Here is a 288,358-nt window from a genome sequence, read left to right as displayed (position 1 = left end):
GGAGCACTGGAAGTGGGAAACGATGGAGAACATTAAAGGCTAAACAGCATTGCCTTGAGCAACTAGCACCACACACTTCGGATCACAGAATCTCCCCCCTCACCCCCGAAATGACCAGCTGGAAAACTACTGAAGCAAAGTGTGCTTGCTGAAATATCGTTTAGGGTTCACAGATAAGCCAAATCAAAAGGCCGCAAATAGGACTCTCTCTTGCTTGTACGTCAGGCTACCCATATATGCAATTACTTCACTGTCTTTTTGCATGAAGGAAAAACAGCAATGCCACAAAGAGGGTAGAGAGTAAAGGCTGCAGAGCAGAAAGAATAATGTATTTTTTGCTCTATAAGACTCACTTTTCCCTCCTAAAAAGTAAGGGGAAATGTGTGTGCGTCTTATGGAGCGAATGCAGGCTGCACAGCTATCCCAGAAGCCAGAACAGAAAGAGGTATTGCTGCTTTCACTGCGTAGCAATCCCTCTTGCTGTTCTGGCTTCTGAGATTCAGAATATTTTTTTTCTTGTTTTCCTCCTCCAAAAATTAGGTGCGTCTTGTGGTCTGGTGCGTCTTATAGAGCGAAAAATACGGTACTTAATGCCAGTATTCAGAGTAGGGATGTGGAAGCCATTGAAGAAGTGGGAAGTTGCTGATGGAGGTGTCTCCTGCCTCCAGTACCACTTTGATTGGTCCACAGAAGTGGCAAACCAGATTTTGTCACATACTGATGTCACACCTCTTTCCCTTGGTTTTTGACTACTGCGTAGGGATGGGGAAGCGATTCAATTCAGTTCGCATTTAAAGGCCGATCTTCCGAATTTGTACTTTCCCAAACAATATGAGAACCAAAACACAGCCAAAATCCACAATTTTCTGAATTTTGCAATGCAGTTCCGCAGCCAAGCAATGTTCACAAAAATGCATAGACTGGGAGGGGAGTGTACATAAAAAATGAACACCTTATGAAAATAACATACAGAAATGCATTTCATTACGGGAAATGGCTTGCAAAAATGCGCACATTGGGCAAAAGTGCGCATGTAAAAATGTGATTATTCAGAGAAATTCACACTAATATGCTGATTAATTTTCATGCAGATTTTTTTTAAAAAAATCACAAATTGTTGCAGAAATATGGGAAACTGAATTTAAGACTGGGAAAATAAGGAGCCTAGAGAAACAAAATTGACATTTCTTTCTATCCCTCATTCAGAGGTATACTTATTTACTTTGGAAAATCAGTTTTGGGAGGAACCCTCCAAACTTGTGTCCCCCCCCCCCCAGGTGTGCTCTACAACATGCCACTGATTCAATAATAGTGGATTAGAGGTGGATTCATATTGGACCATCCAGATACCATTCCACTTTATTTGTTGCTCTGTGATGCTTCCGCCAACGTCACCACATTATTGCCATCCACTTTATTTGGTAGGTGTACCTGGAGAGGAATCGGCAATGATGCCCTTAGTGCACAACAGCGTTTACCAAAGTGGTGCCCTCCAAAAGGTATTGGAGGACAATATCCACCAGCATGGCTTTGCTGGCTGGGGCTGGTGGGGTTTCAGGGGTGTAAGAAGGCATCCTTTTCTGTTCCACCCTCTATCCATCTCACACAGCACTGTTTCCATTCCACTGCTAAAACAAAAAAAAATTTTTTCCTTCCAGTAGCACGTTAAAGACCAACTAATTTAGTTCTTGGTATGAGCTTTCGTGTGCATGCACACTTCTTCAGATACACTGAAACAGAAGTTGCCAGATCCTTCTATATAGTGAGAAGGTGGGGAGGGGTATTCCTCAGAAGGGTGGTGGGAATGGGTGATTGGCAGATAGCTGTGATGAGCCTGTTGACGACTCTTAACAACTGCAATAGGTCTTACAGGAAAAAGCAAGGGGTGAGAAGGTGAAAAATGGCTTTGTCATGTATAATGAGATAAGAATCCAATGTCTTTGTTCAGACCAGGTCTCTCCATGGTTTTAAGTTTGGTTTTAAGTAATTCCACTGCTGTTATACTTCCTCCAAAAACAACATTATCTGTCTCTACGGTAAAGTTATGTAAGTAATTATTTAGGCAAATTTCATACATTGTATAATTATGTTGCCATTACATTACTCTACCTGCTTCACTTCAACAAAAGGCAAATGCAACGTAATCAATTGAGCATCTTTGTGGACCAAAAGCAGCAGCGACAGTACAAATGGCAAAAATGTACAAAACCAGGTCAAGTATATGTTGGAAATGTAAAGAAAAAGAAGGTACTTTGTATCATATGTGGTGGGAATGCAGAGAAGTTAAAAAAAAATTAGGAAATGATATATAATGAATTGGAAAAAAAATGTTTAAAATGACATTTGTAAAGAAACCAGAAGCACTTTTGTTAGGGATTTTAGGATGAGACCTGCCAAGAAAAACAAAGAACTTATTTATGTATGCCACAACAGCGGCAAGAGTCTTGTTAGCACAAGGATGGAAGAAGGAGGAAATCCCAATGAAAGAACAATGGGAAGAAAAACTGATGAGTTATGCAGAGCTGGCAAAGTTGACACACAAATTACGTGAGAAGGACAATCGTGACTTCAAGGAAGATTGGGAACTTTTTACAAACTATTTTAAAAAACCCCAAAATGATTTGGACTCCTTGGCAGGTTTTGAATAAACATCCACAAATTTATTAATAGGATATATGACGGATAAGGTAATGATATGTACAACTTTTAACATGCAGAGAATAATATGTGCAAACAAATCAGAGAGGGGAGCTGAGGGAAGTCTTTGCTGGGGGGGAGGGAATAAAAAGGGGCAAAAAATGTAATTGATTATTTGGATTGATAATTAGTTTTGTTGAAATTGTTTAATAAATTAAAAAAAAAGCAGCAGTGACAGTGAATGCCAATCTTTTATGCTGGATTGATTTCCATTCTGGATTTGGGACGAACGAGCAAACACTGGCAGTTTCCTGTTCCTGTTTCGTCTGGATTTGCCAACATCCAAAATATCTGGAGGGCACCAGGTTGACCAAGGCTGTTGAACAGACAAGGCTGATGCAGAATTTGGCGGATCTTTCCCTTTGCACAGAACCCTGACTTGCATCGTGCCAGATCCAGAAGTAGCCCAAGCAGGGCGCTTGATCTCCAAACAAATTCTGCTTCTGCTGGATAGCAGAAGAGCATCTGAGTAATGGTTTTATGTTTTTTCAAAGAACATTTAAATCAAGTGTCGAAGAGGACTTCCTACAGGTTGAAGATGTCTGCGTTGCAGCTGTGCTCCAGGGATGCCCTCGGCGTGAACCTTCCTGACAGCTTCCCTGTTTTCCACAGAACACATGGAGAAATGGAAAAAGTCCAGGTGTGCTGTGCATCGGTTCTGAAAGAGTCCGAAGAAAAACCTGAGACTTACAGGCATGTTTGCTTAAACTCTTTTTTTTAAAAAAAAAAATTATTATTATTTCCAAACCAAACTATTTGAACAGCTTGCTTATTGATGTACCAAGCCAGGCTTTCCGGAAAAAGGAGCTTATGGAGTACTAATCCACTGGAGTCCTCAGAGGAGGCTTCAGCCAGTATGTACATAAACAGGCTAATACTGGCAACCGTTTCAAGGGCCTTTTGGAAATTGCCCGAGTTGTTTCAGCATGATTTGTTGGAGCTGGGATTCAGCAAGCTCTGCCTGGCCCCCCACTTGTCCAGAGGAGACTTGTAGAAGCAGAAATGGACGGGTTAGTCCTGTGCCCTGCTCTACAGGAGTATGAGGTGCAAAGATATCGAAGGACCCGGTGAAACTGTTTATGTATACGACCAAAGCTGCCCGGATTTTGTTAGCCCAGAGACGGAAGGATGATACCGTTCTGACCAAGGGAGAATGGCAGACCAAGTTAATGGACTAGGCCAAAGTGGCAAAATGTATGGGAAGAATTAGAAACCAGAAGGAATTTTTAATAAAGAATGGGGAAAGTATATAACATATATGAAAAACTAGTGCATACAATTAAATGCATTAGTGGGATTGATATAAAACTTGCAGTTAAAAATCTGAATGAAGAAATATTTAAGGATTTATTAAAAATTGGAATTATAAAGGGGATGCAGGAGGGAAATCATAGCATAAGGATCCACAGAAGGGGGGAGGGAAGTCAAAGGAGAGATACGTGTTGTTTTCTGTTTTTATTTGATGTTTGTAAAAATTGAAAAAATCATATATCTCAAAGTACGGTCCTTTATCTAAAGCTGTCTTCTGTTTGAAGGGCTGTCCAGTCCAGGTTCCAAGGGAATCAGAGAACTGCAGAACTGGAAGGGACCACGAGGGTCATCTAGTCCAACCCCCAGCAATGCAGGGATATTTTGCCCAACGTGGTGCTCGAACCCATGGCCCTGAGATTAACAGTCTTGTGCTCTACCTACTGAGCTACCCCTTAGAGAAGAGGGATGGATTGTTAAATCACTCCAGGATTATAGCTCTGTGAGTGGGATAGGGCTCTCCTAACTCTCCACAACCTTACCAAACTACACTTCCCAGGATTCTCTGGGGGAAGCCATGACTATTAAAAGTGGTATGATGGTGCCGCTTTGAATGCAAATGGCGCCCTAGTTGGTTCTATGAACTTCCATTGGACTGCTCTGATTAGGTCTGCCACTGGAGGCATCCCATTATTTCTGAGACATCACCTTGCCAACAAAGGCCCGTATAGTTAAAGCTATGGTGCTGGAGGAAGCTCTTGAGAGTCCCATGGACTGCAAGAAGATCAAACCTCTCCATTCTGAAGGAAATCAGCCCTGAGTGCTCACTGGAAGGACAGATCCTGAAGCTGAGGCTCCAAGACTTTGGCCACCTCATGAGAAGAGAAGACTCCCTGGAAAAGACCCTGATGTTGGGAAAGATGGAGGGCACAAGAAGAAGGGGATGACAGAGGACAAGATGGTGGGACAGTGTTCTCGAAGCTACCAGCATGAGTTTGACGAAACTGCGGGAGGCAGTGGAAGACAGAAGTGCCTGGCGTGCTCTGGTCCATGGGGTCACGAAGAGTCGGACACGACTAAACGACTAAACAACAACTAGACCCCTAGAACCCATTCGCACTGAATGTCAAGAGGGCGGTTCAAGAACAGCCCTGGCACATTAAAAATGTGATGTCTGCACTCACCCCTGAAATCCAGGGCTCCAAGCAAAACCCCATAACTTTTACCTCCTCCTCCCCACCACCCAATCCTGTGTATAGCTAGTTCCATACCCCAAGGATGTGTATTTTATCCGGTGGTTCTCCATTTGTAAGTTTCACAGCATCCTCGAAGACGGTTTGGTTGCACCGAGACAAGCGAGTTACTTTCCCCGTCACACCAGCCCCGGTGATATCACCTGCCAAAAAGCAAAGCAAAGTATCTGTCGCAGACTCAGCTGAGAGAATCAGTGCTTCCCAGGGTGGATAAAAATCAATGAATCGGACACGACTAAACAACAACAACATGCAGCACTATGGAGAAAACAAAAGGTATACCTCTCTCAAAAAGCAAGGCGCCACATCCCGCAGAAAGCAAACAGGACCTATGGAAATGTTACATCATCCCATTTTCACACCAACACATGTGAGTGCCAGCTTCTCCTCCTCCATGAACAGAAAAGACTTTTTTTTTAATGGAACAGGTGTTTGCCAGGCTATACAGTAACGCGGCTAACTTTTTTTGACAATATGATGTGTGAGGCTTTTGTCAGCAATGACAGTAAGAATGCTGTTTTTTGTTTCTTTAAAGCCTTGAGGTGTGAAACATGGTGCCAAAATTCAAGAAACCAGCCGTAGGGGGGAGAGAAGCCAACTCTGTGAAAACATACAATGAGAGCTGATTTTTCCGTATTGACACCATCTGCAAACATTGTGGCTCTTAGTCCTGCAGATATAAAGGAAGAGATTTGTTTGCTTGCAGCTTGCTCAAATATGTTCAGATTTTCTCGTGCACTCAAACACTTTGGCTGGCAAAGAGGCAGAAAAATAAATAGCCTCCCCATCAACACCATCAAACTCCTATTGCTAATATTACTCCATCCATCTGCATCCTTCTTTCTCTGGCCTTACAGCTGCTAAGCTCTCTGCATCAGCCACATTTCATAGTGTTATTAAATAACAATGAATATATTCTTACTTCCTGGGGTGAGGGGATTAAAACAGGATTGGGTATTCAAAGAAAAAGCAGAAGGTTGTTTCAGAGAATCACAAAATCTGTACAGATCCTACACTTCTTTGGTGCACGTGACTGATGTACAGTCAACCAGCTGTACAATGAAGATCATAGGTAAAGGTAAAGGGACCCCTGACCATTAGGTCCAGTCATGAAGGACTTTGGGGTTGCGGCGCTCATCTCGCTTTATTGGCCGAGGGAGCTGCCATACAGCTTCCGGGTCATGTGGCCAGCATGACTAAGCCGCTTCTGGCGAACCAGAGCAGCGCACGGAAACGCCGTTTACCTTCCCGCCGGAGCAGTACCTATTTATCTACTTGCACTTTGATGTGCTTTCAAACTGCTAGGTTGGCAGGAGCAGGGACCGAGCAACAGGAGCTCACCCTGTCGCGGGGGATTCAAACCGCCGACCTTCTGATCGGCAAGTCCTAGGCTCTGTGGTTTGACCCACAGCGCCACCCGCGTCCCTAATGAAGATCATAGAAGCACAGAATTGTTGAGAAAGACCATGAGGATCGTCTAGTCCAGGCATGTCCAACTCCCAAGAGACTGCGATCTACTCCCACTATTAAAAAAACTGGCAGTGATCTACCCGTTGGATTGACCAAAGTTGTGGGACTTTTGGGGGAAGAAAAGACCCCCAAGGTTGTGGAGCTTTTGGGGGGAGGAAGACCTCCCAAGGTTGTGGAGCTTTTTCTGGGGAGGCTTCAGCAAAGTTGTTGAGTTATATAAGGCTGCGTTATATGCCAAAGCTCAGCAGAAAACCACATACTCTGCAGGCCCAAGTTCTGGGATTCAGGCTTCCAGTAGAGATGAAGAAGACTTCAACTCAAAACCCTGGTGAGCTGCTGCCAGCCAGTGTAGACAATCTAAGCTAGGAAGACCATTGGTCTGACATGCTATAAGGCAACTTCCTATGTTCCTGTATGAACTTTAAAAGGCTTATGTGAAACAGATGAATGGATACATTTTTTTGTTATTAATTATACTTCTGAGACCTTCATTACAAGGTAATGTGGTAAAACCATGTTCCTCAGGACCTCTCCGGGGCCTAATTACCACAGAATAACAGCATGTTTTTTATATGCCTTTCTGTGGATCTCAGCAGAAAGAGAGAGAGAACTCTCTGAGGGTGAATAGAGATGGTAGCAATACATTTGAACAGACATTTAAGCAGAGAGCATTAAAATAGCATCACAGATTCAGACAGAAGTTTGAGAGTAGCTGCCGCGTTTTCAGGGGATGTGGAAGGAATTCTAGATAGAGGACCTGTGGCAAAACAATTTCTATATGCAATCCAGAATACTTTGGGGGAAGTGTCATTTTTTTTATTAAAAAAGAAGGGCAGCGTTCTCATAAAGGTCTATAATAGCAGGACACAGGTTGCAATCCTTTTCACACTTACCTGGAAGTAATCAGGTAGGTCTGAACTCAGTGAGGGTGAGCAGATATCCGATCAGACATATTTTTAACATATTTGGCAGTGTAGAAATGGAATAATCGAATGATTTCTAGGCACAAGTCCAAGAGCAGACCCTCCAAGTATCCCTATTTTCCAGGGAGATCCCTGATTTAGAGAAGCCGTCTTGGTTTCTGATTTGATCCCGGAACGTCCCACTTTTCCTTAGGATGTCCTTAATTTCATTGGAGAAATTTTGGAGGGTATGGAGCTATCCAACTCCCAAGTCATCTGAAGGCAATCCTGTATAGGGCAGTTTTTTAATGTTTAATGTTTTGTTATGTTTCTATCTATGTTGGGAGCTGCCCAGAGTGGCTGGGGCCACCCACTAAGATGTGGGGGGGTATAAATAGTAAAATTTATCATTATGGAATGGGACGTCCCCATTTCCAACAGAGAAATGTTGGAGGGTATGCTAGAGGGTCCTCTTTTGAACCACCACTTTCCCCGGGAAAACCCACTGCTTACAAGCTCCAATCTGCGTAAAACCCAATTGACGCTTGTTCCAATTCAGCAACGAGACAAAAGAAAAACCTCCTTGACCTGTACCTGGAAATCATGGACAAATGGAAGTTTGGATAACAGATGGTCTAAGGACCCCTTTATATGTCTTTCATTGTGTCTTAATGATTATTTGTGCTCACAATTCTATTGAGGTGATTATATAAAATCCCAGTAGTGATGTATTGAAGTGAGAGCTGGACCATAAAGAAGGCTGATCGCTGAAGAATTGATGCTTTTGAATTATGGTGCTGGAGGAGACTCTTGATAGTCCCATGGACTGCAAGAAGATCAAACCTCTTCATTCTGAAGGAAATCAGCCCTGAGTGCTCACGGGAAGGACAGATCCTGAAGCTGAGGCTCCAATACTTTGGCCACCTCATGAGAAGAGAAGACTCCCTGGAAAAGACCCTGATGTTGGGAAAGATTGAGGGCACAAGGAGGAGAAGGGAACGATAGAGGACGAGATGGCTGGACAGTGTTCTTGAAGCTACCAGCATGAGTTTGACCAAACTGCGGGAGGCAGTGGAAGACAGAAGTGCCTGGCGTGCTCTGGTCCATGGGGTCACGAAGAGTTGGACACGACTAAACGACAACAATATAAAATCCTGTTTCCACCTGTGAAAGTTTTGGAGTGGACATACGGTTTCGATTTCCAATTGGTGTATGCCTCACAGCATCCTGCTGAAATCATGTGCTACCTTCACTGTCAAGAGACAGTAAGCCTCCAAAGCAGGTGCTGGGAACTGCAGGTGAGCAGAGCGCTTTTGCCCTCATGTCCTGTTTGCAGGTTTCCCGTGGGTTGGCCACTGTGAGAACTGGATGCTGGACAAGGGACTTAGCTACATTACTTTAAATTTAAAACCAAATTTTAAAATTCCTTCCAGTAGCACCTCAGAGACCGAGTAAGTTTGTTATTGGTATGAGCATACACACAAAAGCTCATACCAAACACAAACTTAGTTGGTCCCTAAGGTGCCACTGGAAGGAATTTTTAAATTTTGTTTCTACTACGGCAGACCAACACGGCTACCTACCTGTGACTTTAAATTTTAAAGAAATGTTATAAATGCGTTCCAACATTGTGACACCAGATGGCGCTGTTGAGCTGAACTAGTTCCCTATGAAATTTTCCATTGTGAGCTTCAAAATGGTTTTTTTCAGAGCATTTTCAAAGTGTTTTTTAAAGCTGTGTAAGGTAAAGGTAAAAGATAAAAGACCCCTGGACGGTTATGGGATGACTATGGGGTGTGGCACTCATTGGGCTTTCAGGCCAAAGGAGCTGGGTGTTTGTCCACAGACAGCTTTCCAGGTCATGTGGCCAGCATGACTAAACCGCTTCTGGTGCAATGGAACACTGTGACGGAAACCAGAGTGCATGGAAATGCCATTTAGCTTCCCACCAGAGTGGTACCTATTTATCTACATGCACTTGTGTGCTTTCGAACTGCTAGGTTGGCAGGAGCTGGGACAGAGCAATGGGAGCTCACCCCGTCACGGGGACTCGAACCACCAACCTTCTGATTGGCAAGCCCATGAGGCTCCGTGGTTTAGACCACACTCCCTTTTATAGCAGCCTAGATGGGCAGGACTCTTCTTAAAGAACCTTTTATACCACAAATGTCCCAGTGCTTTTTGTCTCACTTTTGTTGCACCTTCAGTGTTACACTTCCAGTAACACTTCCTACTACACCCTCCACTTTAGTAACATTGGGGATGCATCATGGGATAAACAATAAAGCAGATGGTGGGCAGATGGTTCAGTATACAGTGGTACCTCGGGTTACAGGCGCTTCAGGTTACAGACGCTTCAGGTTACAGACTCCGCTAACCCAGAAATAGTACCTCAGGTTAAGAATTTTGCTTCAGGATGAGAACAGAAATCTCGGGGCGGCGACACAGTGGCAGCAGGAGGCCCCATTAGCTAAAGTGGTACCTCAGGTTAAGAACAGTTTCAGGTTAAGAACGGACCTCCAGAACGAATTAAGTTCTTAACCCGAGGTACCACTGTAAATCCACCACGAATGCACTACAGTGGTACCTCTGTTCTTAACCTGAAACTGTTCTTAACCTGAGGTACCACTTTAGCTAATGGGGCCTCCTGCTGCCACCGTGTCGCCGCCGCGCGATTTCTGTTCTCATCCTGAAGCAAAGTTCTTAACCCGAGGTACTATTTCTGGGTTAGCGGAGTCTGTAACCTGAAGCGCCTGTAACCCGAAGCGTTTGTAACCCGAGGTACCACTGTATGTCAATGGCATGTTGCTGGAGACAGCTAAGGGGAAGGAGAGAGCTGTCTGGAGAGCCCCTAAACAGCTCATAAGTTTTGTGCGAGCAAATCCCGCTGAAAGCTCAAGAAATGGGTCACCCGGAGAAGCCCAAACTCATTTGCACCTCAGCCTCTGGTTTCTGCAACTGAAATAACAAGGCTGTTGGCACCCTTATGCCAGCCCTGCCTGTGAAACCTATATAAAACCCTGCACAAAGAACGTGGGTCGTTAAAGCACCCCATTAAGGCCGCTTCTGCAGTCCGTCAGCTTTTTCCACTATAACAACTGCCGAAAGACCTGATGTGCATTCCAGGTAACCTGGGCACACATTTAATTTCCAGGAGTTCCTAAGCTGCTGTTTCCTAGGAGGAGAAAGCAAAGGGCAAGTCTGTTTCGACGCAGTGCTGACTGCTCCACAGACATCACGTGACTCACATGCCGGCTGGATCCACATGGCATTCATTTGCTTTAATGAGTCTGCCATATGGCCCGGACTGTAAAGGTAAGTGTAGCCTGGACTGAGCCACACCAGTTCATAATAGTATGGCCCTTTCAAACTGGTTGCACCTCGGAGCATGGAAAGCCTTTTGTGGTCTGTTACCTTAGAAGCCACTGAAATATCAGGAGCAACAAAATAACATTGTGATCCCACCTCCCCAGTTTAAAAACACACACACACACACAAATCCACTTACACAAACCAGTGGCTCTTAAGTTGGTAGTTCTCTTCCAAGATGCATTGGCGGAAATGTTTTCCAGTCAGTTCTTGGAACATGCCTGGATATTTTATCCAGCATCCTTACAAAAGGCGACTCTGAAAACCTTCCTAGAACAGAACACGTTCAGCTCCAAAGCAATGGCTTTTTCCATCCATTTGGTTACATCTTGGCAGCATCAAGTTGTTAGCATTCCCTTCACTGGCGAATCTGCAACCAATTCAGAACCAGTCTAGCTTACACAGGGAAGCCAAGTGAGATTATTGGCCCATTGACCTCAGTATTGTCTATACTTTCTGGACACAGGGGCCACATTCATGGTTGGGCAGCTTACCGAGGGCCAGAAGCAGGAGACCTCTGAATACTGGTCTCTGGAAATCACAGGAGAGAATGTGCTCTTTGTCAGGCCCTGTTTTCCAAGGATTTACAGTCCCGGATTTACAGAAGCCGTCCTAGTTTCTGATTTGATCCTGCAATGTCCTGCTTTTCTGTGGGATGTCCCTATTTTTATCAGAGAAATGTTGAAGGGTATGGAGTTATGTGACCCTGGAGCCAAGGAGATAAGTACAGTGGTACCTCCGATTGTGGACGGGATCCATACCGGAGCTCTGGTCGGATCCTGAGGTTTCTGCAACTGGAGGGACTGCTTCTGCGCATGCACGCACGGCAAAACATTTCTGGGTTTGCTGCTTTCACAACCTGAAGTTTACATTACCCAAGTTAATACAAGGTGCTGCTAACTCTACAACCTTTAGAAGACACCTGACGGCAGCCTTGTACTGGGAAGCTTTTAAATGTTTAATGTTTTATTATGTTCTTATATATGTTGGAAGAAGAAGAAGAAGAAGAAGAAGAAGAAGAAGAAGAAGAAGAAGAAGAAGAAGAAGAAGAAGAAGAAGGGGAGTTTGGATTTCATATCCCGCTTTATCACTACCCTAAGGAGTCTCAAGGCAGCTAACAATCTCCTTTCCCTTCCTCCCCCACAACAAACACTCTGTGAGGTGAGTGAGGCTGAGAGACTTCAGAGAAGTGTGAGTAGCCCAAGGTCACCCAGCAGCTGCATGTGGAGGAGCGGGGAATTGAACCTGGTTCACCATATTACAACTCTACCGCTCTTAACCACTACACCACACTGGAAGCCACCCAGAGTGGCTGGGGCAACCTAGTTAGATGGATGGGGTATGATGATGATGATGATGACAAATACATCCTTTCTTTCATCAGAGAAAAAGTTGGAGGATATGAGCTTATGTAGCTGGAGTCAGCCAGGGCCCCACACATTGTGTGCACACTGAAGCACATCACAACTCATCACATGTCCAGACGTACTCTTTCACATACACATACACATACACATATGCTTAGCCACACACCCCATTCTCTCTTTCCTAAATGCAGGCACACCCCACTCTTCCCCATGACAGTGCTGGGCTTTCCAGAGAGTTCACTGGGAAGAGGGATGAACTGTTAAACCGCTCTGGGAATTGTAGCTCCGCGAGGGCATTAGATGCCTCCTAACAGCTCTCAGCACCCTTAACAAACTACAGTTCCCAGGAGTCTTTGGTGCAAGCCATGGCTGTTTAAAGCGGTGCGATATTGCTTCACATGCTTATATCATGCCAATGGGGCCTATATCTGGTGTTTAGTGAGCCTTCATTCTGGTTTCTCTGCAAGGAAGTGACAATGAGCATTCAACTGATCTGCTCACGTTGTGTTTCTGCATCTTCCCAGTCATTGATTCATCATTCGTTCATCGTGTCACTTGCCAAACTGCAAAAAACCAGTTTCTGTCTCTCTCTCTCTCTCTTTAAGATTAGTTGTGCTAAAGCGACAAGAGTGCTTTAATCCACTTTAATTTGCAGCAAGTGCTTTGAAACTCTCTTGCAAAATAGTTGCAGTCTGGGAGCACATAGCATTTCAGATCTGCTTAATGCTGTTGATCATTTTAGGTTGCTTGGCTTACTCACCCTTTTGTAATATTTCTTAGATGTGTTTATTGTTCATGTGTAAGTCCCATTGGAAGTTTGCTGGGGTTTTGTTTTTTTAAAAGCAACAACAACCGAAGGGCAGGATATTAAGTGTTTTAAATAAATAAAGCTTAACCGATAAAGTTCAGTAGAAACTTTGAAACAGGGAATAAACAAAGAACGAATAAATAAACCAAACAATTTGCTACCAGCTAACCCCAACTCAAATAACATGAAATACATCCACAGCCAACACAATTTGTTTAGTCCAATTTGTTTCCCCTCTGTTATTCTCTCAGCTGCAGATCACAAAGCCAGACTCTGGAAAGAGAATATGTTACTGGTGCCCATCAAGTTACTGTGGTGATTTTTCTGCCTTCTGCATATTTTAAGTGTCCAGACACATAGAGCTCTGTTATACAACCAGCACAAGTGAGTGGTAAAACTCAGCCTGGCTAAAGAAGCATGCTTGAACGCAGAGGGGAGAGGCTCCCGCTTGCACATAGAAAGCTAGCTTGTCAGGGGCAAGGCTAGTCTGAACCCTTGTGCCTGTGGTGCTAGCTTTCTAGGTGCACAGTATTTTTTATCATTAGGGAACGTTCACACATGCAACTTCTCACCTGCAGCCTTTGGTCATACAACTTAAGACTGATTCTGTAAATTGGCCTTCAGTTGTTCTGCACTACATGTCTACTCACATTCGAAGTGGATATGGCATACTGTTATATACATCTTTCCCATATTTTTTTTCTTAAAAAGGAATCAGTCACGGGGAGAGGTTGCTTAACCCTTCCATTTCCCACCATTCCAGCCCCTCCCCAAGCCACTTTTCTTCCTGCTGCCGTGGGCTCCTTTGAGAGGAAAAGAAGGATAGCCATTTAATTAAAAAAGAAATGTACATCTAGTTGGGGCCATTGAGTTTTCTGCTTCTCTACCCCATCATTAACAGAACTCTCTGCCCTCTTCTTCTCCATGACCATGGCCCTCCTTTCAAGCTCAATATTGCAAGGACTTTGCAAGTGGTTGAAACAACATCAGGTTCATGCATTGCAGAGGCACTCAAAGACACAAAGATAGGTCACTGCAGGTCAGCGTAGAGCCATCATCCACAAAAACTCTGCAGAAGATGCTGTGCATTGAGACAGGGGAAGGAACTGGGTCAACTGCTACTTAAAAATAGATTCAAAGGACGTCTCCTTCCCAAACGTCAATTTGTCACTGCAACGAAGAGTTAATGGGGAAAATAAATCCCCTCTCCCAAAGCTCAAAGGCAAAGGGTGTTTTTTTTGGGGGGGTTGTAATAAGAGGTGACTTGAGGTCATCTTACTTCCTCTTCAAAGATGGCCCAAGGGGAAATTTGTCAGAGTGATTTCCACCCACTACTGCCAGCCACACAGCTATTAGTTCACTTACTAATCAATGCCATTCTACCTGCCAAACAAATGCTCTCATCTGGGCAGCTGTATGCAGTATGGATCTGATTTTTATCAAAGCTGATGAGCTTCGTGGAGTCTCCCATCAACGTGATGGACGAATTGGGGTCAGATTAATAGATGGAAGAAGCAGAAGCAGAAGCAGAAGCAGAAGCAGAAGCAGAAGCAGAAGCAGAAGAAGAAGAAGAAGAAGAAGAAGAAGAAGAAGAAGAAATCGCTCTTGCAGAATGCAGTGGTGGTCACCAACTTGGATGGCTTTAAAAGAGGGTGAGATAAAATCACGGAGAAGGCTGTCAATGCTATGATGGCTATTCACTGCCTCCATGATTAGAGGCAAGAATGCTTCTGAATGCCAGCAGCTAGAAACTGTAAGAGGGGAAAGTGCTCTTGTGCTTGGGGCTTGTTTGTGAGCTTACCATAGACACGTGAGAACAGGACACTGGACTGGGTGGGTCATTGCCTTGAACCAGCAGACTCATCTCATGTTCTTCTGTATCAAGCAAAATCGGATGAACGAAAGATGAACACTTGTTGTTGTATAACTGCCCTGTATATAAACCAGAATAAATGCTCAACAGTGTTGGGATACTGCCAGGGAGACGGGGGCATCAGGCAGGCCCCCAGCTGCCTCCAGCCACCAGCCAGCAGCCGGGCGAACTCCCGTCTCCCTTGGAACAGCATTAAACAGCGACACAAGCCTCAGATACCTTTAGAGACTTGGCACGCTCTATCAGCAGAGTGAATAAATCTTCTCACAATGGAAGTGGCGGACAGAGACATGTGTAAGCATTATTTACAGGCATTTATTCAGCATAGTTCAGGAATAAAGGAAAAACATGTCTGCTTCCCTTCGTGTCCAAACAAACAGCAATATAGCAAAAGCAACATACAAACGGATGTTCCTAGCAAGCCTGTGCTGGAAGTAAACAGGCATGTGACACACAACAGTCATGCCTGATCCCTTTTAAGGTGGAACGGAACTATATCCTAACAAACAGAGGCTGGATATAATCTCACCATCACATAAGAGTTGTACAAGCAAATTGGGCTGAATGCTTAATAAAAAGGTCAACTGGAGGAGCCCAGTAATTCTTAAAGAAAATCCAGGTGGGGAATGCTCCTGATTCTAGTATGCTAAAACTACCAAGAAAACATGAAGAAGCCAACTAAAATTACACTCCCACAGGCCATTTGTTTGTCTCTTTGGTGCTTGAATGATGGTCAGGAGTGCTGCTGGCAACACTGGCCTCTATCCCTCTTTCTTTCCCTCCCTCTTCTGATGCCCTCTCTTGTCTCTGCCCCCCCAAGGCTTCCTTGGCTGTTTGTTGCAGCAGCTCTGGCTACAAGTTCCCCAAGTGAATGGTGCCTCTGGGGCTGGCCAGGGGGTGCTTCCCAGGCCCCTGTGGGACAGTGTGAGGGCAGTGTGAGGAGGCACCTCTCTTTGGGGCCTGGGGAGGCAGCAGCAGCTGCCCAGAGGACTCCCAAAGAGAGGGGAGAGGAGGCTGAGGGAACACTCCAGGGTGTTTGAAAAAGGGTGAGGGGCTGCCGGCTCTGCAGGCAAGGGGTGCCATAACTGGGCTCCTGAGCCCCACAGGGGTGCTGCAGAAAGAATGTAGTTGGTCAAGGGAGCCGTGGACCCAAAAAGGTTGAAAACCTCTGCTATAAGCCATCACTCTGTAAACTGTGTGGCCTTAAAAGACAAACAAATTTATTATGGCCCAAGTTTTTGTGAACTGTGTTCCACTCCATCAGATGAACAATGAGTGTACTTGGTGCACACTTAGAATACCTAGTTGGTCTATGGTCACCACTACAACATTTGCAGCAATGTGTCAGAAGACAAAATTCAGCAGCTTCTTCCAATAGTTGTGCAAAGCAGCCTTTGTTCAGGACACTTAAATGGGCTGCGTGCACTGAAAGGGTTTGGAAACACGAGAATGCCCTTGTAGCTTTTATGTATGTTGATAAAGGACTTCTCTGCCTTTCCTCTTCTGCTTTCCAATACAGAATAGGCTGTGCCTATAATAGTTTTTGCCAATGGACCATTGGCTCCGATTCTGTTTTCACTCTTTCACACTTGGAAGCATTTGCTTCTATAACACATCTGTGTTTAGCCTACCAGCAGCTGTGGAACATACCCTGGAAGAGGAGATTTCGTTAACAATGAAGAAATCAAAACACAATTGCTAAGGGGGAGCAGGGAAATGACTCAGGGTTGCAGTAGGAATTGGATGAATAAAAGAAAGCATAGGAAGTTCCCTTTCAGTGTGTCAGACCATTGTTCCATCTAGGCCAATACTGTCCACACCAAATGGCAGAGGATCTCCATGAGTCTTTCATTGCCCTGCCTGGGGATGCCAGGGAACGACCCAAAGACCTTCATCATGACAAGCACATCCTCCCATAAGGGAAGTCAACATGATCAAGAACATAGTCTCAGTAGACCTATAAGAGCAGGGGTGCAAAGTGACCTCCCTGGGGCCCAAGCCTAGGCATTGTTTATGGAGGTCCTGGGCTGCCCAGACGACAAGACCAACTCACCAATGTGGTCCAAAAGAAAGCAGAGCAAGATATTTGGCACCAGCTTGGCTGCAGGAGCTGCTGTAAGGAGGCATACAAAGAGCCAATCCAGACTTGCGTAGGGTTTACTCCTTAGCCTTTACTTCTCCCACAGATGTCCTGCAAGGCAGTGGAGGAGAAGAAGAAGAGTTTGGATTTGATACCCCGCTTTATCACTACCCGAAGGAGTCTCAAAGCGGCTAGCATTCTCCTTTCCCTTCCTCCCCCACAACAAACACTCTGTGAGGTGAGTGGGGCTGAGAGACTTCAAAGAAGTGTGACTAGCCCAAGGTCACCCAGCAGCTGCATGTGGAGGAGCAGAGACATGAACCCGGTTCACCAGATTACGAGTCTACCGCTCTTAACAACTACACCACACTGGCTCTCAGTGGAGGTTTAGGATAAGAGTTTTCCTTCTCCTAGATGGGCTACCTTCCCAGGTTGATGAGCCCCATCTGCCTCCCACTTCCTTCTACAACACATGCAGAAACCACCTTGGAACCACTATTGGTCTCATCCACTCAATCCGACAGAGCCTGTCTTCCCAAGCAGAGAAGCCCTTGATGTGACTCACTGAGGGTTTGAGAACCAACGGCTACCCTTACCTGGTTTAGCCAGGCAGTCAAAGTCATTTCCCAGGCTACAGCTACTGCTGCATGCTGACAACTTCTAGGAGCCAGAGCTGAGAGCCTAGTGAGGGGTAGGGTCCAAAGGTGGACGAACTGCCGCAGGAGGAGCACACTGTGTCTCTCACCTGAGGTACTACCCCTCCTCTAACCCTGTCTACCCAATGATCTACATCTCCAATAATCCCTCACCCTTGGGCCATGCTGACTGGGGCAGTTGGGAGCCCAGCAACATCTCAAAGAGGAGGGAGTTCCACACTTTGAGGCCTGACACAAAGAGTGCTGGCTTCCAGGCTCCTGCCATCACCCCAAATTTCTGAGGGAAGTGGAACTACCCAGAATGCCCCCTCTGCTGATCTTAATACCTGAGATGGTCTGTAGGGAAGGAGGCAGTCTCTCAGATATTTGGGGCCTAAGTCATTTTGGGTTTTAAACACTAGCATGAGCACCTTGCATTGGGCCTGGAAATAAACTGGCAGCCAAGTTTTATTCCACACTTTCTGGTGAATTTCATCTAGTCCAACTCCTTACAATGCAGGCATGTGAAGCTGTCCCAAATGGGGCTCGAACCTGCGACTTTGCTATTACCAGCACCATGCTCAGTCTAACCAGCTGAGCTATCTGGAAGAGAGTTTGCAAGACCTCCCAATCAGCTCCGATGGTGTGACCTGAATTTGCCAGTATGCGACTGGATCCCTCCCGAAAACAGTCTGGAAATGTCCTTTGCTATTGTCTGCACGCAGTTGGAGAGCTTTGCTAAAATAACAAAATGTGGCCATCGGGATTTGGAACAGTCGGTCGAAGTCAGTCAAAAGCATTAGGGTGGATAAGGGAAGAGGGAATTCTGAATCAGGGACCGCAAGAGAAAAGGAGGGGGAAAGACTTCAAAAGGGCTTCAGAATCCACACCTCTCTCTGAAGTCGGCACTGGTTCAAAGTCTCATTAGACCCGTTTACAGGCTGAATGGAATTATTACCAGAAAGTGAAAAAACACATCAAAAAATGGTTACAACAAGAGGCAAAATGCGCTTCCAGCTGTATGCGCCAATTATGCTTCATTCACTGTTTTTTTGAGGACTTCTTGGACTATATTTAGTGGCAAATCTTGTTCTCTGGCATCAGAGAGTGAGGGGAGGGGGCACAAGCAGCCCCAACTCTTTTCTAATGATTAACCACTTAATTTTGCTTAAAACACATCTAACCTGAAATAAATGGCTGTGGTTTGCACTGTCATGGGGGTGAGTAGCCGGGCAATGTGTGATTTGCACTTCCATCACCTTTCATCTGGAGATCTCAACCCATTTTGGAAAGATTACTTAATGATGCCTCATTACCTCCTGGGTGATACGTGCTGAAGCGGAGAGGTGCACAGATCTGCTTGTGAGCATGTGATTCTGACTCAAGCCCACTTAATTTATTATTATACTTCTACCCCAACTTTTCCTTCAAGGAGCTAAAGGTGGGGTACATACAGTTGTCTTCAACTAACGTTTACTCAGGGTAGACCCATTAAAATGGATGGCCATGACTAACTTAGGTCCATTAATTGATTGCCACAGGTCTACTCTGAGCAAATTTGTTTTGTCTTTTTGCCAAATCATTTTGTTGGGGGTTTTTGCCAAATTTTACCAAACCAGCCACAAATTTGAACAAATTTAATACAATTTTTCCAAAAATTGATTTTCCACACTCAATTCTTGATGTGTCCAAAATTTCCTCTTTTTGCTGCATTATTTTCTTAGTTATTTCTAATTCACATTCCATTCCTTACAATTGACCTTATATTAGAATAGTTTTTGTTGTTTTTTAACTTATTATCCTTTTTTTAGAAAATAATTTTTATTGGATTTTACAGAACAAAAGATTATAGCAATACCAAATACATAACCATATATTGAGATTTCTTTGAACTCTTGACTTCCCACCATCCTCTCTGTGGGTCCAATTGTCAACATCTTCAACTGCGTATTATTTCATAATCCATGTAATATAACTCTCCATATTATCCACAGTATTTGTTACATTCCAACCGTTATTAAAATCCTGGTAATGTTTTTATCTGCTTACAATGGTCTCCTAAATAAATCATAAATTTCCCCCATTCTTTCTTGAAGTTTTTGTCTTTTTGGTTCCTGAGCTTTTCAGTCAGTTTTGCCATTTCGGCGTAGTCCATCAGCTTAGTTTGCCATTTCTCTCTGGTAGGGACTCTTTCTTCTTTCTATCTCTGTTAACTTATTATCCTGAACCACCAACTATCTACTCTGAGAAAGTGTTAAATGGAGACAAAGCAGGACCTTCCCTCTTCCATGTTACCCTCACAAGAACCCTGTGACAGTGAACATTGTGGCCCGAGGGAATAAGATTGCTCAGTTTTGTGGCTTCCATCACTGTCTGCAAGTTGGAGGATGAACTTTTGAAGTAGAGAGACTCCTCTACTTGTGGACGCTCCCTGAAGGATTTCGAACCATGAACTCCCAGGGTCCTAAATTACCCAGGGCTAGTAGAGGCAAGGGGTGGACAGGGTGGAAGTGATGGAGGGGGGCAGCGATGGGCAGTGACCTTCCATGCAAATGTCAGCTCCAGCTGAGCTGTGCTTTCTACACTGGTGTGACATGGCGGTTCACGTGCTGGGCTGAAAACAGAGAGAACATGAATCCTGCTCCTATAATCCCTGCCACAGCCCTATGACGTAGGTTAGGCAGAGAGGCAGAGACTAGTCCGAGGTCACCCAGCACAACACCACACAAGCTGTGCAAGAGGGTAGAAGAGAGAAGTGGTCCTCCTAAAAATATTATAAGAGCCTACCCATCAGGGGATCCCATGCCCCAAACAGCTGGGGGTAAAGGTAAAGGGACCCCTGACCGTTAGGTCCAGTCACGGACGACTCTGGGGTTGCGGCGCTCATCTCACTTTACTGGCCGAGGGAGCTGGCGTACAGCTTCCAGGTCATCTGGCAAACCAGAGCAGCGCACGGAAACACCGTTTACCTTCCCGCCAGAGCGGTACCTATTTATCTACTTGAACTTTGACGTGCTTTCGAACTGCTAGGTGAACAGGAGCTGGGACCGAACAATGGGAGCTCACCCCATCGTGGGGATTCGAACCACCGACCTTCTGATCGGCAAGCCCTAGGCTCAGTGGTTTAGGCCACAGCGCCACCCGCAAGAGTGTCATCAAGTTGGCAAAACGTATTTGTTCCACAGGACTAAGTTTCATGTTCGTGCCAGAAGCAAATGGCTGCCTGGGTGGGGGTGGGGAGAGAAGCAGGCAGGGGGGAGAGTTGTGCACCTCTCTCTTCTCCCACTTAGACACTTTCCCCAGCACAATGCTCTTCATGGCAAAGCTTTGCTGGAAGTGAAGAAGCAGCCTGGGATTTAAAATATGAGGTAGAGGCAGACTGCATAGCCCTACCATCACCACCCTTTCTTTTCTTTAGATCACCACCACCCCACACATTGCAATCCTTTATTCCGATTTGGAATTATTCAGGTTTCCAGCCACAGTGCCTGCCACTGTAGAGGAGGGCAGTTTAATAGATATTGGAATGCCTCTCGGACTAACATTTTGTATCCCAGGGAATTTATAATACATCACGGTTTAAATAAACAGTCCTTTAGCTTCGTGTAATTATATGCAGCTGCACAAACCTGTTTGCTCAAAATTCAGGAAGTGACAAGCGCTGCTTTTTCAGACATTCCCGGATTCCTAAGTTGTTTATCCCAGAGTGTTGGCTGCTCCTAACTTCGCTCAATTTATTTATTTATTCTCTCCAGCTCCCCCTGTCCACCACCACCCCAGCAATCACTGGGAAAGAGCAGTTTATTTAACCTAGCATGGTGCGTTTACCACACCTGGATCTTGTATATGGTCTTTTCTTATAAAACTAAAACCGGTTAGTGGAATAAACTTGGAAGACAGGAATCCATATGTATCTAACAAGCATTCTGTGCTACGGTGAACCTCTCGCCCTCCAGGTGGACCCAACTTCATCAAAATGAACTAAAGCAGTGGTTCCCAATCAGTGGTACGCAGACCCCCGGGGGGGGGTATGTAATGCACCCAGGTGGTCCGTGGCACCATTCACATATCAAAAAACTGCCATGTTGTTGTTGCTGTTGTTTAGTCATTTAGTCGTGTCCGACTCTTCGTGACCCCATGGACCAGAGCACGCCAGGCACTCCTGTCTTCCACTGCCTCCCGCAGTTTCGTCAAACTCATGCTGGTAGCTTTGAGAACTCTATTCAACCATCTCGTCCTCTGTCGTCCCCTTCTCCTTGTGCCCTCCATCTTTCCCAACATCAGGGTCTTTTCCAGGGAGTCTTCTCTTCTCATGAGGTGGCCAAAGTATTGGAGCCTCAGCTTCACGATCTGTCCTTCCAGTGAGCACTCAGGGCTGATTTATTTAAGAATGGAGAGGTTTGATCTTCTTGCAGTCCATGGGACTCTCAAGAGTCTCCTCCAGCACCATAATTCAAAAGCATCCATTCTTCGGCGATCAGCCTTCTTTATGGTCCAGCTCTCACTTCCATACATCACTACTGGGAAAACCATAGCTTTAACTATACAGACCTTTGTTGGCAAGGTGATGTCTCTGCGTTTTAAGATGCTATCTAGGTTTGTCATTGCCATAGAGATATCAAAACTGCCATAGAGATATCAAAATCTTCAAAAGTAGGAGGTCCATGGATTGGCTTTTTAAGAAAACAACAAGGGATCTGCAATCCTTAGCTAATTGGGAACCACTGGAATAAAGTGTTCTTGTTGCTCTAGCACAAAAAAATCCAACATAGTAAAAATTAAAGTGGATTTTTTGTTAGGAAGGTAATGGGGAAATAAATGTATGTAAAAGTGTGAGGTGAAGCCTCTCTGCATATGAAACAGCTTCAAATGAAAATACCTTATGATTTATTACTTAAACTATATCATATTTATTTCTGCACAGATTTATTTTTAAAAACTCACACACAACCATATCATAGAACTGTAGAGTTAGAAGGGACCACGAGGTCATCTCAAACCCACAACCCTGACATTGAGTCTCATGTTGACCAACAATTATGTAATCATTTGTTTTAGAGCCAATTTCCCCTCTATCCTTTATTTTTTTTTAAAAAAAAAAGTATGTCACCTCATGAGAAGAGTCCCTGGAAAAGACCCTGATGTTGGGAAAGATGGAGGGCACAAGGAGAAGGGAACGACAGAGGGCGAGATGGTTGGATAGTGTTCTCGAAGCTACCAGCATGAGTTTGACCAAACTGCGGGAGGCAGTGGAAGACAGAAGTGCCTGGCGTGCTCTGGTCCATGGGGTCACGAAGAGTCGGACACGACTAAACGACTAAACAACAACAACATGTAATACTTGAAATTCACAAATAATCTGATGCCCTAAACTGCAGCTTAGGTGGAATCTACCCACATATTAAAAAATGCTGTGAAAATGCTTTTTAAAAAAATGTTGTGAAAAAATACATGGAATTTGACATAGCTCACTGTCACCATCTAGTGTCACATTTGTATATTGCACTTTACAACACATTTAAAACGTTTTATTTGCAGCTGTGCAGCTGAGTCCTGAGTTTGTGCATAGATTGGTCACTTGTGTACAATGATGCAATGTAGCCACCTGTGTATCTGGAAAACCTATGAAGTCCCAGACTTCCTACAGCATACATGCACCATACATAATGCACCATACATTACTGCACAGTTAAAGTGCATGGCTTCCTCCAAGGAATCCTGGGAAATCTAGTTTCTTAAGGGTGCAGGAACTGTAGCTCCCTGAGGGGGTATACTACAATTCCCAGGATTATTATTTTTTGTAGGTGGGGGCCATGTTATTTATTTAAATGTGCTTTAAATGCGTGTTGCAGATGTGGCCTAAGGCTGTATATTGTCCTGAATTTCTTTATAGTGCTTTTAAAAATGGGGGGGGGCGTGGAGCAGCTGGCTGGAATCATGGACCAAAGACTATATTTTGAATGTTAAAAAGGCAGAGCCTAAAGGTTAGAAATTTAAATAAATAAATTGTGTGTGGAATCTGGAGGTCATTCACAATATATTACTCTTTAAAGGCCTGCTTTACTTCAGAACAAACACTCCACTCTGTCCTGGAAAAAGCACCTCATGACCTCTTCTTCATTAGCAAGTTAAACAGAAAAACCAACACAGGTGTGATATTAAACTCCCAATCCAAATACACAGAACTTGGAGACAGTTATATCTAGGGCTAATTAACCAGAGATTATATTTTGATTCATGGAAGTAAGTAAATAAATACAGTTCCTTCACCAACCTCTGGACCTATAAACATGCAAAACCTAAATCCACACAAACTCACAAACCCCTAAACTCTGCAGATAAATCCATATCTTAATAACTTCCAACAGGAAAATGCTGCCACGTTGCTCTTCTTCAGCAAAATGACATACAGTGTTTTATTTACTCTGTAGCTTCTTAAGAATAACCTGGACACCTTTAATTGCTTCGAATGTCGACATGTGTTTATTGAACAAGCTGCAAATTCATCAGTCCCCACAGACATGTAACAATTAGACTCACAAACTGCACTCAGCTACTGGGTTCATTTTGAAAGCTGTTTTTTTGGTCCAGAATGAAAGCTGTTCATAGACGACATCAGAGAAATCCAGGAGATAGTCATTTTTCCTGGGGACATTCTGGCTGCATCTACACAGCTATAATAAACACTCTGAAAAAAAACCATTTTAAAACTCACTATGGAAAATTTCCTAAAGTTCCAATTTCAGCTCTGCAGTACCATCTGGTGTCACAATGTTATAACACATTTATAACATTGTAGTAGTAGTAGTAGTAGTAGTAGTAGTAGTTGAGTCCTCTGTCTGAGGACTATGGCCAAGCAGTTGAAAGTATGACTCAGTAGCAAGGCTTAGGGTGGATTTTTTAAGAAGAAAAACAGACCCTTCACTAATCTTCAGGGAGGGAGGTGTTTTGAGCTGAATAATTTGGGATCACTGTTCAAAAGTGTGTTAATGTGCTAATGTGTGTTAATTTGGTGTTTCGAGAAAGGGCTTGGGCGCCAGTCGCAAAATGGCTGCTTTAGTATGGGTGGGACGCAAAATGTGGAACACAAAATGGCTGCTACATTAGCTCCCACAAACAAGAGAGAGGTATCAGTAGGCTTGAGGGAAACCAAGCTTTGGAGAAACACACACCCAAAAGGTGGAGGGGAAACTAAGAAGACGACACCCTGAAACAACACAACAAAGGCTGAGCATGCTCTGACACCACTGAAGGCTGAGTGACTGTTTTGTGAGGAGATTGAATGGAGCGGCTGGGACTCCACACGGCAATGTTTAGTTGCCGATCCCAGCAGTTATGATTTCGCATTCAGGATCAGAGTCGTGAGTGCAACCAAGGTTCAATGCAATCTCAAGAACACCTCTTTATAGGCCCCTTGATAATTACTAATGAGAAATGAACGGGGGCTTTGTTCCTGTCGCAGGCAGGAAGACAAAGCAAACAAAAGCTTTCTGAATTCCTAGAAATGTCTCTTGGGTTTATAATTCTCTCTCTTCAGGCACAAAGCAAATTGCGCACGGAAGGTTTTTAGTTTATTACCATGACCTTCCCTTTGCTTTCCAATAGGCTACTTTTGTGTCCTATTTTAACGGGGGGGGGGGGAGGGACAGAAAGCAAAGCAATCCAAGGACGGCTGCAAGATCGGTTTGCTACCCCATGGAGGTACAGTGGTACCTCGGGTTAAGAACTTAATTCGTTCTGGAGGTCTGTTCTTAACCTGAAACTGTTCTTAACCTGAAGCACCACTTTAGCTAATGGGGCCTCCTCCTGCCGCTGCACGATTTCTGTTCTCATCCTGAATCAAAGTTCTTAACCCGAGGTAATATTTCTGGGTTAGCGCAGTCTGTAACCTGAAGCCTATGTAACCTGAAGCATATGTAACCCAAGGTACCACTGTACAGGAATTTGTATGGCTACGTATGTTGCATACAAATCCCTGTTTACATGGGAGGAAGAGGAGTGACCACAAGTTCCTTTCAATGAGTGTACAATCTGTGTCACTGTGTACACAACTGTACACTCATTCCTGGAAGGAATGGTAGGATACAAATTTTATTACTAATAATAAATAATAATGCTTTGCATGCAGCAGGTCCCAGGTTCCGTTCCAGTTAAAAGGAGGTGGTGTCAAACATGCAGGTGCTGTCGATGTGAAATATCTCTGCCTGACAGCCAGCAGAACCAATGCAAGTCAGAGCAGCCAATATGGGACTAGCTCAGGGATTCGAAACCAGCTGGTTGGCCAGACCTCCATTTTCCAGTTTTGACAAGTGGACAGGAGCACCACCTGTAAATCACCTGATAATGACATACAGTGGTTGACAGCTATCAAAGTTGTGTTCACTTTTTTGGAAAAATGGAGGCAGCAGAACTACTAGGAAGAAGAAGAAGAGAAGAAGAGTTTGGATTTGATATCCCGCTTTATCACTACCCTAAGGAGTCTCAAAGCGGCTAACAATCTCCTTTCCCTTCCTCCCCTACAACAAACACTCTGTGAGGTGAGCGAGGTTGAGAGACTTCAGAGAAGTGTGACTAGCCCAAGGTCACCCAGCAGCTGCATGTGGAGGAGCGGGGAAGCGAACCTGGTTCACCAGATTATGAGTCCACCTCTCTTAACCACTACACCACACTGACTCCCTGAAGCACCTCAACACACCTTGATAACTGCACAATCCTGTTCAAGAATATCAAGAACATGTCTCAGATCACTCCAATATGCTTCATCATTCTGGGTACACAGAGATCCACTTCTATCTAGGTTGGCATCCTGTCCGCACAGCAGTGGCCAAGCAGATGCCTCAGAGATGTCTACAAGCAGGGCATGAGTTCAGTGACACACTTGAACTTGTGACCCCCAGCAACCAAGGCACAGTGTCCTGGTGCAGATGATTCCATAAGAAGCAGCATTGGAGATACAAGTCAAGTGGTCCAGGTGATCACATCCAAACCTGAGCATTGAATCGACATCAGAGTGATCTCCCACCCCTCACCCATGGGGGGGTGGAATTACAGATGAGGTGCTTCAAGGGCAATGGCTGAAAGCCCTTTTGGAAGTATCCTGCTAATGTATATAATCTCTCAGGCTGGAAGCAGTTACTGATTTCGATGAATAAGCCATGCTTCTTAATCGGCTTGAATACAAGCCTTGCCTCTAACTCCTAATGAATGAAAACACTAGGAGATCTTCAATGAAAAATGCATGGGAGTGTGCCATTCATAAAAACATTCAATTACACATATGAAGCATATCCTGCCGTGACCCATATGGAACTTGGCTTGAGGAAGTAGAGTGACCCTGTTTTCTGAAAGTCTATCAATGGCTCAAACTGGTTGCCCTCTCATGCAAAACTGTTCTGTGCTTCTCTGGGAGGAAATCAATAAGCAGAAAGTAATCTCTGAGTACGGCTACAGCAAACAGAACGTCCTTTGCCCTAGGCACAAAACAGTTTCTTTTCTATTTTCGAATAAAAGTGGGAGGGCAGGGAGATGAAGAAATGTTTTGTCTCTTGCCTATATTGCTTTATGGTGGTCTTGAAAGTATGCAGGGGCCAAGCTGCGTATTTACTCATTCATTTATTTGCAGCATTTGCCAGCCACACGTTAAGTGTATGTTCTCAAAGTGTTTGATTCACAAATAAAAAACTCACAAGAAAACCACAATGAAACAGAGCAGAACAGAGAACAGATCAAATAAAAAGTCAGCAGCGACAACAAAATAATCCCAGAACTGCGCCAAACACCTTAAAAGGCTCAGGCAAATTTGAAGATTTTCACTCAGCACCAGAAAGAAAACAAAGACAGCACCAGGGGAGGGAAAGACAATGGGAATTCCAGAAACAGGGTGCCACAGCAAAAAAGGCCCTGCCTTCTGTCACCACCAACCTTATTTCAGACGGTGGAGAGATCCAGAGCAGGATATCAGAGGGTGATCTTAACACTCTGACAGGATCACGTGGGGAAAGCAGTGTTAGAAACTGAGATATGAAAGCTAGGTGCTAAATGGCACCTTAAACCTATGGGTGCCATGACAGCATGTCTAGGCACACTTAAAAAAAGAAGAAGAATAGAAAGCTGAAAATGAATGAACTGCAGCTAAAATCTTATATTTATTTTTCACATGGTCTAGTCCTCATCAGAAGATTGCAAAAACAAAGCCATACTTCCCCGTCCTGCCCCCCCCCCCAATATTTTTATGTGGGGAGGCAGAAAAAAGGTCCTCCTTATTTTCATTCCAGCAGTGGCAGTTTTAATCTGAAATCTTAGGGGCAGTAGAAGAAGAAGAGTTTGGATTTGATATCCCGCTTTATCACTACCCTAAGAAGTCTCAAAGTGGCTAACAATCTCCTTTCCCTTCCTCCCCCACAACAAACACTCTGTGAGGTGAGTGGGGCTGAGAGACTTCAGAGAAGTGTGACTAGCCCAAGGTCACCCAGCAGCTGCATGTGGAGGAGCGGAGACGCGAACCCGGTTCACCAGATTATGAGTCCACCGCTCTTAACCACTACACCACGCGGGCTCTCTACTGCACTCAGAGCTCAGGAACTGCTCACATTAATGAAATTCTCTGTCGCAAAGTGCATCTAGAACAATGGGAGTTTAAACACTGGGGGAAAGTAAATCCTGCAAATGGGCACAGGGTAGTGTCCAACTTCTTTTTTGCAATCCCTGACGCCTCCTGAAACTGCCCTGTCTTCCTTTAAGTTAGTTTCCTCCATATTTTCCTTGGCTTTCAAAAGTGCATATCCCTCTTTCTGTTTAATTTCAGAACAACTGGAAGGAGCAGCATTTATTTATTCATTTTTACCCGTCTCTTATTTATTTATTTCACAACAAATGAAGACTCTCTGGACAGTATCCATGTGGCAACAAACATGCTACAATGAGAAATGCAAACTGTATTCATTTAAAAAGCGGCAGTTTGCCTTTCTCTGGTCAGTTTTTTGTGTGATTAAAAAATAAATGGTTGAGTTCCCCCAGTTCTGCTGTCAGCTGTCTGAGAACAAATTGTTAGGTTCCTGTCGTGTGTGAGTGTGGAGCACACTAAAGTAAGAAAGGAATTTCTTTCCAGAACAATAACCATCAAACCAGTCTGTCTAGAATTCTAATCTGAGGTTGCCACTGTGAATACTGAAACAAGGTGGTCTTTATTCTGGAATAGTTAATCCAGAACATATTGTCTCTGGCTCCACTCATTGGTAGCTCTGCCCTCTGCTGGTATACAGATTATCCCTGAAAAAAGTAGCCCTTGACAGAGAAAAAGAAAACCATCATGGAAGTAAAGCTTCGTAGATCTGAATTTAAAACTTTGTCCAGAATTTACCACAGATGGTGGAGCAGTGGGAGAAGGGATTTCAATCACTGCCTTCCTTTCACTGTTGCTTGTTTTACTGAAAAATAGGGCTATTTTGAATGAATGAAAGAAGAGGGAGCGGGGATAATGAAAGGGAGCCAGTAATTAGCCCGCTTCCTTACAGGGAACAGAAACTGACGATCTAAGTGGCAATTAAGGCACCATTCATCCACCTGCCATTTTAAACAGGAAGCTGTAAAAGACACAGCAGGTGCAAGAAGGAAGCTACTAATTGAGGTTGCAGGAGACCTTTCCTGAAAAGAACATGTTTGTGAGAGAACATTATAGGATGATCTTGGCTGTAAGGACTGGGTGCTGTTGGATAATCTAGCACTGTTTTAAGCGCAGTGTGGACCACTGTTTTAATTCCTCTTTTTGCTGATTGTGGAAGAGCAATGCCTTAGGAGCATTATGCAAGGCCCCTAGCATGGAAGCAAGCTTAGCCTGAAACAAGCGTGCCATTTCGTATCTCAAAGGGCCACCTTGTTATTAAGCAGTCTGAGGACAACTAAAATATTATAAGCCCTCCTTTATGTTTTATTAAACCACCTCTTTTCACCTCCAAAACAATGTAATCTCCATCTACTAAAACCACTTTATCTCCCGCTCTAAGTCCCTTTACTGTAGCTTCGTCTGTCATTCATCGCGAAAGCACCCGAGTACAGTAGCTGTAGCAGAAATCGAGGGGATTGAGAAGTTTGTTGCCAACTATAGAAAAGTATAAGGTTACTGAATAGCTAAGCCTATGCATAGGAAGCACATTCATCCGTGCAAAAATGAACATGGAAGATTACTCGCTTTCAGTCATCAATAGGCATTTGCCCTTAGTCGTTACCTTAACGAGGACACTGGAAATTTATCAACAGAGTGGTATAGAGCAGCCAGGTACACAGGGTGAAGCTGAAAAGATAAATTCCAAATTATACTCTGACTCCCAAAATAGCTTGTGCCATCCATGTTATATAAAAGTAAATTCCAAGTGAATTCATTACTCTTAGACTTCCCCTGTATATAAGCAGACGATTGCTCCATCTTCCATACTATCACCCATATACCTGTAATCCCCTTGAGAACGTTAACAAAGTATAGAATGCCCATAACAAATTAATACACTGAATGTCAGTGGGTCTTCCCCAGTCCCAACTGGGCTTTCTTTGTGGTGGCACCTTGGTTGTGAAATCCATTCTCTAGAGAGGCTTGTCTTCATTTTCAGGATGCAGAAATATTTTTATTTTTAATTTTAATTTCAGTGGCTCTTAATGGGTTTGTATTCCCCCCACCTACCACAGAAGTGTCTTTTAATGTTTCAGTTTTTCTTTAAGTGAACCTGTGTTTGTTTGCTGTAATTCAGTCCTTATGAACCTGGTCTCCCACAGATGTTATGGACTACAACTCCCATTAACCCCAGCCAGTTTCATGAAGCTTGCTTGAAGTTGCACGACTCTTTGTGGAATCAGTGGGGGTTTAAGGAGTGGGGTGCAAACTTCTTGAATGTAATGGATGTAGAAATATATAAGCGCGGGCAATGTGAACTGCTCTCCTGACAGAGCTGAGGAAGGATCCTGATTCTTCTATAACCAGGAGTTGCTCTTCGAAAGAATGGTGAAGACCCTGTAGATGCCTAAATCTCCCCCTCTGCTCCAGCATACACTTTCAACCCTACCACGTTCGTGGTTTCCATGGCAACTTTCCATCTGTTTTTGACTGTTTTCACAGGCTTTTTAAATTAAAGCTTAACTATGTCAGTGTTCCCAGATTAGCTTTGTCTTTGAATAAACCATATGCCTCTTCGACAAAGCCCGCTATGCCAATAACATGGAGAGGAAATGTTTAAAGTTGGTTTTTCACACATCTCCTCTGATTAAAAACAAAGCGTCTGGGCGAGGGGAAAGATGGGAATGTTTGTACAAAGATCCATTTGTCATCATCCAATAAAGCTCTCATGCCCTGCACATAATTGATCATTGTATCGGCTAAACACGACAAGGGAAGGAGAGAATAACGGAACAAGAAGACCTCCAGTTGTCCGAAACTTTGCATTTCCTGAAAATCAAAGTGAAGTACCGTAACAGTTGATAGGAGAGTCCTAGAGGTCTCTTGGAATAGTGATTGACTTACACTGCTTTGGGAACGGTAGTTCTGCAAGGGGGATTGGGGCCTCTCAGCACCCTTAACAAACTACAGTTCCCAGGGTTCTTTTTTGGGGGGGATCAAGGCTGTTTAAAGTGGTGTGATATTTCATTAAATGTCTAGTTCAGATGGGGGCCAACATTTCTCAGTTTTTTATTGGTATAAAGTTCATTTCAGCATGCATTTCCCCCCATGTTTCTTGATTTGCATACATTTGCATGCCTTTTTGCAACAAACTGATAAGAACTCCACCCTCCCCCCCAAAAAAGAAACCCTTCGGAATCTTTCCAGTATCCCCTGGAATCTACTTTATCCATCAGTTCACCTTTCAGATCCCAATTCAGATCTCCTGGTACCAGCCAAGAACTCGCAAAGAAGAGATCCTATCTAAACGTTGTGGATGGTAAAGGATGAATCACAAAATGAAAATAACAGATGTTATAATTAGTGTCTTTGGCCTGATGCTCACAGAGCAAAAAATGACAACCAGAGTTGATGGTTCTGCCCACTTCCTTTATGATATACTGGGGATATTCTTGGATTGAAATTCCTTGGAAATATTGTATTATTCCATGCCTTGGCCTAATAATACATTAGTTTATATCTCAAGGATTCTTTCCATCTTGACATTAGTCAAGATGATCTCTTAGCTTTGTGTGGTGACGAAGGTAAAAGTAATCAAAACCTACAATGAATAAATAAGCCATTAATAAAGGATGGCATAAACTTACAAAAGAGCAGGTATGTTAATGGCAAGAGAGAAATCATGTCACCAAGTGAGCTTCATTGCTGAACAGGAATTTGAACTCTGGTTCTCCTTAGTTCAGGACCGATGCCCTATCCACAATACTACCCTTACTTAACACACATTAATGATTCTATATTAATAATAATTATTATTTATTTATTTATTTATATCCCGCTCTCCCTGGCCAGAACTGGGCTCAGGGTAGCTAACATCAAAATATATAATATATTAAGACTTAAAATTCAACAATCGACTGAAATACACAGCTTAAAATCGGATTAAAATCAAAATAAATTACCCTTTAACCATTTCTGCTATATGGTGTAATCACACTGCACGTGCATTTTACTTGCGCGAATTCAGTTACGGTGGTGGCCCTCCCAGCTATGGTTGCAAAAGAGGAAGGAGAGAGACGGAGGCATTGAGTAGAGTGAGGCACCGACCCCAGATAGCTGGGTAGGTATGGAGTGGTGGCAGAATTTTGGAGGACGCAGGAAATCCTTAGTGCCAGGACCCACGTTTGGGGAAAGCAGTCTTTGGTGAGAGAACCCCAGCAGAGATTTAGCATGGCAAAACATGCAGCAAAGAGAAGAGCGTGGAAATATAGGCTGTAAAATGTGCCCTCGCCAGTGAACCCCAGCATATCCCACACCTCCCTAGCACACACATAGACTACACATTTAGTAAGTTATGAAATGGTTTACTTACAAATCTCTTCAAAGATTAAATTCATGTGCTTCTCCATGCAGCAGTGAGGGGGAAAATTGCACAGGCAGTAAAACGTTGCTTGGTTACAACATGGTAAAAGTTCCTAAACGATTGATATAGGAAAATGTTGGTTTCAGACTCAGTTGTTCTCTCAGACAAAAGAGGCTGGTTAAGGAGCATGGCTGGAAGGAGCAGCTCAGAGCTCCTCACGTACCAAGTTAACATGTAGACTGAGCAGAACAAAAGGCTTGGTTGCCCATTTCCCCCTAGGGTGAGGGGAAACGATAGAGGCTAAGCAAAAACAGAATCCCTAATCATGTAGGGAAAGGCGACAAACCAGCACCTGGTGCACAGGCAAGCTCTGTACAGATATTTGATGGAACTGATAGAAATTGAGGTGTGAGTGCGTCAGGGCCAGCCCACCCATTAGCCTTAATGAAGCAGTCACCTCAGGCACTGACGGAGGAAGAGGAGTGGAGGGGGAGCGCACTGCCCCCAGCAGTGCGATCCCAGTGGGGTGCCATCGCAGCTACCCCCCCCCCCCCGCACGTGCTGGGTGTCACGCCTACGCAGGCAGCATGCCACGCCCCCTGGACACGCGCCAGCCATGCCACTGCCTGCTCTCCGCCCCCCCCCCCCGTGCCGGAGCATGAAGCTACGCCCCTGACCTCAGGCAGCAGACTGGGGACAGCTGGAAGGGACAGCAGATTTGGGCCCCTGAGGAGCACACTGTGCACCGACCTCCTGCTCTTGTCACCTGCCCCTGCTGCCTGGGAAGAGAAGGGCCTCTGTTGCCACCACCTGCTCCCCTCTGTCCTCCTTTTTTCTCTTCCACCACCTTCAGCACACCAGACTTGTGGACACCCCAGGCAGTAGAGGAAGAGAAGAAGGAGATGGTGGCAGCAGGCATATTCAAGCTGGAAGCTGTCTTGGGCCAGCCTGTGTTTGTGTGTCTCCTCTTCCTTCCATCTCACACATTCCTGGTATCCTGTTTTTCACCTGAACAGGGCTCTCAAGCGTACAGCAATCAAGTACAGTGGGACCTCAGGTTGCAGACGCTTCAGGTTACAGACTCTGCTAACCCAGAAATAGTACCTCGGGTTAAGACCTTTGCTTCAGGATGAGCACAGTGGCAGCGGGAGGCCCCATTAGCTAAAGTGGTACCTCAGGTTAAGAACAGTTTCAGGTTAAGAACGGACCTCCAGAACAAATTAAGTTCTTAACCCGAGGTAAAACTGTATACAGAAAGCCAGTAGCACAGATGCTCATGTGATTCAGATTCTCTGAGTAAAGGGCTTCAGGCTCCCAAGTGCAGGATCTCTCCAAATTTGGTCAGACAGAGACGGCTAGTCAGGTCAGTAGTTAAGACATGAAGCTCAAGTTGCCACCAATCAGCTCAAAGCTACGTTTCAGTTTCTCATTTTCCTCCTAGACATTATTTATAATAATCAGGCCAAAGACAACAACTGCTATATTTTTCCAAGAGGTCTGCCCAAGGCCAATATCTACAACGCTGTGTGGAAGGCAAATCTCTAAAGACCTAAGGAAGGAAGCAGAAAAAGGCCAAAGGAGAGAGAGAGAGAGAGAGATGGAACAAGACTTTAAGATACAAGGTAAACCTGCACAATTTTGAAGTGCTAGACGAGGAACCAGTGGCCCTTCAGATACTGCTGGACTACAATTCCCATCATCACTGACCATTGGCCATGCTGGCTGGAGCTGATGGGAATTGGAGTCCTCCATTATCTGGAGAGCACCATGTTGTCAATACTATCCCAGCCTGACAAGATAGACTATCAGGAACTTCTTCCCACAGTGCATAGTTAAATTTTGGCACTGGTGAGAGACTTGTGACCCTCCAAGAATTGTTGAACTACATCTCCCATCATCCCTGACATTGCTAGTTTGGGGGAATGGGATTTGGAGTCCAGCAGCATCTGGGGGTGGGAATCACAGATTCTTCATCCCTGTTTGAAACCCACTAAGCTGGACATACCCCACTCCAGCTATAGAAAGCAGCCTTCTACCAGTCCATATAACCCAGTATTGTCTGCTCTGACTGGTATCACTTTGTCAGGGTCTCAGCCAGAGCCTTTCCCATTTCCAGCTACCCAAGATCCATTTAAACTGGGCATCACATGGCAGGGCAGGAGAAGGCTGGCAGGTGGTGTCTGGCTGTGTGCAGAGTGAGGCAATGCCCCCTCTGTCCTAATGAACCAGCCTCCGCTTGCTCTGCTATGTCCACATTTGCAACTTGTGTTTTGCAGTCGCGCCCCCATCCCAAGGATACAAAAGATTTCAGGTTCTTTGTTTGGATTCTTTTAATTGGGAGCTTTGCTGTTCTGAAAAGCTGCTCCAGAAATAACTTGGCAGCCAAGGCAGCAGGTTGAATAAGCCCCTCGGAGGCACTTAAGAACGGCTGCTGATGCAAGAGGCCTCTTAATTGATCCGAATCCATCCAACGTTTGAAATGCACAGGGCAGCTGCGGCCTTGCAGTTTGTGTTAGGAAGAGAAGGAGCAAAGCGAAATTACCGTTTCAGAGGGGAGGCCTCAACCTTGGCTTCTCTAATTGCCCTGACCTGGGGTGCAGGACAGGAGGTGGAAATGACACAAAAACCTTCCGAGAAGGTTCTAGATTCAGGTAGGTAGCCCTGTTGGTCTGACACAGTCAAAATATATTTTTAAAAAATTAAAAAATTGTCCAGTAGCACCTTAGAGACCAGACGTTACTCAGTCGTCAACAGGTTTACCATACCCATTGAGTCAATCACCTATCTCCTACTACCTTCCTGAGAAAAACCCCACCCCACTCTCCCTCTATATATAAGGGTCTGGTGACTTCTGTTTCAGTGTATCTGAAGAAGTATGCATGCACATGAAAGCTTATACCCAGAACAAACTTAGTTGGTCTCTAAGGTGCTACTGGACAACTATATATATATATTCCTCCAAAAAGGTTTTGCAAAGGTGGGGGTGGCTAAAGCACATGCCTCAGTATTAACCTTCAGATTGACTGAATAACATTAAAAACAGCCAAAACACCAACTTCTAAGCAGGCAGAACAAAGTTACGCTGCATGATGGGCTGATCTGTAAAATGCACACTTCCCTTAACTGTGTAAATGTTCACAATCTTGGTTCACAGTAGATAAATGAATGGAACAGGTGTGAGGAATCTGGTGCTTTCCAGATGTTGCTGGATTCATAATGTTTTGGGTTGGGTGGGGGTAAAACTGAAAGTTGCCCTGAAATCCTTCCAATTCTTGGGGTCATGTACCCACGGGAGGTTTACTGAACTGGTCAGACAAGTTTCTTTGAAAGACAGCGACTTTAGCCGGCCACTTAAGTGTCCTCTTTTGAGCATCTCAAAGGAATGAGCTAGGTTGCAAGAGCTACAATGAGAGATCTGGAGGGTGGCAACACGAGAACGGGGACTTTTCTGCAGTGGCTCCCCTGCATTTGTGGAATGCTCTCCCCAGGGAGGCTCGCCTGGCACCTTCATTACACATCTTTAGGCACCAGGGAAGAACATTCCTCTTCTTCCAGGCCTTTGGCCGATTAAACTATCTATGGCCTTTTAAACTGTGAGGGGGGTATTGTTTTGTTTTTAATTATGTAGTGCATTTTCATGTTTTTATACTGTAAACTGCCCTGTGATCCTCAGATGAAGGATGATATATGAATGTAACAACACGACCATCTCCACTTTGCCTTCAATAAGTTCAGGTGCAAGATAATAAATTCTGTACTGCTCCATCCGGTGGGATTTTGGCAGGGGGCACTGAGGGACCCCCCCAAATCCTGAAGCCGTCATTGCCAGGAATAAACCTCTCAGACTTAAAAAGGAAAGAATGAATTTATATGGAATGGCACTTTCGTTTCCCTTTTTTAAAAGCACACACATTATGGGGATCCCTTCAAGATGTTTGCATTGAGTGTCGGCAGCCAGAAGGGAAAGGAACCTACGATGAGATACATCCTTTTGAAATCCAAGTAGTTGCAGGCCATTGGACCTGGAACGCGGCAAGGAAAATGCCAAACTGAAACTGAACGACTGTGATGATTATAAGTAGAGTAATAGACCTGAAGGCAAGTGAAGTAATCATATTAGTCAGTGTTCGTAAGAAACAATATATGTATATATTTCCTCCAAGGCTAGTGGGAGGGGAAGAGAATGTCAAGAGCGCTAAGCAGTTTTATGCCACTTTTGATATTTGATCGGACACTGATCTTCCAAAGCTCATGGGTGGAAAAGGCCCAGATCTGCCGTCATTGACATATTTCTGGCCCTATCTTCCTCCAATGACTTTCAGGGTGGTGCACACATAGTATTTGTCAGCATTTTGGCCTCCGGACACTAGTTGCAAAGAGAGGGTGGAAACCACCATCCTGCCCAGTTTCTGCCCACCATAAACAGAGTTCCAATGTCATACTGAAGATCAGGAGGCAGGCAAGGAGCCGGCTTCCAGATGTTACTCCTTCCATCAGCTCCAGCCAACACAACCAATCTTCAGGGATGATGGGATCTGTAGTCCAGCAATGTGTGGAGGGTCACAGGTTCCCAGCCCCTGATTTGTCAGTTGAGGGGATTGGTCTGAACGTCTTTGGGTCCCCTATTCTATATCTGTAGGGTGGGATTCTGTAGGAAACAGTGGTGGTGGTTGGTGTTCATTGGGACTTGAAGGGGAGAAGGCAGGCTAGTGGCACGCAAGCCAATGGCAGGTTGATTAGTTTTGTCCCCTCCTTAGGCAACAGGGCAGGGATGCGGGTGGCATTGTGGGTAAAAGCTTCAGCGCCTAGGGCTTGCTGATCGAAAGGTCGGCGGTTCGAATCCCCGCTGCTGGGTGCGCTCCCGCTGCTCGGTCCCAGCAGCGAGTCCCAGCGCCTGCCAACCTAGCAGTTCGAAAGCACCCCCAGGTGCAAGTAGATAAATAGGGACCGCTTACTGGCGGGAAGGTAAACGGCGTTTCCGTGTGCTGCGCTGGCTTGCCAGATGCAGCTTTGTCACGCTGGCCACGTGACCCGGAAGTGTCTCTGGACAGCGCTGGCCCCTGGCCTCTTAAGTGAGATGGGCGCACAACCCCAGAGTCTGTCAAGACTGGCCCGTACGGGCAGGGGTACCTTTACCTTTACCTTTTTAGGCAACAGGGCATTAGCTGTAGGCTGCTTGCTTCTTTGTGCTAAATTCCTTGCGTGAACCGCTTCTGCTTTAACACTAACACCGAGGAGGTAAACACAAAGGCCACCATCCTATGTTCAGTTTATGCACACTTAAATCCCATCAAAATCAATGGGGCTTAATGCATGCGTCTGATTGCTGAAGTCAGGCCCTATTGATTTCAGCGGCACTTGCTTCCATTGAATGCCTGCAGGTCAACTCATTCATGGAGTTCTGCACAAGTCCTGTTACTCTCTGAAGAGCAAGGGAGCGCTCCGTGTGTGCTGTGGAGAACTGGCAAACACACTGCAACATTGCTCTGTGCAGAAGACAAAGGAAGCTCCTGCACACATGAAGCATTTCGACAGTAAGGTAAAGGTAAAGGGACCCCTGACCATTAGGTCCAGTTGTGGCCGACTCTGGGGTTGTGGCGCTCATCTCGCTTTATTGGCCAAGGGAGCCAGCATACAGCTTCTGGGTCATGTGGCCAGCATGACTAAGCCACTTCTGGCGAACCAGAGCAGCGCACGGAAAAACTGTTTACCTTCCCACTGGAGCTGTACCTATTTATCTACTTGCACTCTGACGTGCTTTCGAACTGCTAGGTTGGCAGGAGCAGGGACCGAGCAACGGGAGCTCACCCCGTCGTGGGGATTTGAACCACCGACCTTCTGATTGGCAAGTCCTAGGCTCTGTGGTTTAACCCACGTCCCTCATTTCGACAGTAACTTCAATGAAATAGGGTACCTGAAGACTCTTGAAAGCTACAGAGAGTTTATATTATGTGTGTGTCACAGATCCTCAGCTAATGCCATGGTAGCTAAAATTATGGTGAGTGCATTATGTTCAGTTAATCTGCTTAGCTTGGTTTCGTTCAGTTGACCTTTGTCCTATTGGGCCAGTTAATTTATTGCTACAAATGCCAAGAGTGGTTGATTTCTCTCGGTTTAACTTTCACGTGTGTTTGCTCTCTTCTGCTAATGGATAAAAATATGTGCTCTTCTGTTTACGTTCAAGTCTGGATTTTAAATAATGTAATCCTTACTCCAGTTTTAATTTTTAAAAGCTTCTATTACAAGCTACCTAACGCGTCTGGAGAAGAAGTGTTTTTCTTGAAAAGACCTTCCGTGGCTCTGAAGACAGCCAATTGCTAGCACATTTCGGTTCGAAATGAAACAGAGACGCCATTGTCATGCCGCCGTTTCCTTGTTTCCAAAAGAAAAGAAGTGGAGCTCCGTTTGGGTCAAAAGCATTTGCAGCTTAACATCCTCCCTTAACTGCCATCTATTACCTGAAAGGGGGTCTGCCAGCGATCCCAGCTCCAAAGTGCCTTGGCTTGCTCCAGGGACAGAGAGCACAAAAACTCAAATAAATAACTCTGTTGAGCCAGCATAGACCTCCCACGTCATTCTTGCCGGCATCAGTTGCCCCCAGGGTGGGTGGTCCTCACCTCACACACGCTCGCTGCTTGTACGGCGATTCCAAAAAGGACAGACTTGGATCCTTTCAAAGAAAAAAATAAGGGGAAGAGATGCATGATGGAATCGAGAAGGAGACAATATGCCAAGAGCAAACAGGTCTTGCCCTCCAGTAGAGATGAGGGAGAAATTCTACTCCGTTTGCGTGGAAAGGCAAATCCACACTTTCCAAATTAATACGCACAGCAACATGCAGCCATCCTTCCGATTCGTACTTCCACCAATTTCGCAAGGCAGCTGCCCCGCTCAACTAACATGTACAGAAATGCAATATACTAAGGCAAAGCGTGCAAGAAACTGCATATGTTTGTGAAGATAGCAATGGACGTGGGGAAATGTGCATATAGGGCAAAATTGCATACAATAATGTCTGCTAAATAAATGATCTGCACCTATCATTTGCCAAATTCTTCTCTGAGCACTTCTGATTCAACGCTGCCCTCCTGCAATAGGTAAAGGTAAAGGGACCCCTGACCATTAGGTCCAGTCGTGGCCGACTCTGGGGTTGTGGCGCTCATCTCGCTTTATTGGCCGAGGGAGCCGGCATACAGCTTCCGGGTCATGTGGCCAGCATGACTAAGCTGCTTCTGGCGAACCAGAGCAGCGCACGGAAACGCCGTTTACCTTCCCGCTGGAGCGGTACCTATTTATCTACTTGCACTTTGACGTGCTTTCGAACTGCTAGGTTGGCAGGAGCAGGGACAGAGCAACAGGAGCTCACCCCATTGGGGGGATTCGAACCGCTGACCTTCTGATGGGCAAGTCCTAGGCTCTGTGGTTTAATCTACAGCGCCACCCGCGTCCCTTCCCTCCTGCAATACTACTGACTAAACTTATATTTTCTAGCTCAATCAGTCTTCTCCGACCTGGTGCCTTGCAGAGGATAAAGCTATCAATGGCTACCAACCCTGATGGCTATGCTCTACATCCACCATTGCAGACAGTGGCTGGAAATTTGGGAGGTGGGGAGTGCTGTTGTGTTCAAGTCCTGCTTGCATGCTTCCCACAGGCACCTGATTGGTTAGTGAGAAGAGGATGCTGGACTAGATGGGCCATTGGCCTGATCCAACAGGCTCTTCTTATGTGCTTAGATGTTTTGGAATACAAATCCCATCAGCTGCAGCTGCTTAAAAAAAGGAGAGTCCACAACCTCCTTGAGAGTCCGTTCCACTGTCAAACAGCTCTGACTCTCAGAAAGTGCTTCCTGCTGTTTAGTCGTAATCTCCTTTCTTGTAACTTGAAGTTGTTGGTTCGAGTCCTTCCCTCTGGAGCAGGAGAAAACAAGCTTGCTTCCTCTTCCATGTGAGATATTTGAAGATGGCTATCATATCTCCTCCCAGTCTCCTCTTTTGCAGGCTAAACATACCCAGCTCCTTCAACCATTCCTCATAAGGCTTGCTTTCCAGACCCTTGATCATCTTGGTCGCCCTCCTCTGCACACATTCCAGCTTGTCAACATCCTTCTTAAATTGTGGTGCCCAGAAATGGACACAGTATACCAGGTGTGGTCTGACCAAGACAAAATAGAGTGGGACTATTCACTTTCCTTCATTCCACCTGCACCAGTAATACTGGTATAGTAGCCTTAACCCTAATGATTACAGCCTCATCCTCTTCTTTCAGTTCCTGCAGTCCTGTCTTTTTTTTTTGGGGGGGGTGCAATTCTGTCAAAGAACGGAGCCTGCCCAGGCAGCTGTCAGATTAAGTTGTATTAAGTCAGCGAAGGTCCCGTGTTCATTTGGAGGACAGTGGCAAAGTTACGAAGCACATCAGTTGTGGTTCTTCCTTCCCTCAGGTGCAAGAGCTCTCCGAGAAAGGTCATTCCCTAGAAGGAAGTATTTCTCAGAAAAAGACTGAGCACAGATTTCCCAGGAAAGCATTCTCTAGGAATGGATCAGAGGTACACACAGCCCAGCCAAAGGCACTGTGGGGCATTGCTCTGAGTCTTTTAAAGGCTGACTGACACAGACTGAACAAAAAAGCCCATGTAAAGGGAGCTCAGACTCCACCAACACCTCAGCCTCCGGATATTAATAAGAGAGATGGTCTGTGTGGCAGGAGCGAAGCTTTTGCAGTAGATATGTTACTGGTCATATTTCCTTGCTTCTTTTCAGAAACTCCCCAGTGCTGCAAACAGTGAATGTTCTGTTTATTTGTGCTGTTTAAAGGTAAAGGGACCCCTGACCATTAGGTCCAGTCGTGGCTGACTCTGGGGTTGCGGCGCTCATCTCGCTTTATTGGCCGAGGGAGCCGGTGTACAGCTTCCAGGTCATGTGGCCAGCATGACTAAGCCCCTCCTGCGAACCAGAGCAGCGCATGGAAACACCGTTTACCTTCCCGCCGGAGCGGTACCTATTTATCTACTTGCACTTTGACGTGCTTTCGAACTGCTAGGTTGGCAGGAGCAGGGACCGAGCAACGGGAGCTCACCCCGTCGCGGGGATTCAAACCACTGACCTTCTAATTGACAAGTCCTAGGCTCTGTGGTTTAACCCACAGCGCCACCCGCGACCCTTTATTTACCATATAAAAGTTTCTAAAAAGAGTCTCTCTCTGTGTGTGTGTGTTTGTGTGTGTGTATTTTAAAAGCATACAATAGATAAGATCAATCAAAAATAATTCTAAGAACAGGGAAACCTTATTAAAATGTCTGCTAAAATAGAGAGGACTTTGCCCTTGTCTTGCACCTGACGTTTAACTGGAAGGGAGGCTTGTCTAACAAGGATTCTCTGCTGTAGATATGCTGAGCACCTCTCTCTTGTACTTCCTCGCACATATTCCAAAACCAGAAGTCCACTGGACTGAACACGATTACTATCACTACTACTATTGTTATTGTTATTGTTGCTGTTTCAGTATTATTTTGATATTTTGAGCGGGGAGGAAAATGTTTCATCATTGCTGGTTCATTTGGGGGTTGTGTTTTGCAGAAACTGCTTCCTATTTTATATATCTGAATTGCTATTGTTTTGTTTTTAATTTCTCCCAACCCCTAACGTAAGCTGCCCTTGAGAGAGATCTGCTCAGAAAGGCAGCCTGAAAAGACTTTGTTGTTGTTGTTGTTGTTGTTGTTTAGTCGTTTAGTCGTGTCCGACTCTTCGTGACCCCATGGACCAGAGCATGCCAGGCACTCCTGTCTTCCGCTGCCTCCCGCAGTTTGGTCAAACTCATGCTGGTAGCTTCGAGAACACTGTCCAACCATCTCATCCTCTGTCGTCCCCTTCTCCTTGTGCCCTCCATCTTTCCCAACATCAGGGTCTTTTAGCATTATTTATTAAATTTATTCATTTCTGCCTCCAAAGGAAAAGTCACTGAGTGACTTAAAACACTAATGTACCACAAAAAAACCCCCACAGTGAAACCATTGAAATGCCACCAATTTAACAAGTTTACTTCAGCACTGGTGAAGGGATGACATCCTTCTCTGATGCTGGTGGTCACTGATGGTTAGGTGGTTCCCGCCTCTGGAATACAGGCCAGCTGCCTGTTGTGGATGGGGCTGCACTCCCTCGAAAGCAGTGGTTCTCAACCTGTGGGTCCCCAGATGTTGTTGGACTACAACTCCCATCATCCCTGACCTCTGGCCTTGCTAGCTAGGGGTGATGGGAGTTGTAGTTCAACATCTGGGGACCCACAGGTTGAGAAAGGCTGCTCTAAAGGAACACATGCATAGCTTGGGAGACTCCTAGATACTTCTTTGTCATTGGAGACACAAGTGATCTCTGTGGCTGTTATGTTTGATACGTGAACTATAACTGGGATAACTTGCCACCATAAGCCACTTCACCACTTTACTCCATGCACTGGTAAACTCGAGATATGGGGCTGCCCTGGAGCCTGGTCCAGAAACTCCAGCTATTGCAAAATGCAGCAGCTAGACTGCATGCGGTGCCTCTGTTAAAAAATCTACACTGGCTTCCCAGATGCTGCCAAGTTCAAGGCTCTTGTGTTGATAGACCACTTGGGGTCCAGGATACCTTAAGTCCCACCCGAGCCTTTCTATCCTTGCTTCATCACAGAGATCACCCAGAGATGCACTCCGCTGCAAGTTGGGCACTGAGTGTTGCTGGTCCCAACACTCTTCCAGTAGAGATTTGACAGGCTTCCTCACTTTTGACTTCCAGGCATCTCCTAAAGACCTTCTTATGCCAACAGGCCTAGGCTGTTTTTTAAAAATGTTATTGACTAGCCAGTCATTTTAATGATTATTTTGTACTCTTAAAATGGTGTTCCATGTTTTATTGGATACATAGTTTTGCATGTTGTTGTTGTTGTTTATATGTTTAGTCGTGTCCGACTCTTCGTGACCCCATTGACCAGAGCACGCCAGGCACTCCTGTCTTCCACTGCCTCCCGCAGTTTGGTCAAACTCATGCTGGTAGCTTTGAGAACACTGCCCAACCACCTCGTCCTCTGTCGTCCCCTTCTCCTTGTGCCCTCCATCTTTCCCAACATCAGGGTCTTTTCCAGGGAGTCTTCTCTTCTCATGAGGTGGCCAAAGTACTGGAGCCTCAGCTTCAGGATCTGTCCTTCCAGTGAGCACTCAGGGCTGATTTCCTTCAGAATGGATAGGTTTTATCTTCTTGCAGTCCATGGGACTCTCAAGAGTCTCCTCCAGCACCATAATTCAAAAGCATCAGTTCTTTGGCGATCAGCCTTCTTTACGTACCACCCTGATATAAAATATTGGCAGTATACAAATACTTTTAAAAAATAAATGGGTCCTCTCGTGACTGCTAGATAGGGCTTTATGCTCTAAGCAATGGCTGGGGAAAGGGTGGGGGGAAGAGTCAGGAAGCCCCCCCCCCAAGGCACCTCTGGCGAATGGAAGGATCCTAGCAAAGGTGAAGTGCGCCCTCTTGTGGCACTGCTTATGTGAACATGTTGCTCTGTTGCACATAAGCTTTCTGAGTGACTTGCCCATCATTTGGGAACTTTCCCGCAGAGACAACCTTTATTAATGCATACAAGTCGAGTGACACTTGCTTCCTTCCGATCTACTCCTTCCACTTAAGGGATGAAAAAAAGCTATGGTGAAGCTTGCCTGCATGTTCGAACTTCAAATTAACCCTCTCCATTCCCATTAAAAAAATAGGTTGAGAGCAATCAGCCATTCTTTTGAGGGTTGGTTATTATTAAAGATTAAATACTCAGCAGAATCATCAGACAAAAGACTGATAAAAAAAATGTGTACCTGATCATTCATTCGAGAGTAAGATCATTTAGTCTGGCTGTGTACTTGCAGTGCAACACCGTATTTTATTTTGTCAGTCAACGTGGAGATCTATTCCACCAATGATCTAGCCCCATTCAAATGTCCCCTAGATTTTTAAGGGTTTAAACTGGAGAGGGAAATAGGGGCACTCATACAAGCCCTGCCTCCAATGCCCTCACCATCTGACCATCAAGCTGAGGAACAATACTGAGACAATATAGATAATTCAGAACTCAATGGACCAATCGTCTGAATTGGAATAAGGCAGTTTCGTAGGTTCCTTTACACACTCCTGGAATCTTCCTTCACCCTGAGTGCAAAAGGAAGCAGCTTTCTACAGGGCTGGGTCAATTATAGTCCCCAATCTCTCCCCCCCCACACACACACGCAGGGGTCTGTGCTGTTATTGTTCCTACCCAGCCTACCCTACTGCAAGCCTACCCAGACACAGACACCTTATTTTATCACGTAGAGCAGTGTTCCCCAAACTTGGGTGTGCAGCTGTTTTTGGACTACGACTCCCATCATCCCTAGCTAGCAGGACCAGTGGTCAGGGATGATGGGAATTGTAGTCCAGAAACAGCTGCACACTCAAGTTTGGAAAACCCGGATGTAATGCCTAGTTTTATTCTATGCCTTTGCCTTAACTTTTGAACAACTGGGCTCTCTCGTCTTTGCATAAAGTGGAAAGTCAGGAACTCTTTTGATAATATGGCAATAGACTGGAGTTAGCAAATATGATCCCTTCAGGCATTCAATTTTTTACTTAGCTGTAAAGGTAAAAGTAAAGGGACCCTTGACCATTAGGTCCAGTCGTGGCCGACTCTGGGGTTGCGGCGCTCATCTTGCTTTATTGACCGAGGGAGCTGGCGTACAGCTTCCAGGTCATGTGGCCAGCATGACTAAGCCGCTTCTGGCGAACCAGAGCAGTGCACGGAAACGCTGTTTACCTTCCCACCGGAGTGGTACCTATTTATCTACTTGCACTTTGAAGTGCTTTCGAACTGCTAGGTTGGCAGGAGCAGGGACAGAGCAACAGGAGCTCACCCCGTCGCAGGGATTCAAAGCGCTGACCTTCAGATCGGCAAGTCCTAGGCTCTGTGGTTTAACCCACAGCCCCACCCGCATCCGTTCTTAACTGTAAACTGGCTCAACTGGCCCAGACGGAGGGTCCCTGTGGGGTGACCTCCACTAGAGGAGCTGCCTGGCCTTGAAGCAAGTTTTTCTAGTACATGTGCTGCCAAAGCAAGCACAGAAGCAAGTTTTCCTGACTTGGCAATAAATACCAAAGGGGCGGCAGAGAGATGTGTGTCCTGTCTGGAGGGGTTACGACACGTAGAGCCAAGGCCCTGAAACAAATAGGAAAAGCAACAGAAAACTACTAAGGACCCTCAAGCATCCTACCTTTTAGGAGAGGAGAATTCTAAAGAAGAGGGGAGAGGCACCCTTTACCCCACCCCTAAGAGAGGTGTCAACCCTTCCCTACAACCTGGCTATGCTAGCTGGGGCTGACTTGAGGTTGGGAATCCAACATCTGGAACACCACAGGTTCCTATCCCCTGCCTTGATGGGAAATTCACTTTTTCCTCTTTTCTGCTGTTTTTACACAAACTCTGCACCTTTCCTTCTGCTACCCAGGAAGTACACATTTCTGAGTGTAGTAGGATTGCTCTGCCGAAATAGGTGTTGAGCTGAACAAGCCATTAGGAAACTTAGCCTTGCTTATTCTCAATTCCTTGGCTGCACATCTCTATGCATGGATAAAAAAGGTAAAGGGACCCCTGACAGTTAAGTCCAGTCGCGGACAACTCTGGAGTTGTGGTGCTCATCTCGCTTTACTGGGCGAGGGAGCTGACGTTTGTCCGCAGACAGTTTTTCCGGGTCATGTGGCCAGCATGACTAAGCCGCTTCAGCGAACCAGAGCAGTGCGTGGAAACGCCGTTTACCTTCTCGACGGAGCGGTAACTATTAATCTACTTGTACTTTGACGTACTTCTGAACTGCTAGGTTGGCAGGAGCTGGGACCGAGCAACGGGAGCTCACCCCATCGCGCGGATTCGAACCGCCGGCCTTCCAACCACAGAGCCACCCACGTCCCTCTCTATGCATAGGTAGCTGCCATCAAAACCTTCCTCTTTTTATAATTAATAATAATAATAATAATAATAATAATAATAATAATAATACACAAATGGTGCTATCCTAGTGCACAGAACACTTAATCAGAAGAAAGCTAGTATTTAATTTGTATCTTTGACTCCAGTTATAAAAAGCCTGTTATAGCAGCTAACATTTAGACACTTGAGACATACTTATATTTGCGTTGTTTTATTAGAAAAAATACTCAGGCAGGGTCTACAATCATCTGTCAATTAAGAATGGTATACAATGAATGCAAAAAGAAATAAAATTAAAAAATACAAATACAAACTATATCTGAAAACACCTATTTGGCAATTTTATAACTTTTTTTTTAAAAAAAGAATCAAAGTAATTGCAGATGACCATATAAGTTTAAGCGGTAACTGAAGTGCTCAAGCAAAATTAAAAAATAAGAAATAAAAATAACGAACTGCATTTTTTTTTAAAATAGTAACATTGCTACAGATCTTTATGAAATACCATTACTAAACGACTATTCCAGAACCATTCCATGTTAGTGGTGCTTATAATCCACACATTGATAAGGAATTCAAATGTATATAGACCATTCTAGACTCAATGGGACCCAAGCAAGCATCTCATCTTCATTACGGTAGACCCCAATTTATGGTATTGGAAAAGCTAAGTTCTCCAAGCAGAGTGTCTATAGTTTTGTTTTTTTGCTATTTAATAATTAAAAAATTAGTGTAAAAACAGCTGGTATTTATATTCACTGTAGTAATGCAAAAAAAAAAAATCCTCCTAAACATGGAGGGTTAATCATGCAGTTTGACTGCATATAGCCACCATATAATATTTTTTTTTACATTTGTTCCTTCCAACAAGCAAGGAAAAGAATGATTTCATCTCCCTTACCAGCAATGAGCGCTGTAAAAATCCGAAGGATTTCTGGAAGGATGTTCAATGTGTTTTTTGTTTTTACAACAGTAGTATATAGGCTCTTAGAAATCCAAGAGACTTTTTTTTTTATTGTTAGGAAAGGTGCTTGCTTTTAAACAAATTCTTCTGGCAGCACTAATGAATTACAATATCCTTCCATATTATTTCTACCATAATATATACATCTCAACTTCCATGCCTCTAGAAAAAACATCTACATTTCATAATATAAAAATATATTACAAATCTGCAAAATTATTTTACAAGCAATGTCCCATTATCTATCTATTTCTCTCTCTCTTTTTGTCTCCATATAAGACGAACATGGTAACACATATTTTTCTATTCCTGTAGGTTAAAAGAAGTCCATAATTTCTTGCTTAGTAAAGCCAGGAAGCAATTTAATTTTCTTTTCATAGCCAACTTTGGTGCATAAACGATTGTATTTTTAAATGCTTCTTTTTTAAAAAATACAATTTTTTTACAACTAGAAAAATTTAGGCCAAAAGGAGGGGGAAGGAGGAGGGAGATTTCTTTAGTAGCAAAGAGGAGTTTTAAAGGCCAAGTAGTAAACAAAACAACATTGCTACCTTCTTCTGTAGAGGTTATTAAAGTTAAGTCTTACTAACATACAGTAATAGTCCTTATGGAGAGGATCAGATATACAGCAACACTTAACACCGACCTGTTCCTCTTGAACGTATATTCCACCAGAAATGAAAATATGCCACCACCATTTTGCTTAAACATGATACCACCACTTGTTATGCGACGACAAGTTCACAAAAGTGACAATGGATTACTCCGCACCATACTCTTGAGAGAAGAGATCCTTCTCTAGTGTGTATTTATTTCATTTACCAAATGACAAGATCCCAAGAAGCTTGCTTACAAAAAAACCCAACAACAACCACCACAGAGAGGGTTGTACAGGGCAATGTATTAATTGCCAGTTCATCCGATACAGGCTACGCCAGGGGGGTGGGGTGGGGTGGGGTGGGAGAGGTTGCTAAAATAAAAGCCGCAAGCATGCAAAGCCTTTGAGAACACCCACTATACTGCCGGTATATTTTGCTTTCCTCATCTCCCATCGTACAGATATATAGGATCTGTTCCATGTATATAATATATTCCATAGATGCACCAAATTCATTCACAGAATGGTTTGCCAAGCGTAAATAGTTGGTGGCAGCCGGGCGCAGGGGAAGAGCGGAAGGTGGAGGGGCTGGGCTAATGTGCATTTTCAATTCTAATTCCACCGTCAGTGAAGAAGATGATAGATGAGGTGCCCGCGCTGAGCTCGTTTTTACCTCTTCAACCTCTTCTGTGGCATTGTTCTAGGGAGGAAAAGGAAACATTGCATTGGTGGCTTCCCCAAAAAATGTCAAGGAAACTTAACATGCGCTGGTTAACGGGTTCACAAATGACACTCTTCAATGGCTGTGTCTGCGTGCCACGTTAAATCGCATTCAGCCTGATGTGTGCAAGCTGGAATCATCCATGTGAGCCTTGGGCATGAAAGGCCCACTTCCTTTTCTCCTGGTCCCATGCAACCAGGAGAAAAGCTTCAGAAATCTTCATTTTGCTTCCCCTTCAACTCAGTTTGCCCTTACGTATGAATTGGGGCTTGTGGTTTTATCACTAATTATTGTGGGTCGTTTTGCAGCCAACCACAGTTCGTGATAAACCACATTCCCAAGTTTGGACAAGCAGCCAAGTTTAAGGGAAACCCAGAACAGCAAAAAGCCACCGGAGTCCTTTCTCCAGCTGTGCAGAAATGTCGCACTCTGGTACTAGACAGCTCTTCAGACATGGATGTGTCTTGTGAAAATGTTCTAGTGTGGTTCAGAAATTATGAGCAGTGGCCCCTTAGAAAATGTGCACACTACCCAAATAAATATCAGGAGTCACAACCTCAATTTTGCAACAGGATTCTGTTTTTCATTTTTCACGTGGCAGCAATTTCGTGGCCAGCACAGAATCTCCAGTACATTTCTTCGGTCATGTGTGTTCCCGTTTTATTTCTGATGCTCACCATTTATTTATTTTTTACCAAAAGCAAACTTTACCTTGGTTGCAGGAGCCAAAATGTCACTTTACATTCTCAAAGCATGTAAATTATATCTAGCTAAGAAGACAGTGTAAACATTTCAAAAAAATATTAGCAAATGTATTTTATGAAGACTGAAAAAGCTGGCAACAACAACAAAAAGTTTCATTCTCCAAGAGTACATTAACTTGGAAATCTTAATGGCAAGAATCCAGAGTCTAGTGCAGGCATAGGCAAACTCGGCCCTCCAGATGTTTTGAGACTACAACTCCCATCATCCCTGACTACTGGTCCTGTTAGCTAGGAATCATGGGAGTTGTAGTCCCAAAACATCTGGAGAGCCGAGTTTGCCTATGCCTGGTCTAGTGCACACAGTGTTTCAGTGCTACATTGGGTTTGGGTGATTTTTCCAATTCAGTGGCAGCCCTACACCACATGGGGTGCTGATGCAGAAACTCTTCAGGAGTTTTAAGAAACTGATACCGGGAGGGTGAGGGGTTGGAACCTAACCATTTAGTGTAATGCCATTTATTTCAAAGCAAGTGTGGTTTGGATTGCAGTTTAAATCTCCTCAAAACAGCTGGAACACATTTCACTACTGCATCATGCACATCTGAAAACCCACAGGGCCAGTGTAACAGGGTAAAACACTCGTGACTGACTGCTTTGTGTTTATACCAGTCACGATTACTTGTGTTGCATAGCGTATTTGATAGCAACGTGTACTTTCCCAAGGCAAACCTGAAGCTGATTAATAGAAAATATGAGAAATAAAAGGTAAGTGGAAAGGCTTACTGGACATCAACACCCCAACGCACATGTTCCCCACCTGGCTTGGGATCCCATACAAATGTTCATAAAAGTATATAGCCACATATATCGAATTGCGTCAGGGGGAAAGGTGTGGTATAATGATACGTAAACACATGAAGCTTCCTGATATAGCATCAAGCTACCCTTAAGCTAGTGCTGGGCTTGATGGAGTTCTTTAAGGATGGCGTTCTTCCCATGCCTACTAACTGACTTACTGGGGGTTGAACCAAGGGCTTCCAGTATTCAAAAGAAGAAAATGAAGAAGAAAGGGAAGAAGGTATGCTGTTAAGCAGTTCCTGCTCTTAATCTCTGATTGACAACAGCAGTTTAAAAAGTGCAGGAACACAGAGGTTTCCTATGACAGGAGAAAGTTTAGTTTTGAATATGCACCATATATTCAATACAACAGTTTTCTTTTAAAACATTTCAGAATATCTTGGGGGGGGGGGATGTACAGAAGATTTAGTGGTGGGCACCTTTAGGCATTAATATAAAGGAAACAAATCTGCTTTTAAGAAGCTGATTTAGATAGAGAATCAAATCTCAAGCGGCACCTGATGCTCAAAAACGGGTTACAAGAGCTGACCACCCCCTCTCCCCAAAGTGGAAAGAAAGTTATTTTCAAATTTTAAAATTGCACTGAGCACAGATTTCAGAGTAATACCACGTGTATTACAGGCCAAGAATAATTAGCATATATTTATTAAAATATATATCAGAAGATAAATTTGGACTTTTAAAAGTTGGTATACAAAAATTGGTATACAAACCAGCATGATCTTAACAGAAGTGATCTTTCAGGATTCCACTGTGTGTACCTCCTTTACTAGACTTTCTGTACACCAAGCACAAAAAAGTAAAATACACTTGGTAAATATACACATTCCCTTTTCCTCTCACTATAGTTTAAGAACTGTTAAAATGATCTCAAACCTCAAACCTTAACTTTTTGATGCTGTTTTTGTTGGAAGTTGATGTATTGGTGTATCAAATGCTATTTACTTTCTCTAACTTCTGGCAATAAAACTAAGGTGAAATTAAGCATACTTGGAGGTCTACTTGACTGACTAAAAAGAAACGGAAGACATATCTAGGCATTAACTGTTAGAATATTTTTCAACTCTTTTTAGTTGTGTTGTTTTTTTTTTAAGTGAGGATATAAATCAAATTAATCAAATGATAAATAAAACTTAAGCTACCAGCATTACTATTTTTGGCATCAGCTTCAAAAAGTCAAGCGAGGCTTAAGGTCATAATGAGAAGAGAACAATCAAAAATTTATAAGTTACCTGTATATGTTTGGGTCCAGAAGCAAGGCAGCATCTTTTGGTAGTTTTGATAAATGAACTACTTTAGTTTTTAATTGATGTCGCTCACTTTCATTTACCCACACATCAGGAAGACTATGAATTACAAAAAAATTAAAAAATTGTCAACCTTTTCCCCCAACCATAGATGTTCTAAACAACATTTAAAAACAAAATCCTCACCAATGAATGTGCACTACCATCAGATTAGACAATGAACATGGTCTATGAGTGGAATGGTTTTCAGCAGTAATAGCCTTGCTTAGCTTACACATGAACTAAGGGAACCAATGTTGGATAACCATTCAATGACAATGACAACATGCGTATTCTCAGGATTCTACTTAATGCAAAGTGATGGCAGCATTGCACACGAGGAAACACTGTATATACCTGATGAAACAGCCATGGACCATTAGAAATTAGCTTTCCTGTTCTCCTTGTCATCCAAAAGATGAGAATACTGCTAGATCCTGCACAGGACTCTCATAGGTTTTTGAGATGCTAAGCCATAAGCCAGTAGAAATGTTTTAACTTCTTTTGGCAATGAAAATCCTAGCCTGTGCAAGAGCATGGATTCAACCATCAGCATCCATTATAATTCAACTTACCGGTATATCATGATGAGACAACCAATGCAACTACTCTTGGTTTAAGAAGTGCCTCTTCCTCATAGTGGCCATACTTCCATTTGCAAACCACAAAAAACTAGCTTTAAACAGAAATAAAAGCTGTCCTGCATCCAATAAGCACAAATAGCTTAGAATATGGCATATAAAATGAATTGCAGTTTCAAGAAGTCAGAGAATTATAAGGAAATTGCAATCTTCCCAGGCCAGTGTTTTTCATAACGATAGCAAAACACGTGAAACAGCAAAGGACGAAGATGCACTAACATACAGTTGACTCTTCAGTGCATGCATGCATGAGCAATCCCACAGCAAAATCTGCTGGGATGATAGACTTAGGATGCAGCAGATCTCTGGCTCAAGTTGGCATCCCCAACCTCAGCTCAGCTGAAGAGACATTGGCATAGCTTGCTAATTTCTAAACTGCTTCCAGTTTTGAGTCCCCAAAAAGGGGTGTTTCAGGGACCAGACTGGATCCTAACTAAGCCTGTTCACGTGAACTGGCAATATGGCACAGAACTCTTTTTTCCCTCTGCCAAGCTTAAGTAGTGCAGCAGCAGCAGCCAGCCCACTGCTAAATGGAGTTTGAATCTGGCGTAGCTTACACCAGCTTGCTTTGCGGCATTTCTTGCGCGTAGGCTTCCTCCCATACTCACATATCCTCTGGTGTCCAGTGAAGTAGCAGCTTTATCTTTCCAGACTCCTCTTTTCTCTTAGCTATTACCTAAAAAGAACAGTCAAAATTATTGGGCTAAAATTTGTTGGCTGGCGCTCATAACCATGCTTGAAAGTGTCTTATCACTCTGCAAACAACACTGTACAACTGGAATAAATTAGGCAAATTGAATCAATAAGCACAGAAGTATAGACTTCGCACACACTTTTAATATCTGGAGGCCTGGTATTGTTTTCAAGTCTCTTCATCGTGTGAGATACTTGCAGGGGGGAATACATAGGTAAAGGGAAGGGAGGACAGAGCTGTGTCGGGAAATCAAACCTCATGAGGAACAGTTGAGGGAACTGAGTATGTTTAGCATGGGAAAGTTGAAAAGACATGTAACATGTCAGTATTGCATTTGCTTTCCTACTGCTGCACCAAGGTAATGGTAGCACAAGACCATGTGCTTTTATCCCCAATGTTTTTATGCAGTTTGCCTATTAAATTTCTGTCCAAAAGCTTGCTGGTTGTAAGGGATGTACGAGTGCAGAATTGAGAGAGAAGGCATGGGAGACAGCCACAAAACTCTTGTGGAAGAAGAATCACCTCCTTTAATGAAGCTCTAGAACGTTCCTGGAACTGACTCTGAACTGGCTCAAGGGGGAGGTGGGACTGCAAACATCATGAAGAAGAACTGGAGTTCTCCTATGCGAAAGAAACTGTTCAATTTTAAAGCACAGATCTATAAAAGGTCAGCTCCAGCTGGGAATTAAGGTTAGACCTAAGTAAATGGAATTCTGCTGACCTCTTCTGGAGAAGAGCAGAAATGCAAATGCAGAAACAATAAGAGAGCTGGCATTTTTATTTTTATTTTGAAGTCTGTCGTTCTGTATGTTATATGGCTTAGACCCAGTTATCCTTGCTGCCCCTGCTGAACAGCAGTGGGGTTGACATAATTCCTTCCCCCAAGTTTGTCATGGTGCACCTCCAAGTTTCCTTTGCAACTGCTACTGCTCTGATCAGGGGACGGGAACCTCAGACCCAGGAGTCAAATGCAGCCATTCTAAAAGCCTTTCAATGTGTCCCTCCAGACACTCCCCAGGACATGTGTCTCTCCATGCCACACATCCCACCAGCCATGCTCTGCACCATCCTCAAGTACTTTTGCCTGTCTGGAATGTGTCCTTAAACCATTGGTTAATGGGACCTGGCTAGTGGGCCCCATCGTTATCTTCCCCACCCTCACTTGGGCCAAGTTTGACAGGTAGGTAGACTTGTCAATCACTTGCCATCATAAAGACACCAAGTGATCCCCTTTTCCCCTGAACAGCCTGAAATGTAGAGCCCACAAAGCGTGTTTCAAAGTGCTCTGCAAGTCCCAAACTGATCATAGTCTTACAAAGTCTTTTGCACAGGGCTTCTCAAAAACCACAAATCATGTGACTTGCAGGGTCGGCAAATCCCTTTCAGAAAAGCCAGGTTTTTAATGAAAACATATGATGTCCAGTGCAGGGCAGGTGCGTTTGGTACCTTCACTGCCTAAACCAGGCATCCCCAACCTGCGGCCCTCCAGATGTTTTGGCCTACAACTCCCATGATCCCTAGGTAACAGGACTAGAGGTCAGGGATGATGGGAATTGTAGTCCAAAACATTTGGAGGGCCGAAGGTTGGGAATGCCTGGCTTAAACTGTGATAACATCTGTCGTTTGCCAGGATGGAGATCAGTGCTCCCTACACCAATGAGGAATGAGGTCCTCACTGAAAACGATACCCCACCCCTGCTCTATTCCATGTTCTGAAGGCTTGGAACGTGCTGAGGGCTCACACATTCAACTCTTCCATTCCCAGATGTCCTCTAACCTCAAGCACGCTTCAGTAATAACTCACATGAAGAGGGAAAGGAGGTATAAAGGGCTGCACTGCTGTAACTGAAGCCACAACCCCACTGTTGAAATGCTCCGGCAGGTTCATGCAGGCTGCTCGCTCACAACTCAGCTGCAACTTCTGTGATGGGAGCCTTTTCTAGTCATGAAGACTCCTGAGTGATTTAGAGCAATGGAAGATCAGGATTCTGTGTGGTGCAGAGGAGCCTCGGCAAATAGAAAAAGGCTTCCCCCTGCAGAAGTTACAGCTGAACTCATAAACATCCAGCAGGAGCAGTATAACACAGGGAACAGAGCTAAAGCTTTGTCCCACTGAGACATCACAGGCAACTGGGTTTGAAGGAAACCTAGAGACCTGAGAAAGCAAAGTTCAGAATCTCGTTTAGCCATGACTCCCATTTAGTGACTTTAGGTCCAAGTCAGTTCCTCTCAGCCTAACCTATTTCACAGGATTGCTGTCAAAAAGTGCAAAATATAACCTCCTGCAAAGTGTCTTACTACCATTCCTGTATAAGGAACATTTTGAGCAATCAAAATGCTGTGAAAATGAAATCTGCCATGAACATGTGGACATGCATATATCTAAGCAGTGTTTAAAAGCTGAAACATCTTATTAAGGTAAGTACGGAAGAATACTTACAGTACTGTGAAATACGACACTGTGGCCTTTTCCTAAACTTTCTATGTGAGCAGAAAGGTTGAAGCAGATAGCTCGATGTCGTATGGCGTCCAGAGTCTGCGCATCAAAGAAGTCATGTGGTCTTGCTAAAAAAAGGAAAAAAAGCCTTCAAAACTAATGGAAGAGCATGTTAAGTATTCAAATATTCAAGCTACAAGGATCATATTCTATCACGAAGCAAAGTTTACCAGTTAAAAATAAATTCTGATCAGCTTAGGAACAACTAACTGAAATGTTCAATACATTTGCTTTTAGGATGGGCAAGCATCTTATAGATGTCATCCTATTTGAACTGTGCTTCTCTCTAAATCTACTCTGTCCAAACTTAACACAACCAATACTAAGAAAAATGGTGCTTATAAACTGAAGACAAGCAGTCCCTTTAACTGCACTTAAGTAGCAGTGAGATAGCCTTTGGAAATGAGCAATTTCTTCAGGATAGTACATTCAACTGAAGGTTCTGTCTTATATACAGACTCTTTCAGAAGGTTACAGAAGAACAAAATCATACTAGAATTGCTTCTATTATATTAACTCAAAAGAGCGATAATAACCAAATACTCAGTACAAAAGGTTTTTATTCACATGCAAGCCTTGCCTGCAGGGCATTATATAAATTTAAATTTCTCTATTAAAATTAATATGGTGGCTGCCCTTTTGAATTATAAACTTAAAAAGCAGGAAAGCAAAGTAGGCAAAATCAATGTATTTTATGAGCATTATGATGGGGAAAATTTCTTAATCATTTACACCTGGTGGAATCTTGTTAACAATATCTAATCAGCATCAGTTCTTAAAGAAAAGAAAAAGTTATTGACCAATCTCAGAACAGTTGTAATTTGCAGAATAAAGACATCAGCAAAGATATACAAGTCATTCATATCCCAAATTCCACTTAAAGCAAAACACAAACAAAAGTAACAAGAAACAGGTTTATCACATATACAACCAGCAACATTCTGATTTGCGTAACATTCCAGTATTCTCTCTGCTTCGGGGGCAAACTTAGCAATGAATCTTATAATATATTTCAGATGATATTGTAATAAAAAGGTGACCAACAAACCGTCAGCTTCATCCAAGAAAATTATAGTTGCTTAAACAGAACACCCCCCTAAAGCATCTTACAATTTACAAAACAGAATACTGTGAACTAAGTCTTCTACATCACATGATACACATAAACAAAAGCAAAATAAGTACCATATTTTTCCGTGTATAAGATGCCCCCATGTATAAGACGCCCCCTATTTTTGTGTACTCCAAATTAAGGAAAACACCCCTCAGCACTACCAGTGTATCAGACGAGCCCCAATTTTAAACCTGAGTTTTTGGTTAAAAAACCTAGGCTTATACATGGAAAAATACGGGATGTGCCAGTTCTTTTCATAAAAACAAGCCTTAAACTTACAGTTTTAGCTGAGGAAGAATCAACATCCTTCTAGGCCTACGAAATCATTAGTTGGCAGTCTATACGAATCAGTGTAATTTGCTTTCATTCATTTTGTACTAAAAGTTATTATTATGGACCATATAATTGTGTTCCACTGACTAAGAGAAAACTTTTGAGCAACCTTGGGAAATGAAATCTTAAAAGATCTAGACAAATCTTTAAATATACATACCTCAAGAACAAGCAATTTAGAACAGTTTAAGATTAAACTTAGATGAGTTCTTACCTATATATAATGTTAACTGCCAAATCTTCGGAACATTTCATTTTAGATGTATAAAAATTATACATCACTAGGAGTGTTTTTAATTATGCAAGTTCTGCCTAAAATACCTTCCACTCACATTATGCTAGTTTGCTTAAAATGCTAGAAATTGAAAATATTCTGAATAGATGGAATAAAAACTGCAGATGACTACTTCAGCACTGTTCAACTGCTACTGATATTCTACTTCAACAGACTGTACCAATGTCTTAGCTCAATTAAAACAGTTCTCCAAACCATGGTCTGGGAAATCAGAAACTGGAATCACACACTTCCCTCCACTTTTAAGTTTAGCTCCAACCATAGTTTGCTGTGACATCAAAACCGGCAAAGCATAATTAGTGCTTACCACCCGGACAATTAGAAACCACAATTCAAACTGAAGTTTCATCTTCTGGTTTGGAGGTAGGACAAGCAATTTTAGGCACTACAATTATGCTCAGTGCTAAACTGCAAAAAGAAAGTGAAGAAGATTGTGTGAAGGGGGTAGAGCAGGCCTCTGAATTGAATCTTAGTACTGAGAACAAGAGAATTCGAGGACAGAAATAAGACTGAGCAAATATGCTTAAAAACTTTCAGGGAAGCAAACATCCATGTGACTGCTTATGTAATTGGGTTATGAAGGTATCTACAGCAAGAAAAAGGAAAAAATACATTTGATTCAACTTTATACATTCACTATACAAGCGAACACATAAATATATTTACTGACTCATTTACTGCAACAGTAAGGGAAACAAAGACGTAAAACTGGGGAATCAAGTTTCAATTCTCTGGATACTACTAATGTATTTGTTTGAGATAGCCTTGATTTTTTGAAAGAGGTAGCTTTAAACGCTTATTCATCACCTTGTAGTTTTTTTTAAAGCAAGCTACAGCTTGTTGTTTAGCAAGCTTCCCTCTTATTTTCAACAACCGCAAGAGTGGCAAGCTTGCTTTCTCAACTGTGTTGCACATCAAGTACTGCTGGTTTATATAACATAACTATGCAATAGTTCAATGCCAGTAAGTCAAAACTGGTATAATGAAATTAATCGAAACTATAGGAACAAACTTTACTCTGCAGTTTTGTTTGCAACAGAAGCAACACTTGAAATTATAATTAACAAGAAATTAATAGGTTCTGGAGTAAAAGGAAGTGCTGCAATTGTATTTCCCATTTTTTTTTTAAAAAAAAAAAGTACCTTCCATTTCGGCAAATAAGCTATAGTAGTTTAAATATTACTAAAATTCTAGCAGAAAAAAATGGTAAAATTCTTCTGCAAAGGAGGATAGAACTGCACTTTACTATGTTTGTAAACCTAAATTTTTAAGTCTTAGTCAGGGTGTTTGATTCATCACTATCAAGTTTCATCTAAAGTCAAATGCAAAAAAAAAAAAAAAAAGGAAAGAAGGCTGGGTACTTTCGGTGGCCTCCAAACTTGGGCTAGAGATTGGCCCAGAAGCAAAATGCAGTGGCTCAGCTGTCCACTGGAGCAGGATATCGCTGACAAGTTACCCCACAGTTGAAGAATTGCACTGGCTGCCGATTAGCCACTGGTGCTGCTTTTGGCGTATAAAACCCTATATGGCTTGGAACCAGGATACCTGAAAGATCATCTCACCCTTATATACCCAACTGATCACTGCACACTGCAAGCGACGGCCTCCTGCCAATACCATCTCATCAGGAGGTCTGTTCCACACAATGTAGGAATCCGGCCTTCAGCGTTGTGGCACAACCCCACCCCCGGAATTCTCTCCCCTTAAATAGTAGACAGGCTTTTCAGTGCCTACTGAAGACAACAAGACTTTTAAGTTGAGCTCTTTCCCAGTCTGCATCTTATATTGGAATTGTTTTTTAAGGTAGTGTTTCTCAAATTTCTGTCCCCAGCTGTTGCTGGACTGCAATTCCCATCTAGCTAGGGATGATGGGATGTTTAGTCTAACAACAGCTTGGGACCCTAGATTGAGAAACACTGTTTCAAGGGGTATTTATTGTTGCTTGCCACCCTGGGCTGCTATGGGAGGAAGAGCAGGATATGCCTTCAATAAATAAAATATACTGTAAAGGAGAAAATGGAACACGATGTAGTGGTGCAGTTGATTGTGTATCACATTCAGCTGGTAAAAGTGGATGACATACACTTTTTCTTTTTAAAAATGCTTGATTTAATGAGTTTGATCGCATATACTGCTTTCAGTCAAGTGTGCAAACTCAGTTCCAATGCTGACATATATTAATTACGTTGACATTAGGGGGTAGGAAAACCCTACTTGTGGCACTGATTTGCAATGGTCAACTAATGCATGCAAATCATCACTTGAAGCTGCAGGTGAAGAATGCCGAACATGCCCGTATGAACCGGCCCCACAGCCTGGCAGTTTGTCCAGAGACCGTGTTACAATTATTTAGGTCTAGCTTTCCCCAACTGGGTGCCCTTCAGGTGTCACTGAGCATGACCCCCATCAACTCTAGCCAGTGCAGCCATGTTTGTGGCTTGCGCTAATGGGAGTTGTCGTTCAAAAATGCCTGGAGGCCAGCAGAATGGGAAAAGTTGAAATGAGCACAAATAGGAAGAAGGGCCATTTTAGTTTTTAATTTCTGAAGCAGTAGTTTTAAATTAGTTCCCAAAATAGATTAACCATGTTGGGGTTCTGAATAAAGGAGGAGCCCATAAGAACATTTAATCAAGCTTAGTTCTGTTTTTGTTTTTTAAAGGAAGATGAACCAAACAAGAATGGATGGAGCTGATTGGAAGGTGTTTGGCTGCAATGGTACTCCTGATTGAGGCTGCTTCATCTCCCTCCCTTCCCGGGTTATGTATGGCTTGCACCTTGGCACAAGAGCACAAGGGTTCTTGTTTTGCCACTCTCAGCTAAGGATGAACAGTTACTGGGAGACAGGAATAACAGTGGGAGCGTGAGAAGACAGAAGGCTGGGTTATTGTGAGTCAGAAGGGTTTCCACCAGTTAATGTATTTAAACTGGGCTTCAGGTGCATGAGTCTGGGAGTGCTCTCCCCACCTCCCGTTGAGTTTTACATGCCTTGAAGATCACTGACAATATGGATTAGTACAGGCACAATGGTGAACTTGTTTTGTCTAAGACTAAGACAACAAGAGCATGGAGGCACAGTATGGTGCTCCCTACCATCAGCTCCCTGTCCAGAATGAATTCTCCATGCCCCTTTCTTGCTAGTTTTAACCATGCTTAAACTTTACATCAGCACTGGCCTTATCTATTTGCAGCTCAGTCTTTTAACAGTGGTTAAATGTTCCCCAACATAGTGTGGCATCAGCCCTATAAGAGAGCAGGGTCCAAAACCTTCACACATCCAACCTCCTTAAATCTAACAAATTACTGTGAAGTCAGTAGCACATAAAGTATGGTACAGCTCCCATCTATGAAACTGTGGTGCACCCAATTTATGGACTTAGGCAATATTATGATTATAGACACACATTAGTCTAGATAACTGCTCTGAGTCTACAAAAGAACAGATCCCCTCTGTTTTTCAGGAGGCCCACAGAATGTTCCCCTCTACTGTGAAGTACTTGCATCTATTCTGGCTGGCCGAGTTGTGGAAATGGACCAGCTGATATAAGCATCTCTATCACCCTGTACCTTACATAAAAGATCTTAAATCAAAAGTTGAAAACAATGGAATTTATAGGCTAGCAAAAAATCAATAACTAAAAAGTGGGCAAGTAGTCAAGAAAGGCAGTTTTTAAAGTTTATGCTGCTTATTACAGAACTGTAGAAGTTTCATGTGCTTACGTAAAGAGCGCCTCCGCTTGTTCTTTAACTTCCTTCTTTTGTTCATTCCAGCTTTAGAAGGAGATTCTTCTTTAGCCTTTGGCTGGTTGGTAACTTTTGAAGAATTCTGCTGGCTGAAGTGTGTTGGCACGTGACGAGCCAACCCACTCTGAGACGCAAAGCTCGCATTGCACCCTCCAACGACACACTAATAAATACAAAATCAGAAATGCTCAATTAAGACATCATAAGGAAGCTACCGATTCATTCTCACTTTGCACTGCTGCTCCTTTAACAAGGAACAACAAATTCAGGCAACATATTAAAAACTGCTTATTTCAAAAAGAATTTCCTCTTCCCTGGATGTCCCTAATGCAGATCTCTGTGTGTTAACAAGGAATGATATAGTTGAATCAAAGCTGACCTCCAAATACTCGAGCACTCAATCCATTCCAATTATACCATGCAAACATACGCCTTGTTCGAATTTTAAAAATCCTGAAATCACATCACATGCAAGGGACAATTTTCTTGCATGCTACACAACCACCACCCATTCCTATGAGTATTTCACATGGGTAAAATACTTGTTCTCCTGACCAAGAAAGAAACCTTAAAGAAAACTATTATAGAAAATTTTATTACAATCAATTTAAGGCTCCTTTCTACACATTTCCTTGAGTTCTGTGGTTAAAGTGGATTAGGTGGTAATGTTCCAAACAAGCAACATGAGCCAACTCTAACCATATGCATCAAAAATTGCAGACATTACAAAGACCAGTATGAACGAACAGACTACGTCAAGCAGTCTGCTGTTCAAGGACATTGAGGGCATGTTGCCCTTGAATAGCATCAAGCTGCTGAGAAAAAATGTCAATACAGTAGATAAGTAAAAGCGGCTACGCATATCCTTACTACTCCCTGAAGGTTTCTCAGTAAGGAATATTTTGAATTCTCATCAGTGCTGAAATGTTTTCTTTGGATAGAAGCATGTACTTTGTAACCCAGTTTATCAAAATATAATTTTGTCTGCTTGGGTTCCAAAAGTGACATTGTTAGGAGAACTTCAAATCTAGTATTATACTTAGTATTATACCAGCCCCACCCTAACCTGCTCCTAACTTTATACGTGTTTAATATACCATCTCACACACAAGCTAAGTTTATTTAACCTGATCAGAGGACCCCCAACAATAGAAGATGAAAGCCACAATAGCATGTGCTATCTACCTACTAACTGAAAATCATTTTATACTGAAAACTAAATCAAGGCTGAAGGTTTTGCTAAGCCGAATTTTCCTGTAGCTTAGTTAAAGTTTTGGGGTATCGTCCAACCTTACAGATTTCCTAGCACAAGCATTTTCAGCTGCGCAAAGGAACTTCCCCTCCCCCAAAATCTGTTATGGGTTTCCCAACAACCCTTCAGAACAGATTCAGGGGGCATGTGGGGAGGAGGAGGGGAAGTACCATTGTACATCCCAAAGTGCTTGAAATAGCAAAACTGTTTAGCTGGATACTGCCCTTAGCCTACAGCAGCATATTTTTGCTCCTCCCAAACTTGATATTGATGTTTTTAGACCTGAAGGTTAACAAAACACCACCCCAAATTGGTTTGGACAATAATCTTTTGGCTTAAAACGCAAATATGAATGAATCTTGTGGGCATGCACATAGCTCCTTCACTGCTCCCTTTGTGGAGGAAGCCAACAACTCCATCAACCACATTTTCGAACCACTTCACTATTAAAAAAACCTTGAAAAGGTTCAATATTTGAAAAAATATACATTAAAAACATTCCAAAAAAAGTAGAAATATCAGGAAGTTCAAGAATACTTTCTCATTTCATTTGAATTAGAAAACTGTATTTAACAGCTCTACATCAAGCCAATCTATTAAGACAACTTCAAACCATGACTTCATATCCAAAACCCTTAACCACAGTTGCCCAGTTCAAATTAAACAGGAAGCAGTATTTAACAGAAGACTTCTTGGTTTGCTCACCTGCTCATGTGAACAGAAGAGGAAATGGGCTGTGGCCAAAAGACTTGTTCGTATCTTTGCTTATCAAGCCAATACGTGATCATCCAAACATGGTCACTTGTGAAGATGAGTGTTTGCATTTAAGACTTATCTTTTACAAAGCTCTTGCTTTAAGTTAGACAGCTTAAACGCAAACATCTTTACATTCTTAGAATATTTTTTTGTAAAAAAACACCATTGTATGCTTATCCTAAATTGCACACTTAATCTAAATGAGAACGAGAGTAAGTCTGAAAGCGGGTTCAATTCATGTTCTAGAAATGGCGTCTGAGTAATCTAGTCTGACTGAATAATCCCCAAACTGCAAAATCACATGAGTTAAGAGGCCTGATTAGATAGGCTGCAAATGAGTGGCTGCATGTGGTGCGCGTGGTAGTGATACACACAGCTACTGGGAAATGTAGTCATGAAATAAAAAAGGATAAAGATCTTCAGAAACATCTCTTTTCCACCCTCAGGGCTATCTGCACAGGCAGAACTGCATGCATAGGACTACGTAGGGAGAACTGGGCAATTAAATTTAAGAGAAATTAAGACTGTAGAAGAGATATTGGTTCTACTTGAACCAAACCAAACCAAAATAGAACCAAAATAGAAACTTTTCATGGAATCAAATGGATGGAAGGATCTGGTTCAGAATATCATGGGCTGGGGTGAGGATTTGGATGCTGATTGCCCTCAAACTGACCTCAAACTGAGGTCAGAAGTCGATGAGGACACAGGCAATGGACAGCCATCAAATTTAAACTAGTTAGGATGTTTAGGAGTTATCCACAATATTCCAAAAGATACCTTACCTTAAATGGTTTGTCACCACTGTGTGTCAACATATGCCGCTGCAACCAGCTCTGACTTGTTGACGGGGTGTTATAGACTTTGCAGCCTTTCCATAAGCAGACAAATACCTAGTAAAAGAAAACACAGCCATTAAGGTAGGGTGAATGTTCACCTATTACATGATTTTAATATCCAAACTCAAGTACACTCTCAGTTCAACTGTTAAAACTCTCAACTGAAGTGTGAAATTGTTTCCTCTAATGATTTCTACAGCTGTAATTCAATTTGGTGTTAGAAAACATGACAGATTTCTGTTGGGAAAGAATGTGCATTTTAAAAAAAACACCACTTTTGAGCTAAGAGAACAGAAAACGAGCAAACAGAAGAGAACCACCAGCAGGTTATAAAGACTAAGGATGCTGGTAAATTTCTAGTTTGAGGACTGGACAATCACAATCCAAGGAACTGACACAGTACACTATCAACAGCTTTATTAAAAAGACACGAAAGACCCTCTAGAGCTGATTTTGAGGGTGCACAAAGGGCTGCATGGGGGACAAAAGGAAGACTGAGACCCACTGCACAAGCTAAGTCTGTTCCAACAATGTATGGACAGCATTCGACTCAGTTCCTTATGAAAGGCTTTTGAGGAAGTTTGGTAACTTGAGTTCATGAAAACTGATGCCGTAATAAATCATTAGTATTTAAGGTGTCACAGGATTGATGGTTTTTGTTGCAAGAGACTAATACTTGTGTCAGCCACATGGCTAAATCATGATAAATGGAATGAACTCCTTAAAAATGGGAAGAATATAAAAATCAAAATCAAGAAATTAACATCGGGACCCTAAATATTCATCATTAGAGGAAGCAAATATTTGTGATGGCCATTACCTCTAAAATTCAATTAGCAATTATGTGAAAAATCATGGGATTAAGGACAACTTTAAAAAGATATAAAACATGGGTGGCTAGCCCTAGAGTGAAGGGTAGGTAATAATCATCACCCTTTTTTTTTTGAGCCAAGAGCATCAAGACTCTCATGGCCACATCAAAGTGAACGTGCCTCCCCTTTTAAAAAAGGAAACTGGGGGAGGGGAGTCCTTAGAGAGCACAAAAACCTTTTAGCACCACAGAATCAACAGCAGGGGACTTGTAGGAGAGGTCTGTCAAAAATTCATACACAAGTGTGTGTGTGTGTGTGTGTGTGTGTGTGTGTACATGTATATGTATGACAAATTTTGGGAGGCCATATACAGCCTGCTGATTAGCCACCTCTGAACTAAATTAAGCAAACACAGGTCTGTTGATGGTTACCATGAAGGATACTGAACAAACCTGTATGCCCATATTTAGGCAGTACCTTGTTAGCTATAAGATGATCCTGGGGTGGGGGCAGAACTCCACCAAGAACACACAATTCCTAGACCCAGAAACCATCAAGCTACAACTTCTCAGACTTACCAGGATTCAGCTTCAGTTAGGTAAGACTGCTGATCTGGCTAAGAATGGCATCACTTACATTCTTAACAGCAGTCCTGAGAAAGGGCTACACTATATTTCATAGAACTGTGGAATACTTGGTGAGTATTTAGGGAGAAACGTTCTTTTCTATTTGATAACAATCTTCTTGTTCTATCACAGAAACTGCAGATAGCTACCATTTTGTTTGTGTGGAGACCCCTGCCATTGGTGCAGCTGAAGTCCCAGAGCCTTACACTAGAAAAGGATTCTATGCTTTAATTATTCAGGTTATGAAGACAGCTGTTTTTCCTCTTTTAAAGTGAGTATTTTGCTTTTCATGTATTCTTCCACTTCTATATATGCTATGTTAAAAACAGGTTGCCTCGTCTCCAAACTCCAAGTTACAAAACCAAAATCTAAACTGCTGGTGCAAAAGAAGAAAAGCTACATTAAGGAACACAAACTAACTTGAAAGAGAACCAGTCCTAGACACTGCTCCCTGTCTTCTCTTTATCAAGCTGCAAAATTCCAAATTAGATAACTCATCTCTTAACTTCAGACATCTACAAATCTTACTTGCTAGTGACAAGTGTCAGTTTACATCCCTTCCCCCTATTCTCTCGTTCAGTGGTCTGGAGGCAGCAAGAAACAGCAGGCATTTCTCCAAGTGTTTCTTACTGTCCAGACACCAAAGTGAGAGAAAAGTCCCCACCTCTCTCAAAAGACAGGAAGCTGAATAAAGGCAAGATGGAGGCAATGCTGATGGATGGCTGGCATTTCCAGGAATTGGGAATTCAGCCTGCTCTAGACAAAATGGCACTCCCTCTGAAGGAAGAGGTCTGTCATCTGGGGGAGATCCTGGAGGAGGACCACTAGAGGACCAGGTGGCTTCCAAAAATGATTGGCACTTTATTTAGCAGCAGCAAACAGTACAAATATTCTCAATGCAAACAGTACAAATATCATGGAAGAGCAATGAAAAAGTAAACCAACCCCTCCTCGCTGGCCATCTACATGTATAGAGCGAATGTGGTCTGCCAGATCTGGGCTTGAGTTGAAGCAAGAATGGCACTGGTCCCAACAGCAGTTATAAGCAATACTTTTTGCTGATGAAGCTGTAACTCCTTGTCCATTCATCATAACTGGAGTTGAGCGTCCACTGGAAATTGTGCTGTCTACATCCATTATGGTACTGCTGATGCTACAGGAAGGGAAGAGAGAGAAATGAGTTAATTATGAACCTTCTTGTGTTTTCAAGCAGACTTATATTTCAATATAAATGGCAACACTCAAAATCCCAGCACGCAAATTAACAAATCTCAATACACAAATAAATGAGGCAAATGTTGGTTCTGACTCAATATGGGCCAAAACTAGTTGTGATTCATTAAAACTGCTCAAAAGTCCCCATTTCATTACTCCCTGGCTCCATGTCAGGAGTTAGCAAACCTTGGCTTGTCATTACATGCAAACCCACAATCATGGCTTGTTTTGATTCACACAGACCAGGAGTGTAACAAAGGAACTCCATGCAGGTGGGTGGGTTGGCATAGAAGGGATGGAGTAGTTCTATGCCCAGCATAGAAACAAAATGGGCTGCCAGAGGAAGGGAAACCTCCTCTGAACACAGAAAATGACATTTTTTGCCCTTTCTCTGCTGGTCTCCAATAGGCTATTAAAAACTGTTGGGATTCTTTACAAAACTGATGTACACATAATATACATCACAGCCATTTCTGGAAATATGTAAACAACTGCACATTGGCTGTCTTTGAGCACATAGAAAAGAACGACTGTGATTGCAGGCAATGGCCAGTTCCCCGTTCTTCCCTCTTCTGGGTCCAAAAGGACCCACATGTCAGTTATCACACAACATTAGAAAATGCCTAAAATGTTCACCACCTGTACTAAGACCCAGCATGGGTTTCTGAAAAAGAAGTCAAGCCAGGCGGATCTCTTAATTTATTTATTTATTTTTTTAGTTACAAGATTAGAATAGAATAGACTTAATTTGCATAGCCAACAGGCCATTGCATCGAAGGACCGACAGAAACAAAAATACATTACGGAAATAGTTATCATAAAATAATCTCAGTACTTAAAACTTGGCAGAGGTAATGATAATAATAGTAAGATCCTAGGCGACGACACTGATGTCATTCAGACAGCAGCTCTCAGTCTCATTGCTCTCTCGACAAACCTGGCAACCTTCTCTGTTGTCGAGCTGCTCTGGTCAGCTAGGAGTGAGAACAACTTGGCTTCACAAGAGCGGCCCGGGATGGCAGATAGTCACGGCGTGATGGTCTCATCCCTGAGATCTTTATACAGGGAGCAGGACAAGAGAACGTGTGACACAGTCTCCACGTAACCAGCTCCACAGGGGCAGAGCCGGTTCTCGAATGAAATTTTTTTGATATCTACCTTCAAGAACAGCTGATGGTAACATATTTAGTCTGGCCAGTGTAAAGGCCCGCCTAAGTTTTGGAGTGGTTAGGGTAGACAAATAAGGTGCCCGAAAATCAAAGTGGAAGGGGGGCAGATAAGCATACCAAGCACTAAATTTCTTAATATAGGCCAGATTATTCTGTTGCTCAATATCCTTCATGCGCTGGTCAATAACGGTTTTTGCCTTGGGTAGACCCATTTTCAGGAGATGCTGTGCTTGGAGGCCACATGTAAGTAGTTTTTGATGCACTACTTTGGACCACCGACTTCTATGAGCATCTCGTGCTACTAGAGGTAGTAGTCCAGATGGGTTTAAGTTTAAGCGAAGCCAATAGTTGAATGTTCTTAACCAGGTCCGGGTTTCGACGGAGAGGAGGCCAGTCTCCAGCCGTAGGGCCGCATTTGGTACGCATGGTGGAACGGCTAGAATCTGTCTTAAAAATTTAGACTGGACCGTTTCAAGTGTGCGGCAATGGTTTCCCGTCCAGATTTGGGCCCCGTAGAGTAATTGCGCCAAGGGTTTTGCTTGAAAGACCTCCAGAGCTGCTGGGATATGTCTGCCCCCCTTCGTAAAGTAAAAGCGAGACAGTATTTTGGCGCTTTGAGATGCTTTTTCCCTAGCATATTTATGATGGGCCTCCCAGGCCCCTGTTGACTGAAAGACTACTCCGAGGTATTTGAAAATTTTGACCTGTTCTATTGGCTGATTGTCCATCTCCCATCTGTGATATCTGTGTCTCCTAGCGAAGACCATGACTTTGGTTTTTTGGTGATTAACCACCAGTTGATCTCTCCTGCAGTAGGCTGAGAATTCTCTTAGTAGCCTTTTGAGGCCTACTTTAGTTCGTGATAAGAGAACCGCGTCGTCCGCATAGAGGAGCGCTGAAATTGATTTTTCGGCCAATTTGGGGGCATGAAACTCCGGGGATGTTAGGTATTTGACCATGTCATTTATATATAAGTTGAATAGGGCCGGGGCTAAAATACAGCCCTGCTTTAGTTACAAGCTTGGTGAATCATGGGAATGCTGTGGACTTAGCGTATCAAAGTAAGTCTTTGACAAATTCCCCAATGATATTCTTGTAAGCAGCTAGTAAAATGTGTACTGGACGATATAACTGTTAGGTGGATTTGTAGCTGGTTGACTGACTGAACACAAAGAGTGCTCGCTAACAGTTCATTGTCATCTGGGAAATAAATAAAAAGTGGAGTGCTGCAGGGTTCTATCCCATGCCCATTTTTGTTCAACATCTTTATAAATTACTTGGATGGAGGTATTGAGGGGAACCTTGTCAATTTTGCAGGTGACACTAAACTGGGAGAGATAGCTAATGCCGCTGAAGACAGAATCGGGATTCAAAATGACCTTAGCAGATTGGAGAACTGCTCCCCAACTAACGAAGTGAATTTCACTAGAGACAAATGTAAAGTTCTACACTCAGGAAGGAAGAACTAGCTGCACAAATATAAGATGGGGGGACACCTAGATGGCTAGTACTACATGTGAAATGGATGTAGGAGTTCTCAGCAGCTTAGCATGAGTCAACAGTTGATGCAGCAGGAGGGGAAAGCTAATGCTATTCTAGGCTGCATCAACAGGTATCTCTAAGCAACCAAATACCATTCCAGGCACTTCAGAAATAGTATTAATTTAACTTAGGCTGGGCTAAAATTGCAGAAACACTTAACAGAGAGTAAACACTACTATCACCATGGAGCTTACTTCCAAGTACAAAGAAACAGGACTGCACTGCAGGTGCCTCCTTGTGCACCTTCTCCCCACCCCCCACCCTCTTATGCAAGACTGTAAAAGCTTTGGGGCATGTTTTGGTGATTGTTGCTTTTATGCTTTATGTCACATAACACCTTGCTTTATTTTGGACACATAAGAAATAAGAAACAGTATTGCTACATCTACTGTATTTTATTCTGTTAAAGGAAAGAAACACACTGCACTCAAGATCTGCAGTTCATTCGCTCAAGGGATGAGATTTCATCATTATTACTAGCAATCCCTTTTGGCAAATGTAATGAAAAGGCCTGCCATCTTAAAATCTGCCTGTGTTGCATTTGTTAAAATTGTAGTGGCTAGGTCAGTCAAAAGCAAATACAAAAATATTTATTGTACAGTGGTAACTCTGGATGCAGACGGGATCCGTTCTGGAGCCCCGTTCGCATCCTGAAGCGAACGCAACCCGTGTCTGCGTGGGTCGCGATTCGCTGCTTCTGCACATGCGCGTGACGTCATTTTGAGCGTCTGTGCATGCGGCAAAACCCGGAAGTAACGTGCTCCGTTACTTCCGGGTCGCCGCAGAGCGCAACCCAAAAATGCTCAACCTGAAACTACTTCAACCCGAGGTATGACTGTAGTGTTCATCAAATAAATGCTGTGACGGCTGATTAGACAAAACATTGCAAAACAATGCCAGATAAATGCAAAAAACCTAAACAACCTTTAAGTAATTTTGTGCTCTGCCTTTAAACCTTCCTTCCTAAAGTGTTTGACCAGGACAGCTTTCCCTAAGGCACACTTCAGATCTAACAGATGGATCATTACACCAGCGGCCCTGGAGGTCAACATGCAGGCTGGATTTGTTCATAGAACTGTTATTTCTGAGATGCAAACCTTCCATTGGGCACACACACAACTACCGGACAATAGGACGCACCTTGCTAGGAGTCAGGTGGATTTGTAGCTGGTTCTGCATCCTTCCTGGAAAAAAGTAACAAGTGGGGTGCCGCAGGATTCTGTCCTAAGCTCGTAGCTAGTTTGTCTTTATAAATTACTTAGGCAGGCATGGCCAAACCTGGTCCTCCAGCTGTTTTGGGACTACAATACCCATCATCCCTGACCGCTGGTCCTGTTAGCTAGGGATGATGGGAGTTGTAGTCCCAAAACAGCTGGAGGGCCAAGTTTGGCCATGCTTGAACTAAGGCAATGCTCATCAAATCTGCAGATGACACCAAACTGGGAGGGATAGCTAATGCCGTAGAAGACAGAACCGGGATTCAAGGAGACCTTAACAGATTGGAGAACTGAGCCCAAACAAACAAATGAATTTCAATAGGGACAAATGTCAGGTTCTACACTTAGGCAGGAAGAACCAGCTGCACTGTTATAAGACGGGGACACTTGGCTTGCCAGTTCTACACATGAAAAGGATCTAGAGAGTCTGAGAGATCTGCACTGGCTGCCAATTTGCTACAAGGCCAAGTTCAAAGTTTTGATACTAACATATACAGCCCTATACAGCTTGGGAACAGCTTATTTGAATAATTGCCGTATCTTTTGCAGACCCAGCAGGTCAGTACGCTCCTTCAAGTTCCAAAGATATTAGTAGCCCTTCTATGGAAACCTGAAGTATGGTTTTCAGCGTAGATGCCCCATTCTGTAGAACAGCATGCCTACTGGGGCAATTATCTGCATTTTCAAAAAACAACTGAAGACATGTTTGTTCTGACAAGCTTGCCCAGCTGGATGAATTCGTCTCTGGCACATGTGTCCATTTTGTATTGTTTGAAATTCATTTTGGTTTTATTTGTGCTGATTAGTTGCTGTTGTATCAGATTCCATACAACGCCTTGGAACATATGTGGAAGGCAATGAACAACAACACATAGGGCACTATTGTACTCCCCCCCACACATCAAGTCCTAGACATTAGTCACTGCTCAGACAGAGCCCCTCAAAGACAGGGCACAGCTCAGGTTAAGTTCCCCACTAATCTGAGCTAAGACTGGTACTATCATAGGACATGTGCGGAGGGTGTAGCTTACAAGCAGCATATCTAAAAGTTTTAATTCAGTCTAGTAGTGGAATAGCTTTCCCAAACACAGCTGGTAATTCACACTTAGAAACTGCCCTGTACCCACCTACCCCCTGGTAAGGGTCAGCTCAGCAGTTTATAGCAGAACAGCAGCTAAACTATAATATTCCACACACTAGTTTTGTAGAGCCCAAGGCTCAGGAGCTTCTCTTCAAAGCCACCCTTTAAGAGTTCTGCTCACTTTCTTCTGGTGTCCAGGGCTTAAATGACAACCAGATGAAATGTCAAGGGAGTGGTCAAATGCACACCAAAAATAAGTTAATAGGGAGGAAAGAAAAAAGACCGTTTTGGAGCTGCATTAGATCTAACTCCAGGATTCCATTCCCATTTGGTCCCACTTTAAGATTTAACTGCATTTTAAGTAAAGCTCTCCAAACAGCAATTGACAAACTCGTCTGCAACCCTTCAGCTCTAAGACTTCCAAGGCAGTAAACAAATAAAACTCATAAAATGCATACAATTAAACTCAACCTGATATAAGAAAACAAATGGAGGAAATCAACAGTACAACCAGGATCACCACAACTCCAGTCAACCTAACAAACTTCATAAGATATGTGGGTCTCGGATTAATGCCTTTGAAGATGACCTGTGCAGGTTCATGTGGAAGGAGGCAGCACAACAGATATGTAGGGCACAAGCCATTTAAGACTTCAGAGGTGAGCACCAAATTTCTGGTTTCAGCTGTTCCCAGAAACAGACAAATAGTTCAGGATCTGTTCAAGGACAGGGTAGAGATTAGAGATCCTATCAGCCAGTCCCAGCTGGGTTTTGAACTGAGTGAAGTTTCCAACCACTTGTCTTTTCTGGTATAATGTGCACAATCAGATAGTGAGTTAAGAAAATGTTGGAGCTTGACTTGTACACTAATGAAGAAAGTTATCTCCTCCCTTGGTAACAGCCAATCCTCTCTGCGTTCTTTTGAATGTTCCCTTTGAAGGGAAGCGAAGAATTTGTCCTCCCACCATCTCCACACTGTGGGCAGCATTTGCAGGCCTCTATGAATTTGGATTTTGCTTATTCATGGCCAGTGACAACCACTGCTCTCCCTTCACTTCTGCCTTTGCTCTTAGGAATTGGATAAAACAGCAAGAAGAATTCTAACCACTTTCCCCCTTCTCCAAAGCAGAGTGCAAAATTACAGAAAACATTCTGTCCTCTCCTATACATGTCACATAATTCATAGGAGTGGCACATGTTTAATTCACTTCACACTGGTCTTTTCCAGAAACTGTGTGTCTATATTGATGCTTTTACAGTGTGAAGCTAAATGTTATTGAGAAAGGAACAAGGTTTGAGGAGATAGCAGCCTCTGCTGAAGACATCAGATTGCTGCAAGCTGATGGCACCAGAACTTCTTTGCACTCCATGGTCTCTAAACCAGTTAGCCAAAAGGATTAAGGTTGGTAAGACAGCAGCTTACATTCATGTCACTCTGCTCAAGCACTCAAATGTAGATTCAAAAAGGATTAACATTACTTCTTAGCTGGTAGAGCATGAAACTCTTAGGTTCGTGGGTTTGAGCCCTGTGGTAGGTGAAAGATTCCTGCTTTGCAGAGGGTTTGTCTCACTAGACAGTTCTGATTCTTACATATAAGTACATTTCACATATGTGTCATCAAAAAAGCCCCAAAACTTTTCCCCACCTGGTCATATGCATAGACATATTCATCACAAATGTGTACACCTCAGAACACTCAAATTTCCCTCATATTGTTGTTACATATCCTCAGATAGCTCAGTTTTGCAGATCATAAGACTCAATCTCAGGGTCAAGGGTTCGAACCCCACATTGGGCAAAAGATTCCTGCATTGCAGAGAGTTGAACTAGATGGGCCTCGTGGTCCCTTCCGACTCTAAAATTCCATGATTCTAACCATTCATTATCATTATCATAATCATTATCATTATTAATTTTATAATGAATGATTTTAGAGTGTTGTTTGTGTTGTACTTTTGTACTGTTTTATTGTTGTTAGCCGCCCTGAGCCCGGCTTCGGCTGGGGAGGGCGGGATATAAATAAAATTTATTATTATTATGTGGTAATGCACACCACTGTGAAAATCACAGGTTTACAAACTGAAGAGACAAGATTCTTCTGGTCTTAAATCTATTTTATGCTCCTGTATATACTTAGCTCCTCTTAGCTAACTGGTCTTCGGGTTTTTTGGATTAGTACATATGGCAGAATCATTTGCTTTATATGAGTACTGTTGAACATACAAGAAAAAGCATTCAAAAACTACATAAAACATGAGTTATCTTCCCTTGCTAAATCTTCATCGTCAAATGAATTAAGGTTCCAATTCTTCAAATGGACAATTTGAAGCACAAGAAAGATACTTTGGTGTAGGAAATGTCAGGCCAATCTGTATACATTTTCATTGAAAACTAAAGCCGGTACTAATAATGGAAGTTAAAATAAAAAAAAATTACTTTCTACTTCAGTATACCGTACTTTTCCATCTATAAGATGCCCCTTATTTAGGGAGGCCTCAAATTTAAGAAAATGAGCAAGGGTGGGGGGGAGAATGCCGAACCAACTATCACTCACCCAACTGGCAAACGCTAACAATCTCAAGCAATGCAAGACAAATTGCCGAAGCAGCAGTCAATCCAAAGCAGCCCTTGCCACATCCACAAATAATCCACCCAACTGACAAAGCAGCAGCCAATACAAAGCAGCCCTTGCAGCAGACACCATTCACCCATCCAATCGCTAGATCCTGCTGGCGGATACAACCAATCACCCATTCCCCCTCTGTACTACCCATGTATAAGACGAACCCTACCCATTTTAAACTTTATTTTGGAGTAAAAAAAAACCTTGTCTAATACACAGAAAAGTACATTATTTAAGTATCTTGCTTCATTATCTATATTCCTGACATTTTAAAGGCAATTTATTCATTGTTCACTGTTAAGAATAAGTAAGTTTTTGCTGCATGACTGACACTGGTCCCCAAATGGTAGATTCCCCGACTCCCTCACTCCACAGAGAAAGTAACAGTAGCATCAGGAGAAAAGTTAATTAAAATAAATGTGACACCACTCATGTAGTCGATGTCTTTTCTAAGGGAGAACATGAACCTTTGACCACTCTTGCTAAATACAAGGTCTGACATATTTCACTTACAGGAAAACATTCAGCTCAAACCAAAAAGTTTCAGGGAGGCCCAGAGGTAAAGTGGGCCTACAGGGAAGATTAGTTCAGAGAATACAAAACCAATGATTCTCATTCTTATTCAAGCAGTCTGAACTGCTTCAGGGAACTCCATGCTATACTGCAGCATAACCTAAGTTTCCCCAAAACTTAGTAAGCTGTTTTTGATGGGGTTGTGGCACATTTAAAGGCTAAAAGATTCAGAGCCACGTATACCACTTTTATCTGAAATACTGAGACACCAAGCTGCCACACATCAGAGCTTTCAATGTCTATAATAAAGTTAACTTTCCTAAAGATCTAGAAGTGGAAATTAGATTATTAATGAAGAGCAAGTGAAGCTCAGAAGGCATGTGTGTAAGCTACTTACATTAATAACGTACACTCTGCATCTAGGTTTGTTGTTTTTCATTTGTAGTTTCAAAAAAGTTTAATGGTTTTTTAAAGGCACATGCATGTACATGCACTTGAAGTATACATAAAACACACGAAGAAGCCTTCATTTTTACAGCCATCTCCCTCTGCTAGTCTGTAACCATTGTACAGTCTTGGATCTCGAATGCCTTGGGACTTGAACATTTTGGCTCCTGAATGCCGCAAACCTGCAAGTGAACGCTCTGGTTTGCAAACGTTCTTTGGAACCCAAACATCCGACGCGGCTTCCGATTGACTCCTGCAGTCAATCGGAAGCTGCGCCTTGGTTGTTGAACGTTTTTGGAAGTCGAACAAACTATACGACTGTCCTACTGTAGAACATAATGAAAACTTTAAGAAGTTAAAGACAACTGAGGAAAAACGGATGGAGCAGCACATGGAGTCTTTTAACTTTATCACAACAAATGTTCAATGAAGATTGAAATATGTGCAGGATAAAGATGAGCTGCTGAATGCCAGTAAAGCTGACACAAATATAAATAGCAAGTGTTTGCACCTTTAAATGCATCATACTTGAAGAAGACCATTAAAGAATTCAATCTTGGTTGTCTGTTTTGATGTTGGGTTCCTCACAGTTGTAAAGCAAAACCCACCTAGCTGTTAGCTGCATCAAAAATGGCTCATGTATAAAGGCACAGGAATATGAGGAACGTCAAATGACAGGGATGAGTACACCAAGCATATTTAATCTGCTGAACATTCATTATGTGATTTGTTGCCCTATGGGGCTTTTATGAAGTCATAAATGTGTGTTTAAAGCACATTAAACAAGCAAGCTGTTTTAGCAGATTTTAGTGCCCACTTAGTAACTGCTTCTTATAAACAAAAATTTATACCGCAAAGCTGATTGCTGACTTTAGATAAATGCAGCATTAAAAACTTCCAAAGGCAATTGCTGACTCCATATCACCCTGGGAAGAATGCAACATTTATAATCAGAACATTAACCGAAATGAAAATAGAAAAAATAATGATGGCATTTAACTTGGCTCAATTCTTTTAGTATTTGGGATCAATATTAAAGTTCTGTATTTAAGATGAGGTATTATTAATTTTAACAGAATAGGACATGCTCTTCTGCTTTCAGCAACTCCATTCCTGGGAAATACTGGAAATTGCCTCCACTACTGGCACTGGCCAGGTGTAGTGCCTCAGCCGTCCTGAGCTATCACACAAACGTGGCAAGAAGAGACAAGTGTTCCCAAATGCAGTATTGAGCAGTAAGTCATCAATGCCCCCAAAGATCTGCTAGCCTCCACTCTTATTTAGACCAAGGGGCACATCATGCATTATATTTCCATCAGAGAGAGCTGAAGTAGAGAAGAGTAAATTTTGAAAGATTTCCGACTTACAGAAATGTGAAGGTGGGAAAAATTCAAGGGAGGGGGAATTTATTAAAAATTTAATAAATCACCATCACTACTATCACCCCTGCCCCCTCCCCAAGGGCTTTTTCTTTCATTCAGTTTTTTCAAATGGTAAAACTGGAAATTTGGGGGGAAATATTAAATATTTTTTCCTTTTGAATAGCAAAATGCTTTTGAGACACAGTTTTACTTATTCAAAATGTGCTCTGTGTATTACTACTATATTTTATTACCCACCTTTCATCCAAGGGTTCCAGGGTGGGATACAACAATTGAAACTTAGTGTGGGAAATGGTTTAAAACAACCTACATGCATGTCAAGTGACAAATGTGTAAAGAAATGTGCAAAACAGCAAGAACTAAGATGTGTGTTCTCTGCAGTTTGTAGTGCTCTTTCTCTCTACTATTGGGTATATTCACAATTTGGAATTTTCAAACCAATGTCATTGAAGCAGTTGTGCTTTGAAGCAGCAGTCCTATGCAAGCTAACCAGGGGGTATATTCACCATTAAATAGAGTGGGCTCTACTTCTGAGTAAATATGAATAGGATTCCTCCGCAAAATTCATAAATACTGAAAACAGTAAGTACATAGTTATGCACTAAGTAAGTTTGCATTTTATATTGTAAAAGTATTAAAAGGAAAATTTGCTTACACTTCAACTTCCCCCAAGGATTTCCATGTCCCCACCTCCATGTAGCCCAACAAAAAGGGGGGGTTCCTGTTGCAGGCACCCCAGTGATGAGCAAAGCACCTATCCCTGTACTCACAGAAGACACTGTTAACTTAATTCCCAAGTACTAATTGATTGGGGTAACAGGGGAAACTTTAAAAAATGATGATGGCATTATACTTTTTCAGCATTATCTAAGATAAGCTTTAATATCTCATAATAAATTCCTCCTTTACTCAACAATTCAATGTGATTTTATATGTGATAGATGGAGTCTAGAGGCTAGCAAATTCTGGCTTGCAGGGACTTGGGCCAGGTAATTTTTTTAAGGAACTTTAATATTTCAGGACTGTATTATTTTTTAAATGCAAACTATTTTGCATCTAATAAGCTTCAAGTTTTCTTCTAGTCAGCAACTGTCTCCTAGGAACTGAACTAGCCTTAAGAATTCAAATACTGGCTCAACACTGCAACTTGCATGTTTGCATGAAATTGATCTGCCTTCAGTTACTATTCATTTAATAGAGTGACTAAATAAAAAACAGGTGCAAGTTAAAATAGTATAGTCACTAGAACTAGTTTAACAGCTTATTTTTAATCATGTCAAACTATATACTAATAGACAAGTATCATAAAAAACAACGTACCTACTAAGAAATGCCCAGAATCCCAACAGATTGTAACTATCTGCTGCATACGCTTGTGAGAACACAACCAAGAACCATTGGTCATGCAGAAGCTTGTTGTGCCAATATAAGCATTTCTTACACACATACCCTTTTGTTCAGAAGCACAACTGGGTTTTCATAAGCTGCATAAACCCACTTGTGTTAGTAAATTTTACAAGATATGCTTGTTAGTTACACGGCTGATACACACAATTAGGTGTTTGCTGCTCCCTTAAAGGGCGAGTAAAGGAGAAGAGGAACCAGTGCAAACCATTCCCCACTTCCCAAGCTAAGCTGCCTTTTGAGGACTTTAGAGAGGAGTGTAAAAAAACGTAAAAAGCTCCAGAGCTAAGACAGCCATGTTTGCTAGAACAGGGTGTGGTAAAAAAGGTAGGACCTAAAAAAAAAATGAGGGGAAAGAATACAACAAGATGAGCGTCTAAGGCTCTCTAAACCAACTCCTCCCAAACCAGCAATGGATTATATGGGACCTGGCTTCTAGCCAGATGGGGAAAAGGAGGATTTGTGTAGTAACAAGCCACAACCATCCCAACAAACAGAAAAACCAAAGAAAGTTCCTCTCACTGACAGATGAGGATATGCAATACATAAAGGCCCAGTTGCCCTGGAAGAACAGGAAGAGGCATTTTAGGGTGGATGGAGTCTTGTTGGTGCTACCTTACTATGGGCACACATGAAACCTTTTAATACTTTTGACACACCTGGGGCAGCAAGTAGCAATTCTTTTGCAGGAATTACTCTACATCAGTGTTTCCCAAACTTGGGTCTCCAGCTGTTTTTGGATTACAACTCATGCCTAGCGGGCAGGGGTAGCGGTCAGGGATGATGGGAACTGTAGTCCTAAAACAGCTGGTGGAGACCCAAGTTTGGGAAACACTGCTGTACATGCCTAGGAAGAAAAAGAGGGGGGGTGAAAAGCCCCATCCCTGTCCAAGATGGAGGAGCCATGCTCAGGCCAAGGGCAAGTCCTGCCAAGTGAAGCAGCAGCAGCTTAACTTCTGGAACTTTTGAACCTGGAACAAAGATGGGAGACGATGCAGATTGGAAGGGGGCATTGCAAAAAATGGAGCGGAGTGGGATGGAAGCGAAAAGATGCTGAGGGTTAGCGTTGGGCCGGGGGCGTAATCCGCTTTTAAGGGTCTGCGTGCTGATTTTTAAAGGCTAAATTAACATTTCAAGGGGCTGGGGCACCAACACCCTGCCCCAGCAGTCCCCACTGTGATAACTTGCACCCCAGGGCCCCCTAAACTTGAGAGAGAGAAGAACGGGGGCACCCTCTCCCCCCCCCCCGCCAACAGACCTGTCTTCGGAGTCCATGCGGCTGAGCGGCTCCCCGTCGGAGGAGATCTCGAGGCTGCCCCTCCGGCCGGCCGACGAGGCGCTGCAGGTGCTGCTGCCGCCGCTCCCTCCTCCACCACCACCACCTCCTCCGCTCCCGGTGCTGTAACCTTCGTCTCCTCCGCCCGCGCTGGAGCTGCTGTTGCACCCGCTGCCGCCGCCGCCGCTCGGGCCTCCGCCTCCAGCCGCCGCTCCGGCCGCTGCCGGGCCTCCGCCTCCTCCGCTGCCCCCGGGCCCGTCGCCGCCGCCGCTGCCCGCGCTCCCTCCGCCTCCTGCTCCTCCTCCCGGGCCGGCCTTGGCGTCGGCCTCGCTGCCTCCGGGGCTGAGCGAGCGGGTCTCGTCGCTGCAGCAGCCGCTGGAGGAGGAGGAGGACCCGGCGCTGCTGCCGGCCTCGGCCTCGTCGTCGTCGTCCTCCTCCTCGTCGTCGCCCTCGTCCTCGTCGTCGCCGTCGCCCGCCTGGCTGGCGCTCTGAGGGCTGGGCTCCGACATGCTCTCCGCGCCTTCGCCGCCGCTCAGGAGGGGCTGAGGCGGCGGCAGCAGCAGCGGCGGAGACGGCGACGGCTCGGCCTCCATCTCGGCCGAAGGGAAGGCTTCGCTCTCGGCCTCCTCAGCGCCCGATGAAGAGGGGGGAGGCGGCGGCACCCCCAGCGGGGGAGGCTCCGCCATGTCGCTCAGCTCGGCCGCCATGGCGCGTCGGGAGTCTCGGCGTCGCTCGGCCCTCCGCTCTCCTCTCGCGCCTACGCAGCCCGACGCTCGCTCGCTCGCTCGCTCACTGACGGGACTGACGGACCGACTCACCGGCCAGATGCCGCCGCGGGCGAGGAGGAGGAGGAGGAGGAGGAGGAAGGGAAGTGGGAGGAGCTTCCGCTGCGGTGGTTGTGGCGGCGGCGCCAGGCACGCGCGCGCCCCGCTCGCTACGGCAGCTGCCTGCGGACAAAAGTGCGAAGCGGGCTCCGAGGACGCAACCGCAGGAGGACGGGGTGGGCGGGAGGAGGAGGGGTTGCCGGGCGAAGGGATTGGCTGAGATGGAACTGGGGGTACGGGGGGGGGACCCTTGCTAGTGCCTCTCTTCAGAGTGAGGCTGCGCAGGGAACCGGGTTCAAATCAAAGCTGGATATGGGTATCTGTGTGAGCCCCAGCCTACCTTGCAAGGCAGTTTTTTCCCCCGTTTCATATAATATTTATTTATTTCATGCAATTTAATAACTGGCTCGGTTGTGTTTTTTAAAAAATAAAAAAACTACACACACACACAGACAGACACCTGAAAGGTAACGCTGTAAAATGAGAAATAAATTCATATCTCTTTCCTCTTGGTTGTAATGTATTCGGTCAGGGAGGTTATTGTATGTTTCTTTGGTTGCCAGTCGCTTTGGGTTGCCCTAGGCAAGGTAAAGCAACTAAGAAATTTAATAAATAATAATGGTAATGCTAAAATGGGGGGGGGGGATTCATGCCCCTACTTCAAACCATACAAAAGTTAAAATACTAAGCTTAAGATCGCCTCAATTTTATTTTATTTTAATGCACTTTATTCTTGCAAATGTAACAGGGGTGGTGAAGGAAGAATCATCATAATCTGATATTTGCTATAAAAATAATGCTATTCCAACCGTCTTCACTTGAGTTCCCTGGGAAGAGGGATTGATTGGTTCTAGTGCTCTGAGAGTTTCAGCTTCGGGATGGGGTGTCTCCTAACGGGATGAATGCTCTAGACTCTGAATTTCTTGCAGCAAGTTGGATTAGACAACCCATCCCACTACTCCACAGGGCCAGCCCAAACCATTTCCAACAGGGGGTTCTCCACGCACAACTTGAAGACTTCCAGCAAGGGAAACCCACACGCTCCGGTTAATTGTTGAGCTGCCCTTACTGTAAAGAGGTTCTTCCTACTGTTCAGCTAAAATCTGCTCTGCTTTCACTCAAACCCATTAGATCTCACGCCCATTGGGACAGCAGAGGAAAAGTCTCACCCATTTGGGAGGGCAGCATCTATACATTTGAAGCAGCACCATAACACTTTAAACAAAGAATCATAGGGACTGTAGTTGCTGGGACTTAGGAACGGGGTCAGTGCTGTTGCGCTGAGGGTCCTTCTTGTGGGCTTCCTCTAGGCATCTGCTTGGCCGTTGTGGCTGCAGGATCCTGAAGTACAGTGGTACCTCAGGTTACATACGCTTCAGGTTTCATACGCTTCAGGTTACAGACTCCGCTAACCCAGAAATTGTGCTTCAGGTTAAGAACTTTGCTTCAGGGTGAGAACAGAAATCGTGCTCCAGCGGCGCGGCAGCAGCAGGAGGCCCCATTAGCTAAAAGTGGTGCTTCAGGTTAAGTACAGTTTCAGGTTAAGTACGGACCTCCGGAACGAATTAAGTACTTGACCCGAGGTACCACTATAGAGGGCTTCCATGTGCCTTTGGCCTGACCCAGCCAACAGCACTTTTCCTAGGAAAGGGAGCAGCAGCTGGTGGAGGAGGAGGAGGTTAAGGAAGAAAGTGGAACCACAGGCAATTAATCATTAACATCCTGACAAGAAGAGATTTGGAATGGGAAGGTAATCTCCCTGGAAATACACTTCCATGGGGTTAACTGGAGGCAAGGGAGAAATCATACTTTATTGCTCCCTCTCTCCCACATCCACCAGCAAAAGAGAACAACTTGGGCATCTTAAAACTGTTCTCAGCGAAAGTAAACCTAGCGTAAAGCTTCAAGCTGGGCAATCCGAGTAAGTGCTCAGCTTTCCAAAGCACTTTTCCAGTTTTGAAAGGAAAGGAGCAAATATATGCAGCCCACGATGAAGTCATTCCCGAAAATGAGTTGATGTCGCAAACACATCCATTCTCCAGGACAGCAGAGACATCAGTGGCCCTAAAACCAACCGGCTACCCTCATCTGAGGGGCTGATAGAAAGTGTGCAGCTGCTGTTCTAAAAGCTGGTTTGTGTGTTTCAATACAAACAAGCTAGAAACCGATACTTTGCTTGTACAAACTTCAAGCAGCAGCAGCAGCAGCAGCTGTGGAGCAGAACTAAGCCAGCACAATCTGATTTGAAATAGCTGAGAAGTATGCCATTAGAACTATGAAATTTGAGCACAGGAACATTATCGTGAGCCAGGCCATTGGTCCATCCATCTAGCTCAGTATTGTCTACAACAGAGATGGGGGCGCCAGCTGCCCTCCAGAAGTTGCTGGACTCCAACTCCCATCATCCCTCATGATTGACCATGCTGGCTGAGGCTGATGGGAGTTGGAGTCCATCAACATCTGGAGGGCCATGGGTTTCCCACTAACCTGTAGTAATACACACATATAAATCTGTCACCTTGAGCTAATTACAACCTCTCGCCCTAACCTACCTCACAATATTGTTGTAAATAAAAAATGTGTGAGGGAAGGGATCATGTACAACACCCTCAACAGATAAATGGAATTAATTTTTTAGCTGTAAACTGCCTTGAGTCCCTATCAGGGAAAAAGGTGGGTAACGAACAACAACAGTGAGAATTATCAGGAATTTACGAGAGAGTAAATCCTATTCAATTGATCCTTTTGAATGATGGTGCTGGAGGAGACTCTTGAGCATCCCATGGACTGCAAGAAGATCAAACCTATCCATTCTGAAGGAAATCAGCCCTGAGTGCTCACTGGAAGGACAGATCCTGAAGCTGAGGCTCCAATACTTTGGCCACCTCATGAGAAGAGAAGACTCCCTGGAAAAGACCCTGATGTTGGGAAAGATGGAGGGCACAAGGAGAAGGGGATGATGGAGGATGAGATGGTTGGATAGTGTTCTCGAAGCTACCAGCATGAGTTTGACCAAACTGCGGGAGGCAGTGGAAGACAGAAGTGCCTGGCGTGCTTTGGTTCATGGGGTCACGAAGAGTCAGACACGACTAAACGACTAAACAACAACAAATCCTATTCAACTCAGTAGGAGTGAGTAAAAATGCTTAGGATGGCAGTGTAAGGCTGCACAGTCTTTACCCAATTGCCTGGGAGTAAGCTCCATTGAATACAATGGGACTTACTTGAGAGTGCACAATGTAAGGCTCCATCTACACTAAAGGAATAAGCACTCCACGCATTTCCTAAGAAATGGCCGGCTGCTGAAGCATTGCAATTAAAGAATCTAAGGTGGATTGGTGTCCTTTTCCTTCAGAATTAGGAAGGGCTTCATATGCCAGCTTCACCATTTCCTCCATGGGGTGCAGGCATTTTATTTCCAGTATAAACAGGACTCTGCTTTTGCATCTACACACCCACCACTTGTAACTGTTCTCTGAGATGGGGAGGGGAGGGGGTGAAGGAGAACCGGGACATTCTGGGATCAAATCAGAAACTGGGACTAATTCTGTAATTCCGGGATTGTCCCTGGAAAATCGGGACCCTTGGAGGGATATGTGTCAATAGGCAGGGAGTTCCAAAGTGCAAGTGCTGCAAGACGAGATCAATTTCTAACAAATGTGGAGCAAGTATTACATGGCGCATTAGATAATGTCAGTTCCATAGATCAGAGTGGCTGCGTTGGCACATGCGGGCCAGTGTGGTGTAGTAGTTAAGAGCAGTAGTCTCGTAATCTGGGGAACCGGGTTCGTGTCTCTGCTTCTCCACATGCAGCTGCTGGGTGACCTTGGACTAGTCACACTTCTTTGAAGTCTCTCAGCCTCACTCACCTCACAGAGTGTTTGTTGTGGGGGAGGAAGGGAAAGGAGAATGTTAGCCACTTTGAGACTCCTTAAAGGGAGTGAAAGGCGGGATATCAAATCCAAACTCCTCCTCCTCCTCCTCTTCTTCTTCTTCTTCTTCTTCTTCTTCTTCTTCTTCTTCTAGCGATCCTGCAAGTAAACTGGTCCCAAGTTGTTAAGGGCTTTATATACTGAGAGTCAGACCTTGAAGCAGCACAGGTCTCTGAGCAGAGGCGTTCTATGCTGAAAGGGTCTCAGGTAAATGGAACATATCCTGTCTAGACTGATACTAACGTCTACAGACAACTCTCTTTCCTGTCTCTTGCTGGTGCAACAAATAGGTCATTCTACACCATATCCGTGGAGCCTTCTAGAATATTCTGTGCTGCATGTGGTTCTGCAGCCATTACCCTCTACACGTTAATTGGATCCCGTACAGAGTCTCAGTGGTGTCAGGTTCCCCCCCCCCCCAGCCTGTTGAAATTGGCCCTTGTCAGCAGCCTTGAACTCCCAATGACCTCCATCACAGAAGCTTCGCTCTGTCTACACAGATTACTGTGCAAAACTCATGACGAGTTTGGATTTTATTCAACACGTCGGCCAATGCAGCGGGAGTGCCCCAAGAGCTTAAACCTTGAATATCTGGGAGCTGTTAAGAACAGAACGAAATATTCTGGTAAAGGAGGGAAATGTGGAGTCTGCCTCAGTTACACTGCAACCTTAGCAGATGCACATGCAATCTAGGGAAAGTTCGCAACCGCACAGCACAATAGCGTTTCTGTACAACCATGTTCAATAACACTAAAAAATAGTGAATGCTAATAGCTGCTCTGCGTGAGGGAAGGAGGACAATTGTTAAGGATCTTCTTTCTGAGAAGAGAAAAGGGGGAAAGCGTCAGAGCACATTTTTGTATAACAATGCCAAGATATTTTACAGCACAGTCACTAGACATGCCTGCTCAGGAATAAGCGCCGCTTATTTCAATAGGACTCACTCCCAGCTAAGCGTGTATAAGATTTCATTCTTATTATGCTTTGCTTTCAAAAATAGCAGCTATTCTTCTTTCCATAATTTTGCTCTGACATTGTAAAAGCAATCTTTTTAAAAGTCTTTTACCGCAAATACTCTCTTCAGAATCAAGGGAATTGTTAGCAGGAGCTAAGCCAGGAAGAGCTGCAAAGTAATGAACTCTGAATTTTTCCAGCTGCTCTGCCCCATGCTCTGTCTTTGAGTCTTATTAAACTGCTGATGCTTTCAGGCAGCTGCTCAAGAATCTGCAACTATTTTTTTGGATGGGGATGCCAAGGTACATGCCTAGATGTTCTGCAGCAAGTCTCCACCACCCTGGCAGATTTTGTCCAGGAGGCAGATATTCATGCATGTTCATTCATACATGTATGTTCATATATACATCACACTGAATTGCCCCAACATCCCTGCTGCCTTTCTACCTGAACAATGGCTATTCTCCTCCAGAAAGGTGCTGGTCTCCTTGGTCTGCTGCCTAACTCGTTACCTTGACGCTCCATCAGTAGACCAGTGAGACTTCCTGATGTTCACAGGATATTTTTATTCATTTACTATGTTTGCTGTGAAAGTTCCTGGCATTTTGTGTAGCTGATACTTGTACAAAACGTTTGTATATAGCAATACGAATGAGGATGCTCTGCTTGGTTGTTAATTCTGCTTTAAAGAATGTAGAAATAATAATGATGATGATGATGATGATGATGATGATGAATTATATATTATTTATACGCTGCCCATCTGGGCAGCTTCCCACAAAAGATTAAAAATACATTAAAACATCAGTCTTTAAAAACTTCCCTAAACAGGGCTGCTTTCAAATGTCTTCTAAATGTCAAATAGTTGTTTATTTCCTTGACATTTGATGGGAGGGCGTTCCACAGGGTGGGCACCACCACCGAGAAGGCCCTCTGCTTGGTTCCCTGTAACCTTGCTTCTCGCAGAGAGGGAACCGCCAGCAGACCCTTGGAGCTGGACCTCAGTGTCCGGGTTGAATGATGGGGGTGGAGACACTTCTTCAGTATTCTGTTGGTTATTTGTTGATTTCTCCCATGCCTTTGCCTAGCTGCAAATGTTTCCCTTAGCTTATTTAATTTGCCTATGATTGTATTTTGTGCTTTGACGTGAAAATTGCAGTTTAATTTTCCTTTGCCGATTCTGGGGTCTGTCCAACTTAGGAGACATGTCTTGTCTTCTATTGATACTGCCTTAAGGTCTGTGTGGCCGCCATTACTTTTGAGCTTGAACCTTCATCTGGTTTTATGAGGCCTCAGCGTTCCTTGGGAAACAGAGTTCCTTAATTTAGCCTGCAAAGGTCTGATCTGTGGTATGATTTGGTTATTTGCTGTTTATTTCCGTATTTGGTATTTTGCGTATTTGCTGTTTATTTCAGATGCTTTAAAGCTATGCTGTAAACCGCTGGGAGTTTTGCTTAAATATAAGCAGCATATAAATTGTCCCAGTAAACAGAAATTCAAGTTGCATGATGTCAGAATCTAGTTGGACACTGAGAAGTGGTGGGAGGAACAAGCTGGGGAACCCCCAAGGAAGAAGGCTCAGGGCCTGGGGAGGGACAGCAATGAGTGGTCAGAGGGAGAAGAGGGGGCAGACTCGGGGGAAGGTGTCAGAAGCTGAAGAGGTAACAGGGTTTAGTGAGCTGGGAGCGTCTGTGGCAGAGAGAGGTCCAGAATCAAAGACAGAAGTTGAAGCAGGAGAGGAGGGAGGCCAAAAGGCAGAGATGAGTCAGATGAGGCACGGGTGTCTTCCCCTCCTGCTGCAACAACCTCTCCTCCTCCCTGGTTTCCAAGGACCAGGAGAGGTATGAAGTGGGAGGAAGAAAAGCAGTTGCGTGGCGAGTTCCCGCCCCCCCCGTTGGAAAAGTGACACAATTATTAAGGTTAATGGGCTAAACAAGGCAACAAATTTATTGGTTACAGGTGATGAGCTGTATTGGCTTAGGCATTGGTCCTAACCGACTATATCCGACTTCAGCCTGTCCGCTTGAAGTCCGGGAAGGGTTAACCACCAGTAGGGGGAGTCCTGCTGATGCACATCAACTAGGAACTCCCCCGGGGTCGCCGATAGGGCCCTCACCTCCCCAGGCTTCAGACAGGGCCACGCCCCCAGAATCCTTTATCGGACTACCCTTCAATATGCGGGGTAGGTGATGGCGCTACCTCCCCTCTTCCATCTACAGAACTGTACCAATGCCTAACCACCAACACCAAGAAAGTTGTGACGATTTGCTACAAGGTAGGTGAAAACCAAGTGGCTGGTGCCAGTTTGCCAAGTGGAAAAATTCCTACCAGGCCCCTCAACGGAGACCAACTGCGGTCCATAGCAAGGTCAAGGAACAAAAACCTTATAGGGCGGGAGGGTGGGGAAAGCAGGAACAGCTGGTAGTCGGCAAAGAGGGAGATCCCCAGCCTCGTCCTGCTTTAAATAAGGCAGGCCACACCTCCAGAAGCAGCCGATTGGCTGGCCAGGAGGTGACGCAGCCGGGAATCCCCCCAATCCGCTGCGGTGTGGTGGGGCCATGAAGCCCGCAACTCCACCTCCTCCGAAGGGTGGAAGTGGCTATGTAGTCTCAGATTGCTTGGGAAAGACCTGAGCTGTGAGCTGCTGCCCCCACCATTCCTATGTGTCCAGCCAGTCCATGACACTGGTCTTATTTCTCTGACGCTGTGTTTTGATGTGGTGAGGTTCAGACTCTTCTATCCCAGAACGACAAAGAGCATAGGGTAGAAAGACAGAGAGAGAGAGAAAAGGAAGGAGTGAGGTTTCTTAATAGATTATGATGATTCCTAGTTGCTAAAGTGAAATGAATAACCCTTTAGACTCAAGATGGGCTTAAGAATGAAAGACAAAATACTCCTCCTCCTGTATGGCTGTCAGGATCTGGGCAGTGTGATAAATGGCTTAAGGTGTCTGAGGCAGGGTAAATTGCCCTAAAAATACCCTGTTAGTATGCTTCTTTCTGATAGCTGTTGGATGTTAAAAAAATAATAAATGGTGGCTGGAAAGTGGAGTTTGTCCTAAATCTCCTAGAAATGGCTTCTAAAAATTCATCTTCATTCTGCTGTCCAGAAAGAGGGAAGGGAAAGAGATTAACAGATATTTTCTAGTGGGAGCCTCAGGTCATCAAAACTTCTTGATTAGTCACTGTGGGGAAGGGAGGAGTGAGGTTTTGTTGTCCATATAATGGGTTAACATTTCTGGAAGGAATTTTATGTTATTTTAACTTTAAATTTACAAGGGACAAAAGATGGCAAAGATTTACAGTCAATGAGGCAGCAGTCAATGGAAGTATTGTAGCTTGCTTGAACATGCCCAACTCTACCCTTCCCCAGAACAGACTGCAATCCTTATTGCAAAAGCCGGATTGTGGGGCTATTCCATAACACCTTTCTAGAAGTGTTTTCTCCCCCTGAAGAACTGCTCACCACATAAACACCACACATTTAAAACCACATGCCCTGTCCCAAGAATCCTGGGAACTATAATTTACCCACCACAGAGCTACAATTCCCAGCACCTTTAGCAAACTACACATCTTGTTTGTTGCCTCGGCTAGGAACAGAGGAAGCTGCCTTAGACTGAGACAGACCATTGGTCCAACTAGCTCAGTACTGTCCACACTGATTGGCAGCAACTCTCGGGGTTTCAGACTAGAGAGTTTTTCCTGGACTTACCTGGAGATGGGAGCTTCTGCATGCAAGGCCCTGCCCCAATAGCAAAATGTCATGGGCCAGCCCTATCTCAACAAAGTAAAGGTAAAGGGACCCCTGACCATTAGGTCCAGTCGCGGCCGACTCTGGGATACAGCTTCCGGGTCATGTGGCCAGCATGACTAAGCCGCTTCTGGTGAACCAGAGCAGTGCACGGAAACGCCGTTTACCTTCCCGCCGGAGTGGTACCTATTTATCTACTTGCACTTTGCCGTGGTTTCGAACTGCTAGGTTGGCAGGAGCTGGGACCGAGCAACGGGAGCTCACCCCGTCGCGGGGATTCGAACCGCCGACCTTCTGATCGGCAAGTCCTAGGCTCTGTGGTTTAACCCACAGCACCACCCGTGTCCCTATCTCAACAAACCTTGCCATAAAAAAACCTGGGCAGATACATGTCCTCTTAAAAAAAAACACCCCAAAATGTTCAAAAATGGGTCAAAGGAGCTCAGGAAGAAATCCCTTTTCCCGCTTTCCCAGCCCTCCTTCCAAAACGGTTATTTCTGAGCAGTGACAAAACACAACCTCTTTTGTCAGCTGCTTGCGTTCCTGGCTGACAGTCCTCTGGGGTTCCATTGTGCCGCCTCCTCAGGCTGTTGTTGGAGCAGCTCCTGGGAGCCAATCTCCATTCCTATGCAAGGTGCCATCCTGTCAATCACCAGCTTTCATTTCTCAAACTCCTGGACAATAGCAAACAGCGGGAGGACAAAAAGCTGTTGGGGAGGGAGGAGGAGAAGGGGGGCGGAAGCAGAGCGCTGGAAGGAAGCAGCTGCAATTGCTGTTGAAAACCAACCTCCGTCCTTACGGCCCTTTCAGCTTCGATTTCTTCAACGGAGCAACTCCTCTCCCCCTCACTTCCAAAACTCCAGCCGCCCCATCACTTCGCCACCTTTGGTTCTGGTGTTGCTAATCTCCCCGGTGTCCCAAACTGGAAATGAGCTGGAAACGGACCTCTCCTGTGCAACGGGTCACCAGCAGACCGTAACTTGCAAATAAAACTTTCTGGAAAGCAGCTTTCCAAGGACTGCTAAGACAAGCCAGAGATTAATACGTGTAAAAAGTCATGGGGTAGCAAATTTAGAGCAACGGAGGCTCTAAATCCAGCTCAATTTCCTCCTAGCCTAAGGAGTGTGCACGCAGGAAATTAAACAAGCCTGGTTAGGTCCAGGAGTGGGGAATAAGGGGCCTTCAACTTGTACATATGAAAGGCTGGGTTTTTGCATCTTTCAGAGAAGGCAGCTGAGCTCTGCAGTTCCTGCCAGAGGTGACAAGGTTTAATATGGCACTGTGGGGCAGCCTTCTCTTGCCCACTCGTCTGTGGCTCAAATAGGGGATTCCTTTCCAACCTAAAGTATCTTATCCCCCACCCCCAGTGCAATCCAATACATGGCTACAGGAGGGTGAGATCCACTGAATTCAAGGGGGAGGGGGCTTACTCCCAGGTAAGTGGATAGAAGAGTGCAGGCCCCTTATTTTCCTTTTTCTGTACATGAAGCAGCATTCCCCCCCCCCGCATAGCTGTCAACTTTTCCCTTTTCTTGCGAGGAATCCTATTCGGAATAAGGGAATTTCGCTTAAAAAACAGGAAACGTTGACAGCTATGCCCCGCCCCCCGTGGCTTCTGTAAAGACACACCTTTTTGCTCAGGATTTGCTTGCCCCCTAAGATGACACCTTTTCTTTATTTAAGTCCCCATTAAGATGTTTTATGGTATGCCTTTATACATCTGTTTTACTGGCTTTATCCATTTTAAAAAGGACACCATTTATAGTTCTCATGTTGTACACAGGGCTTTTTTTTCTTCTCCAGCTGGAGCTATCAGGTGGGCTCCATTGCCATTCGAAAAGAACAAGGGAGAAGTTCATGGTGAGCTCCAGCACCTCTTTTTCTATAAAAATGGCACTGGTTGCACACCAGTTTTAAAAAATTAAAATTTTAAGAGGCATAAGATAAAGGGACCCCTGACCATTGGGTCCAGTTGTGACTGACTCTGGGGTTGCGGTGCTCATCTCGCTTTATTGGCTGAGGGAGCCGGCGTACAGCTTCCAGGTCATGTGGCCAGCATGACTAAGCCGCTTCTGGCGAACCAGAGCAGCGCATGGAAATGCCGTTTCCCTTCCCGCCGGAGTGGTACCTATTTATCTACTTGCAGTTTGATGTGCTTTCGAACTGCTAGGTTGGCAGGAGCAGGGACCGAGCAACGGGAGCTCACCCTGTCGCGGGGATTTGAACCACCGACTGTGGTTTAACCCACAGCCTTAAATAAGAAACACTGTGTTTGGTTTGTCTTCTTTTCCGAATACTTTTAAAACAAGGTGGTCTCAATATCTTGTGAAACAGGCTTTGCAGGAGAAATGCTTCCTACATCTACTGTTTATATAGTGCCACCAAGCAGTGCTAGCTTTTGATAGACAGAAAACATCCAGATCTTGCTGGAGAACTGAGTAGGGAAGTTGTGGCCTTCCAGACATTGCGGAATTTCATCTCCCATCAGCCCCAGCCAGCAAGGCCAGTGGTCAGGGATGATGGGAGCTGTAGTCTATCATCACCATCCAGAGGGCCACAGGTTCTGTTATGGATTGGTTGGACCACATGGAATGGTGGGAGGAACCTGCTGGGGAGCCTTAGAGAGATGATTACAGACTGGTTTCAGTATTGAGAAATTTAAATTAGATGAAAAAAGGGCTTTTCCAGCAAAAACTCCAGATTGGGACCCGAGGTATTAAATTCAAAATGCAAAACTCTCTCCAAGGCATACAGACTTCTCCTTGACTGGGAGTGGTAACAAGATTTTGGATCTGTCATAACATTGTCCCAATGGGAAAATCTCTGGAAGAACAATTGGAAATTTACTACCTCTTTTGCCATCAGGGAGAATTTCCTTAAAATGCAACACTGATGTTACCTAACTCCTCAGAAACTAGCCAAAAAAAGATGTTATGAATCTCCATTAACTTCAAACCAGAGGCATACTTATTGGGTATTATTGATACAGACTTTTCTAATAAATTTAAGGATATTTTTCTTTATGCAATGGTGGCAGCGGGGGTTCTTATAGCCAAAATGTGGAAAAGTGAAAAAGTTCCCTCAAGACAAGATTGACTATGCTGAATTAGCCTATCTGAAAAATTAAAGAACCAACCAAGGAAAGAATATATTTCAAAATGGGAAGCATTTAAAATATACTTGAAAATTAATAATACCGACTTAAAATCCGTAGCGGCATTTGAATAACACCAGCAATATCGTTCACTAGTTATATGATATAACATATTCTGAAGTGATTTGAGATAATAGCAATAACAAGTATTGACAGCAAAGAATGGTAATTCGATTTATGGAGTAGATGGGAAGTCAGACTTAAAAGGAAGAGACCATTACAGCTTATGGATTATGAAATTTATATTAATTCTTTATGTAAGGTGTGACTGATGATATTCTTATTATGATGTAATTTGTCTTTTTTTGTTATGGGTTGAGCAAATAAAATAAAGAATTATTAAAAAAAGAAAAAAGGAATGAGGTTTCTTCCTTTCTTTTTATTAAGGGGCCTTGCTTGTGTGAGGGATATGAAAAGAGCACGTTCACCAGCCTTCTCAGAACAATGGCTCCAGATGGAAGATGTAATTGATTTTGAAGAGCATGAACATCTGTAGAGCATGTGTCCCACTATCCCAATGGGTCGCTCATTTGGAAAAGAAAACCCCCTTCTCCTTGTGTGGATGGTGTGCAGAAACCAAGGAAACAGTCAGTCACTTCCTTACAGTAAGGACAATCCTGCACTTGCATGCACAGAGGGGCACAGAGTAAGTGCTTTCTTACTCTCAAAAGCCTGGCTCAACAGTCGATAGGTATGTTCAAGAACACTCAAAAGGAAAGGGATTTCAAGCGGGTGAAATAAGCGGAGAGGACAGCTTCTGTGCAGAAGCAACAAGCCAGCAATTTTTCAGTGTAAATTGTTTTTGAGAGCATCAGCATGGGACTTTTAAGAATGCTTACAGAGAGACGGTCGCAAACCATGCTGAACCCAAGGCAGCAGTTTTGCAAGAAAAGGCCACAGTTCATTCCAGTGAAGTGGCTTTTCTCGGGATTAACTGATGACCGATATCAAGGTGAACTACCAAGGGATCAGCAGAACCTCATTTAAATTGGCTAAGTGAAATCAATCGCACCCTGCTCTTGGAATTCATTAACTACAAATGCAACCTGCAACAAAATGTTGCAGTGTGGAGTGCTCCCTGTTTGGGATGCCAGATACACCTCCGCCTCACTGATTGCATCTATTTTGCTTCTACGCAGTCTTCCCTGCCACTCAATTTATTAGTTTGCATGATACCTCTCCATGCCCGGTGCCTTTATGGGCACAGAAGCAATGGCACTCAGAACCTGGAAATAGAGGGGACGGTCATCATTCTTCACTTCTTCATTTGGACGATTCAGTGATGCATTGTCTATTACTTATCATTTTTCCATTGGAGGAACTAGCCAGAGGACTGCAGCCAAGAGTGGAAGTCATGAACTACAGAGCCTCCCATTCAATCATTTCCAGCTATGATTGCATGATCTCGGACAAGCTGTGATTTCTCATCCACAGCCCTCCAAGCCTCTGAAATACAGTGGTGCCTCGGGTTAAGAACTTAATTCATTCTGGAGGACCATTCTTAAGCTGAAACTGTTCTTAACCTGAGGTACTTTAGCTAATGGGGCCTCCCACTGCCGCAGTGCTACCACCGCACGATTTCTGTTCTCATCCTGAAGTTCTTAACCAGAGGTACTATTTCTGGGTTAGCGGAGTCTGTAACCTATGGTTACCAGATTTTTTTCAATGAATCTGGAGACACATTTTTTTTTTTGGAAGCCGAGTAGCAACAGGGAGTCAGTAGTGGGGATGGTGAGCCAAAAGACCCTGGGCCCAAGCACATATGCATATTGTATAAAGGTGCAAAGCTCTTCTTTTGCACCCTGTGAAACATAAATGCCCAGAGTTTTAAAAAACTGAGCAACGCCCACCCCGGGACTCCCAAGCCCCCCCAAAACAGTCAAAACAAAGGGGGAAGGGGGCAGGAGATGGGGGGGCCTCGGGAGCCACTGTTGCCCAGTTTTTTAAAAAACTCTGCGCATTTTTGTTTCACAGGGTGTGAAAGAAGGGCTTTGCACCTTGCCTGGCAGAGAAGCCACGTGTCTTACACCCCTCCTGGGCAATGGTGTGCCGCCTGCCCATGACTCCGAAGCCTTCTCTGATCTCCTGCCCCCTTCCCCCTTCGTTTTGACAGATTGGGGGAGGCTCAGGAGCCGCAGGCGGGCAGCCGTTGCCCAGGAGGTTATGCAATATAATAGTTATGCAACACCTGAGCTGTAAGATCTCCACAGCACTGTTCTCTATCTCTCTACTTTTGTATCAAGATCTATCTCTGCTCATGGCCTTCTCTCTTCAAGCCTAACCACCCTCAGTGTTGTGCACAAGACACATCGTTTGGGGAGTTCCGGCGAGGAAAAATGGTGGGTGCCAGGGCAGTGAGCAGCTCCTGAAGCCAGCCAGAGCCAACTGCGCTACCAGGCTGGCTCCGGGCTGCTGAGGCTGCCACTGCCACGTTTCCCGGGGACAGATTTGTAAATCTGGGGACATTCCAGGGAGTGTCCCTGAGAACCAGGAACACCTGGTAACCCTGCTATAACCTGAAGAGTCTGTAACCCAAGGTACCACTGTACGGGAATAGGATTGACCTACCTTACAAGGGTGGCTGTTAAAATGTTGCTTCAGATAATAAGTGAAGCACTTTGGATGACGTAGTATACAGTATTACTAGCCACCAGAGACTACATTATTTGTTTATAAGCACATACCTAAAATTACTATACAAAAATAGAAATAGAGGGGTCCTGCCTGCAGACGTCTAATTTAATAGACATGATTTTAAAAAAAGAAAGAATGGGGAGGGAACAGGAAGATAAGTAAATTCAGATACTAATTCTTGCTAGGTGGAAAGGTCCCAGAGGGAGCTGATACTGGAAGTTCCCGATGGCAGTTTGTGGCAGCTGAGCCAGTGGAAGGAGCCTTGCTGTTTCACTTCGCCCTCTAGTGCTGCCAGGTAAAAATGCTCCAATGAAGACAGTTCTGGGAGAGAAGCCAACAGCTATTTAATAGGAGGCTTCAGATCAGAATCTCTTAATTATAATTCCCCTTGCCAAATTATTCCTGTTTTTGTATTTATTGCAACAATATACTTATCAGGGGCACAATCTAGTAAAAATTCCATTGATTTCAATTCAGTGCATACTTACTGTAGATGTGCTTAAACCACGGGCTGAAATGGGCCTTGAGTTTTAAAGTTTGTGTGTGTGTGTGTATATCTATCTATCTATCTATCTATCTATCTATCTATCTATCTATCTATCTACAGCATCTGGATAAAGTCCAACACCTGCGATTCCAGTTCTCTTTATCAAGCATTTATATTTGATGAATCAGCTTATTTATTGCCTTTCACTACAGCCTTGATATCTATTGCGTCAATTTGACATATGCTTTTGTTTTCAATGTCCAAAAAAAATATTCATGGAAAACTATACTTTCAAAGCTAGACTGATTTTACCCTTTTGACTGTGTGTTCTTGCTCTGCCCACAAACTGCTGAAAATGTTTTGGTTTTGCGATTTTTTAAAGAAAATTAGTTTGATTCAGTACTGGTCATTTGCTCTGTATTTAATGATTTTATAATGCTTTAATTATCTTATTACACACCACCAATATATATATTTTTAAAATTCAGTTGGTGTCTTATAAAGACATCCTCCTATCCTTGATAAAGGTAGAATGTCACATATTGAAGGAGACAGTAAAATATCCACCGGAACTAACACTGAGGGCCAATCCAAAGCTGTTACTTTTATTGTGCATTTGGCAAACTTTTAAAAATGTAGTCCTCAACTGGTGGAGGAAGTGGTCTGATTTTCACTGGGACCCCAGCACAGAGGGGAAAGAAACCCTTTGTCCCCCAAACAAGATTCAGGCGAAAAGTGCCTCGGCACAACAAGTCATGTTAGGAAAGAAACTGCCATTGTTGCCACATTCAACAGAAAGATTGGCACTTATGGTGCTCTATTAGTGGAAACTAAAGGGAAGTGTGAAGCATATAAAACTCCCCATTACAATGTACAGAGGGCTAACTATTCTGAAATTAGTAGTTCTGGGAATATCTGTGGCAGATACAGTACTGATTTATAAAACACTTCCACTGTTTAATATAATTAAAAAATATAAAAGTTTGATTTAGTCCACTTGAGAATGTGAGAACAAAATAATTAATGTAATGTTTACTGTGGAGGGAGAGGGACCTTGATAATACAATCTGTAAATGAAGGCCTTATCAAGATTAACTGAGCCATTTAAGTGTCATGCATAAAATCTCTAAATCTATAGAGCTTAACCATATCATAAATGCTACTCTTCTGCTTTTAGACATGGAAACCGTGTTACGAAGGAGGGAGCCTTGTGACAGTTCTTAATGATTCCAAAGTAATCTTGATCCTCTGATTCTATTCTCAGTCTAATGTGGACTGGAACTGCCCCATATCATGTGTTCTTCATTTGGACTTCATGAAACTGATCGCCCACATCTCTAAGAGGCAGAAGCCCTTTCTTCTAGTTAAAAGTTTCCTTGCAGATGAAGATAACATCCACACAATTACTTAAGAACATTTATTTATAACATGATATAAAAGAAATGAGATATGAACATTTTTATTTGAACAATAGTAAGTGGCATCTTATACTTACATTGGTTGTGCTCATTGTATAATATATACACAATGAACATAATTACATTTGTACACAAACTTAACTGGGAACTGAATACCTGCTTATTGCTGTACATACCCTATTCCAAAAGAGGAAGAGCCCAGTACCTCAAGATTCCTAACCCTTCATTTTTGTTTAAAGTAAGAGAGAGAGAGAAAAGTAAACACTAACATTCATGTCTATGTTGAGGACAGTATGGGAGAAACTGACATTGCAACTTGACCGAGAAATAATTACAGATCAGAAATAGAGCACATCTTAACTCGGCAATAATAATAATAATAATAATAAATGGCACATTTTAAATAGGGCATAAAACATTTACAAATCAAAAGGTGAAAACAATACATGATTCATTTTTAGAAGCATAACTGAGGTTGAAGTGGTGATCTGTAAAAGCAACCCATGAAAAAGGCTAAAAAGGAAGCAAACTTAATTAAATTCAAAAAAATTTTTTAATAAAAAAAACCTTACACCAGGGAAAAACCACTTGCGAAGGTTCCGATTGTAGGCCGCACATTTGAAAAAGAAGCCTTAATGATGTGGATGGAAGTCATAGTAGCAGCAGGCTGGTGTCAGAAGAACTATCTCCAAACTGTTGAGGGTACCGTGGGAGGCATTTAAAGCTCTCTTGGAATAAACATTTTCCATGAAGTGATAAAAAATGATGCTCTGTGGCCAAAAGCATCAGAACTATGAATTTCATAGATTTAATAAAATTGACTGTACAGTATCTTCTTTCCGTAGGTCCGTTTTGTTAGCCGTGAATCGTTTCAGCAGAAGCTGGAAGAGCTGGGGAAAAAAGCTGAGTGAGGTTTATTGCAAACAAGCCACCGAAAGAGAAGTATGTGGGGTTTTCTTTTTGAACCTGGACAGAGATAATGGGGACCTCCTTCTCTAAGATGTGATTATCCATAATCTGAAGTAATCCTAATGGAAGAGTAACCCTGTTGCTGGATCAGATCAAATCCCCATCTAGCTCAGCCATCTTCTTTCCTGATGGTCTCCTATTGACAGAATTATCCTCCATGAATCTCTAATTTTCTTTAAAAATAAGGCTCTGTCCCAAATCAACTGCCTATCAGTTTTCACTGGGTTTTAGCACCCGGAAAATATTATCTGGGGTGTGTGTCACTCAACACACAGGCACTGATTTTGACAGCACATGGGGGGCTTGAGGGCACAGGAGAGAAAGAGTTTGATGCTAACCACACAGACATGATTCCTGGACATTATTTTCTAAGAGGTGGTAGGAAGTCTTGTGTTTGGGTCAGAAAGGTGCCATTTCTTGTATCCTAAGAACAAAGGCATAAAACTCAAGACTGGTGGCTCTGTGGCAGAGAACATGCTTTTCAGACAGAGATCCCAAGTTCTATCCCCATCATCTCCACTTCGAGAGACGAGGTGGCAGATGATGGGAGAGACCCTGGAGAGAAAGCCACTGCCAGGCACAACAGACCGTACTGAGCCTGACACACAAATACTTTGTATTGGCAAATGGCAGCTTCCAGCGTTATCCCCAAGGTTAGTATTTGGACATTCCAAATTATTTATCAAGACCAACCCTTAACTGGTGTTTTAGATGTCTGCCGTAACACTGCAGCAGTGCTTACGTAACTCTGCCAGTGCATGCTTATGATATCTCTGGCCTGGCCAAAGAAACATCTAAGAAGTTTGCTTTATTTCAAAAATTTCTTTTGATTTTTTTTTAAGAAGCATAACTATAGTGCATGTTGTTATAATGCATTTTGGCAGTCAACATATCCTAAATCAAACCTGCTGCTGTTGAGTTTCCTCTTGAAGTCTGTGCTGGCATCTCAAACGAAGAAATAGTATCCTCCTGCTCATGAATGCTGGTTTCTTCACTCTCTTCTGTGCTGCTTTCAGGTTTGTGGTTTGAAACTGGGGCCTCGTTCTTCGGGCTGGGGGGGGGGGGAACGATCTAAGTTTAGAGTTTCCTCTAACTTCTAATTGGGTTAACTGATATTGTACACCACTTCAATAAAAGCCTAAAATACAAAAATACTAGTTGTGGTGTATATAGGATTATGAGATCACGTAACCCAATCTCGGAATCTATGCTTTTCTAGAAGAGTGGGGGGAAACATCAGAACTGCTTTCTACTTCACACACACATAGCATTTTTAAAATAAGACCTAAGAAATCAGATTACATATTTTTTCATTTTATCTATCCTGAGTGCTATCAAAGCAGAGTATTTAGGACTGCAATACCTCAAACTGCAACATCTCAAGGACCACCTCTCCTCATAGGAAGCAACCCGGGCCCTACAATCTTCACCTGAGGCCCTTCTTCATGCGACTTCTCCATGAGAGATCTGGAGGGGGGCAGCATGAGAACCGGCCTTTTCCGTGGTGGCTCCCCATTTGTAGAATGCTCTCCCCAGGGAGGCTTGCCTGGTGCTTTCATTTACATATCTTTAGGCACCAGGTGAAAACGCTTCTCTTTAACCAGGCCTTTGGTTAAAAGGACATTCGAAGTTCGATTAAATGTGTTTGTGGGAGGGAGGGGTTATTGGCTTGCTTTTGTTTTTATCATGTATTGTGTTCTGATTTTATATTTTGAACTGCCCTGTGATCTTTGGATGAAGGGCAGTATACAGATTTAATAAATAGTAGTAATAATAATAAATATAAATTATATTTTGAACTGCCCTGTGATCTTCGGATGAAGGGCAGTATACAGATTTAATAAATAGTAGTAATAATAATAAGGGACGCGGGTGACGCTGTGGGTAAAAGCCTCAGCACCTAGGGCTTGCCGATCGAAAGGTCGGCGGTTCGAATCCCCGTGGCGGGGTGCGCTCCCGTTGTTCGGTCCCAGCGCCTGCCAACCTAGCAGTTCGAAAGCACCCCCGGGTGCAAGTAGATAAATAGGGACCGCTTACTAGCGGGAAGGTAAACGGCGTTTCCGTGTGCGGCTCTGGCTCGCCAGAGCAGCGATGTCACGCTGGCCACGTGACCCGGAAGTGTCTGCGGACAGCGCTGGCCCCCGGCCTATAGAGTGAGATGGGCGCACAACCCTAGAGTCTGTCAAGACTGACCCGTAGGGGCAGGGGTACCTTTACCTTTACTAGTAATAATAAGCACCATAAAGTTAATGATGAAGGTAACTAGATGGGTGTCCTTCAGAAGAGCATTTCACAATTTGGGTATGGTCACTACAAGGGCTATGTCTTCCTGAACACAGCAAACTTATTTCTGCAGTGAAGACGCCTAGAGGAGCTTCTGTAGATGATCTTAAAGCATGGTCAGATTCATGGGTGTAGGCAACCCCTAAACCAAATCAACTTGCTAGTCACACCTTCTGAATGGTGAGTGACTATATTGTTTCTGGTTTGGGGTCATTAAAGACTTTGGGCAGGGATCCAAAAGACTGCAGGCTCACCAAGGTTCTCAGGCTTTCCTTTCCTAACTCAGCCCTTTGCGTCCCCTCCTCCTACCCTAAAATAATTTCTGAAGGTCAGGGCTCTCGTGGAAAGGCTTGCAATGTGCCAAGAGTGGCTGCCTCCTCGGTATACACCAAAGTGCTTTGCAAGTAGGCACGGGCTTCTTTCGATCCCAGCCTTGTAGTTTTCCAACTGGAAGTGGAATGAGTTTGGAATGAATTTTGACACCTTTATCATGCTAATGTTTTCAAAATGGGAAAATCTATTTCGGAGCCTTTGGAAGACAGGAGCTTTTACGTTAGCTTTCACATGCTAGGTAGAAGGCCAACACAGCTGGTTTTTAATGGCTGTGAGACTACTTTAATTCCTTTATTTAAAAGTTCAGTAGTGATCCAGAAACAAACTGGACAATTTTACATTTTTTAAAAAATGCTCTTGAAACCTATATTATGTAATAGCTTCAACCAATTAGAATTCAGTACTTTATTTTCAGGTCCCAGAAATAAAGCAAGGGCTGATGTGGAGGGGGTAACTGTTAGTTTGTCAATCCCCTCCTATGAAGCGAAAAGAAATGGAATGCAGGGGGGGTAAAGTCACCCCCTAAATTTGCAGATATGGAATCAATGCAATGACTTCTTGTTTTACTGCAAAGCCCCACACAGCTGCTGTTACTAGTAAGTTAGATTTGCTTTACCTGAAGTTAGCATCTTGTGTCTCTTCTACTTTTTTTAGCTTCTCAGAAGCCTCATAGGGAGTCCCCTCCTTTGGCTCTAAGACATCTGGTGACAGCTGACCTTCATTTTTTGGTAACTGAGGGTAAAAAATAAAAGTGAATAATAAATGTTAGCTATTTGAAGTACCTAAGTTGAAGAGGTGTGTAGATAGAAGAGTTTTATTTTCTGTTTTTAATTTCAGTTACTCAATCTCCTGCATTTAGGTTGGTGCACTTTTTAAAGCTGTCTCTAATGAACAAGCAGAATTAAGTTTGGGACAACCAGGTGGCACCAAGGAAAGAAAAATGGGGAGGTAAAGTTTCAAAGGTACACACGCTAAAAACACTTTTGTTTAGGAGCATTTAAGAAGCACATCATTGTGCTCTCTGTGTCATGAGCAGAGAACACAGAGATGTGCTCTCTAAGTGCCTCTAAGGAAGAAATATATTTTGAAATATGTTTGGCCAACAATATCTTTATTTTTGTGTACCCTTGAGATTTCACATCCCTCTTTCTCCCAGTTAATTGTAGACTATCTGAACTCTGCATTGTTTACCCAACATTTGCTCAGTGATCTGTAGTAACCCAAACTATAATTTCAGTTTGAAAGCATGCTCTGCAAAAGAGAAAGAAGACTAGAAAAGTGGTAAAAATGTAGATAAGAGCTCAGGCTAACTAATTAAGCAAGTTATAGAGGTGCCTTTGTGGGGAAGGTTTTGGTTCTATATTTTCTGACTCCAGTTCCTTATTTTCTGATTGTATGCCAATAAATTTCTGTGATCAGGAAAAAGCAGTACCTGTGTAATAAAACCAGCATGATGTTCATTTGGATGATCATTATTCTTATCCTCCGGACGATCATTATCTTTAATCCAAGGTGAGTCTTCTGCACAATTTTTATGGCTCTGGCCTGCATCACTTCCTCTAATGGCATACTCTAATTCCTTGGTAATGCATACAAAATCATCCTTCCTTTGGTTCTGCAGAGAATATTTGATTTATTGTGAACAAACAAGGCAACTAACTGGCAGTACAATGATAAAGACAGACACTGGTTAGTTAGGAAACAAGATACAACAGGGCCCCTCTGGACATCATTTTTAAAGCACATTCCTAAGATTTGTGCTCATGATGCTGTCTGGGTGCCTTCAATACTGTTTGTGCCTTCAAAGATTTTGGAGTGGTCACTCTCCTTCGCTTGCATTCAGTGCATATTCTGTAACTTCTTGCTGAAATACTGTAACTTTTTATACCAAAAATGTTCTGGTTATTTTTGTCCCACTTCTGTTGTGCTCTAACCCCTCCAGACAGCAGTAATGTGGTAGCATCGCCAAACAAATCTACTATTAAAGCACCATTATTGTGTCAAAAACATATTGCAGAATATGCCAGCAATATAACGTCATGTCTGGAGGGGCCCACAGATTGTTAACTTCCTTGTAGAAAACATCTTACATGAGACTCCTTCTGTACACGACACATAGGTACAGATATAATGGGTGGTCACTAAACACCTGCAGCATAGGACCTTGCAATTGCCTGTACCTTTCCTGTGCGCCAAACGTGTCCAAATGGACTAAAATTGCTCAAAACACTTTTTTAAAACCAAAGAGTAGACCCTTCTATCTTTTAGTGATGCTACTGTCCATTCCAAAAAGCAGGGAGGAAGCTGCTAATCTTCTTGGGGAGAAAGATTGCTCTAAGGCCATGAGGAGTCTCCAATATTCTTCACTCCTCCGAGATTAGTGGGGCTTAATATAAACACAAATAGTTTGGCATTACACTATCTGTTTCCATTCCAGGCCAACATTTTCCTTACCCTCACAACAGGAACAAAAGCTCTACCTGACTGGACAAAGGAACTTCCTTCACAATATCTGTTTCCACATCCTTATTCAGATTCCAGCACCGAAGTTAGTCCTCAGCCATAAACTGAGGCTCTAAGAGCTTCTGTCTGTCAAGGAGAGGGTTGTGGGGGGATGAACGTGTGGCATACCTGAGACAACTTAAAAGGATTCTCTCTGACAAGGGATGGGCTTTGTGATGGGGACAGATCTGAGACGCCAATAATATTCAGTCCTTTCTTCTTCTCTCTTAGACAAGCCTGCTGATGTCTCTTTATTCTTTCCATCTGCTCTTCCACTGTCATCCGGGGACGAGCACTTTCTGCCAAGCATAGCTGCTCTACTGCACTTCTTGGCCTTTCCTTGAAAGGAAAGAAATGTATGGTAAAAAAAAGCACCTTTACTCTGCTGTTGCAATGGGATATACCATGCTATTCCCAATACACAGAAACTGGCATGATTTGAAGCAACAAGGTTAACTACACAGAATGTGAATCTATAATTTTTAATCCATGTCAAAGATTTCCATCCACAGAATACATTGCACTGTGATAAATTCCATAAAATACCACTGCCTCTATTCAAAGAACATCATGTAAAAAACTCGCCAATAGCCTTACGGAACTAGAACTGACTACAATAATGCTGAACAAACTCTCATCTCTGATTCACAGAATGAGGTTGCACTGATGGAGTGAAAGCACTCTATTTTGTTAGGCAAGTTGGTTTTTGTCTACTGCCTATCAATGATGCTGCTGATAAATGTGACTGGGGAGAGGAGGCGGGGAAGAGATAGGTGCTGTGCTATTTAAAGACTAGCTCTTCATATTTCATCATGAATCAGCTGCACTTTTTCAGTAAGGCGTTCATATCCCTGTGTATTTGGCCAAGGATCCAGGGGGTGAGAGGGTGGTGTTGATGTTCTCATATATACAATATGCAGAAGCCCACTGGGCATTATGGAAAACATGCACTTGATGGATGGTGGCACTATATGAAATTGTTCTCTGTCTTCCCATCACAGTCCTTCTGAATATTGTGCCAAGCAGGAGCATTGCCGTGATGATCTTATACTACATGTTGGGCAGTGGTGCCGTCTGCTGGTGTAAGAGTAGCCACACAGTTGCACTGGTGCAATACCCTGAGTTGGCGTGCAATGCAGATGGAGAACTGGAGGCAGCAAAGGATACAATTCAAAAGTAGTGAATACCGTTCTTAGATCTATCTTCTTAGTTTTCCTTAAAGTCACATAGGAAGCTATTGTTGAAGACTCAGGTGTTGGTGACTTTGTTCTGGGAGGCACAACTCCAATGGGAAAATGAGAGCCTATAAAAGAAGAGGGGTGTTGAAAGCATATTTTAAAGCCCTTAACACAAACTCTAGATGCAGTTAATGTGAAACATGTTTTATCATGCAGTTATCATATTTCAGCACCTGCCTAACAATAAGTCTGTTCATAATAAGTATTTTAAAATACAATACATTGAAATCTAATGATTATAGATAAAAGCCAGGTCTGAAGAAGGATTAATTCTAGAATGATGGACCCCAAGTGCTGATACTTCTCTTTTAAGATCCATGTACAAGTACACAATCTTTGATGCCAAGGAGCCTTAGACCCTGATCATTCCACTCCTGTGTTGCCCACAATTTCTGCACTCCCATTCTGCCAATAGTGCTTTATGAGGTGTAAGAAGGGAGACAGATGGTGGTGGATTCACTACAGCAGTTGCTGAAAGTGGGGCACTCACTGGATTAAGCAAGAGAAACCCCAGGACTATGCAACCAGAATAGGCTTTGGGGTGTGTGTGTGTTAGATGGATTAACAATAAGAGCTTAACTTTTTTGCCATGCTTTTGGACAATAAGTTGCTGAGAGTTCAGTTATATTTACTGCTTACGTTGAGAATATCTGTGTTGTATGGGTTGATTTGTTTTTTAAAAAAACATTTGTTATTAATGTTTGAATTACCATTGTTACAAGCTGTTTTGGGAATTCCTATTAAAAAGACACACACACACACACACCAGTGACTAACGAAACAGAAAATTTATAATGCTATAACAAAACATTTTGACTTCCATCTTCAACGGCTGCTGACACAAATGATGTGTTCAATCATCAAAGCTCTATAATTGCAATCTTAGAAACAGTATCATTTTTTACTGGTGCTTCCTTTGAGCCCAGGACTTCCTGTCTGCTGATTATCTTGCCCTTTAAGAGTTTTTTTGGTGGCTATCACTTCAGCACAGCGAGTTTCTGAGCTGGGGGCCTTGTATTCTGATCCCCGGCTTATGTGTTTCACTTGGACAAAGTGGTGTTAAGACCCAATCTGCGGTTCATGCCTATGGTATGTTCTACTTCTAATAGGTCTCAAGAGGTGGTGTTGCTCTCTTTTTGTCCCAATCCTTCCTGCTCCCAAGAACATCACTGCCATTTGTAGTGGGGAAATTCAACCATCTCAGCAAGCACACAGTAGGAGAGCTTTGAATGTCTGGCGTGCTTTGAGATTTTATTTGCAACACACAACTGAGTCTAGAAAGTTGGTAAGGCAATACTAAAATCTCAATTTTAGTGGAGATCTTACAACCAATAAATCATCATTTTTTTGCTATCTATTAGCAACTCATACATAAATTAATCTTACAGCAACCCTAAAAAGGAAACCTGTGTGAACAAGAAAAGCAGACACCGCGCTCATAAAAAAACCCCCACTACATAGGAAAAACTTTTTATGTGCCACAAAACTGGGAAACACAAAAGAACAAATTCAGTTTGTACTATGTACATGATTTGGGTTTTGCAACGTTATATTTAGAGGTACGGAAACCCAATCCTAAAACAGAAACAAGAAAAGAGCACTTTACGCCTATATTTTGTGAAGCAGGAGAAGGGTATGTGCAAAGGGGGGGGGGAACCTATCATTTTTTCTTCAGTTTCTCTGTACTACTTTTAACTGGCTCAAGACTCCACTACAGAACAGTAGAACACAAATAAATCCTCACAGTGCAAATATCAACAGGCCATAATATTCTATGTATAAAACAATATTTATATTGTGTATTCCTTGTCACAGCATGTAGGCAGGATTTTGGAGCGTGGCCACTTTCTGCCAGCTTTCGTCTAAGGAACTTAAAATACAATCCTAATCCTTTTATGCAGGTACAGCCACATAAATGACAATTAAAATCAATGCAGCATGCCCAGATCTCCCTCCTTGTTCTCAAAGCAGTGCAGGTGGTTGACAATTCAACACTGGATCCTTAAAAATGGGTTTCATCCTGCTTTAACTGTTTGCTTTGAATACTTTGGTCTGATGGAATGTATTACTCCAGCAGGAAATGGTACATTGCCAGTAGGATTCTTTATTTTAAACTAGCAGCATCAAACCCAGAGCTGCTCAGGAATTCCAAGAAACCATATATTTTTTTGGTAAGGTTCAGATTGTTATCTTAATTCCAAATGGCATCCATTTGTATCCAAACAGATGAAAACCTGCTCCTTGATCACAGGGACCATCATGCAAGATTTATGAAGGTATCTTAAGAGGTGTCCAAATGCAGAGGGAAGAGACAAACAACTTTCCAAAATACATAGTAGATACTTTAATTAGATAAGAGGATTTTATTATTGGCTATCCTGCAAGATGTTTTTCCCCTCCACTTTTGGAAAGACAGATGTGGTAAAACTTTCTATGCATACCGATGGAAAGAAGTATCGCACCACAGCTTTAAAAAGCTGCATTGCTTTGTGCCTTGCATCTCCCAGGCCTGATGCATGATAGTTTTGACAGCTCCAATGAAATGTATGTGACTAAATTGCTGATCACTAGTTGTGCGATGAATGCGATTAGCAGAATAAACACACAGGTTAACATTCCCTACCTAAGCCCCTAAAGCTCTCAGACTAAGTTAATAGGATTTACTCTGAGACTTTAGCTCACCACTTCCTCCGCTGTAAGCAGATGCAAAGACAATCGTCTTACTAAAGCATCAATTTTGGTTTATTAGATTGCTGAAAGAAGCTGCACACATTTGCCTTATCTGACCATATCTCTCTAGTGCAGGAGCAGACGGAGGTCTGACACTAGCAAGATGAACAAAATGGGTCCGGTATTTCCAAAGGGACTGTTAGAAAATGTGACTGCTTCAGAATATAAACCATTGTAGGTAAAGCGATGCTTCGTACTAGACTCCCTTCCTGTCTCAAGTTGAAATAACAGTCCAGTTCCTTGTTCTGAGAATGGTCTATCTAGGCCTACAGCATCCCCAGATAAATGCCCAGTTGCTTATTTAAATAATCTCCAAGGAGGTGATATGACAGCATCCAAGGCTGTTTCTTCTATTACTGCACATTTATAGACAAAACTTTCTTCCAGTCCAGCCTACACTTCTTTTGCTTGAAGTTTACCACCTCACTGCTTCTTCTACAGACTTCAAAGTAGCCAGCTTATAGGCATTTCATCTGCTTAAATTGAATTTAGTGTAAGATGGAAAAGAGGGGAAACTGGAATCAAAGAACTGTAAGAGTACCCTCACCAAACTGAAAGGCAGTGATAAAGCCACCTGGATATATTAATAAATTGGACTCAGGTCTGATGCAAACAAGAAGATATTGAAAAAGTAAGGCAGCTCAACATGTGAAACTGTTCAGGCTCTTCACCCCCCCCCCCCGATTTTTTTGCATTTTTCACCTCACCATCAAATGCTAACCACCAAGCAATCCAATGGTGTGAAAAATCACTGAGGGGAACTGCTCCACACAAGCACATGTATGATTAGACTGCATATTGTACAAGGATTTGTGATGGCTATTTATATCCTTTCTGATAACTCTTTACAGACCATTCTATACATACATATATATATGTGTGGGTGGGAGTGTAATATGCACATACATATCTTTGTCGCTGACCAATATGAATAATCTTTTTGTAATTAAAAACTAAGTTCCTGAATTTGCTCCCCATCCCCTTCTCCCTTCCAATCGGTTTTCCTTTCATGTCATGCCTTTTGAATGGAAACCACGGGGGCAAGTACTGTCTCATTACTGTTCACTTTGAACTGGTCTGGGAGCCTCCCTTGCCTTGTGAGCTAAAAATCCTTCAAATAAGTAATAAATAGGCAGCATAGCCTTGTGCAGCAATCTCAACATGCCATTCATGCTATTTACGTGAGTGAACTGAGCTTAAGGGAGTTTCATTCAAAACGGATTGAACAGAACAGATGCTGCAGTGGCGAGAATGCTGCCAAAAAGCATACATTTCTGCTCAGCCATAAAGCCCATGAGGTATTTCATCATATATAAATAAATAATATCCTTATTTGGATTTAATACCCAAAACTAAGTGCTTTGTAAAATCAAGGTGAACAAGCCTTCCACTTGCAGACTTAAGAATCACTAGACCAAAAGTGAAGCAATGTGGCTTAAAAAAACCCCAAATCCACACCAACCACTACAGGGTAAAGCTTATCATTTGTCTGGGAGACAGAGAAAACTTGAGAATTGCAATATTACGCTTTTCTCTTTTCTTTTTAAGGAGACACTTTTTCCCCTGTCTTTTGACAAATCTTGAAGTTCTGTAGTGCTGCCTTCAAGGATGTTCCAGCAAAATAATGTAGGAAATGGATGAACAAAAGATGGAAAGATTGTTCAAGGGCAATGTCTGAAAATGAACAATTGTTTGGAGGAGTGGTATGTGCAGAACATGAGAGATGTGATTAGGCACAGCGTCAATATGGATTTCAAGGTTGATTCTCGGTATTATCTTTTATTTTTCTTCTTCCTGTGACTGGCTGAAAGCCTTCTCTGGTCGTATAATTAAACCTAATTTCACTATGCTAGCTTTTTCCTTATAATAAGAACAGGTTACTCTATTTGTAAAACTATAACCAATTGTGCTGTTTCTTCTGTGTGATGACAGGAGTTCCTTATTCCCCTATCAGGGGAAATAACCAACTGTTTAGCCTATATATTATTTTACCAACCTTTAGCTGCAGACATTTCCGACTCAGAAACTGGATCTGCCTTTTCTTCCCCATTTGATTCATCAACTTCTGCCACAGTTGTTAGCTCAGGCTCACTTTTATAAAGACGGTAATCTGGACCCTAGAGTCAACCACAGTAAAACATACGTTAGCATCTTCCCATAAGACATGTCAGAACGTAACAGCAACATGGCCACCTGTAGAGTATGGCAATGATGATACTATATTCTGAAATGCCCTCTTCTTTTAAAGGCCCAAGACAACAAAAGATTGCTTACATTTTGTGTAGATTTATTTTTAACTGAACTGAATGGCAAATATATGCCAAGAGGCTGGATAGGAACAACTCATGAGTACAGAACTTGTTTTTGTAGCTATGTGTAACAACACTCAGCTTTTACTGGAAAAGCTATTGCTTTTTCTTTCCTTAGAGCATCACATGGAAAATTTGGAGAAAAGTGTTCGCTGCTTATCGCATCATTTCCCCCTGCAGAATGTAAGCATGTTGCGGCAGCTACCTATCGATAATTAAATAATCCTGGACAGTGCCAGGTACTGTCAATAATTTATTTAAAAAAACCTGTTGCACTTGTTTCAAAATATGATTTTTCAAAATAAAAAAAATAAACACCCACCTACCAAAATGGAACATAGCAAAAGCTCAAATCTGGTTTCAGAGCCACAAATATAGTACAAAATGCAACCAGTTTGAGTCAATGGGTACACTGACATTCACACAATATTGATGAAAACAGAAGTGGCAAACATTAACAATGCAGCTGGGAGTAACACAGTTAAGCTGAAAAGAAGCAACGCCACAACATAAAAGTAGCTGGATGTCAAAATAAAATGGCAGCTGTGCAGGGTAGTGGGATGACTGATGAAGAACGTGGCAGTTTTGGCCACTTACACAGTGAGCTCCATTTCTTTGGTATCCTTGAACTTGGTGAATCTTCCTCTCTTCTGGCAGATGTACAGGGCCCCTGCTATAACAGAGCAAGGAGCTGCTATCACTGGGCAGAGGGGGGATTATGGGAGGATGCTCTGCAAAGTCATAGGACCGAGGGAGTGGAGGACGAGGTGGGACTACTTCCTCTTCCTAAAGATTGCAGAACAGTCACCTGATTTAGATGTGCTCATCTATCACAACAATTATAACTTCTTTCACATATTTTACAGCAGTTATATTACAGGTTGGAATTAAAGGGACACTGCTGTAATGAGAGGGAGAGATTAAAAAAATTACTCTAGTACATCACCAGTGGACACAACATTTTAGCAATTTGTTCTTGGTCCACCTCTGTTTACTCTGGCCCCCTGGGGGGCACAGACGAAAGCATGCAATCTTCACCCACCCCTGAGCAAACAAAGGAACTTTCCTGAAGTCAATTTTTCTTGATAGTATCTCCCCCCTCCCCAATTTCCCTATATTTCATGTGTTGATGCACTCTCACACATTTCAATTTAAAAAGTGTACATTCCCTCATAAAAAATAAAACGTATATTCTAGTTCCTTTAGACATTGCCTCCCACATGTCACTCACAGTGTCCCTTTAAAGCTACCCAATTCCTGAAGTTATGACAGGCTCAGAGACACTGAGCACTATCAACTCCCCAACATTTTGAGCAGGAATTGTGGGTGCTCAGCTCTTGCAGAACTGAGCTTATAGGTGCGAACACACATGTAAAGCATTTCTTGCTATATGAAATGTGTGTGGGGCAGGGTAAAGAATCAAGGTTCACAATTTGCTGGGGGAGGAATCAGGATAAAGGGAAAATAAGAAATGGGAAGAGATATATGAGTAAGAAGTCACAAAATGTACAAAGAAATTGTCATTTGGGAGTTCAGCCTTTAGAAATAACCCAGTTTTGAAATCTGCTTATTTAAATATACTAAAGATACATAAAACAACTTTAATAAAAAGGACAAGTAGGAGATTTGAATCAGAAAGTGATTACAAAAGTCCCCCCCCCCCAAAATCCTTAGGACATACCTCATTTTTATATTTAGATGAAAAAGCCTTTAATGCAACGATATCTATTTAAAAAGAAAAAAGAATATTTAGTTTTATAATGAGTAATGAATTAAATCCTTAGTAGTGATCAACAGCTTAAATATTTCCTTTTCAATCACTGAAATGAAACTGTATTCAATCAAGAGTGTATATAACAGCTTCTAAGAGGTTGACATGCCAATTTACCTGCCTCTGCAGTGCTGTTTCTTTGCTGTTTATGTTTACTCAAACCTTCCATGACATCCTGAATTCGCCAAAGCTCCTTCTGAATTTGAGCACGTTGTATACCGGCTGACTCAGTCTGCCAGAGAGAAATGTTAAAATTGAGATTGTCTGCCTCCACTTTTTATAAAAAACATTGAAGGATTCATTGTATTTTATCACGCACACTTTTTCCCCGTTCTGGATACAATGCCCTTTTCTTAGATTGAAACAAAAGCCACTTGCAGGCCTCTCCCAAGGCAACAAGCTATCCAAGGCTGTCAACTGCTACCCACATGGGGCATTTGGGGATGTCAGCTTTCATCTACCCCGTGACCTGTTCCTGGAGCTTGGGGGCAGTGCGGGATGTGGAGAACAAAGGCAGTAGAATCCATTCACATTACACATTTAATATTATTTATTTTAGCTGCAGTACTGAGGACTCTCTAAGATGTTCTAGAGGCAAAATGAGGGAACATTAGGCACATGCTTGCACATTATGTTTCAGCTGTATTTTCCAAAATGTTTCTTTTTATTTTGTAACCAAATTCAGGCAGATGTGCTTGGGTGGAAATGAAGGAAAAACTAGGAGAGACTGAACCTCTGACCCAAATTTTGACTGCACCACATATTTCCATAGCTGTCAACCTTCCCTTTTTTTGCGGGAAATTCCCTTATTCCAGCGCTGTTTCCTGCTGCTTCCCGCTGCTATCCCAGATTGTTAAGATATCCCGTAGACTGTCCCCGGGACAGGTGAGGCTGCTGATCCCTTATTTTCAAACCTGAAAGTTGTCAGCTATGCATATTTCATTGAGATTTTGTCCTTTCATCCCCACTCACTGCATTCCAACCATATGGGGCAAAAATCTTATTGGATTGGATTGGATTGTCAACTGGCAGAATGACATTACAATGCTTTGGGAACTTCCCCCACTGCATCAATATACTAGTATCTGGCTTGGGACACAAGGACATACATCTCCAGTAGAAACTCATGTGCATAAGGCCGATGACCATAACAAAGCCGACTGTTCTGAAGATTGAAGAAGCAGGTAGGCGTGTCATTTGTTCTACGCCATTATGCATTTCAGATCCTTTAACAAATGTGGGTGAACTTATTCATCTTTGCACATCACATCCACAAGTACATTCTAATACTATTGCATACATTTTGGTATTATTTCTGGCATATATGGATATGATACAAAGTTTAGGCATTGGTCGCACCTGAACTTCTCCCAGCCGCTCCAGCTGCTCCTGCATGTGGTTCTTTGTGACCGTTACATCGTACTCTAGTTTGTCATATTCCCGCCAAGCTCTCTCAAGCTCCTAAATACAGACACATTAAAAATGTACGCATATTAGTTTTGCTTCATGGGTAAATCCAAAAAATATAAATTTGGGAGAATGCATGATGAAGAAAAATAAATGGTTTTACTACATTCAGACGGGTTGGGTTGCCAGAAACTGTGGGTGGGTGGTGCCCTAAAAGTTGAACAGCTGATACACATCTCTGCAACTCTGGATCACTTTCCAAAATAAATGCATTCTGTTGTTCCATTGTAGCAAAAGGAGCCCCCTGCCCCCTATTTCCATGCCCACACAAGGAGTGGTGAATTCAAGACAAATTAATGTTTGCTAGAGTGTAATAAAGAACAAACCTATATCTAGTCATTTTCTTTATTTAAAAAAATGCCTACATGAAGGCCACCTGTTAACACACCACTAAGCTTTACTAGCTGAAGAAAAATTGCATTACTTACTGCGGTAGCTCGAGACACTTCTCGACAAGTGCTAAGGAGTCCATTCTGTAAATCATCCCTCTGCAAGATGACATTTTGTATGGCGGCTGGATTTTCCGCATTCATTTCTATCTCCTGACTGGCTGATAGCAGAGCTTGCTCAAGCGTATACTATGGTAATAAAAAGAATAATTTTAATGTTCCACATCATTGAACTAATTTTCTTTTTACTTCACTTATCAGTGTTCTGATAATAAAGCATGCAAAATAACATCCATTTTGGGTAATAAATATAATTGTCCTACTTTTTCCTTGTGCAGCTGCTGAAGCTTTTCTTCCAGGGCTTGAACCACTTTGTCTTGCTCGCATAATCGGCTAAGCTTAGTCTAGTGTGGAAGTGAAGATGGTAATAATTAGTGCCACTGGTTGTTTTGCGCTTTTTATTTTAAAAATCGCATACACATTGGGGGAGCCTGGAATATCTAAATGCAGATTACCACAGGCATGACCCTAAATTACACACCAAGCTAGGTTTGAACCACAGTGGAGTGTTCTGTTTTATTTACTATTTATGTATTATAACCCTGAGTCAGTAGGAGTCATTATGCACCTGGTGATCTACCTGTCCCATTCACTAAGTCAGGGAATGCTCCATACACAGCATGGGGAATCTCTGATACATTATCTAATTAGGGGCAGCTCCTGCAGATAGGGAACTGAGTACCCACTACACATGTTCAACTTAGGACAAATAGTAAACCTGCTGTGGTGTTTGCAAAAACCTGGAACAGTATCTGATTTATGAAGGGAGGGATGTCTTTTTGGTAAAGCCAAGTGAGGGGGGCTTTGTTTAATACAGACTTTGTGTATTAAAGGTTCAGCTTACTGTACACATTATATGATACTGCTCTTGAATATCTGGGATAGGATGACCTATTTATTGGGGGGAAATGCTGCTGAATTTACAAGGGGCCCTGGGAATAACTGAAAGATAACTTATACACTGATTCCCTGTTTGTGGATCAACAAGCCGAAGTCCTACAGTGACTACTTTGTATGCATTTGCAACACAAGCTACTCTGTACAAACAAGAGAGAGTTCATTTTAAGGCTTTGGCCACACAGTGACATCGCATTTTGTCTCAGAAAAGCTATTCCTCTTGTACCCTGTTTTTGAAAAAAGGTAAGGCTCAAAAGTTTCTGTTCTCTCAAAGGTGGCTGTGGGTAAAATTACATATATTTTTTTGCAGGCTTTTAACTACAGATTAGTCAAAGCGCATCTCAACTCTTGTTTCAGAAAGTCGGGGAGATGTGACAGACTAATGTCATATTGAGTTTGAACTGTTTTTACATGAGTCAAGCATACCAGTTTGTTTAAAACGTACCAATGCAACATACATAAAGCCAACAGTACTTACATCAATATCTAGGTCTTCTGATCTGTATTTGTACAGAGTACCCCTACATTCATCTTGTGTCAGCTATAATAAGGAAGAACACTCCCATCAAACAAATTCACTAAAATCATGCAAAACAGTGTGTAGTCTAGTTAACATTTAATTAAGCATACATTACTTCATATTGAATGTTAAGCACATAATATGCCTGAATGCATTTAATCAACACACACACCCACACACACCATGTAAATTTCAGTTCATAATGGAATGCCAAATATGGATTGTCAGAAGGGGAAAGCACATCAGAGCTATTTATTCTTGCTATGAAGGTAACCTATGAAGGTAAAGCTAAGTCTGGAATTCCATTCATTAGCGATCTTCAAAAGTCTTTAAGAAAAAATGACAGAAAACAAAAAAGTTTAGATACTAGCCAAAACAAGCGAGAACCAACAAACAAATTTGGGGGGGGGGGAAAGAAATAAATCAGTTTCAATTATACCAAAGGTTTGGTATGCAGTTAAGAGGACAGTGAATAAATTCTCAGTTGAGAATTCTGAACGTTTTCTTTTACTTCTTAGTCTCCAAAAAACTCAAGAAGAGTTACATGAGATTTACAAAAAAAGGACATTATCTGTGAAGACAACACAATGAAAACTGTAAATGCACTGTCTTTGACATGCAGGTTTTATTACTTCACTCTCAGCTTTACTGTTAAATAAGACTTTTAACACAACACAAGCAGCTATACACTACATACTCCTTTACACAAACAACTGGGCGGGGGCAACGCACTATTTTGACAAATTTTAAAAGAAATGTGTCAAGGCAAGCAAGATTTACACCAAAGTTACACTGATGAGGGACTACATGGAGGAGAAACAATCAATTCAGATAGCAGAGGATGACAGTTGGGGTTCTACATGGACTGGAAAATCATTCAGATGTCTAAGTGCCAGTAAGGACTTTAGATACCTGAGTTTTCCAGTGTGGCTCTACTCTATATGGCTCCAATGTTATTGTTTGCACCTCCTTGCCCCCAATATTATAAGGGGCTAAACGGGACCGCAGCTAACCCAATAATAACACTGCAGTCATGAAGACAGATTGTTGACATATTTTCTAGTTCTAGATTTCAGACTGCCTAGTATAAAGACACAGGTCAAAATATATAGACATACATTTCAGCATATGCGTTTTAAAGTGTATTAATGAATGGGGCATTGAGGATATTCTGCACTGGGCCAATCTTAAGAGTGTGGTTAGGATGTTAGGAGCAAGCTGCAGGCTCCTGGGTTCCTACTGCTTCCCTCCTGGCTCCCGTTGTATAACCATGAGGTAGTGGCAGGTCTGCATTAGCAGTAACTGTGGCTGATGTGTAAAGGGATCGCCTTGCCAACCAGAGCATATTTGAAGTACATTTTCAAACCCTAGCTTGCTGATTAGGTATGCTGATTAGTGCCAATGTGAACATAATGTTACAGCATTTTTAAAACTGACAAGGAAGGTGGGAGAGGGAAAAGGAAGAAAATGGCAAATCTACATTAACACATATTTGTTAACAGTTCACATGTCGACTATCTTCTCTACCTTCACATACATGCACAGGGTTTTTGTGTACAGAGTAAGCTCTCTCTCTGCTTTTAAGGAAGGGCTACATCTGCAAGTGTGAGGCAAGGGTTTAGCCATACAAGCATTCCAACCACAGAAGAGATCCTCAGAGGACTTTTTAAGTGTTTCATTTCAAGGCATATCCTCATGCAAATGCACTGTGTGACGATCTGAGATTATGCACGGTGTGATAAAGCCATATAAGTAACCTTGCTTTGAAATGAACATTTAATGGAATGAATACTGGAAGATGAAAAAGCCACAGCACCTTTGAGTGTCATGAAAATTACAGATTTTAATTTGTTAGTACCTAACAGGGCTTTCTCGTTTTTAAACCCACTTGAAAATGGACTACAGATTCCATGTTGACTGGAGAAAGAATTGAAGAATGGAAATATCTTTTTTCATAATAATAATTAAAAACATGCTCAAACATGGCCAATGTGTATCTGGCCAAGCTTACAACAGGAAAAAGATAAGATCTATGCATTTGTTTTTAAGAATTACAGCGTGGATGTGTACATTTCTGAAGATGCATCCAATTCTCACTTTGTAGGCAATTCTGAAAACTTTACTATTTGAACAGCTTTAAGTCTAAAACTCCCCCCCCCCATTCTAGATCATTATCCAGATTTCTTGGAAGATAAGTTGCTTATTTAAAAAGATCCGTACTCTAAAAATCACAAAGGTGTATACACATCTTTTTTCTTATCCTTCCAATTATATAAACTCAAATAGAGTTAATTCTTCATAGGGATAATTCACTATATGTTACCTTAGGGTTTGCATACTCCCTTCTCTTCTCATGAGCTCCAATTCACTTTTCTTCAGGGTTCACAGAAACCAAAGGTATGAAGAATTCAGGTTGACTAGCCACCATAGTTTGAGGCTACATGTGAACCATAGCTAGGACTACTGAAGCCATTCTTTAAATTCAGCTGCATGTCTAGAGTCACAGGAGGTTGTCATTGGCTTCAGAACTGTAGCTGAAAAATCATTGAGTTGATGGAAGACCACAAAATGCAGCACCAGCTTTCAGTAATTTGCCAACTCTTTTCTGGGAACCCTGTTGTTCCCGTGAAGGTTACAAAGCTTCTTAGAAGCTTGGTAATGAAAGACTCGTTTTTCTGAATGACAGCTTGCTCATCATATACAGATCTTGTTAATGGGCATATGGCAGAATATAGTCTAATGTGCTCTAGGGCAGACATTGCATAGTTTACATAGATCATAGATCAGAGGACATAAGATAATCCTAGATTAGGCCAGCGGGCCCATATAGACCAGTATCCTGTTCTCACAGTGGTCAAACAGATGCTTACAGGAAACATGTAAGAAATCCTGATAACAACAGGACTCACTTCCTTCCTGCTCTCGAAGTTTCGAGCAATGGGTAGTCATAAGCATATGACCTTTGACAGTAGAGAAAGAACATAATCTTTTCCTGCCTAAATATTTAATCCACTTTTAAAGCCATATTCCAGGTGCACCCTTGACACAGGGGCCCAAACATCTGGCCAATCAGGTGACTCTGTGTGACCTACAATGCATTCCAGTATCCTCTGCGATGACTGTGGATTCCTTGGCTGATGGCTCAACAATTCTATGATCTCTCTCAGTGGAAAACAGCAATGCCACTTTATAATAGGCCCTTTTAGATGCTAGTCATAGCAGACCATCACCAACTATAGCAGTGGCTTTGGGTGACTGAAGGTTTCTCAAAAAGTTTCTCAAAACACACACCAGAGGCCACGATTATGACTGAGGCATGACATTTAGCGAAGTTGACAAGGGCCATTTTCCCACTCTTTAATCCAAAATAGGTTTCACATCACATGACAATAAAAGCTCATCAGAAAACAGTTTCTGCTTAACTGCTCTTGCTCAACACCAGAGCACTGACTCAGGGCTCAGCGCCATCTAGTGCCCCAGCACCTGCACTGCCTATCCGACCTCACAATTTAATTCAAGTTTCTCTTCATTTATCATAGACAGATTTCTCTCTCTCTCCCTCTCCCTCTCTCTCCCTCTCTCTCATACTCAAGAAGAAGTGAAATTTATTACAGATAGCTATGTATAATACATACTGAATTCTGCTGCTGAAATCTTATTTTTAAAAAGTTACCCTATGTGGGCAGGAGCTTTGGCTCGTTATGACTTAAAAACTCACAAAGCACAAAGCCTGAGGGCGTTAAAATGGTTTTAGCAGCTTGGGGAAGGACGAATAATAGTACAAAGCCTCTGTGTGCTTGTGGACTCAGCACACGTAAGACTTGCAGCTACTACACAACTCACAGCTCTAATGAGGATGGAAGCTGACAGGCATTTTTCAAGGTAGCTGCTTAAAGTATCATCCATATGGAGCTGGTCCTCTGTAGGCTCCAACCCTGAAAAGAGCACTACCAAGCCCCATTTCCGCAGGCTTTCCAAGCAGTTGTGAAAGTATAACTCTGGGAACATCAGGCTAGGACTGGCTAAACACAGTTTGCTGCCTGGGACAAAGCCAAGATGACAACCACCATTCCAACTCCATGTGCAAAGGTAAACTGAACTGGCAACTTCACGAACAGACGTTTGAAAATCCATTGAATTGTTTCTATCAGACACCACAGAAAACTCTGGCATGTGAATAGTGAGTTGTATGTGGATTGAAAACGTTGATAAAGATGCAAAGGATTTGCTCAGAAAAAGGATTTTAAGCAGTACCTGCTCTGACACAGACCCACCCACCCAACATGCCCGTTTCTATCGCGCATCTTTTATTAAATAGTTCAGCTATTTTAAATCCCATGGAAACATTTCGGAATTTAAGGCCAGTGATTCAGTACAGGATGAGCTTCTCCAAGTCGCCATCTGCATATCCCTAATTATATATTTGATATTAATGAACATGACATGTTGGAAGACTATTTCTTCAAGCTGCTTTTTTAAATAAACGCAAGATTAAAAGCTGTGAAAACAACACTTCCCACCTGTGCTCTCAATTCCATTAGGCCTCAAAGGCTTTCTCTAGGTACCATGCATCCTTGTATGATCAGGCAGTTCAGCCTTCAAGACCTTCCAGAGTCAAACTATCAAGTATGGTGCTAACTCAGTGTAAAATGATGAACCAATTCTAGTCCTTCCAACCTAATGAAAAGCAAAACCAAATAATTAGGTAGCTAAAAAATTGATAATAACTCTCTGCACTTCAAGGGCACCTCATTTCTTTTTTCATTCCAAGCTGCAGAACTTTCCTTAGAGACGCTAGTTTCAATTTGGCAGATAAATCTGAATACCAATTTGGCTAGTGAGTCTCAGCCAAGTAGCAGATAACGAAGCCAGCGTTCACCCTTCATTTTCAGTAATACTGCACGCTGGGTTTTTTTCTAACTTATGTAATAATTCACAGATGGAAGCAGGGGAGAAAGCATGTTAACTTAAAAGTTAACAAAGCACATGTTTGAGCAAGATTGTAGTGGCACAAAAAGCACTTCATTACACAATTTCTACTCGCAGCAGATGCCACACTGTTCTCTAAAGTGGCACAATTTTTTTGCCTACGTTGGCAAGGTTACCAAGTCTTGCCCCAAGAGGGAGACTGTGTCTTTTGTCAGCTGCTTATTCGGCAGACATTTGACAGATGCAGGTTCTCCCATCATAGCTGCAGTGACAGAAGCTGCATCTTCCCAAGTTCTCAGATCAAGCTGTGATTAAAGGAAAAGGAATACCCTCCCCGGGAAAGGCAGCAGCAACCTTATGTACTGGTCAAAGCTCAAACTAGGGCTAACTTTGGACTAGAAGCTAGAGAGCCTCTGAGTTCATAGGCTGAAAAAAATAATGCCATTACTTGGAAAAACAACATAATGCCAAACATTTTATTTGGTACATGGTGAAAAACCTGTTGACATCCATATGATGTTTAGGATAAAATTCTTTCACAAATTGATTTCTAACAGACAAGTTGATGTTATATTTCCATTCAGCACATTTCCCCTCCAAATATTTTATCATGACTTGATACTGACTTTGTTTGCTGTGACTTTCTGAACACACTGCCCTTAAGAGCTATAGCCCCCAGATCAAAATTATTTTGATCCTTTTTAACTCCCAAGGGCAAAACAAAGCAGCTGTCCGGGAACCTACAACAATTAGTAAATTCATTCCTAAAATGAGAAGCTGCCAGAAATGACAAGGTAAACATTGCTGTCATGCTTTAGTGTTAAACCAAAATGAAGTCGTTCCTTCAACGGAAAAAGAAATAAAAGAAAATGAATCGCATAGATCCATGCTATGACAAATGTTGGAAGCTTGTTGGCGATTTTATGAATTTACTGAATTAACCTACAAAAAAACAGCAATTTGCCAAATATTCTGAAACAGAGATAGTTATCCAAAGGGATACACTCAATACTCATTGACAAGTACGTTCAGCAAAGCCATGCTAACAATATTGCAGCATTTTATAAAACACAGATGACTTGTGGTTTTCCAAAACAAATAGGAGGAACACCAATGTTATGGGTAAACTGGAGGGGACAACCAAAAACTGTCACTGAGGAAAAATTTGCAATGATAAAAAGCAATTTCATTCACTATCCAAGACCTTACTTGATGGTACAGTTGTGGTCTTAGCGCCGAGTTCTCAATCATAGTGTGAACCATGATGATTAAAGGTTCATTCTCTTTCATCTATTTCAAATCAGGAGGAGCATACAGCAAACATCAGTTTACAGCACGGCTAGATTTGAAAGACGACACTGTAAATATAGCCTCTACTTTAATTATTTTCTGTTAGTGCAGCAGTTCATATTTCCTCTCATGCTTAAGCAAAGCTGTACATTTGAAAAGCCTGTCATGGCCCAACTAGAGTACCTACAACCCATATTAAGTTTAAAGTAATTATTACCAATAAACATTTCAGACGTTTCTCTAAATAACTCAAGCTGAAAATGTTCAATCATCTTTAACAAATGGATATGATGGACAAAGGGCTAGCCTCATTAAATAAACCACCCACACAATCAGATTTACAGCATAAATAACACATTAACTATCTTAGGGATAGTTGCACACCATTAACTCTGGGCAAAAGGGAGGTTTCTGGGGCAAATCCTCGCTGTCAACATGGTGACTGGATACTGGGAAGAAGGTTGACTTTAGTCCAGATTTTTCTCAACTTGATAATCATTTTATGGAGAGTAGTAACCTTGACCCATGTATATTATTATTTTCCTGAACACCTGTGTTGGGTCAGTCCAAAGCTATGGCACAACATGTAAACAGATGAATAGCGAGCAAGCCAAATCTTAGTCCAAGTTGTAGACCGAGGCAGTCACGAACAATTGTGCTTATTACAACTTTTCACAGTGTGAGCTGCAATAATGTAAGCCTTCCTAGACAGTGAGTGCTCATTTGTCAATGTTTTATTTTGAAATACTTTATGATCTTCAATATAACACCATAACATTGATAACATACAGCAACTATATTTACCAACCTCTAATACCTATCTTTTACAGTATAATAATTTTCAAGGCTGCATTATTTATATAAACTATTTACCAGCTATGTTCACAAATACTCTGTGTTGATGAAGTCAGTAACAGATTTGGGAAGCGGCCAGATTTGAGAAGCAGAGTTTCTGAACATCTACTTTTCATTTTAGTAGAACTTGTTAAGTCCCATTTAAATGAAAGGAGGATGAATGCTTGGAGAACTAAGCCTTTAAAGGCTTCAGTTCAACTAAAAGGGTGTATATACATTTTATCAAGGAAATACACAGGTTATATCATACATACAGTACTATCTTGTGGGTGGCCCTTAACAAAGAACCTGCTCATCTGCCTATTTAGGGAGCAACCAGCTAACGCCCGTTTCTCATGCAGGCCACATGAAAAACATAAAACCTAACACTCAATATGTGGCACAAGATGATAGGGACCAGAGTGGAAATTGTGTGAGAACTACAGTGGAGGTCCAAATTTTATGATGTGATTAGACTTCGCTGTGGACTCATCTACAGCACAGTGTGTGTTTCCCCAACCTAACTGCACTCCAGATGTTTTGGATCACAACTCCCAATATCCCTCCCCGTTGGCCAAGTTGTAGTCCAAAATATCTCAAAGGGTTGGGGAAGGATAGAATGGCAGATTAGCAGTTATTTCCATTTTCCATCTGCGTGTAAGGAATGCGACTCAAAAACTGTGAGTAGAGGGTTGCTTTTTTAATCATTATAGACAGACCACATCCTACAGAAATGATGGGATACTGCTTAAAAGCACGGTGTTAAGCATCTTACAGACAACACTAGATTATAAACTTCTGAACAGGACTGTATTGAATAGGAGAGCTTTTGATTCTTGAGAATTCCATATGCTGAGAATTCTCATGCATACAAGTCGCCTCTGGAGGTTAAATTGTAGTTAAACAGTTTGCCTGGTTCACTACAATTTAACTATTCCAAGCCTAGGCTACATTAGCATTTTCTAATAAATTTAGTCTATAAGTACTGCTGATGGTCATAAGCTGCTACAATAGCAGAATGAAAAACAATGCCCTTTGTAAGAATATCCATAGGCGGTACTAAAATCTTCCATGATCAAATATTATTCAAGGGCCCAGAAATATCACCTTTTTCTGGCTCAGAACTGCACTTAGAGTCAGAGACAGAACTGAAAATAAATCTATGCACTGTCATGCTTGAATATTTCAGTCTGCCCAAAGATGAATACAAATCCAGCATCTCAGATTTTGCTTTTATATTAAATTACACATCAATTGTACATTTAACTCTGATTCAGCAGTATCAGCTAGATAACAAGTCCAAGTGGCAGGCAGATAGAATCAGTTTGTGATTTATCATTAAACATGACTATTGTAACCTGGTTAAAATGAACTCACGGATACTTCTGAACTTCCTATCAGAATGTTTGATTAAACCCAGGGTCCACTCTCTCCTAATCCCTAGTTATGTAGTAAAAGAAAATAGGATTCCTTATCAAATACAATTTTATCCTTCTGCATATGAGAGTAGTATAAAACAGAGAATCAGCCAAAGACCAACCAATTATGTCTAGATCAAAAAATAAAATTAAAAAGGAAGAGATTGGGTGTTGGCAGCAGCTCATAAAAACAGGGAACGGTGCCATGTGCCAGCACAAGTGCATGATGCACCCCACTTTGTGCTACTGCTTGATGGGAAGCACTTCATCCTCAGCACAGCTGCCATGGACTGAGTTGTAAATGCTCTGCATTATTGGTGGTGTGTCAAGTGAATACATGCTCTCATTTCAGGATGCAGATAAAGGGAACTGAGAAAATCTAAAGAACTCCGAATTCCTGTGCCAACAACTCAGCAGGCGCACAAAATAATGGGCAGATATGCAGTTTTCAAGTTCTGTGCAAAGGTTTCTTGAAGTATTCCTCCTCCTCCTGACACCCAAAAAAGATGGCTATGACGGAAGTATATCCTTGTTCATTACATTAAATGTTTGTATATATTTAGACTTTGACTGCAGAGATGAGGCAGACAAAAGCCAGGTATAGCTACTGTGATAAACACTATATTTTTAGGATTATTTTTAAAATATTCATTTTGCATTTCACATTAACAATGTCATGTAAATAACTGAACGCAGTCAAATATTGGACCCCATTTTATTTTAGCAGACAAGCTGCAGCTTTAGGACAAAGAGTATGAATGGCACAGAACAATGACCTTAGCATATAAATTGTGCTATCTGCACTTGGAGAAACATTTTCACCATCTGCCCTGTAAAATTTTAAATGAGACAGTACCATTTAAAAGTTTAAATGATAACAAATAGTGTCAACATGTTATCAGATATAAATATACAAGAATAAGCTATGAATCCCACCTGATGATCCAAATATATGGCATTCCTTTGAAGGTGATGAGAAAGAATCTCATTCTAGCAAGCAGCATTCAAAGAGGAAGGAGAGAAGAAAAGGACAGATATGAAGATGTGGAAAAGGTCAGTCAGAAAAGAAAGAGAACTACAAATTCTAATTTCAACCTTTAGATTATATTGTCATATTAATCCAAGCGAGAATTACATTGAATTCTGGGTCTTCCTAGAATTTGCATTAGCATATTTTGAAAAGCCAATCAATACTCCAATGACAGAAGGAAGCAAAATTATAACCAAACATCTGCTTTTGAAAAGTAATAAAGCATTAGTTTGCAATTGCAGATTTAGTAATATTAGCCGCACAAACAACTTCTTAACATTAAAACAAAATTAAGAAAAACCACCATGGTCATGTTGAATTTACACAGACAACTATAAACCCTTTGATACGTTTGTGTGTATTATTATAAATAATACATGTATATATTATAAATCATTTCAAAGATGAGAAAACAAAACGAAATGGTTATGGTAGATTTATCACCACCCTTACCTACTTGGGCTTCATATTTGTGTGTAATCTGCGTAACTTGCAAAATTTAAAGTGAAATGTATTTGAACGCATTCCTATTTTTTTTGTTGCAATGTATTCAACATCCACACTAGAACTCAAAGGGTTAATAGCAGACCACCACAGATGCCAGGAAAACAATGACGCTCTAAAAAGCTACATTAGAGGAGGTTGGCACCAATGGTACAATGCAAGCTTGGATTAATGAATGGCTAAGAATAAGTGAAGATGGCACATGACAAACATCACTTCATAGCTGACCTTTGGGCTGCTGGCCTCAAGTTTTAGTTGCATGAGTTGTGCTAATGTGTGTTCCCGGATACTACTCAGTTCGGCTTGCTGCCTTCTCAGCTTTATAAGCAGCAGCGTGAGCTCCTCTGGCTGAAGGAGTATCGTATGAGAAGCCAAAGAGTGGAAAATAGGTTAATCATTATCTTGCACAAGACTTCAGATATATACTTGTGTTTGATAATGCTGGATATCATGCTACATCTAAACTGTGTGAACCTCTTCAAAGTAAAAGGGAACCAACAATGTCTGCCAACAGAATACAACTAAACTAAGAGGAGGTGAGAAGAGCTTTAAAACCGCGAAGCTTCTGAAACTCATGGTAATAACTTCTACACACAAAGGCTAGCAATATTGTGCGAAGGGAGGAGGAAAAACGCACCACGGTCACGAAATATAGAGGATGGGTATACTCAAGTTTTGCTTGGTATGTTTTAAAAGAATTGGATAGCAACAGAAACTACGGTATCTGAAACAAGGAAGAGTTTTGTAGCACCTGAGTAATTTATTCAAATGCTGGCCAAAGAAAAAAAACAAAGAATGAAATATTAAAAACACACATACAACTTTTACTAAAAGTATAAATTGTAAAATTACACTGTCAAAGTTTGTAGATCCAAAACACAACACACTTCCTGTTTTTTCTCCTTTAATGCAATCACAGCAGTTTTTTTGAGAGACTATTTCCCAAACACATCTAAGATTTTTCAACACAATTATACATGCTAGAACTTGAAGGTTGAATAGGAAGATCCAAATGCTTGAGAATCAAGGAAGAATTAAAGTACAGTAATACCATTAGCCCAAGCCAAATATATTCTTAGGGAACTCCATGCTAGTGACCCAAAAGCCTGCACTCACGCAAAGGAAGGAGACTACGGCACTTAAACCCAAACAACTGTTGTATAAATATATTTAAATTCTTAACTAATATAGGGTTTTATCCAATTGTGTCTATCTTCTGATGGAAGGATTTTATTTGATCCACCAACACTTCCGTAGACTAAAAATGGGTGTGCTTGATGTTCACAAAGCTCCCTTTCCTCCTGCAGCCCCCTCCCATGCCACCTACCACACTAAGATCCCCCTAACCCTCTGGGGCAGTTTTTAAGGAAGCTCAGGGCTGAAGAGTGAATGGGAAATCAGCAAATAATGAAATAAAATGTTGCCTCTGCTCACTTCCATTGATGGAAGCATCTGCTAGCTGAACTAAGGAGGCCTCCATCAGTGGAGGGACACAATTGGATGCAACCCAGAGTCAGTCCTCCATGTTGTTCTGATTTGTCTTGCCACCGGTATCTGTAGAAGACAGCCCTCCTAGTTCTTGAAAGCAATAGCACAGGGATGGGGAACCTGTGGCCCTCCTGATGTTTAGCAGCTCCCATAAGTTCCAACCAGCATGGCCACTAGTCAAGGATGACGGGAAGTGGAGTCAACATCTGGAAGACCATGGGTTCCCCACTCCTGTCTTAGGAGTACACTTTTCATCTCATCCAAATTAAACACTTGACTAACTTATAACTTATACGCGATCTTCCCAACCCCCAAAGTACTCTCTCTTTGTTGTACAGGCTTTCCTTGGCTCCCACTCAACCTGCACTCTGACCTCAGCCTTCCATAGACAGCTCCTTCTACAATGTCCACATCTATTTAATTTTCTGAACAAAGCACCTTTGCAGTGCAACCCTTCATTGTAATTTATTCTTATGTATGCCTAATGCAGGGGTGGGCAACTGGTGGCATGTGGACCAGTCACAGTGGCTTTTCATTCAGCTCACCACCATTTTGCAGCAGTGGTGAACAAAGAAGTGCATCCTGTAATTGCAGCATTCCTTACTTGCTTTGGGCATCCTACAAGCAGGGCCTGAGCACAACAGCACTCTCTCCACCTGTGGTTTTCAGGAATTAGTATTCAGAAGCATGCTGCCTCCAACTATGGAGGTAGAACAGGTCTATCACAGTGAGTAGCTGCTGCTACCATTATCCTCCATGAATTTGTCTAATCGTCTTTAAAGCTATCCAAGTTGGTGGCCATCACTGCTCTTTTGTGGAAGTGGATTCCCTAGGTTTAACTATGGTGATGCTCTGCCCACTTCTCTCTTCTGAAGCAAGTGCACAGTGAAGATCCTCACGAGAAGCAACACGAAGCAACTAAAACCATTGACATTTGTATGTTGTTTGTATGTAAATGATGTAAACAAAGCAATTTCTACTGAACAAAAGTATGAGTTGTGCGTCACTCAGCCCACTTTGGGCTCCGACCCTACCCACCTCTGAATGCAACTTCCAATGTGATTCTCAGGCAGAAATTTGTTTCCTCACTCTATCCTAATATATTACTTGCTAGTAAATCCCAAAGATTCATGCCCTCAGTTCTTAACAGTTCCTGAAATCTGAACTTAACTTACGATTCAGATACTGACACATATTTCAGAAGCTCTCTCATAATTATAAAGCAACCAATTATGTAAAGCATCTTTTTTGTCATGAGATGTAAAATGGAGCGATTTGCTTTGCACATTCAGCTGCTCATGTGAAAGACCTAAGAGAGTTCTATCACATGCACAAAAATTTTCTGAGCCATGGACTGTTCCATTTAGGTCATGGAAATGTTACACTACTCACGTGGAACATTCTTTAACATATAAAACGAGAGGTCAGGTCTATTATTCAGGCATCCACATCACTGGGGCCCCACAGAGTTCTGGAAGAGGGCTTCAACTGTGATGCTTTAGGTGAGCCACATAATCAGAAATCCTGAATTATATATTACAAGTAATGAACTGAAAGTATTCCTTGGCTACAGCGTATGGTTTTAGCAACTGGCAGTGTTAAATGAATTCCAGCAGAGGGAGCAAGAAATTTTCCTATATTCAAGAGCTAACAGGTTTCATAATGATTAACCTACACTCCCCTAATACAGTATATACTCATTAGTGTTTCACTTGGAAAAACATTATTTACTAAGAAATGAGAGGGAAGAGAAATCGCCTGGAAGAAATTAAGGTTTCAGCTAGTAAAAGTGGTCATATTTGAGTTAAAGGTCTCTCAAAAATGTTTGCTCAAATCTATAATCCCTCATCTAAACCTTAGGTATTGAATGGTAAAATACTTTTAATGATGTGAATAAAAATGTGCAATTAGTGGATGGATAGTTTCTTTTCATAAGACAGCACAATGTATAATAAACTGCCTGCAGCACCAAATTTCCTAGTTAACTGCGACTTCCATTCTGCAGCAATGAAAAGCTCTGGTAATTGGTATTTCCCCTCCACAACTGAATTAACAACTTAATGGTAGGTCAATTTGTGAAATGAAGAACAATAAAATCGTAAAGGTGCCTTGCTGTTGCTCTAGAGATATTTAAAATGAAATACTTACATGGCTCAAAAAGACAAATTATTCACAGATAGGAATTGCATAGTACAAATAGCATTTGAATTAAAAGGTTATCTGATTACTCTTGCAAAATTTAATGCAGCATCAAAATAGATTTAAACTGTTTAGAAGGAAAACCTCGATTTAATGAAAAAGCAAAGATGGAAACTGCATTTAATACAGATTCTATAACTAGAGTAGTCACTGTGCTACGTGTTGTATTTTATAAGTTGTTCTTAAATAAAAAATGATGGGCTAAATATAAAAATGCCACTCACCGTTTTGCCTTGCAAGCTCTGGGGAGTAATAGGCTGTACACTCAGACCTGCTGGCATCGACCTTCTGTCAGGCACAAAGACATGCTGCTTTGGGGAAAAAACAAAACCGTGCACATATAATTCGGGGTGCCTGTCAAAGCTTTTCAAACCAAAGGTTAAATGTTGTGTTTTAAGTATGATTTTCCAAGTCAACTTAGGGTTTATGAAAGGTGTCTAAAGTGAAGGTTCTGGTTAATAACGTGCCAGCAGAAATACACTAAATCGCCGCACTTTCAGCTTGAACCTTGCAAATGTCAAAATGCCCTCGAAGGTCCAAAAAGCACCAACTACAACTAATAAGGTATTCCATTCACTAAAGTTTGTACCATTAAGTGCTCCTAATTAACTGCTTTTTAAAAAGTCATTGAGTGCTCTCCTATAAGCCACTGCTATGTCCAGAAACTAGGACACGTTTATAGACATTCATGCACTGAATAAATGACATGTTTTGTCCTAATTCTTGGCACAGCTGCTTTTTTAGAAACAGACACATACACAGCTCCTTTCCATCATATGTTCTTAAGACTTCCCTGTGATTTTAGAACAATATACAACAAAATGCAGCCAATAAGTGTGAAGCTGGGGGTTGAAAAATGTTGCACAAGGAAACAGTCTTAAGGGAAACTTCTCAAATAGCAGTACTTTCAAAAAGGATAAAGATGTTCAAGCACAAAATAAATACACTCTATATATGCAAAGAATGGCAAGTGCACATAATATCTGTTCCTTGTCCTATATGTACACATGGAAGAAGTGAATGGGAGAAGATAATGAAATGTTAAAACATTTGGGGCTTTTTAGTTTAGAAAAAAAAGATGATAGACAAAATTATGCATGGTATGGAAAGTTTTTCTCCCTTTCTCATAATACGAGTGTCTAAGGCCATCCAATGAAGCTGAATGTTGAAAGGCCCAGGCCAAATAAAAGAAAATACTTCTTCACACTGTGCATAGTTAAACTATAGAATCTGCCACCACAAGAGGCAGCAATGGCCATAACCTTGGATAGCTTTAGAAGAGAATTAGACAAATTCATGTAGGAAAAGGCTATGAGCGAATAGTAGCCACAATGCCCATGTTCTCCCCCCTTCACTGTTCAAAGCAGTATGATCCTGAATACCAGTTTCTGGGAATCACAAGTGGGAGAGCAGTGTTGCACTTAGGTCCTACTCGCGGGTTTAGCATAGGCTTTTGGTTGGCCCCTGTGACAATAGGAAGCTGGATTAGAAGGGCCTTTGGCCTGACCCAGCAAGGCTCTTCTTATGCTAATGGTGAACTGGTTGAATGGGTGGGACCTACACAACAGATGTGGAGTTCGTTATTTTATTTGTTTGTTGCATCTATATAGTGCACATAAAACTTCGTTCTCTGGGCAGTTTACAAGCCCATTAAAAAAAAACTTAAGATGGTCCTATCACTGAAAAGGCCTCCCCAGTGACTGCCTGCCCTGCTTCATTGGATGGGGCAATGTGAGAAAGGGCATCAAATGAAGATCTCAAGCAAGGACTTCTCAAGGGTCAGAGTTCTGTCACAGACATGCTAACTGCTCAGGTGAGGTGGGAGGCTTAGCTGGGTCCGTTCGACAAGCAGCTGTTTATTTGGGAACATCCCATGCCATTTTTCTAGAAAAAGAGGTGCTGAAACTCACAATGAACACCTCCCTTGTTCTTTTATAATGGCAATGGCGCCCACCTGAGAGGTGCTAGAACTGAGTTCTGCCAAAAAAAGCCCTGGGAACATCTCATGTCAGAGGAAGCACTGGCACATGAAACGGAAAGACTTTATCTTTCAACCCACACTTATGATGTTCTACTCCCGTTAACTCCTAGTGCAATTTTCTCAATTATATGCTAGTTCTCTCTATCACAGAGGGAACTAGCATATAAATCAGAGCTAACTGGATGTTTTTAACCCGAAGCTTTATATTTGGTATTTCTTTTGTGAGCCACACAATATCAATACATGATGGGAAGACTAGTTCCAAGTTATACATTTTATAGCATATAGTAACTATATACAATACAATATACAGCTATACAATAAAAACATCTCACCTTTGTATGATGTGGCCTATGCCTGCGGTCAATTGTTACATCACCTCTTTGCACTGGTGAGGACACTTCTGATCTGTAGTTCCTCTGAGGTGAGTATCCTTGGAAACCTGCTATCGAACCATGGGAAGGTGATGTGGGAATCAAATGCATTGTTTGATCAGATATATTAATCATGGTTTTGGGACTACTTAAAGTACCGTGTCTAGTAAGCGTTGTTTGCTTATTGTAAAACTGCCGCTGCTGCCACTCGTAGAGTTGCCACATGGTGTCATCTCGCATAGATCTTCTTTTGTCTTCAGTTGGTAACGATCCAAGGGACTTGTCATAAATAGAGGGTGTCACACTGCAGAGGCTTTCTGGCCTGGTTTTGGTATTTCTTGGTAGAGTTCGATAACCTTCTGGATATCGAGGTACAATTTGGGGTCGATGGCTTGGCATGTTTCTTGGCAATGTCTGATATGAAATTATGCTGAAACAAGAATCCTCCTTCAGTAACTCAAAATGTAAGTAGGCACAGGAATAAACAACATTTAGTTTTCTTCTTCTCTAGTCTATCTTGAGGGTAACAAATAATTATTGTAAACCCCGCCCCCTTTTTTTGCTAAGGCCACATCTGTTGTGGCTGAGCAGTCAAACTCTCAACATGTCACTTGTTTTAAATAATAGACTCTGTTTTTTAGTTGTATCATGGATTTATCTGTATCCAAGGAGAACCATCTATGCACTCATCCCTGAAAGAGATTCCCCTGGTGCCACAGAGGGGATCACCCACACAACAGTGGGAATAAGATGGGGGAACCCTATGAGCTCCTTGGAGGAAAGCTGGGTTACAGGCAGCCAAAATACACAATTTCCCATATGTACGGTAAAAAGGAGTATTCACATTGTTGGGGACTCTGCAAATCCCATAGCTACTGGTCTAGGGGAAAATGATCAGTTCCATTGCTCTACTGCTTAGATGGAAACTAACGCTGCAGAAGCCATGCTTCCTCATGGTGCTTCACACATAGGTATGCATATATGTTTAAGGGAAAACAATTGTTCTGGCAACCACAACAACAAGAAGAGGGAAGAAAAACATGCAGAAATGCAGAGGCCTTATCTACCTGTAGTCAATCTATGGAGGATGCACAGCCATAAAAATGAGTCTTCTCCAGTTAAACATATGCAATGTCTGGCTTTGCTAATCTCTCCTAAGGTTTACCAGCTTCCTTCTATCTCCTTCCCCTTTTATACTATGGGCTACATTGCACATATCTTAGTTTCAAGGACTATTTTTTTTCCTTTCCCGGTATACAACTTAATAACCATGAAATCCTCCTTCAGAATTATGGTGTGGTGAACTAGTTTTATGGAACAGTTGGCCATCTGTGGCGAATACATGACCTTTTCAATTAATTATATATTTTCAAATTGGCCAAAAGCTCCAGTCCATTTGATTCATTTCCACCTTATTATAGCTTCATGCGAAGGCAGTGCACTGGGCATGCTTGCAGGTAAGTGTGTGTGTGTGGAAAAAAACTGAGGGTGACTAAGAATAATTTTTGTGTAAGAGGAGTAAAACAAATTTCTGTGCTCATTAGCAGCTTAGAGGGTGTCATGCTCTTTCATTCTAAGCCTTACACCTTGCTCCCATTGGTGGATCTTGGGATTCTAGTAAAACACAAAGTAGATTCCACAAGGCTGAACACTGCCTTCCCCTGCTGCACAGCCCCAGGCATTTAAAGTGCTTTTAAGGGAACTGTTTTGAACACTGAAAACTGAATTGAGGCTATGCAGAGGCAGGATAAAGACAGTTGCAATATTGTTATTATTTCTTTAAAAGGGTTGCATTATCTGCTACTTGCCTTGAGGCAACTGCTAATCAGCATAGGCAACCAAGTGAGAGTGACAATTTGCAGGTTTAGATAGGAGAGGGAGTAAAAAAGAGGTCCCCCTACCTAATTTCTACTATTTATATTATATTTGTGCTCCTGAACTTGACTTCCTTTCATTACATTGCCCTAAGTACTGTGCTTTAAAGGTTTAATATCCTAGCGTATGTTCAAAGAGAATGGAATTTATTTATTCCAAAGCAGTAAATAATGACATAAACCCCACCGTCTCTCTTTTACAAATTAACTTCAAACAAAGCCATCATTTCTAAGTATATGACCTGTGTTAACAATTTCATCCATATTTAACTAACAATATGTTCTCCATGATCAAGAGGATTTGGCTCCTGCCAGTTAATAATGTTTTGTAAATAGCTTCTGCTCTTATAAAACTCCTACAATGGAATGAGTTTGTTTGGGAATTTAGCCAATATAATGATACCATGACAAAACCTTTAAAAAGAATTCAAATTGGGATAGATTCATAGTTCCTATGCCTGTTTACATTGAAAACAAAACCATTTAATGCAAAAATGTGATGAAATGTAAAATATTCCACTCCTACCCCTTCTTTCTGGGAATACTTGATTCATTCTATTATATACCTTGAGCGGTACACATTTAGCACTGTGTCCCAGAATGAACATAATGTTTCTGATCACATAATCATGGTTTGGAGAATGGGACTGCGCTGTGCACTTGTGCTTTTCCTCCTTCCCCCTCACACATTAATTTATGTTTTCAAAGTCAACCATAGTGCAGAGTTATGCCTTTTATTAATAGAGCCCAATTTTCCATGTATGGGTTGTCCCCCCGTCCCCAAAATGTCATTATCGAATTTTGTTTATATGCATGCATACCCTTCCTTAAGATACATATACTTTGCCATGTGTAACACATAAATTTAAACCCCACTAAAACTGGGGGGGAAACTTAACATGGTGACGGCTGGAGGAGGAAGCTGGGAGGTATGATAAAAATGTACAATGGGTTGAGAAATACATTCTAAAAATCGGTGGTACATAACCCCAGTCAAGCTTGCAAAAATTTACCATTTGCCTGATAATAAATGTTGGAAATGTAAAGAAAAGGAAGGTACTTTTTTTCACCTCTGGTGGACGTGCCCGAAGATTAAGGCATTCTGGGAAATGATTTACAATGAACTGAAAAAGGTATTTAAATATACTTTCACCAAGAAACCAGAGGCCTTTCTCTTGGGTATTGTCGGCCAGGGGGTGTTAAAGACAGATACAACCTTTTTTATGTATGCTACAACAGCAGCTAGAATACTCATTGCAAAGTACTGGAAGACACAGGATCTACCCACACTGGAAGAATGGCAGATGAAGGTGATGGACTATATGAATTTGGCGGAGATGACGAGCAGAATCCGAGACCAGGGAAGAGAAGCGGCGGAAGAAGAATGGAAAAAGTTTAAGGAGTATTTAAAGAAACATTATAAAATTGGTGACAGTTAGAATGATGTTGGATTAAAATAAATGGTTACTATCAGTAAGGGTTATGATAAAGAGAATAAGGGTGAATATTATAAATTTATAATAAAATAAGGCAAGATTTCGCTGAATAACTGTAAGAATTTGGAATACAGAAACGGGAAGTAAGGGGAGGTCGAGGAAGTAAGGTTTACAAATTGGGTTATGAAATGGTACTTGTTTTTATGTTTTATTATTGTCTGATGTTTGTTTATGTATGTTTTGTTTTTGTTATATTAAAAATTGTTCAATAAAAATATTATTAAAAAAAAGAGAAATACATTCTAAAAATCACAGAGCACCTCTGCGCAGACTTAGTTTAATAAAAAAATTAAATATCCATAGCTCTATTTGAGTGACTATTGGACCCAGGATAAAGGATACCCATCACCATGTTAAAGAACATTAAGCCAACTAAGTTCCGACGTGCGGAAGTCAAAATAAAGCCAAATCAAGTAATATCCCAAGAAAATGACCAATATAACTTAAACTGTTGTCTTTTCCTCAGGTGCAATCGTAACTGAAGTTTGAAATCTCAAACACTTCTTAGCGCCTTTCATTACCTCATCAAAAGTGATATTTCATGTACAAGTCACATTTAAAGAAGTGGGGACAGGCAATGTTTTGCTTGACCTATCATGTGATTGCTCTTCCCAAAGTAAACTATGGAACCAGAGTCTTCGCTCAAGTTGGGAGCTGGGAGTTAGAGAAGAAGGTGGGATACTGTGGTGCCACTTCTAGATACTCAAGTGGAATGCTGGAGTGAAATATTTTATAATAAAAAAACTGAGCAACGAGGACTAGGCACTGCTGTTCAGATTCCTGCCAAGGGTTTGCTGTCATGCAGAACCACAATTTCACATCTTAATACTACTTAGTGGTGTCAATCATTTAGTCACAGCATTAAAACTCTCTAAACAAGTATTGGAAATGCACTGTTGGTATTGTAAAACTTCAACTTTTAACACATCTACAGTATAAAAAGACACATGCCTGTTTTGAACATTTTGATCAGCCAAGCCATGACTTCACACATATGTGCATATTCTGGGGGAGGAGTCTGCAGCTGTTTTGCTCATCCATGGTTGTTTTGCTGATGCATCAAACTGAGACTAATTGAGTTTGTGGTTTAGGCTTCCCATACAAACAGTGGTTACAGTTCATACTTAATCCAGACAGAAGTAAACCACAAGCCTCGGTCTTGATGGCACCCTAAGACAAACTATGGCCTAGATCAGTGTAGCTGAGGAACGAAGAAGCTGCAATCTTCCTTTCGGGAGTCTGCACATTTGTGCTTAGACTTCACTTAGTTTAGCATGATGTGTGAGCCAAGCCATTGCTTGTAATTTGAAAGAGACCTAATGACTGCATTTTGATGATCATATCTTGGCTTAATTAACAGAGTTATGGAAAAAACCTTGTGCACCAACATACCGTCACATTACTCCTCCCTTCACAGAAGCTGGGAAATGAGCCAAGAATGATGGTTTTTGGCTTCTGAACAAGGGAGAGTATGAAACCATATTTTAAAGATGGCTTCTGAATTCTGGCTTATTTGGAACCCACTAACCATATTTCAGCTATAGCATGAAATTACAGATAACCGATTGCTCCCTGACTTGCTTTCTCACTCACACAAAGGGAGGGAAAAAAGCTTCTTTGTGTGAGGGAATTAGATTTATTCATACATTGGTTTATTAAACTTAGTTGATCAACAGTATTTTCTGTTACAAAAATATAAGGAAAAAGGCTATTCAACATTTTAATCATTGCCTTGCTGAACTGAGAGAGGAGTGTAAATAAGTTTGCAACAGAGCTATGCAACTTAAAACAGTTTTTTAAAAAAACACACAAATGTTGTAACCCATCCTGGGACCTGCTGGTGAACAGCAGGTAATAAATTTAATGTTGATGATAGTGATGATGATAATAATAAGCTCAGCATGGAAATGCATGATTTTCATGGAAGAAGTCCAACTCCCAGCATCATCAGCAAGTTTGTGAAAGACTTCTGAGACCACGAAGAGCTCCTAACCGAGCTACTGATATTAAGATGAGATACAAGAAGAAGAGTTTGGACTTGATATCCCGCCTTTCACTTCCCTTAAGGAATCTCAAAGTGGCTAACAATCTCCTTTCCCACAACAAACACTCTGTGAGGTGAGTGAGGCTGAGAGACTTCAGAGAAGTGTGACTAGCCCAAGGTGACCCAGCAGCTGCACGTGGAGGAGCGGGGAAGTAAACCCGGTTCACCAGATTACGAGTCCACCACTCTTAACCACTACACCACGCTGGCTTAATAGTTTAATAGTTGCAACAGGGAAAGTCTTCTGATGACTGGTTCCACTTTTGCTTCTTAATGAAAGAAAGAAATCTAGAATGAAGAGCAGGACAGAGCAGTAGATAAACAGGGAATAGACCAGGGATTTCCAAAGTGGTGCTCTCCAGATAGACTATAACTCCTATCAGCCCCAATCAGAATGGGCCAATAATCAAGGATGATGGAAGCTTTAGTCCAGTAACATCTGGAGGGCACCTTGTTGTTTGAAGGCAGCCGTGTTTAGGGAAGCTTTTAATGTTTAACAGACCACTATATTTTAATATTTTGTTGGAAGCCACCCAGAGTGGCTGGGGAAACCTAGCCAGATGGGTAGGGTATAAATAAATATATTATTATTATTATTATTATTATTATTATTATTATTATTATTATTATTATTATTGTCTGCCCTTGGAACAGCTGTTCTGGGAAAGATGCCCAACCTTTTACATATGATTGTTACCAGAAGTCTATAGGACTTTAGGACAGAGTGCAATATAAATCAAAATAAATTTAAGTTCTAGATAGGCCTTGAGATGCTGTTTGAAATCCTATATTTTAGCAACAGAGGTAATATAGGATTATTTCAGGAATCCTTTGGCGCTTCAACTAAGATTTTACTGTAGCATTAAACAGGGTCACAGTATACACTGAGACCAAGAAGTCAGGATTGGCAAATAATTCTGAAATTACTTACCCTCTTGTTTCTTCATCTTGCCCCTTTCCTCTCTGTATTTTAATCCATTGTTCCAGCTGAAGCATTGAATTAGTTCTCTGTATAACACGTTCAGATTCTATGTGTGAGTGAATGGTGTTGTGATGGATTCCATCTCCAGAGTCTCCTAGAATAAGGTTGACAGCTTTCTCTGACCCATTTAAATGAATTGGCCTGTAGTGTCCTGATGGAACTGTGTTTGCTGGCAAAGTCCCATACTCTGACCCCAAAGGATTCAGTTTTATGCTGTTGATTTTTGTTAAAGGTCTATCACGCCCAACTTTTTGAAATCCGTATTTTTCTGCTTCTAAGGCCTTTTTGTCTTCCATTTTGCTCACTTCTTTGTTCCGCTGATTATTCTGTGCCTCTGGTTTAATTAGCACTCTGTGGTTTGCAATATTATTCACTTCACGAGGTGGTGTGTTTTCAGCAGTCATCTTGTCTGCTCTAAAAAAGGAAGAAATACACACTGGAGAACAACATCACTAGAAATATGCCGAAACAGGTACACTTGAGTGTGTTTACTAAGTAGCGTGCAATTTCTTCAGTCTTAGAATCAAAGAATCATAGAGTTGGAAGGGATCCTGAGGGTCATCTAATCCAAACTCTTGCAACTCATGCAGCACTTACAAGCTAGGCAAACATATAGGGTACAAGATTACAGACCTCAACAAAAGTACTGAACTTTGAACCCACACTGATATATTTGCATCCAGACAGAAAAGCTACTAAGGCATGTGTCAGGGAACTGCCATCTGAGACTAAGGAGGTGAAAGGGCTCATGGAGGGTGAGAGAGACCATTCAGCGGAGGAGGGGACCAGCAGGGGGAGAAGTGGAGTTCCAAGGGAAAGTGAGTCGGAGGGAGGGCTCAGAGACACTTCAAGCGGGAGCAGTGGGGAGATTTCAGGACCTCCTGTAGGGACACCCACTCCTCGGCGGAAACTGTCACGCCGAGAGTCCAGAAGACGCGTTTCCGTTAAGGAGCTTTTATGCTGGAAGAAGTTCCGTAAACGCCCACTGTCCGATTCAACGAGCGATTGATGGAGTCATGTTTAAGGAGCTCCATCACAGACAGAGGTTTGGGGACTTAGCCAAACTCTGAGGGATTAGGATTTTACGCACAAGCAGCTCATCATCCCATCACAGCAATCGGACAGTCCCTGAAAGCAGCTTGTGCAGAGAGGCATCATGAGTAACCCAGCCGGAGCCGGAGGAGCAGCAGGAGCTGGAGAGGGTCCAAGCCTGGAAGAAAGGTACAGAGTGTTGGAACTCCAGCTAGCAATGCAAACGGCGAGGCTAGAAGAAAGGAGGGCGCAGGATGCAGAAAAGGCAAAAGGCGCTACACTAGCAAGAAAGATGCCAGGAATGGTGCAGAAGTTTGGGGGGGACCCCAGGAACTACCAAGCCTTTAGGACAGAGATGCAGTATGCTCTTGAACTGCAGTTTAATGACTTTCCCGACGAGGCATCGAGAGTGGCGTTTGTGATTGGCCATCTCGAAGGAGGGGCGAGAGATTGGGTCAGACCCCTGATGGCAGGGAATAGTGACATGCTGAAGGACGCGAGGAAGTTTTTTCGCACCATGGATTTGATGTTTTCCAGCGAGATTGAACAGGGGCTGGTGCGCAGACAATTGATGGCGTGCAAACAGGGGAGCCGATCGGTTCGTGAGTACTGGACTGAGTTTACAATGTTGATACATAGATTGGGGTGGGACCTTTCGGCGGAACCCATTCAAATGCTCTTTGAAGAGGGGCTTTCTTCGGCGGTGAAAGATGAACTTTCCCGGGCGCCCAGGGCGGAGTCTATGGACCAGCTGACCAAATCAGCGCTGACCATTGGAGCACGCCAGGAGGCAAGAGCCTTGGAGAAGCGGGAGGGGAAAGGAGAGCGTTGGAGGGATTTCCGCATTCCAGAGATTCCAGAACCAAGTTTCCCGCCAGGAGAGCCGATGGAAGTTGGAACAGCGCGCGCGCGCGCAGTTTCAAATCCCAGTGAAGGGAGGAAGAAGGAGGGAAAGAGCGCCAAGAAATGTTATCTCTGCCAGCAGCCAGGTCACTTTGCCAGAGTCTGCCCGCAAAGAAAGGAATGGCAAGGGATGGCTGGAGCTGTTGGGGGGAAGGAGGAGGAAGTCCAGGAGCCAGTAAAAGCCAACGCCTGTCTGCCTCTGTCAGGGCACTGCAGACAGGCCAAGGAGCAGTAAAAGTGCCCACTCCGGAACCTCCAAGACCAGCCCTAGTAATAGAGGTGTTGCTAGAGCTGGCAAACGGATACCCACTAAAGACTAAGGCGCTGCTGGACTCAGGCAGCTCCTGTAATTTTATGAGCAAGGAGTTTGCAGCTGAACACCAGATACAGACACTCCCTTTAAGCAACCCCCTGCAGGTGACCACGATCGATGGGAGGGAGCTGCTGGGAGGAGAAGTCAGCCTACAAACCGTCCCAATGGTTATGAGGGTGGCCAGGCACACTGAGAGGATAGCGTTCAATGTAGCCACCCTGGGAGGGGCTCCAGTCATTTTGGGAATGAGCTGGCTAGCGTTGCATGACCCGCTAGTGGGCTGGCATCAGAGAGTGGTCTCCTTTGGGTCAGCACATTGTCTGGAACACTGCAGAGAGGGAAAGGTGCCAGAAGGGGCAAAAGCCTCTCTAGCAGGGACGGAAGTGGCGGACAAAGGGAAGGTGCCCAAACAATACGCTGACCTGAGCAAGGTCTTCAGTGAAAGGGAAGCAGATAAATTACCACCGCACAGAGACTTTGACTGCCAAATTAATCTGGTCCCTGGGGCCCAGCTCCCCGTGGGCAAGCTGTACGCCATGTCAGACAGGGAAATGCAGGAGTTAAGGGAGTTTATTGATAAAAACCTGAAGAGGGGCTTCATCAGAGAGTCCAGAGCGGTGGGGGGGAGCCCAGTGTTTTTTGTGGACAAAAAAAACACGGATAAACCGAGATTGGTCGTGGACTACCGGGCCCTAAATGCCGTGTCAGAACCAGTGACTTTCCCCATGCCCAGGATTGATGACATTTTGACCAGGGTGAGGAAGGGAAAGATATTCACGAAACTGGACCTGAGAGGAGCATACAACCTGATACGAATAAAGAAGGGGGATGAATGGAAAACCACCATGTTCACCCCTTTGGGGGCGTTTGAATATCTCGTTATGCCATTCGGATTACAATCAGGCTGCGCCTGTTTTCAATCGCTCATGAACCACGTACTGGGACCTTTGCTCTACAAGAATTGCGTGGCCTTCCTCGATGATGTGCTGATATATTCAGAGAATGAGGAGCAGCATGTAAAGGATGTCAGGGAAGTGCTGAGCCAGCTGCAAGCAAACCAGTTGTGGGTGAAATTGGAGAAGTGTCAGTTCCACACCAAGGAGGTGGAATTCCTGGGGTACCGCTTATCAGACAAGGGATTAGCCATGGATCCAGGGAAGGTCCAGGCGGTGCTGGAATGGAAGACACCGAAAACAAAAAAAGATGTGCAAAGGTTCTTAGGGTTTGGGAACTTTTACCGTAAATTCATCAAGAACTTTGCCCACTTAACGGCTCCCATCACGGACTGTCTAAGCAGCAAGAAGAAATTCGTTTGGACGGCGGAGGCGGAGCATGCTTTTGAGGAATTGAAAAGGGCATTCGCTTCGGAAGAACAGCTCCTGCATGTGGATTTACAAAAACCCATGAGAGTGGAAACTGATGCCTCAGACCGGGCGGTGGGGGCGGTGCTGCTTCAGCCAGGGAGCAATAAGTCGGAATGGAGACCGTGTGCCTTCTTTTCGCGTAAGCTGAACAAATCCGAGAGGAACTACACGGTATATGACCGAGAACTACTCGCCATTCACGAAGCGTTCCGGAGATGGAGACACTTACTAATTGGCGCACAACATAAGGTGCAAGTGTGTACGGACCACAAGAATTTGGAGTATTGGAGAACGGCACGGGTGCTCAACCAACGACAAGTGAGATGGGCCCAGGAGTTCTCCAGATTCCATTTTGAAATTTGCTATGTGCCAGGTCCAGAAAACATCAGAGCGGACGCTCTCTCTCGCAAACCTGAATATTTGGAGGGGGAGGGAGCGCCGGAAGAGAGACATATTATCCCAGAGGACCACTGGGTGTGTGGTGCGGCCTGGGTGGGGCAAAGAGAACTGGTAGAGGGAACGGTAAATGATGAGTACGCCCAGGACAAGCTCAGAGGTCTAAGGAGAGAGGGAGAAGACCCCGGGGGTTTTGAAGAAAGAAACGGGGCATTGTATTACAGAGGGGCGCTATATATACCCGAAGGGGAATTGAGGGGGAGAGTACTCAAACAGCTGCACGACAATCCCACAGCGGGGCATTTTGGGCAACACAAGACCATGTGGTTGGTGACCAGGGAGTTTTGGTGGCCCAAGGTGAGGGAGGATGTACGGGAGTATGTGAGAAGGTGTGACCAATGCCAGAGAGCCAAAGGAGAAAGGCGGGCACCAGCGGGGTTATTAGAACCGTTACCCACACCAGAACGACCGTGGGAGGCGGTGTCGATAGATTTTATGACTGATCTGCCCAAATCCCAGGGGAAAACCGCCATACTAGTCGTAGTAGACCTGTTAACTAAGATGGGTCACTTTGTAGCTTGCTCACATGCAGTCACGGCGGAAGAAACAGCGAAATTGTTTGTAGAACATATTTTCAGACTGCATGGCGCCCCCTTGAGGGTGGTTTCCGACAGAGGGAAACAGTTCACGTCCAGATTCTGGAGGAAACTTATGAGCTTATTGCACGTAGAGGTCAACTTTTCGACTGCCAGGCACCCTGAGACCAATGGGCAGGCGGAGAGAGCAAACGGTATTCTCCAACAATACCTGAGGTGTTATGTCAATGACAGAGAGAACGATTGGGTCGAAAAGTTGGCACTAGCGGAATTTGCTTACAATAATGCTGAGAATGTGTCCACCGGGATGAGCCCCTTTTTGGCTAATTATGGGTGCCACCCCAGGGCGTTTCCAGGGGAAGGAGGGGAAAGATGGAGTGTTCCGGCCGCGGAACTTTTTGTAGAAGAAATGGAAGCGATCCATCGTCAACTCCAACTCAACTTAGAAAGGGCCAAGGAAGAATATAAGAGGCAGGCAGACAAGAGCAGAAGGGAAGGTGAAACAATTAGGGTGGGGAGTCGGGTCTGGCTATCAACCCAAGGGTTGCCGTTCAAGGGGGGTTGCAAGAAATTGAGACCCAAAAGATTGGGACCATTTGAGGTCATCCAACAGGTCAACCCAGTGGCGTTCAGACTCCGGTTACCGAACCACATGAAACTGCACCCAGTATTCCACAGGTCATTACTGTCACCATACAGGGGGGAAGGTGAAGGGGTATCCACACGGGGGCCAGCCATAGAAGAAAGGGAAAGCCGCAACCATGTGGCGGAAATCATCGACTCCAGGTGGAAGGGTAATCAGGTGGAGTATTTGGTCGCGTGGGAAGGGGAACCGGAGTCGGAAAACACCTGGGTGAAGGCAGAGGAGGTCCGTGACGAGATCTTGATCGAAACGTTTCACCAAAGGTTCCCCAGGAAACCTCAGCCAGTAGCGAGGTTTCGGAGGGAGTACTTTGGCACCACCGACGATGAGGAGGAACTGGAGGGATTCAGGGAATCGGAGTTGGAAGGAGGAACAGACTCCGATGAGGAGGAGTACTTGGAAACCGGAGACAGCAAAAGGTGGAGGGAAGTGTTCGAAACTTCGGAAGATGAGGGAGGTTCCTTCAGGGGTTTTGCTCCCTCGCCTCCCGCAGAGGAGGGGAGGGAAGGGGGTGAAGGGGGCCCTGGAGGGGAGGTGGATGTCAGGGAACTGCCATCTGAGACTAAGGAGGTGAAAGGGCTCATGGAGGGTGAGAGAGACCATTCAGCGGAGGAGGGGACCAGCAGGGGGAGAAGTGGAGTTCCAAGGGAAAGTGAGTCGGAGGGAGGGCTCAGAGACACTTCAAGCGGGAGCAGCGGGGAGATTTCAGGACCTCCTGTAGGGACACCCACTCCTCGGCGGAAACTGTCACGCCGAGAGTCCAGAAGACGCGTTTCCGTTAAGGAGCTTTTATGCTGGAAGAAGTTCCGTAAACGCCCACTGTCCGATTCAACGAGCGATTGATGGAGTCATGTTTAAGGAGCTCCATCACAGACAGAGGTTTGGGGACTTAGCCAAACTCTGAGGGATTAGGATTTTACGCACAAGCAGCTCATCATCCCATCACAGCATGGTATAATCTCCCTGCTTGAGTACTCTCTGAACAAAGGAAAGAAGTGAAGAGAACAAGGGATGATCCTGAACAATCTTTTGCCTAAGCATGATGAGAGATCAGGACTGTGTCTACCTCTGCTACCCATCACTGAGCTCCTGCCCAGCTCTATACTTGCTGGATGTCCAGACATGAGCATCAACTCCCCATGTCTACAGCCTCCTTCACAGGTTACTTGCATGAAGGGGCAATGTTCATAGAGAGGGGCATGAGGATCCACCATTGGCCCTCTCCCAATAATGAGCAGCCTGCCCCAACCTTGCCCTTGATGTCCATGAATTAGGCACAAACATTTTCAAGAGAAAAGCCTACATGAATAAATCTCTATTGTGTATGACCAGGACTCCAACTCCCATGCATATAGACATCTATGTCAGGGGTGGGGCCAACAGCACACTCCCGTTGCCCTGAGCATTTCTAAATATTGTGTGAGAGGAACTTATATGCAATATACATGCAACACACAATCTCACACTGCGCAATCAACATCACATAACATATTATATGCCTTGGATTTTGACAAAATGAATCCAGAAAGGCTCCTATATGTAACATATGGGATAGGGCATATCTGTGTTTAATATTTATTTATTACATTTGCATGCTGCACAATAGATCAAGGATTGTATCCAATGCTGGATATCACCAGAATTGACAGAACTGACATGACTTCCCATTCCCCTTCTTTCTCCATGCATCCCCAATATCTGATCTGGTGAGTCCCACAACACCCTGGAGAATATTTTCAGGGTGTGTAGGGGTGGAATGCTAAGTTATGTTGCAGATGTGGCAGTCTCTTGTATGAACAGAATTGTAGCATTGGATGAAACCCTAGAAAGCAACACCAAAAATCAATAACAGAAATCTCAGCAACAGACTGAACACAGCAGAGATAAAGCAATTGGTGATGTCCCATGCTAGTCTTAATTCAATCCAAATAACTTTATTGTACTAGCCATTGGCCATGACAAATCTGAATCAAAAATAAATACAAGCAAAAGGGGTGTTGCGCCACACATAATGGTCCCTATTTAGATCTCTGTGTCTCCCTTACAGTTCACTGCTATATTGTCCAGGGTCTTCTTTCTGATCTTTTTGGCCACCAAAGCAAAAAAGGCAACTTTATGAGTCACTGAAGCATTTATATAGCTAAGAAACCATAGAATCTTCTCTGCTGGGGAGAGACATCTTTCCTGTGTGGACGGTAGGGTGAGAAACCGCCTCCTGAGTCAAATGTATAGTGGGCAATATAGTAAATAGTGCAACCTGTGGTTGCCCACATAAACAGAGTCTGTCTTTGTATGGTACCCTGTTATATTGTCCATCAAGGACAGCAGAGGGCATAGCTTGAAAATGCAGCTCAGTAAAAGCAAGTCTAAATGAGGCTGGCTGGAGATTGGCCTCTAAAACGGGCAGTTTTTAGAAGGGGGATAGTCATAATTCAGAACAGACTCATTGACATCAGTGGTCTTAAGCTTACTAATTTCTATGGGTCTACTCAATCACTTATGTTGCGTATCACTCACTGTCTTAGAGATGCAGCACTAGAAGAAACTACTACTACTTAAATTCTGTGTTTGATATAACCATTAACACAGGGAACAGTCCCAACTGCAGTATTCAATCTGACAGCTATGCAAGGGGATAAAAATTTGAAGGCAAAATCTTCAGACTTCATAGTGTTGAAAAAGCACACTTTGACTTCTTTTTAGCAGTTAAAGCCTCTGAAATCCTCATTAATTTCAAGCCATCTTTTGTGATGGAGCAAAATACAGAGCTGTCTAGCTCCTGGACCTCCTGTGCCAGAAATTCAGTAGATAAAGGGAAATATCCTATTTTAAACTTTACATGGTCACTGACATCATCAATTTGCTTCATTTGGCAAGTTTCATGTCAGTTATTATTCATCTTTGGGAAAACACTTGTGGCTTCTATAATTACAGTGGGGAAAATATCTGCTGACTTGAACTGTGGTGTAAAATAATTGTATTTATCAGAAACAGTAACAGCTGCACTGTTAGCATATTTACCCTGAATTTACCCATTCAGATGTTGGCAGATCCACCGCTCTTATTAAATTTTAGAGGCTTGCTTTTGCCACCATCCCACTTTTTCTTTCATTCTCGTCTTCCAACTAGTATACTGCATTTAAGTAGGCCAATCCTCTCTCCAGTCCCAGAACCTGCTGAGTTCTCCCTCTCTCCCACCAATCTATTTTACTCACATACATTGTGTCAGCTGGCTCCTCCTTTCTGCTTAAAATTTCAATCTTGTTGTTCCTACTTTTGAAATACCTTCCTCCTCATAAGAAATCCTGCATTCAGCTCCTGATTTCACCTCCTTTACATTTTGGTCATGTTCTTACCTTCCAAGTCTGTACTGTCTGTTCTTTATATCTTATTTCACTTTCACTCCTTCCCCTTGAGATCTAGGACACTGCCCTTTTTCTGGTTCTCCTGTTATAACTGCTAATTGTTGTCCTGTCCCTTTTCATCTCTCCCAATCTCCGTAAGAATCCATCAGAGCTCTCAACAATTTTCATATTTGCTAAAGTTTCAGCTACCTTCTTCAGGTGGATTACTTTTTTCCTAAACTAATCTCTCACCTTGCCCAATCCCACTGAACTGTCAAATCAACTGTTCTTCCTAGATGCCTCACTGACATTTCAAAAATAATATGGGTATGAAGACAAGTATCTTTATGCTCCAACTCTCTCCTCTCCTGTTACCACTGTTATTTCCACTTCTCAGTCACTGCCGGGGCGGGGGGGGGCATCTTTACCTGTCACCAGATACATTCTCCCACTTCATTACTGGCCAAAGTTAATCTCTAACGAATTGTTTTCAAATGTCCTGCCTTCAATTAACCCTTTTTACACAGACTCTTTCATCTATTGAGAAATCCTGGTGGCAAGGATTTGGTGGTGATTTTAACCTAATTAGCACCATGCTCTCTCTAACCCCCCCAATATTGCCTATTCTAGCAAGCCTGTCTGCTGGTATGTCTGCTTAATGTCTTTAGCAACTCCTGCCTTCCTCAAATATTGGGGGAACATTATCATTCATCTAGCCTTACCAAGAAGCACCATGGATTCTGACCACATGGAATCTCTCTCCCACCTTACTTCCAATTTGAAATGCTAACCTTACTGCAGTGCAACACTTTACTCACCATCAACACAACTTCATTTATGCTTTTCTAACTGGCTTTTTTCAAGCTTTTTCTTTTACAGCCTGAGGAGTCTTATTGGTCCACATTACTGGGGAGGGTGGGATGAATGCCCACTGCCAATACTATGGCTATTGTAGAGTAGGTAGAGAGGACTTGACTTGAGTTTCCAAACAAATTAAATTTTCTTCCCCTAAACTTTCCAATGCCTAGGTGATGATTTATTTGTTTATACAGTGCTATATCATATAAATATCAAAACAATGTATAACAATATCTATATATAATAAGAACACACAGATATTAAAAATCAAAGATCACTGTTTGCTTAAAGCTGTCAGGTAACCAATGGTAACCAGTGTTCTATTCCATTTTGAAGCATTTTGAAATAATTCCCACCCCAAAAGGATTCATGGAACAAGCCCCTATTTGGGGACCCTGATTTTATCTCATCTTAAAGTCAACTATCTAAGCAGTCCTAGACATTTACAGTCTTATACAGAATTCAAATTACCATTTCTTTTATACATCATATGGGCTTGATTCCCTTTAAAGCAACTCTTTTAAAATCACAATACTGTCCTTTGTTTTTCATCTATCTGCCTACTCATGCCTAAAATATTGATAACATTCTTTCTCTATGAATGAGACTTGGGTCACAACCACAACTTTCCTGCAACTACAAATTACAGGAGGGGATCAGTAATGGAAAACAAGCTCTGAGTCATGGAAGGCTGTCTGCTCGTAGCCTTTTCATTGAGAAACCCCAGTTTCACCAGAGAAGGATTTCAAAACTATAGGTCTAAATTCTAGATTGTTGCAGCCTATTCCTTGTGGGACTTGCCCCCCTGTCATCATCTTTTCCTTAAACTGAATTTCAAAAGACATCTGCTAAAATCATGTATTTTCTGCTGTTATGCTCATGTCATTCTGATGCTTCCTTCAAAGCCTGAAGTCCTAGCATGCATTACACTCCACCTTTCCTCCACTGACTTTATTCTTTATCCTCCTTTATTCTTTATTCCATTCTTAATGGAATAAAGTTTTAGGATACAGTCAATCTGGGATAGCAGTGAGATTTCAATAATAACACAACTTCATTGCCGGTGGAAGATAGTGTTTGATAGTTTACTTGCATATGATGCCAAAATTGCCAAAAATTATAGGCAATGAATACGGGATATTATTTATTGATATTTCAGCACAACATTGAAAGTTGTTGTAGGAAAGCATAATTTAACTGATAAAGGAAAAGCAACAGTGATTTGGAAAATGCCAGTGCATTCTTACGAGTGACCTAAATTAGGGAAATAATCAAAGTTGTAACCACATGGGAGCTTGTTTCATCGTTTGAGTGACAATTTTAAATGGGCTTTTGCTTATTTAAAACAGTTAGGATTAATTATTCTCAATAGACCCCTCAGGACATTATTAAACCTGAGTCTACTTATAACAGAAAAAACTCCACCAGACCTCGATCTGTGAGACTACTTACAATTAAGTCTCTAAGGCCAAATAGCTTCAATAACATGTGTGTTATACATATTCATTGCTACTGAGCAGAGATCTAGAAACTATATTATATTGCTAAAGATACACAGAAAGATAAGAATAAGAGGAGAACCTTGCTAGTTCAGGCTAAAGGCCTTCTTCTAGAGCCCATCCCACAACCAGATGTCCATGGGAAGCCCACAAGCAGGATCTGAGTGCAACAATACCTTCTGTACACAGTGACTGGTATTCAGAAGAATACTGCCAATGGCAGAACATACTAGCCATTATGGCTAGTAGTCACCGGTAGCTTTGTCCTCCAAGAATCTGTCTAACCCCCCTTAAAACTGTCCAAGTTGGTGGCCATCACTACATCTTGGAGGGGCAAATTCCATGTGCTGTGTGAAGTACTTTCTTTTACATGAATCTTCTAATATGCAGCTTCAGTGGATGTCCCCAAGTTTTACTACTATGAGCGAGAGAGAAAACTTTCCACTTTCTCCAGACAGAATCAGAAAAGGCAAGAGGTCATACATGACTCATTTCGTATGAAATGTTGTTTCACCAGCAAATGTTCAGGCTGCTATTTTTTGGCATGAAAAAAGGGAATAAAAAAAGACGCAAGTTGCAGCTTCTCTCCTCCCCAAGCACCATCTTCAGCTATGGCTCATTCAAGATGGCTCCAATTAGTGTAGTCAGCAGAATGTAACCCAATTTTCAGTATGCTCTAATTCTAACATGGGAAGAACTACCTATTTCAACTATAAAAAATGCAGTACAGTAAGCCTACAACTTACGTGAAGATTATGCTTCAGGGATTGCACCGAAATCCAAAGTCATGAAAAGTCAAAACACATTGGGTTCAATGGTAGGTGAGATTGCTTAAGGCATTTTCTCCAGAACTATTAACTATTTTTAATTTATTGTTTGAATTTTTTGAATGGGGTAGGTTAAAGGTTTCAACTATCTGGTCCAGCACATTTCTAATTCCACAGGCTCTTGTCCTCAAGCCATAGAGGACTTCAGCCCACAGAAACCTTTATATTTATAATTAAAAGTCTTGTTTTTACAAGCTAAAATCATGTGAGCAATGCAATGGATGAGGTATAATGTACTACAATAGTCATGGGAAGTTACCCCATCATTAACTCTTTATCAGCTTATTGTAAAGCGTTAATGCTACATAAAATCATTCTATAATACAGTACTATGGGTCATTCAAATCAGCTTATCACCTCTTACAATTCATCATCTCATTATTGACACAATGGAGTCAAACTCTATGTAAGCCACAAATTGTGCTGCTCAGTTGGATGTACACTTGTCTGCTTCCCCAGCTCCAGTAAATACTTTTGAACAAGTGCTGCCTGCTCATACAAGTCTCTTGAAAAGCACTGGACCTTGATCGAGATGGAGGGAAAAGCCCATTGTTCCAAGTATGGCTTGCTAGGAAGTTTTCAAAAGCTGGAGATGTAGTAACACACCCCTAAACATGACCTTGAAGGTTCACATAGGGGAGTCATCTATTAACTGAAAAATGTAATTCTAAAATGTTGATGCCTGACAAAGCAATTAAGTATCTATCAGAATTAGCATGACTCATTTATCGAGACATAGCTACACAAGACAGAAAGATAAAAGTCTGGTAGTATAAACTAACACAGATGCTACAGCACTGTCAACCTGTGTTACCTTTTCACAGGCTCTGTCTGTACAAGAGCTGCATCTATCATGGCTTTCATCCATAACTCCATTTCCTTCCCTGTATCTGTGCAGAAATAATAGGTCCTCATGTTTGGATGAGCTGCCTGATTGGAAATGACATGGTCATTGTGGTGGGGGAAGTTACGATAGTCTGTAAGGGAGTGAGAAGAAAACAAATAGAAGAATATTACTGGTTTCCTTAATAAGTAATTCATTGGTTTTAAGATTTATTCAGGCTGCCTCTAGAAACTCATCACACGGTAACTAATGCAATGTTATTCAACATCATGCTCATCTTTTGCGGCAATTATACTAAGGGAAAAACATATCAGAATTAAATTTGTAAGCCTTGTTGTTTCACTGTGCACCTGCTGCGCTTCCAAGTGATTTCTACGAATTACAGAATAAAAATTCACTGTTGGCATCTGAGAAGCACAGATTATAGAAATATATTAGCTCAGATGCTTGGGAGTCAGGACAAAATAGCAGGTTCTAAATTATGTACTCACCCATTAAAACATGCAGTGCAGTTTAGTGTACTCATCATCAACAGGAGCCCAAAGAAGTTCAAATCCAAGAAACAAAATGTAAAGTTAGGCAAGATTGTTTAACAGAAGAGCAGCTACAATTCATCCAGCATACATTAAATAAAATAAACCTTGTAAAAATGAAATTAGTGTTCAAGGGCACAACTTAAAGGTGCTATTAATTACTTTGGTCTTGTCCAAGTTGGCAAGTAACTAGCAAATGCTCACAGAACTATAGATTACAAGCAAAATCTTTTAAGCAGCCCTTCTACAAAAATAGAGGCACAGTGGGCAAGTAGTAAACTATGCCTAGGAAGGTAGATTAGATTTCATATAGGGAGAAGATGGTCCATGAGTTCCATTTGCACCTGATGTCACTTGCATGCCCAATTGTTCCATGGAGAATCAAAAAGCTCCCAGAGAGCAGAGAAAGGAAGATATCAATGAATGGGATGCTAAGGCAGTGAGATAACTGAATTCCATTGAGACACACCAACATGGCAGAGGATATAAGGTTGCCTGCAGACACATACATTTCTCCAGGGAATGAGGGGACTTCTAGTACTGTTAAGGCTACAACCATCCAGTTTCAGGTGGGTTACAAAGAAATCCAAAAGAAGGTAGAAACAGAGGGTGAACAAACCTTCTCTAAAAGGGTAACACAAGGATGGGAAGAAGTGTGTGCACATATTTAGGGCTTCAAGTGATAGATTTCAATACTGACAAAAATGACGCAGTACAACCTCTAGATCGTGGAGGTTGCTGATGGAAGAAGCTGCAAAAATGTGATTATGTGTAGGCATCATCTTGAGACACAAAAATGACTGAACTGTTCATTTCCCACACCATCAAAGAAAAGTACACCTAAACTAAAGAAGCAGGATCTTTGAAACAAAAAGCTGTAAAATATGCAGTCACATTGGAGGAGCCACGAATGTTGATAACACTAAATAGTGAAATTTACTGCCTTTACAAATGATGGTTTGTTTTTGTAGCTCTCTAGAGAATAAAATATGATATTGGGGTAGTCTTCAATCTGTGTCAGCTTTTGCCTAACCTGAAATCAACAGTGAATGTGTTCACAATCATGGTTTCTTGATCACCTGCACACCACAGACCAAAGGATAAATAATATTCTTACTTACCTTAAAAGCATATTTGCGATTGATGTGATCTTCAGAAGAAAGCATAGATATCTGAAAGCTGGGAAGAAGTATGCTCCCCAATATTCCCTCTTCTTTTTCATCTAGGAATAACATAAAAATGGTTGACTAAGCTAGCAAACTGCTGCTGCACTGTATTCTAGAACACTGAAACAGACATTTGCACTTAAAACTTTTTCCAGATGCTTAAAATTATTGTGGAGGAAATTCAGGGCAAATTCAGCGACTCCACCATTTTAGAACAACAAGCTTCCACATTTCATAACAGGTCTTTAGGGAGCCAAAGACAATGCCTTTGGACCCCAAGGAGCAAAACTAGCCCATGAGAAAACAATGGCTGAGAACCTGCTGGAAGTCCACTTTATGAAGGATGAGGGAGGGAGGCCCAGCCCATCATTGTCTATTCCCTCCTCAAGGCAGACCTCTTATAAAATTTGTTGCCTGCTAGGATTATTGACTGAATGCTGAACACACAGACAGCATTTGTGCAAACAGAAATAGCCTTCAGGAGTTGGAAGAGCTCATCTAAACTGTATCATGTAGTTCAGTCGGTAAAATCCGAATCCTTGGCAATCAGCAAGGAATACCAATGCACGCATCTAACCCTCTGCCAACTCTGCAGTGCCCATTGCATTCATCCACCCCTCACCCAATGTCAGCAGGGAGCATCTCAGATCAACAGTCTTTGTGAGCTTAGACCGCCCATGGTTCTCTTCTTCCAAACGCTGGGTGAAGTATCTCAGCAGACTGGAACAGTGTTGTGAATCCCCCCACCACTCATCAACAGAAATACTTCACTAAACAAATATTATGAAGGATTCAATTGTCTCCTGAATAGCTGCATTAAATCTGGATATTACAGTTAATCACTGGAATGGAGAAAAGGGTTTTAATCTTGCTTTTAACTCTACCTCAAAGCACTATGAAGTGTGGAGTAGCTAATGATGCCTCTTCAATAGAGGAGCTGTTTAATACATGAAGGTGAACACACAAATTTGCAGTTCATGCGCCTGCCAATGCCCCCTGTGTGAGTGCGGCAATCACAATGAATGCCTGGCCCAAAAGAAAAGCTTTCACGTACAACAGCAGAATGCTAAGTATTCAAGCCATGTTTCTTACGGCTGTCTTTAATGGCAACATCAAAGGAAAATGACACTATTTTTCCAAAGTGAGCATGCAGCCTGCAAGGCAGGCTAGACTAAAAGGACCATGCTATTAATGCCTAAACATAAATCTTCTGCAATACAGAAAGTACAAACCATTCTTGACCAAATACACTTTTGGGTGCAAAGTTTGTAATATATGAGGTATGCTAGTACCCTTGACAGAAAATGTAACTGTACAAGTATTGTATGAAATTCAGCAGCATGAAATTCACAATATCATACAGTTTGGCCATCTTAACTTTCATGCTCAAAGGCCACAGCAAGTTTTAATATATTTGGATCTAAATAATATATCTAAATATCTAAAAGTACTATATTAATTGCCATGCTCTTAAAGGCATCTATGCAAATAGATGCTCTGTTGTTGTTGTTTAGTCGTTTAGTCGTGTCCGGCTCTTTGTGACCCCATGAACCAGAGCACGCCAGGCACTCCTGTCTTCCACTGCCTCCCGCAGTTTAGTCAAACTCATGCTGGTAGCTTCGAGAACACTATCCAACCATCTTGTCCTCTGTCGTCCCCTTCTCCTTGTGCCCTCCATCTTTCCCAACTTCAGGGTCTTTTCCAGGGAGTCTTCTCTTCTCATGAGGTGGCCAAAGTATTGGAGTCTCAGCTTCAGGATCTGTCCTTCCAGTGAGCACTCAGGGCTGATTTCCTTAGGAATGGATAGGTTTGAACTTCTTGCAGTCCATGGGACTCTCAAGAGTCTCCTCCAGCACCATAATTCAAAAGCATTGGGTGCCCTGCTCAGCATAGTTCATAGCTTCTCTGAGTTATTCAAGCCCCTTCGCCACGGCAAGGCAGTGATCCATGAAGGGGAATAGATGCTCTAGAGTGTGCTATATTTACTCATGTATAGTCTTATCTTAATTATAGTATTATGGTCATCATTTGAGACTACAGACAACTCCCAATTTACGTGGGGGGTTACATTCCAAGGGATCATGTGTTTAAGTGAAATCACATGTATTTGAAACACCTCTGAAAAAGCCTGCAAACACCCAGTTCTGCCTCCACCCCTGCCCACTCCCTACTCTGCCCCTTAGTGTGATGCTTTTGGGTCACTTCCAGGTTCGGCATGGTCACACACATATCTGACACGTCTAAAATGGTCGCTGCCTGCATGTACAGTCCATCAGATCTGTGCAAGACCTGTGGAAACCAATCAAATCCATGTAGACACAATGATTAGTAGAAATACTAGTTTCGCTGGAGAAAAGAAAGGTAAACCAACCACTACTGACTGGTTCACAGCATCAACCTTGGAACACAACTGGCAGTGGCAGAACCAAGGCTGGGAATGGTGAAACGAGAGAGAAGAAACTGACGGGAGTATATCCAAAATTAAGGTATATCTGTGACAAGAAGCCCAGTGCAGGTGCAATTGCAGCTCCCTGAAAACAATGGTTCCCAAATCAAGATCCAGCTTTGTGGCTTAGTGCTTTCTTCCCAAAGTATATGTTCTATGTTTCATATACAGCCCCCTCCTGTTGTTGGTCTATGACATGGCCTGGCTCTACCCACAGCCAGACAATAAATAGATGGTGACTCCATTCAAAGTGTACTGTAGCAAGAGGCCAGTGATTGCTATCTATTACCCACACTGAGGCAAGCTTTGAGACTTTTCTCTACTAAGGGGGAAACTCTTTAAAAGAACTGGATCCCCCTGTTCTGGCAGAAAACCTCTTATCAATCTATACCACAAATAAAACTACCTAATTTTGAGTGAATTATGGCCAGGTATTATTTCTAGTAGATATGTACACAACCACTTTTATACTGAATTTATTTACTGTACCAACATCATATTATAAATTCCCTTTAGATGAGCTTTTGTCCACAGATTTCTTTGCCTCCTGCATCTATTTTTATTTTCACATAGAAAATAAAAAGGAAACAATAAATAAAAGAAGACTCTTTTATCCTAGGCCTTCAATTAGAATGCTTATTCAATTAGAATGCTCTGTTGCTTGCAACAAAGGTGAAATTGGTCTTTTATCCTCCAGCAAAAGCAATAAAAAGGATGCTGAAAAACAGAGTTTTTACAATACCAGAATAGCAAGCCTCTGCCAGGAATAGAAAAACAGTTTGTAACTTACGAAACATAAATAAATGAAGGCTCTGTGTGTTTGGAGTGGGTTTGCTTAAAGTGCTGATGCAGAATAGAGTGGAGATCTGCACAGCTCACTGGCACAGTATGTATGGGATATGCGATCCAGTCCAACCTAGCATAGTATGTTGTAATTGAAAGCATGAACTACAGGCTAGGAAACCTGTGGTTCAAATCTTAGCTCAACTACAAACTTCCAAAGTGGCCTCAGACAAGTCACGATCCCTCAAAATCCAGTCCTCCATCTATAACACTTACTCAGTAATCCTTATAATGATCCAATAAACTAGTCCAGTTTTCTTAACTCCATAAGAACACTGGACTAGTTTATTGGATCATTATAAGGATTACTGAGTAAGTGTGATTTGAGCAACTGGGGGAAATGCTATGCAAGTATAAATTTATTTTAAGTTTTATAGATTGCCTCTCTGTCATTACAACTATAACAAGTCCAATTACGGTTAAACTGCAACACTACTAAAGTGATGGTAGTAGCTCTAAACATATTACCGGTATGTTATTCTACTGTAGCTAAATCTAAGTAAATGAAACTGAAATAATTGCCCAAAAAAACATTGTATTGAAGGTGTCAGAGGACTCATAAATTTATTATGGCATATACATCTGTGGACCATAGTCCAACATCTGGTGAAGATTGCCTATTCTTCTCCTGTTTAATTGCCTAAATTTCCTCTTTTTTCTCCCTTGTTCCTCTCTCCTTAGATCGCAAACTCTCTGGGGTAGGGACTTGTATTCTCATGATATTATATTAATGCCAAACAATAACAAGTGTTGTTTTAAAAGTACAAATGAACCCAAGCTTGCACTTCTGATGCTTTAGAACTGCTGCAGAAGAAAATGCACTAGGCAAAACAGAAGAAGGACAAAGCGGTTTCAGGTGACAGGAAGAAAAAAACAAGGACAGCAACCTAGACCTGTCATGTGTTTTAAAGTTTCCCAAGGACCAAGCTGAATGAAAGCAAGATCAATCAGAGAAAATCCCAGTCCAAAATGACAGGAAAGAGCAGAGTTGCTCTCCGCGCACGTTCTGCTTCAGGGATCCACACCCTCCAAATCAGAAAAAAATGGGAGGAAACAAAATTAGAGAACCACACTCTCCCTCCAAAGTAGTCTTCTTAGCAACCAAGAGAAGTCCAAATCAGAAATACAGTGGTACCTCTGGATGCAAACAGGATCCGTTCCGGAGCCCCATTAGCATCCTGAAGTGAACGTAAGACGTGACTGCGCGTCTGCGGGTCATGTTTCGCTGCTTCCGCGCATGCGTGTGACGTCATTTTGAGTGTCTGCGCCAAAACCTGGAAGTAACTCGCTCCGTTACTTCCGGGTCGCTGTGGAGCGCAACCCAAAAACATTTAAGCTGAAGCATATTCATCCCGAGGTATGACTGTAGAGAACTCTGTGTGAACCTACACAACCTTTATCAAATGGTATTATAAGCAAACATATTAAGTATAAGCTAAGTTTTTTAAAAAAAACAAAACAAAACAAAACAAAACTTAGCATTCAAACATGAATAGGTGAGGGTTAATATGTCTGATGTGTTCTCATAACCATTACTAATGCTTGCAAATGATTACTAGAACATCTGGTTATCTAACTCCATCTGCTTCAATTGCTTCCCAGAGGATGGGTATATAAATAGCTTTGGTTTATTTATTCATGCAATCTAAGCAGATCAGTTTTTATATTTCTTATCTAGCCTAAAACCAATAATTTAATCAAGCGGAAAATACTGAAGAGAATTAGCAACACAGATAAGTAAAACTTTTGTACTAGGCTATGATTAATATTCTCGATGTGCACAATGGGATATTTCTCAAAAAAGCTAAAATGGTTGCCCTGAATGAAGAAGTTGCATACTTGTGTGAAGAAAGCTAAGCTGATTTTTCTTCTAAGCAGGAAAACCCACCAACAATCTGGCCACCTACCTAATTATAGTACAATTTTAGCTCAACCAAAGTCTCCATGTCTAAAATTACAGTATTACAGTTACACTAATTTTGACTCAGCAGTGGCTTGGTTTTTTCAACAACCTATAATCTTTCTTTTTAAAAGGAAAAATCCACACAATGACTCTGAATTCATTAAGTTGTTACTGCATGAGAACTTTGGTGCTTAAAATCACCCTAAATGTATAATGGTCATTTTGCAGAGGGATTAACTCAATTTCAAATGATTTCTTTTAAGTTTTACAGATTGCTGTTATGATATTGCAAAATCTTGATTCCAACCTCATTTCAATATCATGAATTGTGTATTAATTTTCTTGATTTCATCAGTGGATGCTCTGAATTTCATCACCCAAACTCAAAAGCTTAACCCTTCCTGATATTTTCCCCTTACTACCCTCTCATACAATGAACAGCCAATACTCAATTACTGCTGATTTGGCCTTACTTAAACAACCCCTTCCATCTCAGATTGACAGGCTGCCATTTTGACTTGAGGCTGGGCTTGATAGTTGTTTCAAGACACGTAATACATATAGACCACAGATATGCAGAACATAGTAACGTGAACATGGCGTTTTGCACATCTTAAGCATAAACAATGTAAAATATATTTTTAGAAGTTTGTAGATCTTGTACTGGGGCAAGTTGGAGAATTTTAGAGTATTATGCTGAAAAAAGTTAGATAATAAAGGACAGAATTACTAAGAGCTTAACTTATATTAAATGTTTCAAATGTTGTATTTACTTTTGAAGCCCACCATGATCTTTGCCAAACTGTCCAGTCTAGTCACAGTTTACTGGATCTACAAGCCATAAACATCAAATGCAGTGCAGAGTTATCAAGACAACAAAAAGATTGCTATTCTGAATGTTTTTAGTTTATAATTATTATGAGAATCAGCTGGAAGGAGAATGGTTATCCCTCAGTAATGCATATTTAATGTATAACGGACTGAAACAGCAAACATTAATCCTATAAATACTTTCAGCTCATGAAAGACTTTCATGTAGCCATTGATGGTGAACAAGGTACAGGCACACTTTTCATTCCAAAGGCCATAGAACAGGGGAAGAATAGTTCTATTCAGAACAAGGGTCAGGGATCTGTGACTCTAGAAAAGTTTTTGGAATGGCTAATGGCCAGGATGGTAGAAGTTGTAGCTAACACCTGGAGGACTAGAGGTTCCCCATCCCTGGTTTACAATGTCAACAAGTTACATGGAGGGAATGCTTTAAAAAGAGTTGCCCTGGGTCGCTTGTAGTTAAGCTTCTTGTAAACCTGCTTCTTCACATCACCCCACCCCTCACCAGCTACACAAAAAGCACTTAGAACTGCCTTAATGCATGGAACTAGTGAATTAAGAGGAATAGGAGGGTTCTCTGGGCACAACAGTCAAGTGTGTGAACTTTACAAAATCCTAATTTTCTAAATTCTTGCAGATGCAAGAATTATTTTGTTTGCAAATGGGTGGAATAATAGGAAACAACATCAGACATAGCCTCTGGCAGTGCATCAGGTCAACAGAAAGAAAAGAAGTTACATTATTTACACTGCAATTCAGAGAGTTCCTTTACATAGTCTTGTCTTATGATGCAGTTCTCATCAAATAACCACACATGTTCTGTGGAGCACATTAAGTTTAGGGTTAAATTAGCCCTTTTAAGTTTATATCAGCAGGACAGTTTCAAAACCTTTATTTTAAAAGTTCAACATATGGGTTAGTTAGAGGTTAGCCTCTAACAATTAGAAACTTACCCCGATAATAGAAGAGGCACAGATCGGACAGAACAAACCATCGCTTCTTCCATAGCTTCATGCCAGTGCTATCCTGTATGAAATCAAACACACAATCCATAAGAATCAACAATTTAAAGGCTTTGATGACATTTAACAGACAATAACACATTAAGGAAACTGGCAAAATAAGAGCCAGCATCTCCCTCTTGTGACTCTTGAGGTGGCACCTGGACTTGCTGTGAGCAAAATGCAGGCCCCTTCCTGACACCCTTTTGCTTTGGAGGGGGTCATGTAATGGGAAGTATGTGCTACCAATAAAAGGTCTTCTTCAGAAGTTATATGGAATATATATACAGGTGTAAAAAGAAAAGTGCCACTGCTGCCTTGCCCTCCTCACCACAGGAGAATGCGGTACCTGTCCTAGGTCAAAGGTTTAACGTGAGCTCAAGCTCACCAAGCCTCAGCTCTAAAAGCCAGAGTTCAGCACTGCAACTGTGAAGTCATTATACAGCGTTTGTGAGTGATTTCACTGGTTGACTGTAGCACTGTTATATCTGTGAGGAAGCCACTAGAGGTTCATCACCACAAATAGAACTCCTCATCAGATAGTGTCTAAATGCTATTGCCATGATCAAAGGCAGCATACCTCTGAAGAACAAGTTGCATATGCTTGATAGAGTGATTTATCTCATAAATTAATTTCTCAAAATGTTAATTTTCTTATCTTTAGGATCTTATTTGGAAACATGCACTTCGCAGAGGATGCCTCTGAAAAACAGTTGCTGGAAACAATTGCAGAAAATGACTTATTGCCCACATGGGCTTTCCAGATGCATCGGTCGGCCACTGTGTTTGGGATGCTTGGCTAGAGAGACCTTTGTCCTGATCCAGCAGGGCTCTTCTTTGTAATTTTCAGTACAGGCACATTTATCTGAGAACAGCTGAGCAATGAGATCAAGTAATATACATGTTCGTGTAAACCAGCCCTGAGTAAGCAGAGAACAACTGTCCATTTCACCCAAGCAATTATAGCCAGTCCTCAGGTGCCTGAAGAAGACTTCACAGACGGTGAGAGAGGTGGGCATCTCATCACTTACAAATCCTTCCTGGTTGCAAGGAGATGCCACTGAGCAGCAAACTGAGTATCTAGAAACCTGACAGATTTAGAATGCTAAAAGCCCCAGCTCTTTCAAAAATGTGCACACTCTTAGTAGTACGGTGAAGAAGCAACCAGTGCCAAACTCACAAGCTCCTAATTTAACTTATGTGGAAGGTAGCTATAAAAGCTCTGTAGAAGGATACTTCTGGAACTTCAGGGTGAGAGACTTTTGCTCAGTGAAGAGCACATCCTTTGCATGCGGAGGTTCACACATTCTCATTCTAACATCACTACTTAGGGATCTAACATCACTACGTGAGATCTTGGGAGAGCTGCTGACAGAACAGGCAGCACTGGGGTAGGTTCCGGCTTCAATTCCTACAATCTCAAAAAGGTTCATGTAGGTGGTGATGGGAGATTAACTCCGCCAGAGACCCCGGAGAACTGCTGCCACTGAGAGTAGCCAAAATTGGGATAGATGGGCTAACAGTCTGGCCAAATATAAGGCAGCTTCCTATGTCAATACTGGGCTAGATAAACCAATGGTTTGCTCCGTATAAGGCAGCTTCTTATGGACACAATGTCAGCCTAGTCTACTTCAAAGGGTTGTTGTGGGGGGAAAATAGGAGGGGAGAGAAGAGAATAATGTATGCCAGCTTAAGCTCCTTGGGGGAAAGGAAGGATATAAAGAACAATAAAATGTGGGAAAAGAAAACCCATAAAGTGTTTTTACTCTTCTTATCGGCCATACTGTTACTGTCAAGTAAATGCCTCCAGATACAAAAAACTTTTTTCCTGAAGTAATTTTATTTGCTTTTATGTCTATAATCAATTTGCAATGTGTTTCACAGAATGAATGGCTACCGCCACCACAGCTGTGTGTGTGCATCCTCTGATAATAAAATTTAATAAATATGTTAATATCGGCCTAAAGAAGAAAAGGTTTTAGTGAATTTTAAGTACTCTCCTGATGAATGGGCTTGAGATGATATTTAGGGGTGGCAGAAAAATGAATGCCAAATCTTTGAATATTCTTAAAACAGAAAAGGGCAGTTGGTATACTATTTTGCTAAGATCTCTCATCAGATGTGTTTGTTTTCTTGATCTCAAGTTATGCACCCCTAAGTAGAAAAGCAAGTATTTAGATGTTCCACTTTTACTTAGGAATTTTATGGACTTCTAACCCCAAATTCTACTCAAGGTGCCAGCTTCTCCTCTGACAATCTTCTTTCAAACAAATATGCTACTTTCCCAAGCATTTAATGACTACTAAACAAAAATAAAATGCCCCCACCAACGATTTTTTCTCTGTTCTGTCTTGTTTGTTTTGTTTTTAACTCACGTATTCCAAATGCATCTCTCAACGTATTTTAAGTACTGATGAAATTTTGTACCTAAAAGTATTTGAAGCTGACAACAGTTTTAAAAATGCAGGTAGTCTATTTATTCAAAATAGATAGTCTTACACACACACACACACACACACACACACACACAGAGCAAGAGAGAGAGCGCCAGATCACTAACATTGACTGGGTAAAGAGATAATATCTCATTTGTATTGCAACAAATCCACTGGGTCCCTGTAAGCTTCCAAACTCAATTCAAAGTTCTCATCTTAACTTTTAAAACTCTGCATAGCTTAGAACTCAAATACCTGTTGGCCTGTCACTCTCATATCAATTTGCTTGTACTTCAAGAATGTTATCTGAATCTCTCTCTAGGCACCGCTGTCATGTGGAGTGTGACAGCTGGTGACCAGAGAGAGAGAACCCTTTTAGGGTGGCTCCTGGGTTTTGGAATGCCCTCCTTGAGGAACCCCACCTGGCACCCTTGTTGCTGTCATTTAAATGCCAGGCAAACACCTGTCTGTTTTCTCAAGCTTTTAAGAACTCTTCATGTTAAGCTGCTTTCATAAATAAAATAAAAAGAATTAGGGCAGTTTTGATTTTATTATCTATTTGAACTGATGCTTTCGTTTGTTGTGCTAGCATGTAAGTTCCCTCCCTCTTTTTTACAGAATACATTTGTTTCTTATTACTTTGGTAGTATGAATAATGTTGAACAGGCAGAGTATAAATGCCGTTAATAAAACAACTAACTGTAGCATATGACTATGATATAGCATAGATGGGGAATGTGTGGCATGGCTAGTTTGGCTCTACAGTATTTTGGCAGATTATCCTTTCTTTAGTTAAAAGAAAGTGGCTTTCCCCCTGAATATTGAGAGGAAAGGTACTTCTAAGAGTTTACTTGACCCCAGCTCTCATTAGAAGGGAGAATGATGGGAGTTGTAGTCCAACAGCACCTGGAAGGTCATACTTCCCCATCATAGCACTACAGCTTAGTACTAGCTTTGCATATTAAAAAAGGCAAGCATGTTATCTTGCATATGCCGAAGTAATAGTTATATACCTGGGTTTGTAACTTTCATTGCGCGGAACATGGTAACATTCTCTCAAGGGCACTATAAATGGAAAACTAGTTTATATATCAGCATTTCCCATCCTGGGGTCTCCAGATGTTAGACTCATAGAATGTAGAGTTGGAAGTGACCCTGAGGGTCATCTAGTCCAACCCCCTGCAAGGCAGGAATACTAAGTTAACCCATACGGAGATCAAACCTGCAACCTTGGCATTATCTGCACTATTCTCCAACCAACTGACCTATCCAGTCTGACTTAGTTTTGCATGTGCAGGAGACTTCTGGCATAGGGATTCAAAACATCTCACCCCCTGTAAATGTCTGACGCTTTATATTTTTTTTAAAAAAAATGTTTGACAGTGGGACTACCTTTAGTGTGTTATATATACAGTGCTTCAAACTAGTTACAAGCAAAATATTCGGCTGTATCAAAAAGCTAAAGTACGGAAGCAATTATCTTATTCCAGATGTTATAAGCTTTCTTCAGAGAAAAATAGGGTGCACATGCCATGTAGATCTCAAAGAGTTGCCTAATTTCTATTCCGTGACTAGCCGCCAATAAACTCCATACTCAATTACTTAGTTCATTAATACAAAAATAAAAGCAGAAGTTCTGCCCTGTGACAGCTGCTTAAAGGCTGTAGCTGGCATTATTGATTGTCATTTAATGAAACTCTTTCAGCAACATCTAGTAACTTAAAAATGCAATCAAAGTAACAATGTTCCTGACTCCATGAACAGGTTTCATCAATAGACGTCGCAAAATATAGAATGCCAATTGAGTTATACTGCAAAGATGAAAGCTTGGGTAAAGCAAAAGTGTTAGGTGATTTTTAGCAACATTTAAAAAATGGGTGAAATTGAAGTCCGTCCCTTGATGACACCGCTGGAGTGTGAGCTAAACCTGTCACTACTGATCCCAGAACACCGGACAGAGGTAGGTTCCTATCACCCTGAAATCTGAGCCAGGGGCTTGAATAAGATGATAATTTAAGGAAGTTCGTGGGAGGTAATATCTACCTGTACTACTGAAAAGCCTCTCCACAATGGCCCCTTCAACAAAGCGGAATGAGGCACAGGTGGAGCATGTGGGGGGGTTATTTCCACCAACGTCCTTACGTTGCCTTCACTTAGATTCTGAGCCCAGTTTGGGGCAACCCCCTCAACCCCCCGGCAACCCCTCATGTCCCATCCCACATTGTTCAATAAAACAACTAAGCCCTTAGAAGTTTTTTCAGGGACTACATGTGCCTGGAGGGCTCTGGGGAGACAAGGAACTTTCTTTCCAGCCCCTCACATGCTCTAACAATTAGTTCCAGAGGGTTGAAGTATCCTTTGTCAGAGGAAGGAATAGAAACAAAGTTTCTAAGAAAAGAAACACTGTGCAAACAGAACTCCACTTGCACAGCACTGGATACAACACTGAAATTACTGCTGTGTCTCAAATGGAATATTCACTAATAGGGCCAGCAAACCCTTACACCATTTTCGCCAAGAAACTCAAAAAGGGAAATCACTAATTTGCAATTACAGGATTCTCTCGGGCATGCCATTAGCAAATTTCCATCATCATATATTGAGGAATATTAAAAGTGTGTATTGGAAGAGGTTACCACCCATAATTACAAACACATCACTTCAGATAAAGTTGTTATTATCTATATCATATTCAGGAAGGAATAATACCTGCTTATAAAGCCAGCCTCGTCGAACAACAGGTGCATTGGGGTTCCTTTTTATTGAATTTGACCTCTTCCCAAAATTATGAACTTTCTTTGAAGAGCGTGATGTCTAAAAAAATAAAATTAAAAGGATTAGAAAATGCAACGCCAATATCTTTTACATTGAATAAATACACATGCATGGCTATCCTCAGACACAGTTGCTCCTCATCATGTGATCCCCTCAGGACTTGTTAAGAAACAGCTTTATTCTGTTAGTTGGGTAAATAAGTAACTGCCTTGTAGGTTTTGCTGGTTTAGGCATTTCTTGAAGTTTTCTACAGAGGGAAAGAAACAAATCCCAGGACAGATCAGGATCAAAACATTTAAATTGGGACTTAATAGGATATTACATAAACATAGCACTACTTTTTAAAAGGGCCAAAACATTAAATGCAGTACAGATTCTAGGAAGAGAACTAAAAATAGAGAAGACAGACCTCAGCAGAAAATCAAAACAGGTTGGGGTGGGTTAAAATCACAAGGAGATTTGAGTTTCCACTTGACTGATTCAATTCTTTCTGTGTTGCAATTCACACAAATACAACAGACCAGCTCCATGGCTTCTATAATCTTCTATAAACTTGACATCTTTCCGCAGGGCCTGCAAGATGGAGCTGTTCCACCAGGCCTTTGGCCAGGGCACAGCCTGACTCCCTCCTTTGGCATTCCTCACAGAACTCTAGGCCAATGGTCGCCATTAATCTGATTTGAACTGATTTTATAATGAAATGATTTTAGAATGTTGTATCATTTTACTGTTGTTAGCCGCTCTGAGCCCGGCTTTGTCTGGGGAGGGCAGGATATAAATAAATTATTATTATTATTATTATTATTATTATTATTATTATTATTATTATTATTGGAGTAGGCAGGTTGGGTGCATATGTTACAAATTCAAGATGACAATGGTCATGTCACTCTTTTGCTCAGCTCTTGACAAATTGGGAATCTAACACGGAGAAGATTATCTGCTAAATCAACTTCCACAAGTTGCACACCACAGAAACCAGAATTAATAAGTGATTAAGTCTGTTTCACTCTGGTATTTTCCTGATAGCTGTTTTTGCAGGTCTTTGAGACTGATTGAAGGAGCAAAGGTGAACTGGGATGCAGTAGCATGAACCAGCAGGCCCACACTTAGAAAAGATGAATAAGGTCATATTCAATCTCTCTCAAGTTGCCCTTGAGTAGCAAAGAACGGTGTACATCGTGTACTGTCAGCTACACCACTGATACAATGAATGCAAGTTATTAGATGTTTGCTAGTGAAAGTACTATCCAGGGAATGTCTGGAAAGCATGGTCCATTGGCAAGGAGACAACAATTTATAAAGAGGTTTCAAAAAAAACACTAGTGAAGGCAATTCAAAGCAGGGAAGGAAATGAATCCCTCTCCCAGCACCTTTTAACTGACAATGTATATCAGAGGAAATCTAATATAAAACTAGAGGGTTAAAAACATACTTTAATCATGATACCTTACTTTCAAAAGTGTGAAATAAGCATTTTTGTGAGAGATTGGTTAAGACCTATATTAGATTAATGTGAAACCAAAGCAACTGAACAAAGCTCACTTTGTTCAGATCCTTCCCCCTTCTCTAGGATCATTCCTGGAGAGACAGTGGGAATGAGTTTTGGGATCACTCCTTTTAGGTTTCTTCTCTCACTGCAAAAAGTGAAACCTTAATGGGCTGAAATAACTGCAGCATCTCCTATTTGGCTGTTCACATGTTTTTACAGTGAGAGGAGTGGGTTGGAGGGAGCATATCTGAGGTCTGCTACTGCTCTCTGCGTGAATACTATTCTAGGTGCAATAGAACTGAAATATGTGAATAGCGCCAAAGAAGCAAAAACAACTTTTAAAAAAACATTCTTAGATAAATACTACAACTTGCAAAACTTCAGGAAAAGTTAGAGACACCGGTTAAAAATTCAGCAAAACCACTGAAGAAAATGCTTAACAGTTATGTTTCACATTCCAGAACCTATTAATACCCTGACATGAATTAAATGCCAACGTTTGACCCACTCCGTAACCTCAGCTCTTTGTATCGTGTATTCTCATAACTCTACTAGAAGACTATGCTCACTTCTGTACAATCAAGCTCCATTAATTTTTATAACTATTGCATATATTTCTGTGACATACAGTCCATTAGAGAGCTGATTAGTGATCAATGTCTCTCAGAATGTCTCAAAGTAAAAGTGATGTGACCGAACAAGCCTGCTCATTAAGCAGGAAAGGGTACAAGAGCAGTGGTGACACCCCACTGTTTTTCTAATCTACCGGAGGATGCTAAGCCTTAAGGAATAAATAATAAATGGAATATGACAATCAAACATCTGTTGGGGACTTGGGATATAAACTTGCTCACTTTTGTGCAAGGAACAACATGGACCTCAAAGTGAATCTTTACAGTCACACACATCTTACCCACAACTGTGAATATGTATTACGGTAACTGAATCAGTGCACTGATGATTTTCTTCCGATTCTAGCTAACAGAACCATTCTAGGAACTCAAATACTCAGTGGTATCAAGTAAATCCTAGCACCCATATACAACAAGAGGTGTGCACTTTTATAGTGCGAAGCAGTACAGACCTTGTTTTCCAACTAGTGCCTTACTTACTTAAAGATAATGGGCATGCACAATACTAGATCATAGAATTGTGGAGCTGGAAGGGACCACAAGGGTCATCTAGTCTGACCCCGTGCAATGCAGGAATCCTTTGCCCAGCATGGGGCTCGAACCCACAATCCTGAGATTAAGAGTCTCATGCTCTATCAACTGAGTTACATAAAACTGCAAATGTACTGCTTAGTGTTTAAAGTAGACTTGACTGTCAGCAGTCTTTCCCTTCATGTGCTGTTTTAAGCACTTTCTCAGAAGATGGTTTTCTGAAATGTGAACTAACATAGTGAAGGGTTTCTGAATCTGCAAACAATTATGTGGTTGCAGAGGAAGGATTTTCCATGGCTTTGAACCTCCTCATTGGAGGTTATATGAAACCAGTAGCAATACGTAAAAAATGCCCCCAATCTGCCAACGATTTCTGAAGGCATGCTTACATTTTTTTCACCATATTCCCCCAATGCCTCTTTTGTTTTAGACCTTGGTACATAAGGAATGGATGGACATTCACCCAGGAAGTAGTTAAAGCAAAGCTTGCAAAAAAAAAATATGGGGCAAACAAACCTCTTTGTTACATTGTTGGAAACTTGGCATTAGTTTCATCAAGTTATGTCTGGGGCTTCCCTGGACAAGATTATATCTTGTCCATTATATCAGGCATAGGCAGACTCGGCCCTCCAGATGTTTTGAGACTACAATTCCCATCATCCCTGACCCTGGGCCCTGTTAGCTAGGGATGATGGGAGTTGTAGTCCCAAAACATCTGGAGGGCTGAGTTTGCCTATGCCTGCATTATATCCTGGTACTCTTTACAGTATAGGCAAGTGTTCAGTACTATCACACTGGAATGAATTCATATGCATTCCAGGAACAAGAGCTTCACCAATTTGTGACCAAAAAATATTTCTAAAAAAAAGTTTAGAGAGATGGAAGGTGAATAAAGAAAGCTGCATCTTTTTCAAAAATTATATATATATATATATATATATATATATATATATATATATGAGAGAAAATACATTTGGGCATTTTCTCGTTGATTTTCTTCTGTTGAAGTGAAAAAGAACTGTTCCCTAGGCTGGGGTCTCTACACTGGGAAAGCCAATCAAAGAAGGCTAAGTTTTTGGATCCTTGCTCCCACCCCTACCCAGTCATACACAGCCTCTTCTTAGGTGGGCTGGGGAGTGTGATGATCAGGCTCTGTTTCGTTGTACAAACTTTATAAGGCACTGTATACCTGCTGCTGCGGACCAGGAGGGTTTTCCTACCATAGGTGCTTGCCTTTAGTCTAGGGTTGCCATATTTCAAAAAGTGAAAATCCAGACACAAAAGTTATCGAGCTTTTCAGGGTGGGTGTGGGTGTGTGCACACGTGCAAAGTAGCTGGGCGCTTTTCTTTCTTTCTTTCTTTCTTTTTTGGAACGGTACAAGCCCCTCTCTCCAGCACTGACACTTTTTGCTGAAGACAAGAGTACAATGAACAAACAGATAGATAAAGAGACTTCAACGTGGAGGAAGATCTTGTAAAGAGGACCCAGATCATATTCAGGGGCAGAGACTTGCTCCACATATCCGCCTTCCATTGCTGCAAATGTATGAACTGGGGCACTGCAGATATAATCTAGAAAACACAACTTTAATCTCCAAAGATCTAGATCGAAGTTTTTCCTACTCCTCCCAGAAACTACAAATCACCTCTTCTAGTCTTGTTGTGTTTCATATGAACACACTCTTCCACAGTGGTCATAATAATTTCACTGGGTATCATCCTTGTAAGTCATGCTGATTAATACAACAGGGAGGCTAATACAGCCAATACAGTACAAGTATATATTACAGCATGCCCCCTTTGTACTTTGTTTATTTAGTGCTGTTGCCTTCGCTCATCAAGAGGATGAGACGCTGACAAACTAATGAAAAAATATTCCCACTTGGTTGCACATTAGATGTCAGTTGCATTTTACGCCTGACCTACTTGACAGTGTGTTGCTGCTGTCATGAGTGCCAACATTCATGAAAGTAGGTAAGGTGAACACTAGTCTAACTTTCAACGGTGAGCAACTGTATGGGGGGGGGCAAGGTTTCAATGATAATCCATGCAGCTCTTTTTCAAACAGAAACAAGAAGCTCAGAGTTCAACCAGAACTTATCGTCAAGAATCAGAAGCCCAAAGCTTTAAGCATAGGACCTGTGGTCACCAGGGTTTGCCCAGTCCCAAGGGACAAGGTCCTATGCTGCACCCTTGAAACACAGTATAATGTCCATGACAAACCAAAGGGCTTAGAGGTGAGCAGAGTCTTGCTGGCTTTCTCTATGTTGCCTGTTGCATTTCCAAAATTCCAATTGCCCACTGGATGCAAAAACTAGCTTCCACCCACATTTGGGGGCGTGGAAGGAGCAGAAAACACCAAGCCGTCAGCGGACAGCCGTCCCTCTCTGCAGCTCCTGTATTGCAGCCCTGTCTGACAACTTGCCATGACAGGGTGGCAGTGTGTGAGCACAATTGTTGAATCTGTTTGGATGGCAGCTCTGCAGAACTGAAATGTATTTTAAACCTCATCCACTAAAGAACAGCTTTGCTTTACTACTTTGTTAAACTCAGAATTCAAGAAAAAGCAGCACAATAACTTATTTTGATGGGCAGTCATAGGAAGAATACAGCTTTATGGAGTTTCATGAGACACACACTGGAGATAAAAATACTATTATTTTTTTCCCTCAGCTGTGAATGGAACACACACTTTTCTTTACAAGAGTTAGGAAGTGGGTCTCAGGTTTGTTCTTAACAAGAGCATTGAACCTTCTAAACTCCATCTCCCCACCGCCCAGCTGATACAGTTTCAAATGAACTAAGCCCATCTAATCAATCAGTTGTGGCAGAACATTTCAAAGCAAAAGATGGCTACAAGATAGCAGTTAACTTGAGGCACATTAATGATCTCCAAGGAGAAATCACAATCCTTCGTTTCTCTTCATTCTGTATTACCACCAGCAGCAACTGGAAATATGATATAAAAGCAGGCAGCCACACAGGCTCTGGCTATTTACAGAAGCAGAAGAGGAAACAGAGCTTGACCTCATGCTGCAGTTTAAAGTATAGGGACACTTCTGTGAGGCACTCATTTGTGTCAAACTATCATATGGGAACAATTAACACACTAGAGAAAGATGCATGTGCTGAGTGGCCCAGCAGCACAAGTGCTTTTTCTGTGAGCTAAATGAAAGTATCAGTCATTCTCATGTGGACACTTTCAGCCATGAAAGTGACTCTCCCATCTCATTAGATTGTAATATGAGGGAATAAGCTGCCAAAGATGGAGAATGCCCAGATGTCAACATTAAAATCTGGACACAAAAAAGCTCTAATCCTGCACTGTAGGTGGTATAAAATCCAAATGAGCTAGAGAACAAAATTTCTCACCCAGTGCATCACCTGGAGATGCATATACAATTATTTTGTTTTTATAACGCCAGGCTGTGAATGCCACTCACACAAATGAAGTGCCAGAGGTCCCTGCCATGAAGGCATTACAGTCAAAAATTCAACAAAGAGGAAACATAGGAAGTAGATATGTTTATCTTAGTCATACATATTTAAATGTGTATGGAGTGTTAGGGGAGGGGTAGTACCTCTGATGGGGGACATGTCATGCTCCTTCCGAGGTAGCCTATACATCTTTGATCCCCACCCTGCACTCAGCTATCACCTGTGACTCCTAGAAGCTGTCGGCACGCAACAGCAGCCACATGTTGGGAATGGCTTCAACTGGCTGGCTAAACCAGGTGAGGGTAGCCAATGGGTCCCAAGCCCTCTGTGAATTACGGACTGCACCTGCGTGTAAAAACAGGCTTTGGCAGACTGAGTGGACAAAACCAAGAATTCGTTCAACGGGCAAGAAGGTTGTTTCTGCACTTGCTGTAGAGGGAAGTGAGGGGCAGATGGAGCTAGTCAACCTGGGAAGGTATCTCATCTAAGAGATGGAAAACTGATGTTTTCAGACATTTTTTATTTCAAATTAAAATCACAGGCCCAAGTGCCTTAAAAGCATACAAACAAGCTTTGGTTATTTCTAGAAATGAGTTGATTGTCTCGAAATGTATATGTAATTGTTTCTCTGTGCCATGTTTTACCAACTAGCTGAATAATTGTAGACTAATAAATAATATATGTTGGATGTAGTAACTTACTCTGCCCAGAGGACTCATTGGATGTGCAGCATAATCCGATGTCAAATTATAGTGTGCAGCTTCACCTATCATGTTTACTTGCCGGTCTTTCTTTTCTTCAGATGACATAGTTGCTGCAGTCCTGAAAATAGAATATGCAACAAGACTAGAACCTATTGTGTATGTAGACTGCTATTAAAAAAGCATCTGTAGCTGTCCTTTTGTAAAGGGTATATATGCTATTCATACAATTTCCCAGATGCTGCAGCAGAATTGTGCAAATCTTTAAAGCATAATTGTTAAATTATGCTTTGTGGATTTTCAATAGATCAGTCTCTAAAAATAGAACAACTGCAATCTAGACAATTTATTTACATACATGCATGACATTATCCCTAAGGTATAGTGAAGATTTGGTTTCTTTTCCAGAGGATCTCCTGCCTTTCTTTCTCCTACTTCCAGCACTACCTTCTCATGCCTGCATGAGTACTGGAAAAGAACGAAAAGGCTTGGATGAATTTGGTATGCACATTCTCCTGGATACACAAACCTGTATTAACAGAACGGCTGACCACTTTAGTAACTCAGCTGCATACAAATGCTTAGAAAATCTATGCAAAATGAAGTTACAGGTTGATTCGCTGTAGCTGTAAGCCTTTGCAATGGATGAGTTCAGGTATGCCTAGAGCAATCAAGAGCTTGGCAAGACTTCCATTTCTCCTGCATTCTTTGAGAGGCCAATCTCTATCCCTCAAGTATTGATCCAGGCATACAAGTATATTATTGATACTGTTAGAACTACAACTAGAAGGTAAACTTAATTACTCTGCTCTTTTTAAAGATCTGAATTTCTTGAATGACAGCAAAATCACCAGAGACAAATAAGGAAATGCTGGTAGTCAAAAGGAGAGAGAAGTCAAGAGGATAGCAGGGAAATATTAGTAAGCCAAATGCATCTAGGAGGAGCAGGGTTGAGAAGCTATGCAAGGAAAAGCAGAAGTCAGGCCAAGAGAGCAAAGCTGAAGTCTGATCTGTGAATATGCTGGACAGTAGACAGTAGAGCTTCAAAACAAGCTTGAGACAGTTTGGACTGGGGAAAACAGCAAACTGATTGTGTACTAAGCCATCCACAAAATGAACAGAGTGGATGAACTGGTGAAAAGTATGTGGTCTTGTGATATGGGGGGGGGGAATTAAATAATGAGGATGCTCTTTTTAATCACCTTCCACAACCCAGGAGAATAACAGTATCTTGATTGTGTTGGGAGGGTCAGTAGCTTAGTACTGGATCTTAAGTTTTCCAGCCATTATGGCCTGTTTGGTTTTCAATAAATGCACCATTTATGGCACTGATTGCTATAACATGGCAACAGTGGTGATGACACTCATTCAGGCTTCATTTTAGTGAACAATGAATGACGACCAAATGGAGTGGGGTGGGAGAATCAAATAGAACAGGAGCAATGTCTCATTGACCAATAGTTAAGTAAGGAGTGGGGAATCTCAAGATGTTGCTGAAATACAACTCCTGTCAGCCCCAGCAAACAGGTCCAATGACCAGAGCTTATGAGAGTTGTAGTTCAGCAACATCTGGAGGGTCAAAGGCTCCCTACTCAGTGCAGTATAGTACAGCATAGTGATCTCACCAAAACTGATTTACCCTCTTGGTAAGCAAACAGAATGGTTCTAAACATGCCTGTACCCACAAAGGAAAGGCACCATGGAGTAGTTTCAAACTTAAAAAGCTTAAATTCTAAACTTTTTGCCCAGGCCTTGCTTCTTTTTTAAAAATTCTCTACTGAACATGTAATTAACAACAAAAACCTGCTAATCCTACAACTTGATCTAAAATGCAAGAAGCAGAAATATACAGAAAACATTCAACAATTAAAATAAGTCAACTTAAAACATTAATTTAGTAGAAATGTATCTTGTGCCTAGTATAAAATTTTTACCCAACTGTTACGATGTGCACATATGCATGTCTGTGGACCACTTCCTAAAAGCAGGGAAAGCAAGGAAGTATTCAGTCTTTCTTTTGCTATGAGGTCATGACATTATGGACATTATGTAATATAAAAGACAGACTGACCTACATAAGGGCATTCTTGGCTACTTGGAATGTTTGAAAAATAACATGCAGTCATCTGGCCAGTCAATTGACAATATTTGACTGGTCAACTGACTGGCAGTTCCACACTAATGTGAATAACTGTTAAATTCTGTATTCATTGAGCAAAACAATCACTTACTGTTCATTCACAACAAAAATGCAGTTGTCCTGCGATGGCTGCCCTGTGACTGGATGCTTGCAAGTCACTTTTCGTTCATTGTGACTGTGGGGAGACAAAGTAGAGGAAATATATAAGCACATTACTCTTTTCTAAGCACAACTGCAAAATTCCGAGACAGCAGGCAGGCAGATTCATTATGGCATTAATTAGTGCATACGTGCAGCTTCTCACAGTGATACAGTAACAACAACTGATGATACTTGAGGCAGGATATTTTTATTTTTAAACTCAAGCATTTGGCAATCCTTTAGAGCTTAGCATAGAACATTTGTGGTAAGCATTCCCTCTCTATCCACATTAAGCCTGGATATAGTTAGAAGTTTATTTTTTTAAGGTTGCAGACTAATGTTTTAACCCATGAATGAATATAAGCAGTGTGAGCAGTGGCTATCAACACAAGTTTTGATGGACTACACTCTGGGCTACATGAAAAGTAAAGGCACATCTTGGGGGGAGGGCAGATATTATTACAGAATTAAAGGGGGGATCTTGAAAGAAGAATGAGAAGTCAGTTAGTTTGCCATCATATTCCTCATGAATACATCCCCTATTCAGATTTGTATGGCAGAAGCCAGTTCCTGTTTATATACACACATACTTAGAGGGGAAAAATATATATGCATGCATTAAATGTGTGTGTGCCAGCAAGCACAAAACAAAAATATCTGTAATAAAGAAGCGCAGAAACCTGGATAACACTGGTAGAGCTGGCAGAGCACAGTGGTTAAGAAAGTGTATTAACTTTAAGGCCCTGATTCAATTCTCATCCTGGCCATGGATTCGTTGTGTGTCACACCTTTTCAGCCTCCTTACTGGAAACAGGTAGATAACAATCAGCTTGCCAGGATTGCTTACAATGCCCTTGTTCATGTGAAATGCTAGCTCAAATTATGGCAAGCATGCCAGTGCACAGGGAGAAAGAGGTGCCTATTTTGCTGCTCCCCCACTCCTGCTGTACTCACCCCAGGCTCATTATTGTTTGCTTCACTCCGAACAAACCACAAACAGCAGCTGCAGCCCCTGTCCCCGCCCCATGGTACCAGCCTAATGGCTGGGCTTACAGTTACATGCCAACAAGGCCAATATACAAGTAATGCTTTGACACTTTAGGAAAACTAGAAGGCTGGTTTGCATTTTTGTTTTACTGATTGAAAGTACTCCCAACTCTGCAACACACTTGTATTGAAATCAAATTTTTAAGTCTTTTTCGGGCTGACATCCTACTTGGAAAAATTCAGTCTAGCATTTTCCAGTGTTTTGCAAAGTTGTACATGGCACTTATCAATGGCATTTCCGTGCACTCTGGCTTCCATCATGGTGTCCTGTTGTGCCAGATGCAGTTTAGTTATGTTGGTCACATGACCCGGAAAGCTGTCTGCGGACAAACGCTGGCTCGCTTGGCCTGAAAAGCGAGATGAGCACTGTACCCCATAGTTGCCTTTGACTGGACTTAACTGTCCAGGGGTCCTTTACCTTTTTACATTTACCTGCATGGCACTATGATTGTGTATCACCAACTTTTCTGCCACACTATTCAGGCTTAGTCATTTATATAAAAATCTGCATTTGATATGCTGCTCACCTTCAAAAACCCCTGGAGACTTACCTTCAGCAAGATAATCCTAGCAATTCCCTGGTTGGTACTTTTGTTAAAACTCTTTAGATCTTAATCACTTTGCAATTTCACACAGTCATGCTCTAATCATAAGTCCCGTTCCACACAAAAACCTACAGTACAAAATTAAAAGCTTTGTTCCTTGGCAAGAAGCAAGATAAATACCACTTATAATAAATGCAAAGGGGTGAACAATCAGTCTCTTTTAGAACTTACATCCCTTATGCAGAAAGGCAATGTTCAGTGATTTAAAGGTTCCCACAATGCCTATGATACATAAAAAATGGGGCGACATCAGCCCTGGCACTGAACTTGGCTAACAATCACAATTGTCATGTGTTTACATTTAATGCCTGATAAAGTTTATTTTGGGAAACTGCTTCTGCATCCTGAGTATATCTGAGTATCTTGTCTGTGAGTCTTGAAAGACCTGCACCCTGGCCTGGGAGGGCAGAGCCCTGACTGACTCCAGCTACAAAAGCTGAGGCTGCTGGACAGAATATTGGATTAGGATATTGTGTCTTTTTTGGGATGCTGCTTTTATTGATATATATTTTTGTATATTTTTAGATCTTATTATGATTTATGTGGAAATTCTTCAATTTGGTTGTTTGTGTGTGTATGTTTTTTCTTAATAGAGGGGAACAAAAATTCAGTCAATTCCTAGGATTAAAATCTGTAAAATCCTTAACTTGTAAAAACACATAGTCTTCTAGTCTAGAACAATATGGATGTGGTTCATATATTGGTCCAATTTTCACTTATTTGAAATTTATCAAATCTTATCTCTTGTAAAGAGTTACCTTCAGTATGCATCAGGAATAAAGAGCAGCATATTCTTTCCATACAGAATGGTTCCTTTCACTATGGTTCTTCTAGGATGGAATAATTCAGAAATTTCAACACCACAAATAGGATCGTGGGAAATCAGGGTCTCTTTCACATGCAGGTGACCCAACCATGACACAAGGCAAGGTAGCCACAGATTTTGCATGACATAAATGGCAAGAGAATAGAAGACAGGCAGATCTGTCCCATAGAGTAAAATCATGTAAGACATTATCCAGTGTAACTTCCACTGAAATGAATGAAAGCTGTCCTAAATATATTACCATGTGGCGTGCTAATTAGGAGGGGGTGCTATTTGAATTTTCCATTTCTGGTACAGCACTAGTTTGTCCCCACTTTCCTCATTCATGCCTGGGTGCTGGAAGGTAACCCTAGGTGTTTGCTGTTATGCTCATTTAACCTCACTGTTCCAGAATTCAACAGCAGTCCTGCCTTCTGAAGTCTGCACACAGTTGAAAGCAGAAACATGACAAGTCAAAGCATTACTTGCATGACAGCCATGAATACACCCACTGCCAGAAGACTGGGATGACAGCCTGTGCTTACTGTTGGGAACAGTAGCTCCTGTGCTACATCTTGACAACACCATTTTAAAAGAGGTGCAGAGAGGTGTGTGTGTGTGTGTGTGTGTGTGTGTGTGTGTGTGTAAGAGCAAGTAGATTTTTAAGGAAAGGGGAGATTATATTGCAAACACAAACCAAAGGTAAGAGAAATTGTTCTTAGAAAACCCGCTTTCTTTATGATCAACTGTTATGTACTGCCACATTTTCCTCAACATTGAAGGATAAATGTGGAATGCACAGATTTTTCTCAGTTGCAAAGAGGGTGATTTCCCTGTTTTATTGTAATTTTGTCTGCTTTATTGTCTACTGTAAGCTGCCTTAAAAACCATGGAAGGAGGCTTTTCAAAAACAAAGTTCCAATTTAAAACAATGGAAGAAAAAGGCCCTTAATGCGGAGAAACTTGCTGATGTGTTCACTTCAGGCCACTGTGAAGCCAGAAAAGCTTCACCCATTTTGCATGGTGGAATACTGTCACATCACAAGACATGAAGTGGGTACAATTACAACACAGTGCCTACAGGATGAATGAATGCTGTCATGTTATCCACCTATGAGGCAGATGCTGAACACACAGACAAACATGCATCTCTCTCTGAGAAAACAGCCAACACATGTTACAGTTCAGAGTAGAAGATTGCAATCATATGCATAGGTACTTGTAAAGAAGCCCTGCTGAACTGGGTAGGATTCCTAAGTAAACATGTGAAAGACTAGGTTATATGTCAGATTTGGGCCCAAAGACGTACTCAGATGCAAAGTCTGACACATTCAGTTCAAGGGCATTTCAAGGGCATATGTTAATGCATGCTGATTGATTCAAATATTGATCCAAATCACTCAGTAAAACTGCTTTTTAAAAATACATGTGTGGGTGTGTATACAGGGTTATTTTGGTTCCCTGAAAGCTGAATTTCTTTCACTCTTTTAGTGTATGTATTCAAACAGTTTTTCAGCAGTGCAGAAATGTCAGCACACAATTCTCATTTTCACAGCATAAAAGGCATTTGTTTATATCCAGAATCTATACTGGTGAAATCAATATTGAAAACAACACCCTCTATCTGAGTACCTATAGTTAACTATATAACTCAGTGACCCACAAAGAACTTCACTGTAAGGCTACAGAGGCAATCACTTCACTAATTAACAGTAACCAATTAGCTTTTGATTTGAATATTCGTGTTCCACTTGCACAACTCAAAACTGCAATTCCACTTTCCACTGTGCTCTTATTCTAGACAGACATTCCTAAAGCTTCCTAAGAAAAATAATTCAAAAGCCTTCCGACACACCTTGCTTGCTCTGTTAGGTGAACTGCAGCCCAATTCTGTGCTTCATTGCACAGCACATAATTCTAGAAGGTTCTCTTGCAGGCTAATTAATTCTACCTGCCTAGAATTCAAAGCAAGTTTAGAATTCCCTCTTCTAAAAAGTAAGCATTTATTCTCTCATTTCTATATACCCTTTTAAAATATATGAAACCCACTTAGACTACCATTCCCTGGGCTAAACAGCTTTCTTTTAGTAAACTCATATATCATCAACATGAAGAATTAAAGAACCCAAGAGATAAATGAATGTAGAGATGCATTTTTATATTTTTCGTTATCGAAGGTCATTACGTAAAATATTTGGTAGCATGAACAAGTTAAGAACAGAAGGCAAGCTCTCAAAAATACGATCATAGATCCAAAACTCCAGAATCCTCCAAGGTATTTAATTGGTATGCAAGACTATTCTGCCACAAATCAATATGTAAGTGGTGCACTTCACTCACACACACAGGCACATGAAGCCTTCAAAAATGCAAAGCTGACTAAGACATGTCTTCACCAGAAACTAAGTGACAGCTCACATCATAAATCCTTTCACCGGCAGGCTCTTAGTTATGAGGCTACTGACTCAATATTGCATTTTAGCACAAGACACTGAAGTCCAAATTCCTTGCAGCTGCACCTATATAACACACGAATATGGGAAACCGCCTTGCACTAAGAGAGACCACCATCTATCTCAGTGGTACCTCGGGTTACATACGTTTCAGGTTACATACGCTTCAGGTTACAGACTCCGCTAACCCAGAAATAGTGCTTCAGGTTAAGAACTTTGCTTCAGGATGAGAACAGAAATTGTGCTCCAGCGGCACGGCAGCAGCAGGAGGCCCCATTAGCTAAGTGGTGCTTCAGGTTAAGAACAGTTTCAGGTTAAGTACGGACCTCCAGAACGAATTAAGTACTTAACCCGAGGTACCACTGTAACCTGAGGGACCACTGTCTATACTGGCTGGCAGCAGTTCTCCCTTGTGTCAGTCAGTCCTCCCTGGCCATGCCAGTAATTGAGCCTGGGAACTTCTGTATGCAAAGCAGATGCTCTACTGTTCTTTGTGATCCTTAGTCCTTAGGGAAATACACATTGCACTCCTCAGGTGTGAACCCTGAACGCAAGGCCTGGGCAACTCGCTCTCACTTTAACAATATCCCCAAGTTCAATGCTTTACTTATTCCATATAAGTAACTGCACGGCAACCATTCACCTAAACAAGATACAGTAAAGCAAAAGGGTGCCTGGGGATATTCGGCAGCTTGGAGGGTTAATCCTTAAAGCTCAAGTGCAGCTCTGCTAGATCAGACCAAAGACTTCTGCATTCCAGGGGACAACTGGATACCTCCATATGCTTAATGAGTTTAAGTATAATTTTCATTAAGAAAACAAGGATAATTTTTTCAAAAGTATTTTCTATTAATCTTGCAATACTCGCTACATTTTATATTCCCCTCCACATTTGCTCCAGAACTAAATTGTATGTTAGTTTAAATACCACAAAGACATTTCACTGTTTTTACAGAAATTTCATATAATAATAAATACACAACTGCAGCCCTCCTCCATTTACAAATTCATTAGGAATGTGAGGCCTAAAATTAAGAAGGGAGAGTCAAGAGGAGCCAACACAACCAAACCCCAGCACACCAAACTTTCCATTCCTTAAGGAGTAAAAAGTCAGCAAAATTTCTTGTTATTTTTGTTCTTTGTCCCAATGTTTCTTTTTCAATAAGACAAATACAATAGATGAAAGCTAATAAAATATTGCTTGAAGACAGGAAAAAAATGTAATATAATATATTCATATCTACTACCAGTAAGGATGTGGTCTGTGGATGCACAAGCTCCTTCCATTTTCCATAAAATGTCACTCCACATTGCATATGTAAGCATTTGCATTCAGCTGAACATATGAACTTTTCCCCCAATTAATCTATTTAAGAAAACAGTTTGAAAGCTTTGTGCAGGAAAGGTTTTCCTGGAACATGGATTACTATCAGGCTCCCCAATTAGAATGCTTAACTAGAAAGGTAACAAAAGAACATTATAAGGAATACCAAAGTAATTCAATTCTCACACAAAGGTACTCATTTTAGCTGTTGAACATCAAGTTTTGAAATCCACATTAATCATCTCTCTGGCTCCCACACAATTTCACATGCACACCCATGATAATAGATTCCCAATTTGCTGGAGAGAATTGAGGAATATAATCTAAGGAAGTGGCAGCTTGCCATTTGATCTTGTTAGGCTTACTTCTTCATTCAAGGGACCAGTTTGCCAAATGCTTAACAACAAATGTAAGACTTGGAATACAAAGTTTGGGCAATCCTTAACAAAACACCTGTGTAGACACATAAGGAAGAGTACAGTGTGCTGAAATGTCACCCCAGACACATATCTCTGAACTTCTAGCACAAGGGTCCCTCAAAACAGAAAGATTGCTACAAAACTATCCAATATATCAAACACCTATTCCCCCCCCCTCTCTCTCTGTGTGTGTGTAAACTTGCATTAGGGCAAGGACAAGGTCTGGTGGGAAGGGGGAAAGGAGGGAAATAATGAACCGACGCAAATCATTTCTACTCATGTATTTTATACTAAAATATTTCAACAACATGGTAGGGAATTTCTGGTTTATACAAGAACAACCCATTCAACCATCCCAGGAAATGAGAGGAAAGCAAAATTCCACATATAAAAACAATACCACATATATAATTTTCTCAGATACCCAACATTGTTTCTCAACAGCACACTGCACACCTGCAACATCTTGTTCAGGGTTAACCATTTTATCTAAATGAACCACTATTTATTCTCCCATTCTGCCTGTTATTCCCAGCAGCCTCTTATATGCCTCTTTGCTAATAACTCCCAAGCAGTAAACCTGATATAGGAATAAAAGGTGAACCATAAACAGCCTCTTAGTAAATATTTCCAACATTCACTAAAATATAATTATGAATTGCTTATAGATAACATACACTTATCTATAACATTTATCACTGGAAATACTAGAAGATGATAGATTTTCAAACACTAAGATAAGCTTGACAAGCACCTAGTTCAATACAAATAACAACTAATTCAACGCTGTTAAGAGACATAAAAAAGAACACAATCAACTTGGAAGTGTGTCCCAATATATTTTTATTTATATGTTAAGTGTTTCCTTGAAGCTGATGGGCGGGTTACCTTCCAAACTAAATTATTTCAAATTTACAACCTTTTACCAGGAATAAAAAGTAAATGCATCACAGCCTACAATGTAATAATTGACCTAATGCTATACTCAGAACATCACACTGTATAACTACAGGAAGAGCAATCTATCTACTACTGAATAATTCTAAATGTTTCTTTTCTAAGATATCCAAGAGCATATTTAGGCATATATGCTTTACAGCACTATTCTATACATCTCTACTTCAGAAGTAAGTCCCATTGAATTTAATAGGGCTTATTCCCAGGAAAATGGATAGGAGACTGCAATCTTATCAATAAGTTCTCTCTCAATGTAGGGCTGATCACTTGCTTATTTTACTGCAGTATATTTGCCAGACCTTGAAACAAATCTAGTATTTATTTGTTTAGGTAGATAGGATACTTCATACATGTCTTTACAGCAACATCACATATAAGCCCTCAAGAGCAGTTTACATGTGCAAATTCACCACCAGACAATAATTTATTCACACATCAGTGTGTGATGTCTGGCAAAATCTTCCTTTCCCATTGGGAGGAATATGAATGACCAAGCTCCCCTGGAGAAATACAAATTCACACCAGGGTTGCATGCATCTTTACAGTCTTTCTACAAATGCAAGAACCAGACAGATTTTGTATCATCACACATTATCCCAGACACAGCTTGATAAACCTGATGGCACCTCTCCACTGTATGCTTCCTTCAAATTGCTCAATTCCTTAAAATTGCTAAATTGCTTTCCCTTTCATCCCCGTTCTCCAGGAAGGTGCTATGTTAGGTCAGCTTTTACAGAAAGAGTCAACCTAACATGAAGGGAGAGGTAACCACATTCCTGTTCTTAACTATGAAGAAGTGTCTTATTCCCCTCCCATTTTTTCCTGCATAGAGAATTGGGAAGAAATGAAAGGAGGCTTATTTCCTGCATATTCCTTCCTTGCCATGCTTGCTTCAGGTTCTTGCAACAACCCAATGCAGAGGAAGAGAAACAGAGGAAAGAATAACAAGTCCGTTCTCTTCCTGTAGAGCAAGCAATGCCAAAACAGTGTTCATATGTGCCAGTGTGCCCACCTGTACCTCCTACAGTGTTTGTGAAAGGTTCCCTCCACTCAATATCCCCTCAAAAATCTACAATGCATGAAAGACTGTTTGCCTCCTGGTCAGTTCCTAATGGCATTGGCTCAGTCTCTTCTGCGCTGAACACACACACCTTTAAACATGTCCACATTTCACTGGATGTCAAGATTGGCCACTTTCCTCTCGTGGATTCTGAAAAAAGCTTATCTCTGTGAGTGAGTGCCACTGTGGCTGATGTTGATGCCCTTCCCCACATTGAAAGGGGAAGCGGATGGGGGAGGGGTCATACCCACACCACTTCATTGTCCTCTTTTTCCATTGTTTTAGATGTGACAGTCGCTTTGTGTTATGCCATGTCCCCATGGAAGCCATTTTGTGACTGGTGGGCATGACATTTTCAAAATACTGGCTTCCGGTGGTGGTCCCTGCCATAGAAAAAGAGACAAGTAGCTTCCTCCTCTTCCTATTGTGCTTTTTGCAGGAAGTAGCTGCACCAGCTAGCTAGCTATCTTCTGAAAAGGCCAAAAATAGGACAATCAAACCAACTTTTCTTGAGTTCTCTGCAAGTGTCTCAAGATTCAGGGAAGGAGAGGTCAGTGGTGACACACATAATTGATTTAATTAGGAAAACAAACCAGAAAATACAGTAGTCCTTCAGATATTAAAAGCTTCCCTAAACAACGCTGCCTTCAGATGTCTTCTAAAAGCCTGGCAGTTGTTTTTTCCTTTGACATCTGGTGGGAGGGTGTCCAACAGCGTGGGTGACGCTACCAAGAAGGCCCTCTGCCTGGTTCCCTGTAACTTTGCTTCTCGCAGTGAGGGAACTGCCAGAAGGCCCTCGGCGCTGTAGAATACGGATTGATCAAGGTTGTTTCAGCAAAGACTGCTCAAGAGGTTTGCTGACATTTTATGTACATAGCTGGGTGTTTTAAAGTGAGTTCTCACTGGTATCTTTGCAACTGTGAGGCTATGAAAGTAATACTTTTAAAATGGACTTTAATGAATAGATCCTCATAGGTATTATAGAAATTCCTTTAAATGACAATAGAAAGAGTTGCCAACAATAAAGTGGTCTGTCTCTGGTATTTCCATACATATGACATATGGCTTATTGCAATGCAACTAAGCGTTATAGATCAGAGGCTGGGGAACCTGTGTCTCTTCAGATGTTGTTGGACTACTCTAAAAATTAGGCATGCTGGCTAAGACTGATGGGAAGCTAGGGAAGGAGGTCTAGAAGAACATGCATGCATGCCAGCCAGTAAGGAAAAAAGAAAAGCTCTGCTCAATCAGGCCAAAAAACCATCTAGGCCAGCATTTTATGAGATGTGTATGGGAAGCCTGAAAGAAGAACCTGAATGCAGCACACATGACAACTGTAATAAAAGGGCATTGCAACAATTACTGCTTTAATGTAAGTGCCTGCTTTGAAGTACAATGTAATCCATTAATGTATCAGTCATTCAGTCATTGTTGAGCATTCATAGCTAGTGTTAAAGTGAATACATCACATATCTTAAAATTGGGGCTACATTTTTAAAATGATCTGCTCAGTTTATCCATGTCAACTATTAATAAGACTGGAGATATTCCAATGTCAATGATGCTTTAAAAAATGTATCTCAGAACATTGTGTGGTGCCTCTCAAAGGCATCTTGAGATGTAAGAAAATAAGGCAGGCTGTCCAACTTTAAGGACTGTGGAAGTACATAGTTTGGCAACCATTTTCTTAGTTCCTTGAACATCTTTGAAAATAAGCAGGACGAATCACGTTATAAAATGTAGTCTTAATTATGGGTTTTTAATGAGAAAATGACTCTCACAATGTGAATACCTGGAACCATAGCAGAGCAGTAAAAAGCAAACATGAGCCCAACTGTCTGTTGACCCTTTGCTATTACTGCAGCTGTTCCAAAAGGTTAAGTACCATTTGGCTTCAGTGAATAATCAAGATCTTAATCAGCTACTAAACAGAGAACCTGAATTACTAATTCTTACCTAGATGGGTTTCTAAATTCTGCTTTTGGAGGGTCATGTTGATTGGAAAGACTGAATTTATATTCTTAGATGGAAGCTTTGTTTGGCTTGTGGACACATGCTCTACATTGTCCCAAACTCAAATAATTTCAGGCCTTGCCTCATTCTCTGGATGATGCCAAGGGATAATTGTTTTAAGCTTGTAAGAGACCATCTGGCTCTTGCACAAATCACTTCACTTCCCACCGAAATTCACCCACATTGGAAGTGGCATGAAGCAGCTGTTTAGTAATGGCTAGCAATAACACTGAGCAGTTCAAGTTGGGGAAGTAAGGAGCAAAGGTATCTCCTGCCTTATTTAACTGGAGGCGGGGGTGCTTAAATTTGATTCATGATGACAACTCTTTTCAGAATATTAAGGGACATTACCGTTCTAAATGCACTCAGGACTACTTACTTACCTGCTATAAATGGAGTTGAACACGACTAAACAAACATATATTCCAATCCTTGTTCCTAGTAATCTTCCTAGGGACTATAACCAGCACAGTGCAAATTTGAGAAATACATTCCTTGGGACAGTAACATTTTTAATAAAAAAATGTTTTTGAAATCTGAGAGGCATTAAAGAAAAAAAAAATCTTTTGTTAGCCTTTCCTTATGATGTCTGTTTTATCACACAAACAGAAGAACACAGTTGGTTTACATAATAAAATCTAAAGTCAACTAATTAACGTTATAAATAGTGCAACTGTTTTTGGATCCACTTGCAACCTCTTTTGGAATATAGCTTTCTCAGTCTCAAAACATACAAAAAACCGAAAAACAATCTTCAGTATTTCTTTCACTGGCTAAGCAGATCAACATCATCTGTCCCTGAAAATACTCTCTTTACCATGATTGGCCAACAATGTTAAATAAAAAAATTCAGCATAGTTTACTCTCCAGCTTACTGTATTTTCATCCTTGTTTTGGGAAGGTGTGATAGATTACACCCTTGTTTGCTCAGACCAGAAGCAAACTGAAAAACAGTATATTCTGTATCTCAGGATCTCTTTAATAGAGGAGTGTTTGCTAGAAACTCAACAGTTTGTTAATTACTTGAAAATCTGCCAGCATTAGTGCAGACTCATCCACTCTACATCAGCAGCAATATGTTAGTCACAGAAGGTCACATTTTCTCAGCCAAAGTGAAAATGTTGCACTGTTTTATTCATTAATGAGACAGGAATTACATTAATTTTTAGATGTACTACTTCAGTGGAAATGCAATTCATACGTAGCCTGATTTTTCTGTTCTCTCTATATAACAGTTCTCCAGCATTTGCAATGGTTTTGAGATTTTTTACAAAATCAATTATACAATTTGTATAAATTTTACTAAATAAATTGGCATAAATAAATTGGCATAAATTTTACTAAATAAATTGGCATTGGTTTTCACATCTATCGCCCTACTGAGATTGGGCTCTTAATAAACTAAAAACATACAAAATGAATTTAAAAGAGCTCTAACAAAGTACCATTGAGGATAGGACAGGAAAGAAAACTAACACAAGTTACTGCAAGCATTTGTAATGTTGAGAAATTATCTAGCACATCTTAGATTATTAATCCTTTCCACTACTAACCTATGGAAAGCAACACATTCCACTACTTAATTTGTATTTTGAATCATTCTACAAAGAGAGAGAAAGCAATTTACAGTGGCACCTTGGTTTAAGAATGCTGCAAACCCAGAAGTAGGTGTTTTGGTTTGTGAACTTTGCCTTGGAAGCAGAACTTTGCCTTGGAAGCCATATTCCGCTTCCTGTTGGGTGTGTTCCATTTGTAAATTGAGTCCCCCACTGCTATGGGAAAGCACGCCTTGGTTTAAGAACGCTTTGGTTTAAGAACGGACTTCCGGAACGGATTAAGTTCATAAACCAAGGTACCACTGTATGTGAAAATACGTCTTTCTTTACTTTCATTTCACAAATATACATGCGTGGGAAAATTAATTAGCTAATAACTGCAATTACTGATGTAAACAAATAATTTCATCATGGTGACTCCAGAAGAAATGATACTAGATTTAACCTCTCTTCTAGTTCCTAAAAGCCAGTTCCCATACTGCTCTGCCAACAAGATCCAAAAGGGGAAAGGAAGGGAAATGGCAGACATAACCCAGATGGGAGATTAACTGCTACGAGTTCAGAATCACTTAGATTCACTCAGGTATTTCAAGAGACTGAATTGTCAAGGAAAGCTGCCTAAAAGTTGCTTATTATAAGAAGGTCATCCAGGTAACAAGTCATTACTCATTTTTAAAGAACTCTTAAACTTAAATCTTACTTTAAAAGTTTGCTTCAAAATTACAACATCTATCTAGTTTTTAGGGCTAGTTCAGAGCACTATTAAGACTTTGGATGACTTCATATGGAGCACATCAGCCTCTTATTCCCCAGCCAAAGTACTGTAGTAACAGTAAACTGAAACCCAGAGAGATTGGTGTTCCTGCCAGCAGCAAGTGTTTAACCATTCTGTGTTTTCACAATTCCACATATGCATGGCCCCCTACATCTGTAAACCTTTAACTGCACCATGCCATTCCAAGTATTTTATAATAAGAATGTATACCATGTATTTACCAAAATAGGAACCAGCACTGAAGATAGCAATTACAGAATTCATTACTTTGCAAAAATATATGGACACAAAGAGAAGAAGGGATATAGAATTTGAGCTTCTAAACCAAATTCCAAGCCTGAATAATTGCAATACATTTCTACTAGCTTGCAAAATCACCAATAAAAGAAGTTTCGTTTAAATCTAATTTTCAAGTTTTAATTCATGTATTTCTTGAACAAGCTTTCATATGAATTGCTTGCTATAAAAATTAAAATGTATGTTTATAATAAAAGAAAATAGAAGCATCATTCTAAACCTCTAATAATGTAGCTCAAATGCCTTTTGCACTACATTTTTTTAGAGAGAGAAATGGGAGCAATTATAAAATTAGTGATTTGTTTGGTTTCTGTTTTTACATATCAAGGACACTAAGCAAGATCATTTACTTGACGCTTAAGTAGACTTCATGAAAGGGGCTGCAATGCATGCACAAGGAGTGTGACCAGAGGGGCAAGCTGATGTTGCAGCTATTTCAATCTCTCCCCTACTCATCACAAATTCATGGATGAGAGCTTTGGCCATGCTGGCTAGGGATGGTGGGAGCTATTTCTCAGAACATCTGGAGGACACCATGCTGGGTAACACGGTTTAGAGGTTTGGGTATGAAATACAGCATGCTAACCAAATGGACTGCTGGAAGTTATCAATACTCAAAGCTGATTCTCACATTTTCAATTGAACCCATGAATATGATGTGTAAGCAATCTTGAAGGAGTGCATCATATGCTCAGCACTAAAAAACAAAACAAAATCAAAGTTCTGAGACATGCATAAATTATGTAAATATTCACACCTGATTTTATATAAGGTAAAAATATGTGCAGAGCGCTTCTGGATCAGACAAGTGGCCCATCGAGTCCAGCATCCTGCTCACACAGTGGCCAATGAGAAACCCATGGAAAGCCTGCAAGCAGGACCTGAGCACAACAGCACTTTCCCCTCCTATAGTTTCCAGTAACTAGTTGCGTGCTGAGACCCCGGGCCCCACATTTCCCTTAGGTAATAAACACACAAACACGAATATTTTAGGTTAATGGGGTAAAATAAGCCACAACTTTATTGGTTACAGAGGTGAGCGGTTTGGCTTAGGCATTGGGTGAATCCAGGCTATATCTTGACTCCTGCCCGTCTGCAGGGAGTCTACTAAGGGTAAACCACCAGATGGGGGAGCCCAATGACATATGTGAAACCAGGGCATCCCGCGGGTCCCCGTTGGGGTTGTGCCATGACCCTAGCCTACACCCAGGCTTCAGAAAGGAACCAAGCCCCCGATCCCTTTAACAGCATACCCTTATCATGCAGGGGCAGGCGAAGGCTACAACCTCCCCTCCCATAACTAACTAGTATTCTGAAGCAAACTGTTCCCAACAGTGAAAGCAGAACACAGCCATCAAGGCTAGTAGTCACTGATAGCCTTATCCTCTGTGAATTTGTTTAATCCTCTTTTAAGCTAATCATGAGGACGCACACAGCCTTTGTTGACTTGCAATGAAGACTGCACCCCTGGAAATGACTGGTGGGAGAAATTCCCACCATCACAAAGGACCATTAAGGCAACAGGGTAGATTTTTCCTGGGAGATGGCTTTTAAGAAGCTGGAACCAGCAAGGGGGGGTGGGGGTGGAATCAGCACTAAAAAATGCAATGATCTGCACTGCCAGAGCACTGTTGCTTTTTCGTCCACAAAAAGAAACAAAGCTCTGATTTCAGCTGTCAATTTAGTCACCTTGAATCAGTGTCACCCTCCCCACCTTTCTGTCCCAATCAAGGTGCTTTGGTACAAGCCTAGTAAAAAAAGGGGGGGTTAAAAGGTAAAGGACCCTTGAAAGGTTAAGTCCAGTCAAAGGCGACTACGGGGTGTGGCACTCATCTTGCTTCAGGCAGGGGGAGCCAGCCTTTATCCACAGACAGCTTTCCAGGTCATGGGGCCAACGTGACTAAACCGCTACCAGCGCACGGAGGACCATGACGAGTGCCAGAGAACATGGAAACACCGCTTACACTAGTATACACTTGGAATGGAAAAAGTGTCATTATTTGGAAATAAAAATGTCCAGAGCAGTATCCTTTTATCAAAAATGCACCTAAAACATTACATGGGTGTGATATAGAGCTTGTTGGTCTTGTGTTTCACTATTCTTTCTCTAATAATGATTATGTGCACTGTGTAATGAAAACTGATCTGTTAACTGAATGCTGACTTATTTTCTGCTGAAATTTCTTTTTTAACTGAATACCAAGTAATTAGTAATTTGCATGTAACTGTTCAAATTAATTGCATCTTGCCATATGCTGCATTACTCACTTCTCCTTTGCCACTAGACTAATATATGCACAAGCACTCACTCCCACAGAAAATTTGAAACAGCTTCAGAAAACGAGTGAACTTCATTCTCATTCTTTTCCTTTAAGATTATAGGCTGCATGTGTTTTTCTTTTCTTTTCTTGGAATTTATGACTGAAATCTGTTCTTGCAGAGCATCAAATATTTCAGCAGCAATAGTAATTACCACTCATGATTTATTCTCATCACAATAAAGTTGTATTTGGGTACTACAAGGCAATTCACAACAAACAGTTCTAGATTGTAAACTCATCTTTTAACCAATATATAAATGCTGACAGATCTTGAGATCTGTTCAGGGTTCCCAATTTGTTTAGGCCATATTTCCCTGGCTAGTTGGGAAAGATCTATTTTAGCCTCTAATTAGCCATTCTTTTCTATAGATCACCATAATTTCTGCTCATACTTTGGTTACCATTTTACAAGTTCAAGGAAAGAGGAGTATATGCATGGTTCGATGTGCCCCTCCTTTGGCATGAAAGTTTGTCAGCAATTTTTGCACTCAAATTCCCAGTGTTTTCACTGCTCTTAGGCCTGGTCCACAGCTCCACCCCACAGAGTATAAAAGTAAGGGACACTATCAAAACTTCAGTTCGGCTGCGGTGGTTCTCTCCAATCAGGTTAAGTAAACTCAGGAATTACACAGCTCCATGACTCCCAGGGCTCCTGAGCTTCTCTGGGATGCCCTCTGGGGAATAGCGTAGCACCCTGGAGCCTAATCCCCACCCCCAATAAAACCCTTTTGGAGTTGTGTTGTGCACACTTTCTAGTGTCCAAATCTTAGATGAAAATAAGACAAATATTTCTAGAGGGTAATAAAAAGTGCACAGGAACACTGAGGGCGTTCAACAATAATAAAAGTAAGCACAAAGCCAAAAACTATTTCAGCTCAACTCTAGTTATTAGACAAAGCTTAAACATTTTATGGATTTGGGCTAAGTTATATGTGTAGTTTCTCAAATCTACATAATTCATACAATTCAATTTCCGCTTTCACACGTTGTGGTCCTTCAAACTAAATTCTGAATAACCACCTGTCATTCTACTCATTGTAACGTCTGCGGCAGTGTAACCTTTGGAATTAAGTAGCTCAGGACATGCCAACACTTCTCTCTATGAACATTTATAGCTCAGGTGTTTCACTACCACCTACATTATTAGCATTGCTACAGTAAGTATAATCTTCAGGTGTTGATTGATGAGCTCCATTGTCACTGTTCTGCCAGTGGGAGATATGAAAGAGCTAACTGTATGCTGGAAGGACCAAGGCTACTTACTAATAGGTAGATCAACTACTGGCTTATAACTTACTTCTGAGGTTACAATGGCAGATAGCTGTAGCTACCCAAGTGGACTTGGATAGTTCACTCACAATAAACATAAATTATTTGCACCAGGATATTGCAAATACAACTGCACTGATTTGACAGAGGCATACATGTTTGATAAAAGGACAGGGTGGAATACAGTCCATCTTCCCAGATGGGATCAATTTAAAAGAGATTTCCCCACCCCCCCATGCAGATAATGCACTTATCCCTTTATTGCATGTATAATAAAAAATAAGAATGTTATGGTTAGTCAGTGTGGTGTTCTGCATAGTGCTGATCTTGGATAGGTGTCCCTGGGTTCAAATCCCTGGGTGGCCATGAAGGTGAAGGGTGTCACTTTGCAACTTTCAGCCTAATCTACCTCACAGAGTTGTTATGAAGATAAGGATATTAGGTAATTGTATTTACATACCCCAAGATTATTCAATACAATAAACTTTTGAACCCAGTTAGAGAATGCTTGGCTATATTGAATAAAATAGACCATTTCAAACATACCAATGTTAAATAGCTCTGAATATACTGCTGCTAGTCAGTATGGACAATACTAATTGATATGGACCAAGGGGCTGACTTGATGTAGGACAGCTTCCTAGATTCCTAAGCGAGACATACTGCTTGCCCCTGAATTAGGAATGGAGAAATGTGCTCGTTTACTTACATTGTTGCTTAAAAACAACAATGATCTACTCATGTAATACTTAAATGAACAAACGAGGACATCCTTGGCTTAATGTTCTTTATCACAGCTTGAATTCAAGTGATGTTTGAAAATTACATCCTTGATATCCTGACTTCTAAACATAATCAATAATTCAAGAGATATGCAAACAGAACTTGCAAAATAGGGCTTTTCTGCCTCTCCAGTCCCATGCCCTCCCCCCAAGAAAGCTGTTCCTAAAGGTTGAGGGGGTATAGAATGGTATGGGGTATGTTGTGAATGACTGGAGGGGGCAACTGGTAGAAATTTGGGGAACCATCTTACATGAGTGGAAGTGCCTTACAAGGGAGCTCTAGACCCCAGCCAACTACTTATCCCCTTTCCAAAACCAACCACCACGGCTCCCAAGCTGCTACAGAATTGCCCTTGTCCCTACAGAAACATTTCATCATCCATAGGAGCTAAGCATCACAAAGAGCTGACCATCCTATGGAAAACGTTTCTGTTAGAAGCCTTACTGGGCTAGGCTAAAACAATCCATATATTCAAGTATAATACTAAGCATGAAGTAAGGCATTCCAAGAAGCCAAAGAAAGTGCTCTGGACAACAAATGACTTAATGTATTTTAAAAATAAATAAATTACAGAATTTCATGAAGTTCCTGCTACAGAAGAACTTTCAGTATTCTGGGTGGTATTCAAAAAATCTTAGTCTGAACAGACCCATTTAAGTCTGCTCTTCGATTTAGTTGAATACCATCCTCAGAGTTTACAGTACCAAAAACAAAAACAAAAAAAAGTGTTATTGTACCAAATAGCAACTTAGGTCTTGGTGTACTTTGGAGAGATCTCCTTGATTACAGTATAGTCTTGTATGTTATCTGTATTGTGTGACAATGTGTTTTCCTTCCATTCATGATAGCCTGAATGCTCTTAATTGTGAATAATACAAAGACAGTCAAGGTGTTTGTAACAGTTCTTGTTTATTACATACTGCAAAATGAAGTAAAACCATTTTTAGAAAATAATGACTCTATTCTAGCTTTGAGAGCAAAGAGCTGCTTGGTACAAAAATAGACTAAATCAATCCATCTGAATTCCAGGCACAGCCTCTCCCCTGCCAGAAATAGATATCTATCATTTGCCGAGATTAGGGGCTTTACACTACAGGAACCCCAGAAAAGTTGGATTAGATAGGCTTAATATTATATATATCCATGAAGTCCTAATATCCTTATTGTAATAAATTCAAGGATTCACTATAGGTGATATCTATTTATATGTTCATAAATAATTGTAGAACTTTATCTGCACAAAAACCAGATTTGACATGGTAGGATTTTGAATGAACAACTGCTCTGGTGATTATAATTAAAAGCTACCTCTCTCACAAAGATTTTTCTCGCTAGTAAAAAATGCAATGTTTCTGATCTTTTCAGTGATACTAGGGAGGGAAGAGAGCAGTTTATAAATGGAACGCAAGTTCATACATGCAATTCTGATCTTTAATGCCCACAAATCAGACCATTGTGTGGACATTTCTCATTCAAAAGTGCATATTCAATTTCCATGAGCAGTATTTTTCTTGCATCACAACCTCTAGATAGGTAAAAATAAAAAGTTATTTAACATTAATGATTGCTATGCTAATTGCTTCAGGCAAGTGATAAAACACTAGCACTGCAGCTCAAAAACTAAGCTTAAAATTTTAGAAAGAGATTCTAAACACATGCACAATTTTAAAAATAAGTAAGAGAGAGAAACCAAAGCCTCTCTAGATGTTGTAAAAATAAACAAGCATCTGTTATGGATGACATAAGCTCCTCAGTTAGATGGATAGGGGCTGATGCAAGATCTTCTGAAGAGTCTTAACATCCCCAACTTCCACAGTTGTATTGATTCTATGCCTTCACTTAGAACAAATATCATTTTCTTCACTACTTAAATGGAGGAAGATATGCTCTGCTTTTCAAGTAACATTCACAGAATCAATTCCAACAACAGCTTCACAATGCATATTGCCAAAACAGAATTCCCTGCCCTTTCCATTTGAATTCTTCAATGCAGAACAGCAGCCATGAACTGGACAATCTACAGAAAATGTTGAAGTCCCCATTAATAATTTCTATGGAACTTTTAAGTGTTTTATCACTTTTCTCTTCCTCAACCTATAAACAGGACAAAGAAAGGAATCTGACGAGTTTGTTTTCTAAACTTGCTTATGTCTAAGCTATTTCAAAATTTTATTTATTTATTTTACATGCAGCATGCAATTTATTCTCCAGCTTGCAATATTTTTAACAACCACACAGCTGTGTTTTTTTAAAATAAAATCTTTCCTGTTATGCACAATTAATGATAATGGAGAGTAAAGCTTACCAAAAAAACAAACCCACATGCTCTTTCTCCAAATCTAATGTGAAGCAAATGTACTTTAACTGTGCATTTTTAAAAGTGGCTTAGTTTACCAAAAGAAATTATCCGCTTGTAAAAGAAAATACACAATCACTTACCAGCCTTCAGAGAAATTCATTCTTCACCAAAGCCTCAATGCAAACAGCACTTGGAAAAATACGAGGCACAACCCTTTTGTCTTGAAGCTGCTCCCCAATGAGCTGTGCACAGCCCTGCCACCAAGAAAAAGCATCCTGGCTCTGAGAGTTGCTAGCTAGAAAACCGATACAAGAGTGATGTCACACTGCTTCTGAAAAATTACTGAACCTCAGAATCATCAGCACTGTTCTCTCAAGTAAAACACTGTTGTGTAACAAGAGGCATTCTGAACACGAACACACACACACACACTTCACCCAAGACAAACATTCCCCATTTCCTTTTCCCAGCAAAGGCCCCAATTACATTTAGCTTAGACCCCAAGAAACATCTATTCTAAACAGCAGATTAGTTTATTTTATTCACCCTCACATGGTTGGATTTTAGCTGTAAGATCACTTAGAGAAAGTGGTGTTTTGGTATCCATGAATTAAAGCATCCCCAGAGTGATCCAGGTCTTATGCTTTGCTCCTTACAAACATGCTATTCCTTGCTTGCTTGGAGAAAATGAGAAACCGATTCCTGATCTCTTAATGCTTATTTCCTCTTCAAAAAGCTAAGAACTTAACACTTGAATTTAGCAAGTTAGTAAATCTCCCAATACTATAATTGCTCTCACATCAGCACTTCTGATCGGCTCAGTTTTTAATGGATAACATCCAATATACTTCCAACAGATCTGCTTTTATAGTCTGTTCTTAAAATTTGCTTCTGAAGAACAGGCACGCATAATCACAACTTTTACAGGTGACCAAGATTTAAAAGGGATAAAGAATGAAATACCATCTCACCCCTATGATGACAGAATAGTATATTTGTCAAGCAACTTTGACTAAACAACATTTGTCCCAAGTGTTATTGCAAAAGAAAAGAAAAAAACTTCATTTCCACGACTGCTGGCAGTTCACGCTGCTTTACTGTTTTGAAGACAGAATTTTCATTGTGCAAGGAAAGAAATATGCATTCTTATCAACATGTTCTAGCCTTTGTAAGCCTATTTTGTTACTTTCAAGGAATGGCAGAAACACACTGGGGAAGAAAAGCTTTTGTAACAAAAGAAATGGCAAGCGACAAGAAGCACAAATGAGACTGTGCTGTCTATAAACATGAACACAAAAACACTTACACACCCTCACATAATGAAAGCCTCAATCAGGACTGGAGCAGAACACAATCAGCTTCTTTACCAGTTAAGGGATCATGGGCAAGTTGAAATATTATGTGCTCTCTCCTGTGTCTGGTGCAAATTTTCCCAGCTAAGGAGTACATTGGCACAAGCCTTGGCATAAGAAGAGCCCCACTGGATGAGGCCAATGGCCCATCTAGTCCAGCATCCTGTTCCCACCATGGCCAACCAGATGCCTGTGGGAAACCCATAAGCAGGACCCGAGCACAAGCCCACTTGCCCTTCCTGCAGTTTCCAGCAACTGGTACCCAGAAGCAATGCTGCTGCCAACTGGCCATGGCTAATGCCTACCAGTGTTTGATCTTAAGCAGAATTTGAAACTAGCTTGGGACAAGGAACATTATGTCAGCACTGGTCCTTTAAATCCATCACCACAAAACAGAAAGATAGAAAGCACAGAATCAGGCCAGGGCAGCATTTCTCAAAATTTATTAAAGCACAACTTGATTTACTAGCACAATGGTTCTCAAAGGGTGTGGCGTGCCACACAGTTGCGTCAGGAGAGGGTGGTAAGTGTGGTGGGAAGATTCAATGACAATCAAATAAACATTTAAACATTTCAATACAGTATCAAAATATTTCTACAGCCAGAAGCAGCATCCACACCTCTCTTCAAGAGCATTGGCTATTCTTCTACAGTACTCCACAACTATTTTGTTGTGAACAGGGATTTTCAACTCTGAAAAATATGATCAGAAAAGAGAAAGTCTTCTTTGTGTTGATGAGGAGATGAGAGTTTATCTCAAATCAGACCTAATATATATGAGATTACCCGGCAAAAGCAAGCTCACATCTCTCATTGAGTTTCCATACAAACTTAAGGTACATATGTAAGAGGCTCATATGTTCTTAGGTAGCTGCATTGTATTATACACAAAACTCTTAGTCTGTCCCAAATTATTTTTATTTAATTTATAGCCAAGCCATAGTGTGTCTTGCTGCTCACACACAAGTACTGTCTTGTGACACTTTAAATAATAACGAAATTATTATGGCATAAGCTTTTGAGGACTCAAATGCAAGCCATATTCATTAGATGCGTGAAGTGAAAACTTGGCAGGTATAAAAGAGGGGGGGGAATTAAGGTGAGAGTTGAATGCAATGAGATACAGTCAGTGATAATTAGAGCTTCAATGTATGTTAAACTGGCACACCTTTACACTTTTGCAATAACAGACAAATGATAATTTACTCAGCACTATGGAGATGATTCTGCTAATACTTGTTAGTCGGGCAGGGAACCATTTGCAAGAAACAGCCACAGACAGTTACTGGCTACAGAACAATTACTGTGTGGACAAGCACCCAACTGTTGTAAACAGCAAATTGCAACACAACACACATTTTTGTCATTTATCAACAACACTACTACACAGGTACATCCCTATTGCAAATAATACGTGGTGTGTCTAATTATGATCCATGTATGTGGAGTTGGGGCAGAATTCAGGCAATGGAAGTGTCTTGGCAGCAGCACTTGCTGTTTGAGTTCTCCCCTCAACAAATCCAAACACACCATCATTGCTGCAGGCAGGAGTAATAATTAAATGCAGCAGCTGTAGGTTCCCCCTCCTTCTAAGGCTGGCAGTATTATTAGTGAGAGCAACCAGCAGAGCATAGGCTGGGATCACTTTCACTTGGCAGAACAGCCCAGCTATGCCATCTGCCAACGTTGCAGGAAGCAGCTGAGCCCGGAGGTGGGGGGCAGCCTCATCATGTACCTGTGCAGGCAGCACCAGTCCCTCCTCCTTTAGGAAGAGGTGGAGTCAGAGAAGGAAGGGATGAGGCATGCAAAGGAGAGCAAGAAGTCCTTTTCCCACTCTCAAGCTCCCTCCATCACTGAAGCAGCTTCGCTAGGCAACTCAAAAGGATTTGGGAGAAAGGGAAGGGAAGGGAAAACCAAGTCACTTTAAGATTACATGAAATCACATGAGAGACCCTGAAAGTCAGTACTGTATAAAGGAATAAAGAAGATTGTTGCAAGTAACCAGAAGTCTTAAGCAAGGAATGCAGAGAGTATCTCCAGCGCTGCTTGGAGCTAGAGGCAGGAAGTTGAAACTGAAGTCACTTCCAGGAGCACCTAAGGAAGCAACAAGTTCCTGCCTTGAGCCTATGAGCAGAGCTAATCCCACTTGAGTCCAAGAGGCCAGCATAGGAGATTAGGTTTTTAAACAATAATGCCAACAACAGCTATGCCAGCAACAGCAAAACATTCACTTTTAGTTCCACAAACCCTAAAGGCTTGGATGTGATGGGGAGAGAGGGAGACCTGTTTTCAGAACCATTAACATCTTCTGCTCCCTCTTGTGGTGAAAATATTTCATCTCTTGCCAGCTTTCAGGAAATAATGCAATCCAATTAATGTATTTTGTTATTCGACAGTTACAGCCCGTAGAAGTGATTACAGAACAAAAAAAAACTATTCTGAGAATCTTGAAAAAGCAAAGTTTGATCATGCATGCTTTCCTCCAACAATCAGCCCACTATGTCAATGGAACTAATCACATGTGGATGGATTTTTCTTCTGAAGGAAAATGAAGTCCCTTGAGTTAAACTTGGCTAGAACAATTTTGACAAAAAAAGAAAACTGTCCCTAGAATTTTGCAGAATTGTCAGAAAATTTTGAGAAGTAAATTTAGGCATATTATATGATTACTTCAAAACACACTGCACGAGGAGTAAAATGTGAATATAGTTCTTGTACACCAATGTAGAAACACCAAATAGATTTGTAACATTCTTAGAATCATAGAATTGTTGAGCTGGAAGGAACCCACCCCGAGGGTCATCTAGTCCAACCCCCTGCAATGCAGGGATATGAACACACAGTCCTCCATCCAATTTGAAACTATATTGGACCATGCATAGCTTTGCAAATGTGCTAGCAGTTTTATTCACTGCAGAATCCCTTATAGTCATAATAATTGAGCGTGGTGATGGAAACACTCTAGGTGGAAGTACTAAGAAGATGGCAGCTGGTGTGCTTATAATGTGCTGGGGTAAAAGTTAGTGTTATGGTAAAAATATTGCTCAAGCTGTAGACAGCAGAAATAAGCTTCAAGATAATTTCATTGCATTAGATGTGGATTTGGTGGGACAGAATAAGCAGCTTGATGAAAAAACAGATTCATCTACTTGGTTGTAATACAACTCCCATCAAGTAAAACACAAGACAGAATTCACATAGAATCTTAAAATTAACTTTTCTGCGAGATGGCCTATCACATGCCTCATGCTTGGAACCAGCAGATACATTCGTGTGCCCCCCAAGTTACAGTGATACCTCTGGTTACAAACTTAACAGTAGCAGCCAGGAGCAAATAGGCTGCAGCAGAATCTAACCTATTACAGTGGTACCTCTGATTAAGAACTTAATTCGTTTCAGAGGTCCGTTCTTAACCTGAAACCGTTCTTAACCGAGGTACCACTTTAGCTAATGGGGCCTCTGATGCCGCCGCCGTGCAATATCTGTTCTCATCCTGCGGCAAAGTTCTTAACCCGAGGTACTACTTCCGGGTTAGCAAAGTCTGTAACCTGAGGTGTTTGTAACCCGAGGTACCACTGTATTCACAATAAAAACTGTACTTTCCTACACAAGTACTGTGTACTGCCAAGTAGGACTTAGCTAACTTTGAGGCTATCATCAGCTCTTTAATACCCAAGAATAGGACTCCATTGAGAATTGTTACTGAAGTAAGGGGAAATGCATTCTGGAAAATCCAAATATCATTTTTAAAGGATGATAACATGTCCTAGGGCTATTTAAAGCTACAGGTAAAATATGGAATGTGATGCTCCTCAAAGCATTTTGAAAATTCAACATAGGTTTGCCATAGAAGCAACCTACTCCCAAAGCTCTCTGCAGAACCTTGAATCGAATTTTCCTTTCAGCATAAAAGCATAGGGGAAACGTCCTGTCCTTTCTCCTGCGCTTTCTCCTCACTCTAGTTCCAATCCATCACAGAGGCACAATATTAAGTACCAGACAAAAACAGCAAAGGAGCAGGTGCCAAGTAACACAAACGTCAGTACCAGCTCTGAAGGGAAAAGTCCTTGTCAACTGGCAACTTGAAGAGTGAGTGAAGGATTGATGAAGAGCATTTTTTTTTTACATTCTCAGCCAAACCGTGCAAAAAGCTCTCCTAATGGAGTGGGATGACAGTCAGCTTTGACCTGTTTCTTTATTTTTTATTTTTACTTATAGATTTCGCCACTCTTTTTGCTTCCTCGCTTTTTACTGAGGGGAGAATAATGTACTTGCATATACTTAAGACAAAGGGCTTCGGTTCACCGCCACACCATTACAAGGCCATACCAGGATGAATGTATGAAATGGGGTTTCAACCACTAAACTGGGGACTGGAATAAAGACACACAGGACAATCACAAAAGGAATTTCAGGAATAGTATGGTATGTACTGTGCTGAATTCTGTGAACACCTGGAGGCCCTCAGTAGAATAAAACATAATTTGTGTAAAAATATTTAATGGGTTGCTTCTAAGTATTGATCTCACACTCTTAGCACTTGTTTCTGTGCTTTCACAGCAGCTGTATTTTATTCTGCTGAGGACCTCTTTCACCCAGGGATTCCTTGAGTTCATTGCAATCCATAGTTAATTGGTTTGTGATAATATACTGTAACATTTTACGTGATACCAATAAAGATGGATACATTTATGATTTGTTTTTCTCTTTTGTGCAACAGAGCTTTATACTGTAGATCAGGGGTCCTCAAACTTTTTCAGCAGGGGGCCAGTCCACTGTCCCTCAGACCTTGTAGGGGGCCGGACTATATTTGGGGCGGGGGGGGGAATGAACGAGGGACGATGAGCGGCGTGCAAAAGGGCTCTGGAAAAGGGCTGCCTTAAATGGCGGCCATTCAAGAGGGGCACTCAGTGAACTGTAGCTCCTGTGTCTTGTGAGTGGTAGGGGCTGGCGGAAGCGGGGGGGGGGGACAATGAGCAGCACGCGAAAGGGCTCTGGAGAGGGGCTGGCACCAACAAAGCCCAACCCCCTTCCTCCTCTAGGCAGGATGGGGAGAAGCCAGGAGGAGGGAGGGAGGGAGGAGGTGGTACCGCCACCGCCATGTGAGGGAGAAGGAGGGAAAGAGCGTACACACTGGCCATCCACACGGCGATTATTGGACCATCCGTGGGCCAGATTTAGAAGGCAATTGGGCCTGATCCGTCCCGCAGACCTTAGTTTACTGACCCATGCTATAGACAAACATATTGTTTGGAGCTCATTACTGCTTTTGTATTTTTGTAATTGTGTCTATCCCTCATCCTCATCCCTTTTGACGAATTGTTGATCATGAAAATGGTTACAAAAGCTGTAGCAGCCAGACTGCAACTTCAAAGCTGAATATTCCAATCTAAGTGCCAACAAAGCATGTTCTAGAACTGTAAAAGAAAGTCCGCCGAGCATCTGCTATGAGAACATTCCAACTCGATCTATGGTGGACCTTCTGATTTAATTCAGTGGAGCCGCAATATAAGCTTATTTAGATTTACAGCACAGATACCCACTAAAAGGACAAAGTAATAGCTGGTAGCAGAAGAAGCTTATCTTCTAAGTGGACTAGCCTCTATTTGCAATCTGCTGATTTCAATAAATGTTTCGGTTCAGTTGGGAAGAACACAGGCATTTGTTCTCAATGCTGAAGATAATTTTTTTTCTAATCGTAACAACACATGCTGACATTTGAAGAGAAATAAGAATATTACTTCTTAAAAACAGTCATGTTCAAGAATTAGAATACCATTAGAGACTCCAGCTCCCTCTCCATCACCACTAGCAGTCTTCCCAGCTGCCTTATCAAAGGGATGTATAATTTGTTTGGTTCTGCCAAATAAACTGTCAAGTGTGCTTTAATCTCTTTGCTTAATATTCTGAATCGCTTCTCTCTGTGATGGAGGTAAACAAAGTGGTACCAGAGTATCCCCTGCTTTCACAAATGAAAGAAAATCAGAAGCATGCATGAAGCTCTCCTTTTTTAGTTTTTGAAGAAGGACACAAGGCTCTTTGCTCTTTTGCTCATGTGTGCAAGGCTCCAATATGGCTCACATCTATACTGCTCTTTCCAACCACAGCTGGAAACAGACACTCCTAGCCACTGAAGCCACCTGTGCCTCAAGTGACAATACTGAATCTATGAGTAATCTCAAGGTACAAAAACCTTCTCCTTCCAAGGCAGTGAAACACCATCCACAATAAGCTGTCTTCCTACCTCTTGGACTTATAAAACACTAACACCTCTGTCTTCACAGGATCCAGCAACTCCCATATTGCTGGCCTATAACTACTTTCTGGAAGTATCACTGAAGGTAGGAGCAGAACCACTGAAGTACAGTGCGCCCACAACTTCAACTTCCTTGAGACTCTCCAGAATAATACCATGGTAAATGGTATCAAAAGCAACTGAAAGATCAAGAAGAACGAGCAAGGTCACTCTCCCCCATGTTGTGCCCCTCTTCTTTCTGTGTATTTTGAATGCACATCAATACCCTCACCATAATTTAATACTCATTTCCTTCAGATTTTTCCAAAGTGCTGTGCTTTGCAATATAATTTTACATCATGGTTTTCCTCTGGATAACATCTTTTGCTGGCAGTATCTTTTGTTGTGCAACTGAGAGTCTATTCACTTCACACCAACTTTACATGTGGGTATCAAAATCATTAAGAGTACTCCCACAATAGAAATCTAAAATGAGGAAAGTACAAGTACTCCAAGATTTATTGTTAGAAAAATCTACAAAGGGAACATTTCTATGCCTAGTAGTTGAAACAAGTGATGCAAATTTCCCTCCATCATATTGGGCCAACTATTCAGCTGACAGCCAATCAAGCCACGTGCATGATGGAATATAATTACAGCTGAGTTTCCTCATCACCTACTTGAACCTGCTTTGACTGGGAGAATTTGCAGTAGCAGCCAGGAGCAAATAGGCTGCAACAGAATCTAACCTATTACAGCGGTACCTCTGGTTAAGAACTGGTTAAGACCTCTAGTTCTGGAGGTCTGTTCTTAACCTGAAAATGTTCTAAACCTGAGGTACCACTTTAGCTAATGGGGCCTCCCGCTGCCGCCATGCGATTTCTGTTCTCATCCTGGGGCAAAGTTCTTAACACGAGGTACTATTTCTGGGTTAGCGGAGTCTGTAACCTGAAGCATCTGTAACCTGAGGTACCACTGTACAATATATGCTATTACGATAAAAATCCTGGAATCAGATTTATTTTTCTGTGCTTCTTCCCAACCTGAGCCTTACTGAGATAAGACCAATTAAAATCAATACCAATACCAATCCAGGAAGCCTACTCTGCACCATGGGAGTTGTAAAACAGCTATTTTTATAAACTGAGCATTCGGGCAGAAAGCAGATAATTGCACAATTGGCCAGGTGCATTAAGAAGGGGTTTTCTTACTTCCTTTGAAGCATTTAAGTATTTGCCACTGCCAAAAGCAAGATATCCGATTTGATGAATAAATGGGTTGATTCAGAATGGCATCTCTTATCTTGCTAATCTAGACACAGTCAGTTTAATTGCACTCCATCATTATGTTTTCTACTGATAGTGTCCTCAGTACAACAGTGAACAGAGAAAATACCTTGCCCAAGGAACACAGCACAATTCCAGTGGAAGCAAAAGACATTTTCATTGTGATTTATATTAATATACTTAACATACTCCAACTATTGATATCCAGATAATGTGATTCCTAGAATCAACATACGGGATTATTTCAACAAGCATCATATGTTTAGTCTAATCAATCCATTTACAGGGTGGCATACTACCATGTGCATATCTATCAAATCCATGTATTTCATGAGGGATGAACCCATGTATTTCATGAGTGATGGAAATTTCTATGTGCTTTAAAAATACACACTCCTGGTGGTCTTTTTCTTCTCAACGCATCCAGCTTTTCCCTAGTAGCAGTGAGTTTATACTGAGCTTCTCAGTCCTGTATCAGCTATACTGTATACACATTTTAAAGGCCCCAAAGAAAATACGACCCTTTGGCAAATTAGAGACCTGTTTTAGCATCTTCCACAAATCTACTCTGGTACCTAATTTCTCCCCTTTCTGTACACTACAACAGTAAGCAGCATATTAAGGTAAGGAGTAAAATACTCTTATACCAGTAAGTAGTTATGCTTTTGGAATTATTCTTTTTATTCTTAAGAAATTTTTTTGGAAACTGCATTCAGGCTTGTTTTTTTAAAGAACAAAACCCAATCAAGAAGTATAAATTTTACAAAATAATAAATAAACCAAACTAAAACACTGATTTCAGACAGAATCTAGTCTCCATACTGAATGCCACCACAAGGCATACTGAAACAGAAGGCTAAAGTATTGTTTTCTATGTTCACATACCATTTTCCTTCCCTATTCTCCACCCTGCAATAACCTCAAATCTCCTCTGAATACTCTGGAGTAGATTGGAAGGGTTCAGGAGCTGCAGGGGAGAAGGAGAAGTCCTGTCTCATCTGCTGGTGCTACGCTGGACCTCATTCATAATAACTAAAGCCTATGTTATGGCATTACAGATTATCTTGAATGCTGTAAGAACACAGACACAAGCAACTCTTGGGGGGGGGGACTTGGTAAACATAATACAAAATCAAAGAGTATTTGATTGTGAGTGAAGAGAAGAGCCAATATTACACTGCAGTATTACCTTATATTAGGCCTTCCCCCTCCAACCACAATTCCTCCAAGATGCCAGCATTGTAGAAAAATGCCTACTTCAGGTATGCCAGGTCTGCCGGGATTGATTCTTGTTTCTTATCAGACCCCTGTGATGTTTCACAACCTATCTTTGGAAATCCCCCTTGGTTTTGAAAGTAGCTTGTCATATGGCAAGGAGGGCTGCTGTTCAAAAGGCAGTACTGTCTAATTTGCTTGACAGCAGCTCTCCAAGGTCTGCCAGGTCTCTCCCAGGAACCATATTCTCTGAATTTTTTTTAGCTACCAAGGGATGAACCTGGGACCTTCTGCATGTAAAACATGTGTTTTCCACAGTGAAACTTTGTGTGTTTATTTCTTATTGCTCAAAATGAAAAACTGTCCCTGTTAGGCATGTCCTCAGATCCATAGGCAGTATGAAACCCTAGCCTTGTGTAGCAAAGATTTCAAACACCCTATAAACACATATTGTTCCAGATTTGTGTATTCTTGCTAGCCTTGCTAGTTTTACTGAAAACCCTACTGAACAAAAATCAGCAAGCCTCTCTTCACAGAATATATCTATTCATAACATCCTTCAACCCCTGCAGAGAGAGCTCTACATTAATCAGCAAGCAGCAGCGTGTGTGTTTCATATAGGTATTTGCCCTGGAGAGCATGCTGTGTATGATACAATAAAAAAAATCAAATTGCTTGCAAAAGCATACATGATGAGCTTTCTAGAGTGAGCATTAGCCTCTTAAAAGGTACTCAAGCTTACCTCGTGTATTTTTACATGAAAGCATTCTGAACACTGGGCTATAAAATGTGTTAAATTTCCAAATATTACTTATTATGCTGATGTAATTTGTAACATGTGGGTTTTCCAACATGAAACCAAGTCTAAAAATGGCATCACAGGTGTGGAAACAATCCTCTAGATTTTTACATTTTCTGAATAAGCTGAACACATAACTGTTTATAGAGGAATTACTCCAAGAAATAGAGATAGATGTGGGCTTAGTCTTAGTGACTACTGTCTTGGCAAATCTTCTGTTATTGAAATTACTTTAAACACTGTGAGCCTTCATAAAAACATGTGACCATCACAATAATAAACAATATCTTTATAACTTGGTATGTACATGGTACCTACAGATACATTTATAGTACCCATTTACATCATTTACTGCTTGCATGACAAGAATTTAAAATGAATTGAAAGGTGGAAACCCCGCCTTTGCCTGAAAGCAATCTGTTTTGTACCTAATCCTTCCTCTCCTTTTTAAAACCTCTACAAAGTGCCTAGCTATGATCCCCAAATAAGATACAATGTTCAACTAGTGAGCCAAAATGCTTACATGCATGCAATCTTTTTACATATACTTGTGTATGTTCACGGATCATTTTGCATCAGGCAACAGGTACCTGCCCTTAAAATTACAAGGTAACCATTCTTAAATCAGTTTATAATCTGATTGTTTAAAAAGAATTTTATTTTCAACAGTATCTATTTGATCAGTAGGCACAAACTACATGGTTCACCTTTAGCATTTTTATGTTTAAGTTAAACAGACAAGTCACTTCTGCAAAATTCAATGCAGAATATAGAATCTTGAACAGCTGAGGGAATAATATGGCTATGAAAAATAATTAGACATATTTAACAAAATGCTTGTCAAATAAATTTTACTCATTTCAAAAGGTTACTCGAATCATTCAGTACAAATAGATGCAACATTACCTACCATTAATTTTACTTCATATAAGTATATCCACACATACCTCCCACTGCACACAAACAATTTCTTAAAGTTTACTAAAATAAATTGCCTTCTGTTTCATATAGTGCATAATATCAAGATTAAACAAATTTATTAAAGTATAACAGAACTGTTTTTGCTAGGAACTATACAAACAATGAATGCTATACGATTCACTCTGTAATTGTTTTGAAAACATTGATCATCATGCCTTCGAAGAGCCTCAACAGGCAAAGAAACAGATTTAAACTACAACCAATACAGAACATGAAGAAATTTACACATCTGAAAGATATTACTAGGACAATTAAGCATGTGCAGTCCATAGAAGGGAAAATAAGCCTCATGTCAGTTTTTCATTCCTACTATAGAATGGTCCCACTTCCTTGAAATCTTTTTTGTAAAGGGCATGCTACTTTACTTCACTCCACTGGTAACGGTCACACACAACAATTAAATGATATTCTTGCTACTGCCAATATAGAAGCTCAGTTTAGATGACAATAATAATCTGTTGTTATTCAACTGCGTAAAGAAATAAAGAGTATTTCTGGGGCTAGACTTGGAAGCAAAATAAAGCTATATTCCTGTGTTAGACACAAGGGAGAGGAAAACATAGCCCATATTAACTCACCTAGAACAGCTTGTTGTTGAAATTGTGCTCTTGCTAAATTCAGGCTTATCTCCAACTTAAGTCTTCAGTTCTACTAATAAATCATGTAATCGCAAACATAACGGTGACAAAAGGACATGCTGTGCTCTTTTCCTTCTCACTTCGATGACTGTTTCACTGACGGAGCTCTGAGAGGCTGCAATCTCAGAGTAAATATTCAATATGAGCATGCTCTGTATCCACTCTGAAAAAACAGTCTGATGCTAGGCATCTCTGTGTGTGATGGCCTACTTTCAAAGCAACACAGGGCTGTAAATCAAATCTTTAAAAAATCACTAACTGCAATAAGCAAATCAGAACCACCATGAAGTATTGATTTTCTCCTCTCTCATGACCTCTCTATCCCCCTAGAATTAATTGGACCATGTGTGCAAGAGGCTATTTGCAACACTAGGCTGTAACATATACCCAGACTTCAATACTATTCTTTGATAGATGAGAATAACACTTAACTGGATCACCATTTGACCCTCAAATCTTAGCAGAATATTCTTTCAACTGTAAATTTTGCACCCGAAGGTTCATGTTAGTATTCGTAAATCTAATCCACTTTAGTCTGGTACTATCTAGCATCCTTAGTTTGTTCTGTACACTGGTCTGTACCCCAGAATAATATGCTGTTTCGCAATATAATTAGAAAAGACCACACTCTAACACTGCACTTTGGAATTGTACTATTCATCACAGCTTAACTGACTTACAGATAGTTGGCAGGCCATGGAAAAACAGCAAACCAACTAAGATTTTTATTTAAGTTATTTAACACTGCACTTAAGTACTGCCATGGCTGCTTAAGTTGTTTCTGTTTAAATCCAGTGAAACCAGATTTCACTGTTTTACTATCATTTCAAATAAAAAATAAATCCAATATAAAACAGATTCATTCCTCATCAAATGAGATAGGCAGTTCTCACTCACCTTTTCTGAACTCTTCCCACTAGGTCTGGGAAATGGAGTTTGTCTGTACTTTATTAGATGTCTAAGCTTCTCCAGTCAGTGAGTGAGATTCAATGCAACTTTAGCACAAGAAGTTTAAGAGATGACATTGTGTAAGTGGTAGCACACAAGCTTAATAAGAGTATTTTGTAACGGTTGTTAATACTCTAATAGCAGCAATAGTTGCACTAGAGATTGTTCAACATCTTTGCAAGCGCAATATACCCTCTGGATTTGGCAGTTGCACTACACTGAAACCAAGGCTCCTGCCAGCAGAATTACTGCTGAAATGAGTGAACTGCCACAACTGAATATCACCTATTGCTAACAGTTGGTATATCATCTGAAACTGAACATTCCAATTATCGATCTACTTTTGTTGTTGAAACTAGGAGAAGCTTCAAAAGAGCCAAATTAGCAAGAGAAGAACAAAGGTAACATTATGGTATTTACAAATTAAGGATGTGATAATGGGAAATACAAGGAATAAAAGAATATGACATAAAACTTGATTAATCTAAGTAGTCAGAAATTTGATTCTTGTAAACTCTTTTCTCAAATATGTACCGTATAACATCTTATTAGAGAAGACAAAAGATAATAAAGATGCTGCTTCACTATAATGAGAAGGGGGGGAAATATTTGCAAAAGAACATACCAATAAAAAATACGCCTGCTGGTTAGGTGCAATAATATATTTCACAAAATAATAATTTTAACATCCTTGTTAAATAAAGAGATGTGAGGTTGCACACCTTCCAGTTCACTTACGTAAGTTTCACCTGTCTTCATACTCCTTCCCTCCATATTCTGGGCTACTACATGCATACTTTGCATGCTCCCCTCCCAACTCCCACAGTGAGTTGCCAGGAGGAGCAGCTGCCATTGAATCTTAGAGGGCAAAAGAACACCAGCCCACAGACAGCATCTATAGCATTGCTATGGAGACTGAGCACAAACTTCATCTCCCTCCTTCACCCCCTGCCAGAGCGATGGAGGAATGCAAGAAAACAGGGAGCTAAATCTATTCCAATCCACTAAAAGAACATGGCACAGCTAGGTCCTGATTTTCTTTCCGTCCTTCTCCTAAGAGATTGTTTTGATGAGGGGCGGGAGTGAGACAACAAGCAGTAGAAGCATATCTCTCCAAATGGAATCCTACAATACAAAGCTCTATTCTCAATGGACCATTTCTCTCCCATTCCTGCTTTGAAGATGGAGAGGGTACCTGCAGGAACAGTCCTCATCAATTGCCCTTTCCTGCTCCAAACTTAGAACAGGAGTGGAGTCTAGAGCCGCTGTCATACAGAGCACCAAATCTGGGGGATGAGGAAGAGTGGAGTGCTCCTGGCAGCCATGAGGTTTTGGTTGGCAATCAAGGTCAGACAAAATTTTTGTAACTTCACTTAGAAATATGTGGTACCCTATGTTAATGAGTAAGCTACCAACAGCAGTTGAGATATGCATATAAATGTCTCTCTCTATAATATTACATATGGGTGGACAGGTGGGTGGGCACACATGTACAGACTTCAATGACTTCCAAGAATCCCTCGGTTCTTGGATTCAAAGTAGCTATAGAAAACAAACAAACCATTCCCTCTTGTCCATCTTTAATGAAAATGTATTTAACTTCTTCATAAGAATATAGGCGTAGCATTACATGCAAACAAGGGATCCTAGTTTCAAACAAATCATGGTTACTTGCAAAACAAACCACCTTCAAACAAATTAGCTTGTTTAGCAACTAACCACTGCTTGTTTTAATCAGGACTCCTAGTTCACAAGTGACACTAAAGTGAGATTTTTCACAATGATGTAAACTTGGCAGAAACTCAGTTCAACATTTCACTTGAGATTGCTGAGACTTGTCTACATAGAGCTAAACAATGGCTTAGTATTACATGGGAACCAGTCCAGTGCTCATTAAAGACTTTCTTTCTTATTCTAGAGTCTAGACCAAAAGAGTTAAAGAAATCTCTGATAGTAGTTTCCCCTCTTCTTCCAGTATTTCCTTTACTCATGATCACAATCTCTTGAATAGGAATGTTTGTTTCCACCTGTATTGTTTTAAGCAGAGGAACAAGCCACACTTTTAAAAAGTAGCAGTTTTGAAAAAGATATAAACATTAAGGTAATTTAAATAATAGTCTAGGCATCAACAAAATGCTTACTACCCAATGAGGCAATTTCCCAAAGTCATTTCCTTGGCATTTCCTTATAAACTTGTACAAAATGATAGGTGGGATTTTTATTGCACCATCTTCTTCAAAACATCAAGCTATCAGTCAGTGTGCACTATAGTAAAATGCATCTTGAACAAACCAATTCAAGGACTCAGATAAGTACAAGTGCAGAAATATTTATAGTAACACAGAGAAATGTAAGATCGTATCCCAGTGAGGCCTGTATTTTATTTTTCTTATATCAACATACACAAAACATAGAACTAAGCAAGCAGAAGTTATTTTGAACAAACATTCTAATTAGCTATCAATCTGGAAAAGGAAAATCATGCCTGGGGGCGCTAATATTGACTTAATTTAGTAGCACAAATACACACAAATTTGATTGCAAAGTCTTTTTGCGAAGAATGAACTACCAAAATCAATTTGTTCTTAATAGTTTCATTCTAGGTGTCTAGCAAATTTGCCACAAAGAAAACAATGAAGATTACAACAATTCAATTTTCAATACTTTAGCATTAATCTCCAACGGAATATCTTTCAATCAAGAAGTACCACAATAAAACTTTATTACGAGCTTTAATGAGGTGTGGGTAACACTTGCTCAGTACAAAATTAGAAGGCAGAAGAGCAAATATTTTGGATGCTTGAGGTGGTGGTGTGTGTTTTTTTAATCTAACAAGATCTGCCCTGTTTTCTAGGTATGTGCATGCAATAATGCTTTTAGCAACAGCTCTCACACATTTCTTTTGATCAGTGTATGAAGCATTTGAAGAGCAAAGATATTCTAACCTTAATATCAATGTGTCAAAATAAAACTAAATCATCTTACATAAATACAGAAGTATTTTTTAAACAGGCAAAAAAGAAAAAAATGTATAGGCATAGTCTTTGGTTAAATTTGTGAGCAGAACCACAAAACTGTTTTGCAGTTATCAGTTGTTCAAGTGACAGGGGTCAAAATACTGAATCATAGAAATGTAGAGCTGGAAGGGACTCTGAGGGTCATCTAGTCCAACTTCCTGCAATGCAATAATCTCAACACATGGTTCCTTCATCCAAATTGATGCGGCCAGTCAGTCCCTTCTCCCTCCTGGTAGAAAAGCCCGCAGGAGCAGCGCTCTCCTTAAAGGGTGCGCGGCTCCTGTGGGTTTTTGCGGGAGGTGGGGGAATTGCCATAGCTCTGGGCTGCTCTTTGGGGCGGAGGGGGGTAATTTTTTTTCTTGATTTCCCCCTCTAAAAACTAGGTGTGCCTTATGGTCCGGTGCGCCTTATGGAGCGAAAAATATGGTATATTTTGTGATGATGACCCTAAACCAAGTTCCAAACCTAGATTTCCAAAATCCAATTTTAAAAACAATGATTTGGAGGCTGGCATATACCACAGTGTGCCCGATACTGGTCTGAAACTATGGTTAGTAAAAACCAGAAACAAGGGAGCCTATCAGGCTCTAGGATGTTCTTACACGGGCTCTGGGAGCCTCTCACGAGATCTAAAAGGCTCATCTGAATTCCCACAAGATCTTGTGAAAGCCTCGCAGAGCCCAGTAAGCAAGTCTGAGAGCTTAAAAGCTCATTCTGCACCAGGAAAATCCTGCACAAAAAGCGCTTTTAAGCTCTTCATTTCCTATGCATTTAATTTGTGTGACTTCCTCCAGCTGGCCTTCAAAGTTGAAGTTGAAATCGCACTTGTTAAACAAGTGTAAGTTGTAAGTTACAAATGGCACACTCCTAGCTTTAGAATATTGTCAGTGAACAGGAGCATTTGCACAGCATAGTGCCACATATTAGAAAAGAAACAAAACCTGTGTATATGGTTTCTACAGAATAAAAAGTACTACCATTCATTACAAGTAATGGACCAAATGTAAACTGTTATCTCGTTTTACTACTTGCTCATCTACTATTATTTAACCAAAGTTCTCTCCCTGTCTTATTTAACAGCAACAGCAAAGTTGACCTGGATCTGGGAATTTTTAAAAGATGAAATCCAATAACCATGTCTAATTTCAGGTTTCAATTATCAGACAAAAATTATAGTCCAATTCTCTCAGCTGCGTTACTGCATCTTAAAAAGCCTATTAGTAATATCACACAAAATACTGCATTTACCTGACTTTCACACAAGTTGTTGGCAAGAAAGTTCTATGTAAACTAATCTTACATAAAGCATGCAAATATATTATGACCTAATTATGACTGGGAAATTATTCATATTTTATCAAGGAGCAGTAATCACCACAACTACTCTTTGATCACAGTGCAATATTGTCAGGTATTTCACAAAATTAAGTACTTCTTTCATGTGTTATTTAAGTGAGAGAATAACCTATCTTCTCAAATGGCACCATCTACTCACTAAGGGGAGGCATCTGCTTTATGAATGCAGGACATCAGCAATCAGGCACACATCCTGACCTCCTCTTAATGCCATACCAAACTTCACACAAAAGAGACACAGTCAACCAAGTTGGCTCTGTTCATGCAAGAGGGCTTTATAATTCTTGGGGATGGGAGGGAACACAGCACATTAATTTTGATTGCCTAATGCAGCCCAACAAATTTAAATGGCTCAAACACTGCTTATCTCCCATTCTGGCAGCTTCCTGTTCACAACCATGTAAATTTTCATTTTGCTTTTGGCTGTGGACAATTGCCTAGTTAATATAAATGTTTTAAGGCATTATAGTTTCTTTATAGTCCTCATGGGTTCCTATCTGGGCATTCCTGAATAACTGGGCTATTTCAATGTAAGTATTACTCAAAATATTAAATTAAAACATTAAACAAGCATATATCCTACTCCCACAAATTGTGTAGCATTTTACAAAACACTGACAAGTATTTAGCCATTTCTGAACTGTCCTGTAGCCAACTAAACAGAGAACATTAGCTTTCTAAAACATTTATTGGAATCTACAACACTTGGTTTTTAACCATTTGGAACTGCATGAAAATATGTTCTCGAATGTATAAAATTTTGCCAGCTCTATTGCAACATACAGTAATGTTGTAGAACCCTGTTGTAATATACAGTAATTTCTTTGTGCCAGATCCAAGAATAATTAGAGCACATATATGGGTTTTGTTTTTTTAAAGGGAATCTTTAATGAGTTAATGATGTCTCTTGAAAAAGGTGCTCCAAAATCCACCACACACTATGGGAATCCACTGAGCATTCGACTGCAACTTTAGATTTGATTAACATAATCTACTATAGCTGCCCTCTTGTGTTTTAAAGTGAATCAAGCACGTAATGGTGCATTAGTCAGGAAATACAGTGGTACCTCAGGTTAAGTACTTAATTCATTCTGGAGGTCCGTTCTTAACCTGAAACTGTTCTTAACCAGAAGCACCACTTTAGCTAATGGGGCCTCCCACTGCAGCTGCGCCGCCAGAGCACAATTTCTGTTCTCATCCTAAAGCAAAGTTCTTAACCCGAGGTATTATTTCTGGGTTAGCGGAGTCTGTAACCTGAAGCGTCTGTAACCCAAGGTACCACTGTATTGCAAAGTATTTTATGTTTTGCTTTTCAACACCTATGCTTAAGAAAAATGCAGTTTTAACATCTAATATTTTAAATGGCAAACTTCTCCCTGCAAGGCTGCAATTTGTACACCTTTACATGAGAAGGTGAGAAGAGATTGCAAAAAGAGGCATGAGGATGAATGGAGTGCATTCATACCTTATCAAGATACAACTGGAGTGAATGGACTCAAGCCTGTACCCAGTTATTTAGACTTATGCAGGTTCAATTACATCAAACGATAACAGAAGTTACTTAGGACCTTGCAAAATAAAATTATATATTTCTAAACTCTAAACCTCTTGCAAAATACCTGAACTGAGAAGTATCTGCAGCCACTATCATTGAAGACAGCAATATTTTTGCTGGATCAGAATGGAAGAAATGAATAAATGGAGGGATGGTACAAAAGGAAAGTGCAATGGATTTCCAAGAAATCCACATTCACTGTCTATTTGTGAGATCCCCCACCACAGGTATAACATTTAACAATGATTATTCCAGAACAAAGTTAATGCAAACAATATTTTTTGACAGAAAAACACCAAAGGCCATGTCCACAACATTAAAATTAGCCATTTTCTTCCTACAGAGGCACTTGCAGTCCAATATTGTCACATCATTATTTCTGTTTAATCTGTATCAATTTTAAATATAAATAAATTACATATAGATACTAAAGTAACTTTCCATTGTTTGAGGTGAACAGAGCAGTCTAACTCCCCTTTCCAATAATCTTTAATATCTTTAACTTCCAATTTGCAACATTCTAGCATACAGTTATAAACAACTATTAATGGTTTAGTTTTCTGCAAATATCAATTTATTTCCTCTAGCAAAACAAAAGACTCCAAGGCACTTAAAACTGATGGTTCATAGACAGACACTCAAAGGCACTGCAGTTGAAGATATCAGCCTACAGTACTAGCAGATAAATGTTATCTAAACTTCACATTTGAAAAAGACAAAAAATTCTCTGCCCAATATATTAACTGATTTTATGTATAAATCCTACAGTATGAACCCATTCTTACACAAAAAGGACAATGTGTCTAAGCTAGACTCACCATGGGAAGGGTGTGGAGATGCAATAAATCAGTGTTCCCCAACCCGTGGCCCCCTTTCAACCTTGTTTCTTTCCTGTGCTCCCCCTGGGCGTAGCCTAGGGGGGACTGTTTCCCCCAATAAGTAAAAAACAGTAAAAAAATCAATACAAATCTGAGATTCTGCCCCCCCCAAAGCCAGCCCCCTAACAAAAATCCTGACTACGCCCATGCCCAACCTACTGCTAGAAAGGCAGCTATTTAAATGTTTTGTTTGTAAATAGAACATGTTTTATTTATATATATTTTATAATTTTACAAAATACAATTACATAAAATGATAGGAACATAATAAAATATTGTTGAAGCAGGAAAAACATGGAATCATGGAGCTGGAAGGGACTCCAAGGGTCATCTTTCTAGTGTAACCCCCTGCAATGTAGGTAACTCAGCTATAAAACATCCATGACCGATGGCCATCCAACCTCTGCTTAGAAACTTCCAAGGAAGGATAGTCCAGAACCTCCCAAGGGAGCTGCATTTTCCATGTATTATAAAAATTAAACAACAGTTATCCAACCCCAATTATTTGACACAGAGGGGGAAACCTACAAAAACAATCCAAAAGGAGCGAAGGGAGTTCTGTATATGGGAGAATTTTTTAAAGCAAGTGTTCCACACTGAGCTGGTGCAAAAAGTTCTTGTCATCCGAAGGAGCCCTAGCTGCCTAGATAAAACACTATACCCACCCCCCCTTACCTGGGTGTAATGCCCACTGAACTCAGTGTGGCTTTCTATTAAGTAGACACTTTGTTATTTCCTAGATGCAAATAAGCAGCACCAGATGACCTTGCTCGGCTAGGCACTGGGTGGATTTCACCCTGCGCCTTGCAAAACCGGGCCAACGCTGCCGACAGGCACTGTGCCTCTCGGCAACATCCAAAGGCTCTGATCCACTAGGCACTCAGGGTCAGGCCCAGGCTGCCACCGGGCCCAGCACTAGCAATGGCAACAAGCAGCTCTGGCTCGCCCAGCCCTACCCATTGCCACCCCACCAACACACTTACCTGACCTGGGGGTTCTGGATCATGGGCTCTACTGGTCAAAACAGGAGCCCCACCAATTTCCCTCTCCCACTGGAAACAAACCAGGACTGCTCCAAGTACAGTGGTACCTCAGTTTATGAACTTAATCCTTTCTGGAAGTCTGTTCTTAAACCGAAACCATTCTTAACCTGAGGCACGTTTTCCCTAATGAGGCAACCCACCGCCGGTGCCCTTCCACCATTCGGATTCCCTTCTTAGACCAAGGTAAAGTTCGCAAACTGGGACACTACTTCCAGTTTTGCGGAGTTCTTACACCGAATAGTTCGTAAACAGGGCTGTTCTTAAACCGAGGTACCCAAGGGGATAGCCAATCAGGATTTTAAAAAAATGATTTCCCCCCTTCACTCCTCACTTTCCTCTGTGGCCCCCTAGCCTTGTGCTGTGCCACTCCCATTTATGTGATTTTCACCTGTGCCCCCCTTGGAATATCCTGGGGGCCCCCAGAGGGCCATAAGACCCTCAGTTGGGAAACACTGCTATAAATGGCCATATAGTACTTTCTATTAAAACATTTAATAGCAAGTTTTTAATCTGGATGCATTGCACTCACACATATACAAACAAGAATATTACTTGCTATATAAGCCAGAAACAATTATAAAAATGAAACAGCATTTATTTATATTCCCTAAGAAACAGTTGTTCCAAATTAGCTGTACCTGCCATTCACTACCAAGCAAATATTCAAGTTTAAGACAGCAGAGGCAATTCCAGATCTATCCCTAAAACATGCAATCTGTGCATACAATCTACAAAGCAGAGCTGTGTGCAGAAGTTTAAAGGAAAGTCTGGCTTTAAAATGATTTCCTGTATTGGAGCCTCCTGTATAAACTTCAAACTCACAGAGCAGTTTTGTTTAGTATGCGGAGAAGTAAAACAATCGTTCTGATTCTACTCAAGATGCAATCAGGGAAGCCAATTCTGTTTTTTGAAACCTTCTAAACACAGATCATAGAAATGTAAAGAAGGTGGTGCCCTCAGCTGGCCAAAAAAATTTCTGCAGTTTCATAGTACTAATTTTTCTAACTACAACCTCAACATTAGCATACCTTTTAGAGATATGCTCAAAGTTAATTAATCAGTTATAGAAATAATTAAAACAACATCACTTCAAGGAAGAGAAAGCACACTTTATGCAATGCTGCCCTTATTCAAATTGCTTTTCACACAACGGTGGAGAATACTAAACCAATGATGGTCACCAGGTGGTGGTAAACTCAAGATTTTAAAATGATACTGCTCCGACATTTTACAGTATTATAAAATACATTTCACTATATTTAAATCCAACAGCTGCATTGAATTAAAAAATAAGCTGTGTCACCAGTAAATTGTTTTATAATATTTCAGAATAAGGAAAAGAGTTTAGAAGTTCAGAAATTATACATTCCATGCTTAAAGAGCTTGTAAAGCATCAGAAAGCATTAGAAAACTACCTGCAATGCTACAATACTCATTCTCTCAGAAGAAGCCTAAGGTAGATTATCCTCAGTGATGTGCTGAATTCACTAAAAGAATACAAAATTGAGTTCTAATCAGGGACACTACCCATGGCAGCTGCAGACTACACCCATTGTTTGGGGGCACATCCCAGAAAAACCAGCTGGGACAGGCAAACATGTTAATCAGCAAAGTGTGTTCTCAAACCATGTGTAGAACAGTCTAGATCTCAGATAGAGTCTCCCAGTCACAAACTTGTAAACTAAGCAACACTGATTACTTCAATATGACTAGAGATATGACTTCTTTCAGAAATCTTAGGACCTTCCTCAACTAAGTACTTATCGGAAACATGCTACTAAACAATATTGAAATGAGAGTTGCTAATGCTATCTAGTTTTGAAAATTAAAATTGCAATTACCTGAAATATCTGTTGAGGGTGACATTTCTTGATGCCAAACAGGATTACTCCCTTTTGCTACCCTCTACCAGCCATGTGTGCTAAGTCCCTTATTACCAAACAGAAAATTTCTCCAACTGGCTCTCTCTTGCTTTTAGCCATTATGCTACAATACACATCTGCCTTCATATCACTCTTTAGATGAATAGCCCTGGGTTGCTAGTGTTTGGATTCAGAAAACGACTCATTCTGCAGAATGATTTGGGGGGGGGGCTCTGATTCCCTGCTGGGTCTGCAAAAGAATCTGAGACTGTGTCTGCCCTTGATTATTGTATTCTGACCTACAATTTCAGATAGAGGGAGAAGTTTAAAACTCCGAACACACCGTAATTTAAAACTAGAATTCAGCAGCTCACCTCTTTGGGGCCCAAGAAATAGATTCTCAAAACAAATCTCTGCTAAGTTAAGCTATTAATATGTTATCATCTCCAGACAATATAGTTGTCTTAGAACCCATTGGCATACTAATCAATTAACAGCCACAAGATATTAACAACAAAGACATTTGCTTGCTATCTCTTACAGAATGCTGATACTCTGTAGTAAGTGAAGATCTAAATCAAAGCAGGAAGTTTTTACTGGAGGGTTGGCTATTATATGATACTTTAAATGTTCTTGTACAAGTCAAGGTTGTTTCTCACGCAATGCTTTGCGCTCAGTTCAACTCTGCATGACAGCTTCAGGGTTGTTTTCCTTGTGATGTAGACTTCATTGTTCTACAAAGAAAATGTATGCATTTAAATTATCCCAACATAGGATAGCAGAGACATATGGTTAAGTATCAGGGATATCTGTATTCATAAAGGCAGTGATCATCCTTATTTTAAGCTCTTGTCCTCAAGTCTCCAAAATGGTAAAAATGGGAGTAACTACAAGGCTGAACAGGTGGGTTGCCATGAAGACCAATAAAGGTTACAAAACTTCTTTAAAAAAATAAAATAAAACAAGCTATTAAAATGCCAGTTTTATACACCGAATAAAGATGAGGAACATGCCAGAAAAAGAAAAGACCAAGCATGGTAATTGTTCATGTTGGCATTGCTGCTCCTGGCATCAATGCTCATTAAATACATTTCAATGACATAATTCAACTACGTTAGGAGCTGAAATATCTCCCATTTACAATTTTAGAAGGCAACATACATAACTTGAGATTGTGAAAGGAACAAAATGTTGTGAAATACTGTAAATTATTACCAAAAAATATTAAGGTGACAGATCATTTCAAATGCAGATTTAACATTGCCAGTAGTAAACAATTCAATGTTGCAACATAGTCAGGACTGTGGAGTGCAGAATGTTGAATTTGACACAACAGATGGTATCAGTATCCCAGGATTATTATTATTATTATTTACCTGCATGGTTGCAATAGACAGTAGAACTATCTAGTTGTCAGGGGACTGCCATTGGAACAGGGGAGGGAGGCAGGGGGATACAGAGAGCCTCTGAAGCTTCTGAGGAGCAGCTCCTCGTCCAGCGGTGGGGAAAGCCACGCCTCCAGTAGAGAAGAGAGGGAAGGGGCAGCTAAGCAAAGGGAGGACTCGAAGATGCTGCTGAGAGCCCAAGCCTATCCCGGCTGGCCAGGAGGCACACCTGCTGTTTCCGTCACCCAGCTTGCGCAGAGGGGTGAAACGTAAGGAGGGGAGGTGGACATTTGGAGTGTCTAAGTTCTTATGTTGGGGGGAAAACTGGAAGGGGCCACTCCCGGAATCTGCAAGTGACTAAGACGGACATGAACTTTGTGGTTATGCACTGTAAATAGATTGCACCAATAAAACCTGTAAAAGACAGGTCGGAGTCCTGCCTGGTTACTCACGAGCAACCACCACCAGCACCTGACACTAGTCTTCCATTCTGTTTTCACAGTAGCCAACCAAATGCCTGTGGGAATTCCACAAGCAAGAAGTGAACCCAAGAGCACTCTCCTATCTTGTGATTTCCAGCAAGCCTTGCTACCTCCAACTGTGGAGGAAGAGCATAGCCACTATTGCTAGTAGCAATTGATATCCCTCTTCTCCATGAACTTGTCTAATCCTACTTTAAAGTCACCTAGGCTGCAGGCCATCACTGCCTCCTGTGGGAGGAAGTTGCATAGTTTAATTATGTGCTGCATGAAGTACTTTCTTTTATCTGTCCTGAAAAAGTGGGCAGTGTCTCTTTTAAGTTTGAACAATGGCAAGCTGTTCGTTCAGCCTTAAACTTTTAATAATTTATCACACACCTAACTGCTAATATATATTAGATAAACTAGGCAGTATCTAAATTCTTAGTGTTGTTTACTAAATGAAGCTAAAATGAACATGCTAACTTTGATTGTTCAAGGGCAGGTGTAGAAACCTCTGGCCCAAACTTGTCCTGCCAAGGGGTCAAATTGGGACTGTGAGGCTGTTTTCATCAAATCACACCCAATAGCTGCATGTGATGTCAGGTGTGGGGGAGATAGAGGTGTGGCTGCCAATGCAAAATTGGGACCCTTAAAGTTCCCTCCCAACTGTGCATTGGACAAAGGAAAGCTTGTTTCAAGTTCTGTAGTCCATTAGCTGATTTGTGGTAAAATCAGAGCCTGCTGAATTGGCTGCACAAAACAGTTTCCTGCAAAGAACCTGCTCATGCAGGTGATGCTGCCAGGCACTTGATAACCCCCTGCACAAAGCGCTCTGTAAACTCAGCACAGTGATCAGCTGATGAGCCCCCCACTCCACCCTAAGGCATCAGAATTAATATTTTTATGCAGACTATCCTATGCAAATTATGCTAATTTAGAAAGGAAAATTTTCTTGAAAACCCATATCACTGGTCACCACTTGAAATAATAAATATTTACAATAAAGTATTGTATTACTAACCTAAAAGTTCCTCATTCATATATACTTAAGAAAATATAACAAAAAAGCATCTGTACATAATCACTGTTATACATTGCTTGTATCTCTGGGACCACAAGATTTATCAGTCTAAAAGTAAAAAAATAGTTGGAAGAGTAACTCATTAGAGGCTTCTAAAGTAGGGTTACCAGACATCCCTGTTTCCCGGGGACAGTCCCTGGATTTGCGAATAAGTCCCCGGACAAATTCCATCCCTGGTATGTCCCCGGATTTCATCTAATGTTCCTGGGAAATGCAGCAGCGGCAGTCTCAGCAGCCCAGAGCAGTTGGCTCTGGCTGGCTTCAGGAGCTTCTCAGAAGTCCCCATGTGATGGTGATGCAGGGGCTCTAAGATGCAGCTTCTGGGCTGCCTCCACCTTCCCTGACCCCAAAAACTAAGCTGTGAAGGGAGTCTTCACGCTGCCTATCAGAGCTTGCATGCAAGCAGAAGTGGGCAGGAATCTCTCAGTTAAGCAACAGGAAGCCTCCCTTCCCAGCTGAGGGATCCCTGCCCCTTCCTGCTTGCACGCAAGTAGGAGTTGGGATGGGGCTGCTCCGAAAGGCAGTGTGAAGCCTCCATTCCCTCTGCCACCGCCATCACTGCAGCATCAACGTCCTGAACGTGATTGATTGATTGATTTAGTGTCTCCGGATTTACTGAAAAAAAATCTGGTAATTCTAAGGTCAACCTTGCTTAACTACTTTCACCAGATAACAAGGGATATGTGTTCTGCTTGAAATTCAGTAAAGAGGGAATATTGTATATATATATTAAAAGCTACACAGTTGACGTTACAATGAAAAACGTAAGATGCCTTTGACATGCATTTTTTAACCTCCTTTTGAAATGTTTAGAATATTTCATGAACATTGAAGTCATCACTGCTGATACAAGTTCACCAGTGCACCATAAATGAACCCATCTAAAGTCTGTTCCACCTGCATAAATTTACAGTGCCACAACATAAATGAGAAGATGATTCAAACTTGAGTAGCATTACATCTATCCAGCCTGAAGGAGTTCCAATCAATCTGTTCCTAACTGGGTGAGTCCCGCTGGTCATAACACTCCGTGCTGCAAGTCACTTAAAAAGATGGAAAGCATCCAAAAGTAAAAATAAATGTTAAAAATAAGTAAAATAAAAGCCAGAACAGGCTTTCAGTGATAAAATAGGTCAGGACAGGATTAAGGAGTGGACTTCTAAAACAATATTCTGGAGCATCACATCTCAGAACATGTTATATGCAAGCGGAAAGACTAGGGACAGCTAAATGCCCAGACCTCCCCCAGTCTATGCTCCCTGTAAGATTCTACACATATCCAACATTTTTAATCACCTAGGCCATGTCCCTCTTGACCTATGCTAAAGTTGCAGCTATTGTTGCACTTTAAAGGAGCCCGCCAGAAGGATCTGGCAAGCTATGCTCATCAAGGAAAACTCCAGGTTAACCACCATAAGTGGCCTTGCTCAATGGAATTCTTAGTTAATCTACTCCCAGCATCAATACATTTTTTTGTTTTTATATATTTATAAAATGGGGATTCTCAGAATGTCATTAGGATTCTTTCTCAGATAGGAGTGAGGTGAGTTATTCTGCCTACACAAAATAACAGCCAATCTTTATTCACATAATCACCATTAGAATCTTCTGCTCAAAGCCAAAACCAAAGCAGTTCTTTGCTTCTCCCAGCAGCCAGATCTTCTGTTGCTTCCTTTCCTGTATTAGTGGTTCTCATACTCCTGCCCACCAAATGAAGGTATGCTCTTACACATTACATGTTTGACTGGCTTTTTTATGTGAGCGCAACAACCTTGAATAGAAGATGAGGGCCATGTGATATCATAGGGCGGCAACTATCAACAATCAAGTTAGAAGTATGTAGGAGAGATGCAGCTTACAGACAGAACTGCCATCATGGATCAGCTATGTTACACTATGCTAGATTCCTCTTCAGGAGGGAGGGAGGGTTCTCAATTCAATTCAATTCAATTCAATTCAATTCAATAAATAAAGTCCCAACATGGCAGATATATAGTAATTGTATCAACTCACGCCACACTCCAGATCAAAATACAGAGAAGCTTATTGCTTGGGGTGGGGATGAGGAGCAGGAGTGATTCAACACAAAATATTATTGGTCTTGGAATGAAAAGAGCAACAACACAGGTCACTTTGGTGGAATCTACACACATATAAAAACCGTTCTGAATTTTTTTTAGAGTGTTTTTAAAAATACATTGAATTTTCCCTAAGGCTCACCATCACCATTTAGTTTCACATTGTATATTGCACTTAAAACGTTTTATTCACAGCTGTATAGCTGAGTCCTTTCACCTTCTGCCTCACATGGGGGGGCAGAAACAGTAGGTAATGACTTGATTTTGGTGGTGACAGGAATAAAAAACCATGTATTCCTAACAGCATTATGACAATGTGCAGAAACGCTACATTTAATGGCCTGTCCTATTAATACAAACAGATCAATTCCTGGAAGCAACCCAGAGGCCCATCACTACCTCCAAGAAGAGTTCTGACAACTGCAGATACTTCCGTAGGGCACTATAGGAACTTTTGCTTATTTTAGAAAAGAAAGAATGCAAACAAGTTGTCCACAGAAAGACTGTGGGTTTTCTTTTTTTGCAAGGGGGCGGTAAATTTAAGGCTAAGAGCAAATAAAAAATCCCAGAGTATTCTTTCAATAAAACAGATACACAAAATTCCTCATAAACCTCCTGGAAAAAGCAGGTTTTGCACTAAGGAAGCACAATCCCCAACCTTGTTAAATGTAACCATCTACAAAACAAGACAAAAGGCTTTCATCTAGCTTGCTCCAATTTTCAGCAGCTAATCCTCTTCCCCACTGTGCCAATAAAAAGGCAAAAATACTGAAGCAATTTTCCTGAGTAGTAATTGCAGGGAAAGCCTGGGCGTATAGGAGCAAGGAAACATCACCCAGATCTGCTGCCACCTGCCCAAGAAGATGAGCAATTGCACTCCAATTTCAACTACCTTCAAACAAGTTATGGGAAAATCTACTTTGCTTTTCTGCTCATTAGAGGTCTCTTCATAAGGAAAAAAACATATTGGGAAGTGGTGCACATATTCCTTTACGAGAAGATTACTACACAACTGGTGCAGTGAGTGTGGTTAAAAAGAAATGTACTAATCAGGATGTCTCCATTTCAAATCCCTCCTCTGGCATGGAATTTGAAGCTGGCTCCCAGCAAGCAACTCTCTGTTCCCCTTCTGCAACATGGAAATAATAATGCTGATGTAACTTGCAGGTCGTTGCAAGGATTAACAATAATGTGCTTCAAATATGCATGTTTTTAGATGTGATACTAAGAGGACAAAACCCAAAACTGCCAACAGTTTCAATCAAATTGAACATGAAGATGAACCATCTGCAGACTAGGAAATAACTTCAAACTAATGCTCTTCCTAAACTGTATTTTTTTAATCACACAATGAATGCAAGGTTATTTATGGTCCCATGGGATCCAGATAAACTTCCAAAATATAGTGTATGGTCTGGGAATAGTGTATTTTATAAGCATTTAACCCATAATATTTTGTTGCTGAGAATTTTCTCCACTGCTAATGAAATCAACTGCAGTAGGAAGTGCTGTTTTGGAATGTGTTCTCAGTCATGTTTTCCATCCAATTCAGAGACTGTGTTCTGCTTACTGGGTGCAAATAAACAGGGGGTATAGAAGTATTAATACATAACAAGGTACACTCTTCTCTCTGTTGTCACTCTGATCAGCACCAGGATATGTTTAACACAACAGTAAGAATTCATTGCTAATCAGCTCTGAAGCAAAGATACGCTACTCTTCTGGGCTCACTTAGAAGAAAATTTGTTGAACACTGATAGGCAGGCACTCTGTGTGCACTCTGAATGGCAACAAAACAAGAATTATAATCAATGGCTTGGATGTAACCAGATATTACACTATTATTGAGCCTATTTCAAAATAGTGTTTGGGGAACTCTTTCTACAATCAACACCATCTGCAGCATGTCTCATTTCCTCTACTCCACAATGTGCAAATGTTTTCAGTGGTGATAAATTTTAAATAATGCAGAAAACATGTGATACTGGAATACTTGATAATGACATCAGGAACATCCATTACACATATGAAATGGCACAGGAACTGCCTACCAGTTGGCTATGGCTTATGTAGTGCTAAACTTTGAAGCAGGCTAAGCTCTCAGCTGAAGGCACAGTCATTAAACCTGAAAAGCTAGTATTTGTACATACAAATTAACTAGGTATGCAAAAGAGTAGCTGACTCTGCGTAACTTGTTTCAACATGCACATTGTGGTTTCTGTAACCAGGCACATTATTGAGTTGTACAACCAGTTACTTTCCTCAACTAGTGAAACCTCTGAACTGCTCCAGGAAAAGGGTAATAGCATAAAGCCTTTATTTTGGAGCCAGCAGCTGTCTAATGAACCATTAGACTTCTATCAGCCAAGGTAGGTTTAGGGCCTCCAACAAGAAACCTACTTGTGAAAGGTATCTGACATTTAAAAAAATGATTTGAACCAAGGTATAACACCATGTGTGGGGAATTACTTACAAATTTATCACATAATTAAAGCCTACCTACTCTCTCAGAAGCTCACAATACAGCACACCAGATTTTCCCTATCTGTCCTCGAAACAATCCTGTGAGGTTGGTTAGGCATAGAGACAAAGTGTCCATGCATAAGACAGGAGTTCAGGGTCACCCAGATTTTCTCATGAAAAATCATTTGTATTCAGGCCTCCTCGGTCAGAACCCAATATTTATGATACCACAATGGATCTTAAGTTCCAGTTATGGGACATACCGTATTTTTCGCTCTATAAGACGCACCAGACCACAAGACGCACCTAGTTTTGGAGGAGGAAAACAAGAAAAAAAATATTCTGAATCTCAGAAGCCAGAACAGCAAGAGGTATCGCTGCGCAGTGAAAGCAGCAATCCCTCTTGCTGTTCTGGCTTCTGGGATAGCTGCGCAGCCTGCATTCGCTCCATAAGACGCACACACATTTCCCCTTACTTTTTAGGAGGGAAAAAGTGAGTCTTATAGAGCAAAAAATAAGGTAATTCAGTATCAGTTCCTATAATCCTTGCTTGAAATAACTCAGCCTAGTACTTAGGTGTGGTCCCTTTCAACTTAGACTGAACAGGTATCCTTTCATGTTCTGCCATTCAAAAACCAGAGTTTCTACCCCACCTTTGCACTATGTTCAAGACAATCATAATCATAAAAGGTAAAGGGACCCCTGACCATTAGGTCCAGTCGTGGCCGACTCTGGGGTTGCGGTGCTCATCTCGCTTTATTGGCCAAGGGAGCCAGCGTACAGCTTCCGGGTCATTTGGCCAGCATGACTAAGCCACTTCTGGCGAACCAGAGCAGCGCACGGAAACGCCGTTTACCTTCCCACCGGAGCGGTACCTATTTATCTACTTATCTACTTGCATTTTGATGTGCTTTTGAACCACTAGGTTGGCAGGAGCAGGGACCGAGAAACGGGAGCTCACCCCGTCGCGGGGATTCAAACCGCCAACCTTCTGATCGGCAAGTCCTAGGCTCTGTGGCCACCCACGTCCCTTTTAATCACAATCATATACAATAGCTAAAAAAGAATGCAATGTTACTTCTAATATGCTATTGACCCGAAAGCAGTGGCATATTCTTAGCAGGTAATATTCAGTACACCAAGTTATTTTCAGGTGTGAAATTATAGAAAAAATTGCATTCACTGGGGTGGGGGAGTCTATAATTTAGGATCAAAAGTAAATTAATCCCCATTGGCATAGATTAAAAATAAAAGAATTGAGTTTCAAGTATTCATAATCTCTTTGTAAATTGTTAGCCATGAAGTAGCCCAAGCTACTTTAGTGCTGGAATAACAATAGATCAAAGTTAGGCCAGGGAGACTGAAATGCAGCTGAATCAGGGATGTGGAAGAGTCTCTACCTGTTGGGTTCCAAAGCTACTTGATACTTCTCCGTAGAGGGGCAGTTTAATGATTTAACATATTAAATAAATATGCACTGACACAATTGCAACTTCTTTCAGTCTCACTCCAGTTACATTTAAGTCTAGTTCCATGTCTGGCCTATACCCTTACCTGTGCCCCAAAAAAGCTCTCAAAATATTTGCTTTAAGTTTGTCTATTCAGTATCAAGGATGGCATCTTAAGTGCTGCATTTAATAAGATACTGCCTTACTTGGAACTACAGAACTCGAGATCGTGCTATTGTGGAGGGGGAAAGTATAAAGTACTGCTTTAGGAGAGACAAAAATAGGTAAAGAAGGGGAGAAATGATAACATTTTGACGCAGCAACAGATACTAGCAGATGTCAGGAAAAGCAGCAATAGGTAGGTGAAGCGACGAAGACTGAAGCTGAATAAAAGTACTTCTAAAACAAAGAGAAAGCAAGGTATTGGGAGGTAAGGAAAAGAGAACTTATAACTTATGAACAGTCATCTTCAGTCTGTGTGACCAAATTACAAGTGCTCACAAACTACTCATACCCATCATGGAAAAGGTGACTTGATATTGATGATGTGCAAGTGTAACTATTTTTTAAAATATTTTTGTTTTCCAAATGTCTTTATGAAAGGACTCTGAAAAGACTTACAGCTAATGATTTATACATAAAACTCCCAAACAGGAGTACATAAATAAGGACTTTTACATAAATGATATGATTTATGTAAGTGTTATAAAATTAATAAGACACAGCACTGTTTTGTTTTTCAGGTTGTGTCTTCCTGAACTTTGATCTTTATGCTGACTGAAAAAACCTGCCTCTTTTTGTTTACCTCTGCTGCACAACAGTTCTCTCAAAAGGGTTTGCACTCAGGAACTAAAACTTACCATCCTATTCCTCAGAGTTCAGGGCCTTACAGAAAGGAGACATCATCCAAACTGTTCTGAGGTAATGAGATAGTTGCCCATAACAGCGGTCACTTCCTGCATCATCAACTCTCCCAGTGAGCATGTGTAATGCTGTTAAAAGTGACTGATTAAACACAGACTTTCCCCAATCACTCTCTGTTCAAGAAAGAATGCAAACCTTCAGTCTCAGTGGACTGTTTTAATTCCCTTGGCTTTCTTATTTCCCTCACATACTTTTCTTCCTACTGGAAGAAGATGTATAATGGGTTTAATAATCTATGCAAATACATCTATCTACTCTGTTAAACTGTGCTTAAGATAAACAGAATTTAAGATTGAGCACTCAGAAACAAGGGACTGTGCATGGATGCTTAAAACCAATTTAGTTTTACCAGAGTCTTCCTCAAATCAAGAGAAAATCTAAATTTCCTTAAGCATAACTTGCACATAATAGAAAACAGTTGTATAATAAATGCAGCCTGGCAGTTCACTGGGGTGGGGCAAGAGGGTACAGGAAAGGATGTGCACCTGCAGTATCTTTTATAGCACACTGAAGAACCAGCAAAAATGAAAGGGTGCAATGGGACCTTCAAAACCTAGACTGCCTCCTGATGCCCAGATGCCACACCAGTTGAAAGGATGTAGGTTGTAGGTGCTGTGTGTGGGAGAGTGGTTTGCCTCCTGCTGCAATCAACATCAACAGATTTTTGCAAAGGACATCACCATTTCCAGTTTGGAAGACCATGGGTTTAAGAACAATTTTAGAGGCATTTAATTTTTTTTAATTGAAAGCTCCATGTCTGCATTTCAGGATAAGAGATGGGAGTGGGGCAGAAAATGAAAAATCAAACTGAGAAGTGCACCCAGTACTATACTAAAATAAATTTAAGAGGAGCAGTTAAACCGTGCTTCTCAAGCAGAGGGGCACCTGAAAGGTATTGAGGTTGTGGAGGAGGAAGAATAGAGGATTCTACAGAAGGCAAATTCCTCCCAGCTTCAGAAGGCAAGGTACACATAAAAGCTCCTGCCCTAGCTGGCCTTGGGAGAGAGTCTAAAATACTTGCTCTAAAGGAATTTATCCACTTTTCTAAAGGTGAAAATAAAGAATCTATTTATAGATGACCCATTTATTGATAATACAAACAAAGATACAGCAGTTGGTGGGAAGGGCCAAGCAATGGCAGTTTGGGGAAGACAAGAAAGCATTATGGCACTGCAGCAGCCTTGCCAAACCTCATCATTCTAAAGGACCTTATCTGCGGGGGGACTAAGTTCCATCAGCCCCAGCCAATGGTCAGGGATGATAGTTGTTGTCCAAACCATATGAAGGGATCAGGTTAAGGAACTAATGAATTGTACAATTCATTTACTGTGTAGATATATTGCTGCTCCAGAGGCTTCAACATACTTTCCATATATAGCTTCCCAAGCAATTATGAAGGCGTCTTGTATATTGACTAGGTAACAAGCCCAACAGCTTGATTTTTTTCACCATGTTTACACAGAAATTTCACTGATTGCAATCACACCTGTCTAGAACAAAGTCCCACTGCAATATAAATGCTGATCTGTCCATTGCTGAAAGCTAAAGAGATAGAATTCTAATTCCCTTAAAGAAGATCAGACACAGATTTAGGAAGGAAGGGTGAACAATATAAATGCTTGCAGGCAGAAATGTTCAAGGCTCTTTTGCAAAGCTCATAGATTCACCAGAACGACAGGTTTCATTTTTAAACTACAGCAAATCCCAAAGATAACAGTTTCTGAAGAACAACAGTGTTATGCAAGCTTTTAAAAATTGTCTCTCACCCTTCTTCCAAAAGGGAATCCAAGGGATCAACATAAAATGCACAAATATAAAAAACAACTAACAATTAAAGCAATCAAACATCTTCAACAAAACAGCAGCAGGTAAAAACTTTTGATATGGGACCAAACAACCTAACAGGCCTGGTTTCCAGATTAAATCTGAATGTGGCACTTTAGATACAGCTTACCTGCAAACTATTGCTCATAGGTGGTAGATTCCCTTGTCCTAAAGTGGAAATGGGTAACCGAAGGAAGTGAAGTACTTACTCAACCTCATCAGACACAAGCAGAACAAACCCATCTTTGAGAACACTCACATTCAGCAGATATATTTTTAAGTACAGTTGAGGCTGGCAGCCAAGTATAATAGCTGTTCACAAAGCTCAACGCTTGGGACCAAAATGTAGATTAAGCAGCACAGGCTGTTCAGCCATTACACAGAACAGGTTGACAGCTGTGATTTTGCTGTGCTATTGGTGAAGCATTGGGTTTGCTGAAGTTTTCAGAAAATAAAGGGCCATTACTTTGAAACAGCAAAACCCTAGGCGGTTGACAGCAGATTAAGAAGTCTCATTAAAATTGCAGCTTTCTTGAAATTATTTTCCGAATTACTACTGGATTAATTTTTTATATTTTGCAAATGAAGTTATTTCCAAGCATAAATGTCTGCAACTTAAACCACACACACACACACACACACACACACACACACACTATATATATATATTTATAATCAGATTGTCATACTATATTCTTCAGTTCCAAACAATCTGGGCTTTATCACAGAAAAAATAGCATATCACTCATAAAAGGAGGTTTTGATGAAATTCAAAGTTATGCATCACTCTGGAGAGACTAATGATTCACAAAGCAAGCAGCAAGGGTCTGTGGTAATAAGAAAGCAGAATACACCAAGCAATACAAAGTAATAATGCATTATAGTTCCATGTGGAGAGCTGGATCTAAGGAAGTCATATTGGCGTCAAAGCTTGAAAACTATTAAACTCTGCTAAGCTTCTTAGAGAAGTAATGATCTCAAAGAGCTGCTGCTTTTGCTTACTTGCATTGACTATAATATGCAACACAGGTATGAATAAAGTGCACAAAGCATAGTTGAAGGTGAGGAGAGAAAATGGGGAAATAGATGTAGAGAGGAATGTGCTGTAAGAGGAGAAGGATGCTTGATAATACAGGAAAACCTGGGGTGTGAGTACACTTCCTTCTCATTAATAATAATAATAATAATAATAATAAATTTTTTATTTATACCCCGCCCTCCCCGGCCAAGACTGGGCTCAGGGCAGCTAATACTGAATATAAATACAGTAAAAACATTGAAAACAAAACAATCAAAAACCAAAACAAAAACAGTTGATTAAAATGTAAGTTAGAATACAGTTTAAAATGCAGCTTAAAATGCAGCCTCGTTTTAGTGGTAGCCTATAGATCAAAGCCATAAGGGGAAAAAACATCAAATATTCACTGGGGCCAACTATCCATGGTGGTCCTACATGGGCCAGCAAAAAGAGTTGAGGGAAAATTTATATACAAATCCCATATAAGGGGCTCCATCAAATGAATGAATGAATGAATGAATAAATAAATAAATAATTGGGGGGGGGGTTAGACTGAGTCCAGCCCAAAGGCCAGGCGGAACAGCTCCATCTTGCAGGCCCTGTGGAAAGATGTCAAATCCCGCAGGACCCTGATCACCTGTGGTAGGGCTTTCCATCAGGCCAGGGCCAGAGCTGAAAAGGCCCTGGCCCTGGTTGAGGCCAATCTAACCTCCTTGGGGCTTGGGACTTCCAAAGTGTTGTTATTTATGCAACTTAAGGTCCTCCGCGTGGCATACTAGGAGAGGCGGTCCCGTAGGTATGAGGGTCCTAGGCCGCTTAGGGCTTTAAAGGTCAAATCCAGCACCTTAAACCTGACCCTGTACTCCACCGGGAGCCAGTGCATTTGGTAAAGCATTGGATGAAGGTGATCCCCCAGCAAGGACCCCGTAAGGAGTCTCGCCGCGGCATTCTGCACCCGCTGGAGTTTCTGAGTCAGCTTCAAGGGCAGCCCTGTGTAGAGCAAATTACAGTAATCAAGCCCGGAGGTGACCATCACATTGATCACTGTGGCCAGATTGGAACGAGAAAAGTAAGGGACCATACGACGGAGATGGAAAAATGCCGCCTTTGCTGTAGCTGCAACCTGCGCCTCCATAGAGAGGGAGGCGTCAAAAGTTACACCCAAGCTCTTGACAGACAGCACTGGCACTAATTGAGCCCCTGCAAGAGATGGGAGTTGGCCCCCCAACCCCATGTCGTCCCAACCCAGCCAGAGGACCTCCGTCTTCGAAGGATTTAACTTCAACCGGTTCCCACGCAGCCATCCAGCCACAGCTTCCAAGCATCTGGTCAGTGTGTCTGGGGCCGAGTCAGGATGGCCGTCCATCAACAGATAAAGCTGGGTGTCATCTGCATATTGATGACAGCCCAGCCCAAAGTTCTGGACAATCTGGGCAAGGGGGCACATAAAGATATTAAAAAGCATCGGGGAAAGGATTGCGCCCTGCGGCACTCCACACACCAAGGAATGCCGCGATGACAACTCCTTCCCTAGCGCCACCCTCTGTCCCTGACCTGAGATAAAGGAGCGCAGCCATGACTGTGGCAGCCATTTAGTCAAACAAATGGCTGCCACGGTCGGAAATAGGGCCACTAACAGGAACAATAAGCATGTTTTGTTTTTGGGGGTTTCTTGCTGAGATGAAAACTCCTGAGATATGAAGAACAATAATCTTTTTTTAAAATAGAGATATAATCTCCCTGTATAATCACACACATGGGACTGTGAACACAAAATCCTACTGTGGTAACAGGACATTAAAATTAAAAGGTCCAATAGTGACAAATGCTCCCAATTTAACATGGAAAGCAAGGGGACAAGAGGACAGGTCTGAGACAGCATGGACAAGAGGCGATTCCACTCAGGTTGGGAGCTGGCCAATCAGTTTGCTACAAAGCTACCTCCCCACCACCCACTCCACCACTAAACAAAAGCATTCAGGAACGAGGCTGGCAATTAAGCCCTCCTTTCCTGTGCTGTGCTGGTTATGGCTGAGAACATACCACTATTTTACCACTGCCATGTCTTTCCTTGCAAAGACTGATTTGAAGGAGAAGACAGACTTTACACACAACACACATTTTTGCATGTCCCAAACCTATTGAAGAAGTAAACATGCTCATATGGCTAACAATTTCAATGTTTAAAATTTCAATGTTTTCCCCCTCTCTATTATAAACAAGCACTACTGAGGAAATGGGGGTGTACTCTTTTTTAAGGGAGAGATCAAGAACTGACTTTCCCTTGCCAAATTTGAAGGAAAACTGCTTTTTGCAAATCTGTGGAAGGAACCATTGTTGGAACCAAGCATAATCTTAGGCAGCTTTGAGAAACATCTTTACAGCCTTAAATCCAGATCTCTTGTTTTATAGGGGTTAGAGAATCTTAACAGTTTTAGAAACTAGAAATAAATTTAAGGTGTTAAAATGGATAAAAATACCATTTCAAAAAGCCATGATATGCAAAAGCTCAGAAGCTTGGAAGCTTGTCAAATCAAGTTTCTCAACAACTGCATAAAACTACCAAATGTACGAAATGTTGAAATCCATTCAAACACACTGTAGCTAGAACACAAGTTTTATGACTCTAGGAGTTTAAACAAGTTTGCACTGTGTTTATTTTCAACAAGGGGAAGAAAAAGCACACACTGCAAGGCTACAAAAGCAGGGGTGGATTTTCAAAGCACTCTGTGCAGGGAGCAATTCAGTTATTTTAAAGAACAAGATATGCGCAAAGAAGAATAGCAGGCTTAGTAAATTATTTATGCTTCGGCTTAGAATACTCAGTCCTATACAGTGCTATGACAGTTACTCCAGGCATTCAGCAAAAGCATACAACCTACTACAGTGCAAACACTAATGCCTAGCATTTGCAGATAAGGAAAATAATAAGCTGGCTCTACATTACAGGTTCACAGACCTAGTTTTTCAATTTTTCAAAAAGCCAAGCTTCTATCTGTAATTATGGGAAATAATAATAGGGGGAGTACAATCCCTCCCAGAAGAGGTCATCCACCTAATTTGTAGCAAGAGTTCCAACACCTTCACAGCATCTCCCCAAATCAGATGGAAAGGAGAGACACAGTGTCTCTGACACCATGTTCAAAATCCCCAGATCTTAACCATATATACAAGTCAAAATTGACCTCTGTGTGTTTCCACAGTTCAAAAACAATGGGGCTGAACAACACTCCCCTAATGCTACTTGCTTGTAGCAATTCTGCAGGCAGAAGCAAAATCACTGCACTACACAGTGCCTCCAACTCTTCAAGTTGTTCCAGAAAGGCACCATGGCTAATGATGTTAAAAGATCAAGAAGCAAGAGGACCATGCTCCTGCTGTCCCACTCCCAATGAAGTTCATAAATTAGGTGACCAAGACATCACCTTTCCCAGAAATGGAACATTAGAAGCTGACCAACTTTCTAAAAAACTCTGGGTCAAACAAACAAACAAACAAACAAACAAACAGGAAGAACTTACTACTGTAACACATAACTAAAATACCAATGGTAAAATGAATTGCTCCTCTACTTTGTCATTTTTAATAATAAAGCAGACTACATATACAAATGGAGGCGGCTCATCAGAAAAGAAAGAGCAGAGGCTATGGATCTAATATTTCCATTTCAGAAAGGAGCCCCATATTGACTTGAATAAAGCAGGATCTCAAACAATGGTTGGATCCTGGCTTGCTCTCAGTAACTAGAGTTAATATAAACCACAGTTCTCTAAAATGTAGGGTAACAGGGAACTGCAGTTATCTTAAAAGTAGAAGTGGGCCTCCCTGGGGAAATGTGAAGTCAAATGGTCTTAAAATCAACTTTATGCCCCCCTCCAGAAACATCATGGAAATTTATGGATGACAACATGAAAATACTTAAGTTGCCTAGCACTGAAGTGTAACCAATGAACACTCCCACCATAAGTGCATTAGTGAGTCACATTTTCTGTAACCTCTCCAGCATGGAGGGCATACAGTATCATTTATGTTGTGCAGCCTGGTCAGAGTCCAATGCTACCTGTTAAACTTAGTTTTAGTACGGCTTCCTGATTTTACACACACCCCTTCCATTCCCAAAACTGAACCCCATAGTCCTCCTCCCAGACTAGTTTTCATTCTCCTCCATCTAGGTATTGCACCTCAATCACACTGAACTTTCAAGGAGACAGGGAGCACCCCAAACTCTCAGGAGTCCCTCAGCAAAGCAGCACACCTGGACTTTTTAGTTTACTCCTCCTCCCTACCCCCAAAAAGAGCTTTTCACTTGTGAACTGAAAAGAGCTTACCCTTCAAAATGAATATCTTGCTCGATAACATCTCCTACCCTCTCACTCCTTGAACTTTGCATACTTGTCAGCATTCACAAAACTAGGCTTTTTCAGAAATGGCACAACTGTTGAATGTACAGGTGCAAAAATGTTAGACCACTGCTTCCACATTCTCAAAATAGCTTAAAAGAATGGGCTATTTGTTTGAGCTTCACACTATGAAGACACAGGAATGCCCTTTGTGAAGGAAGACTTGAAGCAATTTCCATCCTTATCCACAGAATGCCATGGAGATTCCTGAGAGCGTGAACGAATTATTTAAGTTGTGACACTGCACAATTCACACTAGGTGGACCAAACCTTCATTTCTTACCATTTGTTTGCTGCATTAACACAAAGTTTTGAAATAAGAAGCAAATTCTAGCATGAGGTGGGCTAATATTTCTTATTTTTCATATTTTTCATATTTTTCAAAATAAGAAATCTCTTTTTATTCTACAGGAATATTAATCATGGCTTTTTTTTAAGGAGCATGACAGCAGGGAAGTAAGAGAAGAACAAAAGCAAACAGGCCAAAGCAAGTTTTGTCTTTTATTCTATATTGTTCCCATACTGAAATTTTAGCTGAAATGTAATACTAACCATAGTTTAAAATTTCAGCATTCTAACCATTGGGTCAATGAAATGTAATTCCATGAATTCGTATGAAAAGCAATTCATTCTCCCAATCCATATTATCTAAATCTTGGACTCTGCTGACATATTCAACTTCAATTTCTAAACTTTTCACTAAAACAGAAACTAAAGAAATGCAATTAGAGGGCAGAACACCTTGTAAACCAAAGTATTTTGACCTTTATCATGCTTTCTTACCTCCCTGGAATGAAACCAATTGAATTCAGAATATCCTAAACTAAAAGGTCATGGATAAATGCTCAAATGCTTAAGACCCATTACATTAAAGGTATACTATTCCGAGACCTTTTTTGGGTGTATAATTTGATGGCTGGTAATGAAAATTAGAATCCTATGTACATTTCTATGGGAAAGTCTATTTGGTGATTTGGGACCATAACTTGTTTACTCTTAAATGAAGCAATGAATCAAATGCAGTATTTTAACTGTAACAAATTATGTTGAGGAAAGGGGAAATAATATTCTAAATCTTACAAAATGTTTTCAACAATAATTAAATTGTGTCGTGTACACTTCTTTTTTACCTATCAATTCAAACTATTATTTCTCTTCAAGGCCTCATGCTTTCTCCAAATCATGGATACTCATCCCTTTATGTATAGCAGGCACCCCCAAACTTGGCCCTCCAGATGTTTTGGGGCTACAACTCCCATCATCCCTAGCTAACAGGACCAGTGGTCAGGGATTATGGGAACTGTAGTCCCAAAACATCTGGAGGGCTGAGTTTGGGGGTGCCTGCTATATAGAATATACGAATTCTGGTTTTAGGCACACCTCTAAGATAAAACTGCATGTTATGTTCAAGTTCAAATGAACTGATTTTTAAAAGCTAGCATGCACATCTAAACTACCATTCCCATCCATCAGGAAAAATACTAGTATTGTAGGTGGTTTCAAGCTGAATAGATGATCCAGTGTTCATTTGCGGGGGGCAGTTAACTCCTTCCTTGAGGACCATGTCTCTGTTAAAAATATCTGTTTCAGCTGCTTTTCTCTCTAAAAATGAACATATAATCCCCCTATCTTTTCCTTTTGGGAAATGAATTATGGCACAAATGTAACAGTGGCAAAAGTGATAGACGATTTAGTGAAAGAGAGCAGAGCAAAGCCAAACCCTTCTGCTGCATTATTCTAAAGAAGGGTACTAACATCATGGTTTATATTTTTATTTCTTGATATATATGTATGAAATCAATAAATAAGCAAAGCATATGTGTTACAATTATATCAGCATTCTCCATGTGTCAGTCAAACATGACAAAATCTTAAAACTCAAGATTCTCCATAGAATAATGAGCTGGCAACTCTCTCTCATTACACAGTTTGCGACATAGGCAAGGAAGGAAGGAACTTCACATTTGTCCTCTTTTAACAGCAACACTAGCTGTACTGTGCAACTCAAATGTATTAAAAAACACACAGCTTCAGTCCAACGGCAAACAGCTATGGGCCTACTATAATTGTGTTCCAGAAACCAGTGTGTTACAGAGGCATTGCCATGTGTTTTAGCAGAATGAGAACTTCGTTAATGTTTTCCTCAAGTTTTAGGTGAAAACATCTTATATTCATAGGTCTGGAAGTAAAATTTATGGTTTTTCATAATAACTGATATTAACAAACTGAGAATTATGCCTTCTGATGCCCAGGATGGCTTAAGCCCTCTCATCCCAACAATAGCACCCAATACTACTCAATGAGCAACCCCCCTCCTCTCCCCAAATAAAAGCTAGGAGTTAAGTTTCACAAACATCCTCCAGTGAAGCAGAATGAGCTGGCATTGGTGGTGAGAGAGTGAACCCTTCATGCTGTAAAAGTGAAACCCCTCATGCTATATGGACCACAAATCCATTTGCCATCTCACCAGGGGGAAGCGCTACAGGTCCTCCTGGAAGATTTTCAATAGGCTCTCACTTCCATGATAGTCTGCAGAAGCCCCCCAAAAAGACTCCTCTGCTGTTATTTATCCAAACTTTCTCACCTTGCCAAGGCAGAGTAAAGTTAAACCTTCTGGTGCTTGCTAGAGGGCTTGGAGGAAGGGAAGCATTTTCTCACTTGCATAGAAGTCCAGGAAAGCTGAGAAACATTACGATTTTTATGATTTCACGGGGGGAGCAGGGAGTAGTAGTTAAAGTAGGCCAAATGACAAAGCTGATACTACCCCACTCCTCCAGATCTATACCAAAGGTTAACCTTTCCCCTGCCTCTTTTTCACTTTCTGCTGAGATGATGGGACTGATGTGGCTGAAAAATAGCTTTAAGTGTTTCTATGCAACATTTCGACAGACACAAATATTATATGAATTTTTTTGCACACATCATGCATGGCAGCATAGCTCATAGCTGCTCCAATAGAAGTCACAGCAAAACAAGCAAGCTAATTGTAATTAAACTAGGGCCTAAAGAAATCTAGGTGCTTAAAACGATTATGCTGGAACCCAAGGTTTTGCATTATATTTCCAGCACTGGGTAGATTGGACACTATTTCCACATAGGATGACTTCTATATTATTTTAACAGCAGAGCAGGCAGATCCTCAACAGATGAACTATTTCTTGATCTATTTCCATGCTGGAAAAAGCTGCACCTTCCTATCATGCAAGTGTTAAGAAATGGATTCTGCATTAAAAATACAGCAATACCTGTACTAAATAGCAACCAAGTGATTTGTGTATGTGTGTGGAATCTGCAGGTTTATACTGAACCGATTTGATTAAAAAAAATAATCTTAAATTGCCTGCAAGCCTGGCAACACAAAAATTGAAAATGTATAAGTTGGTAATGAAACACACAGCAGTCTCAACATACAGGTGTGGAAATGAAACTCATATCTGGAGTGGCGCAGACAAACGTGAGAACATTACTTTGGCACAGCTGCCTTTGGTATTCTCTTATTAACTAGACATGAACCTTTTCCCCCACAGGGTCCCCTTTTCACATGCCAAGCCAAAAAACAAAAACCCACCTTGAAATAAACCGTGCAAGGCTTTGGAGCAAGGCAACCTGCTTAACTAGTATCCAAGCTGTATTTTCTTGCATTACAGCAAGAAATCTACCATATGACTTCAAATAGAGGAGTGGGGTTCACCAGAACTAAACAGTACAGTTTGTTCCTGGAATCATGGAAAAACAGACACATGCAACAAATGCAAAAGAGCTCAGAAGTTTTTTCATTGCCATGGTTCCAATTTGAAATAACCAATCCTAAAAAGTGAAAGTTTGCTTGGTTTAAGGATCTAAACTTGCTATCTCCAGCTATGTCCTATGTTCATTATTTAAATATGCATGTCTCATCCTTCCATTGCATTTGCAACACTCACAGCCTTCAACAAAATCCAATGAATTCATCAAATAATCCACAACAAACCAAGCAAGCAAACAAAAAGAGCTAGCTAGGTGAAGCAGATGAAAGCAAACTAAAAATACCCAAGAGGGTCAGCTACAAAAGAATCCTCAACCCAGCAAATCAATGCCTGCTGGAATAGAAAAGTCTTGGTCAAACAGCAAAAAGCAAAGAAAGAGGAGGCCAAACAGACCTCCGCTGGATAAGACATTTCACAATCTAGGTTCCACAGAGCGGGACCTCTGCTGCGTCCAACCCAGCTGCACCTCAGCCACCATCAGCCACCAACAGCCTGCCTCTTCAGAGATCTTAGGAGGGAGGGAGGCTGTTAAGGAAGAAGGCAGTTCATTCATTTTATGAGAAGCCTGATTCTACAGGACTGTGCATTAGTGCAAACTGAAGTGTTGGCCACTGCAACTAATGTAGCATAACACTCAAGACATATGGGGCAGAGCCAAATATTTCATCAGATTCTTTACTGAAATGTCCTGGAATATTTGCACAGAAGGTTTAGCAGAGCTACTTCTGGGAGCGTACAGTGTTCTTCATTTGTTGGGGTGCAAACTATTCCTTTATGTCTGCACAGGGATCCTTACATTGGTGGCTATAATTTCTAACACATGTACCTGGGAACCTTGCTAATGAAGTGGATAGCTGTACAAGCCACTGGTCTAAAGCAGAGTACACTATTTGGATTAGTTATCCAGGAAAGAATTAGTTAATGGAGACTTCCGGGTTGGCGCCATTGTTTAATGGCGGATTCCCTCCGAGCTCCGGAGGGAATCGGCTCCGTAGCGTCTGGGTCTGGCCGCTGCGGCGAAGCGGGGACCCTTAAAATCACAGGCGCGGATGCCTGTGAACACAGAGACTCGGCGGGCACCATTTGCGCCCCCCCAATCCGTGACGGAGCCTTTTTAAAGGCTTCGGAACGGAGGCAGGGTGAGGCGTGGTGCTGAGAGTACTCCCTCGTCTACGGAGTGAAGCCGCAAGCCATTGACAGAGAGCGCCAACTTCTTCTTTGGATCGATTGGACTTTAAAACATCAACCCGTGAGTAATACGGAGATTGGAACTTTAAAAATTTTTTTAATTTGGATCTGGAACGAGCGGGAAGGGGTTAAAAAGGAAGTCCACCCCCCCCCTTTGTAAACAATTTAAAGCAAAGGACCGGGCAGCTAAGGTCGAGAGAATCTGTTTCTTGCTTTTTAATAAAAGATCTTGACTTCACGGTTTTGACATTATAAGAAGATTTACTGGAGGATAAAAAGAATTTTGGGAGCTGAAATTTCACCCCCCCCTGGACCCGGGAACGTCCTATGAGAAAGCCTGCTGTATTGAAGAGTTTGACAGCTGTCAAGTTAGCTGTCAGTCAGCTAGTTGTCAGCTGGAAAAAGAGAACATTGTTTCTGCTGTTTCTGCTGGTTCATTCGGTATAACTTGTTGAAAATAAGGAGGGCTGATACAAAATAACTGGACTTTTGGTTTTGAGCTGAAAGGAATATTAAGGAACTAAAATCCCCCTAGAGGGGTAATAGGGACACTACATTACAAAAATGGCTGGAGCATGTAAAATTCAAGCAGAATTGGACAGAGCATTTGTTCTCCTGGGAAAGTTACAAGATGAGTACAATGCTTTGTCTACAGAGGTTTCAGTATTACACTTGACAGTAAACAACAGTCTTGAGCCTGATAAGGACTTGAAACAGGAAGCCCATTCAACTGAACAAATAAATGAAACTGAAAGTGTAGACACGATGGAGCAATATGTTGCTTTTGAAGAAAATGAAGGAGGAGCTGGAATTCTGCAGGAGTCAAAGGAGAGTTGTAATATGAGGCCTGACATGATGATAAAAAAGGACAATAAAAATTGGATGCGGAAAGCCTGGTCTGAATGGGAGTCTGAAAAATGGAGAGATCCCCTTTGGAGGAGATCTGAAGACCTGAGGATTACAAATTTGCTGAAGGTGAAAGTTGGAGCTTTGGGGACATGTGGATTTGAAAGAAATTTGAAACAAGAGTTGGAGTACCCCATAGGCTTTGCTTTTAAGTACGGAGGACTGGCTGGAAGCAACATGGATCCTGTTGGGCCGGAGCCTCTCCGAGACTTGGGGTTTAACATAAAGGACTATCAAAGAGACCGGCAGAAAGGAACTGAGAGAGATATAAGGGCCTCGGACGTGAGATCTCCAGGCTAAATAACATAAGACTGACGGATATTGGTTGGGGACTGGAACCGGGAAAAGGGTGGGTGGAGGTGGGGAATCCAAAGGGTACATAAGTATAATTTGCCTTGTTTTTTATATTTTGTTAGTTGTATGGAAATTGGGAAAATCGTGGAAGGGAAATTTTGGTCGACTTTAGGAAAAAGGTTTAAGAATAATTAATGAGGTATAAGTATTGATGTGTAATTTTGATAAGGTAAAATTGGTTTGTTTGTTTTTTAAATTAAATGAAAATAAGGCTGGTAAAAATAAATTGAGGAAATGGAAAAAAGAAGTAAAGTAAAATAATAGTATGTTAAAACAAATGTTTAAGTTAAGGTGAAGAAATAAGTTAAGGACTTGCTGAATTGACAATTTAAATTGGAATACAAGAAGGGGAGGTGTGAGGAGGTCTGAGAAATAAGGTTAAGGAAAACAAGTATCTGAAACTTTATGCGTCTTTTCTTTTTTTCTGTTAAGTCTTGAATTTTATGTATTTTTGTGTTGTTTTTACTTTGTTTATTTTTTGTTTTTGATTGTTATATGTTTGTTGAAAATACCAATAAATATTTTTTTAAAAAAAGAATTAGTTAATGATAACCTAATGTGTATATTTAATTAATGTATCGTTATTCTCACATCAAAACATAAAGATATAGTACCATCAGCGTAACATAGTGGTTCAAAAAAGGATTAGAGATAGAACATATATAGCATGCCTCAAGGGCAACCACACACAGGTTAGGAACTTCAGGTACTATTATGGGGTCCCACAGCTGTACCCTTAGTTTGTTATATCAGCTGTCCATTAAATGAAAAATAATTAGTACACAAGATTGCCCACGAGGGATGCTTGGTCAAGACAATTCCTAACAGATCTATCAGCCCAGCTTTCTTTATTTCACAACCCAACTCAGCTCAACTGTCCTGGCTAGGTGAAAGCAATGGGAAAGCATTAGCAGCTACTCCCACCAACTCCACCCTGCCCCACCATATAATCTGTATTAGTTATTTGTCTGGTATAGTTCTTTCAATGTCCCTCAAGTTTTTCACCACAACACATTACATATTTTTTTCAGTACCACTTTGAGGACCTGACTCTCTCCACCCCATTTTTCTTTTTTCCAAATACGCCTGCACTGAAACCACAAAGAACATCAGGCAATTTGTTGCGTTTTCCTCAAGATACCCACTATCCAAAAGAAAATGAAGATCTTCCTTAAGCGATGACGCATCATGAACACTAACAACTGCAATATAAATGTAAAACACTAATAAGAGAAAGCGGGAATATAATGTAGAGAAAGATTAATAAGGTCAATGCAACTATGTTTTAAGGATCAGCTGCTAGAATTAATGGAAACATCAAAGATGTTTTCATGTCCTGAGCTGCAATCAAAGCATGAGCTGATGAATTACTGCATTTCAACTAAGGCAAGTTCATGAACATTGAAACATACCTTCCTATTTCCTTACAGCATGTTTCTTTAACAAAGAAGCATCACTTCTGAATGAAAAATCCTTCAGCCTCAGCCAACTACCCTTCATTTCAGCTTGCTTTTCTGAACAACAATGACTTGGTCAAAATTATTCTGAACACATTTAATTTGTTGCAACACTAAAGTTTAAGACTGAAAGAAAGAGAACAGGAGGAAAAAGAGACAATAAAATAAATAAAGATAGGTAACCAGATAGGGTGGCTTGGAAACCATAACAACTGTGAAATTTCCCATTTTCATTGACAAACCCTGACAATAAGTTGCACAGTATAAAATATGAGTTTTGGAACAGCAGGTGATCTAATTTCACTGAGAACACAGCTCTTGGCACAATTGAAATTCAGAATGCAAAACTTAAAAGCTGAATTGTAGAAATCTTTGCTTACACAAAGGCTTACTTCTTTGGCTGTTATCTGATGGATTATTATGCACAATTCTCCACAACTGCAAACTTACTGAATTAATTGTCAATCACAACATCAACTCATTTAAAGTTATTACATCAGTCAGAATCCTTTGCCAAAATGAGAGTGTCTTCAGTTGTCAATGAAACCTTAAAAGAGATGGTGACAGCCATATGTCAGAAGGGAGGGCATTCCATAGCCAGGGCAGCACCACAGAGAAAGCCTTTAACCACCCTGCTACAAAACAAATCTCACCTGGCAGTGGGGAAACAAGAAGAGCCTTCCAGGCTTAACCCAGCACATAGACAGGTTGGTCAAAGGGGAGCTACATCTTCAGGTATTTAGGTCTCAGGTTGTAGAGGGTTTTATAGATCATCACTAGCACAGTAAATTTGACCCAGTAGCATACTGAGCAAGTGCAGCTCTCACTATTCTGTGTCACATAGTCCTGGCAGGCTACCCTGATTAACAAATGGGCAGCTACATTTTACACTAGTTGAAGCTTCTGCCATCATCTTTAAGTACAGCTCTAAGCTGCCAGCACATGAGTTACGGTAACAAAACAAAAGCTGCTCCTTGCCACTTGCTTATTAAATTTATATCCCACCCTTCCTCGCTATGGTACTGAGGGAAGCAAGCACACACAAAAACATCTAAAAACAACTCCAATACAAATGCAAACTGGGAATGATATCTACTTAAAAGGCTTCTTTGAAGAGGAAGGTCTTCAGTAGGTGCTGAAAAAACAACTTAGAGGCCACCTGAGTCACCACTGACAAAGCTGGATAAAGAAACACCCCCAGACTATGTACCTGCTCTTTCAAGAGGAATGCACCCCCATTTATAAAAGTTTGCCTACCCAATTCCAGGACAAGAAAACCATCAGCCCTCAGAACCTCCAACTTGTCAAGATTCAACTTCATTGGACCTCATCCAGCTAAAGCACTAGTCTGTGGTCTTTACAGTCTCATTTGATTCCAGTAAGGAGAAACAGAACTGGCTCTCATCAACTGGGTGACCTTTTGTCTTCCTCATATATTCATCTAGTTGGGAGGGCACCCTATCACTGTCTCTCCCTCCTGTTTAAAACCAAACTTATTATGGTTCTCTCCCCAGCATCTAGGTCTCTCATCAAACTGCAGTCTCCTTACTTTTGAACATGTTATTGTATTCATCTGTTTTCTTTTCCAGTCACATAGGCTGAAAACCAAATTCAGAGCAGAATAACCTTATCCAATGGGAGATAGTTTTTAGAAATGGGAGAAATCACTAATTGCATTTACTGAACTCCCCCTTAATATATATATATGAGAAAATGTAAAGTGTAATTTTCACTTTACTACTCCAACTAGGCAGTAACAGAGTGTCCTGGGAGACTAAAACAAGCAGCAATGTGGATTCATGCTTTTTTCTGTGGGTTTCCCCCCAACCCCTTTAGGTGACAATGATGACTAAGAAAGTGATGGGGTTAGTCACCACTGCAGAGAACACCCAAGCAGAGACTTAGATAGGCTTGGCTCCCTTTCCCTCATATGTGGCTCAGAGCTATTCTGAGCTGAGTGTGACTGAGGCCACACACCAAGGTACCAACTGCAGCCACTTCCAAAGTGACAGAACTAGATCCGCAGCCCTGACACTAGAGGGTACAGGAGGGAAGTTGGAACATGGGACCAGAGATTGCTGGCACTTAACCAATCCCTGTAATCTCAGACAACCTGGCAAATATTTCCACAGTTCAAAATAAAGGAAGAGTTTCTGATTGATGGTCAAGTTTTGTACACTAATATTTGTTGCAAATGTTTGCTTTGCTCATTTGCAGTTTCCCTCTTGCGATAAAACAAATTTTAAAAGCAGATTTCAGGCTTAACAAAGCAAAGCCTTCAGTTACTCTAATGGTAGATGTTCGTTTTCCTACTATCATCTCTTCCTTTTTAAAAGTTAAATATTAAATGTGTCAGGAAGGTGAAATTCAATGTTTACTTCAATTTTTATCATGCACATTAACAGGCTCTCACATCTTGATTGGTAGAGAAAGTCATAATAGTTCTTTAATAAAATCAGTTTCATCCCAAAAACTGTGACTTAACATGATTTCCATACTAATTGGTAAAGACCTTTGCTAGTGAACCAGCACCTCTTAATACTCTGTTTCAGTCTTCCCAACGTTTAGGTTTCATGAGGTTTATGAGAGGAAGCCAAGCAAAATGTATCGCCTAAAAGATTCTATACAGCAGTCAGTTTAATATGAATAGCATTTGCCAGGCTTAAGTCTTTAAGTTCAGTTACACTAAATAAAATTATTTTTACCCTAAACAAATCAACAATAAAGATGGCATATATAAAGAAAAACTGTTCAATTTCCTCTGCTATTTCTATACTAATGTCTTTCAAATGCTAAGGAATATTCAATAGACATATGTGTATAAGGTAAAGGGACCCCTGACCATTAGGTCCAGTTGTGGCCAACTCTGGGGTTGCGGCGTTCATCTCGCTTTATTGGCCGAGGGAGCCGGTGTACAGCTTCCGGGTCATGAGGCCAGCATGACTAAGCTGCTTCTGGCGAACCAGAGCAGTGCGCGGAAACGCCGTTTACCTTCCCGCTGAAGCGGTACCTATTTATCTACTTGCACTTTGACGTGCTTTCGAACTGCTAGGTTGGCAGGAGCAGGGACCAAGCAACGGGAGCTCACCCCGTCGCGGGGGATTCGAACCGCCGACCTTCTGATCAGCAAGTCCTAGGCTCTGTGGTTTAACCCACAGTGCCACCCGCATCCCTCCTTGTGTATAAGGTACTCTACTCCAATTAAAGCTGTAAGGAGAATAAAGACAGCTAGAACGCAATTACCTATAATAGGAATTTGGCTAGGATATAGGAATTAACTCTGCTAATCTTGCAGAGTACACCATGGGATCTTTAATAACCACAAGCGTTCAAGATCTTCATTTTAAATCTTAGCCACATATACTTTGATTACTCATGCAGTTCCAAACCTTGAAGCACCTATCTGTCAATTAAAACTCTGAAAGGTGACTTATAATGTGAAATAATTTGTGTTTCTTCCCTTTGGGGCTTTCTTTTCAGCTGATTTATTTAATGCTTTAAATGTGACCATTCTCCTCCCCCCCTCCCCCCTGTCCTGCCACACTTCTTTCTTTAAATTAGAAATTCAGGTCTTGTCTAGGTTGGAAGATTTGATGTCAATTTCAGATGTTCTCTAGTTGACATTACAAGTGCTTGAAAGCTGAGGAATCGAGAAGTGAACAGATTTTCAATCATAGGTTTAAATAACTTTTTTTTTTTAAGAAAACACCAGCACTTAAAAGAAAACTTGGAAGAGAGGAAGCATATCTCAGACTCAGGGGTTTAAGCTAGAATGAGCTTATTATCACTATATCCACACTTATCTACCTAACAATTTTCAGTTGCTCTCAAAGAATCCCTGTTTTTTTCTTATCAAGGAGAGAAAAATCCTGTACACCAATGCTACTCTTTTTTGAAAATCTGACTGGATGCCTATACCGTACATTACCTGTGTGCTGCAAAAATGTCTAGAAGTATCAGCAGATACTGTCAACATCTAAAAAATGACGAAAACTGTCAGACCAAAGATCCCTACCCACCTGCAAACAGTTTTCTGACACTTGTAAAGCAACTTTTTCGCATAAGCACTGTAAAACTGTACTGACAACAGGACACTTTTGCTTCTGAATAAAAATATATAGTCTTCTCGTGGAGTTTTTTGTTTTTCTGCACCAGAAACTGCATATTTCAAGGTGTTAACACATTAATCATTCATTGTCTCAGTAATGCCTGGTTTTTATTATTATTTTCCCCCCAAGTGTGTAAAAAAAATGTAGAACCTGCCTTTGGAAAAAAGTGAGGTAATACCACAGCTTAAACATATCTAATCTCATAAAATCCAACTAGGAAAACATTGTCTCTGCAGAAACAAATCTCTTCAAAAAGAAGGCTAATACTTATTTTTGGAACATCTGTCTGGAAAATGGCATCAACATGCTGAACCACACCTGATGAAGCTGCTCAAGGTACTTGCTGGTAAGCAATACTCCATCACAATGGGAGAATTTATTCATTGACATCTGCACTACTAACCGCACAGTGTGTTGACCTTTTAGAATTACCAGTAGTGGTGAAGAATTCTGAAATAGCCCTGGTTACAGAAATTCTTTAAGTCTTACAATTCTCTCCATCTTCAAGCTAAGTCACCTAATGAAGCAATCAGATGATTTCAAGCAACATATCTTCTTTCCTTTCAAAGAGTATCCTATACTGGTACGAATTAAGTACCGTACTTAACCCGAGGTAACACTGTACTGCTCTACTGCCGAGTAGGTTGGCAAAGGGCGGGGAGAGGGGGGGTGCAATTCATGCATGGCCATGAAAGCCTTCAAGAATACATACAACAAACTGCAATCATTCATAAGCAAAACACCATAATTAGCACTGTGTTACTACAAAATGAATTGCAAACAGGAATGGAGAACACAGGTTCCAACAGGTCACTGGATTTGATCTAATGCTACTGTTCATCAAGTCCACAATACAACTAACAATACATGCTGTATAAATGAAATACAACCACCAAGGCTAAGCACCGAGCAATTAAGTTGTTTGCAAGATGGCAGGATCCCCAATGATGTGCTTTACAGAGAGTTGGCTTCTAACACCAGTCCAATTGCCACACCAACTGTGTAACAAAGATGTCTGCAAACAAGACATTAAGGCTAGCAACATCAACCCTGCCATGTGCTTTGCCTGGAGACAGGCAGTCAAATTGTGTGTCCATAGCAGTGACCAGAGGAGGAAGGACTGCTGGGAGGAGTTCAGAGAAAAGAAACGCCATGGTGCATCTGCAGTTGCACAGCTGGACGTCTTAATCTGCCCCAGGTGCAACAAAATATGTCTCTCCCGCATTGGTCTCTACAGCCACAGCAGGTGCGGCACCCTTCCAACAGCTGACCTCACCTCCAAAGGCACACTTCTCCATTGTCTCCCGAGACAGATGGATGCCAACCAAGGTTTCTCTTCCTCAGGCATAGCAGTATACTTTGGAGCTTCATTTGAGTACAGTGGTACCTCGGGTTACAGACGCTTCAGGTTACAGACTCCGCTAACCCAGAAATAGTACCTCGGGTTAAGAACTTTGCTTCAGGATGAGAACAGAAATCGTGCGGTGGCAGCGGGAGGCCCCATTAGCTAAAGTGGTACCTCAGGTTAAGAACAGTTTCAGGTTAAGAACGGACCCCCAGAATGAATCAAGTTCTTATCCTGAGGTACCACTGTAACTATTCTTACTGGGTAAAGAGCCTGGCAGAAACTCCATTCAAGCTATCCTAACACAGAAACCAAAATAAAATAAAATAAAATAAAATAAAATAAAATTATTATTATTCTCATCATTATTATTATTATTAATACCCCGCCCATCTGGCTGGGTTTCCCTAGCCACTTCGAGCGGCTTCCAACAAAATATTAAAATTACAATAAAACATCAAACATTAAAAACTTCCCTAAACGAGGCTGCCTTCAGATGTTTTCTAAAAGTCAGATAGTTGTTTATTTCCTTGACATCTTATTAAAGGTAAAGGTACCCCTGCCCGTACGGGCCAGTCTTGACAGACTCTAGGGTTGTGTGCCCATCTCACTTAAGAGGCCGGGGGCCAGCGCTGTCCGGAGACACTTCCGGGTCATGTGGCCAGCGTGACAAAGTTGCATCTGGCGAGCCAGCACAGCACACAGAAACGCCGTTTACCTTCCCGCCAGTAAGCGGTCCCTATTTATCTACTTGCACTTTGACATGCTTTCGAACTGCTAGGTTCAGGCGCTGGGACCGAGCAACGGGAGCACACCCCACCGTGGGGATTTGAACCGCCGACCTTTCGATTGGCAAGCCCTAGGTGCTGAGGCTTTTACCCACAGCGCCACCCGCGTCCCGACATTAATTAATGTACTATCAAATTACTCTCATCAAGAACTCAGAGGAGTTTCTCTCACATTTGTTCTGTCTGAAGCAACTTTCATGAACCTGGTGCCCTCCAAAATTTTGGAATACAATTTCACTCAGCAAGCACAGCCATATTCTGAAACAGCTGGCCTAACGTTAGTGCACATGGTTCAGGATATTAGACATCTAGCTTCTGTGAGGATGACTTTGCATACAGACTATTACTTTCAGAAGGAATGCAGATTTTCTAAAGAACGCCCTATAACAAAATCCAATCATTTTCTTTTAGAGTACAACATTTTTCAGATGAAGATCACATTTAGAATCCTGTTCCACCATGTGACAATGTGTGGCTGGGTCATTTCATGCCTCCATAAAAGTCACTGCTATGAGAAAATAAATCTTTCACTTGGTGCTCAGAATGCCACAAACTATTTGAAACATTAGTGCTGACTAGAGGATAAACAGTTGGATGTATGAAACCAATGCCACACCATGGAGAACACATCTCTGAAAAGTAACAGATTCCTACAATACAATAAATTTCATTTTTAACAGGGAAAACAAAAGTGCATCAGACAGCTGAAAGAACATACTGATTTTTTAAAAAAGCATATCTAGTAAAAAGCATATCTAGTAAAAACAGACACAGAGGCGTTTTAAGGTTATTTGAAATTGTGGAGTTTCAAATTTAAATACAGAAGATAATGATAGATGGAAAGGGTAATCTGAACCAATTTTATGCAAATTTCTCAATTTTTAAAATAGTTGTATAATTTCCCAGTGATATGTGGTGCATTCCATGCTCTTTCATGAATATATATATATATATATATATATATATATATATATATGCACTTTATTAATTTATTTTAAAAGATTTCTTACCCACCCTTCTCAATAAGGTACAAGGTTACAGCAATAGAAAACAATGACACATAAAATCATTACAGTTAGAATATAAATAAAAATGTTCCAAATGTAAGAGAAAAATATAAATTCAGAAAGAAGTATGTCCCACAAAAGAAAATACTCGAACTGTCAAAGGCCAAGGTATAAAGAGATGCATCTTGAGGCTGTACAATGAAGATGCTACTATTCAGGGAGCAGGACAAGATGCCCAATTTAGGGGCTGTTACAAAAAAGTCCTCTCCTGGGCTACCATTTCTCACACTTCAGAAGATGAGAGAACTACTGAATGAGGCTCCTATGCAGATTTTGAGGATGGGTAAAATCAACAAGACACTTCACTTAAGTGGTTACAGAAAAGCAGAGATTTTCAGTTTCACTACTAATTATGGCAGCCTTTAAACACAAAATGCTATGCTTTTAGCTGCCACTCCAAAGGTCACAAACAGCAGTGAAACTCTCATGGATTTCAAACCTCTTATCAGTTTTACCTATGCAGTAATGGGATCTTTCCAGGATAGCTGCAGAGATGGCAAGAAATCTTAGCAGATTCACTGCTACTTTTTGCAAATGGATTAAATCAGTGTTTCCCCACCGGGGGCCATGCACCCCCCTGGGGCCCCCTAGGATATTCCAAGGGGGGCACAGGTGAAAATCATGTAAATGGGGGGCCACAGCAAAAGGCTAGGGGGCCACAGAGGGAAGTGAAGCGTGGAAAAAAAAATCCTGATTGGCTGGCTAAAAGGGGAGGGGGGAGTTAAAGAACCCCTGGACGGTTAACTTGGCCAATCGTAAGCGGGCAAGGGGTGGCCCACCAGGGCCTAGCACTCCTTTTTACCATATGCATTTTCTTGGAGCAGTCCTGGTTTGTTTCCGGTGAGAGAGGGCGATCATGGAAGCTTCTGATTTGACCAGTGGAGCCTGTGATCCAGAACACCCAGGTCAGGTAAGTGTGGTGGTGGGGTGGCAATGGGTAGGGCTGGGTAAACCAGAGCTGCTTGCTGCTGTCACCAGTGCTGGGTCCAGTGGCAGCCTGGGCTTGACCTTGCAAAGCACAGGGTGCAATCCACCCCAGCACCTAATGGATCAGGGTCTTCAGATGTTGCTGAGGGACAGAGCATGGACCCGGCTCTACAAGGCACGGGGTGAAATACACCCTATTGCCTAGTTGGTGCTGCTGACTTGTATCTAGTAAATAATGAAGTGTCCACTCAGTAGAAAGCCACACAGAGTTCAGTGGGCATTACTCCCAGGTAAGGGTGTGTGGGACTATAGTGTTTTATCTGGGCAGCTAGGGCTCCTCCGGATGACAAGATCTTTTTGCTGCAGGTCAGTGAGGACCACTTGCTTAAAAAAATTCTCCCACATATACTGTGCTCCTTTGGGACTGTATCTGTAGGTTTTCCCCTCTGAGTCAAATAACTGGGGTCAAATAAATGTTGTTTACTTTTTATAATACAAGAAGATGCAGCTCCCTTGGGAGGTTCTGGACTCTCCTTCCTTGGAGGTTTCTAAGCAGGGGTTGGATGGCCATCAGTCATGGATGTTTTATAGCTGAGTTACCTACATTGTAGGGGGTTGCACTAGAAAGATGACCCTTGGGGTCCCTTCCAGCTCCATGATTCCATGTTTTTCTGCTTCAACAATATTTCATTATGTTCCTATCATTTTATGTAATTGTATTTTGTAAAAATTATAAAATATATATAAATAAAACATGTTCGATTTATAAACAAAACATTTAAATAGCTACCTTTCTACTGGTAGGATGGAGGGGCCATGGGCGTAGCCAGGATTTTTGTTAAGGGGGTGGCTTTTGGTAGGGGTGGTAGAACCTCAGATTTGTATTGATTTTTACTTATGGAGGGCAGCTGCCCCCCCCCCCCCGCCCATGGGTCGAAACAAGGTCGAAAGGGGACCATGGTCAGAAAAAGGTTGGGAAACACTGGATTAGATAATGCACAAATAGCAGTGCATCTTAAAAGACTAGTGGCTGGATGCATAAAATATTGTGGAAGCAAGTAGTCAGGCGAAAACAGCCAGTATCAGGACTTCAGAACAGTGTGTATTCACCTGAAAACATGTGTATTAAGGGTATAAGAATCTCTGTATTTGACAAGCAACTAGGAGTTCTAACAAAAAGTTGGTGTAGTCTAGTGGATATGAGTATCAAATATACATAATTCTACTGTTAACTGACATTCCATCTCTCTCTTGAGACACTTTATAAGAGCAACCAGTTAAGGCCTATCCATTTTTATAACAGAACTCAGTTGGCTAGAGGTAGAACTTCTCTTTCAAATCAATCTCCTGCCCCAAGAATATATTACAGATTGTTAACAGAAGGAAAACTTTGGTGCTGGAGAAAAAATACCAAAGAAGATGCAACTTTGATAGCTTTATAATGGTCTTATGCATGGACATTCAGGGAGGACTGCTTGTTGGTGATTTATATTCCAACCTGAAGTCTGTCTATGTGTAGTTTGGCATTTTTTTGGCAGAAGTATAAATTTTTTAAATCCTGATTCCTCTCACTCATTAGCTGACATTAGGCAAGTGACTATCCGCCCTAGACCCCAATTATAATATTAGCCTATTAATTTTCCAACAGCCACTTTCTTGGCTCAAGCTCCACAGCACCTTATGTAACTGAACAGATGCCTGCCCAGGTAAGCACTGATAATAATAACCAGCCTGATCACAACATGGAACTACAAGCCTGTCTAGTGCACTGGCTAGGGTGTTTGACCTTGCATAAGAGAAATCTAGTTTCAAACCCCAATTCAATTATGAAACTCCCTGGTGGCTTTGAGCAAGTCACATTATCTTTGCTTAATTTATTATCAGAAAAGTTGAAAGTTCTGAATTCCTTTGAGAAATGGCAGGATAAAAAAGCAATAATAAGGCTTTTAAGTGCCAGGCAAGTGTTTTAATGCAGAAGTCATTAAACTCTAAGATAGCAACATCATAATTCCTCTGTGCAACTGGCAACTGTCATTCGACTCAAAAGAGAAAGTGGCCTCAAAAAACAAAAACCATCCTACTTCACTTCCATTATCTTTCTCACTCTGGATATTTTATGCCATACATTACCCTTTAGACACTTAATGACAGACGAGACCAAAAGACTTTTGACACTCTCTTTTCTACTGCAAGCTATTTTGGCACTAGTACAGTGGTACCTTGGGTTAAGTACTTAATTTGTTCCGGAGGTTCCTGTTCTACAGTACCGTATTTAGGCACCATGTTTACAGCTATACTGAAATAACCTACTAAAGCTTGGCCTAAATTTAGTATTTCTGAAGCAGAATTACACAGGATATCTTCCTAATGAAGTAACAGATTCACCAGTCAGTCCCTCTTTGTATTTCTATCATGAAATGCTTCCAGAGTTGCATTTAGCTTCTACCACCTTCTAAAATTTTATGAAGCTTGTTTACTAATTCTGACTGCATGTACTTTAATTTATACCCTGCCTGCATAAAGCAGCTTAGAATGTAATTATAACACAAGAGCCCACCAAATTATTAACACGTTTAAGAACAGCTATAAGAGACAAGCATGTAGCTGGAGAAGATCACATTCACACACTAGCTTTTATTTCCTTGTTGTGCTCTTGTCCTAGTAGCCAACAGTTGTGTATCTTTTTAAAGTAGCTTATATAGTTTGCAGGAAGCTTCACACACACACACTCAAAGTACATCTCAAAGTTGCATTTATGCATATAGATTTTAATTTTCCTGTACTAGGTTAGCTTTCATGTTGATGTATTAAAAGGGTTACTTGTACAGTGGTACCTCGGGTTAAGTACTTAATTCGTTCCGGAGGTCCGTTCTTAACCTGAAACTGTTCTTAACCTGAAGCACCACTTTAGCTAATGGGGCCTCCTGCTGCTGCCGTGCCGCTGGAGCATGATTTCTGTTCTCATCCTGGAGCAAAGTTCTTAACCCAAAGTGTATGTAACCTGAAGCGTACGTAACCCGAGGTACCACAGTACTGCATAAAAGGCTTCCAACATTCAAACTAGAGATATTTTTGCCTCTAGCAACCCAGCCCCTTGCCATGCTTAGCCTCTAGCAACCCAGCCCCTTGCCATGCTTAGCCACCGTGATATTTTCCCCTGTAGATTGCTTCTTCTCCACCTTGCAGGTCAGTCGTCTGGGTCCTCAGACTCGACAGAGGTGATAGCCCAAGGGATAAAGACTTCCAGATGAAACCAAGACTTTTCAGGGTAACCATGCACATAGATATGAAGAGCTCCCTGCTTCTCAGTGCATTGTCTCTGGAGGGCTCCTTCTTGGCTAGCCCTTGAATTAAACCATGTCCAAATGCTTTATGCTGCTACAATGCCTAAACACCACTGCTGAACACCAAACTAGTGGAATGATCTATTCTTTATTTTATAGACAGACTGCACTTAAACTAGAATAACATTTGAATATCTGGAAGTCATCACACACAAGAGCTGTGACACAAACAGTATTACAGGAGAGAAATTTAAGGATATGGTCACTGCTGCTTCACTGTCTAGTGATACTGGAGCATCCATTTCCTCCCACTAAGAATGAACATTTTGAGGATCATCCACATTTAGTATTTTGTCCTTCCAACTCAAGTCTCTAAGACTCTGAATTTCCTCTTCAGTTTCCAGTGAAGCTTGCTATCTGGCTTAGGTTTTAGGTAGGGAAAATTGAGACTATCCTTTTCTCTTCCTGTGTGGTTTGTCCTTATGTGCCTTGTGCACCTGCAGCCTTGACACCACCTGTTCTGCCTTTCACCACTGCCTACTGTTTTGTTTCTACTGTGCTGTTTATGTCCAAGTTCATAGAATCACAGAATCTCAGAGTTGGAAACGATCCCAAGAGTCATCTAGTCCAACCCACTTTGCTAAAGTGGGTTGGGAATGTGGTGAGATCACTTTAGTATTTAATACTTTAGGACTTGGACAGAGCCAAACAAGAAGCTTATTGTAAATTGTGCTGTTTTAACTTACGGCTGACTCATGAGACAAAATTAAATATTTCTAGTGCTCATTATTTTAGCTGCATGTAAACTAAGCTAGCTATGAGATATTAATCACCTAATGATAATTAAAATAAACAGAGACTGAAAGTAATTACCCTTATTGTAAAAAAAGCAAAGTATATAAACATTGTTTGTGGCAGGTCCCTCGGTACAGTATATTGTTTTTCTTTCAAGAGCTCTGTAAACCAGTGCATTGTACCGCCTTTGCAAATGTATATGCACTGTAATTCACAATGGTTGCTAGGAGAAGCACCAGAATTCAAGGCAACAGGCTCCCTCCCCTTACCATTCATCACACATTCACACAGCCATGTTTTACAGAGGAAAAGGATTCCAGTTTTGTTAAATGATCAGAACTATTTCACTTGCCAGAACCACTTCAGTAACAAACAAAAAACCCACACCTAACCAACACAGATGGTTAACCCATCTTTGAGATGAGAAACTGCGAATCACCAAAAATAAATGCAAGTACTCATGTAGAGTCAGGAAAATGGATCTATAAGCCCACTAAGGCAGCTGCTGGATAAAAACACCTCAGCAGATTGCATCTGTACCCATGGCATATATTGCAACAGCAGCAGTCACAGGGAAGACAATTAAAGTTTAAGGTTAAACAAAACTTCTATCCAAGTAATCAGCAGGATCCTACTGCCCAGGTCAGACTCTTCCTATTAGAAGGGTTCCCTCCCCCCCCCCCATTCTTACTGTAGAACTATTATGTGGTTTTCGTCTGGAAGGTAGCAATGATACTGTTTCAATGAAAGTGATTTTTTTTGAAGCTACAAGGAAGGAGGGCTCTTGCTTGAAGGGAGGAGAAAATATTAGCATGTGAACTGCTTATTGGGGTGCCAAATAGTTTTTGTTATCTAAAAAGGAATGAGAATGCTTTGAGGCACTGGAAAGCAGGCATTTCCTGACAAACAGGTCTGGGCATCTTGCAATTGACAAGGTGGAACCCACTTTCTATGGGTTTCATTACCAAGGTGATTATATTTCCCACAGCATCCAATTTAGAATGTTTTGCCAGACATGTAATTCTAGAATACCCTCTGGTAAAGGTCATGGAAGACTTCCTATAGAAGGTAAAATGGTTTTGAGCATCAGTTTTGTTTTGTTTCAATGCAAACTCTATACATTTGACTACACATAATACATACCTTGAAACAGAAGACAAATACACTTCACACACACACACAAATGTACAAAATGCTCAAACTTGTTTCCACAACAATTTTAATGTCATCCTCTAAAATACTGCTATACTTCTCTTACAAGCATTGACCATTTGCACAAAGCGGATTATTCACAGATTATTTTCAGCCACGCCAGAACCATGTGGCAAGAGTGTTTAAAGGTACAGATTTAACATAGTTCTTTCCAGTTCTGAAAGCATACACACTGCATTATCCTTCTGGATGTGTAGACAGCTGCACAGCCAAGCTGGTAACATGCCAGACTGGTTAACTCTCCAGCTTTTCCCCAACCTTGCCTGTGTTTGTAGCACACAAAAAACATCTTGCTGTTTTGCACAATTAGGCATTTTCAATTGTGAAACAGAAAAAAGCCTTGTTATTCATATATATTAGTATTCTAGAGGATGGAGAAGGCAAATGCCCTTGTAACATTTGGCTTAGACTTACAAGCTTGGCTTCCATGGATGATCAGTGGTCCTCTAGTAAACCAATACTAGAGGACTACAACACAGATTTGGAAAGTTCCACCCTGCTTTCCCATCTGGGGAGAAAAGTTCTGAACACACATCCCTGCCCCTTTCATTTGGACAAGCAATAATCATTCACACATTGTAAATTTGATGATTAAAATAAAAAATTCTTGATTTTTAAAAAAACATACAAACTAAAAAGAAAAAAGAAAACTGATGCAGAAAGTAACTTATTAACATAATAGGTTTAAGTCTGAAAACTCTTCAACATTCAATACTCATGCAATTCACCTTCCTCCCTAGATACTTCTGTAAACCCAAATATATATCAACAATACTGTTAACAGCAAACCAAGGACCAAACAAGACATAATATTTGTTATGTGGTTAGTCAGCATGGGGGATTTTTTAAAAACACACACACAAATAGCCAATGCCAGGTGTGTGTGAAAGCCACTAGGACTGTGGCATAAGGAGAAGGTAGGTGGCTTTAATCCTTTGCCTACTCCACAATCCCAGTTACATCCCATTCTATCTGGGACAGTAGTGGGGAGGGGAAAGCTTAAAGCTCCTCCCACCACCATCCTAATACAGCTTCACCAACCTGTCAGCCATTTATTTATTTTAAAACTTGCACACCATATGACAACCAGTGAAGTTTGGCCCTAACTAATTAAGTGAATAAACAAAAAAGCAGAAGATCTGTATTCTTGATTGTTGTTCCAGATTCAATGAAGCTCCTTACTTTGGTTTTCCTTCTGAATGCACACTACATTTTTCCAATCAACACAGGGAGTGCAAAAGCTGCCATTGTTTTTTCCAAGAACAGTGATACCTCGGTTTAAGAACAGCCCTGTTTACGAACCATTCGGTTTATGAACTTCACAAAACCGGAAGCAGTGTCCCGGTTTGCGACCTTTACATCGGTCTAGGAAGGGAATCCGAATGGTGGAAGGGCACCGGTGGAAGGGAGGCCTCATTGGGGAAAGTGCACCTCGGTTTAAGAATGGTTTTGGTTTAAGAATGGACTCCTCTCAACATCACCACAAATCCCCATCAAAAGCGGTTGGCTTTCACTGGGCCCCCACTGACCTATCTGTATTTGATGTGTTAACTTGGAGTCTGAGGGGCAAGAAAGGGAGCCCCACAGTGATGGAAACAGCAGAAGGGAAATCAGAAAGGGAAATCCTCCCCCCTGCACTGCTGATCAACTGAAAAGACTGCTGGCTCAACTAATGACTCAACCTCAGCAAAACTACAGAATACACAACTGCTGACCACCCTGTGAATATCAGATGACAAGCAGTATACAAATCTGATAAATAATAAATAAGTAAAATCCTTCATTCCTCATTATTATAGTCTCTTGTGTCCTTCAAGGAAGAGTCCACTCCATATTGTGAAACAGTGACTTAGAATACACTGCTACGATACTAACATTTGTAAATTCTGGATGGCTTGTCCCAAAATATTTAAAAGGACAATTTATCCATGGTTTTTCCTGCAATAAAAACATCTAATTGCCAAAACAATGTTTAACAGTGCTCATAAAGCAACACCATTCATATTTACTGTTCTAGCACAACTTTTTGATTGTTCAATTAAGGACATCCCCTGTAAAGTTGAGCATACTAAGATTTTGTTTTCTGGAACCAAACTACTTCTTAAAGTGGACCAGTGCAGTGCTTGATCTTAAAATCTGCAACCCTACCAAAAACCTATATTCCCAATTGTTCTGCGGTGGAACAAAATAGAGGGAAATCCAGGAAATCAAATCCAAACGTAAAGAAGAAACAGGAGAGATAATCACATTCCAGGATGGCTGCACACAAGTAATTATATTCAAATAGTCATTCCTTGGATGCTGGGTAGCATCCAAGCACGAATCATAGCAGTTCCGATTGTGGGGATTTAGCTGTTTCAAACAAAAACTCACAAATCAGAATTCCACTGGTATCCTCCCACGCAGGAACACACCTGATATGACAGCTCAGCCTGTCTATTCCACAATATACTGCCTCAGGTTTGATGATAACACAGCTAATTTGATGAACAAGGAGAGCTAGAATAACCAGCATACTGCTGATGTATACAGAAAAATGACTACCTCACTGTATACTGTATCTAGTCTTTGATCAAATTCAGCAAGCCATAAACAGAACACAAGTAAATTCCATCACAGTAACAGATAGTAGGGAAGTTTTATGAGCCTTTAAAATCAAACATATTGTCTTGTTTTCTTCTTTCCATGAAAAAGTTCCTGTGCTTGCTTGTTCACTTTTTAATTAATTTCTGATATGCAGGTGTCTGTAAAAACAACAACAATCCTAGTTTGTCCCACAGTTGTTGTTATAGGCTGAAAATTCCTTGCAGCACTCACAACATCAAGCCTTGTTTATTTCTGATCACAGCATTTTCTTCTCACTTAAGCATTAGATACCAAAACTCAAATAGTATGAAATAAACCACTTCCCAGTGACAGCTTCTGAACAGAAGTCATGCTTAACTCATCTGCTTCTTCTAGAAACTCAATAAACAATTAAAACTAAGGCTGGGAATGAAACATCAGCCTTGGAAAAACTATGGAGCAATTTAAAAATTAAGTGAGATTATTAATTGGCTTTAGTGCCTTAAGCATCTTCCCAATTAATCCAATTTAATTTCAGTCTCATAACATTAAGCAGCTTTAAATTAATTTAATTGGCTATATAGAGTAGAGTTTAGTTTTCATATTATGGATGATTACACCCAATACTGTATTACTTTTTACACACACCAGAAAGGTCAAAGAAAATGATTTAGCATATTCTCCATGCAAAATATTTCCACAGTATGATCTAAAATTGAGGGAAACAAGGGCAACTACAGATATTCAAACTCAAAGGTAAGGCAGTCTGAGACTTCTTCACAAATAATACTCAAGTACTGGTACGTTCTTTCATTTAGTGTGCAAATGTAGCAATGGTGGCAAAGAAGTCCTACTTCTTCACCAGTGCTGTCCAGCAGAGCTTTCTATGGCTGTGAAGAACTATTACCGTATTTTTTGCACCATAGGGCGCACCGGACCATAGGGCGCACCTAGTTTTTAGACGGGGAAATCAATAAAAAAAATCTTTTTTCCCTCCAGCCCCAAAGAGCAGCGTACAGGCTGCACACAACTTCTCCCTGCCGGAGGGGTTGTGCGCGGCTATGGAACAAGCCAAGGCAGCCAGCGGGATGAATCCCGCTCGCTGCTTTGGCTTCCTCTTTAGCCCCGCGCAATCTCTCCCTGCTGGGAGAGGCTGCGTGAAGCTAAAGAAGCCATAGCCCCATGCAGCCTCTCCCTGCCGGAGGGGTTGCGCGCGGCTATGGAACAAGCCTGCATTTGCTCCATAGGACGCACACACATTTCCCCTCAATTTTTCGAGGGGAAAAACTGCGTCCAATAGAGCGAAAAATACGGTAATTTTTGGTCCTCAAAACAGTTGTGTAGTGAAGGGCCATCTTGAAAAGACAGGAATTGGAGCACAATGTTGAAGTGGCTTGACTCATATCTGAAAAATGAGACCCAAAAGGTGATGCTAGTTTTAGAGTACCGGTACTTTGTCAGCAATATACTGATGACACACAGCTCTGCTTCTCCTTTACTTTTGCAGGTACGGCAGTGGAGGTGCCGGACTGCTGTCTTGCCTGGATAATGGACTGGACGAAAGCCAACAAACTAAAGGTCAATCTAGATAAGACTGAGGTACTGTTAGTGGGTGGTTCCCTATACCAGATAAATGGGCAGATGCCTGCTCTTGATGGGGTTACGTCTGAATCCCTTGCCTGAGGCTCAGGTGGACTCAGTGGCAGTGAGTGCCTTTCATCACCTTTGGCTGGTGGCCCAGCTGAGCCCTATCTGGACAGGGATAGGTGGAGGCCTGGCTGCCAATTAGTTTCCAGGCCCAATTCAAAGTGCTGATTTTGACCTGTAAAGCTTTAAACAGCTCACGACCACAATGCCTTAAGGGTTGCTTCTCCCCATATGAACCAATCTTGACCCTGCGTTCATATTCTGAGGCCCTTCTTGAGAGGCTTGAAGGTGACAGCATGAGAATGGGCCTTTTCTCCAGGGAGGCTCACCAGGCTCCTTCATTACATATCTTTAGGCACGAGGCAAAAATGTTTCTCTATAACCAGGCCGTTGGCTGATTAACATTCTATAGCCTTTAATTGTGTTTGTGGGTGGGGGTTTACCGGGGTTTTTTTGTTTTATTATGTATTTTGTGTTCTCATTTTGTATTTTTATGTTCTATTTTACTGTGATCTTGGCAGTAAAATAAAATAAAATAAAATAGCAAAGCAAAGCAAGCTGCTCCTCTTCCCATTCGAAATTGGCCTAAAGAATACTGCAAGGTTCTGTCTTCGAAATTGGCCTAAAGAATACTTCAAGGTTCTATCTTGTTCCCCATACTAGTTAATATCAACATGAAGCCACTGGGAGAGTTCATGCAGAGATTAGAACTATGAAGTTGTCAATACACTGATGACTTACTAATACTAACACTAATATTTTATATAATTATATATAATTATGATCTACTCACCCTGGAAGAATGGCAGATGAAGGTGATGGACTATATGGAATTGGCAGAAATGACTGGCAGAATCTGAGACCAGGGAGAAGAGTCGGTGGAAGAAGATTGGAAGAAATTTAAAGACTATTTACAGAAACATTGTAAAATTAATGAATGTTAAAATGATGTCGGAATGAAGTTAAGTGGTTTTAGCAGTAATGTTATAAAGGAGTATGTAAAAATGGATTGTTAACAGGTGAAAATGTAAAGTTATAATATATTAAGATAAAGAATTAAGATAAAAATAAAGAGGGAAAGGATTTGCTGAATTAAACAACTGAACTGGAATACAAAAAAGGGAGGTGTGAGGAGGTCAGGGAAATAGGTAAATGAAAGACAAGACATGGAAAGATGGATTTATTTTTAATTGTTTTTGTTTTTTCTGTACTTTGTATTTTTTTGCTTCTTTTTTATCTTTTCTCTACTAAACTCCAATAAATATCATTTTAAAAAAAATTATATATAATTATAATTATTATTTCCTACTTTTAAAAAACATCTGAAGACAGCCCTGTTTAGGGAAGTTTTTAATGTTTAATGCTGTATTGTGTTTTTAAAATTCGATTGGGAGCCGCCCAGAGTGGCTGGGGAAACAGAGCCAGATGGGCGGGGTATAAATAATAAATTATAATTATAATTATTATTATTATTATTATTATTATTATTATTATTATTATATATCAACTGATTGTCTCATTTCTAACTATCCTAGAAAGGCAACTGAAAGGCTGAATCACTGTTCTATATGTGTGAAGGATTTGAGGGGGGCAGAAAAAGGCGTGGCTTAATTCACACAAAACAGGAATACTGCTGGTAGGCAGAGCAATTTATTTGTTTGGATTTATAAAATGTTTTTGATGGTACTGCACTGCCTCTGAAACTCAAGGGTGGTTAATCAATTTAAGAACAGTCTTCTTTCATACTCCCCACCCCCACCCTGCCCATGTTCCAACCATCATCTCAGACCCTGTTCTAGATGTCTTGACCTCATGAGACACAGCTGATGACAACCAGAGCATTCTCTGTGGTGGCACCCACTCTTTCAAATGCCTTGCCAAGGGAGGCATGTCAGACCCTGCCACCATATGATTTCAAACAAGTAGTAAATACATGGCTTTTCAAAAGGGTCTTCAGCTTACTCTTTTTCTGTCTTCGCTTCACTGTTGGATTTAGGCTTCACTATTGGATTTATTACTGGAGAGGATTTTTAAATGTTTCTTATGAATGGACTTAACAGGGTTTGTTTTAATTTAAAATATTGTTTTAGTACTATGACTTGTTAGTCTCTAGTTCCTCAGAAAGTAGGCAGGGTGTGCATTTTTGCTGAATGTTTATACCCCTTCATTTTCTCTTACACATTAACAATATCCACAAGTAAGGTATCCCAGATTAAAATAAACAAGTTCTTAGGGAAATCCAAGAAAGGATTTCACACATTCAGTATTTAGGTACAGATATAATATGGACTTTTGAAAGAGACAAAGTGTATCCTGAAGTAGCCAAGTAAAAGAACTTTTATACTGTATAACTATAGCGGTTGAAGACCCTTATCTAGGATAGCAATCTCATAAATTTATATGCTGCACTTAGCAAAGAAACAGAACTTGACAAGAAGCGCTCATAATTAAAGCATCCTAAGGATGTATCTACCTTGGGAAAATAAAAGGTGCTACCATGTTTTAATTAGCAACTTATTTCACAAGTGCAGACAGCTGCCAGTGAACGCAAGAAACAAGATAGGTAAATGTGGGTCAAACAAACTATTATCCTATGCCTTTTCTCTTCTCACCCCCAAAACTAGATGCATTGTGGAAGATGGTGTACTAAGGCGTGTTTCTGATTCTTCCTTTCAAAATGTTTGGGGGAACATTATTCTTAACTTCTCATTTAGCTGCCAACAACTTCTGTCTTGCTCAAAATAAACTAAATTGACCTTATGTTCGAATGTTTAAAGTGAACAATTCAAAAGAAACAGTTTATGAAGTTACTTTTTCAATAAAAAAAAATCATTAGCTAATAATGCCAAATACCTCTTAAAGAAAAACTCAATATGGGTCTGTTAAGCAAAGCCAATATTAAACTAATATACATTAGCCAACCTGGCCTTTGACTCTTCATCCCAATTTATACAACATCTCCAACTATAAACCCTGTCCTTCAATATATATTTATATATTTATTTTTATATATTTATTTATTTATTTATATGCCACCCTATACCCCAAGGTAGGAGTAAGATGAAGCCATGTCTTTTTTATTGAATTTTTATTGAATTTTCTGTTTTACAATTTAAAATACTCGTTTTACATCCTTAAGATATCAATGACTTCCCTTCTTTTCTTTCCATGGTTCATTTTACATATCATAAATCCGTGCATATTTTACAAAAACTATACCATTCATTATTCTGTTACTGCATCCATCAAAAGTTATGTCTTCATCCCCAATCCCTTTATACTTACTTCATCTTTATTTTTCTTTGACATGCCAACCAACTTTTCAGCATTTCTCAGAATGTTTGACCTCTTTCCCCTTTGTGGAACAACATATGCCACCATGAGAGTGATCAGGATGGGAAATTTGTTTATGTATTTGTTCAGGGCAGTAATAAGTTGAAAAAGGAGAACCCAGAACAGCATACAAGTTAAAATACAGAAGAAATATTATTATGATGACACTATGGCTCTAGTGCCACCTGCTCCACCATATGTTGCAACTCAACCACAAGAGATAGGTTAATTATGTTTCCAAACTCTATATATATGGTGCCAGGCATGCAAAAGTCATTCCAGACAGTTCACTTTCCTTGAACTCAAACGGAATTGTGGGACAATATAGCAACTTGAAAGCTCAGCCGAGATCTCAGCCCACATGTCCAATGCTATAGATGAAGCATTTTAAGTTTGAAGTCAATGCAAGAGTTAAAACCACAACTTCAATGAAACCTTTTCAATATTATTATAAATGAGAGTAGATCATGATTCGAAATGCAGTATTGCCAGACTAGGAAGATTTTGTATTATAACACTTGTCAAATTTACCAAAAGCCTATTTTCATAGCAATTGCAGTCACACAACCACAGCGTAACTGCAACTCTCCCACCCATAGACCAATTACAAGCAGCAAAAATCTTCATGTGCCCTCTATAAAAAAGGTGCTCAGGGGGGGAAATGGTAGACACCCTAACACTATTCTGCCAACCTGCCACTCCCCACAATTCTTCCTTTCTGGCTACAACATGTGTCCCTGGTAGCCACAGGGAGATCATGTCCTTATTTCTCATAGAAGTTTAAAACTATTTAAAGAGAAAAGCTTAATGTAGGAACACTGTCTGGTACAGTTTTGTGGGACAAAAACCCTCACCACACAGAGAAAATGCTACAAACACATCACCCAAGGTTTAGGTCACTCCCTGTTAACCCCAAAACACAACTAAATACAATTGGTTCAAGATACATGTTTTCTATACAGAGCATCAATGTCCGTGAAAACTAAAATGATAACAAGGAAAAAAGGGCTATGAACTATAGAGGTAAGCCAATGAAACCAACGTTTGCAAACTCCCTGTCATTTATGGTTGCTAAAAGACTGACAAGTTAGAAACAAAGATTTTCATGAATTTAACACTCATGTTCTGTCTGACCTTCACTGTTGCCAATTAACATCTGTTTGCTTGCAGGAAATGTGTGTGTGTGTTTGCGGAAGATTTTTTTAAAGCATCTTGTAAATAAAAATGTTTAAGTCTCCAATACTATTGTTTTGGTCTTTAAGGCTTTGCAGGAGATTTTTCTTTTAACCCATATTATTGAATTGCAGTATTTATATTCTTCTTCTAATCCAAGTTACAATAAAATTTGAAATCCTTCACTAAGCTCATTAAACACAAAATGCTATCACAACCTTCAGACAAAACCTTATTACCCAAAGCAAACAGAACTCTATTTACCAGTCTGTGTTTTGGAGCTCAAGTCCCATTTGTAATTAGCACAGAACCAAGCTCCAAGAAGAAAACAGATAAGAATATGGATAACCATTGCCCAATGAATAATCATAGGCTCTTAAATGAGTCAAAATGTCGCCATATAATTTGAAACACTTATCCAATATCTGAAAAAGAAAAAAAAATCATGCTTGACGTTCATTTTCTCAAAACCTCAATTATCTAGCATGTTTTACTGAATCAAAGCCATAAAAGTACAATACCACTCTCAGCAACACACCCATTAAGCACACCAAGAACTTATTAGATGCATCACCAAAAAACATTTTAAAAGGCTTGATTTCAAACATGGATGAGCATAACATATTATGTACACTGAAAGCAAAATCATTAAATATTCTTATTCAACCAGCATGTTGAAATTATACTTAATATTGTCATGAAGTTTCCTAATCTTACACACATTTTCATATAGCCCTCTAATGAGCTACAATTACAACCAGAGGGGAAAAAATATTCAATGAATGCATGTAGGAAAGCAGTGAACAGTTCTATTAGCAAACATATCCCACAAATGTATTTAAACTCAAAAATAACTTTAGAATGAAAGGGCCTATTATATTTAATTATATCCCCAATAAGAATATCATAGGCTTAGATACGTTGAAAATACAGTAGTTTGTAGAAAGCTAGACTACTTATATGGCTAACAGCAAATTGCTCATCACTACGTTTTGAGGGAGGGCAATTGTAGAGTTTTTGGAAGGCTCAGAGTGGCAAGCAAAAGGGGTCCCTCTTATATAATACTACCACTGCCCCACCATTAAAACTGCCACACACCTTTAAAACTTTAATAAATATTATTTAAAAAATAAAAATAAAACTGCCACACTCCCCCTCCAGCTTTCTCAAGCTCACCTATGAACATGATGGATAAGAAAATGCCTACAGAGCACAAATGGGAACAATATTCTTACCCATGTGCTCCATCATCCTTTCAGTACCTTTCCAACTAAGTATACACATGTGGAATCTCCTTCCTCTGGAACTGCTCACGTGAACAACCTTTTCACAGATACTTGCCAGCAGTGCAATGCCCCCTTCCCAAATGCTGAACAACACTGAAATATTCAATACATAAACATTTGACTAGCTATGTTCAGCTCTATGAGTGCATTCTGATTCAAATGATCTATTTTTAATAAGTGTTTACTTCACATCAAGCCAAAATGGCTTGAAGGCCTCCCTGGATTTAAGACGACTGATGCTTTAGTTCATTGGTATTTTTTCTGAAGCTTTTCCACAGACAAATGATCCAATAACTGGCATGTATTCTAAGTCAGAAATCAAAAGAATCTTTTTTGTCAGGGAAGATGGAGTACATGAGTGAGTTAGTGAACATGTGTTTTCCCCTTGGCCATAGTTTTGCATAGGGTCCCTTCCAGGGTTATAAGGCTGGGATCCCTGCATATGTTGCAGGGGGCAGGACAGGAGGCATGTCATGGGCAGGGTCCCTGGAAGACCCTTGTCTGCTTTTGTAGTTGTGTCTAGGAAGTTGCTGAGCAGGGTGGAAGGCCTGGTTCACAATCTTACCCTTTTCGTATCTAAAATAGTTAAGTAGTATGAGCCCCCATAGTAAGCTGTACCTATGCAACTATCATAGTTGGAACTTTAACCAAATTATTCATGCCTCATGGAAAATATACGTGGAAAGTGTTAAATCCCAGTACATTGGACAAGATATGTGGAAAGTAGTATGGCCTGAGATCCAGAATAGTGTAGCTTGGGAAGGGGGAGAAGCTGTCATCATTGCTATATAACAGTAAAAATCAGGCCATAGTTAGATTGCTGCTTGGAGAGAAAAGGATCCCAATTAGTTAATGCCAGTGTAAACTTCCATCTTTGATAAACCATAGAAGTGCCCTTACAATTTAATAAAGAATCTGATTATTCATGCTGCAGAGCAAAAATCAATCTTCAACTAGTAAGGATTAAGGGGAGCTCTTGTCGAGAGATATTATCTCAAATCCACCTATTAGAACATTCTTGCACCTGCCTATGAAGAACATGTCACCAACAAAAGTGGATAAACTGTCAGCCTAATGTGGCACAGTAGTGAGGTTTTGCTATTCATATGGCAATAGTATATTGCAAACACAATGCACTCTCCAAAACATGCATATTTTTCAGGCAGATTCATACAGCACCCTATTCCCATGTTTGCCAAGAGTGCTGCAGAGAAGGGGAACATATGCTTTTCTGAGCTTTGGAATAATATTTAGATAATTATTTCAGTGACAACAGAACAAGTTGATGTTCAAGTACTATCAGCAACACGACTTTCAATTAGCAGTTCTGATAACATCCTGTACTTAACATGCCACAAAAGCTGTAAGATGAAATGATTAAAAACAAATATTTTCAGCAGTAAAAGCACTTTTTAAAATTAAATTTGTATACCGCCCTTCATCCAAAGCTCACAGGACAGTTCACAACATAAAAATACAAAATGAGAACACAAAATACATAATAAAACAAAAACAAACCAATAGCCTCCCTCCCACAAATACATTTAAAGGCCACAGAAGGTTAATCAGCTAAAGGCCTGGTTATAGAGAAATGTTTTCGCCTGGTGCCTAAAGATATGTAAGAAAGGCACCAAGTGAGCCTCATATGGGGTTGATTAACATGGGGAGAGGCAGTCCTTTGAGCATTGCATACCTGAGCTGTTTAAGGCTTTATAGGTCAAAACCAGCACTTTGAATTGGGCCCAGAAACTAACTGACAGTCAGTGCAGTCAGGCCAGAATTGGTGCAATATGCTTAAACTGCCTTGTCACAGTGAGCAGCCTAACCACTGATGTTTGCACCAGCTGAAGTTTCCAAACAGTCTTCAGAGGCAGCCCTACATATAATACATTACAGTAATCTAATCTCGAGGGTACTAGAGCATAGACAACAAAAGTTAAGTTATCCCTGTCCAGATAGGGGCACAGCTGGGCCACCCACCCAAGCTGATGGAAGGTACTCCATGCCACCTAAACCATTGCAAAGATGTGCCAGCCACCCCTTAGACAGCCACACCAGAAGGATACCATGGTCGATGCTAAAGCTTTACATCATATAAGAACTGTACAGAAGTAGAACACTGCATATAGGAAAACAAGGGTGTTTGTTAATAACATAATTATAAATAGGAGAAGATAGGATGCATTCTGTAATTTACAGCACAATCCTATGCATATTTACTCATATGCAAGTCACACCATTGGAAATTGTAAGCGTGCACAGGACTACAGCCTCAGATTACATTTGCATTGTTGAAAAAACTATTCTCTTGCCAAGCCCACACTTGTTAAGATACAGGTAAAAGGACAGAATAGCAATGAGAACCAGACTCAGGTACTTAAACATGTAACCCTGCATTTCAACCATTAGAAGACCTTTAGAAACATGTTTAAAACTGCCTTAAAGGAACATCACTTCCTTTCTCCTGGTGTCACAATGAAGGCAGAAATTAGTAAGCACTCAAATATGGTTTGGAACATCTAACTCTCAAGAGAAAGTGAGAGAGTCTCCACTACAAAATGTCTTTTATGCCCAATACTCCAATACTGCAAGCATTACTTCAAGATAAGCTCCATGGATTTCAATGGTTCAAACATATGCATGTTAGAATTGCAGCCTCTGTGGCACTCAATCATTGTAAAGTTAACGATATTAGTGGGACTACATGAATGCACGCTAGCTATGATTTACCCCAAGGCTTTGCAAATACTATCTTCCACGCAAGACTTGTCACAAAAGCTGAACATTTATAGCTTCTTACCTCATCTTCCTAGTCATAAATATTCTTTTTAAATAAATAAAAAACATAGGAAGCTGTTCTACAGTCAGACCACTGGTCACTCTAGTTCAATACCATCTACACTGAAAACCTCAAACTCCTGTCAGTCAATAGGCAGTCTCTTCCCAATCCTACCTGGAGATGCCAAAGACTGAACCTGGGACCTTCTGCATGCAAAGCATGTGCCCTGCACTGAGCCACAGTCTTTGTGCTTCAAGTCAATTTTAATGGATGTTTCTTCCCAACCAAGGTGTTAAAACTGAAAACTATACAGAATCTTTTCCCAGAGTCCTCACAAGACCTGTTCTCTGCTATTATTGCAAGCCTGTCTCCCCACGGTGAAAGGCAGATAAGGCGACATGCAGCATTATCATTGTTATTGTTGTTATTAAAAATTATTGCATGCTTTTTTTTACTAAGGTAATTCAAAGCAACTTAAATTTAAACAGACATGAAAGAAAAACAAATAACAATTTACAATACAATCTTTTTTTAAAAAGGGGGGGGGTAGGAATCAAACATTCCAGAAGAAAGCCACAGATTAATAAGAGCCAAAGGTCTGGCAAAAAAAAGAAAGAAATGCAAATGTAGCAGAGAAAGCTATGTAATGATGGCACCAGGGAAGCTTCTCTGGAAGTGACATTCCACAAGCAGGGAGCCACCACAGAAATGGCCTGTTCTCATGCTGCCACTATCTAGACATCCCAAAGAAGGGGCACATGAAGAAGGGCCTCAGATAACAATCACAAGGTCCAAGTTGGTTCATATGGAGAGAAGGATTTAAAGCTCAAAACCAGCATTCTGAATTGGGCCCAGAAACTAACTGGGTAGCCAATGAAGTCGGGCCAGGGCTGATGTCATGCACTCAGACTATCTTGCTGACAATGTACTCCAGGACTCCAGATGACTCCACTAAGCGGTTTCGTATAGCTGTTAAATCGCATACAAGATAAAACCTAACCCTGCAAAAACACACAATGAAGGCTCCCTGGGCTCCCCAAGCATCAGCCTGTGGAAACAACCATCCGAGTTGATCTGGAACCACAGCAAAGTGCTGCCGCTCACCCCAACTCAGGTAGCCACTCCAGAAGGATACCATGGCCAGTGGTATTGAAAGCTACTGAGAGATTAAGGAGAATTAACAGGGCCCCGCGTCTCTCCTGACACAGGTCATCATTCCAAAGCATTTTCCATGCCAAAGCTGGGGTTAAATGTCAATTGAAATGGCTCTAGAAAATTGGTCAAGGCGTGGCTTGAACGTGTGCAGCATACTAAAGAGCTAAAACAAGCAACAGACAAGGACAGGGATTTCAAAGTATTTCCTCATCCATAAATATCTAGCTATATTACCCATCAAACCAACTGAACAACTCAAAACATATAATGATCCGTGGGAAAAACTTTATCACTTGGAGGCATGCTGTAAAATGCGAGGTGTAGATCAAATTAAGCCAGACAAGATTTAAAGCCCCCTAAAACTCCAAATGCTTTTGAATACTGTTTTGGTAGCAAGGAAATCTTTCTGCTGCAGCAGATGTTAAACACTGAACTGTGAGTGGAAGGGAAACATGTTCCAACTGTGATAATAGGAAGGTCTATGATGGGTCTCATGCTTCTGCTTGTGTAAGAACATATTTGGATAAAGTTTCTTTTTTCTTGTACATCTTTCCAATGAAATATTTAAAAACAGCACTTTTGTGAACAGCAGATACCTTCTGCAAGCAGAAGACACTTTTGGGTTCAACCCAATATTTTTCAACACAGTTTACTGAAGCATAACACGACCGCATAGTAACCACACAATTATCCTGTCTTTTTTTGAAGGCTAACTTTGTTTGGGGGTACAACTTTCGTCTAGAATATTCAAAATACTTTAAACATTATAAATCCCTGAAAGCTAGGGCCCCAGCTGTATAAATCACAACAAAAGACAATGAAACCTCTGGCAAATTGAAAGTTTAAAATAGAATTAAGCATGGCTTGGTGTAAGCAATATATGTTAATATATTTAAAAGTGGAGCAATGATCTAAGTGGTATGTAGGAGTGAGAGTGTTAAGTTTTGATGTGAAATCAGGTTCCCACACAGCTATGGAGCATTACGAACATGAGATGCATGCATAAGTGGCCTCGGACAAGTTGCTATTTCACAGTCTACTCTACCTCAGAGGAGCACTGCAAAAATAAAAAGACACGATGTCACAAATGCCAGTCTACCCTCCTTGAAATCTTTATCATACAATTATGCCATTAACATTCCAAAATCCCATTCTACAGGATACTTTCACACATGCATATAGCCATTTCACTACTCTCAATGTGCACAGCATATAATTCCATAAGAGGACATACGACCATACGGAGATTCAGCAGCATATTCCATAATGTATTTAAATGTACAATCTTACTTACTTTATGTAGTATCTTGCACCTTCAAATGTATAGGCCTCTTCCCAGCCTGTGGGTAGGTCTAAGAAGCAATACAAAGAGCATTTGATCACATGACAGAACCAGTTGAATGTAACCAAGTGCATTTTTAATCTATGCTTTTATCTGTACACATACTAGTGGTTGAAATTCCAAAAAACAGCCAATAAGTATGGGGAAGCCATTCTGCTTTACACCCACATAAAATATGTTAGATCCAAACTCAGAAGTGGGGCGACTGCTAACTGAGCCAGCTTTAATATGACAGAGGGAAAACAAGTCTTTAAAATAGAATTTGATATATACAGTGATACCTCTGGATGCGAATGGGATCCGTTCCGGAGCGCCGTTCACATCCTGAAGCACACGCAACCCGCGTCTGCGCATGACGTCATTTTGAGCGTTCTGTTACTTCCGCGTCGCTGCAGAGCACAACTCGAAAACGCTCAACCCAAAGCTACTTTAACCCGAGGTATGACTGTACCACCGTTTTGCTGGTGTAAATTCCATTGGCCTGCAAGTCATATGACACAGCTGAACATAGTTAGGATCTAATTTATACCTCTCCCCACCTAGTTCCACCCACACCACTCCTCCAGCATGCTAATTTTTCAGGGTTTATGCTGGTGTAAAGTAAGGTACGGTAAAAGACCCCTGGACGGTTAAGTCCAGTCAAAGGCAATTATGGGGTTCAGCGCTCATCTTGCTTTCAGGCCAAGGGAGCCGGGCGTTTGTCCACAGACAGCTTTCCGGGTCATGTGGCCAGCATGACTAAACCACTTCTGTTGCAGCAGAACACTGTGATGGAAACCAGAGCACACGGAAACGCCATTTACCTTCCCGCCGCAGCGGTATCTATTTATCTACTTGCACTGACATGCTTTTGAACTGCTAGGTTGGCAGAAGCTGGGACAAAGCAACGGGAGCTCACCCCATCGCACGGATTCAAACCGCCACCCTTCTGATCAGCAAACCAAAGAGGCTCAGTGGTTTAGACCACAGCACCACCTGCATCTCTTGTGTAAAATACACTGGTTTGGGATCAACCAGCTTAGATGTGGGTGGGCTAGGGTGAGGGACTTACACCAGCATAGTCTGGCTGAGAATAAGATCCACTTGATCCTAATTCACCCATCCCAACAGATGTTGTGCTTGGATTGGTCTCTTAGACAAATATTCCTTAAACTATTGGTACATTAGACTTTGTCTTATATTCCATCACGTGGAGTTTTGTCTAGCATCAGTAACATACATCAGTACTAGTTTAGATGCACATATTACTTTAGACACTACTTGTAGTCATGTAACTATCAGCTGTAACATATTTGAACACAAGTCACTCTAAGAACAAGATTGCACTCTGTCATGAACTTCCAAAATGGTAGCTGGGTAAGAATCACAACAGAAGCTATTTGTTATGACAGCATAGTTACATCATCTTGCCATATCTTCAAGTTGAGCTTGCAAGTGTTCATAGACCAGACAATACTATAGAGAATTTATTCTCACTACTAATCCAGTGGCAGAGGAAGAGAAATATGGTGTTTCTCTCTAGTCGGCAATGGAGCATCAATCACTAAAGGCTCTTTTAAGAAGAGGAATCAAAATCAAAGCTTGTCCTCTTCTTCCACTAGAAAAATGCAAAACCAGAGAAAAAAATAGTATGCTTTTTTAATCATAAGCTTCACTGCCTAAAATAATCACTTAGCCAAGAGTACTGTATTTTCCTTTGTTGTCTTAATACATCTGGCTTTGCTTACAGCGATACGTAACACCTGTCTTTTTTAAGCTGCAGTACATAGCATGAAACAGAACAACACCAGTCTAGTAACCAAAATGTTTATAGGAGATACAATCTTTTGGAGAAATATTTTATGCCAATATGAGGCATTTCAAGCAGTAGTTACAGCAAACTTGTATCAGGGAATATTACACAAGCTAGAGTAAAAAAGCTTTCCACATTCATTCCCATGTAAGAAAAAGAACAGCAGGTCTGGTTGGTATATTAGTACGATCCGTTATCCAAATATTATCATAAGACTATTCGGAATTCACCATGCCAGCAGTATGAAGCATTCCATTTGCCAAAAAATAAGTTTGGTTCATTACCTAAAAATATTTTTAAGCCAACAAAAAAACCTGACTTTCCATGGAAGTTGCTAACATGTTTTGGCGTAACTGGCAAATTGATGAAGCAGAGAAACAATGTGCATGGTAGAAACAGAATATATTGAAAATATGATCAGAGAGAAAAAGCTTAAACATCACTTAATGAATGCCAAGTGTGAAATGCAACTATATTCAACATTGGCCTCCAAATGTATCTGGCTATAAACTATTCCAAGACATTCCCCACAAATATGACTAGGAAGGGTGATAAACAGAACACAAGAACCTCTCCTCCAAAATTTCTCCCAGGTCACATGCAGTAAAAGCGAAAGATCAATGTAATGTGTGAATATGAAACATGCAAACAAGATGTACCAACTGAACGTCTCCAGGCTGCCCTCTCTTTCCTTTTTCCCTACAACAGGTATTTACACCAATGAAAAACAAAAACTGCATTTCTAAATACCCACCTCTCAACAGCCAGTATACTGTGCCAGCTCGTAGCAAATCAGGAAGTTTTGCTTTAAATCCCTTTTCCAGCCAATCCCTCTTTCTGCTGCTACTCTTCTCCAGATAAACAAATGGCAAAGGAGACAAATTCTACCTTCCTCTCCTCCCCAGTTATTCCTCAAGCTCCTGCCCCCACTTTCTCAGTCCCACCATTCCCCACCCACTCTCTTATCCTAGATTGAGAGGGAATGTTTCTAGGTGAATGCACTTGAGTGCTATCTATGAATTTCACAAAGCAGTCATCATTAGATGCCAAGCTCTAGAGATCATGATGCTGAAAAGCTATGAGCAGGTGATTTTGTGTTCTGCTCAGGGAGGAAGCTTTAAGCATACAGACTGTGCGACTGTAACAGAGTACCAGAAGAGGAATCCATTGGCTGTGAGCTCCTTCCAAGAAGCATGGCAGTTATAATATAAAAGGCAGACAAAAAGGTAGAAGAGCATGTATACATCAACCAAGACAACTGAAAGCTTGTACAATTATTTCATTTTTGATAGCAGACTTTTGTAACACTTTAACTGCAGAAAACATTTCACCATTGCAGAGAGATTCATTATTCAACCTGCACTTGGGTGCTGCTGGCTAAATATGATTTCCCTCCCATTAGCCTACAATGCATTCAGATACCCTGAATGGCTAGGCAACTGTCACAGGATCATACTGAATAATTACCTGTCCCTTAATTGAGGAAAATAAACATTTCCCTATAGCCATACTGCACAAAGTGTTTATAAATGTCTATATTTGTTTTATCTACTTGCAGAACAGAATAGGGCAGCACAAATGGAGTAGGAATAGATTCAAGAAGCAACACAAGGGAGAAACAGCTTCTTGCTAAAGTTTCATCTGGCTATGTTGAAGATCTTAAAGCAGTTCAGAAAGCTTGTCCAGTGGGTGGAGATGCGGCCACTGAAGAAGATGCATTAAGAGAGCTGCCGATTTCTCTGCAGCTTAGCAGAGTAGTAGCTAGATTTTGGAGGAACACAACTAAGTTGATAAGAAAACAGATGTGAGGTTAGCTGAGCAAGGGCAAGGATAGCAATTCAGAAGCTGAAATCTAGGAGCCAAGTGGGAAAAGATTAGTTTGGGTTTAGTCTCCCAAAGAAGAGAGAAGGATTATGGGGTTGGTTACTAAAGAGAATTTGCACAGCAGAATGACAGATGAGGATAATAACAGTAAGGGATAGCCAATGGCTAACAAGTCAGTGAAGAAGATATATTTGGGGGGGGGGGTGAATAAGGCAATTAGTAAACTGGACATTTGAGAATAAATACTGCGTAGGAGTACAAAGATAATGAAGGACTGGAAGGCCAATGGGAAATATAGCAAAGAAAACTGCCTAGTTAGGGGTGGGTGAGATTAAGGGTTAATTGGTATTGTGAATCAGTGCAATTTAATTAACTAGGATGGCATGACAGTACGGTAATAGAGGTGAGCCGGACAAAGACAATGTTTACGAGTCAGTTCTTAGGGAAAGTAGAGTTGCTGGAGTTAAAATTATTGAGGAGTGTCACACATTTCACTTAAGGGCATTTGAGCCTCTTGTGTGTCATTTCCCACCAAGAGTTAATATGTTCATCCAAGCCAGAAAAGCAGAAGACAGACATTTTCACACTGGATGTAAAATCTGTACTTTGCAGACACACTATAGACCAGCTTCAAAGTTAGCCTGAAGTGTACACTCCTTACTTCCTAGACTAGAGGCTGGGCTATCAACAGAAGATTTAGGAATTAAGGAAGTGTCATTGAAGAGACAAAGGGCCCATGGGGAGGGGGTGGCAGGAAACAACTGAGAGATCAGTTAGTTTTGAGAATGCAGACTATGAGGCTCATTGGAAGGAAAGTTACAGTAGGGCAGTAGGATAATGTGTACGAAGTGAAGGGTCAGAGACAACTAGCTCCAAAGATGCTGTGAAAACACAAAAGACTGAAATGGCAGGTACTTGGAGAAAGGGGGCACAGCTGGTTTTAGTTTTCGTTTAAAGGGTATGGGATAGTATACCTGTACACTACTTTCAAGTGGTCATAGAAAAGGGAGGGAGGGAGTTAAGAGATTTTGAAGCACAAAATAGTGCCTTTCAAGGGTGGGTCATTGCGGTCATTAGGAGTTTTTTGTGGAGGAAGAAGAACAAATTATTAGTACCAGGCTTGAATGTTAAACCAAAGCATTCTGGTGAAAGAGAATTCTCTCTCTATTTTGGAAACATGTAGTAAATGAATAGAGTAATTAGATGGGGAAGCAGTTGAGCAAAGAGATGGGTTACAGGGAGACAGAAAAGGGCCTATTAAAGAAAGCGGGAGGGGAGATGAGTGATCACTGAGCATGAGTTGTCATTTTGCCCCTCCCCAAGGAAGATGAGGACAAAAGCTCCAGTCAACAGCAAAAGAAGAAAAAAGGTTAAGTAAAGTTAATGAGGGGTACAGACAAGTCAAACTGGATTATGGTTGGAAGCAAGAAGAAAATTGAGCCAAGGCGTTCTGTAAGAGTTTAGTGATTTCTAAGCACATGTAGAGGAAAACCCAGTGACAGAGGCTGAGTCAAGATTGGAACTGTGGTCCAAGAGATAGCAAAGACAGGCTTATATGAAGAGGGTCTGCAATGCCAAATTGAAGGGATTGAGTGAGGTAAAGCTCAAATGTGTGTGTGGTTTTATATGAAGCCCCCCACAAATTGGAGGGATTAAAATGTGGCAAGTGTGACTCAGTGGTGGCTCTATTTGGAGGGGGGACAAGAAGTGGTATGAAGTTTCCCCCCAAGGACAAGAGATGGATTTACAGGCATGGGGGAATTGGGGTGATTCACTGTGGTGCTTTTGTATGAAGAGCCCACCTCGCCCAAGTTGAAGGGTTTTTAAACATGGAGAGAGGAGTTGACAGCACCTCCAGGCGAAATGTTTAAAGGAGGGGGAAAGCGCCACAGAGAGTGACTCAGTGTCAGCTTTCAAGTCCACAAGAAGGTTTTAAGCACATAAGGAAGAGCAGGGTGTGAGAGAGGGGCTGTGTGTCTGTGCGTAGGAGAAAAACAGCGTGTGAGAGGAGAGCAAGAAAAGAAGGGCTAGGCAGGTAAGTCGGGGAGGAAAATCGAGAAACCCACCTCCACCTCTTTCTTTTTCCCCTCACTCTATTCCACCTTCCCTGCAAAGATATCTCTACACTCTTTTCCACGGAGGGCTTGTGAGGACACGGGAAGGGGGGGGGGCTGAAAGAGAATGACACACAGAGAAGAGAGGGAGAGGGAAAGAGAGAGAAAGGGAGGGAGAAAGTGGGGTTAGCGCCGCTTCCGAGCGGGCTGCGCTGTTTTGTATTTTTTCTTTCCTTACCTGGGCTGCGGCGGTGCCCGGTGATCGCCGCCTCTCCCGTCAGCGGGTGCAGCCAGGTCGTGCTTTTCGCTTCCTCGCTAAGGGGAGAAAACACAGGGCGGCGCGTGAGAGGAGGAGGAGGAGGAGCAGGAGCGCGCGGCGGTGACCCGACCCCGGCCGGACCCTAAAGCCGACCACGACGACCCTCCCTCAGAACCACCCCGGGTCGCCTCAGCAGCGCCGCCGCCGCCGCCACACAGCCGCCTTCGACGCCCCCACCCCGGGCAGGCGGGCAGCCCCGGAGCCGCTCCTCTCCTCTTCTTCTTCTTCTTCCCCTCAGGGTCATGCATCCCTCCTTTCCCGCCTCGCGTCCCTCGCCGCCACCGCTCCCTCCGCCTTCGCTTCCGCCTCGCTCGCTCGCTTACTTGATGAAGAAGACGCGGCCGCCGCGGCTGATCCCGTAGCTCCAGCAGGCGGGCAGCGAGCGCAGCCGCTCCGCGCTCAGGTCCGCCGCCATGTCCGAGCGCGGCGGAGGAGGCGGCGGCGGCGACGGCGGCAGTAGCAGCCGGGGCGAAAGCGGCGCGCGCGCGGGCACGGGCAGGAAAGAGCGCGAGGCAGTGGGAATGGGCGGGGGAGGGAGGGAGGGAGCGCGGCGCGCCGCCGCCGTCAACACAGCCGCCGCGCGCGCGCCTCCGCGAGCGAGCCAGCTGAAAACACCTGGACGGCGGCGCGAGCTTGGAGTGAGTGAGAAAAGACAGTTGGCGAAAGGCGGGGGGGGGGGGAGAGGAGGAGGAGGAGAGAAGCCCATGGGAGGGAGGGCTTATCAGCCGCCAATCAGCACCGAGCTCTCCTGCCACGCTCCTCCTCCTCCTCCTCCTCCTCCTCGATTTCTCCCCTTCAGCTCTTCTCCCTCCCGCCTTCCGGAGCCGACTCAGTGGCTCGCGAACGCGCGCCGCGAAGCCCCGCCCACCGTGGATTCTTTAACCCCGCCTTGAAATTAAAGTGGGGAGGGGGAAACCCAACAGCGCGCCTCCTATAGGCGACCAGCGGAAGTTACGCGCTCCCTTGTTGCTTAAAAAACTCCTGGAAGGGCGAAGAGGGGCTTGGAGTGTGTGTGTGTTTTAATGCTTATTTTTAAGGGATCGTTAACTATTTCACTCACACCCGCACGCAATCTCTACACATAAGTGAGGCCACGTCGTCCGCACACTGGTGTCGTCGCCCCCCCCCCCCCAGCATGCACGCGCTTTGGCGCTAGTCAATGAGCCATAGCAAAATGTGAGAAAGTGAATTATCGTATTTATACTAGCCTCCTTTTTATTTTCTTTTTGGGATTTTTCTTTCTCCATCCCCCACCTCCCGAGCGTCGGTGGCAGTCAATGGGCAGCGGAGTCATTGGGGGTGTTTGCGTCAAAGGCTGCGATGCTCTGCCACGGTTCCGGAGGGGGCGGAAACTAAGTACCGTTGAGCACCGTGCTGCATGTGCGCGCGAGAGATAGCGCAGCATTCCGGGAAGGTGGGAACATTTCTCATATAGGAGCCGCTGTGCCTTGTTTCTGGAGAAGGCGAACATTACTGCTAGGCAAACAGACGGATTTAGGAGCAGTATCAAAGTCCAGCCGGAAGCATCTGATGGATTGATTACAGCACAATCCTACCCGCGCGCTCATAAACCCGAAAAAAGCGTTGGCAGAATTGCAGTCTGATCCATGCCATTCATTCAAAACGTGGCTTCCCCAAGAAAATCTTGGGGACCGTACTTAGCGGAGGTTGCTGGGAAACGCAGTTTTACGAGGAGCAAACTACAGTTCCCAGGATTTTTGGGGGGAAGTCATGTGCTTTAAGTGCATGTTGTGGATACCTACTCAGAAGGAAGCCCTGCATCTAGGCTTGGAGCCTAAATTTCTGTCCAGTATAAAGGATGGCCAAAAAAAAAGTCCTTCTGGGCAGGACATAGTTTGTCTAGGCCAGCATCTTGTTTCCAACAGTGACTAGACATGGACTTGTGGGACTGCCCACATGGCGGGCAGCTCTCCTCTTCAGCTACTAGCCACAATGGCTATGTTCTGTCTCCACTGTCAGAGGCTGTAGGACTGAACACCAGTGGCTGGGAATTGCAGGTGGGAAGTTCTGCTCTGGTGCTACTTGCGAGCTTCCCACAGGCATCTGGTTGGCCGCTGTAGGAACAGGATGCTGGACTCCATGGGACAATTGCTGTCATATGATGCCACTGCTAAAAGAATTGTGTTGGGTCCCAATTAAGCTACCAAGCTAGGTTCAACAGACTGGTGCAGGTGTACAAAGCCCTGTACAGCTTAGAACCAAGATACCCAAGAGATTGCCTCATCCTCTGCACACCCAACCAATGACTGTGTTCTGCAGAAGAGGGCATCCTGTACATTCCAGCCCATCAGGGGGTCCATTCCACAGGATTGGAATTGGGCCTTGCATACCAGGAAGGTAGCTTGTCTCTTGTCTTTCCGATGCCCCCTAAAGATGTCCCTCTTTCAACAAGCCTTCTAAAATCTTCATCCCAATTGGCGCCTGTCTTGGATTTGAACTGATTTTATTTATGTGCTGTTACTGTTTTAAATTGGTTTTCTATTAATAATTGATTTTTAATCGTTTTTATATATTGCTTCAACTTTTTCTAATATGAAACTTTTATATGCATTATTATATTGTAAATCACTTTGGGATGCCTCATGGGAAGGAGTTAATATAACTGATGATGATGATGATGACCAATAATAATAATAGTAATACTTATTGCAGTTTCTCTGTTAGATTTTGGAGCACTGTTGTTTTATTGTTAAACTTAACACTGTGTGTGGAAGTCTCCTAGAGCTATTTGTTTTATGAGACAAATACATTGAATAAAGAATAAAAAATAAAAAAGTTTTTGATTTTGTTTACACACACACAAACACCATCCTTCATTGCCAGGCAATCCCAGAAGGAGTACAAGAAGGCCATATAATACGTAAAACAACGTAATCACCAATAGTACTATAACGCAAGGCAGATAAAAATCAAATAGCAAGCAGAGCAACCATAAAAAAGAATAAGAACAATAAGACAAAACATCTGGCCTAAGCACTCTTGCCCAACAAATGATGAAAACATAAGATTCAGTGCTAGCCATGCAAGAAGTGGAGTGATCACTCAGCCTGCAAAGAGGGGTAGCTGCATAGGCGATGAAACAAATTAAGCTAGGGCAAAATTTAGATAATACTTTTGTCAGTTTCAACTTTGCAACTAATCCAGCTAAGACTGCAATTCGATGCAGAGTTAGATATGTTTAAACTAATTTTTTTCAACACGCACTGCTCCACTGAGTTGGCTGTGTGTCTGTAGGCATAATCTAAAGAACTGGTACTCTTCGTGTGGCTATGTCTAACTAACAAGGGCCTTCTGCAAGCTCTCTATTGAACCTAGCCAGTTTCAGCTCTTGCAAGACTATACCCTTTTTAATATGTAACTGATACACAAGCAATGCCTTTTTGCTGACAGCTTCAAAAAAGACATCACTGAAAATGAGTAATCATGGAGGTCAAGTGGGAGGTCATGTGAAAGGTGGGGGGAGTTGAGGAAATACAAGGAAATATACATATGCTGGCAGGTAATAACAACGCAGCCTAATGACTGCATTGTTAATGGGAAAATCAGCCACAAGAGTGAGGTCACATTTCAACCACATCCCTTCCCCTAGATGACAAGCTGCACCTTTGTAGTTTTGTCTCTAAAGTTAAGCAGGTATGGGCGCGACCACAACCTGGAGCGCTCAGAAGGCTTCTGTGTCTGAGTGCCTTCAAAAGACTGGAAGGAAACAGAAGTAAAAACAATACTTTATTGTGCAGGCAGATGTTTTATGTCTTGAATTTAAATTCACTCTATTATCATGGTCTCATACGCCTCTTTATTCCTTCTCTCCTCCCGCCCTTCCCCATGGATGTGAGGACTGTTCTCGGGTTTTGTTTACAAGCAGACACTTGTTTTTTCTAGTTGGCTGGGGCTGAGCGACCTCAGATACGCCTCTTTACCTGCCCACCCACCCCTATGTTCGAAGGCTGCTGTCTCCTTCACCCCACCCAACCCTGTGTTCCAGCCCTTGTCAGGCTCTGTATTATTAACACCATTTTACGGTCAGAGTCCAGGTCAGTGGGGGTGGGTTTTCCACCTCTCTGATCCTTGGTACTGTCTACAGCCACCCCTTGCCTCCCCTCACTGCTCCTGTTTCACATCCTCCTTGAGTGTTTTTGCTTGGCTGGAATGTGTCCTTCAACTCTGACAATGCCTTTTGCTTCCCTAGATGGGGGAAAGAGCAGGGCGTGTAGAAACCAGCATGCTGTAAAAAGGTATGTATTGAGTTGAATAGGAACCAAAATGCAGCAGTCTGATTGGTCCTAGAACAATAGGATTCAGAATGCAGCAGTCTGATTGGTCCTAGAACAATAGGATCCAGAATGCAGAAGTCTGATTGGTCCATAGGAGCCACCCAATCCAGCTCCAGGTGGAAGTGAATCCGCAACCTGATTGGCCTACAGGTGAATCCCGGAATTAGCCAATCACGTGGGGCCCATTGTGTAAATAATGTATTTAAAGCAGACATTCTGGGGGAACTTCTGTTCCTCCTCACCACTATGAGCAGAATAAAGAGCATGAAATCCACTCTCGACTCAGAGTATATTTCAAAAGGCATTTGTTGCTAGGCCTCCTTTTATCCCTGGCCCCACCCACCACCACCATCATGTCCCCTGCTTTCCCCCACAAACATTACTGGGTAGGGAATATAACCTGAAAAAGATTCCCTGCACCTGCACAGAAAATACTGAACGAGACGGACCGCTGATCTGATATAAGACAACGTCTTAAATATAAGCCACAGCCAGCCAGCACCAGGAATTCTATAAGGCACAGAAACCTCACATATCTTCTCCACCATCTCACCACTCGCTCCTCCATATTTTCTTACTCTGTGCGTACACATGCTGTCCCCTCCCATCTCCTTCACTCCCTGAGACATCTGTTCCGTCTCCGATCAGATCACCATCACCCCTCATTATCTTAATCTGTCGGCCGCGCCTCCCTCTGCCACTGAAACCGGAGTCCTTGCATCCAGCAACGCCTCTACATCTGGACCTTCCCTGGGCCTAAGCAGCCAGAACTCTCAACTTATTAACTTTCCTACTCAGACTGTTGTGTTCACATGCGGTGGGGAAGTGTAGCAGTTTAGTCCCCGAACCACAGGGCAAATGACAGCCAAGCAATCATTGAGAGATTTGGTGAGGCTGCCTCTTTCCCCCTTCTGCACCATCCTTTTAAAAGAAGAAAAAGAAGCAAAGGCAATGGCTTTTCACTCTGCAGCTATGCAGCCAGCTTGGAGCAGAAGATACTGGAAAAACAATTACCCAGTGGGTCAGGTACACTTGTGAAACTTGAGCATCAATTGCTTTTTCCCATCGCCATCAAATGAAAGAAGATACTCGGTCAGTTTAAAAGCACGACAGAAAATGGTTAAGATGCATTGCACAGCGGCACTGCCTCTGGGTCTCCAGCTGTTGCTGGACTACAACTCCCATAATCCCTAGCAGAACCAGTGGCCAGGGATGATGGCTGTTGTAGTCCAACAACAGCTGGAGACCCAAGTTTGAGAAACCCTGGAAGGACACACGATGACCTGCTGGATGAGACCAATGGTCCATCCAGTCCAGCATCCTGTTCCCACATGGTGGCTGTGGGAAACTCACAAGTAGGACCTGAGCACAAAAACACTCTCCCCTTCCAGAAACGTATTCAAAAACGTTATTGCTTCCAACCACAGAGGCAGAACATAGCCAGAGTGGCTAGTAGCTGTTGATAGCGCTGCCCTCCACGAACTTCTCTAATCCTCTATTAAAGCTATCCAAGCTGGTGGGCATCATTGCCTCATGTGGGGGGTGAATTCCATAGTTTAACTATGCACTGTGTGAAGAAGTACTGTATTTTTCACTCTATAAGACGCACCAGACCATAAGACGCACCTAGTTTTTGGAGGAGGAAAACAAGGAAAAAAATATTCTGAATCTCAGAAGCCAGAACAGCAAGAGGGATCGCTATGCAGTGAAAGCAGCAATCCCTCTTGCTGTTCTGGCTTCTGGGATAGCTGTGCAGCCTGCATTTGCTCCATAAGATGCACACACATTTCCCCTTACTTTTTAGGAGGGAAAAAGTGAGTCTTATAGAGCAAAAAATACAGTACTTTATTTTATCTGTCCTGAAAATTCCAGCGTTCAACTTCATTAGATGCCCACAAGTTCTAGTGCTATGAGAGGGGAAAGAAAAACTTTCCTCTGCCCACTTTCTCCATGCCATGCAGAATTTTATAAACTTAGGTCGTGCCACCTCTCACTCGCCTCTTCTCTAAACTAAAAGGTCCCCACTATTGCAACCTTTCTTCATAGTGGAGTTGCTTTATCCCATTGATCATTTGGCTTGTCCTTTTCGGAACCTTTTCCAACTCTGCAATATCCCTCTTAAGGCAAGGCGACCAGAACTGTATTCCACAGTATTCAAAATGCAGTCACATCATAAATTTGTATAATGGTCTTATGATATTGGCAGAATTATTTTCAATTCCTTTCCTAACAATCCCTAACATGGAATTTACCTCTTTTCTTCTTCTTCTTTTTCTACCGCTGCCACACACTGGGTCAACATCTTCATCGAGTGAAAGCAAGTAAGAATTATGTCTGCTGTTAACTGAATTTAGAGGGGCTAACTTTAAAACGGGATGCGGGTGGCACTGTGGGTTAAACCACAGAGCCTAGGACTTGCCAATCAGAAGGTCAGCGGTTCGAATCCCCGTGATGGGGTGAACTCCCGTTGCTCGGTCCCTGCTCCTGCCCACCTAACAGTTTGAAAGCACATCAAAGTGCAAGTAGATAAATAGGTACCGCTCCAGCAGGAAGGTAAACAGTGTTTCCGTCTGCTGCTCTGGTTCTCCAGAAGCGGCTTAGTCAATGCTGGCCACATGACCCGGAAGCTGTACGCTGGCTCCCTCGGCCAATAAAGCGAGATGAGAACCACAACCCAGAGTCGGTCACGAATGGACCTAATGGTCAGGGGTCCCTTTACCTTTACCTTTACCTTTAAAACAAAACAAAACAAACTACCTCTACTTTTGAGGCTGTATCAACACCGCCAGTGTTTCCAGATGACTTGTTTACTGAATATCTATCTTGATTTGTTTTGGGGATGGTTTAGATAGCCCTGCATCACAGTAAATGTTATTCAACACTTTTCAGCGCATTTCCCTTTCACATGCTTTATCACCAAAAGTCAGATCTTTCGCAGTAAGCAGGTTTGTTTTGCAAGCCCTCCCAATCAACTATGATTTGCACAACCTGAATCTGCTGGCATGTGATTGAATTGCACCCCAAAACAGAAACAGTCTGCAAGCGCCCTCTGACCCTAGAGAATTAAGGTGGGGAAACTTTTCAAGGTAAGGAGAATGAAGAGGTTTTATTTGCTGCTGAAGCTCTGCGTGTCAGGCTGCAGCACAAGAGAAGGACCAATCAAATTGTTGGCAGCCCTGCAAATTCCACTTTACCTTTGCTGCTGAATCAAAAGATGATTAACCTACCCATTTTCCCACCGACCCTTTTGTCCACCCCTCTCCTTATCACTCCATCATAACAAGCAGGGCACACAGCAGGTAAGGGAAGCCATTGAAATAATGGAAAGTGGAAATGGGCGGAAGCCGCAGAAGTGTTTTCATCTCCTGATTTAGCAGCATATTATAGAACAGGGGTGATGGAGAGTCAACGGATATGTTTTACTTTTTTCATCATCATGGTAAGCTGCACTTTATGGCGGAAGCAGGACTGAAATCCTGCACACACCGGGTGTGGGTGTGTGGGTGTCTGCACATATGTGTGTTGTTGTATGCAATGTTTGGGAGGAAATAAGACGGTAAATAACAAATAACAAACTAAATATCAATGTATGTAATTTTTATTTCTTAATTATATTCAGTGGTAGTATGGATGTATTGTTTTTTGTAACATAAAATCATTCAATAAAAAATATTTTTTTTAAAAAAGAAATCCTGCGCACACCTGTAAACAAAAACAATAATCTTTCATATCCTACACCTGAGCTCTCACATTGAAATCAAAGTTGCATGCTTCTGTCTAAACAGACTCAGAAGTATTTGTGGCTCTGCATCTTAATACAGTGGACTCTTGCGGTTTAGCTGTATGAAGCTTCACTGTCACATTTAAACAACAATTTTCAAAAGGCGGCTAATTGATACTTTAATAATTATCACAGAACGCATTTTGGAGCAGCTCATTCTAAATGGCAGAGGCAGATAAGGCTTGGAAAATGAAGCACAAACTGCTTATTAAAGGACGCTCTGGCTCAGAGTCCACTTTGCTGGAAAAGCCCTGACTCCAGTTCTGGGGAACTTCAAAAGGAACTCCACCCACACTGCTCCGGCAACAGGAAGAACAGGTTGAGCTGGCATCTGTTCTGGAGGGTGACCAGATGCAACGAAGGATAGGGCTCCTGTAGCTTTAATAACTGTGTAATAAGAAAAGGAATCTGAACAGGTGCGGCATGCAAAAAGGTGCACCTGGCATAAAAGTTCTGCAATTTCAACCCTGCCACAGGGCAACTTAAAAACATAAACAACACTTAGAACCGAAACATCAACCAAGCACAATTACTCAAGTATGTGAAAACAGACTGAAAACAGCATGGAAATAGATTTCCCCTTTTTGCTCTCCAGCTCGGCTCAAGTGTTTTTTTCTACTCCAAAGAGTTCTAAAGGAATTCAGTGCAGGCAACAGAATGCCACTTGCTTCCCACACTAGGAAACTCCCCAGTAATTACACTACAGCAGGGGTACCCCTTTCTTTCGGCCTCTTCTTATATCCCTTGTTTAGTGCAACTGTAAATCTGGTCCTCGCTGAGTAACACAGGGGAGAATTACCCTTGTAAAACAGAGGGAGTCATTAGTAGCCTGTTTACTTGGAGCTAACCTTCTGCCACTTTAAAAAACATTTTGTCCAGCGTCTGGCCCATACCTTGCTCCTTTGTAAAGAATGTGATTATCATCCCTCGATTGAGCATTGGTTCCTATTCATATCATACGCCACCACAAAAATCCAGTTGACCAACTTTTTGCTCAGTCCCACACTACATTCTGGAAGGATGTGATAATTCATAATATTCAAGAACGTTATCTCATGATTATCATTTTATGTCTGATTTGTTTTTTATACTTGTTTTCTAGTACAGTGGTTGTTGTTGTTAGGCTTAATACATGATAGCATTTTAAATTGTTCTTTACCTTGTTATAACTATTTTTATATAAAATTGTGTCATTGTTTTTATTGCAGATGTTTTTATTATGAAATCACTCTGAGATACTTTATGGGAAGTGATTCATATTTGAATCAAATAAGTACATTTTAATAAATAAAAGGTGCTTTTTAAATAAGCAATTGCCTTATCTAGTCGTCTCAAAGTGATTCACAAGCATACCATAAAAACAGCTAAAAATAGTTTAAAAACAGCTAAAGATGGGTTTAAAAACAATTCAAAATGAGCACCTAAGGCTGAGACCTTTTCATCCAGCTGGAGAAGTTGGTTGGAACAAAAATGTCTTCAATTGTTATTGTTGTTGTTCAGCTTGTTTGAAGGTCAATTGTGCCTTCCTCTCTGAAATGCTTAATAAAAAGAACATAGTTGAAGAGAAAACAATTATTTGATTATCCTAAAGGAAAATAGGAGTGTGAACCCTTGCTTAGGGCAGAATTGCTAATATACAAACTCAGGGCTGCCACTCAAAATGGGAACAGCGAGGGTCCCTTTCCTCTCTACATACCCCAAATAACAACACATAGTAACAATGCCCCACATACAGCACACAATCCAATTAAGCTCACTTAATTACTGACATCGTTTACGCTGTGTATGTTCATATCAGTACATGTCCAGCTGCTAGCATGGATCTGTTAAAAGCACAATTGCATCAGGACACGTAACAGTGTCAGGACATCAGTACTGCACGTCTCAGCAATGGAGAGCTCTTGAAACATGTCTTTCTGCCTTTACATTGCAAGTAGTTAAAACAATTGCTACTTGAATTATGCTTGGGACCCCTCCAGATTTAATGAGTGGGGGGCATAACGAAAGGGTCGTAGCTCAGAGGTTGAGCATCTGCTCTGCATGCAGAAGGTCCCAAGTTCAATCTCCAGGTAGGGCTGGGAGTGTCCGCTACCTGCATTCCCACAGAGCTGCTGACAGCCGGTGGTTGGTGCTGAGCTAAAAGGACCAGTGGTCTGACTCTGTAGAAGGCAGCTTCCTATGTTCCAAAATCCTTGACCTCTGAATTAGTTCACCCAAAGCCAAGGGGCTGGAGAGACTCTATAGCTCAGAGCACGGTGCTGATAATGCCAAGGCTGAAGGTTCGATCCCCACGTGGAACAGCTGCATATTCCTGCATTGCAGGAGGTTGGATTATAGGATCTTCAGGGTCCCCAAAATATGCAGCATTCAAGGGGTAAATATGGAAACCATTGAAGGGGAGGGTGGGAGGTCAATGGATAAAGCAACTTTTGTTTTATGCTAAAATTTGTAAAGTTTTTTTTTTGTGAAAAATCAATAAATAAGATTTTTTTTAAAAAAGATGATCCTCAGGGTCCCTTCCAACTCTAAATAGACCTGAGCAGTCTTATCAGAAAGGGAGAGCTTTCGGGAAAGCTTTTGGAGAGATGGAAAAATACAGAGTTAAGGGAAGGCCAAAAGAATCTTGGGTTGCTGGGGGTCTCCAGCTGCATCGAAACCAAACATTGAAAGCACATTTCTCCCGCCACCCTGAAGAGTCCTGGGAACTGTAGTTGTTGAAAGGTGCTGAGAACTGTAGCTCTGTGAAGGGTAAACTACAGTCCCTACGAAACTTTTCCCTGGGGGAGGGATCTCTTTTAAATGTGCTTTCAATGTATAGTGTGCAAATTACCTCTCTCTGGAGATCTGCTGCATGCCAGGAATGCTGATGCTGCTTGCCTCCATCTAGGCTCTTCTGGGATTGGGATATTGGTAAATAAGCCAGGCATTGCTGACACACCATCCATCTCCAGGGAGCTCCTTTCCAAGAGGAAGCCAACCTCCAGGGAGCTCTTTCCCTGCATCCTTGGGAGATGTGGGGAGCACATCACAAATATTAATGCTTCTCAATGCATGTTGAGGTGTGTAAGAGAAGACAGAGCTCCTGCATTTTTAAAGCTGTGTGGATTTCTGCACCACCACCTTCTTAAAGGCAAGGTGGCCCCAAACCCTTTTTAGCATAGCTATGAAAAGCATGGGAGCCCTGCCCTCCTCTCAGTCTGGTCACCCTAGTTCCAAATGAGAGAGAGAATAGTCCAGTCCATTGCTTGCTGTGCTGTCTGCAGCAAGATGGTGCTGGAGAATGGCTGTAGCTCAGTGGTAAAGAAGGCCCCAGGTTAAATTCCCAGCATCTCCAGGTAGTATCCCCTGTTTGGAATCCTGAAGAGTCAGTGTGTACAATGCTGAGCTAGATGAACCAGTGGGCAGCTTCCTAGGTTCCTGTATTCCACATGACTGTTCCGGTCTTTAGCGGTGGGCGAGAACCAATGCATTGCTTTCCCACCCACTAGGGCATCCCATTGCATTCCAATGAACGAAGCAAAACTGACTTCACCACTATTTCTTTCACAGACAACCTGCTCCCTACGCTCGAAGGAATGTTTCAGTGGGTGCAGACACTTAAAACATCCAAAGGGATACTGGGGAGGATAAGACAGCTGGGAACATAGCTGAACACCCCTGCCTAAAGCATAAGAAAAAAAGAGAAGAAAAGCTGGACTCAACCACCTTTCTCCTGAACTTGCCTTTAAAGCAATGGAATTCCCATCTGGATAAATTACAGATTCCAGATTCACATTTGAGATCGCCTATCCTGTTTCACACCTCTGCTGCAAGTCCTCCACCAAAGACTTTGTTGGTCCAGGAGAATGACAGCTGATCTTATTAGAGAAAATACCGTAAGAACAGTCAGCATTTGTTGATGAGAATTTTGAAAACAATTTTGTTTATTCTCAGCCGGCTTGATCAAACCCAGCAAAAATTAGTTGGTGGAGGCATGCAAAGCAGAGCAAAGATTAATGTAAACAAACAGACAAACCCAAATAAGCCACCAATATTCTCTTTTTCATTTCTTGTTAATATGGAGGATAAGGAAGAAATTGTTAATTTTGTTGCAGCTGCCCATAAATAATTATCGTCCCAGGCCTTTGTGATATGAACTAACCCACAGTGCCTAAATTAAAGGATAGTTGTTGTAAACTATATATTTAAGCCTCCACTCTTGTGATATAAATTGGGTGTGACTTTGTTTGCCCACAGAGAAAATAATACCAAAAAATATTTAGGAGTAACAAAGGTTGTGTAACGAAGGGAGTGTCTGAACTATTGCGTCTGACCTTTCCAACTCACTGCCAAATTGTGCCTGACCTCTCCATCTTGAAGATGTCTAACTTCATCCCCTGATGCCTAGCTTCCCCAGTATATCTGAATGTTCCCTAGCAAACCAACAGATTAAGTAGGAGAAAGGTCAACAAGTTAAATAGCTTGGTGGGGTCCACACTGCTGCATCAGAGCAAGTGTAAGCAGGAGGTGAGATGAGAGCAACATGTGCACACCTTCACCTTGCTAAAAACATGGAGTGACCTGAGATGGGAATCTGTACCAAGGCAAGGAGACCCAACTATCGCCTTCAAGAGGTGTGCAGCAATTATCCACCCATGTTTCAGGAAACCTGTTACTAAGCTGGCTGACAGCCAGGTTGCACCAGCCCTGCATCTTAGCTTTGAATGCAGGCTAGCATTGAAAGGTGCTTGATTAAAGTAGCCTTGGAAAACTATGGCATCCTGGAGGGGTGAACTAGAAGTATTTACAGTTCTTTGAAGTCACATCTCTGATGCCCTTTTGTATTTGTGTGTTGTGAAAATGTGACTGCATTTGGAATACTGTGTACAGTTCTGTTTGCCTCGCCTCAAAAAGGATATTGTAGAGTTGGAAAAGGTTCAGAAAAGGACAAGCAAAACAATCAACCACCCTACTTTGTAGCATGGCTCTTTTTTTCATAGAGAGAAAAAGGCCAAAGATGTGTTCATAGATCTCAGGTGTCACATCAGATTTGAGGCTTCTGTTGCAGCTACTGATTGCATCCAATTCTCTCTTGGACCCTGAGAGAATTAGTTGCCTGATCAGGAGCAACTGTAGCTATTCAAGAGCTTAGGTAATTGTATATGTCCAGCTTAGAAAACTTGGCTTGCTGCTTTTCAAGTGAAAGAATTGATTAATATACTTGGGAGCTGGGCAATTGAGTTCCTTTTATTAGGGAATTAATCACTAATATGTCTTCTTGCTTTTGATTAAAATAGGGCTGTTGTTGCCATGTCTCAGCAAGAGAGTTCTGTAGAGAAATACTGGAGAAGATACTGGGCATTCCCTATCCGTGATGCAACCCTAACCCTGCCCACTAAATTTACTGTTCCTGCTCTTTTGTACTGATCATTCCTGTATATTCCATTCATTCATTTCTTCTTCCATCCAACTGTTTCCCTTTATCCTTGCTTTTCCATAACCGCCTACATTTCTGCAGCCAGGGATAGCTACATTGCCTTTCCACCCCATCTCTGTCCATTTCTTCCTGCTCTCAGGGCCGGTCCTATCATTAGGTAAAGTGAGGCCACTGCCTTAGGCAACAGAGGTTCAGGGTGGCAGACTTCCTTCCACCCATTTCTCTTGAGCCTCCTGGGTGTTCCCCTCT

At 41.6% G+C, this 288,358-nt stretch overlaps 2 protein-coding genes and 1 long non-coding RNA gene across 30 annotated transcripts in view; all 3 read right to left on the bottom strand.

Annotated features, from left to right (window-relative positions):
* Positions 1-46,840: 46,840 nt before the first annotated feature.
* AEBP2 (AE binding protein 2) lies at positions 46,841-80,182 on the bottom strand. 3 transcript variants are annotated; one of them, XM_053404692.1, is made up of 9 exons: positions 79,229-80,174; positions 66,322-66,529; positions 63,885-63,992; positions 61,068-61,254; positions 55,552-55,676; positions 53,026-53,093; positions 51,723-51,836; positions 51,204-51,268; positions 46,841-48,907 (listed from the first exon to the last, which is right to left on the bottom strand). In XM_053404692.1, exons 1-8 carry the CDS (start codon positions 79,951-79,953, stop codon positions 51,214-51,216), a joined length of 1,590 nt encoding a protein of 529 aa, XP_053260667.1. In that variant the 5' UTR covers positions 79,954-80,174; the 3' UTR covers positions 46,841-48,907; positions 51,204-51,213. The 3 variants fall into 3 exon arrangements, with proteins under 3 accessions (XP_053260667.1, XP_053260668.1, XP_053260670.1); XM_053404693.1 differs by lacking the exon at positions 51,204-51,268 and having other exon boundaries at positions 79,229-80,171; XM_053404695.1 differs by lacking the exons at positions 46,841-48,907; positions 51,204-51,268; positions 51,723-51,836; positions 53,026-53,093; positions 55,552-55,676 and adding an exon at positions 56,820-57,936 and having other exon boundaries at positions 79,229-80,182.
* Positions 80,183-96,387: 16,205 nt separating this feature from the next.
* Positions 96,388-275,256, bottom strand: PLEKHA5 (pleckstrin homology domain containing A5). Of its 24 annotated transcripts, none has more exons than XM_053406956.1 (29): positions 274,941-275,091; positions 274,537-274,613; positions 268,581-268,638; positions 171,891-171,974; positions 169,660-169,780; positions 162,800-162,904; positions 157,608-157,680; positions 150,587-150,687; positions 148,903-149,018; positions 136,263-136,727; positions 129,879-130,347; positions 127,787-127,873; positions 124,104-124,223; positions 123,278-123,331; positions 120,009-120,089; positions 113,829-113,891; positions 112,717-112,797; positions 112,433-112,582; positions 111,897-111,998; positions 110,655-110,769; positions 110,448-110,491; positions 109,364-109,552; positions 108,454-108,574; positions 103,677-103,792; positions 102,619-102,828; positions 101,420-101,602; positions 100,604-100,719; positions 98,277-98,422; positions 96,388-97,292 (listed from the first exon to the last, which is right to left on the bottom strand). In XM_053406956.1, exons 1-29 carry the CDS (start codon positions 275,030-275,032, stop codon positions 97,258-97,260), a joined length of 3,774 nt encoding a protein of 1,257 aa, XP_053262931.1. In that variant the 5' UTR covers positions 275,033-275,091; the 3' UTR covers positions 96,388-97,257. The 24 variants fall into 24 exon arrangements, 23 of the variants coding, with proteins under 23 accessions (XP_053262931.1, XP_053262932.1, XP_053262936.1 ...); XM_053406957.1 differs by having other exon boundaries at positions 127,787-127,870; XM_053406961.1 differs by lacking the exon at positions 109,364-109,552 and having other exon boundaries at positions 274,941-275,090.
* Positions 275,257-282,404: 7,148 nt separating this feature from the next.
* Positions 282,405-288,358, bottom strand: part of LOC128422661 (uncharacterized) — a 14,852-nt gene continuing 8,898 nt past the window's right edge. For 2 of the 3 annotated variants that reach the window (XR_008332565.1, XR_008332563.1), the window contains exon 5: positions 282,405-286,354. This is a non-coding gene — a long non-coding RNA (uncharacterized LOC128422661). The remainder of the gene's footprint in view (positions 286,355-288,358) is intronic. The other variant, XR_008332564.1, reaches the window with a different exon arrangement.

This window comes from Podarcis raffonei, chromosome 10 (assembly GCF_027172205.1).
Source record: "Podarcis raffonei isolate rPodRaf1 chromosome 10, rPodRaf1.pri, whole genome shotgun sequence".
Taxonomy (NCBI): Eukaryota; Metazoa; Chordata; class Lepidosauria; order Squamata; family Lacertidae; genus Podarcis; species Podarcis raffonei.
Note: the sequence above shows the minus strand (reverse complement) of the source record. Positions and strands in the feature narration are given on the sequence as shown.

Coding starts and splice junctions, on each gene's coding strand:
- AEBP2 (XM_053404692.1), bottom strand. CDS start 79,953: ATGGCGGCCGAGCTGAGCGACATGGCGGAGCCTCCCCCGCTGGGGGTG. Junction 66,530..79,228: donor CGCATGGACTCCGAAGACAG/GTCTGTTGGCGG, acceptor CCCTTCCTGTAG/CATCAGCAGTACCATAATGG. Junction 63,993..66,321: donor TAGATGGCCAGCGAGGAGGG/GTTGGTTTACTT, acceptor TTCTTTTACTAG/GTATTTGTCTGCTTATGGAA.
- PLEKHA5 (XM_053406956.1), bottom strand. CDS start 275,032: ATGGCGGCGGACCTGAGCGCGGAGCGGCTGCGCTCGCTGCCCGCCTGC. Junction 123,332..124,103: donor TTGAGGCCAGCAGCCCAAAG/GTCAGCTATGAA, acceptor GCTGCTTGCTAG/AATGAGATTCTTTCTCATCA. Junction 110,492..110,654: donor AAACAGCACTGCAGAGGCAG/GTAAATTGGCAT, acceptor CTTTTTAAATAG/ATATCGTTGCATTAAAGGCT.